Source organism: Tachypleus tridentatus, chromosome 8 (assembly GCF_004210375.1).
Source record: "Tachypleus tridentatus isolate NWPU-2018 chromosome 8, ASM421037v1, whole genome shotgun sequence".
Classification (NCBI taxonomy): domain Eukaryota; kingdom Metazoa; phylum Arthropoda; class Merostomata; order Xiphosura; family Limulidae; genus Tachypleus; species Tachypleus tridentatus.
In genome coordinates, this window is record NC_134832.1 from 19,071,951 (window position 1) to 19,342,208 (window position 270,258).

Sequence of the window (270,258 nt, forward strand, 5' to 3'; positions counted from 1 at the left end):
GCTAAGTTTGTGTCTCTTTGTTCGCACCTTTCAGCCACTTGTTTTCACATTCCTTGATCAATCAGCACCATACTTGACTGATACAGGATGACATGAGGAAGGTCATTAGAGGGTGGGAATTGGATCCTTCATTTTCTATATAAACAAACGTCAGTATAAATGTATTTCAGAAAGGGTGGTATGGGTATTAACACTTTTATTGATAAGCAGAGAACAACGTTTCGACATTCCTAAGTCATCTTCAGATTCAATCTACTCTAAGGATATGATTCGGGAGGAGGGAACTACAAAAAAACAAAAACGGTAAAACTTTATATTGCGCTTTACTTTGCAGTAGCATCCCAGTGGAAAGCGATATGTATGCGAACTCCCACTGCTAAAAACCGGGTTTCGATACCCGTGCTGTGTAGAGAACAGATAACCCATTGTGTAAATTTGTACTTAACTTCAAACAAACTTTGTAGTAACAGCAAAACGTTCATTACGGTTTACTTTGTAGTAACCGTGTAACTAATATTTTGAATGTGACATTTCTGTGACAGTACAGTTTACCATCATCAGGGTTTCATAACGAAAGTAAACGATGTCGACGGAAAGGGAAAAACAGTAACAGTACAGTGAAAGCCCAACTTATAAATGCAGGGTGAACGTGGGACCAAATCAGATGGTTAAATCTCCCTGGCTTCGCAACATGCAAGTGCTAATGGTGCATGGCCAAACAAATGTTTCAAAGGGTATATTAAAAGAAATAATATGATACAATGTAAAACCACCTAACAATAAGCACTCCTAGTTACAAAGAAGAAAAACAACAAACAAATTCCTTTTATATTACCTCCAGTGGCTCAGCGAAAAGTATGAAGGCTTATAACGCTACAAACCAGGTTTTGATACTCGTGGTGGGTCAAAAGCCGATAGCTCATTGTGTAGCTTTATGACTGACAACAACAAAATACACTAATATTGCATCTCAAAAGAATTTTGATAATTTACGTTTAATAACTAAAACGACAACTTGAGAATACACCAATATTCTACTGTCACATAAAAACAAAAAAAGCGAGAGGGAAGTCCAAACACTTGGGAACCCCCATCTAACATAACCCTAGATACGCTACTTTGAAATCGGCCCTACATATCTATTTACAAATAGGAAATACATGGCTGATTCCAATAGAGAATAAATGAGTTTCTTCGTGCAGAACTATTAATACTGCATAACAATGACCAAACATTTTTTAATATTTTATTTGTTATTGATATAACAATTATACTTCGTTCATGAACACGCTTAAAATGATTAGTTTGGCATCCATATTTTGTTTTTTAATCCTGCACACATGCTAATTGAAAATTACAATATTTTTCTTATGTTTATTTCAAATAGGACCAGCGCTACCTTCTAAAGATAGTGGGACAACCTATCGAAAATATTCCGATAATTCTTTGTTATTTCTAAATGGCATATTATAAGATAGATGGGTTAAGTAGCTAGGTTATCATTCCTATAATGTACGAGTGTTGATCAGAGAGAGAACAACTAATCTGTAATGCTTACAACTTATTCTTAAGATTTATTAAAACAGCAGGATGGATGTTGTAGTTATAACGTCTCACATCGGAGTATAATCAGTGATACAAAGCATCTCGAACGTTGCAATCCGCAGCCTTAACTTACGCCTGGCCTTTTCTCTTTCATTAAGGGCTTCACGAATCCCTTCATGCTAAAGGGATATTCCACGTGCTTCTTCTGCTTTGTTTCAATGTTTACATTAAATGATTTAAAATGAAGATATACACAAGTTCTTTTTAATGGGGAACAAAAAACATTCTTTTTGTTTGAAAGATCTGACAATTGGTAGATCGATTCTTTGATATTTACGTTTCATAGAAGAAAAATTACGACATTTAAATGTGTGTTTTCTTTTAGTAAATCCACAAAGGCTATCTGCTCAGCCCACCGAGGGGAATAGAACCCCTGATTTTAGCGTTGTAAATCCGGAGACATACCGCTGTACTAGCGTGGGGCACGACTTTTAAAACCATAACATTAACCAGAAGAAATGTCGAATTTTCGTAATTTGGTGTGAACAGAATTAAGCCTCACTTTTCTTTTCAATGGTTTACAGTAAAATTTAATCATTTTTCAAGTTGAACAGCGAAGGTGTATTGGAATTTCAAGATGTAGATTTGTTGAGAAAATCGAAATTTCCTAGAACTTAAAAAACATTATATTTTTTCCAAATATAGTTATATGCACATTAAGTTTGTAGCTTGTCGAAAAAAATAAAATTTCTGAGGAATATGCAGCTCTTCGAATTGATAAAGTACCAAGTAATTTGGAGGTACTGAAGCAAGGCTGGACTTTCATTGGAGTAGGGGTGGGTATTCTTGCCAATCCTATTTCTCCTCATCATAACGGTGTTTGTTCATCAAACACTATAAAAAAGTTTATTTTATTCGCGTTCATTAATTTTGTATACATATTCAGTTAATAAACTTGTACTTTTTAATTTTTCTGGATCTGAAATTATACTCATTAAGCCATCGTTTTAATCTTTGCATCAGTATTATGTTTTAACGTCATGAATGGTTGTTACTCTTCGTCATAACGGCGTTTGTTCATCAAACACGATAAAAAAGTTTATTTTATTCGCGTTCATTAAGTTTGTATACATTTTCATTTAATCATATAAGAACCATAGGACTCTGCCCTAAAACTGTATAGAACACTTCACAAACTATCATCACTTTAGTGTTGTACTAATATGTTATGCATGTAAAATTATTTAATTTCCCATCAATGTAAAGAAAATTTAAAACACGGATATTTTTGGAAACACTTATCATTACAGTTTTAATACACATAATTATTAGAACGCATCTGTTTTCTTTATATACATATTAACGGTCAGTCAGAAGTACAACTTTCATTTGACGTAAACTATAAAAATTGCCCTTTGTTTGAAAGATTTTTTTTTCGTTATTCAAGTGACACGTTTCTCTATTCAAAGTCAATGCCATTAGGTGGATATTTTTTCTTTGCTTATACATTCCAAATGGTTCTGGTATGCATGCAGTGGAATGTGACCTTTCTTTGTTTGTTGTGTTTGATAATCGTAAATTTGTACTTTATAACAAAGTAGCGACGTTTGTTTTCGTCATTTACGTACATTACTCCTTTAAGATATAATAAATGATTGTTAATACGTCCACTTTTAAATGTTGTGTATAAGATACATACAGTAAAAACCGGCCCGTTTTTTGAATAGTTAGTAAATCACGCTGGGCATGGGTACCACATTTTCAAATCACTCAGTATATAAAGATAAAAACGTATGTTACTGTAACTAAAATGCAAAATTCATATAATTTTAGCATCCTTTCTTCAACATGTGTTGATGACAATAATTTTCGAAAAACAAGTTATTATTTAATTTCGACATACAGATTTCAAAGATATTTTACTACCACAAGCGGCCCGGCATGGCCAAGTGTGTTAAGGCGTGCGACTCGTAATCCGAGGGTCGCGGGTTCGCGCCCGCGTCGCGCTAAACATGCTCGCCCTCCCAGCCGTGGGGATGTATAATGTGACGGTCAATCCCACTATTTGTTGGTAAAAGAGTAGCCCAACAGTTGGCAGTGGGTGGTGATGACTAGCTGCCTTCCCTCTAGTCTTACACTGCTAAATTAGGGACGGCTAGCACAGATAGCCTTCGAGTAGCTTTGTGCGAAATTCGAAAACAAACAAACAAACTACCACAAGTAGATGACTTAATTTAGCTTTATATCAACTCGCTTGTATACACTCAGTACAGCTTTCGCGTAATTTGGAAACTTTTTATAAAATCTTATAATTTCTATCAACTAATCAATGGTATGAATCTTCATTTTTGTTTTGTAAGTAGAAGGAATCTTTCGGTTATATTCTAACTGCAGATACGCAAGAATTGATGTTTTTATAAACTTTCACAAAGTTTACGATAATTATTCTTGAGAACAAAGCCAAACGTTCCTTATAATTTAGTTGAAGAATATTTTTATGTTTAACTCTGTACTTAGAGAAAGAACATTTAAGACAGTTTTTACAAAGATGCCTTTGTCCTGAAGGCATAATATTAAAGGTCTTAAGGTTACCGAGAAAAGGTAAAAAACAACATAAAACAATACTTTTTTGTATCGTTTTGTATCCCTTCTTGTATGTATTACCAATTTTTCAATGCGAACGTTAAAATATACTGAATTCAAATAATGGCTAAAAGATGAACGTATACAGAATTTCTGATAGATAGGTTACCACTTAATAATATACCCACTCCTGCCAGATCAACTTTGAAGGAATCTTCCTGCAAGCCTACTTGATCTGAAGAGGTGACATTGTATGCCTAATAACACCAATGTAGACGGACTACATCGGCTTTTTTAGAAACTTTTGTTTCAACCACTGATTACAAATCTACGATTTTCTTAGGCCATAATAACGTGAAAATAATATAAACATAATATTGAATCAATACCAGTTATTACTGCTGGAATATGTACGTATTTTACAAAAAAGTGACTTCACCATAAGTTTGCAGTTTTTAACCTTAAACGTTGTAACAGACAAAATTACTCGTTGGTCCCATCACTGTGAACGGTATTAAAACCACGTTAGTACTTAATGTTTAATTCATTTGACATAATACAAATTCTACAATTTAATTGCTATTCAGAATGGAAAGTAATAAGCATTAAATTTTTAAGAATATAGGGAGGATTCAACATTATTAAAACAACTGGTAATAACAGACTGAAGTTATTCACCGAAGGGACGTTAGAGTTACAAACTTTTCTTCATATACTATTATTTATTTGAAATAAGAGTCACTCTAGGCAAAGAGGTTTTGTAGAGGATTATTATTACTTTAGTCTGTAATTTTCACGGGTGTTCTGGTATCAAATTTGCCCGGTCGTACTTTACGATTTGAGCTAGCACAGACCAGATCAACCGTATACTTAACTAGTCTCTAAGTGGTACTTAAACGTAGTGTGGAACAATATGTATTGGATTTGAAGTTTGTACTACAAATATAAATCTAGCACAACGTATTTCATCCAGATTCTTTGCTTTTACTAACATATAACACATCAGTATTAAACATGACAGTGGCTTCCACTTGAAATATTTGGTGTTATCACATCCTCCAAAAATCACGAATGTGTTGGGTATTAACTAACTTACCCTTTCACAAAAGTGCTTTGTTCATTACTTATCACTTCGTAAAGATGTAATAAAACTTCTAATATACTAGGTTAGCGGTTTTTACTGTAAATACAAAATATAATTTCATTTTTGATAAGTTAATGCCTGAACCTAACAATTGTCCTATACCTACAGTCGTAACACCAATTTCTTCACGGTTGGCCACAAAGTACGAGATCGTAAAAACGATACAAGTAATTTTAATACAAATCTAGAACACATTTCTCGCAAAATTAGGCACTTGCGCAGAAACTTGTTTTAGAAGCTTACATGAAATACACGTTCAGTAGGCATCAACAGGCAGATTTAACACTCCTACGAAAAGTGGGGCCTAATAGGCCCCAGAGCAACTTGAAAGGCTATTAATATTAGGCTAATAATTTTGTATTTAAATGAAATTGCCATTTAAATCCATTAATGAATGGATTAACGAGATTCCCACTGTCCCTATCTACTATCTAGCGAAACCACAGCCAGGGGAACGGGCTTGGAGAAATCAGGACTAGAAACGTCTTTTCGTAGGAGTGTTAAGGAAGCACCATTGAAACAGTAATGTAATGAGAACATTTGTAATAGATACTTATTTCAAAACTTTTCATTGTAAAATATTAGGTTTTAATTCCGTGCATTAAAATGTTGCGTTCACGTTTTCTTCTTTTTAGTATTTTAAGTATGACAAATTTCGTCCATAACAGAGACCAGCAAGCTTTTACTCTGTTTGTTTTGTTGGAATTTCGCACAAAGCTACTCGAGGACTATCTGTGCTAGCCGTCCCTAATTTAGCAGTGTAAGACTAGAGGGAAGGCAGCTAGTCATCACCACCCACCGCCAACTCTTGGGCTACTCTTTTACCAACGAATAGTGGGATTGACCATAACATTATAACGCCCCCACGGCTGAAAGGGCGAGCATGTTTGGCGCGAACCCGCGACCCTCAGATTACGAAGCGCACGCCTTAACGCGCTAGGCCATGCCAGGCCCCACTTTTTTTTACTCTGTTGAGGGGAATTTGATTTCTAGTCGAGGTATTTACCAGTCCGAGTTTCTACAAAATTTCATGGAATACAAGTTTTGAGTCTTGTTGACCATTACATCTAAATGTGAGAGCTTGTGTTGTTACTGGGCACTAACGATCGAAATGAAACAAAACAAGCAGGAAGTGACAAATAACCACATGATCTTAACTGAGTTCACCACGTCCTAAAATTAAACTGTAAAAAGAAAAACTTTAAATTTCCTAAAGGAAAATGTTATATGTAGCATCTTCATGCCACGTGACTAGAAGGTATAAAATATTTCATGCGACGATTTTACTCCTTACTAATTTCTGGAAGTCAGAGCTTTTTCTGTGTAGCATCTTGATAAATGCTAGCAATCTGTTGACGTTGATAGGCTTCACGAGGTAGGGCAGTTTCAGTGCTAGCTAGGTGTACTGTCTCAATATACTGTTGATTACAGTGTAGTAAATTAGTTTCTAAATTCACAAGGTGGATGTGAACCTTCCAATCTGTTGCAGTTAGCAGACTTTACCAAAGGGTAGTTTCATTGTTAGTCAGTTGGACACTGTTTCAATAGTTTTTGCTGATTATTGTGTATTGGATAAAGTAACATCAAAATCTGTCAGCTAGATTTCAGTCATTTAATATGTGGCATAACTCACTGATGGTGTTTTAATAGCACTGTTTACATATACACAATTCTGTGGATTTAATTTTAACCAAATGTAAGCTGTAGGCAAAAAGCTTTAAGATTTCTTTAGTGACACCTTGTGACTAATATCACACTTACCTATAATGTTTACTTTTTAAACAGTAAACAGAGAAATTTCACACACACAAATAAAGGTTAAATGCAATCATTTAAGTTTTTGTTTCTAATTTTTATTTTATAGATCACACTTTTCATTTGCTTTAAGTTTTGTGGTTGTTATTGATAAGTTGCAGTAGACCAATTAAGATTCTTGGAAAACTGCATCTTAGTACAGGAGAAGTTTGAGGTAACCTTGTACTGTAAGTCCCACAGTAGTTCTTTGTTAATTTTGTACCTTCAAACTATGTTCAATCAGAAAATGGTATATGCCAAGCTGGCACCTCTGAGCATTTTAAAATAATGGCTAATTCCATGGTAACCCTTCTCCTCACTTTAAGCATAATTATATAGATATAAAAGTTTGTATCTCTGCAACTACAAGTGATAGCATGTTGAAATTTACTGGTGGCATCATATTATTGAAGAGATGGTCTTATACTCTTATGGCAAGTCTGACAAAATAATTGTGAATATTTCTGCAATGAAACAAAAGACTAAAATAAAAACAACAAAGTGGTTTTGTAGTACATGATGATACACAGTTTTTGAGACAGCACAGTGTAACTGGGGTTACAAAGGAATTCAGTCTATATGCAAATGCAGGTTACGGTCTCTGAGATTTCAAACTTTAATATTGTTTTGTGTTTCATTATCATGTGCAAATTGAGATGTGCTAGTTTGGATTACAGCAGGCCCTGACTTTATAAAATACACACTCATTCATAATGTCTTTGTTATGAGAATATATTAAATATCAAGTTAGGATATAGAGGTATACTTAATAAATGCTTAAACTTCACTAGATCTATGTTTCAGTTGAAGTTAACATGTGCTATGCTCTATACTCAATACAAGTTGTTCAACTTTGAAAACAAAATAAAAATAAGCATGCAAGTTTAATTTATAATTTAAGAGTTATAGTAAATACAAGTCAGTCAAGCACTGAAATACCTGTTCTTTATATAGTCTTAGCTGATTACTTACTGTTTATGCTATCAGTAAATTTCTTGTGCCTCAGAATCTATAAACGGACAGTTTATTCAATATTTTATCACTTGTAGTGGTTGAGATGTGACTTTTTTGACACAAATCTACATAATTACATTTGAGAGGAGGGTAAAGGATACCAATCGTTATTTAAAAATTTCTGATTGTATATAGTTTGAAGATACAAAATCAGCAAAGAACCATGGTGGGACTTCAGATGCAAGGATAGGCTTAAAAAACAAACAAACCCTATTACTCCAGCTGCCAGACTATTTCTTACAGATAAACCAAAGCATTCTACAAAGTTGTGATTTACAACCTAAGTCATGTATTTAACGAGTTTCCCACTCTTAGATTAAAATACACTCATAACCAGTAAAAATCAAACTAAAGCTTTTTTGTTATTGTAGTTATAACACCCTAAGCAAACATTATAAATCAGAGGTAATAGTAGCAATTTGATACAGAATTTATACAATTGTAAAAGTTCTACAAGGATTGGACAAATATTATGCTCATTGGTTTGTTTATTGAATTTTGTGCAAAGCTGCACAACAGCTGTCTGTGATCCTTAATTGAGCAATGAAAGGCTAGAGGGAAAGCAGCTAGTCATCACCACCTACTGCTAACTTTTGGGTTAATCATGAATAGTGGAATCGACCATAACATTATAATGGTCCCAGTTTAGTATGTTTAGTGGAATGATTATTTGAACATGCAACCCACACATTGCAAGTAAAGCGCTCTAACCACCTGGCCATTATGTATAGAAATAAACATATATAACAGTATGTGTGTGTGTGTGTGTGTGTAAAACTCTGTATATGTATTCATAACAAAGCAACATGGTGTAACATATGCACCACAACACTGTTCAGTTTTCTTACGCATGCAATTGAGGAAATGGTCAAACTTACTGCCAAAAGAATCATGACATTCCTGACAGTACATCAGTGATATTATTCTTTTCCTATATTATTCCCCCTTCCTTTTATTTGAGAAGTTGTGAATATTATAGATGGTCCTGGTTTACTTTCTTCCATTTTATGAAAGCTGTCAAAAAACAAAATGACAACTTTAGAATGTGTTTACTTTTGCTAAAATATCTGCAACAAAGTGTTTTAACACTATATGATTTTAAAACTTTCTACAAATTGCAAGTTATTTCTTTGCAACAATAATTTCTTTTTTTTTTTTGCTTCAAGCAATTATACATTCCAGTGAACTACATTTTACCTCACAATACGTGTTCTATTCCTTAAATACATTTTAATGTTCATATATTACTTCATTTTTTTCTCTCCTTAGCAGTCAGAGAACAAACATCTTCACTTTTGTTTTAGTAAAACAAAACAACTTTGAAGTTTGAAGGCCAATGACATCTCTTTACAATGAATCAAATAGAAGTATTATGTTTCAGAGGAGAGTTTGGTTAATTTTACCAAATAAGCAAAAGTCACATGTGGTTATTTCCACATCAAACTATCACAGAAAGCAGATTTTCTACATGATTAAATTTTATGACACTAGCTTGCTACTGATTCTCTAAGATTTACTGTTTAATCCTAGATGTAGAGAAAATCTTTCACTTATATAATTAATTACTTCATCATCAAGTTAAGAGACTAACTTTCATCAGTAAAGTTCTTTAACTGTTACATAAATTAAACTAAGTAAACTATTCATTTAAGTTATCCAAACTACTATACAATACTTTCTTATAGTTTGTTCCATAGGTAGTTAGATCACATTAATGCATACTTGTTTGTACATTGCTTTTAGTTAACATGTTTAAGCTCTACAAAAAAAAAGCTCAAATGACTAAATGAAGCAATGTATGTAAATCACATTCATCGATGCTTTGAATATATATGTTACTTCAAACTAAGTTTTTAAAAAGTAATAATAAGTGTTTTACTTAACAGTAATGTATTTGGTGCATTTATTAACTCAAAATGCATATAAATTTAAATTGAATTAATACTAAACCTCATATATGACAAATAAAAGCTCAATATTCATGTTTTAACATCTTTAAGATTTAAAAGTCAACAACAGGAGTAAGTTCACTGGACAAGACTTGCTCAACGCAAACTCTTTGAAGAATAATTGTCATAATATCACTTTTCCCACATAGTAATGGCAATTTTATGTATTTCAAGACGTGGATGCCTCCAGTTCTGATGCTGGTGTTTCTGGCTCCTCATCATTATAAATATTTTCAGCCCACACTAAAATTAATAAAAACTGTTAGGGTAAAATGCTTTGAAGAACTCAAAAAGAAGAATAATTTAATATTTTTTTTGCATATACAAAACAAAAACTGAAAACAATGTAAAGGAGTAACATACAAGTCTTTCACATATTACATTTCTGGAAAAGCATTTTAGTAGTGACATTTTATTTAAATATTTATTGATTCTCATGAGTGATTTTTCTTTCATAAGTACCCATAGAGGTTAATCTACTCATGCAGAAACGTTTTATTCGATATCCTTAAAATCAAGCTAAGTTCAATGAAAAAATGGTGTTTGAAAATTTCATTGCACTGAAATATTCAAAATGAGTAAGATTTCAAAAATAAAATAAAATGGATTTTATAATAGATTCTTCACATATTCTTTTTGTTTCTTGAAATATTTTTATATTAAAACTATATTAGTCTGTTTAAAAGATACATTATATATAACAAGACATCAGATAAACTTAGGTTTAGAGTGTTACAGACAACAGCAAAATATTCTGGTAACTGAGATCCTTATTTCTGAATACTACTATTAAAACTGTATTGTAAGAAACAAGTCATCCATTATTAACAGACTTAACTCTTTGCAATTACAGAAAATTGGATTAATTTATTGAGTAAAATCAAAGTACAACAACCTTACATAAGCTAAAAAATACCATGTTACTGAACTGTTATATACTATTTTACTGAGAAAACAGATGATTGAAGAGGAAAGCTTAAACCTACAAATTACAGACATGGGTGTGTATTATTTACCCAATTTAACGTTATTTCATGGCACAAGCATACCAGTCCATTATTTAAAACAAAACTCTATTCTCTCTTACAAGAATCAAAATACACAATAGTTTGTCACGTGGTCAAAATAACCTGCAGGACACACTGCGTTATTAACAGAAATGATACTTTAGCAGCATTACACTTCCTGTAGTTCAGACTGTGGTAATCCAAACTGCCACATATTTTCAGTGGATGCAATTTACTGAGCTCTTAGTCCATGTACCAAATTTTGAAACATTCCTTTAAGAAATATAAAACCTTCAATTTTGATTGAATCTCCCTCTTTCTGTATTTGCACCAAAAGTATGCAAACTTCTCAGTAGAAAAACAGTACACTGACAGATCTTTACAACATAAATGTCATTATAAAAAAAATACACACTGAAATCCCATAGAGCAGGATATGAGAGAGTTATGCAAGTAAATCCAGCTGGGATTTTGGGTGTGCTGTAGTTGCACTTACAGCACTGATAAGAATTTTACAGTAAATAATTATTCAACAGTTAGCTAGGCTGTATGTTTTGTTTTACCTACCGTTTGGCCCCAAGTCGAACAATAAAATTTTTGGCTGCACTTTTTTTCACACCAAAGGTGTTTTTCATTAGATTATAATTTACTGACACTCAGTACAAGTTCTGTAGTGCAGATAGCTCTCAAGCAGCTTTGTGCGAACTTTGGAACAAACAAATAAACAAGTTCTGCTGAGCATAAAAAGTAAACATGATGATCACATGTTAGCTCGTTATTTCAATAACACAAGGGTTAAATGGTTCAGATATGTTAGTTACTAATTCATTATAATTCATATGTAAAATTCTTACTTCTCAAACTAAGATTTACTGACCAAGAGTTCTGGATGTCCATCTTCTGCATCCTCTGAAGACTGTCCCTCTCCAATCTTACTAAAGTCCCACAAATGCAAATGATGGTCAGTGCCACTAGATGCTAAAATTGTCTCATTATGTGGAGATCACCGAGTGTGAAAAATCTCATCTTTATATGATTCAAAAGAATGTAGTTTTAACTTGAAATTTCTTAAGTTCCACAGGGCAACAGTCTAAAAATAAATTATGTAGCTTTGCTAGAATACCATTTATTCATCTTCATATCTAACAAATATTACTTATAATAAAGAAAATATTAAATTTTATAGGAAACACTAAAAGAATGAAAGTTTGGAAAATTCTCATATTTTTGTTTTAGTAACCTTTGAGCTGTATGTAACTAATAATCCTACCACACAAGTTGTAACTCACCCAGCAAATGTGCAGACCACATTACTGTATTGAACAGCATAAAACCAGCCTTTACTAATGTTTTACTCTTCTTAATCTTAGTATTAGTATACCAGTATTTTGTAATAATACAGTGACATCTGGGTTACAACACATTACATGTGTGTGTGTATATTATTACTATTTAAAATAAATTTTAAATTTTAGTTTTTTCTTCTTAAAACATAGAAAAGCAAATAAAAAGTATAAAGAAAACAATGACTTCCACTACTTCTGACGTTACAAAGTTTTTTTTTGTACTTCTTTCTTCATACTTGCTAAGCCTAGTAAAATTTTGTGTGGAAGATGTAAAAAAATTTAGGTTTTATTTATTGATTTTGAAATAACACATAATTATACATTACTATACTGAAACCACTCTCCAATGGTAATAATAGCTTTATCTGCATAAATTTTATAGAAAGATGTACAGGATTATGTAGATCAATATGAATGTTTTTGACTGGTTATAAACACAAACTTAAGAGAAGTAGGCATACATAAACAATTATTTTTAAAAGAAAAGAAGGTGAGTTGAGCTACTATAGTGGATTCATTATATATATAATACTGTAGCAAAAAGAAGAGGTTCTTATTTTATGTTATAGCTTGTCAATACTGGTAATTTGCATTTATAATTTGTTAAAAACTGTAGATTTTAAATTTAATGATGAACACCATATAATATGAGCAAAAGCAGAAGATGATGTACAATTATTTAGCAATTTTAAAAACATTTATAATTGAACTAAAAAATAAAATAACACATTTCCAAAATTGAATTACCAACTCCAAATTGATAACATACATTCATAAATCTTGAATGCAAGTCTACAAAATGTGATGAAATCTACCTGTAAGGAAAGGATTAAGGTAATTTCCATTATAGTTTCAATTATGATAAAACACAAACATTACCTTACATTAATTATAATTAAAAGCCATCTGCTATTTACTTGTCCGACTAAATGAAAAATTTAAGTCATTGGCATCTGTTGGTAAGTAAAAGATTCAGGGTTTGGATTTACAGGCATAGAAATATTCAGTATTTCACTAGAATATTGATTGTGGTTCTCCATTCTGATTTTTCAAGATCCTAACTAATGATCTGAAGCACTCTCAAATAGAAATGGAGCATAGGAACTTGGGTCAGCACTTAGCAACAACTCTGACCTAAGTCTTTTTGTTAAGCTGTATCTTTCTTCTCACAGCCATTGACACCCAAGAACTGAATATTATCACCAAAATGTATGCAACTTTAGTGACCATTTTTCCATCTGCCATTGATGTAAATCAAAAAAGAGCAAAATCTTGAGGTATACCACTTTTGACATTAACTGAGTCTCACTAAACTGAAATCATGACAATCCTCTTTTCTTCCATCCACTGATTTTATCCAACATGCAAACTTTTCCTTTACATTTACAGAGGATCTTTTAACAAGCCTTTTATGTGAAACATTGTCAAATGTATTTTTTGAAAATTCAGACACCAAATTCATAATCTTACTTTCATGTTTTCAAGTAGTAACCTTTTCAAAGAATCTCAAAAGGATAGTAAAGAAAGATTTGACCCTTAAGAAACTATGTTAAGTACTCAACAAAATTTAAAATATTGGAAAATGGCTTTACAAAGCATTTTTTATCTAGATTTTCAAACATTTTTTCATCATTAATGTAAGATTTAACAATCAGAGAATCACTATGACAATTTTTACTACTTCACTTGAGATGTAAAATTAGAAAACTTCCAACCCTCTTAAATATCTCCTTATTTAAGGTTGTGCCTGTTGTATTTGTTTAGCACAAAGGGCAGTTGTACTCTGCCCACCATGGGTATTAAAACCTGATTTCCACCAGTATGAGTCTGCACACATACCACTAGGAAGACATGGACTTACAAAAAATTAATGTGATAATTTTGTTGATCTTGTTTCCAAATCTTAACTGTACAGAATGATAAATATTGCCTAACTCTACTGAGATGGGTCTTTCTACAATCACAGGTCAAACACCATATCTTGTTTGTAAACTTACATTCAAAATTTTATCAAACTAATATTTTATAAATGCACATCAATACGTTTGGTATCAAAATAAGATTAAACCTCATCGGCACTCCTCTGAAAAATTATGTTATGAAACACATGGGTCCAAGTGGACTTCATTACCAAATTACCATTATAGTAAGCTCTGTACTGAAATTCCAAAGGCATTTGCATTGCAACTGTTATTAGGGTTAGCATACAATGTGACCAACATAAAAATATATGTATTATAGAGGAAATACATTATCAAACCAAGAAATTACAATGACACTCAGTATAAAAATTAGTAGTATTTCACCATTCCTTATAAAAACAGTGTATCAAAAAAGCTGAAGTTTTATTATAGTCCTATATTCATTATCCACCAGTATATGATAAGATTACTACAATACTACAAAATTTATCTGAAAGGTAACTAAAAGTGTAAATTGTTGGTCACCTCAAGTCTGACCAGAATCCAACAAATTTATCCCTATGGTAGGCCATGGACTGAAAACTGAATAAGCTGTTTATTTACAACAATCATTAAACAAGGTTTCTATAAAATAGGGCATTGTAAGCAGACATCATAAAGAACTCTCACTGAGGAACAAAACACACATGCTTACTACATTATTATAAGCAAACAGATGGGATGATTCTGTACTACTTTGATGGATTACCCTCCATTAGAAGGTGATATAGTGCAATAAACAAAGAAATTTGTTTTGTATGATGAAGAACAAACTGTATGTATAGTCATGGATCAATGATAGTATGGGGTTCGTATGGACTACAGATATGTACTTTGCCTATTTTGAAAACAGTAGTGTCATATTCATCCACGGTTTCTCCTTGACAATTACACAGATTGATATAAATTCATCATGGTTATGCAAAAAGATATACAATTGAGAAAGTTGTGATGGTCAATGTGTACACTAGGTGTGCTGATTATGGCTAAGTTTTATTGACAGCAACTAAAAATGATACCCAAGTAAATTCTTTTCTGACTCCAATGCACATTCAACTAATTTTATAAGTAGTTGACCTTAACCTTTTATTGTGCTACCTCTGACCTTCCATTAAAAAAATTAATAATTCGTAAGTCTTCAAATCTGAAATGAAAGACATTTCAACCATACACAAAAATAATCACAAGACATTCAACACACTAGTTTCATTTTTCTTTTTTGTTAAACTTATGAACCATGAAGAAATAAAAACCACTGAATAACATAATTATATATTGTTCCATTATGCAGAATGTCCATAACCTCTAGTGTACAAGCTGTATTACTTGCACGATCAGCCAATAGATTAGAAAGATTCATCCATATTTTTTCATTTTTATACAATCTAAGCATATTGTTTACTAGTTAAAATAATCAACTGTCCAATACAAAGGTACACTCAACATTTAGGAAAGTTTTATGTATTAATGTATGCTAAAAATTAGCAAAGACCTCATCATGTTTCAAATACTAGTCTGAAGCACACAACCAAACCTCTTTAGTAGACATTATACACATGAACAATTACATTTCCCACATGATGCCAAATTACCATAGTGAGTTTTGTATGCAGAAACTAGTTTACTAAAGAAATTACATGAAGTAAATAAACACTAATTCATTACCTTTCCCTAACACCTAAGCAATACAAAAGTTAACAACTTGCATTATTTCAAATGTATCATTTAACAATCATCATAATGTATTAAAAATAAAATTGGAAATTTCCATTCTATATGAAGAAAAAAAGGGAGTTCTAGAGAAGAGACAGCAAAAAGAAAAATAATCAAAAGTTTGAGATAATATATTTAAGATTTGGACAACTTTAATGATAGTGATAGTCATACTATAATCATTCAACTATAAGAGAAGGCATGTAAAGTTAACCTGAACATGTCTCAATGCATGGTTACAATATTACTGGGTTATGACCCTCACAACATCAGCTAGGAAACAGACACCTATAAAGCTGTTGTGTAATTTAAATTCTGTTCACTCAGTATATGACAAAAAAAAACCCCAAAAAAACGTATGATTAACAGATTCATGCTGCAAAAAATTCAAAATTGCAGGAAAGGTAAATGAAGAAAAAAACAAAAACAAAATTTAAACAATTTACATTATTTTACTAAACAAACAATTACATTATATTGAAGCCTATTCCACTGACATTTAAATGTTAAACATGAAACAATTCACATCACCAAAAATTAAATATTTGAATAATGACTTGAAAATTATATATATTTCAGTGAAAATCAATACATTTTGATAAAGTAAACAAAATCACAAGAAAGGACTGTAATTAAAAACAGCAAATTCAAACCTGACTAATTATATATTTGTTATAACTTAAAAACCAAGCTATAACAAAAATAAATTACACAAAAAATACTGCACTAATTGAAAAGATCCCAGGGTAAAAACTATATTTTATTTTTGTTGTGGTGTCCCCTGAGGCAAATATCAGGATTACATTCCTAACTTGGATCTCAAAATGAAAACCTGGTGCATTACAAAAATATAGTTACCCTGGAAATTAAATGCATGAGTTCCAAAAGCACAGCGTTAAAAGTAATTAATATTCTATGTAAAAATAAATAACCAAACAAGTTTAGGTAAAAAAAAATGCATACATTTTATTTTGCCTGCAAGTAACCGACCTGCAATTTCGATCATTAGGTGAAATTCATGTACAATTTATTACATTCTCAAAAGCATTAAAAAAAACGTTACTATGAAGTTCAACAATAAAGTTGACACACACACACACAAACTTCTGTTATTTGCTTTAATCAAAAACCAACAAAAAACAACCATCATATGATATTTGAGACAAACTCAGCACTGCATATCAAAATATTCTTTTTGAAACAAATTATGGCAGTACTTGGTAGAATTAAAATAAAATTCTAATTGCATATTTTGAAACTCAACAAAAATATTAAGTTAAGATTTGAAGCAGATAGCTAATGATTAGTTCAACACATCTTTCTTTCACACCTTACAGTGAAAGGATTTGATTCTTTCTCTTGAATGTTAAACAGCAAAAAATGGTCATGATTTAGTTGACACATGTCAAGATGTCCAACTACAATCCTTGTTTTACTTATTAGCAGCTTCATTCCTATTGATTTAGTTACAATAGCCTTAAAGAAAGTCATTAACCCTTTTGCAACAGGCTTGGTATAATATACAAAGTTCATCTACACATTTGCACTATAACTTTTGATACAGTAGGTGTATTTTCACAAAATGTGGTAGACTTTTAGTAAAGATTACAGGTATTTTGTAAACAAAAAAGTCATGTTTTTTAATGAAATGTTTTACTGGAAATTTGTGAAAAACAACAACCATTCTTCCTCCCATAAATCTCAAGTATTATTTGTGTAATCTCTTAAATATTCTAAATACATTTACAACATTTGTTTTCAGTAAGACTATTTTTATCTGTTATTTTATATGTGGGGTCTGTCAATTTGACAGACCTCTCAACTATTATACACATATTAGGAATTTTTTTTGTGCTAGAATGACCACAAATTACAAAAAAAAAATACAAATGTTAAGTAAAGTACTTTAAATCTTATAACATTATATATTTATGTATATATATTTATTATTTTGACCTTCCAGTTGTGCCTGGCTAACATTACATAACTTGCATTGACAAAGTGTATGTGCACTGCTGTTACTGTATCCAATAATGTAAAATAGACATTTAGTCTTTAAAATATGATCCTGTCTTGGCTGTGTTTTAATGGACTAGTATTTTGTAATATACAGTCACATTTAAATTACTACACATTATTTCTATGTATACAGATTATTACCATTTAGAAATAAGTTATGAAACTTTTTTAAAATATAGAACAATAAATAAAGAAGTAAAGCAAACAATTATCTCTTCAAGTTACTTTTTAAAACTTCACACACAGTAGATATAAAACGAAATACTTTTTTTACATCTAATATATACAAATGAATTACCAAAAAATTGTAAATTACTACATCAATACCACAGAATTGTACTATAATTTATGAAATTTATTAACTAAGCTGTATTTAGATCTAAAACAAATATGAAACTTTGAGCAGACTAAAGACAGAACTTACCTCCTTGAAATTTTGGTTTGAAGGAATATGGTAGCCTTTTAACACTACGGGGACATTCTAAGCTGTCAACTGGTTTATCACATGCCATATTGATGTAAGTGTATATAAGGGACCATTTCCAAAACTGGAAAGAGGTGAACAGGACCACTGTGTTTGATTCAGTACACAAACCATATCTCAGCAAAATCAAAAGATACGAGATTCCTATTTTATATTCTAGGTTTCCAATATTGGTAATTCAAGTTCCTAATTTGTACAAAAGTACAAACTTAATATTTTGACATCACAAACATCTAATTTTAACTAGTGCTACATTCAACATACCATGTGACTAAAAAAATATATAAAAAAAAATCGATATTTAGGTGTGTTTTTAATACTTACTTTTAAATTTAGAAATTAATTCGATTATAAAGTGTGAATTATAATCTACAAGTTCATACCAAATTTATTCAGATAAATTCATAAAATAATAGATCAATAGAATTTGCAAGTTAACATACGTGATGACATGAAATTTGGCCTGTGACCCATTTTAAAAGGGTTAATATATAAACAATAGTAGTTTCATGTCACAATGTGAAGAAGATTTACAGCTGTGGTAGGTGAGGCTTCCTAGAGCTTGTTATATCCACCTAGCACTCCCACATGTGGCTGCTGCTGCATAACACTAAATGTCACCTGGAAAAAATTTACCATAAGAATGAAAATGTTTTTGTCAACGTTGCAGAGCAGTTTACTTTGTAATAAGCTTGTTTAAAACACTCTTCCTGAAAAGTCATAAAGCAAATAATCTTTGAGCTAAAAACATTCTTAAGAAAAGTCTATCATAAAAAAACTGAACAAATAGCTGATAATGTGCTAATTCACTCATACTTAACATAGCACATCAGACAATATCATTAACAGCAGATACCACACAAAACCTAATTTCTGTTCAATAAGTTTGTTTTGTATAAAAATATTTTCAAAATGTTATGGATATCCAACATTTAAAATATCAATGTGTTTTTGCATAAAACCTTTTTACAATTTCATTGTGACTAATTCCTATCAGTTATCTACTGTTAAAGATATATCTAACAGAAAAATAAAACTCAACCTAGGGTAAAATTTGTCTCTGCCTTTAATTTTTTTAAATATGCCACTCATAACATGCTTTCCTACTGAATTTTCATGTGGAGTGTTTTATTTGACTTTTCAAAGGAATATATAAATTTTCACTGTTATTAAAACTATAATCATGAAAATAATAACCTTTTTTTGTTTATCCAAAGGGAAGGGGTGGGGAATATTGGCAGCTATAGGCACATGTATTAGTGGGCTGTTTAGACTGGTTTTTACCACTCATCACTCAAATCAGCCTAGTTACAACCCTGATTTGTAATCATTCTAGAATGAAGAAAAAGGAAAAAGAGGAGAGTAATTTAGATTTATTTCAATTTGTTTTTGGTGGTTATAAGGTTGGTCAATTTTGTCCAACCTCATATAGAATTAGAATAAAGAAAATTACACAAAATTTAAAATTTTAATGAAAAAGGTTAGAAATTTATTTGGGAGACCTTAGAGATTACACAAAAAAAATCCGAGATTTTTCAGATCAAGCAAATTATTTATTCTTTACATTAAAATCACTTTGCACTCAGGGTAGTCAACACTGACTGAATATACACAGAAAAGTTTTAGTGAAACATTTCACATAAAATTCAGGTTTTTTAACTTCTACAAATCACTTAATGCTTACAACATTTTTTGAAGACACACAAAACATATTAGAAGTTATGGTTTGGAAACTATAAAGATTAATCTGTTGTCATGAACTTGACTGAGACTATTGTGAAAGATTTAAAATAACTACTTGTCTGGTTTTGATGGGTGTTTGGCATAAATGAATACAAAAACAATTATACATGGGTTTTGAGAAATGAAACATGCTCTGTTAACTTTGCCTTAATGATTAATTTTGATCTCTTTTTCAGTCTTTCCACTCACTAAGCACTATTTGCAAAGCTGTGTTAATCATATATTCCTAAGTTTACACAGTCTGAGTAATCTCATTTTCCCTCCAAGGAATGGAGGCAATTCATGTTTTAATTTGGCACTTAAACCTCACTCCTGTACAATACATTAAATTTTTTATGCTATCAATTGCTTTCTACTCTCACCTTGTTTTTCACTGCCATAACACGAATCACCAAACGGAGCATCTTCACTTGGCACTTGAATCAGTAGGTGGTTCTGTTCATTAGAACTGGTAAACAAAGACAGAAATCAGAACAACAAAATAGCTGGATATACTTTCTTTTCCTAAGTATTAACATTCATACATTGTTTACTCAGATCTCAGAAGCAATTTTCCATGCATTTTTAAATGAGTTTATATATTCCATTTTCCAATTTTCTATCTTGTACTTGATTGAAACTATCAGTCCTGAAAACTTTAAGAACAGATTTATTCAACACAACTATAACTGGGTTATTTAATTACATGTTTAATTTTTCTGTCTATTTTGTACTGATTTAAGCGTCATCAGTTTTCTTTAAATTCATAGCTGTAGATTTAAAATTTAAAAGTGCATAACTGGTTTTTAAGAAAGTTTATTTTCAAATAAGCCCATCTGTTCTTCACGAGATTTCAAATAGCTCTAGTCACTATTATAAAATATACAAATATCTAGTTCATTCATCCATAGTGGCAAGTTTTATATAAAAAGGAAAACACAACCATGTTAAAAACAAGTATTTTTGTTCAAAAATACTTTTACAATACATCCACATATGACTGTGAAAAACAAACCATTGGTCTGACATTATCTTTATGTGCATACAAGTGTTTACTGTAAACTGTATAAAATTTAAATTCTTTGTCAATTTTAAAGTAACCTAAGGTAATATACATAGACATACAGAAATAAAACTATACAGAAAGTATTTATGTAATTAAAAATTAACATATATTTGGGTATGAAAAAATTTATTAAACATCATTAAACTGAACAAAAATGAAATTAGAAGTAAGAAAGTGCATTTAACATCACCATACATGCATAACAAATTTTTAAACAATGAAAAAAAAAGGGAAGTAAGGACAATGTCACTATGTGTAAGGGTGGAGTAAGTGTAGAAAGTAAAGTGCATTGTAAAGGGAAAGATGTTTGAGGAATGAGTATTTCACCCAGAGTTCTACGTCAAAGAACGTTTTTGTATGAAAGTTGTAGGTTTTTTCATTTGTTTATGGACAATTAAGAGTATCACTATTGTCATCCTGTTGAGTTTTAATACTTGCTCTAATACCTAGGTTTTGAAAACATTGCTAGATCTGGTGTCACTTAGTAGATAACTACATCAGTTTCTCATTTTTGGTCACATTCTTTGGCTTGAAGTGTCTTTTACATCAGAAGTGTTTGGTGAGTATAAAGTGTCATGAAATAGGCACCTTGAGTCCCACAAGTGCTCATCAGATTTGTTAACAGCTATAGGTACCAAAGTTCTTAGCTGAGAAGTCTAGGCAGGTCACTTGTTTTAATTACTTTAAATACACAGCACTACCTTTACATTTTATAAACTTTTTGGATTTAAACACAAGATACCACAACAAACAAAATGTTAATACATAGTTTGCAAAACAACACTTTTCTCACAAGTATTATATTAAAATTATTTTGAATAAGCAAATCAGAAAGTTGTGCAAAATCCACAGCTGCTACAAAATCAAAGTGGAATGGTATGTAATAGAACTACATTTTGATAATCTTTGGCATTATGCGAGTAGTGTGATATTATAGAAAACTGACTGCTTTTGGAAAGAGTATGTAACAGCATTGAATAACAAAGGAATATAGATTAACTTTGGGAACCAGGACCATCTAAAAAGAGATCTGCAATAAGTCACGTCGTAACCTTGATAAGCATAAGGCAGTGTTTTGTAGATGACAGCAATCCATAATCCCAAAAGTTGTACACATTCCTCAAGCAACAATATGTAAATAACCAAAGAGGACCTCCATCTGAAAACAAAGTTATCAGAGTATGGCCTTATCAAGATAAGGCTCACAGTCATATCTCCCATCCAACTGTTGCATACATGAAGCACTGAAGAATAAAATTCATATTATTCCATACAAAGACACACCAGTCAGGTCACTGGTTTTCTCTTAATTTCACTCTTAAAACAGGTGATTGGAACTATCATCTTCATATACTCAACTGGTTATGGAAAGCATACAGGAAGGAGTGCTCTGGACAATAATTTTACAAAGTCTTTTGGAATGAAATCTATGCTGCAGGATTATTATCAGAATATACAGTTGTCAGACCATGCATCACTACAAGCACTGTAATATATTACATGGTAAAAATCCACAATAATTGTAACTTAGCATATTAAACTTCTGCTAACCCTTAAAGCATGGGGTCAAAGTATGCATGTTACATTCAAAATTAAAATTAAACTACTTAATTTCAAGAGGAAATATTTAAATAAATTCTCAGTTGTATAATGCGATACTTTATTTTGAATTGCCGATTTTAGGTTTTCTACATTTACATGACCCCCTAACGGAGTATAACCCACTTAACCTTTATAACCAATTACCTTTATTGCACATGACACAAAGTTTTAATGCCTCACATTGAAATTTTTATTAAGCTTTATTTTTATGTTATACCAGTTAATGTGACAATAATAATAGCACAAAAGTTTTAAGCTCTCAATTTTCTAAGGAAACAATTTTGAAAAACCTAAACTTCAAATGTCACACAGTAACACATTTTCTGTTTTATACAACAACCCCCTTCAAAATCACACACACACACACACACACACATACAAACTATATTGACTTTAGCATCTCCTTCTAAACATTATACTCGACTTTCAAGATGTTGCCGTTCATTCTGAAACAAGTATAATTATTCTTCTCTTTTAATATCATACAAACAAACCCACCTACATAAAAAATTATGAAAAATGGTTTTGAACATTTGTAAGTACTATTATGAACAAACTTTTATATTATATATACCTTTTAACACCTGAAAGCCACTGGACAGTCAAAACTAGGCCATTCTGAAGCATGGGTATAACGAAATAGGATACTTTTCTGCTAGATCTCGTATTCTTCATTGTCAAATCTTTCTTCCACTATCAAAAAGATTACCATCTTCAATTAACATTCTTTGAAATACTGCATCACTCATACTTTCAAAAAATCTAACACTATCTAAATAAATACATGAAATTATTATTTACAATAAAACTTCTTTCAAAAAAGCAAAAAGCACAACTTCAATGGCTTATCCACCAATTATGCCAAGTAATATTTCTTTATTCATGCTATTGTGTGGTTTCTCATCTGTACTAAATGTGTTCCAATTTAAAATAAATCAAATGCATTACCTTAAACTAATGATAAATTAAAGGTCAGATCTCTTTACAATTTATTGAATCTTCAAATTACTCTACATTAATTTTTGTAAGTACAAAGCTACCTAGTTGGCTATTTGTGCTCTGACCACAACAGATACTGAAATCTAGTATTTCTTTAGTACTACAGTACTAGGCTTACTGCTGAGCTACCGAGAGGAGGAGGGACAATGCAAAAAAAAAAAAAAAAAAAGACTCAAGCACTGAAACTAAACACTTTCCATATGGAGCTGGGCAATGTGACCAACCTTGTAACCACAAAGGAAAAATAAGACTTCTTTGGTTGGTTGTTTTGGCATTTTATGGTGCAAAGCAACCAGGCTATCTGTGCCAAATATCTGGTAAAAAGTTAAAATTCATAAAAGGAAATTAAGGTAAAACAAAACAAAATTAATTTTTAAATTATAAACAAATAGCATTAAATTGAATTTTTATATCTAGCCTACAGCACTAAGAGAAAAACTACAGTAATACAAATTGCAAAGGACTTTCTGTAGCATAATTGTAATTATCATAACTTGCTAGAAAGACTAACAGTTAAGTTCAAAAAACCACTGTTAGTCACCTGAAATTGGTCTTTCCAGTCCTGGTTTCTAATTATTTGACATTATGGCCATTTTCAAAAGACTTGTACCAAAATTTTAATTATACCTCACCAGGATGACTAACAGGTAGTTTAAACAGCAGCATTAGTCACCTGAAGTTGGGCTTTTCAGTCCTGATTTCGAGTTACACGATGTTACGGCCATTTTCTAATTTCAAATCAAACTAGATGTATTTTGATTCTCAAAAGGGAATCACATTAAAAAAATCTAATGTATGAAATAAAAACTTAAATAGCATTAAAAACATTAATGGCTTTTAAGAAATGAAAAATATTTCTAAGGTGGACAGTGTCACCATTGCCAATAACACTAATGTTACGGATAAACCTTGGAACAAAACATTTAAAATAATCTGTCGTTGAGAGTCGTAACAACAACAAGACAGTAAAATGTGGCTTATTGTGATTGAGTATCACACAAACAACAGACTGGTGCATCAGTTCTAGATAAAAGAAAACAATGAGTTAAAAACTGTGACCAACATGTAGTCTACATAGGACAATTTCCTCTTTCCAATCATTATGCAAGCAAGTTGGCCAAAGTCCAATAGAGGGTTTTATTTGGAAAAGCTTGTTTTCACATTGCTCACTCCAAGTTGACTGCCAACTGGCATGGAGCCAAGCCTTGAATACAGGACCATAGTCCATGTTTGGGACAGGCACAGCAGTGATAGTGCCAGAGCAGACAGATTTAGCCCCAGTGTCAATAAGCCTGTTCCTGGGAATACCAATGTGGCCTGGTATCCAGAAAAATTGCATAGAAGTAGCTATTAAAGAGTTGGTTTTGAATATCGGTGAGAAATAACATGAAGTGATTCCAGGGCCAGTAGATCCTATTGTCTAGTTTTGATCAAATAAGAGCATGATACATCTTTAGCTTAGAACATCTATCCACTCCCCAAGTGGTGGAAAAGAGGACATGAAAGATGTTCAGAGCTCTCGTACATTTGACCCACAGTTGCTCGATGTGTGGTTAAAGGTCAGCTTATGATCAAATATAAGCCCCAAGAACTTTGTCTCAGGGACCACAGGTAGCACAGCTTCACCGATACAGAGTTTAGGATCAGGGTGAATACCCCATTGGCAGCAAAAGTGCTTTAATGTTATCCAGATTAGAACGTAAATGTCTCACTGCAAAAACGTCTTGGGTGAAGAAACCAGTGAGAATCTCCGACTCAACAGTAGCTCCTCATGACGAATTCAAAGTAGCATGAGGCGTAACCTCAATAGGTGCATCTCCAATTGCCTTTAAATGTAAGAAGAGTTCACTGTGTTGAGACGTGAGTGTTTCCACCAATGTGTCACCTGAGCAAAGCTTCTTTACTGACTTTGGAGAGCCAGCAAGTCCCTCTAGTCCAGGGGTTCCCAACCTTTTGGCACTCACAACTTGAAAATGTAATTGATGAAATAAAATTAATGTTATCCCAAGCTACTTCTAACAAGGCTTCGTGACTCCCCTGCCAAGGCTTCACATTCCACCTACCAAGGGGGTCGCGACCCACTGCTCTAGTCCCTTCAGAATGAAAAATGGAGACATTTGCCCAAAAGGTTTGTCTGAAAGAGAATGTAGTATAAGAAAATGAGGTACAGATGTTGCAGATCTTAAAGATTGCTGCTCAGAATCTTCAAGAGGTTGTTCTTTACTGATGGGTTTTTTTTTTCACTATTTTATTTGGAGAATCAATAATAAAAAAAAAATAATTTTTCCGTGCACACTGACCCCACCCAATATGAAGCCCTACAAGGGGATGCACTACAATGCCATACAAGGACACTGCAGCAACACTAGTTTTTTGTGAGTTTACAACACCTGTTGAGAACATCCAACACGGGTACTTGGTTGAACCTACCAAATGTCCCAGCTGATTGAGCCTAGCCACCCCAAGGCTGCCCATCTACAAGAAATTAAGGCCAAAGTGGTGTGCTGGGTTTGGACCCCTCAACCACCAGGTTCCTCTCCTCCTCTTCATGGGTCACCAAAGCATGGCAAACACACGGGAAGATATTTAGATCCCAGATGAGGTAAACTGAAAAAACAGAACCTTCCCTGGGAGGTCCCTTTACCACGTATAGGAATCCACACCAAAGGGGAAAATAAGACTTAATTCAGTATTTTTACTAAATCGTTGTGCATGAATATATGGAGTTGAAGGTATTGACTGCTCCAAGTACAAACTGATTTTCATGCTGAGATTAAAAATACTTCTGTCATTTAAAATTTTTCAATTTTATTTGCATAACTTATAGTTTGTTTTAATGAAATCTAAAACTCTTTAAAGTAAAATTTTACATTTGATCTGTTATTGTTTCTATTCAAACCATACAGACTTGGCCAATTTGACTTACCTTGTAGAAACCATAAAAAAATATGAAATCAACCTAAATTATCATTTTTCTTTATAGAATGACTGCAGATTATAACCAGAAACTACATTTGTCTATTCTAAATAGCTAAACACAACAATATACAACTATTTGTACTTTTGTTTTACTGCTCTTTAAAATTAAGCCTAACTGATATTAATGATCCCACCACACAAGTCTTAGATTCCTCATTACTTTATCTAACCTAATAAGTTTCTAATTTCTAAATTTTAATAGCAAATAAGGAATATACATGAAACCCAAGAAATATAATATTTATCTTGAACCTTTTTACTATCAGTTGTCAATGAAATTTCAGTCTACTTTTTTATACTAATCATATTTATACTAAATTTTTGTTTACTTAAATAATGTCTAAGAACACACAGTAATAACAGGCACAAAACAAAGTCTTATAACTATCACAACTTAAGTAGCTTTTTGACTATGGCATAACAGCCTATAAATAATTCCTTAGTTTGTTGATCTAAACACAGCAAGAGAAACTTTCAAATGAAAATGAAATAGAAAATACTCTGTATTGAAAGACAGTAAGATACATCATTTAACAAATTAAAAAATTTGCTTTTGTATTGGTTAGAAATAATAAAATTTCAAACTATTGGCAATTTGTAAAAGAGATGTTTTGACAAATAGGTCCGACTTAATAAATAAATAAGATTAAAAGTTTAATTTTAAGTTATAAAAATTATACTTTGCATTAGTAATATCTATATCATATTAAGTTCCATACTTCAGAAAGGTAGTAATAAATTAGGGAATAAAGATAAAGGATATAAAAAATACACTTCCTTATAAAATTAACTGAAAACGTATTTAATATTAAAGTCTGATTTATTAAGCATGTTTTGATGTTATGTTTATTCATTTCCACTGACAATAAAGTGGTTTAATTACATTTTGAATATAATTCTATAAAATATCATAAAAATTAATATGCACATTTCATTTTTCTGTAGCAAGAGAGCTAAACCACTAGTAACAAGGGTCCAGTTTGACCAGCGTCCATTAACAACCTATAGATTTTTTTCAGTTAACCACCCTGCATTTCAATTAAATATTTTTCTCCTACACCCACAATGTTTTCTTATACTAGTTCTAGTAATAGTACCTTATGATAAGATTCTAATGCAAGAGAGGATTACTAGAACTAATAAAAAATTACAGAATGTGTTTTGAAAATATACGTATATCAAAAACGGATACAAATAATGTCCTTGAAAAATTCATTATTCAATAAAAAGTTCAGACTAAAGATTAGGAGAGTTAAAGTTCAAAAGTGGAATAGATCAAGCTGACGAGTCATCGCCAGCCGAATGGGTTGTTTATTACTCTGTTTTCTCGAGCAAAGCCACATTAGGCCACCGTGCCTACAAGGTAGAATCAAACCCCAAATTTGAGCGCTGTAACTTGTACTTATAAGCCCGTAGACTTACAAATGTCTCACTATGAGCCAGAAAGACGAGTGTTTGATAAAATTAAAACGTATTGAGCAGCTGCGAGCCAGATAACTCTTCGTTATTTCTCAAAATCAAATAACTAGCGTTCTTAAACTTCAGTTATGAACACTTTATACACATCATTCCCAGAGGTAACTGTACAATGCTAGTGATGTAGAACTTAAAGTTAGACCTGATTTAACATTTCAAGGATGGTAAATCAATATTTCAATTATACATATAATACTATAACAATATACTATGAAAAACATGTTAATCTCTTTCTTACCTACATCTTTGTTCATCATGCTTTACCCTTATATTGAGCTGTAAATTACATAAAATGTGTGTATTAAAACTTCTATTCTAATTTATTTTATAAAACATGTAATAAAATAATATTAGTTATATCAAACTAAAATCACCAGTACTTAACAACAACGTAACGTACTTCTACACTACCATGTAGATAATTTCCCGCGCCAATTTGGTAGTGCATTATGGTTAAAATTAATATATATCCAAATTTGCACAAACGTAATAATAATTAAATAAAATAATTTTAATTGCTTTTAATTTTGTATAACTTTTTGATAAAATTACTTAACAGCTATATGAATTTTATTCATTTTTATATTTAAGTTCATTGACGTCATTTATGATTTCAAAATGGTGGTTTGTGGAAGTGTCAATTCCGCAAAATAGGTTATATCAGTTTAATTGATATTAAGTGTGAACATAGGAATGTCTTAATTAAAATTTTCGTGCAAATAACTGCATGCGAAACAGTTACAATAAGCAGGTATTTAATAATGAAATACAACTACATATCGTTTAAAAATAATTGTCAAAATATATAACTACTGTAGAATGGTATTTACGATACTATCTAATACTAAAGTAATAGGGTTACCAGATGTCCCCGATCATAAACTGTAAAAGTATTAAATTGTTCCAGTTTCTCTTTCGCTCTGTGCGTGTTTGATATGTGTGGTTTGTAAATATACACGTTTCCATTACATCTTACTTGAAGAACTATTTGACAAAAACGGGTCACACGGTAAAATGTGTCTACCTTGAACGTTTTTTTTTTTTAAACCTAACTTGTCATTGGGCAGTTTTAGGAGTTGGGATTTGAAGACCTGCCTAATTGCAAAATAAAAAAAAAGGAAGAAGAAGAAAACGAAGAAACAAAGTTTATGTTTTTAGTAGGTTGAAAATAACTGAAATGTATTATTATTATTTATTTAACTTATAAAGAGTAAAAGAAGCATTAAACCAATTTTTTATGGTTTTGAAATGAGGTAAAATAAACACAAAATTATTCAGTAAGTTGTAAAAACTGTGCCGTTGTAATTGAAATTGTTTCAGTGTTATACTTTATGGAAAAAAGAAAAGACCTAATTTTTCAGTTTGGAAATCTGGTAACCCTAATTAGTAGTATATCATTTTACTTTGAGGAGTTAAGAGATTTATCATCAAAATTGAAAAGTGTCATTTATAATTTAGAAGTGATAATGCTAGTAATATTCTTATAGGTGTGATATTAACACATAGCTTACTTAACTACAGCAAAAGCATTTGCCAATCAAAATTTTATTAACAAAGCACAAAAGCTAAGGGTTTGAAGGCAATCTAATCCTGATTTAGTACTAACCATAAATTATGCTAACCACTGAACCAGTGGTATGTCTGGCTTCCATAAACAATTTGTTGGGTAGCTTTTAGGAAATTGAGGTGTAACTTAAAATGTTTAAATTGACTGCTGTGTTGTGAGAGTTAGAGGAGTATAGAAGATCAAGGTCAATTTGTTAGCCAGAAAATTATAAACGAGGGGCATTTAGAAAGGTTTGGCTGAAAATGTAAATCCTGAACACTCAGGATTTTTTTAAATACATTAAAAGTAAGCAAAATGTTGGGATGTGAGTAGAGCCTTTGAGGGATGGTAAAGGAAGATGATAATGGGAGGGCTATGTTATTAAATTATATTTTTCTTCAGTTTTTTTACTAATAATGATATAAATGTAAAGTACTAACTTTGTATATGAAAACTTTGTAATCAAAATAAGCTACAAATTTTACTTACAGAAGTTGGTTTGATCCTCATTTATGTCGAGAAGAGTTTCTAAATGTTGTATACCTGCATCAGTGTTCTTTCATGCTTTCATTTTTTCTATCTTGATGTCCTTTTCTGTCTTATTTACTTTGTTTTTATAATCATTTTTACACTTTACCAGTTTTGTTATTGTAATTTCTCTTTGCTCAACAATATTTTTTTTCTTAATTTATGTTCTTTCATACTTCTTCAACTTTACTATTATCTTTATTTCACAGGTATGTTAATTTTTACTTTAATGATGCCTTTTTGTATTTCTTTAATTTTTTTTATAATTTCTTTTTCTCCAGTAGATGTTTTGAGAGTATCTTCAATCAGATTTGTTTCTGCTTTTAATCTTCTTTAAATGTGACATCTGTTTATTTTAACTCATTTTTTATCTGTGACTTCTATTTAATTTTCTTTTGTCTATATGAGTTATCTATTTGTGCTGTGTGATAATATAAAATTTTACTATTGAAAAAAAATTGGTACATATATTCTACCCTAAGATAGCACTGGCTTAGGAGATTTAAGTTTATAGTCTGGCTAATAGAGAATAAATCTAAAACACTGTGTTTTATAGTCTGCAAAATTAGTATTTACTTCAATATTGAAGGTTTTTATATCATAAGGATTATTCTGTAAATCTACCTGAGTAAATATAACAGTTGTTTGAAGACCCTCATGGTTAAACAAGATCATTTTATGTTAATTTTTGTTTTTGGGGAATGAAAACTTTTCAAAAATGTTTATTAACTTTTTTCTTTTCTTTTTTTAGACCAATATTTATCACTTGCAGTTGCTATAAAGGCAGCAGTTTTAACTTGGTGTGATAAGTTGTATTGATGGACATCATGTGTTTAAGTTAGTAAAAGGATATAGTACTTCAGCACTTTCCAAATTAAAATTCAACATTTTGGTGTGTAAATTGTTGCAACAAATTCAAGCATTGGAGAGCAATCCCTTTTGACACCTTAGTTAGAATAATCAGCAGAACATTTGCTGTTATGTCACTTGCCAGTTCTCTACTTTAGCAGATTTTTTGTTTAAACTGAAGGTTTTAATGGTTTTAAAAATCTTGAAAGCCTAACTTACCTGTTTATAAAAGCTTAGATTGTTTTAAGAGATATTTGAAACTATGATGAGCAGTACGTAATATAAGGTGGCCATTTTTTTCCTGGCCTGTTCCTTTGTACTAAGCACTGTTGTGTTTATTGATACCCTGAATGAGTTTAATGTCTGTTCTGTTTTAGAGTTTTAGCTTTTACAACCATTACTCATGGCATTGCTTATATCGATTAAGGGAAATGTGTTGATTTGGTTTATCTAGGTTTTCGGAAGCTATTAACAAAGTGCTACATAAAATAGTTATTGCTTATGAAATAATTAAACACAGTGGCCTTACTTACCTCTTTTCATTTTTGGAAACAGATCCATGTGTACACTTACTTTACATGATGTCAGTAACCAGTCAAGAGCTTAGAATGTCCCTTGTTTTTTAAGCCATTTTGAAATATAATAGCATCAGCTTGTTTTTTTTTCTCAGACAATGCTGATAAGCTGAGTCAATTAACCTCTTTTAAATTTCATATTTTATAAGGTCTAATACATCTTAGTTACTAAGGTTGTTAAATTATAATAAAATTTTTAGTATTGATATAGCAATTTATGATTTTTGGTCATTCAAATATGTATATATAACCTAAAAAGATTGTTTCTCATCTTCCATGTTTAAAATCATTTTAAGGCTTAGCAACCTACAACAAGCAGCAAACAGGTACAAAGGTTATAACTAGAATTGTTTGATTTATTTTTTAATTTACTGTTCTATGTTTTATGAAAACTACATTTAACCACTTGTAAATAGTAATAATGTATTATAACTGAACTGTGACTGTATTTTACAAAAGCAGAATTTATATTTATTTCCTTATTATTTGTGGTGGTTATGAGATGTGTCAAATCTGCCAAACACATACAGAAATTCAGATTTGATAGTGAAAATAACAGATAAAATCTTAAAGTTTTTTCTCAAAATCATTGAATAATTATTTGGACATTATAAAGATTTCAAATATGAGATTTGAAATTTTTCTGATGCATAAAAGTATTTTTAATCATAATGTGAAAATTACTCTGCACATTGCATAATTAATATTCTGAAATAAAAAAAACTTGAGACAATTTTTAATTTAATATTCTTAATGCTTCATTTAAAAACCTGATATCTTGTGTATGAAAGCCTTGTAATATTTACCAATAACCTGCAAAATTTTGTAAAGATGAGAATGCATTGTTAAAAAAATCATAGTACAATTACTTTCAGGGATACTTTTGTGGTTATGAGCTAGGTAGATTCTGACCGATTTGTATTGAAAGGGTTAAGCCTAATTTTGTTATTGGATATTTATAATTAAAAAAAGAAAAATGTTTTACCCCAATATGTTGGTAATGATTTTCATTCATTTACCAGCTATCTTAAAAGTTTATTTTCTCCTTTATTTGTAATGTCATTGAATAAGTTTCTTCACTACGATTCTTCTTAAATGTGAATCTATATCAGTGTGTCATTCTTGATAAAAAAAAAAATAACCATTTGTTTGTATCATTTTGTTATTTGCTCTGAAAATGTTAAATGTATTTGACAATTTATTTTTGAATTAATATTGTGAATATTTTAGCATGAGATGTAAAACAGTAAAAAAAATGGATGTCCATTGCATTACTACAAAATAAAGCATTGGATTTTTGTGCTGCTTGGTAAAACAAATCTAAATACATTTTAACTATGCATAGTTGTAATAATGAGCCATAAATCCTAGAAAATATTCCAGTTCTAGTAGATCTATTAACACTAACCTGGCCGAGAATAACTTAATTTTTTTTTAATTGTTAGCTGAAAGTACTTTTTATTGTTCATATTAAACCATTTTACCATTTATAAAATTGAAATATTAAATCATCCAAAAAATCCTCATTCAAATTATTAAATAATTCTCAACATATTTCTTAACTCGGAACATTTTAGATTATCAGTCTATATAAATTGAAAAATGACTGTTTGTACACTTCTGAAGTATATTTAACAGAAAGATACTTCACTGTGGTATATATCATTCTGTGATAGTTTTCATTATTAGATGTTTAAATAAAATAGCTTAATTTCACTCTTGTTATATTGAGCAAAATATTTCTGTGAAAATAGTTTTGTTCACATCTGAAACCGACATGGGAATCAGTTACATTGTTAAAATTTAAAAATACTGATTAAATCCTAATGGGGAGTTAAGTAAATTATAATGTAATAAATGTTCTGAGTGTTAAAATATTAAGCTGAGATTTCTTTTCTGGGTGATAATGCTATTTTTGTTATTGAAAAATGTGCTGAAAAGAACAGGATGGGTTTCGGAGTGATACTTGCTTTAAAAAATGTAAACTAAGAAAACTGCATAAATGCATACCTTCAAGTGAAATAAAATTCATTTTATGCATTATAGACCATGTATCCAGGATAAAAGGATGCTGTAAAAATATGTATTCATGCTACTATTTCATCTTGCTTCATTTGTTTACACAAGTGTCTTTACTTTTGGTTCAAATATTCCACAGAACTGTGCATTTAGCATTATGATAAATGATGGAAAAAATTCTGTTTTTTTTTTTTTTTTTTTTTTTTTTTTTTGGTAGTAGAATCTGTTATCAGCAATAATGTTGTAAATGGAAAAACATAAAAGCAAAATCATTTACTTGATATTCTCTTTTAGAGTGGTTAAGAAACAAAGAAAGGACAAAATTTAATATTGAATTTTATGTTTTAAAGATATTTTTCTCGGTATTCTGTTACTTCAGTCATGATAATATGAAGTGAGACAAGCCTAAGAGTTTGAAAGTTGTGAGAAAAACTTTGCTCAAGTGAAGTATATTAACCTTGATGAAAACTGTATTGCAAGTTGTTTTTTTGCTAGTCCCTAGCATCATTTATCTTTTATTTATGATAGATTCAAACCAACCTGAAAGTTAAACAGCAAAGAATATGAAATGTTATGACTTATCATGTCTTCATCAGCATTGGTTACTTGATGCTTATAATAAATAAGATTGAAAAATATCACAGAGCTAGAATGTATATGTGAAGATGTAATTGAAAATATAATAAAATTAAAATGCAGTTTTTCAATATTGTGTTTCTTTAATGCAATTTTCTTTTGTAAGATTACAGAAATTTTATAGATGAGGTTGGATTGTGGAATTAAGGATACACTTTATTTATAGGTTCATTTAATGTAAATGTTTGAATTTTGTTGTTGCTTCAGTATTTTAAAATACGTTTTAGCAATTGTCACAATCATGTTCAAATATAAAATATTTGAACCAAAACCTAACAAATTAAAATATGACAACAGTTATGTTTTATTTGTGCATTCAAATTGACTTTACTAAATATTTTCTGTCTCATTTTGCAAGAACTTAAGTTTCCTGTACAATATTTTACCTCTCATGTAATTGCTTTTCTGAACTTGTACTGCCCTCTATATGTGTAAATTCACGTGTTGCATGCAAATAAATATGCAAACAGTATGAATGTGACACTACTCCTATCATGGCTAACTTCTTCCATGCAGCTTCACTGAACTTCAATTTTAGATTGGCACTAGTGGTGTTTAGAAGTGTTTTTTTTCTTTGGGAATTTCAATGAATTACATGTTTTTGAGAGAAGTTAGATTATTTTTAGTTTGCTACACTTCAGTTTTATACCTTTTCATTTGTACATGTGAATTTCATGTTGTTTTTTTTTTTTAGAGATTAATGCTACAGTTGCTACTACTGCTGATCCTACAGCAGTTGTCCTTCCTTTGTCTACAGTGGCTTCGTGTTCATAGTTATTGACAGAAATGTTACCATCGTGGTTTGCCAAGAGTTGGATACTTTCATGCAAGCTCCAAATTATCTTATTATGCCTTGTTCAGAAGTACCTAAATAAGAGGGCAATTATTTCAACATGTTTTCTTTCCCATTCTATGCCACACAGCCATGTTTAGCACCAGTGGATGTGCCAAGGCTTTCTACTTTCCTGGAGTTGATAAATCAGGTTTATTATGTTTTGTTCTTGTCTCCCATTTCGTTTGATTTCTCTCCTTCCCTTGTTCTTTCCTCCCCATTCACAGAATACTGGGGTTAATGCCAGTAGGTTTGTGGATCAATTACATTTTATGGTCAGTTTGCCTTGATTTCCATGTAATATGGAAGTAGTTGGATACTCTTCTGCCTCTGTGGGACTTGGATCCCAATATTTCAGTTAGGTTTTCATAACTTCAATTCTCCCATATTTGCCTCCCCTTATTCTTCCTTTTTCATTCCCCTTCCACACTTCACCTTTTGTCTGAGGCTCATCATCACTCCCCTGAGGGATTTTTGGTGGAGATTCATTTTCTGATGTTTTCCACTTTGGTATTATTGTTCTCTTCTGCTTTCCCTCAAAACATGTCTTCTCTGTTGTTGCTACCCCTTTGTCCCATATCCATTCACTCTAATCTCCTTATGGGACTTTTTCATTGTTCCCTTTTTAGGAAAGATATTTTGGAGGGGCTTTCTTTACTCATTAGAATCCAGAATCAAAGTCTGCCTGTTTGCATGTCTTTCTTTCTTCATTGGCTTTTTGTTTGTCTAATTCCTATTGTTTATTGGTCCTTGTTTCAGTTTCTTAATTGAACAATTGTAATTTGGCTTGTCAAGGTGGAGAAGTCCTCCCCCCCTCCCTCAATATCTTGTTCATCTTGAAGTATTTTTTAATTCCTGTGTTAACCAGGCCCAACCTTTTGCCATTTGTCTGTTATCTATGGAGATTCTGTATCAGACCATTTCTTTTTCTCCTTTTCTAACTGTAAAGGAGGCTTTGTCTCTTTTGAAGCCATGAACTTCTTTGGAGACTCTGATTCCCCTCAGTTGAGCTCACATACAACCTTTCCAGTGAGATTTACAAGATCAGTTGAACCTTGTTTATGATTTGTTGGGTGACTCAATCCATCTTCCTCTTTCCTTTCATGTGGACTTTGCTTAGTTTTTAAACAGAGATGACACCACAGTTAGTATTCTTCTTCCTCCTTGTCATCTGAAGGTTCATTTCTTCATGGACATTTCTCTTGTAGGTTGGGATCCATATCTGGACATGCAGGCAATTTCAGGCCATTGGTCTGTAGTGGATTCATCTCTGCATATTAATCTTTTAGAATTGGTTACTGTTTTTTGGGGGCTGGTTCATTTCCTTGTGTCTTTCAGGAACCAGTTGATTATGATCCATTTTGACAACTTCATAATTGTCTCAAACATCACTCAGCAAGGGGGCACTTGATTGAGTTGTATACATGTTGGACCTCCTGTTTGGCCCCATAGCCATTACATTTGATTGATGGCTTGTCATATACAAGATTGTCATGAATCTGGTCACAGATTGTTTATCATACCCCAATAAGATTTTTCCCATAGAGTGGTCCCTCAACCCACAGGTGTTTGGTTAGCCTTCTTCAAAGTGGAGTACTCTAGGAATGAATGCATTTGCTACCCACTTGAATTCTAGGTTCCAGGTGTTGGTTGCCTTTTCTTCATCCTTTGGCTGCAGCAGTTGATGTTCTAGTCAGGTGGGGAGGATAACTTTCACTTCCACTAGATTGAGAGTAGGGTGGTGGTCTGTTGGTGAAGGTAGTGTATAGACACTTCTTCTACTGCCACCTGCTTAGGAACTGGACAGTTTCTGCCAAAATGCAGTTAACCTCTTTGGCTAAGAATTTTTCTTCCTACTGTTATCACCTCAAGGTGAATTCCTGTACATGAAAAGGGGACCTCCTAGAGAAGGTTCTGTATTTTTACTTTACCTCCTTTGGGATTTGAACGTTCATTCATGTATTTACTTTGCATGGTGATACATGAAAAAGGAGGAGAGGATCATGAGGGTTGAGGGTTCCAACCGTAATACCACCTTGGCCTTGAATTCCTGTAGATGGGCAGCCTTGGGGTACCACTCAGGGTCAATTGGCTGGTCCACTTGGGTTGGGGTCAAACAAGTACCAGTGTTAGATGCTTTCAACAGGTGTTGTGGACATTGTATCTGATGCTGGTGTATGGGTATAGTGCTCACAAAACACTGGTATTGCTGCAGTGTTTTTGCTTGGCATTGCAGTGTGTTCCCTTGTAGGGCTTCATGTGTGTGGGAACTGAAATGTTCTTATTTTATTATGGATATCTTCATTTACTAAAAAAAAACATTATCAAAAAATGATCATGCATAGATGACTGTTATACCTTTCATAGGTATCCCACACTTTTAAATCACATTGCTTTTCAGAGGGCCCATGCACATGCTTGACAGGGCAAATGTCAAAGCCAGAAGGAATCTTGGATTAAGTACACAAGTAGTATCTACCACCAGTTCCAAAGTCATGTGGGATGAGATTTGGAAGGTCAATTGGCAGTATAATTCTGCCTCCTTTTAATCTTGCTCTCTGATGGCCAGGAAGTTGCTAATGCTCTCAATGAAAGCTTTTCTCATGCATCTAGCACTTCTGCTTCATTCCACACCTTCTTTGCCATCAAGATTTGGGCAGAGCAATTGCCTCTTTCCTTTTGGAATGATTGTCTCTATGACTGGAATTGCACCTTTACACTGGTGGAACTCAAAGCTTGCTCTTCATTGTTCTAGCAGTACATCAGACAGGACATGATGTAATTTATTATGAGATGCTGTGCCATCTCTCTCCAGCCTCTCTTTCTACTATTCTGGTTGTTTTTAACTGGATCTAGCAACAGAATGTTTTTCCTGATGCTTGGCGCTGGGCTATTATCCTATGTTTTTCCAAGCTCAGGAAGGATCCCAAGATTCCTTCAAACTACTCTCCAGTTGCTTTGATGAACTGTCTTTGTAAGATCATAGAGAGGATGGTTAATGATCGACTTACTTGGTTTGTCAAATCAAACAACCTCCTCTCACCCACCTATTGTGAGTTTCAATGACAAACCTCTACTGTGAACCACCTCCTGTGTAGAGGTGTGGCATTTTATAAGATCTCCACTCATGGGTTGCATGGCCACTTGCTCATTTTTATCAAAAATTGTTTAATGGACCTGTGATACCAAGTTTGTGTGGCTTTGATACTTTTCTGTTCTTTCCCACAGAAACTTGGAGTCCATTAGAGCTGTGTCTTGAGTGTCACATTTTTCATTATAAACAAAATCTGTCGATGACTTCCACATCAGCTCTGCATGGGGGCTTTTTACACTAAATCTCATGAACTTCCTCTACACTTCTGCTGTTTGAAAAAGTCTTTACTGTATGCTTCAAAACTATTCCTTACCACAGCATCCCACCTGGGATTGTGCTTTTCTTCCTCAGTGGGCCACCATGTTTTATTTTTTTTTTGTTCCATTTTGCATTTGTATTCAGGCACAGTTGGCTAAATTAGGCCTGTCCTCAGATAATGCTGGTGTCTCCACAGGTCAACCCATCCCACCATGGCTTATTATCATCTTCAAGTGTGACCTTTATTTGAGTCATCTGAAGAAGGTGAATACTCCCAATTGGAAGTATTATTTTCTATTTGCTGAACATCTTTTGAACCATCCTTCCATTCCCATTTATACAGATGATTCAAAATCAGGTGATTTTTGTGGGCTCTGCTATGGTTTGTTGTGATTTGGTGGTTGCACACAAGATCCTCTCTACAGTAACTGTGTTCACTGTCAAATTGTATGCCATTTCTATTACCCTGGAACACAAGAAAGGTATGCAGTAAATGAACTTTACTATTTATACCAACTTGTTTAACTCTCTACTGGCCCTGGAATCACTTCACGTCAGTTTTCACTCTATTCTCATTGATATTCAAAATGGACTGACTCATTTCTTTTTTAATATCTACTTCTATTCAGTTTTTATGGATACCAGACCATGTTGGTATTCACAGGAAAAAGCTCGCTGACACCACATCTATGTCTTTCTTATTGCTATCTATGTCATTGCTTTGCTTATTCCATATATGGACTACAGCCCTGTATTCAAGGCTTGGCTTCACACCAGTTGGCCGTTGACTAGGAGTGAACAAAGTGATAACAAACCTTTCCACATAAAACTTTCTACTGGGCTTTGGCTGTCTTGTTTCTATAAGGATTGGAAGAAGAAAGTTGTCCTAACTAGGCTATGCATTGGTCAGTTGTTTAACTTATAAGCTGATGCACCAATGTGTGTTCTGCGTAACACTTAAGCCTACATTTTACTGTCATGTGATTGTTATGACCATGAGTGATGAGACCATTTAAACATGTCTTTACCATGGGTTTACTCCTGACATTGGATGGTGTCATTGGCAATGGTGATACTGTCCACTTTACAAATGTTTTTAATTTTTTAAGGACCATTGTCTTTTTTTAAATTATTTTTAAGATTTTATCTGAAGTTGGGCCATTGTTTTTTGTTTTAACTTAATTTTCCTTTACTCTTCTTTTTTTAACCAATTGTTTAGTGCAGATTGTCTAGTTGCTTTGTGCCATAAAATGTCAAACAACAACAACAAACTACTGTCACTTCTATTTTAGTTTCTGGGAGATACTCATGTTGGTTGTGTTGTACATGCACACATGATGATGCTGGTGCTTGGAACAAAAATTCTCCTTTCCTTATTGTTCTTGTGTCTGAGGGAAACAGCAGAGGATCCTCTTCCTACCATGAGGTAGACATTCCTATCTTGGTACGTTTGGTGTTGGATGATGTCAAACTCCCCCTTAAGGTCTGCACCAGGAATTTCATCATTTATATTATGGAGTTCTTCCTGTGTTTCTCTCCTTATTACTAAACACCATTTTCACAGGAAAAGTCTTCCTGGATGAGACATGGCTTGTCTTGCATACGTTTTACTAACAGACCATATGGGCTACCTTTGGGTGTTTTGTAAAGGGGACTCATCCAGGTAATGCTACACTAGTTTCTTTATCAGGTTGCTGTGGGATTATAGCTGTTATAGGAGAAGAGGTAAGATAATGTATTGGAAGTTAGCAGTTTCCTACACTGAAAATGTATTTCTGATAGATTCTTACTCTTTTCACACTTTCCATCCTACTCCCCACTTCCAGTTTCTTATTCTTTTCTCTTACTGAATCTCAAAGTGAATTTGGGATAAGCTGTGTGGATGGAATGAGCTGTGCTGGGAGTTGTGTGGCTCTCTTATTGATGAAGGATTGTTGCTTGCTATCACATGACTGTCTCATATGAACACATGAGAGTTAGGTGAGAGTATCAAGGCTTGTGGCAAGTGAAAAGTTGTGCACATAGAGGGCAGTACAAGTCAAGAAAATCTATTATACAAGTGCAGGTTAGAGCCTATCAGAAATACATTTTCAATGTAGGAAATTATTACCTTCTTGATAGGTGTCATGGAGACCCTGGGATTAAAACTTTCTGAGTATGAACAACGGCTTTTTGGAGAACTCTTCAGCTGTTGTGATGTGGAAAACCAAGGAAGAATTTCAGGCACTAAAGCCTCTGAGCTATTTATAGCCTCTCAACTTCCAACAGAAACACTGCATCAAGTGAGTTTTAGTTTATCTTTCATTTTTAAGAAAAAAATTGTAAATTTTCTCTGTAATTTAGTTGAATTTTGATTTAAATTTCAGAAGACTATTTCCTTGTTCAACAATGGCATTCAGTCATCTAGTTATGAATTTACAAGTTGTGTGTCAAAAGTAATGACAATGTTTACCCTAAATGTTTCAAATTATTAGTATTTGTCAAATCTGTTTCAAACTAGGGCTATGAAATTAAAAACAAAGTCTTTTCTAAGGGAAAAAATACAGGAAAAAGGGAACATGCAGAAAACAAAAGACATTTTTTGCATAATGTTTGTAAATTTAAATTTGTTAATTTATCATAATATCTCTATTTGCTGCATTAACTGGCAGATATGACACAGAAATTATTAAATACAGGTTGTTTTTAAAGCTAGTAAACTGACAGTTTGTAAACATTTATTTAAAAGTGTCTAATTTGAAACATGCAAAACACTGAACCATGAATTCTCTTTTACTATATTATTTATGTGTTGCCAGTTGTTACATGTTTTTACAGTGCAAAAAGGATAAACTAGATGTATGTGAGTATATATATATTGTTAATAGTTTAGGTGCAAAATGCAGTATATCTAATTTTGTCATTTTGTGATAATTGTATAGTTTGTGATGGCTATAGTATCGAAAGAAGGTTGTTTAGAAAATTAGAAAATAAAACCATTACCAGTTATTATATGAAAAGCTAAAAAAATTAGTCTTAGTATTTATTTCAAATTTTATAATATCTATTTTGTTTTTTGGATAAAATATATCCATAGGAAATTTTTAGTGGAAATGTTGTAAAAGCTATTATATTTTTACATTAACTTGTAAATTTCTGGGAAATTATATATCTTGTATTTTTCATTTTTGAAGCTCTTAATATATATTTATTCATGTATTTTATGGCTTTTGATATTTTATGCCATTAGAATTATATAACACATTGGTGTGTATATATATATATATATATATATATACACACACACACACACACACACAAACAGGCTGGTTCAGTTACTTTAGAATATGAGTGACAATATGAATTATTTTTCTGTTATTTTAATTGGTGATAAATTATTTTATGTTACACTATTGATTATCACTATTGTATCTATACCTTTATATAATTGTTTTTCATCTAAAGTCCACACAGACTGGTTCAGTTACTTCAGAACACAATTTAGAAGAAAAATTATTCTTTCTGTGTTGTTACAATATAATGTGCAATAATTTCACTATAGAAAGGAAAAGCTACTATATGCTCTTTACAGCTAAACCAACAAACACATAGTCTAGATTTGACTATATCACTAATTTTATTTTACTAATTTACTCAAAGTACATTTTATACGGATATTTATATGCTAACAGAAGCATATAATATTCTGTATGCTATGCAACAATACTAAATTGAAACAATTATAATAGGTTAGAAGTGTTGGGTAACATGACACAATAATCCAACAATTGAACTACACAACATATAATTTGTTACACAATTACCTGAACAAACCTGTAATAAGTTACTGTTTCTAAAAATAGCTAAATTTAACACTCATGCTATAATTCAAAATTAAAACAGTTTTATGTATCTGTATGTTTTATACATACACACACACACACACACACACAATTAGAGCTGGCGGTCAAATTTCACAGGATTCCTGCTGTAGACAAAACAAGCAGTGCAATGTTACCATTGAATTTATTAAAATATGCTTATTAGTGCAGTGCTATGTTAAATTGCACATTTTATTACCTTTTATACAACCACATAATGAGGAAACTACAGATACTATAACTTAATGTACTGAGTGTATCTTTACAAAACTTGTAGGGTTTTAGTAAACATTACAAATCTTTAGTAAGGGAAAAATAAGGTTTTGTTGTAAAGTTTTTTTTTTATTTGTCTGGAAATTTCTGAAACCTTTACTGAGTCAGTCTGAGTGAAAGTTGATATTTATGCTTAAAATAAAAATACTTATTTTCCTCTTATAGTTTTATATATTTCATTTGCATAAATTCTAGAACTTACTAAATGAGTATCAGAAGTTTTTCAGTAAAAGTTTTTTCTCATATATTTTCTGTAATCTGAAATCATCAATACACACTGAAATAAAAAGTTGACAAACATGAAATAAAATGAATAATACTTTATTTGCTTTCATTGAATGTATAATTTATTTTTGGTTTTGAAACTACTAGAAAACCAGTTGCAAACTCTCTCTTTGTTAACCTGAAGGTGGAAACATTGTTCTATGCTTTATTAGTAAAAGTGTTAATACTCATACCAGCTGTCCTGAAATACATTTTTATTTCAAGTTGGTTTCTCATCATCATGGGTCACATCTCATTATGCTTAAAATGTTGACAACCACTAGATTTTTCTAGACCAACTGTGATGTGAGAGTCTTATCGATCATTCTAGAACCCATGAGAAACACATCACTAGTATATAAATGGTTAACAGGCTGCATGGCATGTAATTTCTGGAAAGCATTTGTTTGTGCATGCACTTGGACATTACTTTTTTCTTTTCAGTATTATATATATGTCTCTGTCACAACAAGAGGCTGTGTAAATGACCCATACATATTGTTATATTTGTGGTAAAATTTTGTTGGACCTCAGATTGGGAAATTGGCTTTGGATGAACAGTTCAAAAGGACAATGAAGAAAGTTGAAAAGAAGGGTATGGATTGTCTTTGAAGATGTTAAGAAATTTTTAGGAAACATCAAGGATGTAAATTACAAAAATATTGTCAATAATATGCTTGATAAAGTTAAAGAGTTGGGTTGTTGCGTGAGCTTGAAAGTTCATTTCTTACACTCAAGTATTGACTATTTCTCTGAAAATCTTGGTGCTATCAGGGAAGATATCATCAAGACATTAGGAAAATGGAAAGGAGTCATGAAGAAGGTGAAACACTAGCATAATGGCTGATTACTGCTGGTCATTGCAATAAGATGCTCCAGATGCAATATATGAAAGAAGGACCACAACATATAGTAATGAAATTAAAAGACAAACATAAAAAACAACAACAGGATAATGAGGACACATACTCATTTTACATCAATGTTTGCTTTTCTCCAGTTTGTTTGTATTATTCTCAATAAACATAATAATAAAAAATGTTCATTGTGATAACCAAAATAATATTTTAATCTAAGTTTTTTTTCCCTTTCCAATTTGTAAGAAAATCCTTATGAAATCTGCATAACCAAATTATTTGAAATATTTTGTAAGTTTGAATTCACAGGCCTGTGTTGTATATAGTCTGTTTCTAATTGGTAAGAAGTTGCAGCATTGTATTTTAGCATTCATAAAATTTTGAAGTTAAGAAATAGGAAATCATATGCATCACATGTTATAGAAATATAAGTATTTTTTACAAATTTGTTTTTGAAATTAAGAAATTCAGTCTTAGATTATATAACAGTTGAATTACAAACTATATTTTTGTGTCTAGTTTATTAACCTAGATTGATAATAAAGTTGTTTAATTAAAGTTTTAATTTAACATTTTAAAAGGCCCATCATGGCCAGGTGGTTAAGGCACTTGACTTGTAACTTGTAATCAGAGGGTTGTGGGCTCGAATTCCTGTCGCACCAAACACACTTGCCCTTTCAGCCATGGGGACATTATAATGTGGCAGTCAATCCCACTATTTGTTGGAAAAAGAGTTGCCCAAGAGTTGGCAGTAGGTGGTGATGACTAGCTGCTTTCCCTCTAGTCTTACACTGCTAAATTAGGGATGGTTAATGTGGATAGCCCTCATGTACCTTTGTATGAAATTTAAAAACAAGTAAACACAAACATTTCAAAAAGTCCTGAAATACTTGCTTTGACACAGACATAGTGATAGAGCTAAAGTAAAAGCCATGTTAATCTGCTGTAATATCTTTTAACCCTTTGGATGCATTTAAGGGTCAAAGGGCTCGTCATCACATTTGTAGACTTATATTCAAAATTTTATTTATCTGTTATAAGTGTGGCAATAAATTGTAATTTAAATTTTTGTATTATACATTAGTTAATATAATTTGAAAGTGAATAATAGCAATAAAAAAGGCTAAACATTGATTTTTGTGTGCCACGTGGTATGTTGCCTCCTGGGTTTCATTGCATTCTAGTTTATGAAGCCCACAATACAAATTTTGTAGTTTCTTATGAATCAGAAATTCAAATTTCCAATATTGGCAGGCTTGAATATAAAATAAGAACCAAGACTTTTGCTAAGATGTATCCATATTTAAAGAATCCACCATATTGTTTCTGCCCACCACTTCATCATTTGAGAAGACTTGTTTATCTATGCCTACTTTTGTATACAAATTAACTTATAACCAGTAAAGAGCTCTACATTCTTCTACATAATTCTATCATTCTTCCTAAATTACTTGTCATTAAAATTTTGAAGTGTTACAATCAAGGCTATTTACTGAATATAAATTAGATTTTTTTTAGACCTAAATACAGAGTATGTTAGGAACTCTAATAAATTCCATGGTTTTGTGAGGTATCAGTATAGTAATTTACAACTTTCTTGTATTCCAAAATGCATATATAAAGTCTACAATAATGATTATTTTTCCATCTCCACGTGTGAATTTTGACAAGGTTTACATTGAGGGTTAGCAAGTAAAGCTCATGACTGTGAACAAGGACTTTGTAATTGGCAAAGATCATTATTTTCCAAATAATGTTTATTTACTCTTCTGTGTTTAAAGAAAAATAACTGCTATTTAAGCATTTATTTAAAAATAATAGCATATATATATATATGCTATATATATATAAACACAGACACACACACACACTTAATTATGGTAACCAAAATGTTACTGTGTTTTACAAAATACTGGTACACTAATGCTAAGAGTAAAATATTTGGACTTTTGTTTCATTATAGAGATGTTTCAGAAAATATTGTACATTAAAACAAAAAGTAATCACTGAATAATTTGTTTCTAAAGCACTAAGCAAGAAGTCTAAGCCAAAAATACTAGTTCATCCTATACTGACTGCATTTATATTACAAGACACAAAGCATTTATTGGTTACTATATGAGCATGGTAACATAGGAAACAGGGTGGCTATAAGTTTCCATTTTCACACCAATGTTAACACTAAATCCTCACCACTGAGGAAGTTAACTAACATCCAAATACTCAACAAGTTTATTGAATCAGATACAGCTTTGTACAAAGCTATATCATAAATATTGTTCTTCCCATTGTATAACTAGTTTAATATCTGTTTGCTAATCTTATCCATGTTGTATTGTTCCTTTCATTTTTCCCTTGGTGTGGATTTCTGTGCATGGTGAGGGGTCCTCCCAGGGAAGGTTGTGTTTTTTCAATTTACCTTCTCTGGGATCTAAACATCCACCCATGTGTTTGCCATGCTAAATGATCCATGAAGGGGAGGAGGGATCCAACCCTAACACACCACTTTGACCTTGAATTCCTGTAGATGGGTGGCTTTGAGGTGGTCTCCCAAGAGTTAACCAAGTACCAGTGTTGGATGTTCTCAACAGGTGTTGTGTACATTGTATCTGATGCTGGTGTTTGGGTTTTGTGTTTATCAAAACCTGGCATTGCAGCAGTTCCCATGTTTGGTATTGTAGTGCATTCTTTCGTAGGGCTCCATGGTGGGTGGGATCAGTGGGTACTAAAATATTCTTTTTTATTATGGTTCCTACAGATAAAAACTTAAATAAAATAATAAACAAACAGTCCATAGGTAAATGACCACGTTTTGAAGATTCTGAGCAGCATTCTTCAACATCTGTAACACCTGTACCTCATTTTCTTATACTACTTTCTCTTTCAGACAAATTTTTAGGGAAGATATCTCCCTTTTTCATTTAGAAGGGACTAGAGGAACTTGCTGTCTCTCCAAAGCCAGTAAAGAAGCTTTGCTCTGGTGACATTGGTGGAAACATCCACACCTCAACACAGTGAACTTCTCTTGCATTCAAAGGCAATTGGGGATATACCTATTGAGATTATGCCTCATGCTACTTTGAATTTCTCATGAAGAGTTATTGTTGAGAGGGATTTGAATAACATCCATGAGTCAGAGATTCTCACTGGTTTTTTCCACGTAAGTAGTTTCTGCAGTGAGGCATATCTCCACTTGCAAAGATGGAATTATGATGCTGACCAATGTCTTAATTCTGTCAGTTACATCATTGCATCCACCTGCCACCATCAAGGCAGATTATTTTAATTGCAAGGTATGACCATACATTCCAAACCCTCTCATGTTTCCAGTGTCAGCAGTTCAGTCACTCAAAGACATCATGTTGTGGTTCCTTGATGTGTGCTCATTGTGGCAGGAAGGACCACAATGCCTGTGAGTGTGAAATGGACCCTCATTGCATCAAGTGCAATGGCTCTCACCCATCTTACTTTTGTTCTTTACCTGAATGGTTGGAAGAAAAAGAGGTGCAGCATTTCAAAATGATTCAAAACATTACTTACCCTGAGGCTTGAAAGTTGCTGTCTACAGCTTCATTTCATTTGTATTCTGCTGCACCTTGTTCCACTGCTATAGTGGAAGTGCAAATGGATCTTTCTGTGCCTCCAAAAGAATCATTTTCAAACTAAGTGTAAAGTCTTTTGATCTCCATGATTAAAAAAGTTGATGAATCAACATCAACACCCATCTCTGTCCCTAACATACATGCCAGCAAACCCAAAGATCCACTTCCCTTTGGTTCTGGGTACAGGCATTTTCTCAGGTACAGTTTCTCTCACCCCAAGATGCAAATCAATCATTCGTTCACATCCTTAGTTGTGGAATCCTCTTCCAACAACAAGACCTGCCTAATCAAACCAGGGCAGGGTCCATGAACGTCAATAGACCTGCCTCGAATAAAGACAATAAAGAAAAAAGACATGGTCATAAACAGAAAGGCTCTCCATCCAATTTGCCTACAAATAAATAAAAATGGCCACCTTGATACAATGGAACTGTCAAAGTTTACGTTCAAGTCTGAATTACATCAAAGCACTGATTGCTTCCTACCATCCTGTGTGTCTTTCCTAACAGGAAACATTTCTGAAACCTGCCAATACAGTCATCTTTTGGCAGTTTTCTTTGTACAGAAATGACAGGCTGTGTGATGGACAAGTGCATGGAGGGGTGGAACTGTTGGTTGATGAGCATGTGTTCACCCTGTCTTTGCCACTCGATGGCTAGGAAGTAGCTGATACCCAGAGCATTGCTGATACTCTAGGTGAAAGCTTTTGCAGAGTCTCTAGCACTTCTGCTTCATCTTCCACCTTCTTAGCCATCAAGACTCGGGCAGAGTGATCACCTCTTTTCTTTCAAGCTGATTTTCTCTATGACTATAATCTTCTCTTTACACTGGTGGAACTCAAACTAGCCTTTTATTGGTCTGGCAGTACATCAGTTGGATCTGATGATGTACACCATGAAATGCTGTGCCATCTATCTCCTGCTTCTCTTGCTATTCTTCTGATTGTTTTTGACTGGATCTGGCAGAAGAATGTTTTTCCTGATGCTTGGTGCCAGGCTATTGCCCTGCCTTTCTCTGAGCCTGGGAAGGATTCCAATTGCTTTGACAAGCTGTCTCTTTAAGACTTTAGAGAGGATGGTTAATGCTCATCTTGTTTGGTTCCTCAAATCAAACAACCTCCTCTTGCCCACCCAATGTGGGTTTCAATGACAATGCTCTACCATGGACCACCTGATTTAAATTGAAACGTCAATCAGAGAAGCCTTTTTAAAATGACAACGTCTTGTATCAGTATTCCTTGACATTGAAAAGGCTTATGATACAACATGAAGGTATGACATTTTCCAAGACCTCCAATTATATGGGTTACGTGGCTGTTTGCCCATTTTTATTGAAGTGGTTTTAATAGATAGGTGATTTCAAGTTCATGTGGGTTCAACACTTTTCTTTTCTACAGGAACTTGGAGTCCCTCAGGGCTGTGTTTTGAGTGTCACATTTTTCAGTATAAAGGTTAATGTCATCGCTGAACAACTCCCTCTTACTGTTGCAAATGGGCTATATGTCGATGACTTTTGCATCTTATGTCAGTCATTGAACATGAGATATATTGAGTGGCAACTACTAACTGCTTTCAATCATTTACTGATGTGGACCACAGCAAACGGTTTTAACTTCTCTCTCTCTAAAATCATTTGCATGCACTTTTGCTGCCATCAGGGTATTCACCCTGATCCTGAACTCTGTATCAATGAAGTTATGCTCTTGGGGCTTATCTTTGACTGTAAACTGACCTTTATACCACACATCAAGCACCTACAGGTCAAATGTATGAGAGCATTGAACACCCTCTCTTCCACTGCTTACAGAGTGGATCAATGTTCTATGCTAAAGATATATCATGCTCTTATTTCATTGAAACTAGACTATGGATCATTGGTCTACAGCTCTGCCAGGACCTTGGCTTTAAAGATGCTAGATCCCATTAATTATCACGGTCTTTGGCTCTGCACCAAGGCTTTCTGCACTTCTTCAGTTCAGAGCTTATACACAGAGTCTCATGACTCTCCTTTGCACCTCTGTCTTTTGCAACTGTCTTTACTGTATGCTTCGAAACTTCTTACCAAACCATCCCACCTGGGGTTATGTTTTCCTTTCTTGGTGGGCCACGCTTTTTCAGAACAGATGATCTGCCATTGCTCCATTTGGCTTTTGTATCTAGGAGCAGTTGGATGAATTGGGTCTGTCCTTGGATAGCATTGCTGTATCCATTGGTCAGCCCATCCTACCATGGCTTATTACAGTCCCCAAAAGTCATCTGAGAAAAGCAGATACTCCTGATTGAAAATACTGTCTATTATTTACTGAACATCTTTCAAACTATCCTTCCATTTCTATTTATACATATTGTTCAAAATCAGGTGACTCTGTAGGCTCTGCCATGGTTTGTTGTGGTTTGGTGGTTGTGCACAGAATCCCCTCTGTAACTTCTGTGTTCACTGCTGAACTGTATGCCATTTCTCTTGCCTTGGATCATGAAGAAGCTATGCAGTACTCAAATTGCACTATTTATACTGACTTATTTAGTTCTCTACTGGCCCTGGAATAGCTTTGCATTAGTTCTTACCCTATTCTCACTAATATTCAAAATTGACTGGCTCATTTCTCTTTAACATTTACTTCTATTTAGTTTTCTGGATACCAGGCCATGTTGGTATTCATGGGAACAGGCTCACTGACACTGCAGCTGAATGTGTCTGCTCTGGCACTATCACTGCTGTGCTTGTTCCATACATGGACTATGGTCCTGTATTCAAGGCTCGGCTCTGTGCCAGTTAGCAGTCAACTTGGAGTGAGCAAAGTGAAAACCAGCTTTTCCAGATAAAACCCTCTATTGGATTTTGGCCATCTTGCTTCCATAAGGATCGGAAAGAGGAAGTTCTAACTAGACTATGCATTGGTCACAGTTTTTTAACTCATCGTTTTATTTTATCTGGGACTAGTGCACCAGTGTGTTGTCTGTGTGACACTCAAGTCACAATAAGCCACATTTTACTGTCTTGCTGTTATTACAACTCTCAATGACAGCAGCATTTTAAACATGTGTTGTCCCAAGGTTTATTCATAACGTTAGACAATGTTATTGGTTATGGTGACACTGTCCACCTTGGAAATGTTTTAGTTTTTTAAAGGCCATTAATCTTTTTAATGCTAATTAAGTTTTTTAATTTATACATCAGACCTTTTTTTAATGTGATTCCCTTTTAAGAATCAAAGTATATCTAGTTAGATTTGAAATTAGAAAATGGTTGTCATGTCAAATAACTCAAAAACCAAGACTGGAAAGGCTATCTTCAGGTGACTAACACTGCTGTTTGAACTACCCGTTAGTCATCATGGTGAGTTATAATAATTAAAATTTTGTCAGAAGTCTTTTAAAACTTGTATTACTTTACTTTCTGAAAATGGCCATAATGTCAAATAACTTGAAACCAGGACTGGAAAGCCCAACTTCAGGTCACTAACAGTGAGTTTTGAAATTAACTCTTAGTCTTCCTGTTGAGTTATGATTATTATAATTATGCTATAGAAATTCATTTACAACTTGTATTACTGTGGGTTTTCTCATACCACTGTAAACTAGATGTAAAAATTGGATTTATGCTATTTATGTTTGGCACAGATAGCCTAGTTGCTTTGTGCCATAAAACACCAAACCAATCAACCAATCCTTCTATTTTTCCATTCTGTCTGCTTTGCTTTTCTTTCTAATTAGTCCCTCTGTGCCTTCCTCCATGTTCTTTTTCAACCCGTCCATCCTCATTCCACCTTTATGACTATTCTATTCCCACCCACCTCCTTTACTGTTCTGTGTTTCTCAAATCTGTTTGTTTCTTGTGTAAAATCTTTTGCCTCTCCTGCAGTTTTTATCCATTACCCTTCCAGGTTGAATTTTCTGGTGTTTTTCTTTTTCTTTCTTTTGGTGGTTGTCATCTTTTTCATGTTTTCTTCTCATTAAATCTGTCAGCTTAACATGTTCCTTCCTACAAATTTCCATCTTCCCTTGAGAAACAATTAGTACTGTAACTGTTTATCTGTGGGTGGTAAGTACTCCATTTTCTTTGCAGGGGCCTTTATTGCATATTTGTATCCCACTCTGTGATGAATATTGCCTGATAAAGGATATACTTTGCACTATATGATCAGTGATCATATACCGTGCTTGAAAATTATGATATTGATGCTCTTTCTACCATGAATCTGATGTACAATTCTAAATGTCACCAGGTGTTATTTTATCAACCTCATCATTGTGTTCTATATGCACTGAAATACAACATCAAAACACATCAGGAGGTTATGTTATACACACCGTTGAGATGTGGTGTTCCACAGGACTTCTTAAGTATCCCTCATGGTCTGTTTCTTCGTAACTATAATTGTCCTAGACTGTAAACTTATGGACTAATAGGAGTAAAACAGATAGGGATTACTGCCAGTCTCTAATAATTTGTAGCACTGAGGCTCTTCTTACTACAGACCTGATGTGATTGCCTTACTTTTCAAAATTGGATATCATAATCACCCAATGCAATATCTCCAATACTGTGGTCCTTTGACTCTGTAGTACATGCTTTCTCCTCATTCTTCAAGTGAAGCATTGAAGTTCTTGCCATTTACCAGTTCCTAGCTATCTTGCATACAGATCTGTTCTCCCAAGTGTGTATGATAACACTCAACTGAAAGTACGGCAGTGGCATTTTGCTGATGTCCATAGCATGGTAACTTTCCTGCCACAGACATGATGTATAATTCTAAATGGTTCCAGATGTCGATTGCAGCATTCTGCCAGATGTTGCAGTTGGCCCATCCAGCTGAGGCACCCTCTTTCCTGACGTCTGCTGGATGTTGTTTGGAGCTGAACCAACTGCATAAATTCTCACGTGTTTGGATGGTATCCTTCTTCTCCCCTTACCACGGACTAGATGATAAATTCACAGTGCTACCAGCTTTTGGACTGGAAATCAAACCTCTAATAGATATATCTCTTTCTACTGTTGGTTGAATGTCAGTTTCAAGTGAATCTGATGTTGGTTTTAGCCAGATGGGATATGTGAATATCTGTGTATGTAAAACTGTATTCCCTCCTACCAACATGGGCTGGCCGTATTGGAAGTTAACATTTTCTTAAACTGAAAATGTATTTCAAGGAGATACTTCATTTCACATTTCCAACCCATTAGTGTAATAGCTGCAGGAGTGGAGAGGGTGATAGTTATGATAGAGGTAGAAGGTTGCTGCATAATCATTTGTATGTTAGTATGCAGAGATAAGTGGGATAGCCAAGGCTAGTTGCTAGTGAAAATTAGCATTGATAGAGGGCAGTGTAAGTCATGAAACCTTTTTTGCAAGAGAAAGTTTATTTTGAAAATACATTTTCAGTTTAGGAAAATGTTAAATTTAATTTTCTCTGTTTTTGTTTGTTTTAGAAGGATAAAAATGAGTAAAAAATAGTGTTGGAGTATTAGCATGTTTATTGCTTTTGATCCATTTGGTCATCTGCAGTTGAAAAATTTGTAATAATAATACAAAATATGTTTCAAAGAAATTTGTATATACATTTTCTAAGTGTGACGAGTTTCACTCTTATACTGGCAGAAATGAATTTCATTATTTGTTCTGTTTTAAGTACCATAATTAAAAAAAACAACTTGTCATGAATTATTGAACTTTTTTGTAAGTTGTTTATGAGGAAAGTACCACAGAAAAAAAAATTGTTATTCCATTACAGATATCAGAGCTTTGTGGAGCAAAACGGCTTGGGCATTTTGGACGTAGTCAGTTTTATATAGCTCTGAAACTGATTGCTGCTGCTCAAGCTGGTCTTCCACTTGTTTCTGAAACATTCACCTCAGGTAACTAGCAGTTTATGATGATTTTTTAGAAACCTCCCCTTTTTTGTTTGTAAAATGTACTGTTATACTTTTGCGTATATATATATATGAGAAGATATTTTTCTGTAAAGTCTGTAAATGCTGTTGTATGTGTTAAGAATTTGTAATTTAAATTATTTTACAGTACCTTATAAATATTTGTTTAATGATTTTAAAAAAAATTCTTATTTCAGTCAAGTTCTTCATAAAAAAACAGTTCTAGATATATTAAAAGAATGGACTAGAATCAACTTTATTGTTAAGGTTCAAATAGTGAAAAAAATATATAAGAAATTTTATTTTAAATTATATGGCATATATTTACAGGTATCTTGCCCCATTTTTATTATTTTTATTGTCAGATTTACTAGTCTTTTTATATCCTCATGTTTAGGGAAAGATATTCCTTTGCCAAAGTTCACGAAAACAAATGAAGTCAGTAAGTATTTATTTTTTCAGAAAACAATAACTGTATATACACACATAATAAAAGTACCTAAAAGAAGGACAGTGTCAAGATTAAATATGAAAACAAGAACAGCAGATGTATGTATTCATTTTACTTATTGTTAAAAAAAAAGAGAATAAATCATTTATACTGCATTCAGCGCTCTAGGTTATTTTCCATAGGATCACTCTTTACTTTCAAATTGATATTGACTGAAAACATCAAAATATTGGACTTGTACATCACTATTAAAACTCATTTTTACTTTTAGCTGAGATCTGATATAATTGTAATTAATGTTTTTGTAAATGGAGAAATTAAGTAACACATCTTCAAGTTGTATGATAGTTTATAATAAGATTGTTTGTCATTCAAAACAAATGGATAAGAAACATATAAAAATCATAAAGATATGATAGTAATAAAACTATAATAGATAATTATAGATGCCACTATATGTCACATTATCTTACCTACATAAAAGTTATTGTGCATTGCATCACATTGATTCATAATCCCACTGCTGTTAGCAAAAGAGTAGCTGAAGAGTTTGTGGTGGGTGATGATGACTAGCTGCCTTCCCTCTTGATGTTTAAAGAATGTGTAAAACTTGTGACTTTGATAGGTTTAAAGAAAGGAACTGGCATTTGACTGTCCTATTAATAAATAAAATGCCTAGTCCTTGTAAAGCTACTACAATTTTATGTTAGGTTTATTCGCTTTTTATTTGTTTCTTTTACATTTACTTTTGTGATTAGTGGCTGTCACCTTTTTAACACTTTTTTAGTGCATTTTATGATGCACCATTCTATTACATTGCTCTAGTTTATATTCATTTCAGTTACTGTACTTTAAAACTAGTTTTGTAACCTATATTGGAGATGCCTATTTTCATATTCCATCTCACATTGTTAATACCATTATTTTGTGATTGTGATCCATATTGGTTGGTTTCAAACACTTCAGTTATTTAGCTGCTGTCTCCTGTATTTTCACTAAGGTTGTCAAAGCCTTCTATTCATTTTGTTTGGCAAAGACTTGCATTGTCTTAAGATGATCTTTGAATCACAGTACTCAACTAATCCTGTTAGAGGCAGTTCAAACACTCAAATATGCTTTCTTGAATTTTTCTTAGGATCTGTGGCTGTGATGGATCTGTACAGCAGTAAGTTGAATTCTTATATTAACACATGAATAAGAAACATTCATTGGTTCTGTGTGTGCAATGCAGTAAACCAACTTCATTTATCTAGCACCATTTCTGATACAGTATTTTACCTCTACTAACATAAAATAAAAACTCATAAAGTGACAGAAGTTATAATTTTTCTATATTGCAAGTGTATTTATGATAGGTATACACCTTTAATCACATAAATAGCTATTCTTATTCAGTGTTGCTCCCTAGCTGAAAGAAAAATTTTGTGCATGCCATAAGCTTTCTTTCTTTTCTCTGTTTTGTCTCTTATGTAAATCATCATGCATCAACTTTCTACCAGTAATGTACTTTAAAGATGCACATAACTTTTTCTATTCCAAACTATCACTTCTTGTTTGTCAGTAATCATCTTCTTTTGATGCTTTTTGTGTGAATTTTCATAGTTTAATTTCCAAAGTGGGATTTCTTCATTATTATCTTTTCTTTACACTGAATAATTTTTGAAAAATTACTTAATTTACCTGTCTTCATAATTTTAAAACTTGCATATTTAACATCAAACACTTTTATTTGACTTGCATATTTTTACAGTGCGTTCCTAGGTTCATGTTCCCACTTAGGGTTATATACTTATAGCACTATTTTCACTAGTTGGAGGTTGAGGAAGCCTGTCATTAGATTTCTCTGTAAGATTTGATCATTATATGGGTCAATTTTTTTTCCTGAACTTGCTTCACTAATCCTCTTTAAGAATTTGAACCTGTTCAGGCTGATGAAGAATTTATAGTCTTTTTTACACCACTAGATTTTTGCCCTGTTTTTCCATATAGAACCAGTTAGGCTTAGTATGTTTTTCTGTGCTAACTTATTACCTCCATTTTCTCTTCCTTGTTATCTTCAACTATCGCTTTACACACATGGTTTCATTGTCGTTGGGGTTTTCTGGTTGTGATGTGACCTTGTCCATGGTACATTTGTCACCTCTTTCTCTTTGGGTTTTCTCTTTTTGTGTTAATATGTATTTGATCATGTATCTGAGACTTTTATATTTTGTATGTAATATGTTTGCCAATGCTCAGTCCTTTCCTCTTTTGTTGCACTTTTGTCTTAGTTGTAGTCATGACTCCTATTCCTTCCCTAAGTACTTATCAACCTACCCTGTCCCTTTTTAAGGGGTTTCTCATCTCATTGTTTGATTTAATGTTGTTGACTATATCCACACAGTAGCAGTTGTTGACCATAGGGTTCCAGTCTAATGCGAGTTTGACTATAGCATATTGTTACCTGATGGAAATCTTTTACTACAGTTATATGGGTTCTTCATATCTTAACTTTGGGATTCGTCCTACTATTTCTTTTCTATCTTATTTGTACCTGGTACTCGGTTCTTTCACCATGTCTGGGGATCCTACTACTAGCCTTCAGTTGTCATAGGAGATATAAGATTTTCTGTCTGCAGGCTGTTTCATTTGTTCATCATTTTTTCCAAGGTGTTTGTTGTCCTACTATCAAACCTTTTAAATCTTATTTTTATTTCAATCAGCTCCATTATTCCTTGAAGTAATTTCTAATCATTAGGTGGGTTTATTGATGACACAGAAGTATGTCATGATTGATTATTTGTAGATCCTGATATTTCATCACTTGTGACCCTCACTTTGTTTTTTTCTCCAAAGAGTAGCTTCTCTGTTTCTTCTACTGCTCTTCAGACTTGCCTTGGTCTTGTATGTTTTGTTGGATGTTCAGAGCATTTTCTCATCACTATTATGTTATTGTATTACTTTTTTATATATGTTAGGCCTACTAGCTGCTGTTTACTCATTCCCACTAGGAATTTGCCTGTTACCCTTATTAGCTGCAACTGGAGGTGGTTATGCTGTTAACCAAGTTGGATCTACGAGCTGCTGTTTGCTCATTCTCAATAGGAATCTGCCTGTTACCCTTATCAACTGCAACTGGAGGTGATTATGCTGTTAACTAAGTTGAGCCTACTAGCTACTGTTTGCTCATTCTCAATAGGAATCTGCCTGTTACCCTTATCAGCTGCAACTGGAGGTGATATGTTGTTAACCAAGTTGGGCCTACCAGCTGCTGTTTGCTCATTCTCAATAGGAATCTGCCTGTTACCCTTATCAGCTGCAACTGGAGGTGATATGCTGTTAACCAAGTTGGGCCTACCAGCTGCTGTTTGCTCATTCTCAATAGGAATCTGCCTGTTACCCTTATCAGCTGCAACTGGAGGTGGCTATGCTGTTAATCAACTTGGAGAAGTACTTACTGTAACCTCTTCATTATCTTGTCTATTTGAGTGTTTTTATTTTTCTATATAATTAAGATGGGCCCCACTTTTCCTTTTTGATTACATTTGATGGAATTTTTAGTTTGATTACAGCTTATGAAATTCTGTCATTTTGTACATGATTTCCCATGGTAGCTCTTATATCACGCTTATGTACAAGTTCTTTCATGAGTCCTTTCACAATTGATGGAATTCTGTAAGGTTCTTTTTCTGCTCTTATTACCTTTTCTTTTACCATTCTTGTCAGTTGGTGTTGGTAGTTAGATCTTTCTTGTTTACTTATCCAGTTTTCTGTACTTTAGGGATGAAGGTGTGGGCTGTTCAACAAGAAGATTCTGGGAGTTTTGGTCAATGGCTAAGAGGTCTTATCCTATGAACATCATGTAAGTCATGCTTTGGGTCATTTTCTCCATTTGATCAGACATTGTTTGGTAATTCCAACCTTTCTTCAGTGGTTGTTTATCTCATTCACCAGGACAACACCGATTCTCCATTTTTCTGTATTTGTATCTTGAATTTTCTTTTTGTTACCCCATGCTTGGCATTCTTGTCATTACATGTTATGTTCCAGGTGTTTTAACTGTTGTTATGGATTGGATTTCTGTCCATACTACGTTTTTCCACCAGAGCAGTCTCTTGATCCTTTTGATTCCAGTGAAGTAATTTTCACATTGAGGCTTTTGCTGCATCACTTGAACACAAAACGCCTTAGTTTTGGTCTCTAGTTCTTTGTATTTTTGATCTGGCAATTGTTGTTCACAATGAGAATTGAACCAACCTAGTCTCTCAACCTATTTTCCTTTTTCCTTGACACTGCAGTATCAGCCCTTCTAATAGTTTCTTCCTGGCCATCTCTACTGTGGTTTTCATGTGTTCTCCACTTCCAACTTCTTCCTCTGTTACCTTTTCCTGTGTCTCTTCTTACCCTCTTCTTTAGTCTTGTCCTCCATATCCATGCCTGGTTTTTCTTGGGTTTTTGCAGAATTAATTCAGTTTCTCTCAACAATTAACCTCTTTTTCTGTTTCATTCACCATTCCCAGTTGGAGGTTTATCAGTGCATATGGAGTTTTTTGTTATTTGTTTCTGACTTCAGGTTTTTTCCCTGATCAACCTTCTGTTCTCAGTAATGTGATTTATCTCTTGTCTTTAAGATCAGGGGGTCTTCTGTCTTCTCAGTTTCAGATTTTCAGGCAGTCCAGTTGCAAACCTATCCTTTTCCCCAATCTTACAGGTATTTATTTCTCCTGCACATTACCTATGTATGTGTGACTTTTAGATTTGTTGTCTGTCACAGTGGGATAATCTTCTGAATAGGAATATTCCTGTAGTTTTTCATTGCCTCACTTTGCCTACATTTGAACCATTCTCCTAAGGCTTCATGTTTTTCCTTCCTTTTCCTATTTGATTGTGGGTGTCAGTGGTCTGTTTCTTTAACATCGATGTTTCACATACTCTGTATCCTTTTCTATATTTTATCCTTTCTTCATACTGTTTTTTCCATCTCTCACATTAGCAGATTGTGAGGATAACTTCTCCATTAGCTACTTTCTCTTTAAATTTCACACCTTTTTCCCATTTCTAATCCACCTCGATTTATATGTTCTGTGTATGTTCTTTTCTGTTATATTTCCTCTATGGCTTCCTTCTGTGGTGTCCATTTCTGCCTCTTCCCCTTCCCCTGTCAACCATCCTTGGTTTGTGTTCCTTCTCCTTTTTCCTTTGCTAAGCGAGTTTGGCTATTCATTCTATGGACTTCTTCCTTTGTATTTTCTTCTTATTGTACTTTTTTCCAAATGTCTTCTAACCCACTTCATCACCTTACCTTTTCATTGGCATTTTGTGTTTGTCATCCTTTGGAGCTACTTCTTCAATTGGAGATATGTATTACCCAGGATAGGTTTGTCTCTCACTTTTACATCAGACCATGGTTTATTCCTCTTTTGGTTATTGTCTTCCACCCATGGTCATTCTAGAATATTAGAATTCAGTGAGTCTTTTACTGGGTTAATTATTTTGTTCTCCCCTCCCCCCAATGCTCATCTTTTGAATCCCACTCTGGGATGTGTGGTGTCTGACCAGGTATTCTTTAACTTTTAAATCTGTGGTGTCAAGCCATTTTGAGTTGCATATTATAATACCATGATTATGTGATGTACACTGCAGAGATAGGATGTTTCACAAGATTGTTTGTAGGTAAATAAACTTATGATGTTATTGCTTCATAAATTTGTCCATTTTGGACATATCATCCATGGACTGGATGGGTGAAGCAGAAGGGAATATCTGTTCATTCCTGTCATGCCTTGTATTGAATAAGTTGGTGTGGTCTGTTTTTAAAAATAGGGTTTCTTGATCACTCACTTCAATTCTCAGGTGTTAATGTTCTTCGTAACTCTTTGCTGCATTCTCTCCACCCCTTTTCTTCTAGTGAAGTTTGGGGGTCCTTACCACTTTCCAGTGGTGGTGAACCATCAAGGCATCCTTGTGAATGGGGTATTGAAATACAAACAAAATTTATAAATGATTATGAAACCATTCAGTTAAGAGTAGGGTGGGGATGTTCTGCTGGTGTAGATGATGTGTTTTTCTCCAATATGAAACATAAGACAAGTGTGAGTGAACTGTGAAAATTTCTTACCTCTCTCTAAGTCTGGGAAAGATCCCAAGATTCCTTCAAACTACCGTCCAATTACTTTGACGAGCTGTCTCTGTAAGACCTTAGAGAGGATGGCTAATGCTTGTCTTGTGTGATTCTTCGAATCAAACAACCTCCTCTTGCCCACCCAGTGTGGGTTCTGACAACAGCACTTCACCACAGACCACCTAATTAGACTTGAAACATCAATCAGGGAAGCTTATCTCAAACGACAACATGGAGGTATGGCATTTTTCGAGACCTCCATATATATGGGTTACGTAGCCATTTACCCATGCTTATTAAAACTTTTTTAATGGACAAGAGATTCCAAGTTTGTGTTGGTTTGACAATTTCCCATTCTTTGCTACAGGAACTTGGGTTCCCTCAGGGCTGTGTTTTGAGTGTCACACTTTTCAGTATAAAGATTGATGCCATCACTGAACAACTTTCTCTCACTGTTGCAAACAGGCTCTATGTTGACGTCTTTCACATCTCGTGTCAGTTGTTGAACATGAGATATATTGAGCGGCAACTACAAACTGCTCTCAATCATGTATTGAAGTGGACCATGGTGAATGGCTTTAATTTCTCTCTCTCTAAAACGGTTTGCATGCACATTTGCTGCCAACGGGGTATTCACCTTGATCCTGAACTCGGTATCGGTGAAGTTTCGCTGCCAATGGTCCCTGAGACCATGTTCTTGGGGCTTATCTTTGACCGTAAGCTGACCTTTATACACACTTAAAGCAGCTACAGGTCAAATGCACAAGAGCACTAAACATCCTTCATGTCCTCTCTACCACCAGTTGGGGAGCAGATTGATGTTCTGTGTTAAAGATATATTGTGCTCTTATTCGATCGAAACTCGACTGTGGATCAATGGTCTATGGCTCTACCAGACCCTCGGGGTCTTAAAGATGCCGGACTCCATTCATCATCGAGGACTTTGACTCTGAACTGGGGAGGTGCGGAAAGTGGGATGTGTTTTTCTTCCTCAGTGGGCCATACTTTTTGAGAACAGACGATCTGCCATTGCTTCTTCTGGCTTTTGCATCAAGGTGCAATTGGATGAATTGGGTCTGTCCTTGGATAACATTGCAGAATCCACTGGTCAGTCCATCCCACCATGGCTTATTACAGTCCCCAAATGTGACCTTTCTTTTAGTCATCTGAGAAAGGCAGATACTCCCGATTGGAAGTACCGTCTTTTATTTACAGAACATCTTTCGAACAATCTTTCCATTCCAATTTATACGGGTGGTTCCAAATCAGGTAACTCTGTGGGCTCTGCCTTGGTATATTGCAGTTTGGTGGTTGCACACAGAATCCCCTCTACAGCTTCTGTGTTCACTGCTGAACTGTATGCCATATCTCTTGCCCTGGATCATATTGAAGCTAAGCAGTACTCCAACTGCACTATTTATACTGACTCGCTTAGTTCTGTACTGGCCCTGGAATTGCTTCATGTTGGCTCACACCCTGTTCTTGTTGATATTCAAAACAAACTGTCCCATTTCTCATTAACATCTACTTTTATCCAGTTTTTCTGGATACCAGGCCACGTTAGTATTCGCGGGAATGAGCTTGGAGACATGGCAACTAAATCTACCTGCTTTGGCACTATCACTACTGTGCCTATTTCATACATGGACTGTGGTCCTGTATTCAAGGCTTGACTCCATGCCAGCTGGCAGTCAACTTGCAGTGAGCAACGCAACAACAAGCTTTTCCAAATAAAACCCTACATTGGACTTTGGTCATCTAGCTTTCGTAAGGTTCGGAAAGAAGAAGTTGTTCTAAGTAGACTATGCATTGATCACAGTTTTTTAACTCATCATTTTATTTTATCTGGAACTGTTGCACCAGTGTGTTGTTTATGTAACACTCAAATCACTGTAAGCCACATTTTACTTTCTTGCCATCATAACAACTCTCAACGACAGCACTATTTTAAACATGTTCTGTCCCAAGGTTTGTTTGTAACATTAGACAGTGTTATTGGCGACGGTGACACTGTCCACCTTGATAAAGTTTTTAGTTTTTTAATGGCCATTATTCATTTTAATGTCATTTAAGTGTTTGATATTTATTCATTACACCTTTTTAATTGTGGTTCCTTTTTAAAAGTCTCAATCTCTCTTGTTCAATTTGAAATTGGAAAATGGCGAGTTCTTATTACAGTTTTGCTGCATGCTTTTTAACACTTTTATTACTTTATTTTTTGATATTGGCCATAATGACTTATAACCCGGAACCAGGACTGGAAAGGCCAACTTCAGGTGACTGACGGTGGTTCTTGTACTTACCTCTTAGTCTTCCTGGCAGGTTATGATCATTACCATTATGCTTCAGAAAGTCCTTTACAACTTTGTAGACCGGATGTCAACATTGATTTTATGCCATTTATGTTTTAGATTGCTGTTTTGTTTTAACCTTCATTTCCTTTTATGAATTTTACTACATTTACTTTACTTTTACCTTTTTACCAGACATTTGGATAATTATTGTTACGATTTTGTTACATGCCCTTTAAAACTTTACCTTTTGATAATGGCCGTTATGACACATAACCTGGAACCAGGGCTGGAAAGGCCAACTTCAGGTGACTGACAGTGGTTCTTGTACTTACCTGTTAGTCTTCCTGGTGGGTTATGATCATTACCATTATGTTAGAGAAATTCCTTTACAATTTTTCTTACAGTGTTAACATTGTCTACTAGGTGTCAACATTGGTTTTATGCTTTTTCTGTTTTTCAATGCTGTTTTGTTTTGTCTTCATTTCCTATTATGTATTTTACTATATTTAATTTATTTTTATCTTTTAACCGGATGTTTGGTGCAGATAGCCTAGCTGCTTTGTGCCATAAAACACTAAATCAAACAACCAACCATCTCCATTTCTGCCTTTTGAAGCTCTGGTTATAGATACCTGTATCTAAAATTGATTGAGAAGATTTCTAAATTCCTATATGATTTATCCATTGGTGTTAAAGGTTTTACACTTGTGCTTTTTGAAATACATTGTTAAGTTCTCTTCATGGCAAATTTTTTATCAACACAGCCATTGTTTTGTTTGCTGCAGTTTTTAGAAGTGCATCTATTTATGTTTTGGAAACTATTTCAATACCATGATATATTTTTTACTAACACCTTTCTCACTTTAACCTTCACTCTTGGCTACTTTGCAGTCAAACATTTAAAAACTGGGATTTTCCCAAATTTTGTAGATGGTTCATCAGTTCATGTAGTGACCTTTCTTTGACATTTTTACAAATTAAAGGTGGATCCTTTTTTCATGTTTAAATCATAAAAATTTGGAAATTTGTCTAAATTACCTTTCTTTTGTTCTGGAATGACTGCAACCGGTAATAAGAAATCACAAAGTTTCATTTATTCTAAGTAGCTTAATTGTCATAACATTATAGATCTACTTATATTATATTCTGTTTATTGACCTTTCAACTGTATCTGACTAGAAATACTTTGACACAAGTTGAAAATTACATGGGATGTGCAGCTCACATTACCTTATTGAATAAGCTGCTCACAAGTATACCTCATGGAGGTTTCTCTTTCATTATCTTATCTAATAAGTTTCTCTTTTCTTTACATTTTAGTTTCTTTTATAATAATAAATAAACAAATTACAAATAAAAAAACCTCATAATTAACTAACAAACTTATCGGCCTTGCATGGCCATGTGGTTGAGGCATTTGACTTGTAATCTGAGGGTCTCAGGTTAAATTTCCATCACACCAAACATGCTTGCCCTTTCAGTCATGAGGGCATTATAATGTGATGGTCAATTCCACTATTCATTGGTAAAAGAGTGGCCCAAGATTGGCAATGGGTGGTGATGACTAGCTGCCTTCCCTCTTGTCTTACACTGCTATATTTGGGATGGCTAGTGCAGATAGCCCTCATGAAGCTTTGCATGAAATTCAAAACAATCCAAACAACCCTTAAACTTGTTAGTAATGTTTTATGTCTTACCTGTCATTTACTGTACTGCAACATTATACTTGACCCTCCAGGTTGTAAGACAAGTTATCAAAGTATAACAAAAAGAAATATTGCATGTGCAAAATAAAATGTACAATATTTCTTGTATTGATCACAAAGTTTCTAAGGAAAAAAGTCAGAGTTCATACTTTTCACCTTTTCACACTTATTTTTTATTGTACTTTTATTGATAGGAGCTGGCTTAGAAACTAAACAAAACAAATGAATAGTACTGTTCTATCTTTTTTGGCATAGATCACAAAGTTCCAAAATTCCTGAGCATTTTTTCTAATATGTTCACATCTGTTTCCTATGTTTATTTTACTATTAGCAGCTGAAGTAGAAACCTGCCAAATATAAGGCAATGGATTACTGCTTTTACTTAGTTTGACACCATCAATATGAAATAAGTTAGTGTGATGCAGTTCCCATAACTACTGCTGCTTTGAAAACACAGTGGGATAGGATTTATGAACTTGTTGACAGTTTTATGGTTTCATTGATAATTGTCTAAAGAATTATAAAATGTATATGTTATGACTTTGTAGATGCAATAAGTTGATAAGGGGACATTTCATATAGAGTTCATTTGAATCTTGGCTATGAGGACATGACAGGATATAATTTATTGGCTTTTTTATGGTGCAGTGGTTGCAACAAGAATTGTCTGAAATTAGTTAGTTTAATTTAGTTGGAGAAAATTTTCAAAATTATGTTGTTTTGTTAATTTACTACATATTTATAGGTCTTGTATACATGATTCGTTTTTTCAGTCATTTAAATAATAAATTTTTCTAACAATCTCAGGTTCGTCAGTAGCACCCAGTGAAGGTAGACCAAGCAACTTTAATCAGCAACATCCTGGACAGTTGCCTCCTCCTCCAACAAAAGTCTATAGTAGACAGGGATCTGGTGTGATACACAGACAAGGAAGTGTGAGATGTGATGCTGTAGACTCCAGCCATGTTGCTGTTTCACAGGTAGAACGTGATATTTATTTTATTTTCAGCTTTGGCACTGTTATTTATTTAACTACAATTTACCTACTTTTCTCTTAAGTGTCTAACTAATTTGCTTTAAGGACAGTCTTAAAAAATTTTTCTTGTTTAAGCTGAAGAAACAACAATAATTAATGTTCAGATGTTTGTGTTTGAAGTTGAAATTAACATTACAGTTAAAGTAAGATTTTTTTATGTTAGAGATTTAAGTTTTATAATAATTTTTGACATTTTTTTTTGCTGTGTTCAGTGCCAACAGATTGAGCAAAAAACATTTTGTAAATGTCATGTTAGATGAAAAAAAAGAAAATACTCACTCAGTATTTGTTTTGTTTTTATGCACTGATCCTTCATATTGTGGTGTAACCTGGTTTAATATAGGTACAGAAAAAGTCTTGAGTAATTGTTTGCTAAAATATAAAATTTCCAGTGTTTCCCATATTTTTCTTATTTCACTGTATTTTATGTATTTACTACAAATTGAGCTCTGTGTTTCTCTTTTTCAGAAACAGCTCACATTAACTTTACTTCTATAACTTTTGTGATAAAATTTTATGTAGTTTGGTGTTTTGCTTAAATACACATTAAAACATCAAGCAAAATAATTTAAGGAGAAATTTTTTTATTTTTAATTGGAATATTATATATTTTTTCTTGTTGAGTTTACACTCATGTTGTGAACAAAATATGACTTGTAAGTTCTGAATGTTTTTTACATGTTGCAGATCATGTGTAACTTACTCATAATTCTCCACTCTTCTACTTTTCATGTGACTTTCTGTGCATGTTTTAAGGGATATTACCTAAACTCTGGTTTTCTTGTCGACATTCGTAATTTAACTGTTCTACATGAACTTGAATGTCAGTTTTCATTCTGATACAGATATCAGAACTTTTACAACTTCTCTGAAGACTTGAATGATGCAGTCTTCCTCTAGTGTAGCTCTTGTGTTCCCTTGACACTAGTTTTTTGTGGATGTCTTTTCTTAAGCTCAGAAGAGGTTTGTCTTTGCAGATGTTTTGTCCAAACTCTCTTCCTGATCAGGAGAAGCATGCCAGAAAGAGTTGATTATCATTTTAGCATCTTGTTTTACTGTTGGACATAGCTCTCTTTTAACAGTGTCCAGTAGCAATGTTTTTTCTTCTACCATACCTTCATCATCTACTTCTCAGTTAATACCTAAACCTTGAGGGATTTATCTCCAATTATTTTTTACTTTTTGAACCCTTGGTATTATGATCTTTGGTTTTCAGATTTTTCAGTTTGTATTTTCCATCGAGTTTCATTATTATCCTCTAGTTTTTACTTTTTCAGTTCCTTTTCCTCTTCTGTCTAAATTACATTAGAAGTCGGGATCAAGAACTTTCAGACCTTTTATGTAAAGGGCCTGCCTATTGAAGCGTTACTTCATGTTTTCCAAGATTTCTGTTCATATTATCAAAGAAATAATGAGATTGGTAATGATCTTTCCCATATTAATTATTATTTAAACATTCCCCATTTTCTTATGAAAACTGTGTGAACCTTACAAAAAGTTCTCTATCAAGAATTATTTGGGTGACAAAACTACCTACATTGTCACTTATTTAATGTCTCATTTCACCCATCTTCTCCAAATTTTCTTGTTGTCATTTTCTGGGTTTGGTTTATTAATTCATGGCTCACTCTTTCAATCTGGCTTCAGCATCTTATGTCTTCTTGTGTATGGTCACAGTATTTGCTGGACTTCTACAAACTTTCCATATCAATTTTCGTCTTCCTATGGATGATTTGCTTCAATAAATTGTGAAGTATGGGTAATGCATGCTCTTCAGTATGTAAAGGATATTCAGATGTTGAGGTACATAGAGTTTGAAAATGGCTTGAATGGGTAATGAAGAATACTTTAGTACATCAAGAACAAGAAAACCTTGTTAAAGCATTGTACATTTCCTACTTTGTTAATGATTTAAAGTTTTCGTCATTACCCATCCAAGATATCTTCAAATTTATTGTCTCAAAGTGGGTTCTTTCTCATTGAATTTTGAGTTGCATGTGTTGTTGATAGCATGAGTGAAAACTGTACAAATAAAGGCACAAGATATATTACAGGTCAGTACCAGTTTTTAGTTCATTTTAATTCTAAATATATCTTTAAAAATATTTTCCTATAAGTTTAATAATCAACATTGTAAAAATTGATGTGAAAATGTAATAGTTACTTAAAATATTTATATACATGCTCATTACTAAAATACCTTTCCACCAGTCTCAAGGAGTAGCAGTTCCAGTGGCAGCAACAGGAAATTCTGGAAACTCCTCACCAGCAGAAACACCCACTACACCAAAGGCTGCTCAACATGGAGACAAAAACTGGACAGCATTTCACCATGGTCTTCATCAAGGTAATTTTTGTTGTCTGCATGTATTTTATGTCTTATTTTTGCCTACATAGATTTTTGTGGTAATTAATTACTCTATGTAACTTGGTTAAAAGAATTAAATTTGCATTATTAGTGTCCTTGTAAATGTGAGCCATAGTTATGCTAGTTATTATATAACATTTATTTAGTTTAATTCAGAAAAAAATATATGTATATTTTCCCTCTATTAATTTCCCTGCAGGTCTGAATCTTGTCTACAAAGATTACATTTATCAATTTTTATTCTTCTCAAAATATTGACATACAACTGTCAGTTGTTTAAAGCATAATTCAGATTTTGTTTATTTTGTGATTTTCATTCTTTACCATATCTGTTTTTACTGTTGTTGTTGTATTTTCATGTAATAATTGTCTTCCCAACATGTATTACATCTAGACTTGCTTATAACAGCAGATTCACTCAGGAGTTAAGGATAATCATCTGAACCTGGAACTTCATTATGTGTGTGTGATGTAACAAGACTGAATGAATTTAACAAAAATGAACACAATTTTCATTTTCAGGCTAACAATATAAAACATAGTGTATGTACTTGCACACACTGAATCACAGTTAAATTTCTACTAGTTTTTCATTCTTTCAGTATTTATTTCCATAGACAAAGAATGTAATAGTTTTGAGGTAAAGTTTCCACTTAATAATCTCCTAGTGGAATTGATCTAAGGAAGAGTACTTGAATTGAGTAGGTAGTCTCAGTTTTTTTTGTTAAGTTGAAAGCATCACCTCTTGACTTTTGTCCTCTCACAGTATTGATCAATTGTAGTACAACATTTTGACAATATCACTTAAGCCAGAAAGGTATTACTGTCACTAATCATTTCATTATAGATGCTACATGTTACTGTAATATCCTCTGGGCAGAATGGATATTCTCTGTTGAAGAGAACAGATAAATAACACAACTGGAATAAGGCAGTTTTAATGACTTTCTGAACCATATATTTATGCTAAAACTGCATAGAAACAAGAAAAAAAAATAAAAATTCCTATTTAGCTTAAGTAGATTGAAAACAAGAGGTATATCTGCATATCACATTGTCACCCTTTCATAATAAAACAGCATGTGATCTGAACAATTACCATTGGAACTCAGCTTTGAAACTAACTGAAGCCAATGACTAAAAACAGTTGAATAGAAGAGATTCTAATGCCTCTATGTCAATATAAAGTGAAAAAAGTGGTTTTAGTTATAATTTGCAATTGCTTGACATATTGGCTACCCAGAGCTGTTATAGGTGTGAACAAAGGATTCTAAATGTTGAAGTTCACAACACTTAGAAACAAATTAAAGTTCAGGAAGTTTGTTGATAGTGTCATTTAACATCCTTTACATTCTTGAAACTCTTTTTCATTTTAAATTATATCAGTTTGAAAACTGTGGGTATTTTCTCCCATTTTAAGACATCAGTTGGGTTTAGTTAGGTTTTGCAGGTATGATTGACACCAAACTATTTGGATGATTGAGATTTTGTTTTCAGTAATTTTTTGTGTTAATTTTATCTTATTCAGACAAAACACACAAATAAAGTAACTTATTTGATTAACTAAAATCACTGAATATATATTTGATATTGACCAAAAATATTGTTTGGGAAATCACTCCAGTTATCCTTACAAAAGTAATGGTGATAACATTTTGATATATGGGACCATAAGTCATTGATAACCCATTTGTAGTTTTTGCCATGCTTTTTATGATGCAGCCAGAAACAATGACTGCTTCAATTAGTGAAATCAAATATCAATGAATTTTTTAACTGGATATCAAACAAGTTGAAACTGACTGAATGTATATATAAAATAAAACATTTTGATAAAAAGTATAATGAATTAAATTTTGAGATAAAGTTAAGTATTTTTATTGTGTTTCTTTCAAGAAGATATTTATAACAAAATTTTACACATTTTACAACTTCGAAAGTGATAAAAATAATAAGTTGTACGAATGTTTAAAGTAAACACTAGATACTTTTAAAGAGTTTTTACCAAGATTTTTACAATTTGGTTAAGTATTTCCACTGTGTGATGTAAAAAAAAATTAATCATTTGTCTCTGTTCTAACTGATTCCTACTTTGCATCTTGTAAATTATAAATTTTGCATGGGTTGAAGTGATTTCTCTTCTAGAATAATTATCACTTAACTTTTTCTCCATTCTTTGATGTTATATCTGAAAAAAAAAAATGTCAATTAAAGCTTACTGACTATAATAGTATTATTATTATTGTTTTTGCCTTTTTTATGGCTCCTACCTTTCAACCACATTCCTGTAAACTACACACAGAGAAAGTAGTGTAGAATCTCATTTCATTGTTATATCTTATACATTCTCTACAGATTTAGCAGGTGAATCAGTAACTTGAATCATTGTTACATGAGCACAAGTATGGATACAAATCAGAAAAGACAAAAAATGAAAAATATGTTGTTTTAACCAGAAGTCATTTGGCTTGATGAGATTAGTATTTTTTTTTAACATAAATTAGCTTTGTTTATACCTAAAGCATTTGAATAAATATTACCTATTAATTGAGTTGTTTTTTTTATAAGGGAATGTGAATGCAAAAAATAAAACAACCTCTTTGTTTTGTTTTCTGAAATTCCAGATAGTCACCTTAACTGGGCAAATTTTGAAGAGCATCATCAGCTCTTGGGAACAGAGGAAGACAGTAGTGAACGACATTCCAGTGATGATGAAGTTGATGTTTGGACGATAACCAGTGAACAGAGAGAATATTACACAACACAGTTTCAGTGTATGCAAACAGATGTCAAAGGAAAAATATCAGGTTTGTTAATCCTTTCCTGTGGGTCAGTGCACATGTATTCACATTTTGTAGACTTGTATTCAAAATTTTATTAAACTACTATTTTATGAATGTAGAATGTATCTCAGAAGTCTGGACTCATAAGAAAAATAGATGTTATATTCTTAAAGTTCAAAAAATACTTTTAATTTCAGTTTTCATCATTTAAGAAAGAAAATACCCTGATGGCACAATGTACCAATAATTCTTATATCTATGGCTTTTAATGTACTGTAATTTTAATAAACAAATGAATAAGAAATTGTGTGTTTCTTTATGGGTCCAAACTTCTGGAACACCCTGTATATCTATTAATGTGAAATCAATTTGTTACTTGTAATTCAAATGTTTATATTGTACATTATTTAATGTCTTTCTTCAAAAGTAAATATTAACAAAAAATTACATATAAAGAAATGCATATTGTTATGAGATTTTAAACTATTTAGAATGAACATTTGGGATTTTGTTTACAATTTCTAATTGGCTTGGCATGGCCAGGTGGTTAAGGCACTCAACTTGTAATCTGAGAGTTGCAGATTTAAATTCCCGTCACGCCAAACATGATTGCCCTTTCAGCCATGGGGGCATTATAATGTGATTGTCATTTGTGCTATTTGTTAGTAAAAAAGTAGCTGAAGAGTTGGTGGTGGGTGGTGATGACTAGTTACCTTCCCTCTAGTCTTACACTGTTAGATTAGGGATGGCTAGTGGAGATAGCCATCAAGTGTCTTTCCACGAAATTCAGAACAAAAACAAACAGTTTCTAATCATTCTAGAAAGACAAAAGAGTAACTTAGATTTATTTCCTTTTTTTTTTTTACGTTGATTACAAAGTAAGTCAAATTTACTAACATGGTATAGAATTAATGTAGAAAAAATAATATAAAATATAAAGTTTTCCATTTGATATTTATGTAGGAGATTATTGATAACTCAAATGAAATTTTTCTATTTTTGGATGAAGGAAAGTATTTTTAATTTTAAGTCAAATTACTTTGCATATTAGACAGTCAACATTCTGAAAGAAAAGCAATCATAAGCAAATGTTTAATTACAAAATTGTAATACATAAATAAAACCTGATATTTTGTGTATGAAAACCTTGCCATGTTTACAGATAACTTGCAAAATTTCATAAGTTAAGCATATGTTATCCCAAGTTATAGTATGACTATGTAACCACCAAAGTAAACACAAGAGGTAGTCATACTAGGTGTAATGCACCTAACCCAATAGTTAATTGGTACTTTTTTGAAATTCAAGAATATACTATATTTTAATAACTTAAAAATTGCACTTTAGCCTCTTAAAATCAACAAGGCTTCTTGGAAATCCTAATTATTTGTTTCCAGATAATTGTAATCACTTACTAGATTTGTACTTGAAAGTTTTAATATAAGTTTTCTTGTCAAAGGAGTTATACTATTTGAGGAAAAGAAATCATGCATTAATACAAACTGTACTGCAGAAGGTGAAATTATAAATGTAGTGTAAGATTTATGTTATTTCAGCTCCTGCTTAATTTTGTGACACATTTGCATTTTTATTTGCAAAATATCTTTTAAGCATGTCATGGCTGAACCCAACCTCAAACTTTTTGCCAGCTTGAAACTTGTTTTTATCCAGTTACAAACTGTGCAAGATTAATATTTATGAGTTTATTTTGTTTTCTTGTTATTGTTCAATGATGTAAAGATGATTAATCCTTTTAAGCCTATTAACATGATATTGGCCATTTCATTTTCGTTTTTTTATTTACAAAATATTTTAGCTTTTAGGTATATCATGACTGAACCCAATTTCAAAAGTTTTGACAGCTTGAAACTTTTTTTTCAGTTACAAATTGTACAAGATTCATATTTATAAGTTTATTAAATTTTCCATAACGTAAAGATGAGTAATCTTTTTGAGTCTGTTAGCATGATTTTGTCCATTTCTTCATTTCCATTCATAGAAATTAATAACTTGAAGCTATTATCTGAAAGACAAACACCCCAAACATAAAGCATGATAGGTTGAACATCATTAAACCTTAATCAGATATTTTTGCTAAATTTATGATTTGTAGTAAAATGTGTTGTTTGTGATTAAAACATATAAGTATGGTTTTTATATTGTTGTATCTTATTGTAAAATTTACCACTGTAATACTTTTAGAAATCATATAAAATGCCTGCCAGTTTCTAAGTGCATGCTGGAAGGATCTCACTGTGAGATACCTTTAGTTTCAAATTATAAAATGGAAATTTTTTACAGCAAATAAGTAATGAACATAGCAATTACTTTTATAAAATAACCAAATAACTAGAGGAACCAACCAAATTAATTTCTTATCTTTATATAACATAAAATAACAACCAAAGCCATCACATTGCTGGATTATTTGAAGGACTTGAAATCAAGAAAAGCTTCTGACCTGATAACTAGAAATTTATCATTCATAATAGGATGAATGATAGTTCTATGTAATGAGGAAAGTAATCCCAGCTTTTTAATGATGCATTTATGATTTTGTTAGTTTTAAAAGCTTGGACACTACAGAACAAAAACTGAAGTAAGTTGAATTGTCTACCTTTTGAGATTATTAACATTAAAATTTACTTTTCTCCAAACAAGCAAAGGAAAACTGGTTTTTCTGATTTGTTTTATTTAACTTTGAGACTTAATTGCTTAATGTAAATTACCTGTTACTGTATTTCTCTAACATCTAACACCAGTAAGGTTGATTAAATCCTGATGTATATTTTTCATTATTAACTAGTATCTGGCCCCTGAGACTGCATTCAAAATACACTTTAGAAAATTTGATGACATTGCTGTAGAAACATGAATTATTAATATATTTTATTTCATCTGTTAAAACGTCTCCCAAAAGTATGTAAAGCTAGTATATGGCATTTATTTATCATTGGTAATGTATGTACATTCCACTGTGGTTACTTTTGTAATCTATAAGAATAATAAAAGGTCATGTCTGTGTGTGACTACCATACCTCCAAGTGAAGAAAAAAACCTAGAAATCTGAAAATTTTCACACATATCCAGGTGCACACTCTCAGTGTCTATTGAATATTATTATCTTTGTGCATGTGCACATGGGCATTTTTAATGGAAAAAAATCACGTAGAAAAGAAATGTGACTGCCAATTTTGCACCCATATTAAGTGGATCCTAAGGGTTTACACCTGGGTATTATTACTTATCCACATGCATGGGTTCATGCTCATACACATTTTTTAATGAGGCAAGCTCTCAAAAACCACATAGAAAGAAGTGATTCCTTGTATTACAAATTATACACATAAATGATAGGAACACACACAGATGTGTATGTGCATCTTTTTAATGAAGCAATCTTGTGAAAAATCACATAGAAAAGAAGTGTTTTTTTATATAATTTCTAATATATAGAAAAGCTAGTGAACTTTGATAACAATGTATTCCAACAACAGCTTTTATATCATGTTGCTTAGCAATAAACGTATAACCTAATATTGTTGTTAAGAAGCTAAGTGCTGAAAGTATAAAATGAAATGTTTAAATTACAAAATGAAAAAAAAAATTTGGTTTTTAATTTAGAGGCTTCATTAATTAAAGATTAAGATTTGTATTTTGTATTTATTTTTACTTTGTAAGTTTAAAATTGGAGAACAAGTCAGAGGGAAAGGTTATTTTTATAAGCAGACTACATCCTGTAAAGGAGCAACAAAAGTATATAGCTTATACATTTGAGGTAAAATGAGTTCAGAATACACACACTGACATAGCCATCTGAAATAAATAACCCTAATATCCATTCATTCCTTGGGTCCACTGACTGGTGATTTTTCACGAAATATTGGCCTAATAATTGTGAAAGAAATAATGATCATAATGTTTAGCACTATCATAGAATTAATTTCCTTAAATTTAAGTAATGTCTTTGATTCCATTAGGTTATGTATTTTAGCCAAACATTTAATTTTCATAAGCTTTACTTAACCACTTGCTTCACTTTAAAGTGACATTGTAGTAGCACACTACATGTATAACATGCAAAAGGAAATCAGACACTATGTTCATGAATTCTGACTTTAGTGTTAGGCACCAAGCCCAGTTTCTGTGAAGCTGTACATAATTATATAATTATTAAGTGTATCATCAAGAACTTCAGCAGGCTTTTAGTAAACATTTCAAAAATTTGGTTTTTGTAATAAAGTATTTTCACTAAAAATTTGTCTGTGAATTTTCAGAATTAATGACTCAAACACTAACTAGTCTGAGTGCAAGGTAATTTTCATGTTCATAGTGCAGATATTTCTTTTGACCCTACAGTTTTTTATTTTATTTGCATAACCACTAGGATCTTCTAAATGAATATTAAAAGTTTTTTTAAAGGGAAAACCTTATACTTTATCTGTTATTGTCTGCTTGTAGCTGAATCAATATACAGTAAAATGAAATTTTAAAAATTATGATTTAAATAAATACACCTTTTTCTTCCTTCAATATGTAGGTTGTTTCCACATGTTAATGTTATTTACAGTTTCATTTGCTTACATTTCCAAATATAGTTTATTTTAATTCTGTAGTTTTATTGTTTGGCTTGAATAACAAAGTTCATTAATGCCTGAAAAGCAACACATCACAGTGTTTCTTAATAAGATATGTTAAACAAATTGTTAATTTGATGAATGCCATCTTTGCTTATTAACACATTATACAATGAAGATGTTTAGTCTAAGTTTATGCCAATTTCAAAATGACAGATGCAAGCTTAAAGTTGAAAATAACTCTTTTCATTGGTTTTAAACATGTACATCAAATAAAATGATGAAGTTTTGAAAAGTCTTAAAAGTTAAGATAGAAGGGCAGGGCTTCTGTAGTGGGTTGCGTAAATATCTCACAAAACAGATTAGTTAGGGTGTTGAAACTGTAGATTTAACACTGAAATTGTTTATAGATTGTGTTTGCTTAACATGGACAGTGTACATATTGGGCTATTGAAGTTATACAAAATTGAGACTGTTCAAATGTCGCTATGCAAATCAAGAAAATTTTAAGATATTTTCTCATGAAATTAAAAAGATAATATAAATATCAGAATTATAAACCACATTCATATGCTAATTTTATTGGCATACATTGAAATAAAGTTGTTTAATTGTTTGAAAGTAATTGTGAAACTGAATTGTTGTGACATGCAGAAGAGCCAAATTGTAGGGATATTGCTAATATAGCTGAAATAGTAGACTTTATGACACTATGTCTAGAAAATACAGAAATGTTTTACAGCAACTTATAGGAGGCATTTAAAAAATACAAAGCTGTAATGGCATGTAGATAAATTTATTCTTATTTCTCTTTGAAATTCACTTTTTTAATTGTTAATAATGATCCAGTTATTTAGACAATATTCATCAATTTTGATTGATTAGCATATCAATAATATATATGTAGTGTCTTAAATTTTGTGGTGTAATATACTAGATATAAAATTTGTTAATAGCTGAATTCATTTTAGAATGTTAAATTATATTTTTGAATATTTTGTACAAGAAAAGTAAATCATTTTATTTTGTCATTTGCATGTGAAACTTTGAAGTATATAATACAAGATTTAAAATGTATACAATTTATTTTATAGGTGCTGTTGCAAAAGAATTTTTTGAAAAGTCCAAATTACCAGTCCATGAACTATCAAAAATTTGGTGAGTACTTAAAAAAATATTTAAAGGAATGCTGTATACATCTTTCTTTTTATAATAAAATTTGAGCCAAACATCTATGTGTTAACAATATCTTGTTAGGGATCTAATGTTAATATTTATCTGTAAAAACTTCATCATCTTTATAATAAGGTTTATAGATAGTATGGATTAGAATATATTTTTCGAGTGGGTGGTAGAGTGAAAATACGTGTTTCTTCTGATACATACAACCATTTTATAGGCCTGAAGGAAAAGTTTCCTCGAAAATAGTGATTGGAAAATTAATTTGAAAAAAATTGTAATTTTACAAAAATTGATATTAGTGTCTTCAAAGCAAACAGCAGACAACATCTTTTTTTAATTAATATTGTTATTATGTAGATTACCAGTATTTATAACTTTATATAAACTATTCCTGCAGATAAAACAATATTCAAAAACTGCAGTAGTTTATGTTACTTCTATAGCAAGACTGTCTCTGTTGAAAAATTTTGAATAAAAACTTAGTTTATTTTCTGAACAAGTAAAAAATATTTCCAGAAATATTTTAATGAAATAAAAAACTGTATTTATTATTGTTTTTTTATGTTAGGCAGTTGTCTGATATAGATAAAGATGGAGCTTTAACATTAGAAGAATTTTGTACAGCAATGCATTTAGTAGTTTTGAGAAGAAACAACATTGACCTGCCAGAAACCTTGCCCTCTTCTCTGATTCCAAGAATCTCTAAGAAACCTGCTGAAGGTTGGCTTATTTATCCCTGTGTTTACTTATTAATAATCTGGGGCATAACTTTTTTCTTTACCTATAAGGAAGTTAAGTAATTTTATTTGATGTTTAATTTAGTCAGACACATCTTACTCAAATATTACTTTATATGTAGACATATATTTCTGTTTTTGTAATGTAGCTTTGTAAGTACCATCACTGTAAATACATATTGGTGAGGTTTTAGAATGTGTATGTATTTCTATCCATAAAGTACAGCAAACTTTAGACGAAAAAACATTTAGATTGCCTTTTCTTAGGGAAAAATACTACCCATATTTGTTCCTAAAATGTGTATATTTGTCAATTCAAATTTGACTGGGTAATTACTAGGATTTGCTAATTAATTCACTGTCTCATATATAAGTTGATTATTTTCAACTACATGATTATTCTCATATAAGACTTATATCCTTATTTCCATCTTTTTTGGTTAATGTTTTAAGACATTTTCATTTGACATGATAGACGTCTTAAAGTATGTCAAATAAGTTTGTAATGCTAAACTGTTGTACATAAATATATATACGTTTTATATGTGCAAAAAATACAAAACCTCTAATGAGCTCTATGGTTAATACTGGTTCTTCGGTTTCTACCTACAGATTTTTACAAGACTGCTGTACTTTACATTTGTTGGTGAAAATAAATACTACATGGTAAAAGTGGTGAAGCACCAGAAAAATGCTAAACATGAGGTGTTCACATTTTGTTGGATGTTACCTTTTTATATTCTCTTTAAAACATTTTTGTCAGTATAGTTAATAGTGCTGCATATCCAGTCAAGTCTTTAAGCGTGATAAAAGAGTACAAGATTGTAAAAGAACACTGGGATATTTATTACTTAAGAATGTATTGCCTCCTTACAAATCTTTATGTGATATAGGTGCTTGCCTGTCTTCTTTATTCCCAGGGCCTTTGTTTTCACTATTACATGATAACCAACTATTTCTGGCTTCCTTGCAGTCTGATTGGTGCAGGTGGAAAAAATCTTTCTTTACCCCTTCTGTATTATCAAGCTCATTTCCCAGTGGGCTCTACCTTCTCCCCTTTATTTGAGAGTTATGAATCTTCTAGTTTGCAGCCTATTTTTCTCCTGCTGTGTGAGAGGTTCTCTCTCTTTTTAGTACATGGTTGCCCTCATGGGATTTTGCTGGACCAGCAAATCCTTGTTTGTAATCTCTTGGATAATGACCTGCCCATCCTTCCTCCTTCCTTACAGATCAACTTTACCAAGTGATTGGATTGAAACACCACCATTATTAGTGTTTTTCTTCCTTCACCTTTTCCAGAACATTACCTCTTTACGGATGTTGATCATTCCTGTTGAGGTGCCTATCAGTGCACTTGGGATTTTGGGGGAAGTGGTCTCTCTCCACAAGAATCTCTCAGAAATCTTCTCCATTTGTTTGGTTTTGGGTCACTTCATTCCAGTCCTTTAGGGCTGGTTAGCAATGGTACATTTCTGAAACATACATTGGGTTTGTCTGAGTGAAAGATGGTTTTCATGCTGAGAAAAAAATACTTCTTTCATTGCACAGTTTTTTACAATTCATCTGCAGAATGTTTAGAACCTTCTAAATGAATATCAAATGTTTTATTTTATATTTCTTCTATCTTCATCCTAACAGCATATTTGATTTTTGGGTCAATAGAGAAATCATCATTGTATTGTTAAAAAAAATTTAAATAGAAATTTTTGAACTACAGTATTGATCAGAAAGTTACAAGTTACATATATTAACAGTTTTAACTTTTAACATTAGTTTCATTTTATAGTTTTATTGCAATGTTTTGTACTCATTGAAGCAATGATTCATAACAGGATCCATTAGATTTTCCTGCATGTGTGATATAAATAGAATGAGCTCATGTTTAAACACAAGTTTATGTCATTGCTTATGACATAAAATATACTTTTGTTAGGCTAAGCTGAAAAGCTTTGTGTACATTTTAATTACTTTTGTTTAAAATATATAAGTAAGTAAAAAAAAATGTGTATTAAAAAAAAGGATTGGTGGTTTTTGTGCAAATATTAAATTGTTCTTCCCTTAATCTTTTTTAATGTTGTAAACTTGATTATCCAAAATATAATTCATATAGTTATCTAATATGTATTTTATAACAAAAAATATGTCACGCATTAGAATGCTATGTCTCAGAATTACCATAATTTATTCTACTTTCTAAATAAGCAATAAATGGGTTAAAAAAATTCTTTTGGTTGAGCAACAATGTTATGATCACATGACAAGAAACTTCTAACAACTGATTAACTCTCTCTGCCATAGTCAAAATGATCATTGTAAGATTTAAATAGAAAAGAACCCACTATTTCTGTGAACTATGAACCTGTCCATCACCCATGTAAAGGAGATTAACAAACAATCTTGAATGTCAGAGGTGAGGCTGTTGTGGTGTATTTGACAAATTTATTGATATGTTGACAAATAAAGAAGGTAGGGTATTAAATTTTTAATTTTGCACTTGAAATTATTCATACTTTATCTTTCAAATTGTTTGGAAAGTGTAACAGTCTGTATTTTGAAGTCAAAAATTCTGAAGTGGAAAATTCGAGGACATGTATGTTGTGTGACAGTAAAATGAAAATAGATAATTTTTAACATTTGATTTTGAATCTAAGAAGCTTAAACTTAGGTAACATAAAAATTTAAATTGTAATCTATGTTTTTCTGATAATTTTATTGAAATACATTATTAATAAAGTTTAATCATTAATAGCCTGACCTCATGATACATTACAGGGGCAGAATGATGAAATTAAGTATGGAAGAGTTTGGTTTGATTTCTCCCCTTATGTTACCTTCAGTATAAGAATTATAACTGAAATGTTGATATTTAAAATTTACTTTTTATTAATGTTTCATTAAAATTTGTTCTGCGTAAAGTAATTACAAAATACTGCTAGTCCTAATTAGTGATTTTTGCACATGTTGTAATGTCAAACATTTTAGTGCAAATACGGTTTGTGAGTGTATGTAATAAAGTCAGAAATGCAAGAATTTATCACTTTGTATATTGTTTATTTTTAGCTCAAATATTTACCAAATTTTTGTTTTACAGTATGCAAAATTCTAAATTTGACAAAACTGTGAATATACCATGTAAGACATTACTATTTTCTTTGTTGCAATCTATTTGTCAAACAACTCCTTTTTTTTATCCAATGTAATGTAAATTTTTAAACAATTAGAGCATCATGAGGTTCACCTCCTGACCTATGATCTAAACAGTAAATTATTCACAATTTTTTCATTGTGTGTTACAGAAAGGTAATAAATTATTAACTTGAGTTTTCATATAAGTTGTTTCTGTTTTCAAGTAATTGTTTTAGTAGATAATTTGCATCATCAGTCACACTTTGTTATTAAGAGCTGATGGTGAGTACTGCTTGCCAGTTGAATTTCATTTGGATGACAGTTCAATGTGAGATAAAGTGGCAGATAGTGTTACTAGTTTTGTTATTCTCCCCCCCCCTAGAAAAAGTCTTTTCAGTGTAATCCCTTTTTGCAGATGTCATGAGGTTTTACTGAGTTACATTCAAAACTTAAATTACTTTTTATCATAATGTTTGAAAAAACATGGCATAAAAATGTAGCTAATAATACCAATCTCAATATTATATAAGATTTCAGTTCTTTATTTTAAAAGGTAATATCAAGAAAAAATCCTGAATTGCTCCGAATATGCAGATTGTAACATTTGCTCTCTAAGCATCCCCTCTTCTCTTATTTATATACCATCCCTCTTTGAACTATGAAACTTTGTAAGTTACTCATTTTAATATTAGCATTATTCATGCTGATTGTAATTTTTAAAACCTTCAATCTTATTTCGTTATATAGACATAAAATAAAATTTCAGACCCCTAGCCATGCCCATTTTTCACCTTCTCTCTTTTAGAAATTGTCAATAGCTCTCTCCAACATTTAATATTATATTATTTATAACTTACAGGAAGCCAAGATTTTAATTTATCAAATGATATATTATATTGTTTCCCATACAGAGAATTGTCTGTTTCACATCCAGTTAAAACTTTATTCTCACAGAAAATATCTCAATAAGCTTAGCTGAATTTTTAACTTCCACAGTTAGAAAACCAGAGAAATTGTGATGGTTATCGGACATTGTGTTCTTTTTGCATGTTATTATTCTGTGTTCTTTGGTGCATTATGTAGTTAAATAAAAAAAGTATTTAGTGCAGTAGTACTGTTAGTATAATACAAAAAATAAGGTAAAGTTTCATTGACTGTTGACAGCAAAAAAAAGACAAAAACTTTATTTAGTGTTTTTCATTTGTATTATTTATTTATTATTGTTATAAAGTAACTGAAATATAAAAATTAAAACTTTTTGGATTAGATAAAATAAAAATAATAAAACTTTTCACAGAGTTCACTTGCTATCAAACTACCAGTAACCCATACATTGTGTAATTTGATAAGGTAACATGAGCTATATATTTTGCCAAGTAACTTGCATCTTTGGCAGAATCATTAGTTTTACTCAGTTCAAAGAGCAATGAAGCAATAAAATTTAAGTATAAACAGATGTATATTGTAACAAGTTTAAAGCTATTTACGATCAAGAAGTGTAGTTTTCATGTTCCAGTTTCAAATCATTCTAGAAAGAAAATAGTAATTTAGATTAATTTTTGTGATTACAAGGTCAGTCAAGCTGACCAACCTCATATAGAGTTACAGTAGAGAATATAAGGGAAAATATGGAAAAAAAAAATGAAATTTATGTAAGAGGTTCTAGCAATTACACAAATGAAATTTGAGATTTTTCAAATGAATAAAAGTATTTTTAATCTTAACATGAAAATCACTTTACATTCAGGGAAGTCAATGCTTTTACTCCATACTTTCATTAAGAAGTTTTTAGTGAAATTACTTCATTTAAAATAATTATTTTTGTCAACAATTGACTTAATATCCACTGAAATCATGAAAAATGTCTTGAAGATACATAAAGCATAGAAGTTATAATATGGAAGCTCTAAAGTTACATTTTAGGTTGAATTGACTGAGCTTTGTAGCAAGGAAGTTAAAGAACAAACATGTTTGATGGCAACAATTATAGAACCCAAGACTACTTACAAGGTGCCTCCAAACCCACCCCCATCATCAACAGGCCATGCTTGCTCAAAGCTCAACAAATCTGAATTCATCAAAACAATTATTACGTGAAATGGTGATTGGAATGTTTCAGTTCCTTGGATTGCTGGAATAATAGAAAAAAGTGATAATTATAAACCCTAAGTTGGATTGGTTGATTATTTTTTAGTTTTGGTTGTCTATGTTCTGAATGCATTCATTGATACTTTAAGTGATGGAAAAAAAGATACTATGACTGAACATCATATCTTTAAAATTATGATGTACCAAAGATAATTGTTCAGTAATGTTTAAAATTCTCACAGGATTTAATTATTTCTTAGATCAGGAAATTAAGAAATCACCTTTCACAGAAAAATTCAAACCAACGATGAATAAATTTGATGGATGATTCCTTTCACAAATTTAACTAAACTTCTTGTAGATAAATATCTTATTTGCCCTGTTTGTCTGAATTTATTCAACTTTTCAATTTAGGCTTCCGTTTTACCATATAAGATATTCTTTCTTTATGTAACAGCAACATTTATATCCCATATGTATGTGCCACAGACTGTTTAATAATAGAACTTATTATGATATACTCTTATGCATGACTTATTTAGAATACAGTGGTGTTAATTTGAACAATAGAGTTCATTACAGAAATATGTTCTTGATGAAGATGTAGAGCTGAAATGTTGAGCAAATAAAACAACTTATAAGATTATCTGGAGTTGTTTATGTTCATTTTGTGTGTTTTTAATTATGTTGATTATGCTGCAATCAACATAAATTAGTAATTGTAAAAATAATCAGAAAACTGATTTTGATTTGTTAATTATTTTTCATGAACTGTGATACTGATTTATTGAGCTGAAAAAATTTTAATTAATTGAAAATGATAATGAGAAATCATAATGTTAGTATATTGATCACTTGGATAGTTGAATTAAGTGAAAAATTTGTAATCGAAAATCCTATATTTTGATGAATGAGATATTTCATATTACACTAAAATAATAAATTTTATTCAAAATAGATTAAGATCTGAGAAAAATGCATGCTTAAAAATCAGGAAGTTCCATAATCAGTAGTTAATGGTAAAGATTTGAATACCAAACATACAAATTTTGAACATCGGTGATTAAACTGAGTCTAGAAGGATCAACCTTTAAAACATTAGTTTTTGGAACGTTCATTTTTTAAATTTCACAATTAGACTACACTATTATATTTGATTTATATTTGACTTTATACATGTAATTTATGATGTTTTAGTATTTAAATGAGGATCTTGAGTTTAAATCCTTGTCACACGAAACATGCTAACGATTTTGGCTGTGGGAGGTGTTATAAAGTTATGGTCAATCCTACTATTCATTGGTAAAATAGTAGTAGTTCACATAGCTTTGTTGAAATCCAAAACAAACAAAACAAGGAAAGGTGGATTAAATGTATATGTGTGAGCATGTGTACATGCATATATGCAGATAAATTTATTGTAAAAATAAATGAAAATACATTCTTAATACATGTAACATTTGTATCATGTATCTGATACAAGATAGTCACCTCATTTTGAAATATCTATTGTACATTAATCATAAATAAGTGTAACTTCTGATTAAAATTATGAGTTCTTGATAAACAATAAGTGAACGACTTTTTATACTAATATCTGCGATATTTGCATTTTGTTTTCTTTAGATGGTCAAACATTCCCACCTTCTCAGCAGCAGCCACAGCCAGTTCCACAAGCTCAGACAGCTACCAGTCCAACAAAAGTTCAGACTCCCACAGAACCCCTATCTCCCCAAAGTAAAGAGGTGAGCAACATAAAATCTAAGATTATAATTTGTCTGCGATGTGATATTTCTTTTGTGACTGAAGTTGATGATTTTCTTTAACTTTTGATTTATCTTTTTACTTGAAATCATAATTTTATATCAGTTTGACAAACCTAGAATTATATTAAAGGTCATTTTATATTCTTACAGTGACATAGCTCTTACATAACTTGTTTAGGTCTCCTTTAGTTTGTATTTTTCTGGAGTGTAGTTGCTGTCAGTAACCTACTTCCCATATGATGTATTACATGATTATGTATCAGTAATTGGGTGTTAAGGCTTCTAAAATTATTTGCACTTGCTTGCAATGTATCATTGGAGTTACTGAATGGTTTTGTTATTCAGCAAGTCCAATCAGATTGAATATGACTACATTTGAAAATAATATTAGCCAGTATAAATGTCTTTGATTTAGTAATGTTTTAAAAATATTAGTCTAGGCTTTTACAAAAAAAGTACTATTTATTTTTTATGGAGACCTATACAAAAAAAATTGGGGATTGCTAATGTTATCTTAGTAACCAAATCTTTGGTGTTTAAAATAACTCAATGCTGTCTGCAAAATGAGGGTGTAAAACACTAGATAACTTGATGATATGCAAAATGCTAATTGAAGAAATTATTTGATATATTTTATTAAAATGAAATTATTTTTAGCTTCAGAAAAAATAAGACTAATCCATTTTGTGTCTGTTTTTTAAAAAATGAGCTAAAAAATTCAGGATTTTTATTTTGCATTTTTACAGCCTTTTCTTATATATTAATTAAACAAAAGCTATTTTATGAACTGTTTTTATATGTCTTCACAAAAACTACCCAGTAAATAAATATTACATATGTATTGTATATGGTGTATATTTCAATGAAACTATAGCTAGAATAGGAATGCCTTTATTCAGTGTTTATGATACACAATTCTGAACAAATCTAAGAGAGCTCAGCACAGATAACATTTCCAACATCATCTAGTGACCACTGATTGTAATACATGATAACATGTAAACAAATTTAGACACAGAACTAAAATTATTATAAGAAATGATTTGCTTTAATAAATTTGGCCAAATATTTTGTGAAACATGGAAGGTGCTTAAGTTACCTCTGGCAAATTATGGAAGGAGTTGATGTGTTTTTATTTTGACTTAAATATTCTTCAAGTTATTGCATTCTGTTTTTGTATTGCGTTGTGTTCTGATGAAGACACAAGTACAAAATATCTTTGATAATTCAGAATGTAGATATACAATAAAGATAAGTTTATGAACATAGAGAATAATTAACTTTGAATATAAAACTTCAGATAAGTAACAAATTTTAAGTGGTTAAAATACACCTAAAAGTTTAATTTCATGTCCCTTTGTGTACCTTAGTCGATTATTTGCACTAACTAGATTTATTAAATAAAGCAAATATATATTTATACATAATGTTCAGTTGTTTTTTTTCATCTCTACTGTCCAAATATGCTCTTTCTGCTGTTTTTGTTTGTCTTTATTCTGTATTTATAATGGAAAGGTATAAATGCAAGTTGTTATTGTCTGTAAAACATGTAGCAAATTATCTTTTGTACTTGACTTCAGGTTGTAGAATATTGTTTATTTTTCTATATGAGTACCAATATAGGTCAGTCGTTTTTTATATATAGGTAGCTGTCTTTAAATTTGCTGTTTTATGGTAATGTTACATGTACACATTTTTAAATTTAGTAGTAAATGATTTGACTATAGTTGTATGGCTAAATTCTGAGTTATGTCAATCCCAAGGCCAGAGAACCTTCTAAATTACTAAAATTGGCCTAAAAGAAATGACTAAAAATAAGCAAAAAAATGGTTGTGCCTAGATGGCATGAGAAACCAAGCATGGTGCCATAGAAAGAATAACAAAGAATTATTTCATGTTTAAAAGAGATATCATGAATGCATGAACATAAAGGTCAATTAGTAATCACAAAAAAAAAATAAATACCATTTTAGAATCATTTATGGGATTTGACATTCAAGGGTGTTTGTTATAAGGCTACTGGTGAAAGAAAAATGTGTTTGGTGTTTTATGGCATAAATGTAACAAGCTCACACTGGTGTTTAGTTTTAATCGTAATTTTAATATGAATCTCAGTTAACCCAACCAAATAATAATGAGTATATCAAGATTCCATTAAGCAAGAAGAAACTGATTTCCAGTGGCAAACAATGAAATAAGCCAAATAAACATAAGTACCACAGATTAGAAGAGAAATACACGAGTAAAACTCTGGAAATTAACTTCTGTCTGTGGCATAGAATTAAAGTATAATATTTTTCACTTTTAGAATTGTGGAAAGACCTAACAATGATCACAGTTGTTAAAGTTGTATATGTTTTTTCATGGTTTACCAGAACAACTTGCTTATAGTTACTGATTTCCTATGTCTTTGGTATTTTCACTTCTTTGTTTGTTTACATATCTTCCAAAGATTTGTTGAAATTAAAATTTTAACTCAGTGAATTTTTACGGTGATGTGTTCAGGCAATTTTTCAGTTGCATACAGAAATTTTTTCCCTGACTTCCTGTTATTAAGTTTCTTTCTTATTTTTTTCTCTATTATTACTTTCATTGAGTTTATGTATGTGTGTGTGTTGACAAGGATTTTAGTTGATTGTAAAGCTCATTGTAATACTTAACTGTTATTATTTTGTTATTACTGTAATAACATGATTTTTGTTTAGCTATGTAGAAATTGACTAAGAATACTACTTGGCATCAGAATGTAGCATTCATGTTTGAGTTGCTACCTGATTAGGTCTTTTTGGTATAAATTTCATATTTCTTTATATCTTGCCAGAAATATATTTGAAAGATATACTTGTTAGACTGTTATCTTTTTTCAAAGCTAAATTTTAGTGTAATTGTTGTTGGACTGTTTTTCTTTAAACTTTTTGCAGTTTCTTTAACCTTGTTTTTAATATAGCAGTACATGGTTCACACAGATCTGTGTTTTTATTTAAACTCCTTAAATATTAGAGGAGGCTTGGATAACTCCTGAAAGGTTATGAATTTGTATTTTACCTTGAAAAACTTCAACTTTAAAAAATAGTTAATTATTTGCTATTTTTTTAAACCTTGAATGTCTCCTAGAAATAAAATTTATCTACTTTTAATATTTATTCTAGGGACGGAAATAATGAAATAAAATTACTTTCACTTGAGGGAAGGTTGTCAGGAAGATTACATTCCCTCATGTAAAGTTGTAAAGGAATTGAATTTCACTCAATCTGTTAAATATATTCCCTTTCATTGGTCATAAGTAAAAGAATGTGGATGGACTGTGCATATCCAATTGAGAAAGTCAATTAAAAAGATGAAATTCCCTAGGAATATCAAAATGTAATATTTCAATGAAACTTTTTCTCAATAAAGATCTGCTATCTGAACATTTTTGCAGCTATGTTGAATTTACTTTAATGCACACTTGCTATATACACTATTTTGTTTTCAATTAAAATCTATCATTAGTGAACTTTTGTATGTATTGTTAATTTACCATGATGTGCACTTACTGCATACAGTGCTTCCAATATCATAAAATAGTTCAAAATATTAGTACAAATTTGTTAAAGTTTATGCTGTTTTTGGCATATGAATATGTATTTCAAAATTTTCAGTGCTTAATTAGTACATAAAATTGCAACTCTAGTTCAGAAATAAAGGATATTTCAGCTTACAATCAAAACTCAATGCATTAGTCATTTGAAACTTGCCAATTTCACTGATACCCAGAATATAATACTGAATTACACTGAGAATTAAACCATGCAAATTGTCAAAATCATTTACCTTTAGAACAAAAGTTTTTAATATTTCAAAATGTATGTCAGCCATAGATATTCAGTCTTTAGAGTGAAAACAAAAAAAGCTTAAATGCAGAAGATTTAATGGCACATTTTTCTCCACATAAACATTTGCAAAATTTTTGAAGTGGATAAAGAGAATCGAATATTTTCTTTTCTTTATGTTTGTGGTATGTTCTATTATTAAAAAGAAAATATTGTTTGTAAATTGTCTTCATTCCATGATAGAGTTGATAACTTTGTGACTTTAATAAATGCACTGTTGCAAAAAAGGTTATACTTATTAGTACACAGTTGCAAATTTACAGATCAGGCCAATTCAAATTTCAAGTGATTATTTAAGCTGGCATTTTGTTCTTAAGAAAATCACTGACTGTGGGTCTTTGGTCATCTTGCTTCTGTAAGGATTGGAAGGAGGAAATTGTTCTGACTAGGCTATGCATTGATCACAGTTTTTAACTCATTGCTTTCTTTTATCTGATACTGATGCACCAATGTGTGGTCTGTGTGACACTCAGGTCACAATAGCCCACAGTTTACTGTAATGCCATAGTTACAATTGAGAGCGACGGCACCATTTTAAACTTATTTTTACCAACTGAGGTGGACAGTGTCATTAACGCCATTGACACTGTCCACCTCAGTTGTGTTTTTAAATTTTTAAGGGCTATTGGTTTTTTTAACTCTATTTAAGATTTTAATTTGAAAATTGGACTGTGTTTTGTTTTAGCATGATTCCTTTTCACATATGTTGATGATTTCACTCTTTTTACCTTTATACCAGTTACTTGGCACAGATAGTCCAGTTTTTTTGTACCAATAATCATTAAACAACTAACCAACCTGACTGTGGGTGGCATTACTGTTAAATTAATATGCTTATCAGTGTGTAAACATCTTAATAAATACGAGTAAAGGACAGTTGTCTACAGTTTGAAATAGGATACATTTTACAGTAACTTGGTTAAAGTATTCATGAATAATGCAAGTATTACTGCATGTGACATATTAATTGACATATGCAGCTATCTGTGTGTGCATGTGCTGAAAACACATTTGAAAGAGAAAAATGTAATTATAGTTTTAATAAAACCAATCTAGGGAATCAGTAAAACATGGTTTTGTTACACCTGTAACAAAGATGATGAAGAAGAGACTTTGTTTGAGCCCATACTGGTTTCTCTGTACATCCACCCAACCTCCCAAGTGACAGTAAAACACATCATGTTAAATGTTTTGTTACCAAAGTTGATGATTTAAAGCCTGAAATACCTTGGATATTGAAACTGATATCAAATTACCAGTTTTATTGATCTTTAGAAGGAACAGGTAAGTTGTTTCTTGACAGCAGTATGACAAAGCAATTTACCTGTGAAGAGAGAGAGAGAAGGGCAGCATATTTGGCTTAACCAAACATTTTATAAAGTTACTGAAAAACAATCTCACACGGCCATTTGTGATTTTGATCAATGAAAGTTTAAAAAAAACGAACATAAGAATCTGGAATGAGGCTTGTCAAAAAATGGATACTTTTCAACTAATTTCCTTGGTAAGTGGTTATTCATTATTATTATTATTATTGTTAATATTAGTAATAATAATAGCAATTTATAGTAGTAATACATGTGTAAAATAGTTAAAATCTCATTAGATCAAAAAATGTCAAAACAGACTAATAAATTAACTTAGAATTGTAGTTATTTTTTGTTACAGTGCATACTGTATATATTTACTGAACTATAAGTATAGTGAATTAACAATAGCAGGATTTTGATAAATGGAAAAAGGACATAGCTATAATTTTTGAAAAAAAAAATTGTCTATTTTGCAGGCCATGCATTCACAATATGGTGGAACATTTTGGTCATTGTGTGTCAGACATGATACAGATGAGTATAGATGAGCAAAATGTTAGCTGTAACTTCTACAACATCAAGAAGATGGATGATTGTGATTTTTGTTTAATCAACATTGAATCTTGTTGATTGCATGTGATTCACAACAGTTTAAAGTGTATGGCAGATATGTATCATCCTTTCTTTCAAGCCTCTACTGCTTCTTCATAGATTTGTCAGTAGGAAAAGAGGACTTTATGAGAATAATAACTGGTAGTTCCATGATACTGGTTAAATATGTTCATCACAGATGATGTTGGAAGCTGTAAATGAAGAAAGCTTCCAGAACCTGTCAGTGAGTCATTCAGTTGCCAGTAAATACATCAAAGAGAATTGCTTTATATCCAGGTTTAACTTTTTTTAAGTGTATCATATTGCAGCTTTTCTCACAAAATCCATACTAATGTATTAGTATGTGATGATCTGTGTTTGGTAATAAAAGCACTCATGTTATGGTGATTTATTAAAAGTAACACATTACAGGTGACAAATGATGAGCTGATCACAGTTGATGCAACAGGCATTGCCACCGGAGCTGCTGATAGTTGATTTTGGCTCCTCAACTGAGAAAACATTGTCAAATAATATTGTTAAAATTGTGTAAAACATTCCGAATATAGCTGCTGAAGAAGATATTAATGAAATGCTTTTGTTTTATTCTTTGATAAGATATTTCTTATGTTTGAATGCAAATCAAATGACCTCAGATTAAGAGGGTGTTTACAAAAGTTTCAAAAGTGTACTCACCTTGCTGTTAAATACTGAAATAGTTTAAAAAAAAGACAGCAACATTTTGTTGAGGCAGTACATTATGTTTTTGAATAACATTCCAGTGTTTGGAACTAGCAGGTTTTTTTCAAATATACAGGTGAATATGGTGTAGATGAATCATTTTAAAAGTGCATGTGTGGGAAAAACTGTGTGGAACTTTTTGGTACCATTAAAGTTCTTCCAGTACTGTATCATGGTCAGGCTGCAGTAAGAATTGCTACTTTCAGCTGGAATGTCTTGACAAAACTATGAATTATTCTTAAAACAGGAGAGAAAAGAGAAAAAAACAATAAAGAAGAGAAATAAGAGAAAAGTTGTCTTGATGGTATTGATGAAATGACAAAGATACATATAGTGATGTTGAATTTGTTATAAGAATGATGATAATCTATGTGTCTTGGAAAGATAAGAGTTTGTTACTTGAGCCAACTCTTTGAGAAGAATGGGAAAGGAAGATACTGATGTGATTTCAATATTAGAGAATAAATTAAAATGAGAACTTGAATACCTGGAAAAGGTATATATAACATTTTCCAAAGATAACCTGATATATGTTTGAAAAGTTGGCTGTTTATTTATATTCTTTAAAGCATAACTATATAATTGGTTTCATGATGATTAAAATCAGCAAGCACTATATATACTTTTAATATAACTAGAAAAAGCTGTGTCAATATTTGTTTATTAAAAGTGTAGAATTATAAGTTATTTACCTCTAATATTATCACAGTTATGATGATATTTTTTCTAAATAAATGATTAACAAATATAATTTTAATTAATGTTTTAAAGAAAGAAATGAAAGAATTTCTGCTAAAATACTTCTTGAAAATCTGAAAACATCCTGGAGAAAACATAACCAGGTCTGTATGAACCATGTAATAACTGGTTTAAAATCAAGTTATAAATATTATGAGAAATAATTTTTTTTTTTTTTTTGGTTTATTTGAAATACACTTTCTAGAAAAGTCAAAGAAGGGTTTTATGCGAGTTTTTGCAGTATCAGAACCCCCTCCCTCTCAAAAAGTATCAGCAGAAAGCATGAGGGCTTATAATTCTAGAATTCTGAATTTGAAAATTATGGTGGGCTCATCAAATTAGTTCATTTTGTAGCATTGTGCATCAAAACATTCAAACAAAGAGCTATTTAAAAAATTTTCATGTGCTTTATATTTTGATTTCAGAGGACATATTCACTTCATGTATTTTTTTTTTACTTTCTGCTAGAAATATATTATTGAGTTTTTTTAGGTGCTTGCTTATTAGCTAAATATTGTAGTAGCCTTTTTCAGTTTTTTTAATTTGGTTTTTAATGAATTAATGTGCTTATGACTAAATCAACCTAGCAGAAATTAATTTATTATGATTGTTTTGAGTTCTATGTTTTATCTATGTATAAGTGCTTTTGTAAGATGTGATGTAAAACTAATTTTTTAAATTGAGACTTTACTCTTTTCAGTGGACCAAGTTTAATGACTCTCCAACAAGTTCAGTCTCATCTCCTGTTATGAAACCAGTGAATTTTGACTTCTCTGCTGCATCAGTAGAACAGGTTGATTCAGAAACTATTTGGAAATTTTCACAATTATATTTTCTTAAGAGTAGATAAATACTTTTCTCTTTAGACCAGTGTTGTATGTACAACTTGTAGATGGCAATTGAAAAGCTTGGGTTAAGTTCTCTTTACTTTTATGCACCCAAATCATCATGTGTTTTTATTAGGCTTTTTTATTTCCTGTATGTCCCTTTTGTAAGTGATTAATTCATACCATGAGATAATTATTTTAAAAATATTCTTATAGTGTTGTAACCTATTAAAGTAATTAGTCCAAAGGAAAACATGAAATAAAAAATATTAAATGGAACATTTCTCTTGACTGTGTTACTCAAGTTCACACCTGCTAGTCATCTTATTAACTAAATACACATAACAATATTCTGAATATGTTCATGATGTTTTTCTCTCTTAAATTTTTCTTGCTTGTTTTGGTTATAATTTATCTCATTTACACATGATGAGTGAATCTTGAGAAGAAATTAATTTTAATGTCTCAAGTATTTTTGCTACATTAATATTTTTAAATAAATACTTGAAACATAAAATAATCACTGAACATTTTTATGAAGTATAAATGGTATCAGTGTTACTGAACATTATAACAAACCTCAACAGTGGACTAAAATATGTTTTTGTTGTCATATTTGATGGATAGTTAAGTAATTTCATTCAGTTTGACCTGAAATAATCTTGACAAAGATATTCTGATTGATATCCATAAAATCTATAAGGTGTATTTTTAAAATAATTTGCAAAATTAAAGTGTACTTATAACTAGGAAGATCAGTAAAAACTTAAACTTGTTTGGTTAAAGTATAAGTTTCATTAATGAAATACAAGTATATCAGTTGTATACTTGTTGGTAGCTGTATGTCAGTGACTTATGAAACATAACTTCTTGTACAGATTGGTGCATTGCAGTGCCAGTCCACATCCTTGGTTTTATGACTGCAAGAAAGGATACATTTATGCTTTTTATAAAATAAGAATGATATTACTGGCACTGAAACTGCTGAACAAACAAAGTGAAATTTGATGTATTTGATACAAATTTGGAGTATGTGAGCTAGATATAAGCAAATATAAACACAAAAATATAATAGTGTTGCTCTGTTTGCTCTTTTTTAATGAATTAGATATTCAAGTCATTATTGTGAGGAATACTTCCAAGTGAACATTTATAGTTTTTAGAGTACTTTTTGAATACATTATAGAATGGTTTATATAAGAGTAAATGAGTAAATCACTATGCTTCAGTAATAATTTCTTGTAATTTGAAAACTTTATGTTGCTGTGTGATATGCCCATACCTGGGAAATTGGTTTAATATTTACTGAACGAAAGGATATATATCTTCATCTCTTTTGTTTTGTGAATTAATAGTAAATGAATATAATTAAGAAAACTATAGTGCTACTAGATATTTTGCTCATGAAATCATAATCCTCTTAATGTATATTAACTGCCATATTTTGTGATTCAAAAAATGGTGATCACAAAATGCTATTCCTTAACTTAAATATAGAAATTTCTTTGTATCAAAGAGTTTCTCACTGAAAATATAATATTTTGTTCAAGTTTTATGTGTCGTATACTTCTGTTACCTTCATCATGCTCATCACAATGCAACACACACATGCACAAAAATATACTACTTTATTTGACTTCTATGCATTCATTTTTTTTCTGTTACCTACATAGTATTAATTGCTGTGCATGCCCATGTATATGTAGTTATATTGCTTCTTTTTTTGTTTGTTATACACCCCAGCTGTGTTAGATGCTGAATACATGGTAAATAATCTCACTTGGTGCAATATTAACAGTGGTTATAAACAGTATTTATTTATTTATTGTTCAATCATTTTTAGCATAGAAGTAAATTTTTGAAGAGTATTGTTGCATAGTTTTTATACAAATACTTTTATTTAGGATCCTAAGATACTACATCCAGTTGCTCTTAGACTTTCCCCTGATGGTCAGCCTATTCCTTACAGTTCAGATCAGGAAAAGCAAAGTAACCATTTAGGTAGGTTACATACTGTTATTTCCTAGACTAAGAAACAAAATCACATATCTTTAACAGATAGGGACTAGATAATTAAAGTAAATAACATAGCTGTATTATCTGCTGTTGTAGACTATATTTAAGATTCAGACATTTGTAGTGTTGTTTTTCTAGAATCAGTGTGATATCATGTGATGAGTGTATTACTTAACATCTAGAATTTTTTTGAAAGTATAAGAAATGATTTGAACAATATAAAAAAACATTTTAAACAACATTAGGAAAGATTGTTACTTGATTAGTGAGTCTGTTACAATAGTTTATTCTTTGTTTATTAGTTCAGTGTTTTAAATTTTGACCTTATGCTTTCAATGAAGTAATAGAACTGTGAGTTGTTACTTGTTAAATTAGATCAGTTGTTAGTTGTGAGAAACTTTTGAAGTTGTGATTATAGAACTTCTAGTCAAAGAAATAAAATTATTTTATCATGAAGTTGAGTGGATTTTACATTCTACCAAACAATCCAAAAAGAACTCACTCAACAATAGAAATAATTACATCTACTTTAAAATTGCCATTGCTCAGACAAACCACATTTATTACAGTTTTCAGTGTTGTTTGGTTACAAAGCTATTGAGTAGGAAATCAGACCCCTCCTTCCACACCTACATGTCACATCCTCTCTTTCATAATTTGTTAATAATTCTCTCTTACCTTTCATTATGTATTACCCATAACCAATAGGAAGTCAAGGTTTTCATCTGTAAAATGACATTTTGTATGACATTATATTTTGAACAGTTAAATATCAGTTTCACTTAGTTCCCATGGGAAAGTTAACAACTTGCTTAGATGAATTTGTAATGACTCTTGTTGCATAGTTAGAAAGCCAGAAAAATTTTGAGAGGTAAGGGAATTTGTCTACTTTTTGCATGTTATTAGTATATATTCTTTGGTGCATTATGTAATTAAGTACAAATTATTAAGTGCAATACTATGATTACTGTAAAAATTAAAGTTAACTCTCATCGACAATTGAGAGCAAGAAAAAAGAAGATTGTTTAAATATTTATTTCTTGTTTTTCATGTTGATTCTTTATGCATAATTATAAAAATAACTAAAATGTAAAAATAGAGATAATTTTAGGCTTGTTAAGAATACATTAAATGAAATAAATAATGATATAATAAAAATGTTCCATGAGGCACACATGTGAGCATCTTGTAATAGCTTATGGCTAATGTTATTCAATAGGGTAGCATGAGCTGCACATGACAATAAAATTTAATTATAAATAGATGTATGTTGTTATAAACTAAGAGCTACTTTGGATAAACGAATGTTGTTTTATGTTACAATATGAAGTCATTCTAGAAAAAGAAAAGGGGTAATTTAGGTTTATTTAGATTTTTTTTGATGGTTACGAAGTTGATTAAATTGACTGATTTTGTTTGTACATAGGGTAGAGAAAGTAACAGATAAGCTATAAAACGTTACTGAAAAAAGGTGTATGAAATGCATTTAGAAGGTTTCAGGGATTACATCATTGAGGTTTATGAGATAAGGAAAAGTATTTTTCATTTTAGCATAAAAATTACTTTTCACACAGACGTTTCAAAACAAATATATTTATGGGCAAATCTACTCTATTTTATTAAAAGTACTTTACTAAAAATATATTTTTTTGTATGTGAAAGACTTATAATATTAACTTAAAGACTGACAAATTTTATGAAGCTATATATACTAAATTGAAAAAGGTATTAAATCTGAAAAGACTAAACAAATACAAAGAGGTCACGTGGTCAGTGACTGAACCTGTATTGAGAGAGTTAATATATGACACCTGTAAATGCCAAGGAATAACATATCTTGGTTATATACTATAATAGATCAGGCCTAAATAAGCCAAGTAATAAAATAGGTGGTTTTCTACTTTAATATATCAGACCTATATAAGTCAAATCATAATGTACCTTGATTATATACTTTAACAGATCAGGCTCAGATAAGACAAGTAAAAAAATAGCTGAAATCTAGATAAACCAATTAGTAACTTAACCAGTTTGTCAGTTTTCATACCTAACATCAGCAACAGCAAAGTTATAATATTGGTAGGTGAACTACTTTAATGGTTTAGAAAGAGATGAAATAGTATCATCAATAGGTTGTTTACTTTAGTAGCTTAGACTATGAGATAATAAAGATAATCTTAGAAATAGTCAACTTGTACTTTTCTGTGCAGTTGAAATATGAAAGAATAAATATCTTTTAATCTAGTTTGTAATTTGAAATAAAATTATATTGAGCATTTATGAGACACAACTCCACATGCCACTATTTTACAGTTTGGTGACTTCTGGAATTAAAATTGATTTTGAAATGTAATTCTTTTTAGATGTGATTAATCTGTAGTTATCATTATGAAAAATAATTTATTTTCTTTTTTGAGTACTGAAGCCAAGAAAATGTCACTGATTGTTGTTAACTCCCAATCATTTTTAAAGTTTGTAAACAGTTAAAGAATCGTTAAAAATATAAATAATTTTATGGAGTTCTTTATTTCTTTTTAACTCACCATATAAATTGTGTTTTCCATTTTTCCTTTGTTGAAAAGAAAAATTTGTAATATAATCATTATGCATACTTATAATTTTTTAGAAAGTGGTGATGCAAAAACTACTCTATCTACTGCTCAGGTAATCCATAGACCAACACCAAGAAAGACATCAGGTAGTCTTTAACATTTTCTTTCATTTTTTCCTTTACTAAAATTAAAACTAATTATTTTGATTGTCAAAAAAAATAATGGCTTTAGTAACAAAATATTATATTTTACTTTCCAAAATGTACTTACCACCAGCTGATGCTATAGCTATTTCTCAATAATCAGGATTTCTACTCTTTGCCCATCTAAACATTGAGAACACTTGCTCCAGTTTTTATACCCCACTCAAGTGCCTCAGGCAAATTCTCATTTGTAAATTTTTCCAGCATGTTCAGCCTGCCCTATATCTAGGTGCTGCATATAAGCATGTCATTCCAATAATGTTATCATTTTTTTTGACAATGTATTCGGCATGGGTTTCTATCAACAAGAGTATTTGTTCTACACTCACAACTGTCCTGAGGCATTTATCTTCATTCAAACATTTGTCTGAAGCTTAATAACATTCCCCTCAGCAATGTAAGGATGAGTTTAGGATTTTGTTGACTTCTATTTTAGTGAGGTTGTTTTCTTCTGTTCTTTCTTGGCTTCCTGTCTGGTTTGTTGTTGAGATTTATTGGGGTGAGATACTTTGTTGAAAGGAGTCTTTTACCACCTCAGGTAGTTACAGGAAGTTCCTTTTCTCCATTCCATGTCATTTACATGGGTTCTAGAGACATTAGAATCCTGAATTGATACTGCCTGTTTACATTCTTCTTTATCATCTTTGAATTCTTGTCTTTCTGACTCTAATTTATAAATCTTGGTGAGCAGTGTTTCCTGCCCCCCCCCTTCTTCGGTTCATAGGACTATTGGTTCTTATAATAGGGTCTATTCATATTTTTGAAGATCTTTGGCTCACGTAGACCATCAACAACATCATCAATGACTGTTTTGGGACAGGGAAGCAGTGGCAGCACAGTTACATCACTTCCTGGACGTTTGGAACTCTTTCACTACAGATCCAAGAGTACTCCAGGTTCTGAATTCATTGTTGGTCATTCAATTTACATCATTTCCATCATTGAGTGGTCAACCTGTTGCATTTTCACCACCAATATATCCATGGCAAGTGGACTTTGTTTTCTGGCCAAAAGAAACTTGTTTGTCAAAAAAAGCAGTAGAGAAGATTGATCCCATTGTTCTGGAATTTTATTTTCATTTATTTTTTTTTCCCAAGAAGACAGGAGATTGGTGTCTAATCATTGATGTATATTGACTCAACCAATTTTTAGATCTGCTTCATTTCAGTATTGGATTTTTTTTTTTTCCAAATGATTACACTTTGCACCAGGGCTCTGGATGATCAAGCTCAGTGTTATCAATACTTATCTTGATATTCCTATAGTAGAATCTTCCTGGAGATTTATAAGGTTTGTGCATAAGGGTCAAGTGCTATAGTTCTGGGTTCTTCCTTTTCCTCATCACCTGCATTTGTTATACCTGTGCACTAGTCATTATATAGATGACAGGCTCCTTCTAGCTTCATTCCCTCAATTAGCAGAATAGTACTCTTACATTATTCTTTCAGAAACCACAAAAGCAGGCTTCTTTATGGGATTGAAGAAATCAATTTTGTCACAGGCACAATATCTCATCCATTTTTGTGTGCTTTTCAATACTTATTTAAGTTGCACTCAACAAACCCATCTTAAGCTTCAAGCCATGGAAAGAACCATTAGTCTTTTACTTCTGTCTCTTTCTTCTACTGTGCAAATGGGATGTAGGTATCCCTCAAGCCTCTCATCCTTTTGAGATAACTGCATATAAGGTTCCATCAGTGGTTACTGCATGACTAATGGATCATTCATTCTGAACCTTTGAATCATCCTGTCTCATTACTCAGGAACAATATTGTCGATTGTGAATGATGGTTGGATTGGAGCAATACTACTCTTGGGATACCCATTCCACCAACTCATCCTGATATTCATCTGTTCACAGATGCATCTTTTCAGGAATGGGAACTCACCTTCAAGGTCAGGAGTTCCAGGGTGCTTGGACAAAAGACGGGTTGACCCTCCATATCAATATTCTCAAACTTTTTCAATAAATTGGGCAAGGGTTTGAAGTCTCTCTCTTTTGAAGACAATTTCACGTTTGTATCTCAGATATCTCTTCAAGGAGGAACACTTTCTTGAGAACTTTGTTTTCTTACCTTGAATCCTCTCTACTGGTCTCATTCCCATCATATGTCTTTTAACATGTCATGTTTCAGGAACACCTCTTTTGACCCAACCGGATTGTTTCGACAGAATGGATGTAATATCATGAAGTTTTTTGGTGGATTTGCTCTTAGTTCAGGTTTCCAACAATTGATGCCTTTGCAACTCCTTTGAATTCTCAACTGCAGTTGTTTTGGTCTTCAATACATCATTCTCAAATGGTGGCAGTAAATGCATTCAGTCAAACTTTGACAGGTTTACATCTGTATGCCTTTTCCCCAGTTCAACTATAGCCCTAGGTTCTGACTATGGTGTGTTCTACTCTCTTTCATGTTCCCTAGCTGCACCTTATTGGCCCACTCAAGCATGGTTCCCACTTCTTTAGTATCTGCAGGTGTGTCCATGTCTCTTTAAAATCTGTGCTGAGATAACCCTAATCAGACATTCTCCACCCAGATGATTTGGAATTTGGTCTTTATGCTTGGAAGTTACATGGTTCTTTGCACAACATAATGGTTTAACTTCTAAGATTTTTTTGTAGTTAACTAACTATGATTGTTTATCAACGGAAATGGAATATTTATTGTCAGTGGTGTATTCAAAGGAAGTTAAGCCTTTTTTATCTAGAAGTGTTTATCATATCCCATTTTCTAACTTATGTATTTGAGAATGGGCTCACTTTGTCTACTATAGTTTTATATAAGGCATCCTTATCTACTATTTTTGTTCTTTGTTCCCTTTCTCTCGTAAATTGTAGTTTTTTTTTGTTAGTATTGGCTTGTGGACATTTCTGGTCAGAGTTGTTTGCAATCCATGTGCATATGACTCTATTATTCTACATTTATTCTGCTTTACCCTGATAGATCTTTTATTCCCAAGACTTTAGCAGTTAGGGAAGAGGCAAAGATCCTTCTCACCAATCCATTTGCCCGCCATTTCTCACCTTTATGACCAGTTTGATCCTTATCGTTTGTTATGCTTCATCATGGCCCCTAAATGTTATATGGCTCATGCTTACTCATTTTGATGGAATTATGAAATGATTGTTTATTTGTTAAGATACTTCAATTTCCCATGACTTATTTCCCATTGCTCTAATGAGGTGGCTTCACATATTGATTCACATGGCATATAATGGATTATCATTATGGGAGAGGAGTATTTTATGTCACATCTCGCCAGGTTTGTCATATCTGTACATCATTAATCACCTGGTTGAATTGTCCTCTGGAAGACATTATGTTGGCTGGTATGTGGACAACTACTAATTCTTTCCTACCTTTTAATTAGATGATCTTGTAGTATCTTTTTTATTATCCCTTGAAGCTATTTTGACTACATCTGTTAGACTTTAACTAGAGGTATTTTCCTCAGTTATATACACTTTTTTTTTCTTCTAGGGTTTATTTAGTTTTCATTGGATCCCACTCCACACTGAGAGTTGTCCAAGCAGGTATAACTTTTATTCTCATTTCTGCACTAGCAACCACTTTCACCATAATCAATACAGGTTGCAACAGGCTCTGTCAAAATGGGGTGTTCCATAAGACCATTTAGGCACCTACTAAATGTTATTACTCTCTTATAGATTATCACTTATGGACAATCATGAGTAAAACAAAAGGGGATCCTGCCCATCATTGCCAATCTTTAGGTTGAATAAATTGGGATTAGTTAGCTTTTAAAAATCTACTTAACTTTATTCACCTTTTGCATAGTTTCTGGAGCACTGTTCCTCAGAATTCCCCAACACCCCTTGACTGTATTAGTGGAGCTCAAAGTTAGGAGTCCTATTAGAGTCCTTAGATGTTTTTTTCAGAATGACACCCAGCCTCCATGGGAGCTTACTTGGTAATTCTGGTTCAGATTTGACATAAAACAATCCAGCTTGGGAGTGCATGGCCCTTCTCTTTGATCACTAGTAGTTTCATATATTGATCATGGAAGGTGGCCCACTATCTCCTCATAAGTCCAAATGCAAAGTGATCCCAACCTAGGCCCTTGGTTGAGCACAGGTGGAATACTCCTTTTCCATTTGGCTGGAAAGTGAGAATGACTGCTCATAATTCCAAACCAAATGTGTTTTGTTTTTTTGGTTGAGTACAACATACACAATCCTGTTATTCCAAGCCTAAGGTGTTCTCTTTTGGACTTCTTTAGGTGAAGGAGAAAGTTTATCCACTCTGTGTTGCTTATTCTCTTATCTTGATTCTGGTGGTGTGAAGTGCAACACTCAATGGCTACAGGTTGGAATCCAATCAAAGTGTGTGTGTGTGTGTGTGTATATATAAAACAATGTAGTCCAATAACTCTAGCTACCAAAATGGGATATAGGTACCACAACCCCTTAATTTCAACCCTGAGTAGTGGAACCTTAGCTATCTGGTTGGGGCTGTTCTAAACTGATGATAACTCACACTGTATTCCACCTTTGATATAGAAACTAAGTTCCAGGTGAAGAGCATACCTGTTCTGGATGAAGTCAGTTTCCCCACTCTTTGTACCATTTTTTATGTTGGTACACTCTAGTTGTATGTAGATTCTTTCTCTAAAGATCATGCCTGCACCAGCTCCTTCACCTTATCAATGTGGGTTTCTATGTATATTGTTAGCAGATTGTAAATATGTTTTGGAAGTTAATGTTTTCATAAACTTATAATGTATTTCCAATAATTGTTGCCTCTTCTGACACTAAAAGCTGGTTCTTTGCTAACTACAGGGTGTCCAAAGTTTTTAAATCATATGTGATTTGTAGCTTTTCTTAATATCAGTTATATGACTGATTACAGCACTGTCAAAGCATAAGAAGCTCAAGTTAATCTTTGTGTAACCCAAACTTGTTTGAATTAGAAGAACCACACTTTGAACACATTCTGTGAAATTTGTTAAGGTGCCTTTGGTTTTATACTCTTTGAACACCCTGTAGATTTAATAGATCTTATTACAGGATTAAACTAATATTTTTGTTGTTGTTGTTTTTTTTCCTTTTTTTACAGACTCATTTTTATTATTTCTCAGTCTTAAAAATACCTGTTAAAAATAATAAAGATGAAGTGTAAATTTACATTTCAGTTTTATTTATTGTATTATGTTGCACCTTTTGTTTATCTTATATGTATTTACCATTATTAAATATTTCTCACAGTTCTTAAAAAACTTGGTTTACATTTGTCATCTTAAGATAAAAGTTCCCTCTTTCTTCCCATAAAAAATTAATATGCTAATATTATTTATTGTATAAAATGTTCTGCATTTCTTTAGAAGGGGATATTCTATTTTGTAACAAAGTACATTAAACTACATTATGTATATAATTTACTTCAGATGTTTATAAGTCAAACTATAACAATTTTCTTGTTTGTTCTTGATGTCTGTTTTTAGCAGTTTCCAAATCCAGTTATTTGTGTGTGTTTGTGTGTGTATTTATATATTCCCACTTTTCACTCCATTTCATTGCAACTCCAAATAGGCTTTATTAATGAGCACAGGCTGTTCCTATGGTAGAGCTCTGGATTACGATGCTAGTGAGTTCAAATCCATGTAACAGAAAAAAAATATTTCCTTTTTTCTAGTTGTGGGTGTATAATAACTTAGATTGAGTGCTGCTGACTAGTTGCCTTTTTACTGGTCAACAGTTTGAAGTTAGGGAAGGTGAAAAGTTATCATTAGTAGCTTTTCCATAAATAAAATACAGATGCATTATATTTATATTTTTATCTTCTTTAATTCATTTTTTCTTTCAATTTGCAAAGTTACTGCATTTTAATTTGGCCATCAACTCTCGTTTTTTGAGCTTTATCTATGATATATTGTTGTTCTTTCCTTTTTTAATATAGTTATAATAACCATAATAATTATAGTTTTCTGTTCTACTGCAATTTTGCTGTATAGTTGGTTTATTCTTTTCATAAGTGTTACTTTTTGGGCTTTTTAAATAATTTTTTCAACTTGTTTTATTTTTGTTAGCATAACATAGACTTTGGAACTTTCAATTTCATCAGATGTGTATTTCTTTCCTTGCCTGCATCTAATTTAATTTTTGTTCAAAATTTCTATTAAAATTTCCGTATGACATTTCTCTATTTAATTATCTTTTTCATCTTACTATTTGCCATATCCTGCTATATAAATGTCATATACCATAGCTAAGAAGGTGTATTTCTTGACACTGGATAAAAATTTGAAACATTTGTGTCTCTAATCTAATATTTCAATTCATTTATTCAATCTGAATTTTTTTTTTTATAATGTAATGTTTCAGTTCTGTAGTCAATGACTGACTGACTTAAACATTCATATACTTTTTAAAATTTTCATCCCATTTTTTATTGTTACAGTATTCCTAGTTGCATTTGTAATGCTTTGCACCTTCTCTTCTATTTGTTTTAGGTGTTCATTCACATAGTTTCTGTTGTCTGTACATCAATTTAAGATACTTATACTTCTTTACCACTTATAGTTTTTGTTCTTTTTACTTCTGGCTTTCACCCTCTTTTTCTTTTGTAGGTCAAGGCTCAGGAGTTATTCCACCCCCTCCAAAGCCTACAGTAACACAGTCCACTTCAGGTGACATGCCAGCAACAGCAGCATCTGATATCACTGGACAACCGTCCACAACTAGGTAAAAGAACTTTAAATATTTCCTGGCTTTGGCATAGCTTCAAACTGGAAAATTATACTTTCATTGGTAAATCACAAAGACATGTTAAGTTTGATTGTTTTATCTTATTACAATATAAGGAATTGGGGTTTAATGCCCTTGTTTTTTTTATATTCTCTATTATTTGATCTGTCTTATATTACCTTGATTGCTGTTTAATTTTATCTCATGATATGAAGGGGAGATAAAAGATTTTACTTTTTGGAAAATGAGTTTAAATACGTAGAGGATGTTAGAAACTTCAGAACTATGCACAACAGTTTACAAATGCATGTGTTCACTTCTAAATGTTCGTAATGTATGTACTGCATAAACATCAATATATATACCAAAAAAATATTCCATCTATACACACCCGTATGCATCAAGAACAACTTATAGTGACTGAGTTTACTTCTATTTGTTGAGTGGGTGCCATTATCTAATTATGATTTATCATAAAACATATTTCAAATCCAGATCTCAAAAAATACACTTTCTTTAGTTCATGCATAAGGTGTCATTAATGGTTTTAGAGTAAGATTTCAGTTAATGAATGTTTATCACTACTTCTTGACTTTTCATCATAATTTTTTATCATAAAAATCTACAGTTATCAATCTCAAGAGAAGGATAATGGTAAAAAAATTAAGTTAACAGTTAGCGTCATTTTTATTAGTACTGGAAAGTTTGATAAAATTTCAGTCAGTCATTTGATTGTATTAGGCACAAAAATTTTTATTGGTTATTTATGTTTTGTACAATAAATCAGTTATTATTGCTTTCTGTTACATACTGTGAATAGTTGTTCTGATCATGGTAAACTTTAAGACAATTTATATATTTATTTTTAAAATACCATCAGCTCTTTATATCAATAGCTTTAAGATTAAGTGATAATGGTATTTGAAAAATAAATATATAAATTTGTAGTCATGTAAATATCTTGTATATAATCTGCAAATCAGATATTACATAGAATTAGATACAAGTTTATCTGCATTTGGTGTTCTATCAACAAAAAAAAGAAATCACAAAATGAACATAAATCTACTTCTGAATAATTCTAAAAAATTCACAAGATATTTTAAAGATGCCACAAAATAATAAATACCTTAATTTAGGAGCTTTTGTGGCATCTTTAAAATATATTGTGAATTTTTTAGAATTATTCAAAAGTAGATTTATGTTCATTTTGTGATTTCTTTTTTTGTTGACAGAACATCTGATGCAGATAAACTTGTATCTAATCCTGTGTAATATCTGATTTGCAGATTATATACAAGATATTTACATGACTACAAAGTTTAATAGTTCACACATCTACAAAATATTTGAGATCTAGTGTGATAAGATAAATGTCAGCATGCTCTTTCAACTTTGGTTAGTTTTATAAATTAGTGAGGTTTTCTTGAAAAGCTCTATCTTTTAAACCACTTGAGATCCTAATGCATGATCTAGTTGAAACTTTGTTGTTGTTTTATAACTGAATAGCAATATTGGCTTTTTATCAAGTGAATCATGTTCACTCTGTTAATTTGAAAATATCTTCAATATTTTTTTCACTTAGTTTCTTGCAACATGAACTGCAGATAAAAAAATTTAATACTTTGTCACAGCAGCAACTTATTTTAGCACTTTGATTTTAATGTTTATATGTTACAAAACAATGCTATCTATGCACAGGATTAATTCACAGGTACTTAACAATACAAAATGTGCATTTACAACACGTTCTAACATATTTTAAAAATATATCTAAAATTTATACAAGTTTTTTAATCACTGTGTATATGATATTGCATTAGCATGTATTGCTTTAAGATAAGTAATTCAGGTAATGATAATAATAATAATTAATAATAAATAATTTATGTTACTTTATGCTTAATCTAGTTTATTTAACTTAACAGCTTGTTGTTTATGCAGTTGGTGATATAAATAGTGCCTAATTAATTGTTAGGTCTGTTGTATCCCAGCTGGCCTGATGAACCCTAGTGTTATATGAAAGGTGTTATTTACATTAGAAGGTATATAGCATCTTAATATTTCATCTTAAGTAAAAAGATTGAATGTAAACTCTCTGTTTTGTTGATGCTGGAAAAAGCAATATATCCTACAGTAGAAGACTGTACTTAGACCTACATGCAGTTTTATTTTCATACCAACATGGTAATTGATAAAATATTATTAAAAAATTGCTTTTTTTTGCAGGATTAACAGTATTTTTAGAAAAATACTCTTTAATTCTCAAAATTAGAGAATTAGATCTTTCTGTCATAGAATTTGACCAAATACAACATTTTGAAAAACACTTATCACTGCTACTTTTAGATTCTACATAGTTTGATAAATGTTGAAACCATGGGTTGCACATTGGTTTCCTTACCTATTACCTAAAACCCAGTATGTATGTAACCAGTGACAAGATCATGAAGAAGCTTAGGAATTCTTGTGTAGTTTTGGTAGCTCTATAATTGTATGTTTTTGTGATACTTATTCTCATTTATGATTTCTATATTGACAATTTTAGGCTCTTTAGTATGGTTATGAAACCCAGTAATATCGCTTGTATTGGGTTCTGGTACGGCTCTTTAGTATGGTTATGAAACCCAGTAATATCGCTTGTATTGGGTTCTGGTACGGCTCTTTAGTATGGTTATGAAACCCAGTAATATCGCTTGTATTGGGTTCTGGTACTCATTATCTCCTATATAAAAAAATACAAGTGTAATAAAAAAGGAAGAATAAACAGGTTTACATGTGCTTCAAAAAGTTACATCTACATCTTAATTTTTTTTTTACAAAATGATATCTCTCTGTTTTTTTATATATTTATTTTTTTCCCAGCTGCTTGAGTTTGGGTATGTGAGAAGCTAGCATTCACTCTTACTGCAGGTTGCATGCTGTTGTGGATTACTGCCATAGTAGCATGTGACTTTATGGAATTTTACATTTTTAAAGCTTGCCTGAATTTTTCATAAGTTTTCTAAGTGAATAGAATTTAAAAAATTATATAATTTTATCTGTGTTTTTTTTTTACTATTATCTAAGAAAAGTTCAAATAGGATATGCATTTATGTAAGTTTTTTGTCACCTAATAATTTGTAGTTTGATCTACATGTTTTTAATTTTTCTGTAAGTCCTGAAGAATATCTAGAATATTAATTAGTTGCCAATGAAATCCAATTTATATGTATTCTTAACTTGAATATCTTGTTGTAAACTCAGCTAACCTGTAATTACAACTAAGATTTACCTGACTACATTGCATTTTCTTAAAATGTGGACTGTATAATTGAATATCAAGTTTTGAATTGATTGTTTTTCTTTTGTATAGTAGCTTTAATAGTGAAAAAATATGTCCACTCTTGGTTTTACAAATTTTCTTACTTTCCTCAAACTTAAGCATGAAGTGGAAACATCCTTTTGTTTTTCTTTTGATTGATAGGGAGTAATTGGTTTTTGACATGATTTGTGTGTAACTAATTAAAAGGTCAGAAACTCACAAACTGGAAGAAACATGTTAGAATTAATAATTAAGAAAAATTATTGCAGTAACAGCATCAGTTTTCTTTTTGAATAATAAAGAAGTAATACTAAAAATTTTAAACCTGTTTGTTTTATAAACTAAGTAAAAATAGGTGAGTTTTTGAATTTCTTTTTTTTAAAGGCTATTTGGTATGATTTATTGCCAGATGGATGTGATTTTTTTTCTTTGAAGAATTAATTTTGGACCCTGGTTTATTTTCTATAATACAAGTAGCTTAATGTTGTGTTTGATTAGTAGCTTAATGTTTTGTTTGATTATTTCTTTTCTAGCACTTCTCAGGATGGAAAAAACAATTGAATTTGATAAATATAAATAACTTAAGCAGGCTCTTCATCAAAATCGTTTGTGTTCAAATGTAGTGTTCACTTATCAAAATTATTATTTATTTAGTAAGAGGTTACTGAATAAGTGAAGGCAAAGCCAGGCTTAGGCTCTCTTTATTAGTTATTTAAAAAGTTTAATAATACAGTGCCATAAAGAAAAGTACAAAAGCAAGTAACACGACTAGCTTGTGAGTTAAAAAGTAAAGTATAACAGTAAATATTATTATGTCTTACCCATGTTAATGCTTAAAGCAGTATATCACTTACTACATTGAAAGTTAACCATGAATAAAGGGAATGTCAATTAATTTGTTGTACAGAATGAAATCATAATTTTAAATTAATTTTTATGCAGACAGATACCTTTTAAATAAATGATAGTTAAACATTATCTATTATTTATAGCCCTGATGACCAATGTTTTAGAAATTATCAAGTAATATTTTATAATTGTACTTTCCTTAATGTTGTTATTTAAACAAAAATAATTCAAAACAATTCGATGCCTACGTCTGAAACATACTAAAAAATAGTTAATAAATTTAGATTAAACATCTCAATGTGTTAAAAAAACTTGTGTTCTAAAGTTATTTCTTTAAACTTAGTTTAATATAAGTTTCTCTTCTTATTTACCAGTCATTTTAATTTTTTGTTTATAATTTAATCAACATTGAGTGTAGAAGGAAAGAGAATAATTGAAAGGAAGCACTGAAAATAATTAAAATGAGCCACATAACAGTTGTAACTTAGTTGAATCTTGTGTTTTTCAAGAAACAATTACAAATTTCAGGGTTACCAAAATTCACTTTGTGTATGATATTGACAGAAAGATGTATACAGATTTGTTCGTGGTCAACAAACTTAAAATAATTATTTTTAGGATTTTATAAAACAGTACAGTTTAATTCTTGTAAAATGATCTAGTTGTTACAATGAATTTACAAACTGGAAAAGAATATAATAGAATGAAAGAAATCAGTTAAACTTAATGTTTTAATTTTTTGATCATTTACTCTGTTTTATTGTGTTGTCTGTTGTTTCTGTAATGAACAGAAACAGGATTATATATTGCAGGGAAAGTTACCAATATGCCATTACATGTGTTCATTTTGTTTTTTATTTAAAAAAAAATCTAATATGTTGCTTTAGAGTGTTAATAATAGGTTAGGACTGTTAGGACTTGAAAATTTAAGTTGTGTGGTTGGTAGAAAACAAAAGTAGTAAGTCAAAACATGGTGAGGTTCCACAATGTAGATAGTTTAAATCTGTAAGAAAAGCTAAGTTGAAGTAACAAGGACTGAATCAGTGGATTTATGAAAGTTTTATGTAAAAATGCTCTTCTTTTAATAGTGTTATTACATAGAATGACACAAAACAGTGGAGTGTAATGGTCATAAAAGAAAATATTTTAAAATTTCAAAACAGTATGGGTCAGTAATTACATAAAAGTATAATGTATGTATGTGTTCTAACTCATTTTGTATTATGTATCGGAATAAAAAAACAAAATTAGGCTTAGCATTAATGATAATTGTATGTAGCAGATAGCTTTTGAAAATTCATGCTAAGTAGAGTTAAGATTTCATGGCAAATATTGATTGTTTTTCTTTTAGTATTATTATTTGTTTTGTCTTTGCCATATTGAGCTTCATTCACGCTAAGTAGTAGTAGTACAGCTCTTATAATTAGGTAGTTAATTTTGACTTGAGCTTGCTTGAGTTAAAAGTTATCATGCTGAGCATTCATGAACATTTTGTAGTTACTTTCTTCACCTTTTTTTTTAACTTGCACTGTCTTGGGAACTTAGACGAAGGTAAGGGCATCTTCCAGATAATTGAATGTGAATTCTTAATAAAGTGAATGAATTTTGTGTACATTTTAGTATTGCCTTGCTTTTAGTGCTTGCTGAGTTTGTAAGTAATTTAAGGAAAACTATTATATGCATGTAGAATGAAATCTTGTGCCATCAGTGTAATTGTGGAGCATTTACAATATACATCCTTTTATTAAATAATGTTATTTTAATAAATTGTACCTGCTTCTGCTAAAAATTTACTACAGATAACAACTGAAACTTCTGTCCTTCCTTTCAAAATGTCATGGTTGTATATTAGTAGATGGTATGCAACATTCTTTGCATCCTTATCTCAATAAAAACATTTTGTACAACTATATATATTCACAAATAAATTACATTGCTAACTAATTCTCTTAGTAATGTTGTAAATGTTTAAATGAACATTGTTTTTAATCAGTGGTTGTGGAAAAGGAGTGCTATGAAAGATATCAACTGCATCTTTTTTCCCTTTCATAATATAAATATGTGCTATCTTTGTTATTGTTTATTTCATTATTTTTAGAACCATCAGCACATCAAGGTTCCTTTAGTTGCACATTTTTGAAATACAGAAGAAAAGTAGCTTTGCTCATGATCTGTTTTCTAGTAATTGTTAAATACATCTTTCAGTAGTTAGCACTAGAGTATTTAGGAAAATTACTTTTCATTGCAAGTTGTTTAATAGTGGATCAGTCTTGCACAGTACAAAATCATCTTTATGATATAGATATATTACAAAGCTTTGTGCACAGCATAAAGTTCAAAGACTTTATAAATTATTTTTAAAAATGTTTACATGTAACACTTGAAAATTATCACAAACAATTATGTTATTTAAATCTGTTCAGGTATTTCAGATTGTCTTATTAAATATTTTATATCTTGGTAAATTATTTAATTGTTCAAACAAGTTATTGCATCATACATAATGTGTTTTTGTTATTGTTTTTTTAAATTTTCTTTTACTTTTTCATGATACAAATATATTTAATTGGTGGTATGCCATATTGTATTACTATCAGTCATTTACTATTTTTCCACAGAAGCTGTAAGAGCTTGTACTTTTGTCTTGAGGTCCAGAAATTACTTTACTTAAGTAAAGCAACTGTGCAATACCAAAAGTTAAGACTGAAAATTAACTTTTGAAAGTAGAGAGAGCAATTTTTTGAATAAGTCTTAACAAGTATTTAGTTCAACAAGTAACAGTATTTTTCAGGTGAACAGCATGTTTCAAGTTGAATGGCTTAAAAATCTGTTTGTTATGAAAAGAAAAATTATATAAGCATATAAAACTTACAGTATTCATACTCTTTTATACAGGACTTTTAATGATAGTTTCCTTTGTTAATGATATGGATTTTTTTTTTTTTATTTACATTGTACACTTAACTAATATGCTATTTACTGACAGTTCATTCTCTGGTACTACAAGCCAGGGAACCAGTCAAGGACCACCTTTACTTCCACAGGGACCCAAAAAGGAACCGCCACCACCTCCTCCACCTCGGCCCCGCAGCAATCATGCTCGCAGTTCGTCCTTAGACCTGAATAAGTTTGGTGAGCAAATTGCTGTTTTTTTAACTGTGTAATGCATTCTATATTGAAATATTATGAAACAAAGGACCAGACTTTGCTAAAACTATTCAAATTATAATGTTCTTGATGTCATTATAACTATAGCTATAAAATGAACCAAATAATCAGTGAAACAGCACTTACCATTAACAGTTCAAAAGCATATATTGCATTCAGAGTCTTGTTATTAAATAAGTTATAAGGGCATAAACAGTACAAGGGCTGTACATTTTGTTTGAATATTTTTGCAACTTTTAATGATATCTGTGGGATAAAAACTTTACATATTACCTTTTCAAGTTTTTCTATGCATCTTACTAACTCTGAAGTTAAGAACCACTGTATTTTATATATTATAGGTATAGATTTATAAATTTGATAGCTATCTTTTATCTTGTTTCACAATTTCCTTGTCAACTTGTAAATAAAATCATTTTTTTACATTTATATCATTTGCTTTTTTGTACATCTTCTTACATAATTCTAAATAAGTAATCATTTTAAAATTTTATTCCTTTCAAAGATTATTTACCTTTTCATGTATACATTTTAAAATGTTAATCATTTTTGCAAATTGGACATTAATAGGAAAAAAGGATCCAAAATGAATAAACTACAAAACATATTAACCCTTGACTTTAAACTACATTAGTGGTAAACTCTTGCACTTGATTACTGTTAGCACACTCTTCAAATTCTGCCTAATTTATTTTTTTTTTTTTTTATTTGTTTCAGAAAAGTTCTCAGTAACTTGGTTGTTTTTATGTAACCTACATCTGTCTTGCATATAGTATTATGATAAATTGGAGAAAATAGTATTGAGGTATTTTCAGTTAACCCTGTTGCCATGGTTATTATTTACTGTGCATATTAAACTACTTTTTGTTTATGTTATACAAGTTAGTATAGCATGAAATCTTAGTTGATAATACATACTTTAATAGTATACAAGTTTTAAGTTCTTAATTTCATAAGGTAATATTTATAAAATCTTGAATTTCTCTGAGTGTAACACATGTGACACATTTGCTTTAGGTATTATCTCTATTTTATCCACCACCCTTCCAGTAAGTACAAAATTAAATATAAGTTACTCACTATGAAATTCTCATACCTCAGCAAAACCATAATTTTTATAGTCTTCAATTTTGTTTAGCAAATAGAAAATCAGTCCTCTTCTGTCACACCCTTTGTTTCAAGATTTGTTAACAATATATATGTAAAAATGGCTCGTTTGGGTTGAGAAAATATTTTACGTAGAGGAACGAACAATGTTTCTGCCTTCTTCAGACATCATCAGGTTCACAAAGAAAGAATGAGGTAACTGACCGGAAATTGACCACATGTTTGAAAGGGGATGTGTAACTGAGTGTCGGAATATAGAGGGCATGCTTAGATGTTTGAATATATAATTTTATATTATTTATTTTATTATTATTATTTATTATATTATTTTTAATATAGGTATAAAGGTGTTCCTTTGTATTGGTTTAATTTGGGCTTGAGTTGTTGTATAAGTAAGGCTTCTTTAATTTTGTGTTTGTTTATGTTTGTTTCTTTATTTAGAATTTGAGTGTTTTCTATGGTTATGTTGTGTTTATATGACTTGCAGTGTTTGAAAACATGTGAAGGTGACTTTTTATGTTCTTTGAATCTGATTTCCATTTTCCTACTTGTTTCTCCAATATAGAAGTCGTGGCAGTTATCACATTGTATTTTATAAATAATGTTGGTGTGGTGTTTGTCAGTGTAGTTTTTACATAGTATAGACCTCAGTTTTGAGCCTGTTTTTTTTAATAAATTTGGTATTAACTGGAATGTCATAGTTTGTTACTAGTTTTTGCCAAATGTTGGTTACTTTTCTGCTGATGTCGGGAATATATGGTATGCAGCAGTATAAGGTTTCGTGAGATATATTTACTTTTGTTGGTTGATTTTGCTTTCTGTCTAGGTGTGTGCGTATAATGTTTTCTACAGTTTGTGGAGGAAACTTATTGATGTTGATGAAGTATTGTTTTATTTTGTCTAATTCATTGTTAATTTTATCTGGTGAGCATAGTTTTATGACTGAAACTCAATATACTAAGAAACCAAATAAACACAGCCATAAAACTATGCTCACCAGATAAAATTAATGATAAATTAGACAAAATAAAACAATACTTCATCAACATCAATAAAAACTGTAGTTGTTGGAGGAAGTTTATGCTTTCAGTATGTTGTTGGTCTATGCTGCATGGTGTATTATTTAATTAAATAAAACTTATTAAAAAAGTAGAATTAAGTGTCAACAGAAAAAAAAGGATACTTTGGTAAGTACTTTATTTCTTGTTTTTCAGATTTGTTATTATAGAAGTAATTAAAATGTAAAAATAAGGATCTCTTTAGGCTAGCTAAGGTTAGATAAACAGTAATAATAATAAAAATATATCATAAGGCATGCACATTTCCCAAGTGATTTACATCTTATAATAGAATGAAAGTAGGTTCAAATGTTAATAAAACAATAAAATTTAAGTGTGAGTAACTTAGATTTCTTTCTCTGTTTTTTGGTAGTTAAAAGGTCAGTCAAATTGATTGACTTTGTGTGGAGATAGGGTTGAGAGAATTACAGGTAAAATATAAAGTTTTACTTAAAACAAACTCTTCAAATAGATTTAGGTGGTTTTAGAGATTACACAAATGAAATTTGAGATGAAGTAAAGTATTTTTAACCTTAACATGAAAATCACTTTACACATAGACTATTTAAAGCAAATACTCAATATAGTGAAGGAAAAATTTATATTTAGTTTATAAAACACTTTTCACTGAAAAATTAATTTTTTGCAGGTAAAATACTGGTAATGTTCAATGAAAAGACTGCTAAATTTTGTGAAGATATACACACTATATTAACAGTTAGAAGTATTAAATCTATAAAAACTAAATGAATGCAAATAGGTCACATGGTCATTCATGTTGACAGAGCCTGTATTGAGAGAGTTAAAACTAATTTTCCAACAAGTGTAGAGAGAATTCTCTGCAGCAATAATAGAGTTCTTTCAGGAAATGTACAAAAGTTCTTGCAAATTAGAGAGATTTCAACTGTGTTTTTTTTAGTGCAAGAATAAATAAACTGGACAGATTTAGACAAATAAAATATTTATTCAAACAAAAGAAAAAGGAAGCCTCAGAGTGCATAACCACAGATAATAGACAGTTCTTTTAAGTAAACATTTCATAGTTTTATTTGATCACTTAAATTTTTTTAAATGAGAGGAGATAGATGTTTTCACGTAAAATGCATATTATTTTCTATTAGTAATTTAGATTTAAAATGAAGGTGATAACTTTGAGTTATGGATCAGACAAAATACTTGTATACCCATCAGGAAAGACTATGCCACACTTTCTGGGTGTTCCTCCTGCAGTTCCCCCAAGAGCATCTCCTAGTACAGTAAGTTCAGAATATGCTTTGCATTTTCTTTTGTGCTTAACATATCTGTATATTAATTGTGATAGTTTGATAATTGTCTTTTTTAACATTTTTAATTATTATTCCTTAATCTGGGAAAATCTTAGTTTAAATTTTGTTCTGCTATTAATTTTTGGCTGTCAAGGTGTAACATAAAATTAACCTATAGTTTCTTTTAACTAGACATTTTCTAATTAACTCCAGTATACTCATTTTATAAACATAATAGAATTTTCTTTTAGTGTTCAGTTAATAGTGTTAAATCAGTTAAACTCATATAAACTATGATGTAGGCAGCTCCAAGGAAAGTTGGATCCCAGGATGATAATCACACAAATTTTGTTGATAATGAAGAATTTGCTGATTTCTCCCATTTTGTGGAAACGAGAACTGAAGTCACAACTCATGTTAACCATGTTTCAGTAAAGGTATGCTCAGAATCTACATATAAAGTGATACAAAAAATAAGTAAAAAAAGGAAACACAGATGCCAGCTAGTGCTGCTCATATGAAAGTTGTGTAATATAAGTACTGCAGCAGATTTGTCCTGCTTACCCAGTAATTAGGCACTAACATGTTGCATTAATTCAAAATCATTAAAACTTGAAAATAAATACTCAACTCTCACAGAAGTAGAAACTAGTATTTGCCATGGGTGAGTTCTGCAGTTCCCATAAACATTCTTTATCTGGTTTTATTTATAAAATATCTTGATTTTAATGCATAATGGGGACCAATAAATTAGTATGTGTGTTATTTTTAGTTTTGATTCATTCTTATTACAATGGCAGGTAGAGATATTTCTGAGGAGTAACTTGATAGAAATACCCTCTTGTTTTCACTAAATCATTTTCACACCTTTATCAGCAGATATTTATATTTTCAATTTCTTTCATAATGTAAATCCTATCTGAGTAACTTGTGTGTTACAATGTTACAATCAGTATCTTTTTGGCTTATATTTTAGTCAGGTGCTTTTGAAGTCTATAAGAAAACTTCTGAGTCACGTAAGTAACAGAATTTTTAATTTTGACTTTTTAGTTTTGTGTGGCGTACGTTCAGCAGATGATATTGTCTGAAATGCACTGTATTATTTCTTTAGAGACATTTTCTAAATGTATAAAACTATTTTAGTAAAACAGAGTCAAATGTTTTTTTTTCAAAAATGTGAAGTATTTAATGTATAGAAATTTAAAAAATGTCCAGAGTAGTCACAACAATATTTCAAATAAAAGAAAAACTACTAGTATTACAACAAAACCTTTTTGGTATTAAGCTGTCAGAAATGGCGATCCTGTCTAAAGAAAGTGGTAATGAAAAATAAGGATATCGTGTTATTACTTGTGTGGTCTCTGAATCAGTAATGTCTCAGAAATTGTTGTGTATCCACCACCCATTATCAATTTATGTGTCATTTAAAAGATTTATAAAATGTAACAGAATTAGTTTGCTTGATTTCTTTATTAAGGGATTTGCTATGAATTGCTGTATATTGATATAATTATGATTTAAAAATCATCAGCAAAATATTTTAATATGTAGAGAGTGTGAGATACCAGTGTTGTGAGTAGACAGATCTAAATACATAACTAAGGAAAATGTCAATCATATTAACATAAGTTTAGTAAAAATCTAAATTTAAAAAAGTTATTAACCTAAATAACCAATACATCACTGCACAATATATATGTAAAAACGGCTCGTTTGGGTTGAGAAAATATTTTACATAGAGGAGCGAACAATGTTTCGACCTCCTTTAGTCATTGTCAGGTTCACATCACTGCACAATACACACATTTATTTATAAAGCTGTTATTCAGTATTAACATAATGAAGTGGATGAATGTCATATAGATTGTTTGTATTTTGTTAAGAAATGCTTAAAAAGAGTATGTACAGTAGTAACTGCACCTATAAAGTTATAAAATTGTATTTTGGCTCAAAAGACATCAAAGAACTAGATTAAATAGATTATCCTTAATTTACTGCCAAAAATATGTTCAAACAAATATTCCACAGTGTGTGTGTGATTTATATTGAAAATAAATATAGTTCTCTTATAATTTTGTTTAAAAAAAGCAGATTTCAGGTTTGTAGTGGTACATATGCATAATATATAGAGAGAGCTATTGGCTTTCATTTGGTGAAATTAATATAATTTATTTACAAGTAAGAATAGAATACCAGCTTATTTATCTTTCCATTTTAATTCACTTTTTATAAGGCAAGTACAATAAACCCATATTCTAAAATTATATTTGATAAAGAACTACCAAGTGTATAAATAATAAATGTACCATAGAGGAAAATGGAAATACTTAGGACAGTTAAAACATTATGGTCATTGGCTAGAATGGTCTCCATACAGAAAATGCAGTAAAGTTTTTTTGATGTAAAAAAGACATTATTTTCAGTACTGTTGATCTTGCCTAGAGCTGTGTGATTAGGCTGTATGGTAAACAACGTATGAATATCAATTACATTAATTTGTGTCATGTCAAGTAATTGGTTAATTAAACTATGATTAAATTATTCAATATGCAGAAACTAATCAACTGGTGTTTCCAGATTTGGATTGGGGATATGAACACAGTTTCAAGTATTGTATTCTGAGTGGGGCCTGGAACTTAAAATATAATGAGAGTTTTAGTTCTATATCTCCATAAACCTGCTACTAGACATCCCCCCCCCATTATGTCTGCTTGACCTTTCAGGTCAGATTTTAATCTCCTTTGTACCCTTCTTGTTATGATTTGAGTTTCCAGACAAACACAGAACAGTAATTAATAGAGGATAGGTGAGATAAACTAGTATCTTGAATTTTTATCGTGTATTATTTGAAAGAAAAAAAAAAGGTGGAGTTTACTTTCTATATTTTTTGGCATTGGTATTACCAACTGTGCTAAAAAGAATAATGAAAACACCCTCCTTAGATACATACCTGAAAACTTCAGTTTATTCTGGATATTATTTAATGATAAGATAGAACCAGATAAATATAGGAACTTCAAGGTCAACATTTGCTGAATTTGGTCTAAACAGACACAGCTCACTGAAGATAGCTAAAGTTGTTTTTGTTTATAAGTTCTTCCTGTTTTTATAATTGAAATAAAGTGTAACTGGAGGGCATGAATACAAATTGAAAACAATAAGAAACTAAATCAGTGATGTTATCCCCAGATTACTCAACGGTAAGCTTGATGTCTTGTGCTAAAGTCTGTCGTTTATCCCCTGCAGTATAGATAGGCTATTCTTGAGTTGTGTTCTTCATAATAAAAAAGAGAAATAAATGAAGTTTTAAAAAGAGTTATGCTAAGTTTTCAAATTAGGTTTAGTTAAAAGATTAGCAAAATTACAGCTTCCATATTTCCAGACTAGTGCTTTTAATATCTTAAGTTATAAACAAACCACTGGAAAGCATCTATAATTCCAGAAAGTACAAGAACTAAAAAATGAAAATTCAGTTTAGACCTCACTGTAATTTGTAAATACTGCAGTTCTTACTGTGTTTGTTTTTTTAACTCTGTTAAAGTTATATCTTATATGTTTATCTCAAAAAAATGTATGATTGTTTTTGGATGCTCTGAAATTTTGGAACATAAAGTAAATCCCAAATACATTAATGTTCTAATAACTTTTTTTTTACAATTTCTGTTGTTTTTTGTTTTGTTTTTCTGTTTGTTGCACAAAGTATAATTAGGTTTATATATGAGTATTTTTCATATGTTAATTTTAATTGTTTCAAGTCCAAGTTCAAGGAGTATGAATGTTTCCTTGGTTCATAGCTCTTATTCACTAGTGATTATATTTACAGTTTGGAAATGTTCTATAATAGGTGAATCATTTTCTTTATGCATGTCACAGTAAAAATGCAATGTGCCATTTATCTCGTAGTAAGAATACGGAAATTGTTTATATTTGCTCTTGAAATTTAATTTATTAGTAGTTAGGAGGAGACTGAAAAGAAAAATATCCTGTTTTTAATTTTTATGCATAAAAAGCATAGTTGATAATAAGGTTAGTAGTCTTTTCCCTGAGATCAATGTATATTATTATGTGTGTTTTGTATTTCAGCCACAGGAGACATTGTGTCCAGTGCATCAGGGGAAATTGTAAGTAGTTACTCATAATAAGTCCTTGTTTTAAATGTAGTCTTATCGTCTTACTGTATATTTGCATCACTTAGTATTTGTAACTCGACAGTACATCTTCAACCATCATAATTTGTAGAATTCACCTTCTTGTGTTACCTCTAAAATGAACTCTCACATTTGTGCAAAACTTCTATCTTTTCTGTCTCTGATTGTTGTGTAGGAAAGTTTTCATTTAATTTTCATTCTTAGGATGCAGGAACACTTTGGAACATGATTATCACAGTCAACCTTTTGTATTAGGTGAAAATTTTCTTAAGTAGCTAAATCTAATTTTTTTTTTACTTGTGTGACAAGCCTTTGTCAGTTGTGAAGCAAAGAAATCTCTGAATAATAAGAGTTAATTTAAAGTTCTAAAAAATCCCTCAGTTTATAGTTTTCTGTCATTCATGTATGTACACTTTACCTTAATTTATTGTAAAGATTTTTTCAAAGATTTATTGGAATTCATTTGCAATTTTCCACCACCTTTTATCCCTTCGTGGAATAGCAGTAAGTTTACAGACTTACATAGCTAAAATCCAGTGTTTGATTCCTCACTGTGGAAGGGATGCTTAAGTCCATTTTATAGCTTTATGCTTGAAAATGAACAACCACTACCACTCATTATTAATTTATTTTAAATTGTTGCATAGTTCAAGCATAATGACTATCTTTAATCAAAAGTTGGAAAATATGTTTAGATTTGTATATTTACCTGATCAAACACTGTATTCTTGAGACGGCTGGTACGGGCATTAAAACTTTAATGAAAATAAAGTACAGAACAATGTTTCGACCTTCTTAGGTCATTTTCAGGTTAACAAAGAGAGTTTGCAACTGAACACTGTATAGCAAGAGAAACATTATGGAATCAAGACCAAAAAAATAATGTGTACTTAGAGAATTTCAACAATTGCTATTGTTTGATTCAAAAAGATTTTCTACTGAAAGCAAATTATTTTTGTTCATTACTGAATAGTATTTGGATAAAAATATATACATTAAAAATAAAAACTCAAATAGTGAAGCAAAACAAAATCAAAAGGAAAGACTGTGTTAAAAATAGTAGGTCCAAACCATCAATAAATTACATTAAAATGAACAAAACCAAGCCCAACCAGAATCAAACCAAATATGTTGCACAAATCAAGAGTACCTCCAAGGTACAGGGTATAATGTGAGATATGAAATGTGCTGTGGGTTTTGAAGGTGACTGAAAAAGTAGGACCTGCATTGCAGTGAGGATACATATTCTATCAGTCTTAACCTCCTTTTCAAGTACAAGATGAAGAAGTTCAAAAAATAAAATAATAATCAAAAGAAGTGGAAATTAGGAAAGTGAGATGTAAGTGCTTAAGTCCACAACATTGCCCTTCACTGCTTGCAGACAGCTGTGGAAAGGTGACTGCTTTCCAAAGTAAAATAAAACAAATAAATAAATATAAAATAAAAATGAAATGAAGTACTACCACAATGGGTGGTTAAAAAGATAAACTTACCTCCTGTGGTTGGCATTCCAGCCTCCGCTGTAATAGCAAAGCACCAATTAGTGACACAGAAGACAAATTGTAGAAGTAAAACCAAACCAAGTTATTTAAACAAAAAAAGATTTCAATTATTCTGTATAAAGAAATGTCATATAGATTTATTGTTTCTGCTCAGTTAAAAAATATGTAATTGTAATTTTGGATGTATTTGTAAAAGGTTTTATGCACTGATTATAACAAATGAAATCAATAACAATACACAAACACTTAAACTTACTAACCAATCCAAAGATACAATGATTAATAATTTCATCAAAGTTTTTTAAACACTTTATTCTAAACCAAATTCTTTTGTAGATTTATCTTTCTGTATGCTATTGCTAAACTTCGTAAATTTCCAATTTAATTTATATTTATTTCTAGTTAAATAAAAATTATTAAACAACCAGCTATTTTATTTATGAAATTACTTAACATTTTATTTAATGTAATTAAAAATAAAAATAGTAATGATAAGAAACATTTGTTGGATAATAAAAAATAATCAACCCATTTTAGAATACATAACTGTGGACAAGTGAAAAATGTTCAAACATTTGATATTATCACACAGTATATCATAATTCCATTAAAAGATTTAATTTATGTTTGGCATGCATTAATAGAACAGTTCTGTTATCCTTTAATAGTACTGTTAGAAAGAAAATTTAGCTCCAAAAATATAAAAGATATGTTAAGTTTTTGCATTTATAATAATTATGTTTTTTTATAAACTAGGTGTTTAAACAAGTAATATGAGTTTCAATGGAAACTAACTGTTCTATTTGTATTGCAAGTTTATTTTTTTATTTCTATGACAATAGGTTTATTTGAAATTATATGAACACAGACATTTTTGCCTTAACTTACAGATATATAGATGATTTAATTAGTATAAATAATTCTGAGGTATTTAAGTTTATTAACACTATTTATCCAATAGAATTAGAAATTAAAAATACTTCAGTTTCAGATGTAGAGCCATTATATTTAGAACTAGAAATTAAAATAATTGATAATGATATAAATCTAAATATTTTGGAAAAAAACAAATATTTTTCATTTCCAGTGAAGGCTTACACCTTCATTTAACAGTAATGTACCATACTTTTCTGTTATAACTTCACAATTACTCAGATTTTGTAAAATTTGTAATATATTACAATATTTCATTATTAATGTTGAAATATTAATGCAAAAGTTAATATTCAATGGATTTAATAAAGAAACTGAATAAAATTATTAAAATATTCTGTGGTAAATATAAAAATGTATTAAATAAGTATAAAGAAGTAAACATTAAGGAGATTTTTCTGATAATTTCCAGTAAATATTTTTAATTTCAATAAAGTCATTTAAAGAACTTGGCACTACTTTATGTGCAAGAACACCTTATTACATATGAAAGCTTGTGTGAAGTCAGAAAATCAGTAGTTACTGAAAACTTAACATGTTGGGTTTATATACTAGTATAACTTGTCTACTGTGCTACTTATTAGTTTTGTACTACCACAAAGGGGGTTTGAATGCCAATCTCAGGAGGTAAGTTTATCTTTCTTACCCCACTGTTGTGGTAATACCTTATTTCATTTTTATTTATTAAAGCAATCACTTTTCTGCAGCTGTCTGCAGGCAGTGAAGGACAATAAAAATGTGGGATACTGTGAGCTTGGGTATGCACATGTTATTCTACTAATTTTACATCTTTTGATTATTTTATTTTTTGAGACTTGCTAAAGGAAGTTAAGACTGAGAGACAGTGTATCTCTACTGCACTGTGGGTCCTACTTTGTCAGTCACCTCCAAAACCCCCAGCACATTTTATATCCCACATTATAGCCTGTAACCTGGGGTGACGCTTTCTTCGTGCAATGTTTTTGATTTCAATTTGGTTGAGCTTGTTTTGGTTCATTTGAATGTATATATATGAATTCAGGGTAAATTTTACCTTTGATAGTAATTGAACATTTGGTTATCTGTTGAAAGTAATTTTGATATTTCAGAATTTAAACTTTAAATTGTGGAAGCACAGATTGCAACATATTAAAATAGCTTAATTTTTTTATGTATATTTAAGTGTAAAAAGGTTTTTAATACAGCTATGTTTATCTTTATTATTGACTTTCATGATAATTTAATATTAAAATTAAATTAGTAAAATGTTTTCGATTTCTTTCAAGTCCTTATGATGAAAAACTTTGGTAACTGCTTTTTTTATATTAATTATATGAAAATGTGTTTCAAAAAAGCTGTATTTTCATGTACTGTTAGTTTAAAATATGGGAATGAATTTAATTTAAAAGCTAATCATCCAAGAAAAATACATATTCACAAACTTGTAATATGGATATTCAAATGTGTTTTATTTTATTTTTACTGTAATATCATTCTAAAGTAAAAATGTCATTTTATAAATGCTATTTGTTTTTTCAACAGTTTTTTTTTTAACCAAATAAAGTTATTCAATGAGAAGTGGAAGTACCCATTATGCTAGTACATAATTTACATTGACTGTATAAGTTAATAATAAATTAAAGTCATATATATATTTTTTTTATGGAAACACAAGTGATACACACATAGAAGTCACAAATAATGACAACTAGATGAATTTATTAATGATATAAAACAATATCATTACAAATATGAAAGCATACAAGTTGCACAGTGCTTAGTATTTTTTATTTATTTTACACAGAGTATTACACCGTGTTTTGTAGCTACTGAATGTACGTAGCTAGGAGAAAGCCTTTGTTAACTACAGCACATGTAACTTAGCAATATTTGTGGGTTACTGACATTTGCCACCATTTTATAAAGTTCAGGAGGACGGTACTTTTCTCAGTTGAATCTTAGTTTCAACAGTTCTACTATAGTAGACATATATGGCTGTGGAGAAGTATAGGCAATGAATTCCAACCATCATGTTTACAGAGAACATTCAAACATGATGGTGTCAATAGTATGATGTGGGCAGCTGTTTGGTATTTGTAATAAAACAGACTTGATTTCAATTATAGCCATTTAAATGTTACAGATTACTTTGCTGTTCTACAGAACCACTTCCTATCAATCTTCCATTGAGATGTTTTACAGCATCATCTCCATAAATCTCAGGAAGATGATACCAATTACCTCACAGCCAAAATTACAATGTGGAAGAGTCAAAAGGGCTTTAAACTTTAGCAATTGATTTGTTTATAGGAAAAAGTATGACAATGAAAAGGATAACAATACTTAAGACAAAAAACATTATTTATTGTAACAGGAGGGAACACATAAACATTTTGGAATCCTACAGGTTATATTTTCATTGTCTAAAGCAAAATAAAAGAATTGCACCATTTCTAAGTAAATAGCTAAAATACATTGCTACAATAACTGTAACATAATTAAAAGTAAAACACACAGAATGTGAAAGAGTAACAAACAAAAGTACTGTACATATTAACAAATATGCAGTTTATAGCTGACTGCATGTTATTCAGTGTTGGTGAAAGTTGTTTGGTTAGAGAGTCTTTTCAATTAGTATTTCCAGATCAGTGTTGATCTTGCAAAAGATATTGAAATTTGATAAGTATGTGTTCTGTTTTTTTGTTACATTGGCATACATGTGAAGCACAGGGGTTATTCTACTTTTTGAAATTCGTGTATGTTCATTGGCTCTAACTAGTAGATGACATTTGGTTTTACAAATAAAGGAAACCTTGTAGTTTACCTATGTGTAAAGATATACAAGCCATGAACAAAGATAAATTGAGAGAAGATATTTGTTACACTATGCATAGTGTGGGTTTAAGAAATGAGGCATAAACATATCCATTGCCCATCAGTTAAGGACCACACTTTTATATATACCTCGCCTCAGGTGTTATTTGGGAATTGACCCAATACCATGCTAAATTACATTCAAGCAATATATGATGCACATCATGTGTTTTAATTGTATGAAGTGTGAAAGAAGTTGCAATATTGCAAGCAATTTTTAAAACCTCAAACTAACAAAAGGTGTATTAATGGCATTTCAATTACACTTTATTCATTATATGTTACATTTAACTTTCAGAGTTTTTATCAGTATTGTGGCCATTAAGCCAGCTAGCTATAACACACTCTTCTTTAATTTATTGTAATCAGGTGGGTTATGTGATGTATAAAACTGAAACCTTTCTATATTAAAACTGTCATTATAAGACAGTTAATGAATTGTGGTAGTGAGTACAGGCTTAGAACAAAATGTTTTGATATTCTAATAATGGATTAGTCAAGAAGGAATTATAAAATATTACTAGTATTTTTATTGTGATTTTCAATCACATTTGTGCTCTGCAAGAAAGATGTATTATTGTTAAAATGTATAAAACTTGTAAAACAAAAATATATTCAAAAAACTTGGCACGTTTCTTTCTGCACAGGTTTCAAGTCCCTTGGCTCCAACAGATGACACAATGGCTCTCTTGGTAGACATTAACCAATCAGATGCAATAGCAGAACGAAAACCCCATCCTTCTGCCCCTCTTCTTGCATTATCTGCTACTGAAATTAAGTAAGTTGGCTGATCCATAAACTTTGGACAACTTTGTTCAGTTCTGTTACTATACAGCAATGTGTTATGGCATCTTATAACTTTTCATTTAACTTACTTACTTTAATCCAATTATGGATGATAAAAGGAAACTTTCTAACAAATGTTTTATATGAAAAAACCGATAACATAAAAGTTTATGTAAAGAAGTACATTTATTCATAACAGAATTAAAACTAACAGTGACACAAATGAATGCAAGTATCTGATAGACTTGTATGATTTGGTTGTGTGGTAGTAAATCAACCCACTAGTTGCCTGACCACAACAACACAACTTGTTATAGCTATTATACTCACAGTAAAAAAAAAGTCTTATGTGTAAAAGCAGACAGAAGTGCCCTGAACTCTTAGCTCAGTGGTGAAGCAATGTACCTGTTAGCCAGAAGTCCTGGGTTCAAGCCCAGGTCATGGATTTTTTCTTTACTTATTAGACTCTTTCACATAAATAGTTTATGTTAGAAACTTTCATTTTGATAAAAGAGTTTTGTGCTGTACTAAAACTATCAGTTTAACTTGAATCAAGCCTGCACTGATAACATATAAATTTTATTTATTTACAAAATGAAGCAACTATCTCTGGGTAAGTTGTAAAATGTGGTAGATTACAGAAATTTTGATTCTGAAAGAGGTTTAGAGTTGCACTGGTTTGATGTTATTCAGTTATTCTCAGCTATGCTTGATTTTAAATAAACATTTGAAGTGGATTGTGTGCTGCTCATTTATTGCTGAAATTTAACATCAGCAAAATTAAAAACACCAATTGTTAATGAACTATGGCCCTATAAAACTTGAAATGGTTGAATTATTCAAAAATTTTTATACTTGTCCTTTTTTTAAGCTCCTTAGTAAATACTTCTTTGTTTGTAAGTTCATAATTAACTACTCCATTGATTGCTGACAAACTTTCAAAAAGGTTTTCTAAAAATCAGACTTACAAACTGTAGTAAGTGATCATTCACATTTTAACTATGTGAACTGATTTACATACATACATCTTTTTTTTTTTGAAGAATTGCAAAGTTTTTTTTGGAATTCAAGGAAAATAAACATAAACATAGCTTTGTAGGAATTATCTTCAAGTAGTGGACATTTTGTTCTAATATCAACACTTTGCATTAAATTTGCAGCCATTTTGCATAACTGACCTTTTCAACATTTCTGAGAAAATTAATTTAAGTTTTCAGGAATGATGGACTGCTGCACACATTCATTAGATATTTGTGGCCTTCTTATGTAATGTCATCTTCCTCAAATAATGTTGCCAAACATTAGGGACTTGTTATTTATTTTTAATTAAATATTTTTAGGAAGATCACCTAAGATACAGATATCCATGTATTATGATGCAAGGTTAATCATTTTTCTTTTCTTGTAAGTGAATTTTCACCTTTTAAAAAAATAACGTTTTCAATAAGAAGCTTCACAAAATAATGGTAGGGTGGGGTCTATGTTGTGGGTATGAGCATCACTGTGTGAGGAAGTTTATGTTGTTATGCATTTGAATATTTCTTTGATATGTTTAAACCAAACTGAAGTTATAGTTCTTTGATCTTAATTAATCAATGAACTTATGATTCAAATTAATTTTGTTATTTTTAATAGCTTGTAATGATGTGATTTATAACCATCGATTGCTCCAAATTATTGGAGGTGCAGAGCTTTGGCATCTCCTTTACAGTTATGCTATGTTACATTTGTTTCATCCCACCTGGCAGTATCTCATTTCTTTTATTATTAGTGTTCTGCTTTAAGTTGCACATATTTAAACTTTAAAGATAGAACATTAAAAGATTGAAAATGAAAAAAATATTTAAAATACAGAAGTTCCAAGCAAACTGAATGATTAATGGATCTTATTTAAAGAGTCCTAAAAATATCTTGTTATGAGTATGAACTGTGCACATTTAAACTAAGTTTGCTTCACCATGTCTGTTCCACAACTCTCTGCCCAGACTGTAGGATGGTTGGCTATTTCAGCGAGTCACTGAACATTTTTCAACAAACGCCAGTAAAGTAATATTTAGATGACTCAAATATGAGATATATTCCAAATAATCAAAAATATTTTGTTAGAAGTTTAAACTGCATAATGTCTTGTTTGGTTTACACAGGCTTAACATAACTTTAGCAGGCACACCAAAAGAGAAACACATTTTCTTAGCTCATTTTCACAAGGAAATGGTCTTACTACCTGAAGTGTTAAACTTATCTACTTCTTCCTTGTATGTCATCAGTATGAGAAGGTGGTTCAGTCTTTTCTGTGACACTGTTGTATGCAAGTATTACTTCAGGCATTTTAGCCGAGAAAATGACTACTGACATGTTGCAGTGCATGAAGTGGCCAGCATTATTATTTGTGGTACTACCTTTTTAAGTAGTCTTGATCCAAGTGTTTTTATTATCTGTTACGCATTAGCATCAAAATAATCATCCTATCCTTGTACGTTTTTTAATAAAAGCAGTTCTGCATATTGCCTGTTTTTTTCAAGACCTTAGCCAGAATAATTAATAATGTCTTGGTGATCAGCTTCATGGGTATCCCTTCCAGCCCATAATTTAATTTGATGTTCAAGCTATTTTCTCTTCTTGTCTAATTGAACAAATAGGGATTGTCTATTGTTTGCAGCTTCAGCATTTGCTTAAGGCCAGAATCATCATTTTCATATCCACAGATGACAATGACTTGTCTAGCTAAATACTGAACTGTTGCAAAGATTTCAGTAAAACATTTTGTTGTCAACTGCCTCTGTTTCATGGTAGACAAAAACTTGTCCTAGAATATTTTCATTATGTATCATACATTAAAAATTGTTAAGTGCAGCTTTAATGGCCTGGGTTTTCTTGTGACCTCTCATCAGTTGGATGGCTTTATGTCACAATTAAAGCTTTTTTTGAGAAAGCTTCATCATCTTTGGCAGTTGTCTTAATAACCTGGTCAGAGAGCTTATACCAGCTCTTTCAAAACGTTCTTTTATTTGTTACTGGAAATGAGCCTTTGGGCTGATCAAGAACCAGCTGTTTTGACAGACATCTGGACCAACATTATTAAACTTATCATTTGCATTAATTTTTACTTTTATTTGGTTTGTTGATGATGACCTTGTCCCACTGTTTCTGCCCCTAATGTTAATGATGTCAACTGTTTTTTTGTTTTTTTCCACTGCAGTATATGAATCTTCCTTCTCTAAATGTTCATTAGCTTTTAATTACTGCATCTGTTGGTAAGTAAAACTGTAGGCCTATTTATCATGACACTGGGTTTAACCCTCAGAATATAGGTTGGTAAAAGTATGTTTTATAGAGTTATATTCAAAAGTTAATTACCCAACTTTATTTTTAATCTATGTTGATAAATTTGGCATTAAAACATAGTTTTTAATTGAAATTCTGATATGGTCTAATTTATGAATTTCAGTGGTAAATATATTCATAGTGAACATGTTCAGAGGCATGATATAAATGTATGATTCTTGATTAGATAATATAAGGCTTAAGCTACATACCACTTCTGGTTTAAAAGTTTATCAGGATCTTGTTAGCATGAAACATTTAATGAACATTTATGATTTATTCTCATGGTTTTACTGAAGTAATCTGATTTTCTATTCTGAAACTTTTAGCCACAGCATATAGGCTCATAGAATGGCTCCAAGTTTTTGTTCTTATGTTTTATCAAGTATAAACTTTCAGCTCATAGCTCCATTATCTCTTGACTGATTTGAGATCTAATTACAGTTTTGGACCAAAGAGATCAAAGACCTTCAATTGATGTATTTGACCATATCCAAGGTCTCATAGATTAATTTACTTTAATCCTGCCTAAAATAATTTAAATTTGAAGGTATTCTGGTAGATGGCCTGATGAGCAATAAAATTGAATCAGGTATATGTACACCCCATATGTGGTATTACTGGTGCACAAAGAAATATAGTTAAAAAAAATCCAAAATAATAATAAATTTTACAAGTGTTTTGAAAACTGCTAATGTTCTTATTATACAGGTCAGTGCCCCGTGATAAACGAGATCTTCAGTTAGCTTTGAGGGCTTTGAGGGAACGCAACATGTTGCTGTCTCGACTGAACAGTGAACTTAATCAAGAACTATCAGAAGTTATGGAAGAAAGAATAGCTTTAGAAATCCAGCTAGAGCATATGAAACCATTTTCATATTGAACAGGATATAAAGACACACACATATGTATATATATATATTTGTTTTGTTTTTCTGTCTGTATTTTGTTCTTTGCTTTAGCTGCACTGCTGAAATCTTTGAGATTAATGTTTCAGAGGAACTCTTAAACATCTGATAGCTGCATCATTTCGTGTTCTCAGAAGTAAGACTTACAAAACACATAAACAACACATGATTCTATCTCTGGCACTGTTTACAACCAGTTGTGGCATGAACTATTTGCTTTTTTTTTTAAATATGAAATTTTTTAGATTTTTTCATGGTAAATTTGCCTTGATTACTTAAATGTATTCAATCTTTAATTGAAAAGCATCCTCCAGTGTTTCAGTATTGTTTTATTATAAAATCAGAATGATATGTGTCAAGTTACATCTTAAACCTGGATAAAAAATTAAACACATATATGCGTATGGAGAATAATGCAGTATTTTTGAGTAATCGTAAGAAACCTTAGATTAACTTTGATCCGTCAGTAAACATTATGTCATAAAAGAGAAGCAAGTTATAGTGAGTGTGAAATGAACAGTTTGTCTTGGTACAAGTATTAACATATCCAGGTGTACAGTGTAACATATCTTTTTTTTTTTTTTGCTTTTGTATTCTCTTGAAAAGTATGTTTGTTGCCATGAATGTGAATGAAACATGTAAGTTTTGAAATGGTAATTTGCTCTTCTTTTTTTTTTTTTAATACTGAAACATAAAATTGTTCCAAGCTGTTTGTTTTGAAATGCTTTTTTGGCAATAATATAAAGTTTCTATATTATTTCTACTTTGGTCATTAACATTTAACCAAAAACACATTACATATTTATTTCGTCTATCTTCCTAAAGGTTTTTTTTTTTGTTTGTTTACTACACTTGTTGGAATATAAGTACACACTGTTAGAATTTACCATTTGAATGTAAATTAATTGAATTTTGAATATAAACTTTATTTTCTTTACACGTGGCTTACTTTTGAAGTATATGTGCCAAAAAGAAAAATAATAGGACTTGTGATCCTGTGTTTTTCAATCTCAAAGGTTTGCACACTGTGACAGTTGAATAAAAACAATTAGTGATTGGTTCTTTTGGAGTATAAGAATATTTTCTTGCCCATGTAAGAAGGATTTAAAGTTGATGCCTTAAAAGGGCATGCATTGTGTGTGTAATTTTTTTTCCAAATTGTTTGCTGTGAGTGTAGTAGTTTATAAATATGTTCTCTTAAAGTTGTGTTCTCTGTTTGTGCATATTCTTAAACTATTAACACTGTGTTCACTGAAATTTTACAATTATGATGTTGAGTGACAGCTTTCTTGTATTTTTTATGGAATGGAAAAGGCACTGTTTTTGTGAAATGTAATTATGTTGCCTTAATTTAGACTTCAAAAATACTAATGTTTATAAGATAGATTTACTGAAAAAAAAGTTATTATAAACTTTAAAATAATTGCACAAAACAGACATTTTCCCTGCCCAACACATCTTAAAAGAGCTTAAATGTAAATTAACAACTCCTCTGTTATGTAACATGTCTTGTAATTTTTAACTTTCTCTGCACTAACTTTTAGTCAAAAGCATTCTAATGTGCAAAAACAAATACACCCCAAATTTAATTGAACTAAAAAACAACATAAAGTACAGTTCACAGAAGTAGCATATTTTGAGTCCACATTAACAAACCAAATGATATTGATTTTACCAAGATACAAGGTAGGTAAATGAAATATCATTCTTAACTAATTCAGATAGCATTATTCTGATTTAGGAATGTTTACAGACAGTTTGTATTGTACTTTCTTTGAAGATACTTAAAACCTTCTTTGTTTCACTAAGACTATAAAATGTACTCCTGTAAAAGTAACACAAAATAAACAGTATTTTGCTAATGATATCAGATCTCTTAGTAGTAGGTTATGCAAATGTAGGAAAGAGTTAGGTCACTTTGTTAGGATGGCAGTGCACAAGAGAAAACTTTAACTTCAGTTTAAAAAAATCCGTTGGTTGTTTTAACTGCTATCCCCGTTAAAGTAAGAGGGAAAATGTGCATTTATTTTTGAAGTTTCAATCAAAATTAGGTAAACTGTTGTAAATAAGCCTTATACTCAAAGTTGTTAATGTCTTTAAAATACAATATGAAAATTCTTGCTCATGTCCATTAATTTGTTTTTTAATTTGTGATCATGTTGAAAGCTCAAGACGAAAATTGTAACCTTAAAGGTATCAGGAAATTGGTTTTTATTACGTTAGTTCATAGAAATTACTAGCTTTGCTAAACGTTTTTGCTTGAAAACCTTAACCTCCCCCCTTTTCCTGCATATACTGTGATGTATAGTTGTACGAAAATAAAGAAATGTGTGTCTGTACAACCAAAATTAACTAAACAGTGGATTTGTTTATCACGTGCTCATATTTGAAAATGCCGTAAAAAGAACGGAAGTCACAATATAATCCTATATAACATAAAAACTGCCTCTTGTTATCCAAATGGTAAACATTCATAGATGTTGTTTATATACGTAATTAATGCATTCTGGGTTTTTACTTTTTCGTTAATGGATGGTGGCGCTAACCCGTAAAGAATATGTAACAAAATTCGCAGAGAAGAAAGATGTCAAATCTTCCACTCCGTGGTAGGTGTGGCATATATATTTTATTCAGTGAACTGCTTGTGATAGAAAAGAAAATGTTCTTTCATACATATCTGCTGTAAATGGAAAAGGTTTGAATGGATAACAATTTTCTCCTTTCTGTTTATTTTCATGTCAATGTTCTTAACCTCTGTTAAATACTTGATAAATAATTCAGTATATGTTTTAACACCTAGAAGTCATTCAAGTTTACTGTAACTGTAATGTGTTGTCATGGTTAAAAGCGAATCACTAGTGCGTTTAGACGCCAGTTTTACAGACTGATATACTCCTGTATTTCAGAGAAGCTCGTGCGTGCAACCTTATGTTCATGAACTAGTTTTAACGTGGCATTAACTGATGTCACGCTTTCTTAGAATAAATATTCCAGACAGTTTTAATATGAGAGCAGTGAAAGGAAGACATCAATATTTAACGTGATACTTGGTGTGCACTATTCATTTTTGTATTTAATTTGTGCAAATTTTTTTGCATGTACCATAAATTAACTTTCTGAAATTGTTAAAATCGTATTCAGTGAATTTTACAAATTTACACATTTATGCTGTTATTTGACGTGTTTTTAAACCATTTTGCTTGAAACATATATTTTAATTTTTCAGAATTTCAACTTGTGAAAATTGCTAAACAGTATTATATTTCATAGTTTTATTTAAAACGAGTGTTAAAATTTTTGCCAAGTTTATACCTGTCGAAGTGCTCGAAGAAGAGAGTGTGGTTTTCCTTGAATTAGTATTAAAAATTCTGGAAAGCAAATAGCAATTAGTTCTTTACCTTAGCTTCTGTAAATGATTGATTTTATAGTGTTTAGAACTCGGTCCTTGAAAACAGTTTAGGTAATTAAGAAAGTGCCTGATAATGATTCTCACTCGCATAAAATATTTGCTATATGTATGTAAGTAGCGAAGTCGTTGGTTTCAATAAAGTTGTGTTATACCGTAGAAAACACGTGAAGCACGTGAAAGGCTAAATTTAATTGTGATAATATCCATCCTTTATTCTAATTCGATTTTGTTTTGTTTTCAAAAAATACTTGATATTCCTTGTATTATAATGATTAATAAAAGGCAGGTAAAAATTTGGTCTTTTTTTTTTTAGGGGGGGTAGAATTCAACAAAATGTTCTTTTCTGTCTGTACACCTGCTGTTTTGAATACACTGAAATTTTTTATGGTTTAGCATAAGTTACCTACAGGAAGAGTGCTTTAATTTATATTTTTTCTATTTAGCCAGTTGTGTTGAGAAATAACAGTAAGTCAGCAGTGAAGATAATTGTTTGTTTGTTTCTTTTCCAGGGGTTTCCAGTATGTTTTGCGCGTTTGCTTTGTATATAATCCAAGTCATTACGGTTATTCTTGTTTGTTTTTTTCTAACAAGTAATTTGTAACATTGTACATTTAACCAGTATCTCCCTGTGTTTATATGTACAAGAGAAGGTGCTTTACTAAGCAGTAAAAACTTGTAATGTGAATTTAAAAAAAAGGGTGCTCTTTTCTGTTCTGGTTGATTTAAGTTGATTTTAAACTTCAGACGACTAAATTTATTCATTATGTCTATATTATTCCTAGACATGCAACTAAAGATATAATGATATCAGATGTCAATACCACAAGAAATAAAGGTTATTATGCTTTAGAAGTTTTTAGTGAAGACATTTGTTTTCCAGTTAATATATATATAATTATCTTAATGTAATATTATACATATCATTACATTAAGGTGATGATTGGCTTGTAGCAGTTAACGAAATCTTGTTAACCGAACGAATGTGCGTATACACAAAAGAAAAAAATGCGAATTGAATGCATTTTTTGCTTTCGACAACAAACGTTAATTGAAAACTTAAAACACAATTGTACGGTTTTATATTAGGAGCTTGATACTGATGCGACATCGTCGTGCAAACAAATTAAGGTTAAGGTAAGCTTAATAAAATTATAAAAGGTTAAAAAAGAAAGACAAGAGCTCGTGTTTCAAAACCGTATTGCAACCTTTCGAAGTATTTCGTTTGGCAGAGTTATAAAAAAAGGTTGTATAAGCTAAACTTTCAATCAAATGTAGCTTCTTAAATGTCTACATATTCAATATACTTCAATGTGAGTAATATATTTTCTTTTAATTCAAAAAATACTTCATATTCACATGGCACTAAAATCATGAAATGTGAGGACATGATAGAAACACCTGTACTGCTTATAGAGATGAACGCTTAACTACAGATAGTGTTTTAACATCAAACACAGTTAACTTTGATTATAGTTTTTGAAGTTGGGATACATTTGGGGGGAATAAGATAAAACCGTATTAGAAAACTAATATAGAAAAAAATTATTTAGTCATCTTTGGTCATTTGTGTATATCTTACTAATCAGGATTTGCTAACCTCTCTCATCTAAAAAGTAGCAATAAGAAATACGAATAGCCAACACTTTCTGGTATCGTCGAGAATATCCTTGCTTGCGGAGCTGAGTTAGAAGCAGAAACTCCTGAATCAGCAGAGTGGGTGGTGGAAAATTTTATAATTAAGAGACCCTGTGCTAAGTTTTATATCGATTATGTTATTTTGTAAGAAAGGTATCTTTGCCCTTATTTTCAACTTTGTATACAGTACAGATGGTCCACACACACAGTTTTTTTATCAACAAATAGTAATAGTTTTACCACTTGTAGCTCCGTTTTTCCATTTGTTTCTGTATAAGTTGTTTTTACTTTTACTTTGTGCTTTTTTTCTATCGGAAACACAAGGTTCAGGTCTTTTTGATCCGATTTTGTAAGTTTTTAAAGTTCTTAGATCCTTTGTCTCTTTTAAGTAATTGCTAACGTTATTGGTTATTGTTGATTGAAATTTGTACGTTTTATAAATAAAAAAACTCTTATGGGATTATATATTATATAATAAAGAGAAATTTCGTATTTTTCAAGATTACGATTTTTAATATGCCCGTACGTACTTTTATATTTCAACTTTTGAGCTTATTACGTTCTTTTATACACAATGGAGCTTGAAAATATTAAACCAATTAGTTTTAATACTTGCTAACAGATGGCAGGTAATAGAAATTGTAGTGAAGTTTCTTTTGTGTGTGCGTGCGTACGTGCGTGCATTATAATTCTTTCGGAATACGCCAAGGAACTTGGGAGAGCATGAACGAACAACAAGCGATAAAAGAAAATAACTAGTTTGACTGGAGACTAGTTGAGGCAAAGATGATGATTATGGGCTGAGTTGTGTAATTATGGTGTCAAGAAATGCACGATAACATGGTTGACCTGCGTATTTACCTAGCAGTATATGTCGGTACCAAAATTATAACCGAGGACCATTTCCATCCTGTGTCGTAACTACAACTTCAATGGCCGCTGCACGCGTCTCACGAGCCCTCCATGACGATCATGAAGTATACAGAGCGTGTTGTGAATTACACTTGCAAAAAAAATAGTTGTCTTATAAGAGCATTAAAATGCTTTACAACTGCCCTAAACACACATTCGTAACCAGATAATTCTAACAGCGTGATTTCGACATATGGTTTGTTCTGTCAAGTTAAACATATATAATGAAACTTTTCGAATAAAGTAAATACGTACATTTTTTGTCATTCCCGTGGTCGCTATATTTAAAACGTCAACTGTGCACAAAGTGGAACCAGTATCGGCCGAAATACGTGTTGTATAACGTGCACTATTTCCGTGTTGTCACGTTTAACGAAATATTTCGTTAAAATTTAGTTTAAAAGTAAGCACGTCAGAATAATAACCCCGAACGAAATAATTGGTGCATCGAAACTAGTTGGGTGTTTTGTATTTTTAATCACTTGTGCATTATTAAGCATCGAGAAATCAAAACATATCAAAATCAATTTATTTATACAGTCTATATGCGTTGTAAAAGCGTTGTAAACAGCCGTAGAATATTGCATTTGAAGGAGACTATCCAATTTACTTGACAGTAGTTAATGTAAGGTACTCTTAAAAACCACATGTAGAGCAGTGCACTTACAAGTTTGTGAGGTATTACGACCTATGCGTCTGGATGGCACTGCTTACCCGATACATCAAAGCTCGTTAGGGTGTAGCCAATGAGAGTGGCTCTTACACGCCAAAGCGCCTAATATTGGGCGTGGTGTTAAATGTGTATTGGCTTTTCTGATTGGTTGTAGATAATCACCACTGCCCTGCCAACAAGAAGGGCACGCTGTAGACGCCTGAATCACGAGAATACATGTTGCGAGTAGGTGCAGATATAATGACTTTCACGAACGTGGTAAGTTCATTTGGAAGTAGTGAGAGTTGGTATGTTACTCAAAGTGTCTCGACGATAGTTATGTGTTGATAGGAATTTCAAGGCTAGTGCTAACATTTTTTGGAATACAAAAATTACCACTTTCTCTAAAGTGAATGTGTAAGCGACAGTTTAAAAATCGTACAGTCTAATGTTCCTACAGCTCTTCGGGTGCGTGTAGTTAAGAGGTCAACGAAAAGACGTTAAGTTTATGATATTTTTTACAGTTTGTTGCAAGGAGCTAGCATTTTAAGTGCCAAGTTACTACAAATTGTAAAAATGTCTCGCTGGGTGAAGTGTTACATTTGGGTGAATCTGCTAGCTGTATGTTTTGTTTTGGCTTCTTCCATGGAAACCTCCGAACTTTTAGGCAAATGCGAGCCCATTCGGATTGAACGTTGCAAAGGTTTGGGCTACAACATAACGGGAATGCCGAATTTGGTGGGTAATGAAATACAACAAGAAGCAGAAATGCAGCTACAAACATTTTCTCCTCTCATTCAGTACAACTGTTCCTCTCAGTTGACGTTTTTCTTGTGTTCTGTCTACGTACCTATGTGTACTGATAAAGTACCTCAACCAATTGGCCCTTGCCGGCCATTATGTGAAAGTGTAAAGTCTCGCTGTCTTCGTGTGTTAGAAAATTTTGGATTCCACTGGCCAGTCGCTCTTAATTGCTCTAAGTTTCCACCCGAAAATAACCAAAAACACATGTGCATGGATGGACCAGAACCGAAAGAATATGAAAAGAATGGTTACCTCTACAGGAATAGTCGTCCAAATGAGAGGGCCACCAATATTCCAGTTCGAACGAAACCGTCGATGTCTCCTAGTATGCAGCGTCGTGGGATATGTGAAAAATACAAACTCTCTAATTTTTTCTATTTTATCAACCGAACTCGCCGTTGTGCACACAGGTGCTCTGCTGATATTCTGTTCAGCACCGACAACAAAAAGTTTGCCGAGAGCTGGGTGGCAGTGTGGGCAAGTGGGTGCTTCGCCTCTACTTTATTCACTGTGCTGACTTTCCTGGCTGACACCAACAAATCTCGTTACCCAGAGAGAGCCATTTTATTCTTAAGCGCTAGCTATAATGTATATAGCATTGCTTACTTCATACGGTTAATAGCTGGACGCTGGGAAGTCTCATGTCACGAAGACAGTCAACATGGTGTCTCCATCCTCATTCAAGAAGGCCTGGACAACATAAACTGTACCATCGTTTTCACCTTGTTGTACTTCTCCAGCATGGCTAGTGCCGTCTGGTGGTTAGTTCTGACCTTTACATGGTTTCTGGCTGCAGGACTGCGATGGAGCCATGAAGCCATTATGCGACGATGTACGTATTTCCACCTGGCTGCTTGGGCATTGCCATCTTTCAAGACTATCGCCATCTTGGTAATGCGCATAGTGGATGCCGACGAACTAACTGGCACATGTTATGTAGGCAACCAGAGTGAAAAAACTTTGATGGGATTTGTAATCGCCCCAACCCTTACTTACTTGTTGTTGGGAGCCTTGTTTCTGATAGCTGGACTGGCCGCCATGTTTTGTTCCAGAGGTCAACAGGAACCTCCACCGACAAATCCGAACAAAAATGAAAAACTGGAAGTACTGATGGTTCGGGTAGGGATCTTTGCTCTTTTGTACACAGTTCCAGCAACATGCGTCCTTGCTGCTAATTTTTACGAATATGCCTACAGAGAGCAGTGGATGTCCTCAGAGTCCATATTGCGACCAAACGTCGAAATTTTCACTCTAAAAATCTTCATGTCGCTAGTAGTAGGTATTACTACAGGCCTATGGATCTGGTCTAGTAAGATGCCTCAGAATATTTGGATGAAGGCATGGAGAAGATTTAGGTCCGGACATAGAAAACAGCCCTTACCGCCCTATTCGTTTGTCACTGGCCAGCAGAAGCGATTGATCGAGTTTGAATTAGCTATAGAAAAACCTAAAAGAACAAGAAGGAAAAAAGAAAGGGGAACGCCAGTCTGACATCTAGAAATTGTGTGAGGTGTACTTCTAAAGTTGCATGGCATTTAGACAATGTAAATATGTGCATTTTAAAACTTGTAAATAAGATATAAAGCTTAAAATATTTTCTTAACTTTAGTATTCCCGTCGTTGAACTTAAGTTGTTGTTTTTTCTTTCTTTGAAGCCTAAATTGTTTCTTGAAATGTAAATATAATAAACCCTAAATGTACAGTTGTAAAGTTAATGTTAAGATGTGCCATCTTGTGTATTTTAATGTTAATGAGTAATGATGTTCCTATGAATCTTAACTGTGGAAAAAATATATATATTGAATATTTTAAACCTGATGTCTTGTGTACTGTTTAATACACGCTTACTCAGACTGATTCATTTTCCCACTTCTTAAAGTCGTATTTCACCAGCCACGGATAAATAATGGAACTAAAATTAATACAAAAATATTTAATTATTAGTTAAAAACATCCAGTTGATATTGCTAATAAATATTATATTTATAAGAAGCCCCGTTGTCCGTATCAGTATTGTCAACGATTATGCTAGAACATAGCCTAAATCATTGTATCACTACTATAGGTTTAAATTGGGGCGTGTTTTACAAGTCAAAACTGATTAGTTATTGCCTTACACAAAATAAGGTCTTTACGTTTTTAAATTTATATTTGAAAAAAATTGTGGGGACTCTTCATCCGAAAAATATTACCAGAAGTTCAAGTGAATACACTTATTTATTTTATTATTCAACTCAACCACCCTGTAGCCTGCATGGACCCTTTTAAACAAAGCTAAACCACCCTGATTTATTTCTTGTCTCAGTTAAATAACAGTTTTAACCACTACGAACTGTTATGGTTGTTTATTGTTTATCATGTTGTTGTTGTTTTTCTGTTTTTAAGAAGGGTTACTGTCTCAATTTAGTACTAAAAATATTAAATCCACACATAAAATACCTTTTCAATCTCAGTAAAGTAGAAGTATTCCAGTACATATATGTCATACTCAGTATCCCTTACATTTAGTTACCTTTGTTGTCAAGTAGCCAGCAGAAAAACAGAATACGGGTTGTGTTGTATTTACACGAGAATCTTTCTAACTAGTGATATGAGTAATTTGCAATGCAGCCCTTTGTTACTGTAACCAAATCTGTCAAACAGTTCAAACGTGAATGAAATCATTTAAGATAAGATATAAATAACAAAATGTAAAAATTCATTTATTGTTTTCGTTGATACTTTTAGTTACATATTAATAAATTTAACGTAGATTACACAAGTGTTTTAAGAAATTGTAAAATATTTGTTAAATTGACATAGGGCTTGGAAGGAGAAAGGCTACGGAATTGGTTATTTCATATTAGTTTTAAAAGTCACCCGCTAGTACAGCGGTAAGTCTACGGACTTACAACGCTAAAATGAGCGGTTCGATTCCCCTTGGTGGGCTCAGCAGATAGCCCGGTGTGGCTTTGCTATAAGAAAATACACACACGCTTTTAAAAATTTAAGTTTTCTTGATTTAAGATGAAAATTGTAAATGTAATAATAAACACGTGCCTTTTACCTATTTTTATTTAAACTGAGATGTGTGTGTGTGTTTTCTTATAGCACAGCCACATTGGGCTATCTACTGAGCCCACCGAGGGAATTGAACCGTTGATTTTAGCCTTGTAAATCCGGAGACTTATCGCTGTGCTAGTGAGGGCGTTAAACTGGGGTACGTGCGCTTTAATATGAAGAAAAAAGTTATTATGTGATGTGAAACTTGTTTTACAGTCTTAGGCTTCATACAGAGAAGCGAGGTAGTTTGTTTGTTTGTTTTGAATTTCGCACAAAGCTACATGAGGGTAATCTACGCTAACCGTGCCTAATTTAGCTGTGTAAAACTAGAGGGAAGGCAGCTAATCACCACCACTCACCGCCATCTCTTGGGCTACTCTTTTACCAACGAATAGTGGGATTGACCGTAATTATAACGCCCCCACGGCTGAAAGGGCGAGCATGTTTGGTGTGACGGAGATTCGAACGCGGCACTTTAAAACTTTTATCTTCAGGATAACAAAACGCCTTCATTGGAAGTTTGGTAAAAGTTTTATTACTTCAGTTTCATGCACATTTGTTATTGTTCTATGTTTTCGTTCACAAATATCGTGGCCAGATTCCAAGTGTCTCTGGGTGCTCAGTATCTAGGAGTCCTAAGTTCAATATATTATGTACTTATACACATGTTATATTTTAGAAACTTTTTTGTAATGACCACTCCAGAACAACGCCTCATATTATTTGTTCTAATTGTTTCGTGGACTTCGATCCTTCATAAACCACGAAGCCACTCCGTGTGAATAACTTGAGAAGAATTAGCTACTTCGTTTTTAAGTGCACACACTGTTTATTCTTTACTGCAGTGTAGTAAAGTATACTAAACGTCCTGCTCAACCGAGCTCATTAAGGCTTAGCGGGTGCTGGCTTGGTCTACAGGCTGACGGCCTTCTACGTGGGGTGAGTGGTTTAATGACTCCAGCTCGGCGCCAAGCCTCAAGTTCCTCTTGAAAGGAAGGCCCACATTGCAATGCAGCACTAGCAGAAACAGCTGTGGGGTGGTAGAAGGTGTTGTATTCTTGTCAGGTTGACTTTCCCCTACAGTCTTGTCATGAGACCTCTCAGCAGTGCTTTCTTTTTAACCTTAGGGGACAGAAATGTTTAACGTTAGCATTCTAATTTGAAAATTTCAACTGTTTTCGCGTTGTGGAAGTAAGTATAAATTCATTTTCTATTTCTATGTGTGATAATAATCTACATTCAATGTGTACATTTATCTATAGGTATAAAATAAACAAACAGAAAGTAATTATCTCTCATTAAGTATGGAGAGTTACAGGGTGTAGAATTTAATTTTTTTGTTGCTGGTTAGATTTAAATGTTTAAAATTTTTATTTCACTTAGTTACAGTTAACGCGTAAAGAGCATCTTAATATTACCACTATTTAACTTAGTTGCAGTTAAAGCGTAAAAAGCATCTTAATATTACCACTATTTATAATTTTCGGTAAAAACATTGTCAGTGTAATTAAAATTATTTAACTATCCCTTAATTTAACTATGGGTTTTTAGCAAATTAGGGTGGGCGACGTACAAATGGATCCAGAAGATATCCATTCATCACCACACTACAGGACCTTTCTGGACAGTAAACACATCAATAATGCAGCCTTGACATATAGATAACTGCGAGCGCGGCACGGATTAGTGGTAAAACCCAAGCTATCTCTGTCTCAAGAGTCTTGACAAGTCTAAGCTAGTGATTGGTGGTGCGTTGGATTGTTTTACTGAAGTACTGGTAGTTTTTTCGATAAGTTATGGCTTTGATAGATAAAGCTGTTCTTGTGATCTACTTTTCCTTCTTATCGATTGTAGTGCTCCCCCCGCTAGCACAGTAGTAATTCCTAGAGTTTATAACGCTAAAATTCGAGGTTCGATCCTTCTAGTTTGTAAAGTACAGAGAATCTTTTATGCAGCATTGTGCATAAGTAGACAAATTTTATGCCGGCGTGACAAAGCAATTATATGATAAAAAACAAAACTCCTTTGATTACTTTTTGCAGGACTACTTATTAGCAAAACATCAGTATTAAGTATACTAAGTGGATTTTCTACTGAGAACTGTATGCACCGTGTGAACATTCTAATTCTTAATCACTAGTAACTGCGTTTTTGGGTAATACCAAACAGCGTTAACCTATATAACTATAATTTCTCTTTGGAGGGGGGAATGTTTTCTTATAACTTAGCCACATCGGGCTATCTGCTGAGCCTACCGAGGAGAATCGATCCCCTAATTTTAGCATTGTAAATCCGTAGACTTATCGCTGTACTAGCGGGGGCTCCATTTTGGAATAACGTTCAAACATTTTACGAATGACAATGTAATCTAGACGTCTTATAACAGAATATACTGAATAAACGTTTGTTAATACAAAATAGTGAACCTATAATAATAATACATTGACTTAAGGCTATCAACAATAAATACCTCAATATTAAGAACTCTGCGCTTGTTGTTGACTGGACTGGTGGCGCCTCTCTCTTAATACTTTGTAGCTTTCGTAATACTTGAACATATGAATGTTTGATTGTTCTTGAATTTCTCGCAGAGCTACACGAGGGATGCTGCGCTAGGCGTCCCTTATTTAGCAGTGTAAGACTAGAGGGAAGGCAGCTAGTCATCACCAACCACCGCCAACTCTTGGGCTACTTTTTTTACCAACGAATAGTGGGATTGACCGTAACATTACAACACCCCTACGGCTGAAAGGGCGAGCAGGTTTGGTACAACGGGGATTCGAACCTGCGGCCCTCAGATTACGAGTCAAGCGCCTTAACTACCTGGCCATGCCGGGCTATTTAGTTCGGACTTATGCTTGGTTGTAAGAAACTAGAAACACGAATTTGATATAAAGATTTCCATTAAAGATTATTCTTTACTATGTTCAGATTTGTAATGGTAAATATACATATATTTCAAAGCTTCAAATTTAATCTCGCATCATGTGAAGTAGTGGCACGATAAACTGCCATGTTCTCTATCAAGTAAGTCTTATAAATGCAGTTCAAAACAGCTGGTATTTTTGTTTTAGTAACTTTGACCGCAAATTATCTTAACTTTTCATAATTAAGATTTTAGTAGTGTCGTTCTTTATGTATGAGAACGCCAGTAACTTCTAAATGTCTGAGATCAGACCTAAATTTATCGTCACGGCTTCAAGCTCGAACAATATTTTTTTTTCCATGTTTCAACATATGTGCATTCTGACTGCTGGAAACATATAATAATTGGATAAAAATAATCAAACCTTTGCATTAAAGTAGCATAAAGAAGCTCTTATTAATTTATTTATTTTTATTTATTTGTTATATAACTTGATAAGATATGTGAATGATTAAAAATTCAAACTGCAATTCATATACCCATAGCCTGAAAATATCCGAATCTACTAGAATGTTTTGCTTCAATGTCGTTAGTTTGGTATTTTATGGACAAAATATAGTTGCAATTTCTGCGGTATGCTCTAAAATAATTTTGAAGAAAGCATTGATTTGTTTAACACTCTTACGAAAAGACGTTTCTAGTCCTGATTTCTCCAAGCCCGTTCCCCTGGCTGTGGTTTCGCTAGATAGTAGATAGGGACAGTGGGAATCTTGTTAATCCATTCATTAATGGATTTAAATGGCAATTTCATTTAAATACAAAATTATTAGCCTAATATTAATAACCTTTCAAGTTGCTCTGGGGCCTATTAGGCCCCACTTTTCGTAGGAGTGTTAAATCATCCAGAGAAAATAAGGCAGGTTATAATACCTTTGTGAATGCATGCATACATATAACTAAATACTGTGTTAAGTAATTTTACACCGTCAATAGATTTAGGCTTGTTGATGGAACGAGGCGAGGCTCTGTTAGAAACAAAAAATGAAATTAAGAGAAGATCGTGTAGAGTTACGCACCTTTCTTGCCCCAGGAATTTAAGGGCCGTGCAAAAAAATATAGTTGTATTTAATATTAGTGACAGTTTCCGCAAGACAACCTCAAAGAATGAAGGAAACGCAAACCACGTGTGATCAGCATGGCTGTCGAGTATCAGGCGACAACGCAGGGAACATCAGAACCGAAACCTCGCCGAGGCCTGTGGAGGGGCTTAGGAGGGCGAAAAATCTTTGTTTGGGGATAGAGTAAATCTGTCTAGCGCTGGCTGCACCCACAACGGTGACAAATGGCATATTTTAGATATCAAGTAACACTCGAAAGACTAGAGTGATGTTGAAGCTTGACGTTACAAAAACGAACCAGATGTTGAGAAATACAGAAGGAATTACAATATTGTTTTGTTTTATGTTATGTTGGTTAAGGAGAAGAAACGTGCAAGTAATTAACATCTAGAAGTTTAAACTCATAAACAACATAATCATTCATCTATATGTTAAGAAATGAACTTATGTTTAGAAAGCCAGTTTGCACGTGCAAGTCCACTCTTAATTCAACGGTCCAAAAATCAAGGTTAGGGGTCTGGGCAAAGGTTTGTCGTATCTTACTTCTCCTTCTATCCTATAAAACTGCATCAGCAGGCAAAGAATTTATTATAACGGCACTAGATATTTTATATTAAGATTAAACCTTTTTCAAAGCTGTAGCTTAGAATGCTATAACGAGAGAAATGTTAGTAAGCCACGTCGTCCTTTACGCATACCTACAAAGAAAATGTTTTACATAAAAGACCGAAAAAGTTTATTTCGTTACAGTGGTTATTTCACAGCTTTGCGTCCTACCTCTTCAGATAACTTCCCAATAATATTATATCATTTCTACTTTTTAGTGTGCTCTGTTTTTTTATCTGTGCTTTATTAATGCTAGAAGGTAATTCCACCATAGTTATTCACGTGAAGGCTAAATATATTGAAGGAATTGAGACATGTTATTGTGTTACAATTTCAGTCTCACATAGAAAACCAACAAGGAGATGTTTCGTATATCGGTATCTATTTGCTCTTCCATTAGAGATGTGCTGGAATTTTTCAACATTCCAGAAAAATATATAGTTACTGGGTAGTTTAGACAACTTAATAATAAAACTGCAGTATACAAACAATTGTTTTCCTGGGTAGTTTAGACAACTTAACGATAAAACTGCAGTAGACAAACAATTGTTTTCAATCGAAGCCAAAAGTTTCCACATCACCGACATTGCCTTCAGTGGCTAATAACATTTTAACGATAAACGAAAGCTTATATGTTGTATGGTACGAGCATATGATATTTGGCCAGAATTTCTGTGCTAACATTGCTGTTCACGTGCAAGATATTTTTGTAGATATACCAAGATGCACAGAATTTACGACCAAAGAAAATTCTTCCAGTCGTGAAGATGTTCATCTTATGAAACATGTATAGGTCAGAGGAATTCTGTTGTCCAATTTTAATCTCGTAATGAAAGCTTGTGTTGTTTCTTCATAATTATATTATCGTCAGAATCAAACTGGTATATGGATATTGTTGTTCTTTATGTTGATATTTTTGGTCACTCATTGTTTTAGATTTTGTTACATTCTTTACTTCTTGCTGCCATCAGTATTGTTACTCACTTCTGTGATGTAATTAGGTTGACTGTCCAAAGGTGTAGGTTGTTATTTTTTAACAATTAAAAAGTAATTGTTTTGTTAATTTTGTGATATTTTATGATGAAATACCCCAGAATGTGTCATGAAACGTCTCATCAATGGAAGGATGATATTTATCATCATTTCCAAGATGTTATTTTCTTGTATGTGTGTATGGTGTTAGTTGAAGACACGAATATTTATTTATCATGATTGGATTTGGGAATCTAGTTTCTATGAGAGAATCTACATTCAAGATTCTTATTCCATAGTGTCCTGCCAATGAATATTATGTTCCCGACTTATTAAATATATTGAAAGTTTTCAGTCAGTGAAATTATCTTGACACTAAGCTAATGTAATGAGCTGTACACTGCATTGCCGATTCAAATATTTCTGGTGTTTATATTTAACACGAGAGTAAACCGTCAGGTGCGGCTGGCTCTCGTACCACTTAAGATGTATACTTTAAGTTTTTTGTTTGAGATTGCATTAATCTGTTATAAGGCCCAGCATGGCCATGTGGTTAAGGCACTTGGCTCGTAATCCGAGGGTCGCTGGTTCGATTATTCGTCACACCAAACATTTCACGCCCTTTCAGCCGTGTGGGCATTACAATGTTACGGGCAATCCCATTATTCGTTGGTAAAAGAGTAGCCCAAGAGTTGGCAGTGGATGCCTTCTCTCTAGTCTTACACTGTTAAATTAGGGACGGCTGACGCAAATAGCCCTCATGTAGCTTTGCGCGAAACTCAAAACAAACCAAACCATCTGTTATGTTTATTCATTACATTTTTTACTTATATTGCCAGAACCAAAATTCTGTGATTATCGGGCCTTCCAAATACTGGGCGGTTACCAACATAAGTCTGAATCTTGTGTGGAATCACAGGTTTTATTTTTTGTTTGCTACGTTATTTAAAAGTAATATATCGTTGGCATCTTGCTATTTTAAAATGTAAGGTAAGAGTTAATATTTTTGTTTTCAATCTATCATAGTATCGATTTCATAGTGGTTTGTTATTGTTGATAAATAATTCGTTATAATTAAAACTAAACGTTAGTGTATTACTCGTATTAGGCCTAAATTACGAAACGAAAAGAGTTGTTGATGAATTGCAGTAAGACGAAAAAAGGTGATTTTGATTTTTTTTCAAGTGATTATGAATTTACGCTGTAGAGAAACATACAAGATAAAAAAACGACACATCTTCAATTTGAGAATTTTATGTGAAAAAGAACTAAAATCTAGTAAAATGTTCGACAGAGGACTGGATTATTTGTATTTCAACTTTTGAATTCAATTCTTCTGAAAACAGTTTGTTATCTAACGGTTTGATTTTCGCCACTACGCTAACATAACTTCATTTTAGAATTTTTAAACCCAATTTACAAAATTATATTCCCCAAACAAAAAAAGGAGAGAAAAACATTACAAATAGCAAAAAGTATCACCGATCTCCCCAATCTAATCTTGCTATAAAAGAAAGAAAGAAAAAGAAATCTGTGCCTTTTGTGAATTAAAAACTAATAAATACATTCAGATTGTTTTATGAGAGAAGATAGGGTAATAGTCGTTATGGACAAATTGATTATTGTAAAAATATGGGATAACTAGATAATGACTAAAACATTTATGTATATATATTCATATATGTACAAGAAATTGACTCTCACAGTTGAAAGTAAATTAAATCAAACAATATTGCGTCTGAAAAAAAAAATCAAAATATGCTTATGGATTTCTTCAATCTCCTGACGGATACCCAAAATATTGAAACCATTTCTTAGATATGGTTCTTTCTCTGTTATAAACAATGGAGCGTTTTATTTTATATTATGACATTTGATCTACATGAAATAATGGTTTCTTTAGACGTTGTTTCTCTTTTTACTTCAGTTTCGACAGTATTCAAGTGACAATTAAGATAACCAAGAATAGATAAAAAAAGAATCTTTACACGGAAAATCCTCCATGTATTTAGAATAATCCATTTTCTTCCGATGTAATAAATAATTATTTCAACAAACTTAAGGGAAAAAGTTGAAATTAAAGCTCTATGTTTCTCCATTCTTTTAAAGATTCCCTTCCCCATCAGGGACTCACCTGTAAAGCTTGATGACTTATGTGCTAAAAATTGGCGTTCAATACTTGTGATAGGTACAGAGTCCATTGTGTAGCTTGGCGCTCCTGTAAAATGTTATAAATGCTATACGTAGATGATGTCTTTGTTATTATTAACAAAAACATTCAAAAGTTTCTAAATCACATGAACTACACTAATCAGTTTATCACTTGATTACTTATCTTTTAAAACTGTTTTTGTAGGGCATAATATAGACGAAACTATTACAACCAAAACATTTAAAAAATCACAAGTTGTTGAGAAATATTTCCTTTCCATTCTCGTCATTCAAATCAGCACAAAAAACTTGTTACAAAGGTCTTAATACTAGGTTTAAAAACGTATGATTTTAATGGATAACCGGAAAATATACATTTAAAAGTGGATCTAATGAAAAATTTATTTGTATAATCAATTAGACTTACCGCTATTTTCACTTACTTATACAAGGGAACAAATATTCATACTACTTTCATTTAAGACACTTAAAAACATATTAGCTTATCAAAAAATTATATTCCCTACTGAAAATTGCACAGGTGCTGTTTACTGCATTCCTTGTAGTACATGTGGAGAAATGGTACGTACTTTTTATACGAGGTTAAAATAACACAAAATATGTTAAATATGGACAACAGATTGCCCTAATTTAACATGTTTTACAGGATTATAATCCTAATGGTTGGAAGAATGGTTTAATTATTGCAAGATATAATTACAACTTTGGTCGTAAATTCCATGAATCGTGGTGTATTTGTAAATACAATTTTTAGATCAAAAGTGATAGAAGCACAAACATCAAATACATAGTGCTCATAACATATAACAAGCGTTAAAATGTTAGCAGCCATTTAATAAAGCATCAGTGATGGAGTGTTTGAGTTTGTTTTAAAATATATGTTTGCCACTTGTTTTTTTAATCGAACCTGGTTTATCCAATAATTCAATTTCGCTCTTTTCTTTTTTAAATATTGGGTGTTTCTACACACCTTGTAGGTACATCCTCTAGCGAAGGTGACGGAAATTGTTTTCACCCCTGCGTGTGTTTGTTTGTATGTTGTCAATAAGTTTTTTCGAAAACAACTGAATTGATTTGGAGAGAAGTTGGAGGATCAAGTTCATGAAAATTCAAAATATATCCTATCTGTTAACATGGGAACTGAATGCTTTATAACTCAGTGAAAAATGATCGGATTTTGATAAAAATTGTTGAACTTATGTAGAATATCATTATTCCTCATTGTTCTTCGAAAATGGTCCGTTTTTATTAATAATGATGAAATATTTGGGCGCCAAGTACTAGTATGGCGGAGGTATACACTCAACTGAGCTCTGCTGCATTTTTTTTCTGTTTTATTATTAAAAAACTGCGAACAATTCATTATACATTATCATTGAAAATAAACATTATTTAATTTTCTTTGCTACCTTAAGCGATTATTGTAAGTGTAAAGACAAATCGTTTTACTGATGTATCATGTATAGATTAAATTTTCGAATTTTTTAACATGCCATTGTTATAAGCACGTGAACACGATCACGTTAATTCAGTTTGAGTAGTATATTTTTACGAATCAACTATTTATGATTCTTACCATTAAAAAAAATAGCTGAAGCGAAGCATAAATGAACAAATAGAAACTTATGTTGTAAAGCTAACAAAAGGTAACCGAAATTAAATATTTATGTACTTGCATCATAATTACAGATCATTTTTTGTTTTTAGAATTTTACATAAAGCTTCTCGAGGGCTATCTGCGCTAGTCGTCCCTAATTTAGCAGTGTAAGACTAGAGGGAAGGCAGCTAGTCATCACCACCCACCGCCAACTCTTAGGCTACTCTTTTACCAACGAATAGTGGGATTGACCGTAACATTATAACGCCACGACGGCTGAAAGAGCGAGTATGTTTGGTGCGACCGGGATTCGAACCCGCGATCGTCGGATTACGAGTCGCACGCCTTAACAGGCTTGGCCATGCCGGGTCCAATAATTATATATATAGATAAATGACACAAAAACATAACAACAATGAAAGTGTTCTAATTGTCCGCAATTTCTGAAATATTAGTTAACTGTAAGTTTTAAAGAAATTCACTGTAATAATTTCTTCGTGTGTTATATTGTATGAAGTATACACAAAACGGCAAAAGAAAATAGAGGCAATTTTAACCTAAGGTAGCCTCCTAGTGACATAGTGGTATGTCTGTGGACTTACAACGCTAGAAACTAGGTTTTGATACCCGTGATGGGCAGAGCAGATAGCCCATTGCATAGCTTTGTGCTTAACTTCAAACAAACAAACAAACAAACGAATTCAATTTAAATTAAAACCAAAACCAAACACTTCATTTATTACCAAGCACAGTCAGGTATAACACGACAGATAATGAATAGTATTTCGACCTGATAAAAATGCCTTGTACAACACTTTAAATATGTCACTTTTAATGTGTGCGAAAGATAAAATGCAACCATGTTAGATATAGCCTTTGTTTGTTTGTTTTGGAATTTCGCACAAAGCTACTCGAGGGCTATCTGTGCTAGCCGTCCCTAATTTAGCAGTGTAAGACTAGAGGGAAGGCAGCTATTCATCACCACCCACCGCCAACTCTTGGGCTACTCTTTTACAAACGAATAATGGGATTGATCGTAACATCAAAACGCCCCCACGGCTGGGAGGGCGAGCATGTTTGGTTTGGCGCGACTCCGGCGCGAACCCGTGACCCTCAGATTACGAAGCGCACGCCTTAACGCGCTAGGCCATGCCAGGCCCTTAGATATAGCCATATTTCAATTATTATTAATTATTTTTTCTTCTAATTGAAGGTACAGTGTGGTCCAAATTCTTATGTTAATGAAACGAGGAATTTTATTTTAATATATTTGAATGTAGATAACTGGGACTCGCTTGAAACTTAGTTTTGGAGTCTGTTGCTATTCTAAACCGAGCTATGGAAGTTTATCCGCTTTCACAGAAAGTGATGAAAATCGTTTTCTTCGAAATGTTATGTCCTTTACTTGTTTAATAACATTACTACGTGATCTCTTCGTCAGAAGTTTATCTGTGTCGACACTTCACTGTGCAATAGTAGGTACTTCACATATATGTATATAAGATGTTCTTCTTGATGTCATGCATTGTTTTACATATATTATACTTATAAAGTGCAGTTAACCATTTATATTTAGAGGGAGTGATATTATAAGTGTACATTTTTATTACTAAACAGTTTTGTCTAGAATGTTTTTTTATGGTTAAGCGAATGATTATACACCCCAACAGATCCCTCACTTATTTTAATGGCACTCACTGACAACGTCGAGTTAAATATAAAGAGAGAGAAAAAAAAAAAAAAGATTTATTGGGCTGATTTTCAGACACACCCGCCACTTGTGGGAAAACGTTCATTCACCCAAACAATCAGTGCTCTACTGTTCAAATATGTTAACATTTGACTAGCTCTTTAATCTGACCTAAAAAGGTCGAAAAGTTGTTCTGTACTTTATTTTTAATTAAAATTTTAATACACATGCCAGCCATCTTCACAATATAAAAAGAGGAGCATGTTGAATCTTGAGTACCTGTTAGCTTACGAAACGTAAATTAAAATAACAAATCTTGGAAGTACGAGTAATTGAACATACACGTAGTAGAATAAAATATAAGGATTTTGAGATCGTGTTAATATTCTTTACAAAGAATAAGCGACTACACTAGTCGCTGTATTATTGTTTTATTTATTTTCAGAGATAGTAGCAGCTGTTAGTAGTCCTAAGAATAATCCTTAATAAAGAAACTGTAAAAATATTCCAAGCATGCTTCACGAAATAAGCCATTTAAGTGTTATTGAACGATCTAACGACGTTAAGTGCAATAGAACAATATGAAAATGAAAAGCCTTTTCACTAACGGCTTATGCTTCAAATTCCAATTGCATGTGTGTGTGTAAGAATTACTATAATCACAGAGTTTAGAAAACGAGATCCCAAGGCACGTGACTGGCTAAGCCTTGACTTTCTTTTATGTTAGTACAGAAACAAGATAAATACGAAACATACAGAAGTTATTTACATTTCTCCACGAGCTTTTTTTCACTCTCCTCCTCTGGAATAAGAGGATATAACATGTCTTATTCAGGATTATTGTTTGACGATAATAAATTAAGATACCTAAAAAATAGGGGGGGGGGCAGTATCAGATTCTGCCCCTTCTTTACTTGTTTCGTAGTTTTTTTATGTTTTAATATTTCTGTTCATATTTTCTACGCATTCTCCGATGTCATGGAAGAATTTTATTCCACTTAAACCATTATTAAGTCTATTCAATATATTGCGTAGAATAATGCGTTATTAGTAACAGGTCTTATTTAAGTATTTATACGCGAATGGTTGAAGGTTGTTTATAGGGTATACTTAATTCTGTTTGGCATCAATAGACAATTCTCAGTTAGTTTTCTAGAAGCTTTTTCATTGATAAAGCTATTTTAGAGGATGGGTTTGAACAATTTTTAATATTTTTTTTTATTTAATTTGATGCATTTTTGACATCTTTCATACTTTTTTCCGTAAATAGCACTGAAGAGCGCTTGAATTGAAAAATTAAAGAAGTAAAGACAAAATTTACTTTATTTAACATCGTGAAAAATTGATGTATTTTTAAAAGCGGTTTAACTCGATTGAAAATGTTTATTTGTCGTGTGAAAGAAATGAAAAAGAATCAGAAAAGCTAGTGATGGTCTGAACCTACGAGGTGAAGAGACGACCTCTAGCGAGTCTTTTGTTGTTGTTTTTTTGGTACTTAAAAGCCAGAAGAGCAAGAAGAATGTAATAGAGAGTTTTCAGATGATGGTAGATACGTGTAAAACATCTTGACTAAATACTAACTAAAGAATGTTTAATGAGTTATTTTATTCTAAAGGAAAATACCACGAGTTTTAGAATGAGTTTTAGGCTGTAAAATCGTGAACAGTGGAACAAATTTGTTTTGAAATCAAACTTTTTATATAAAAGTGCTTATTATTTTGTATAAATATAAATAAATATTGATAAATATATCAATACCTAGATATAAAAGCAGTATTTGTCTCGCAATGTTTACAGAAACATTGTCAATTATAAAGTTTTATACACATGAGTGGCAAGCGAGACATTTAAAGTGGATTATTTTATCGTATAAAATATCAGAAATGCTTTATCTTAATGGAATAATCAGTAGACTCACGTTAAACGATCTCACATTACATAACAACTTGGTATGCCCTATAAAATTCAGTGGACACAATATTATACGTATTATATATACATGAACATTCATAATGTTCATAGATAATCTATAGTAAGATAGTTTTAATGATGACGTTATTGTCACATTGTTTCGTTAGTCTTACTGTTCAAAAGCATACTGCTCATATCAGTACATTTACAAACCTAAGTTAGCAAGCTACGTAAGTTTATAATAACAAAAATGCGTGCCCTATGTTCATTTTAATTCCCTTATTCGTTTAAGTGATAAATAAATAAAGTAACACTACATTGGCACTTTATGTAACGGACTGGCACTTTTTCAAATATTTTACGAGTTCCTGTATACTGAGTCAAACCTGCTTCTTAGGTGTAGTAATTTTAGAAAAAATGTTTGTGCTCATGTCTCATATGGTACTATGTAAAGGCATTTTACTGGGAGCTACTGGTAGTAGCACTTCAAAGTGATTATCAATGCCCTTTGTTCTTTTATGTATGTAATTAGTTCTGAGAATTTAATCCTTTTCTTAATTTATCCAGATGTTTATACTTTTTTTTCGATTTACACGCTTCATCACTTTTAACATTTCAGTAATATTTCGTCGTAAAACACATAATAACACTGTGTTCCCACTTCCTAAAGATTGAGCTTTCGTATTCATAGTTTTTCTGTTAGTCAACGATAATTACACGCACGAATAGCTGATTATTATTTACATGAATAAAACCCTTACTTACGCTTTTTTTTTGCCACGTTTTGAATACAACCACAAAGCCAGAATTCTACGTATTTACAAGTTATCCAGAAATTTTCTTCCACATATTATATTCCAAACCACTTAATATCTATTCTTTCAATTAAAATTGTATTTTCTCATAACCTCTTATAAATTAAACTTTAAGTTCTGTTTTCAAAGTATTTGTTTTCACTGAAAGATATTCTTCCAAGATCTGAACGATGCGGCTTCTTAGAATCTCTATTTCTTAAAATATCTTCAATGTTGTGAAACAAATTTTTATTGCGTCTGAATTTCTCTGCTTTTTTTAATTAGAATGTTTGCGCAAATCAGTCCGTAAGTTTAAACTGATAAGCTAGAAGGAGACATCTAGTCAACAGCACCCATCTCTAAAATTTGGGCTACTCTTATACGACAGAATAGTGGTATTTCACTAACACTGTTATAATAAAATATCTGTTTTAACGTTTGGAGGGCGATTTTAAAGCGATAGACTGTGTACCATGAACCTTCGATTCACACTCAAAATGCACTAACTCCTAGGTTACGTCCTGCCTCGTTTATCTTTTGACCATATGTATATATATATATATATACTTTAAAAGGATATCATTTGTGTAATAATACAAGATTATAAACACCGCTGATTCTTTTAAACAGAAATTACCGAAATCTGTTTCTAATGTTTTGGATCATCAACTTGTCGTTTCCACCTCCAATTAAAAGTAGAAAGAGACACAGGTAGAACAGCAGGCTAATGAATGGTATAAACAAAACAATACAGGTATTGGTTTGGTTTAGTTCAAGCACAAAGCTACACAATTGGCTATCTGTGCTCTGACCACCACGGGTATCGAAAACCGATGTATTGCGTTGTACTAAATCTGCAGACATACCGCTGTGCCACTGAGGGGCACAACTATCAAAATGCGACCTATTATTCCATAAACTTATTTCACAATCTGCTCAACGTTTTGGCTTTTAGCCTTCTTTGAAAGCAGTATACAAAAACAGATGTAACACATTTAACACAGTAGATATTTCGATTTAATAGAAGTTCACTATTTCAGTAAACATTTAACATTTCCCGAAATTACCAAATATTTTCCCACAACACAAAATTAGTACTACATTGATAAAAAAATAACAGACAATCTAAATAGCCTGATATGATCAGAAGATAATAAGCATTTATATCACATGTTTAATACACTTAAGTAATTTCCAATGTTTATGACCCTAGAATTCGGGGTTTGGTTCTCAAGCTATAAACTGGACAAGATGCGCTCTGCTTGTAACATTACGATCATCAACTACTAATCTGTAAGTAATTCTTTAAGTCACAGGTAGCAAAGTACGCTGTAAATGGTAATATTAACTGACACTCTAAGATCCCAAGGTAATAAAAAATTCCAAAAGGATGTCTCTTCTGAAGTCTTACAACGTAAAAGCGGGTTTTGAAACCCATTGTGGGCATAGTCCAGATAGTTCATGGTGTGTAGCTTCGTGTTTAACCACATACAGACAATCAAAAAGCATACAAGTCCTATGTAAGCTCATATTATCCATAATTTGAAAGGTAATTCGACCATTATTAAATTCGTTGTTCTTTCAACTTGCAGAGTCTACGACACTCAATTTTGTTAATTTTCGTGCCAGTAAAAGCTTCATAGCTTTATTAAATAATAGAAATTAAGAAGTTATGCGAGAAGATAGACTAGAGGAAGCAAAATTATTTACTGTTCTGGTAGATATTACCAAGTGATATAGTGAACCTGGTAACTGTTATAATAAATTATGAGTGAAAGTAAAGAAGAAAGTAATAATTTGTCAGCCTCACTATATCTGCTTTATTAACTGTCGACGAGGCCTTTCATCTAATGCTAGAATTCATAAAAGGTCAAAACGCTATTTATATAATCAAACTACTTAAACAACAATTGTTTCGGTGTAAACTATATTAAGCTCTTTTTTAAATATAAGTCTAGTTCAGGGGTTCGATTCCCTTCGCTGGACTCAACAGATAGCTCGATGTGACTTTGCTATAAGAAAACACACACAAATTAATCTAGTTTATTATGTATCCGAATTGGTTGAGATACGACGAGACGCTAGATAGATAGTTAAGCATTGTTTTTACCATACGTGGTAAAAACTAGGCCTGTAAAGATTACCTAAAGTACAGTTGATTATCATAAGAAGTATGGTTTAGAACAGAATATACTTCCTTTACCTAATAGTATTTAGCACACAGCTTACAAGTACGAGTTTCCATTTAAGTTTTACTAGTTTTTACTAAGAGCATTCACACTAAACTTTATTACTGTGGTTTCTTTTTAACTACTTCTTGTATTTTCATCCATACAACCACTCGTTCTTAACTAAATTAAACATGACTTACTTTAAACTTAGGACTGGAATTACGTAATTTGTTGTAAACTCGTTTTTTCACGTAGTTGTATTTTTTTAAGTTTTGAAATATGTACCATCCCATTTTCTGCAATGTTTAGAATCACTCGTGCATAGAGGAACGGCACTGTTTGTTTGATCACACATCGAGCACATAGCCTCGTTTTAAAACGTATTTAAGGAAAACTGCGGAAATGTGTTAAAAGCCTGTTAAATTTGAAATTGTATACATGTGAATATTACATTTTATACGTGGAAACATACACTTGTAGAACATTATTTATTTACATGTGGTACGTCAGGTGGATGTTTGAGTTATTGTACAGCACTCTATTTGTCCGGCATGGTCAAATGGTTAAGGCACTCGATTCGTAATCTGAGGGTTGCGGGTTCGAATAGACGTCACATCAAACATCCTCGCCCTTTCAGCTGTGGGGGCGTTATAATATGACGGTCAATCAGACTATTCGTTGGTAAACGAGTGGTCCAAGAGTTGGCGATGGGCGGTGGTAACTAGATGCCTTCGCTCTGGTCTTATACTGCTAATTTAGAGACGGCTAGCGCAGATATCCCTCGTGTAGCTTTGCGCGAAATTTAAAAACAAACAAAAACTCAATTTACATGTAGTACGTTAGGTGGTGTTTGAGCCATTGTAGAACACTCTATTAACATGTGGTACGTTAGGAGGATGTTTGAGTCATTTGTAATCTGTAGAAGAATTGATAGGTTAGAGCTAATGCTTCCAATTAACAACATTCACCACTGATTCATGAACAATTCTTTTACCAATGGCAAGGGGATTGATCGTAATATTATACCGCCCCAAGGCTGAAAAGGTGAACACGTTCAGTAACGAAATTAAAACTCGCGACCCTCAGATTGCGTATCGAGTGTTCTAATTACCATGCCATGCCAGGCTGACTCCTAAAGGAAAAATATGATCGTTTTAAAAATGGTAAAAAAATATTGGACTTTACAAACCTTTCTCCTCGTATTTATTTTCCGGTTTTATATGGCATAACTTATGGTGAATTCTGACAACATATATTTAATTATATCTGAAGCGTTAGTTTGTGTCCAGTTTTGATCAAATGTTTCAACAGTTATCAGAATTCGACTATATCCAATTGTACCATATTAATAACACGAAGAAACGATTGGTATGACAGTCGACAACCTGTTCAAGAACTGTTTATTCAAATAAACGAGAAATTATAACTTTATTGGTATTTAACGTGCAAATTGTTTTAAACAAATCACTGCTAAATATTGTGGAATAACTTAAATCATTTTTGCATAAATGGTAAAAATGTGAAGCAATTAAAATAAGCACTTTAATCTACTTGTTTTGTTCCAACAGAACATTTCTCTGTGGAAGGGGCTGGGATTTTGCCCAAAAAACAATGCTCAAAGTATAGTTGAACGTTGTTCCTAATTCATGCCCTCACCACAATGTCGCGCTTACCTCTGGATGGACAGGAGTTCTTCCGAGACTACAATGCAATATTTCATAGTTTGAGAACATGACAGTGATATTAGTCATTTTGTTTCGTCAGCACATTCATTGGAGTTCAACGTGGTTGAACATATGTGGAATTTAATTGAATGCCGCCTTTGTTATCATAACCCTTTTCTGACGTAGGCTAAAATCGAATAATACACCTTCTGGCATTTTGTGGAGTCTGTGACCATGCTAAGTTCATGCTGTAGCAATGAAATGTGGTTCAACCCAACATTAATAAAGTGGCCAGTTACTTCATTTGTAAAGCATATGAAGTAGGCTTAAGAAAAACATGGAGAGAAATCGTAAGAAGTAGATGTTAATCGCAATTAATCAAACAGTTGCACTAAGTATTATTAAAGGTGATATTCGTATTTATAGTAAGCTGTAGTACTTGCTACCAACCTATGATGCTCATCTGGTCGAGCAGCATTCTTGCAAAGAAATATTAGAAAGTTTCATAGTCAGCTCCCTCTTTCATTCAGGTAGTGATCAAGACAAAAAGAAGCTATTTAATATAAACCCAATAATGAACCTGAGTCTTGCCTAGGTAGATTCTGAACATTGTTAATTTCAGGTCATTGCTAATATTATAAATTGTATTGTTCCTTTCCGGCATATCCATGGTTAAGACACTCGACTCGTAATCTGAGGGTCGCGGGTTCGAATCTCCATCGCACCAAATAGCTCGCCCTTTAATAGGGGGGATGTTATAATAAGACGGTCAGTTCCACTATTCGTTGATAAAAGAGTAGCTCAAGAGTTGACGGTGGATGGTGATGGCTAACTGCCTTCCCTCTAGTCTTACACTGCTAAATTAGAGACAGCTAGCGCAGATAGCTTTCGTGTAGCTTTGCGCGAAATTCAAACCTTTCCTTTCCTGTAGAATTTATTTAATTCGGAGAAGAAAACTTAGTCTATGACATTAAGGTAAAACAAGGTGTTCATGGATTCCTTGCTTAATGACAGTTTGGTCAAATCAAAACCTTCAAGATTGTTATGCACCATAACAATAATCTTCCACACCCACCTTCTAACACATACTTTACAAATCATTCTCCAGGTTTCTATTAAATCCAAGTCCACTTATTCGAAGCAAATTTTGTGTTGCTGGATTCCTTGCTCCACAAAATATCCTGTCTTTGTTTTTCGACATAATTTCAACATTTAAGTCATCATGATGGCTAATGTTTTGTATTCATGGCGATGATGAGTGGCATATGGATTTTCGCATAAATTGAGAAGTGTTGAAATTTAGGCAATCAAGCTTAAATTCGACATTTCTTTATCCAGTGGTTTTTATTTTTTCAGCACATTGTCAATGTTGTTTTTGTTATAAAAAAGTGACCTAATGTGTGTCGGACACTCATGCCACTAGTCATGAATGTACATTCAATAAAATTTCCTTTTCTAAAGTCCGTAAACTACTATATTCGTGGAATCTTGGCTTCATCTGGCTAAATGTAGCACAGTTTATAAATTTTATAACTTGTATAAAACAGTGCATTGTGAGATTTAAACTTTAGTTATCTATTCATTTGGAATGCGTTGTCGCGTTACTTTTGATAATTTATAATACTGTGCAAAAGTATTAGGTCAAGATAATATATTGCCACTTTCCATTTTATGAGGCTAATTCTTCCATTTCACTGATTTTTGTTGATATTTAAATGATCCAGGATGAGAATACTTATCATTCTTTAGAATTCTAAGGCCTGTCTTAAAGATTCTGCTTGAATGAACATACTGATCAAGTTTAGGTCTGAAGTAACTATGGTGTCTTAATTATATAGAAAAATGCTAGCAAAGAGCTAGCATATGGTACCGGAATATGCTAGAAGAAATCAGTTCAATAGAATTTCACAAGTAAATCTTTTATAAATAGTGCTTAACAATATATATTAAGTTTTATTGTCATGCCATGACCCAAAAGCGTAGAGAATGGTTAATAGAGCAGAGAGTTTGCATAAAAGTTTTATGTGACTGGTTGGACTCTCTGACAAATTGCTGCAGACTTAAAATGGTCCCCAAACACTGTCAAGTACACCTTTTATTGTAACATCGAGAAAGGAAGAGGCAAAACACTTAAACTAAATGATACTGATGTTAAGTATCTTTGTTTATGCATCCTTTGGGACAGAAGGAAGATTGCCACTGATGTCATGTATGAGATAAGTAACCATGTACCAAATGATAGAAAAGTGTCCAGATACACAGTACCAAAAAGACTCTGCAGTTATTAAATGAAAAGGGAGATACACAAAATATTGACTGTTTGCGGAACTCAATCACTTTTATTGAGTTTCTGTTGTACTATATATGAAGGTTAATAAACTTTTGATGTTTCACCTGTAATTTATCGTCTATTGTTCTTTCAAAGTAGCCTAAAATCTAATTTCTGACTTTGTCCCAACACTTTTGCACAATACTGTAGTTTAATGAGTTTCAGAACGATATCTTTGCTAGCCCCTTATATCAGTAACTATGTTATTTTATGAATGTATTCATGCTTTCAGTGCTGGACTTCTTTGGCAAATAAACTATAATGCAAGCTGTAACAATCCTGTTTTCAGTAGCTTATCAGCGGTTGTTGAATTTTACTGGCAAATACTGATTGAGTACAACGTGAGCACAAAGTCCAAAAAACAAGTTGTTTATTTTCCACTTTAGTTAAAGGGAGAACTAGAGAATGTACTGTACAGACTACATAGCTTTTCATAAGTGATGAAATCATCAACATCATACATTTTATAATATATACATTAACTTATAGATTTGTCTTTCTAAATATTAATGTATTCGAATCTCTGAATTTTTCGTTTCTTATAAGCATATTTATATATTACGACAATATTAATTTTTCCTCTAACCGATGACATGATAACTCTTTATCAGTTAAAATCAAAAAAATAATTAAACGTAGTCATGCCGTTTTGTTAAAAAAAAACACAAATAAAAACGTGTTCTACCAGATAAAAAGAGCACAAATGCCTTTATTTTTACTGTACCATGTATCGTTTCTTTCGCTAGAAAATGTACAAGATCTCTGTGAAAAAGGTAGAATTGTGTTATAATGGAAAATAATGTTCATCATCGCTACTTTATCAGAATTTTGTATAAACTCAGAACATTTTTATAGGTTTTACAGCAAGGCATTTTAATATTATTTATTAGTGTTTTTTCTATTGCTTTCACAATTTTATTTAAATAATCAAATTATTTTTAAATGTTTGTAATTAACCAGGTGTTTATATTAATAAAGTTCTCATAACTCATTGCGCCCTATGTTATAATCTTCAACTACTAAAATGGGAAATCTCAGTGATAAGAAAATAATTATATCTCTTGAAAATAGGCTATAATTTAATTTAGGAAAACAAAGAACATGGATCTTCATTATTATCAGCCTTAATAGTAACTGTGCTGGCGAAACTTGTCGGCTCGAACAACTGATAAAAACTTTATCTTTTACTGTCCAAAAAATCGTTTTGTTTTACTCTTAAAATACAGTAGTACAATGTGTCTGAAAAAAAACGAAAACCGTTCTCAAACATTCAACCTCGTGAAAGTAGACCTAAGACTTATGGTACACAAACATTTTATCTCGTGAAAGTTGACCTGAGAGTCATGGTACTCAAACATTCTACCCCGTGAAAGTAGGCCTAAGACTCGTGTAGCTCTGTAAGTAATTTTTTTAATGGAACATAATTGTAGTAATAATTATTTAGTTGTGGCGATCACTGACTATTTCAGTTAAGTAAGCTTCAGTCCAAGTCTTCTCGAAAGACAAGACTCAGAGGTAAGTTTGATTCTTATAATGCTCAAAATTTTGATAGACGTGTTATGTATTTTCGTGCTATGAAACAAAGAAATAAGTGTGAACTTACATTTTGATTTGAAAGTATACATTGATAATTTAGGGAGTTAATTAAAACAGTATGAGACACATTAACATTTGATCTGATCATTAATAAAATATAATTAATCGTACAATATGCTATAAGTCCACAGGATTTTAATTCATAATTAAAAGAAATTATCCTACTAATTTTATAAAAAAATACTTGAACACAAGTGGTAAACATGACAGCAATTTTTGTTTCCAAGATCCGCATGCGTTGTTCATATATCATGTTATCGACTAGATAAACATTTCCTTGGACACCAAAATGATATCTAATAAGCAGTTCAAAGAATATGTTTATAATGTTTAATATAGTGTATAAGAAAACATATGTTTAACAATGAAAAGTCAGCCACTGTAATCAAATAAGAATTTTTTTAGTCTCTGTCACACTTAAAAGGTGATATTCTGCGGAAGAAGCTGTTAAATAAATGATAAAAACGAAGTGTGTTAAGTAAATTTTAAAAGGTAGATGATGTTAAAAAATTAAAACTTATTAACATTCTTTATGAGAGAATGTGCAAACGTGAATAAGTAAGGTAAGGTATAATTGGCATTAACAGTCAACATTTTAAAATATTTTTCTGATCACATTGATTAATTGTTATTTATCTGTAAATGTAAGGAATTTCTTGGAAGCTTAGAAAACTAATTAAAACTGTCACCTTTATTTTACCTTGAATTAATTTTTAAGGGCAATTGAACCGTCTCACGCTTTCGTTGGTTATTTAAGTAAATTACAATTCAGTTTTCATATATATTAATAAACATCTGTAGTTAGGTCACAATAAATAAATGCTGCATAGGGTGACAGGACTTTAATCTCTTGCTCTGGCATTATTTCAAATATAGAATATTTATAAGGTTAAACAGGTTATTCAGTCATCAGGCCAGTACACAGCCAAGCATCCACACACTTAAACCGGTTTCACTCAGCTCAGTCGATAAACGTTCAGAAATTGCGATGTTTAGATGAATGATAGGGATAAGAAAGCTAAAAAACAAAGTAAGCCTAACTTTAGTAAGCTTAACTTTAGAAGTTTCTTCACCACAGTTGATATGCCATCCACGTTCGCGACCTATCTAACTTGGCCAGCCCAGAACCCTGTTGGTTCCTCAAGTTATCTTCGGCAGCGAAACTTTCGCTGTCAAGCAAGAAAATTTACGACATACTTTATCAAGGTTTTTGGGATATTGTAAACTTCGCTTTGGCTTCGATTATTATGTCTGTATGTTTTTGTTTGTCCACGAAGATTGTAGCAAAAGGTTTAATATTTTAAGGCTGTCAACACTGTGCTAATTTTTTCGCCCACCTAATGTGTTTTTTGACATCTGTTCAATTGATTAACTACTAAGAAAAAAAGACTACTGGATTGAAAAACACTTTCATTTTGATTCCTTCTAATTAGCAGCCTGGCATGGCCAGGTGGTTAAGTTACTCGACTCGTAATCTGAGGGTGGCGAGTTCGAATCTCCGTCACACCAAACTGGCTCGCCCTTTCAGCCGTGGGGGCGTTATAATGTGACAGTCAATCCCACTATTCTTTGATAAAAAAGTAGCCCAAGAGTCGACGGTGGGTGGTGATGACCAGCTGCCTTCCCTCTAATTTTACACTGCTAAATTAAGGACGGCTAGTATAGATAGCCTTCGTCGAGCTTTGCGCGAAATTTAAATATTTTAAATAACTTTTTTTGTATTCATAAAATTCTTTCTGTACAAAAAACAACAAAACAGACTGTTGTAGTTAGATACATAATATTCAAACAAGGCTCTTGTTTTATTCTCGTTAATCGTAAAATATAATTAAAAATCAAGTGTTTACGATGCTTCAAATAGTCATTTATTTATCGTCAACAACATTGGACTGTTGTGGTTAAATGTTCGCCTGTGTACATTTTTTATCTGAATATCAGCAAAACCTTTCTCGTTGTTTTCACCTCCGATTCAACGTTTTCCGAGAACTTGCAACTTGTCACATGTTCGATCAGGCGTTAATTTCGGCCTATGAACTGAAACATTCTGTTTGTTTCACGGCCAGGGTTAAGTTACGTGGAAATTCTACTCAGAGACATTTCTAAGAACTTGTACTGTACCTAAAACAAAAAATGCTATAACATATGGGACTTATAGAATGCAGTGAAACATATATATCACCTCCTTAAACCATTGTTAGAAGGTTCATGTCAAGATGTCTCGCGTTTTGAAAACAGTTTACAGAGGTTTATCCTAATTTGAAGGCTCGATCAGAGCGAACAAGGTTAATCATGAATAAATAAACGCACGTTCATAAGTTACGAGTCATAAAAAGTTGTTTATAATATTTTCAAGCAAAACTTCATTTTCTGTTAATGTACTATTTGGATATATCATGTGAAATGTTAAGATGTTTATTATTGAAGAACAATATTAAGTAAATCAACAGTACACTTTATAAAAGAGATATAAAACTACTTAAATTTCTAAATGCATGAAATTTTATTACCTATCGCAGAGCCGTGGATCTTACGAACTGTAAACGTTAATTGTTGTTCGTTGTGATTATAAGTGAATGTCAACATACCACTGTCTAAATATGTACAAAAACCTTGTTCTCATTTAACGCTGTGCCTTAAGTTTCAACTATAGGTGTGTATCAAGAATGTGTTAAAAGTGAAAGCTACGTTTAAATAAAGAACCGACAAAGAATGTCATTAGAAGCTGAGTACAGTATAATTGAATGAGACCAACAGACGTGTTATGAGGCATAATAAGTTTAAGTTCGAAATTGATGTATATTTGGAGTATGGAAGCAGAGAATGAAAAGTTGTTTGTTTTGTTGAATTTTGCGCAGAACTACTTGAGGGCTATTTGCGTTATCTGTCTCTAATTTAAAAGTTATAGATTGAAGAGGAAGCGGCTAGTTGCGGGTCCAGAGATCGAACCTCGTAATCAAATATGCTAGTCATTTCATCCTTGAAAGGTTTATACCGTGACAACCAAACTTGTAACCCACAGATTGCGAGTTAAGCGTCCTAGCCATTAGGCCATGCCAGGTCAGTGTGAAATGTGACGTCAGATTTTACACATTTTACTATCTCGCCATTTCAGCCCTGAAAATTTTATACTGTGATGGTCAATTCCACGACGCGCAGATAGCTATTTAAATGTCCTAACCATCAGATCATGCCAGGCCAGGTATCATTTAAGTTATCTCGACAATTGTCGCTAGAAGTCATATAATTTTCTGACTGTTATTACTTGCTGATTATGTTTGATTATATATATATATGCCTGAACATTGTTATGTTTCATTTTTGCTATTTTAATATAGAATTTGATAAAAATTGGTATATTCAGTAATTATTGCGTCGTAAAAATAAAGATTCCAAGTCTGATTAGAAGTAGGTTATGCATCTTTATTCCATATTATTTATAATAATTCTTAGAACACAGTCATTAGATAATCCCAAAAAATGTCTTATAAATTTATGTGTAATGGTGAAGGAATCTCCTTGAAATATGGAATAGACTCTCCCTACTTTGTTCAAGAACAAATGAAAGTTGTGGCTATTTACGGCAATAAAATCCTAAAAACATTTGTGGATTCCATTTTAGAAAATACAAAGATAGAGAAGCGCTTTTTTTTTCAGATACAGTAAATTAATGACTATTGTCACGAATGTTAACAATTTGGTAACATTGTGATGTATAAAAGGCTAGAATTCCAGAACAAAAAAAATGTTTTTCTTCGAATCCATCAACAAATAAATTGACAGTAAATGTTACTTTAATTCTTCCCTAATACTTTTTACTGTTTGAAAAGATGTTCCTGAAATTTCTCGGAAACAATGCGGACGAAAACCCTAAATAGTAAACAAAAACGTGCAAACTTTTACAATAAAATGGATACATATATATATCTTACATATTTCTATTTGTAGAAAAAAATATCTCCGAATGAAATTAAATCGTGAACCCATCTCTTGTTTAACTTTACGAAGTGTTTTTTTTTTTTTTTTTGCTTTATACGTTGAAGACAAATGACAATTCGAAAATTAATTATAGGATTATATTCGGCAGTCGTGAATTTATATATAGACCATTTATAAGACATTTCGTGGCTTGACTTTAAGTTTACCAAGCTTGTTTGCATCAGTGGCTTGGCTTTAAGTTTACTAAGCTTGTTTGCACCAGTGGCTTGGCTTTAAGTTTACTAAGCTTGTTTGCACCAGTGGCTTGGCTTTAAGTTTACTAAGCTTGTTTGCACCAGTGGCTTGGCTTTAAGTTTACTAAGCTTGTTTGCACCAGTGGCATGGCTTTAAGTTTACCAAGCTTGTTTGCACCAGTGGCTTGGCTTTAAGTTTACTAAGCTTGTTTGCACCAGTGGCTTGGCTTTAAGTTTACTAAGTTTGTTTGCACCAGTGGCTTGGCTTTAGTTTACTGTTTGTTTGCACCAGTGGCTCATTTTAAGCTTACCAAGTTGTTTGCAACCAGTGGCTTGGCTTTAAGTTTACCAAGCTTGTTTGCACCAGTGGCTTGGCTTTAAGTTTACCAAGCTTGTTTGCACCAGTGGCTTGGCTTTAGTTTACTAAGCTTGTTTGCACCAGTGGCTTGGCTTTAAGTTTACCAAGCTTGTTTGCACCAGTGGCTTGGCTTTAAGTTTACTAAGCTTGTTTGCACCAGTGGCTTGGCTTTAAGTTTACAAAGCTTGTTTGCAACCAGTGGCTTGGCTTTAAGTTTACTAAGCTTGTTTGCACCAGTGGCATGGTTTTAAGTTTACCAAGTTTGTTTGCACCAGTGGCTTGGCTTTAAGGTTACCAAGCTTGTTTGCACCAGTGGCTTGGCTTTAAGTTTACTGTTTGTTTGCACCAGTGGCTTGGCTTTAAGTTTACCAAGCTTGTTTGCACCAGTGGCTTGGCTTTAAGTTTACCAAGCTTGTTTGCACCAGTGGCTTGGCTTTAAGTTTACCAAGCTTGTTTGCACCAGTGGCTTGGCTTTAAGTTTACTAAGCTTGTTTGCACCAGTGGCTTGGCTCACTTGTGTTGCAGTTCAGTGAAAAAAAACAAAAAAAAACTTCTTCTCACAGTGTTTTTAAGTATACGAATAGGCAAAATAGCAAAAGTTTTGATTTGGCTCTATTCCAGCTTTCTTCTTGTGATCTTGAGACGTTGCTAGTAGTTCTGTAAATCCACGTGGGTGTCTGGGTTTTATCACTCAACACCAACATTGATAAATCCACTTTTGACGTCAGGGGTGAATGGTAGTGGTTTATTTGTGTAACCTATCTACCTGAAACTATATCCATTTTGTTTTGCTCAAAAATACATTTTGGGTGCCAGGAACTGTGCTTTTAAAAATAAAACTTATACGAGGGCATGGTGTGTGGGCAGACAGACAGTTAGAAAAATAGACAAATAGATATCCAGAAAAATGATGTCGAAGCGCAAATAGAAAGATAAACAGAACCAACAATATAAAAGATAGATACGTGTAAGTTAAGTTATAAGTTAAAACTGTAAGAGTTCCTCAGTTGTTATTAGATATTAAAAATATATTTTTGTCCTGTTACAAACTACGAAAATCGAACAATCCTCTGCATTCACTAGAAATTACCGAGGCCCATGATAAGAACAGAACTGTCCACGTGTAATAATTAGACTTGTGTTATGAACATCTATCTACAAATCCTGTCAATGTGCTTGCACGATGGCCAGTTTGTGTGACAAGAAATAATGAATATGTGTATTGAGTTTAGTAGCTGACGTATAGGAAATTATTAGTTTATGTGCGCTTCCTGCTACTTGTAAGGGAAGCCTTGTCAGCGAAAAAGTCAAAGCTTGACGTCATTATGTTTTATTTTTTGATACACTGGATATTATTCAAATGTGTTGGGCTAAAGCGAATCATTGTTAATATGTTTTATATGATCCAACTGAACAGAGATATTCAAGCGTTTAAAACCTGTGAATAATGGGCTGCTTCTATAGCCTTATCTGGGACAGCTAATCAGTTTTAATTCCAATTCATTCTGTAATAATATACATGACATATCCAAGTAGCCTCCTGTGTATCCGGTGACGTCAAACTCTTTATAAACACTACCTTATAGACACTATAAACGTAGATAAAACTGACTCGCTGACTAGAAAAATAGATTTCGTTGAAATTAGCGTTTTAAATATTGGTTATAAAGCATATTGAAAATACGTTGTGTCACTTTGCTAAACATAAATTCCTAATCTAAATACCATATTAATTGTGTAACTTTTTTTTATGCAGATACATATGAGATAAGGAATCAAACATTTATCAATTTCTTTGACATTTGGTCTGGCATGGCCAGGTTGTTAGGGCACTCGACTCGTAATCCGAGGGTCGCAGGCTCGAATCCCCGTCATACCAAACATGCTTACCTTTTCAGCTGTGAGGAACACCTAATGAAATAATATACAATTAATAATATCAGAACAAGCTTTCTTCTTAATTAAGCTGTATTCGACATTTATGCAATTTGAATGGATGGTTTCCTTGTTTGCACACTTGATGACGTGAAAATCATCAGGTTTAAAAAGTTCACATGGAATACACAATAATTAGTATTCCAAAAGGGCATTTGCTGTAGCCTTCCATAAAACAGAAAAGCAAAGAGTTTTGTTTAAGGTTATCCTTCAGGAATATTCAAGAATAGACTTGATATTTAAATATTTATTTGGTGGTTTATCTACATTGCTTACCCCCCAAAAGAAAATTCAAAATTTTCTTTCCAATTTATTATGACGTAAATTGCTCTTAGAGTATAAGTCGTTATCTTATTTTTTTTTAAATTGTTCAATTACGTTAGCTTTATAGTGTTTACATTACAAGTGTTAAATGGCTGTTTTTCTGTGGAAGTAAAATAATGAAATTACAAGTTCTATGTTTACCCACTGCATCATAATTTGCATCCGGCTTAACGTGAAGTGGGTAAGATTTTGCATTTAGTTCTACATTCTGTTGTTAGTTGAAGTTAGACTTGTGTTTCAGTTCAAGGTTTAAATTTTGGAATATTTCTTTATAACTTTTTTGTTACGAAACTCCTAACTTCTTGCAACCAACTCTTTCAGACGGCAGATTTTCTTTCATCGCATTCATTAGAACTTTTGTGACCTTCGGCGTTCTCTTTGATACAGGATAAGGCTTCTGCTGAACAAATCTTTATTAGCATAACGAAACACAATTTTCAGGACTTCTTTGAAAGCTTCATTTAGTGCTTTTTAAAAGACTTGCATAATATTATATTTGTAGGTATAATAAATTATCAAGTCGATGTGATATGTTTCAATATTAACGACTATAAAAAAACGAAGAAATACTGAAAGCCAGAAACTCTTTAACTGTATTAGTACGGTGTGCTAATTATTAGAAACCGTAATGAAATTTTAGAAAGGAGTTAGTGAAAGATCTACCTTTTTTTATTGTAATGTATGTTAACTATTTGTATTTTTAAAGGGCCTGGCATGGTCGCACCAAACATGCTCGCCCTTTCAGCCGTGGGGGCGTTATAATGTTACGGTCAATCCCACTATTCGTTGGTAGAAGAGTAGCCCAAGAGTTGGCGGTGGGTGGTGATTACTAGCTGCCTTCCCTCTAGTCTTACACTGCTAAATTAGGGACGGCTAGCGTAGATAGCTCTCGAGTAGCTTTGCGCGAAATTCAAACCAAATCTATGTATTTTTAAAATTAATGATAACCTACATAGTGTATCCAATCAGATTCTCGCACTTTCACTGTTTACTCAGTTCGATATCCTAGCTGTTAGCGATATTTTGGGCCGTTATTTCAATGATATCTCACTAGGTTCGACTGGCTTAGATTTAAGTTAGTTCTAAATCTATGCACTTACTATACATGTTTTTGTATAGGTGTAAAATATATGTGAAGAAATCACCGTTTTTGTTTTCTTTGTTTTCAATTAATATATTTCAACAAATCAATAATTTCGAAGACGGATTATAAACGCTACTCTCTTGTTTTTGTTTAACATCTCCGTGACATTCATTCTAAAAGCGTAATTGCACTAACTTAAAGTTTGTTTTGCGTTGAAGCAGGTCAAGGTTAATATTTAGCAAAGAAAAACATCACCAATGTTTTAAAATGAAGTACGTATGTGAAAACTCTGTCTCTCACAAAGTGATGAATAGGTTTTCAATTGAATCATTTAAGTTAATGGTGATTGCTTAATTCGGACTTATGTTTATTTGGTTTGTTTTTGAATTTCGCGCAAAGCTACACGAGGGTTATCTACGCCAGTCTTCCTTAATTTAGCAGTGTAAGACTAGAGGGAAGGCAACTAGTAATGACCACCCACCTACAACTCTCGAGCTACTCTTTTACCAACAACTAGCGGGCTTGACTGTCACTTTATAACGCACCTACTGCTGAAAGAACGAACATGTTTGGTGGAACGGGGATCCGAACCTGCGATCCTGAGATTACAAGTTGAGTACCTAAACTACCTGGCCATGCCGGCCCGTTTAGTTCGGACTTATTCTTGGTTGTTAGGAAACTAGAAACACGAATTTGATATAAAGATTTCCATAAGAGATTTAAATAATAACTTCAGAAAGAGGTTGAGATCTGTTGCACTTTATTTTTAACACTGTTACTGTTGTAATTACAAAAAATTCGTTGTCAGATTATTTTTCGTTGAGCAGAAAGCTACACACATGCTATCTGTGCTCTGTTCACTACAGGCATCGAAACCTAATTTTTAGCGTCATAAGTACGCAAATATACCGCTAGAGGTACATAGGTAACTTTGTGGAAAAGTAATTTATTTGAATAAGTAAAAATTAATGTTTTTAATATTTATGTATGTTATTTATTTTAGCTTCACGATCATCCAATTTCAACTACGCTTAGGCTCGAAGTTTCGAATCATTCCAAAATTTTAGTGATGATTTGAATTTCACGCAAACATACACGAGAGCTATCTGAGTTAGCCGTCCGTAATTTAGATGTGTTACACTAGAAGGAAGGCAGCTAGTTATCACCAGCCATCGTCAACTTTTGGGCTACTCTTTTATCAATGAATGGTGAGATTGACCATTACATTATAACGCCCCCACGGCTGAAAGGGTGAGCATTTGGTATGACTGGAATTCGAACTCGCGACCCTTGGATTACGAGTCGAATGTCTTAACCACCATAGACCATGAATATTTACAAAGTTTCGTATCACGTCAGTTTTCAACCATAAATATCTACAAAATTTTGAGCCATGCCAGTTTTCAGCTACACGTATATATAAAGTTTGTACCACCCAAACTTTCTCATACAAATGTTTAAAGCTTCATAATACGCCACGTTTCAATCACGTATATAGCAAAGTCTAGAAGTAACACACATTCGCATCACGACAGTCTTCAACCTTTTACATATGCTAAGTTTCGTGCCACACAAATTTTCAACCACTTCGAATCAACGTAAACCAGTTTTCAATCATCCGTACGTGCAAAGGTTCATATCAAGGTTCAATTTTCAAATGAGTCATGAAACTATATATTTAGAATACTTCTTTTAAAAAATAAGATCGTTGCGATATTTTGATTGAAATCAATTGAATAATTAATATTTATCTTTGTGTCTTGTGGTTAGCGTGATTCAGTTTACTTTTCATTCTGTTTCATGTGAATTAATCCGGGAAAACAAATTCTGTATTTTACGGGTAAATTCACCTTAAATTAAAACGAAAAAAAGAAAAGAAAACACTCTCATTGATAACTGTGACAAGTTTTCAACCAGCTATCCGACACAGACTTCGTAGGACTGTTTTGTTTTATTTTATTTCTACCTGTTGAATAGTGGACAGGGGTCCCATCCAATTCACACTGGGTTGTAATTACACCTAACGTGAAGCTTTTATTTAGAGCTAATTATATAAGTACCTTATATTTCATTCTTAGTGACTCATGAATAATGTATGATACTAACGCAAATGTATAAACATAAACTATATCTCTGTAATCACAGAATTAGCACAAAGAATAATCAAACAACAAAACAAATTAGAATATTTCAAAATACCCGAATAGCTGATCGAAAAATAACAACCAAATATTCAAAAGCACTCAAGCTTCTAGTTATTTTAAAGTATACTTTACTTACCGTTAGGGCGCGGCATGGCCAGGTGGGTTAAGGCGTTCGACCCGTAATCTGAGGGTCGCGGGTTCGAATCCTTGTCACACCCAACATGCTCGCCTTTTCAGTTGTGGGGGTGTTATAATGTTACGCTCAATCCCACTATTCATTGTTAAAATAGTAGCCCAAGAGTTGCCGGTGGGGGATGATGATGACTAGCTGCCTTCGCTCTAGTCTTAGGCCTGGCATGGCCGAGCGCGTAAGGCGTGCGACTCGTAATCCGAGGGTCGCGGGTTCGCGCCCGCGTCGCGCCAAACATGCTCGCCCTCCCAGCCGTGGGGGCGTTATAATGTGACGGTCAATCCCACTATTCGTTGGTAAAAGAGTAGCCCAAGAGTTGGCGGTGGGTGGTGATGACTAGCTGCCTTCCCTCTAGTCTTACACTGCTAAATTAGGGACGGCTAGCACAGATAGCCCTCGAGTAGCTTTGTGAGAAATTCCAAAAAACAAACAAACATACAAACGCTCTAGTCTTACACTACTAAATTAGGAACGGCTAGCACAGATAGTCCTCGTGTAACTTTGCGCGAAGTTCCTAAACAAACAAATACTTACCGTTAAATATTCCAAGTGTTTTAAATTTACTGGTTTTGGTATCTATATGACATTTCTTGCACGATAAAGTTGATAATTTTTTGATATGGTTTGTATCAGAATTGTATATTGCTGTAGCGAAATGTGTGGACGTCTACTCACATAATTTTTCAAGAAAACGCTGCTTCTTGCGCGCTGTGTACGTGCCAGATACGATCGTTTCGTTGGTGCTTCTGAAGTTAGTAATTAATTTGTAAAGAAACGACACTGTAAAATTGAATAGGTGTCCCCAACATTTAAGCTATGAGTAAACGGATTTACAGCGCTAAAATCCGAAGTTCGATTCCTCGCGGTAAGTCGAGCACAGACAGTCTATTACGTAAGTTAACGTTTAAAAAAAACAAACAAACCTGAATAGGTTAATAATACTGTAGTAAAAAATAAATCACTTTCAAACACAAAGACACCTTTGTTTGCTCAAAGGATAAGAGATTAAACATTTAAACAAATATTTTTAAAATGTTATTTAACATACAAAACAAGGAGTAATAAAATATATATAATAAAATATATAAGTAGTGAAAATAAATGTTTTAATTATTCTTTTTTCCATATTTTCGTATAACTTCGAATAGAGCCATTGTGCATGCTCTGGCAAGTGTTATTTATCTTACTTCATCATTCTCAGGTTTTCTCTATACTTTATTATAGTTTTTACATTTGAAATAGTGTCAGTGCACGTGCAGAGTTTAGTAAGTCTCTTCGATTAGTTACAAGTTAGAAGCTCTCAGCAACTATCAATATTTAATTTCTGTAGTTTATATCGGTGTATGGAAAACATTTAACACTAGAAATTCACAACTTTGTAAAAACGAATTTGTTATTCGTCTTAACGTTTCACTTTACGCCTCCTTCATGTTTATATTTTAGTGGAACACTGCTGAAGAAGGTATAAAGCGAAACGTTGAGTGCCACATAAAAAAAAATGAAAAAATTGGTATTATAAGATCGTTTACTCTTAGTATCAAACTAATTGAAATCGTTTTTAAAATCCTAAAAAACTTTAAGAATAGGTTTTATTATCCTCCAAAAAAATTATAAAAACAAATGTTGTATTGAAGTGAAGACGAATTAATAAAGGCACATGAACAACTGTTGAATTAAAGTGTAGACGAAGTACTAAAGGCACACGACCAACTGTCGAATTGAAGTGTAGACGAAGTACTAAAGGCACACGACCAACTGTCGAATTAAAGTGTAAACGAAGTACTAAAGACACATGAACAACTGTTGAATTGAAGTGTAGACGAAGTACTAAAGGCACACGACCAACTGTCGAATTGAAGTGTAGACGAAGTACTAAATACACATGAACAACAACTGAAGATCCAATAAAGTAAAATGGTTGAAAATAGTTTTGGTTTGTTAAAATATTTCAGCACTTCAAGTTGTGTAGAAAATAAAATACAGAACTCCTATTATCATTCCTCTTTCTGAAAGTTTTTTCTGAATTTTAAAACTGTCGACAGTTTATGGTATCTCTTGATTTCATTGTCAGGAAGGCACAGACACAGGCTATAACATAACGTCTGTTTGGCTGTACACCATATTTATCAGAAAAAGATTAAACGTTTTGTAAAATACACTGTGTAAAATGCTCTATATGTACACTATGATTGGAAACATTAAACGCTTATACGTTATTAAAATATGTTTATTAATATTTTGACAATTTTTTGTATTTTAAAAAATTAAGCTGTTTTTTTATAATTTAAGTGTTATAATGTCAGTAAACACTAATATCGGTAATGTGTATATTGCAACGATTCAGTTGAAAATTAATCCTTTGGATTTGAATTTGAAGCTTTTTATTACTTCATTACATATTTCTGGTACGAACAAAATAACACGGTTGCTGTCATTTACGTCTTTGATTTTATACCCGCATAATTAACACATAAACATTTTATAAATGAATATGAAGTATTGTGGAAGGTGAACGTCTAAATACATTGCTTTCCAAGGAAGCTGTGGATCTTCAGCTAGACCAGTAGTTCACAAATGTTTCAAGCTCGCGTACCACTTTTTGTTTAGTTACAAACCCAAGCCTAATTTTATTTATAAACATAAAAAACCCAGTAACAAAAATTTATATTTTAAACACTTTCTTATTATTGCAAAGAATGAGATTGGTTTTTTTACGCTATTGAAGAATATGGGGTACTATTTTTGTCAGTTTGTAGGGAAGAAAATACCAGGGAGTCAACGTAAGTAGAGAATAAGTCTATAAGTAAGGACAGTATTATGCATACGTACGCGGACAATTCAAATAAAGCTTATCATAAATTTTATGACTATTTTTTTATATTAATTTTGTCATGTATCACGAACATTAGCTCCACGTACCACAGTTTGAGAATCCTTTATCTTGACATTAGCTTCGACCCCTCTACAAAACTCTCGTTAAATGGTCCAAAAAAAGTGCAGCTGGCAATATCTAAACTACTAACACAACATTTGTCTCGATAATTTAAATATAATCATTATTTTCTCTCTCCATTTATGTATTAGTGCAAGCTACCCGGAAACGTTCTCTTTCAAAATGGCCCTCGTAAGCTGAAGGTCGTGGGTTCGAATCCCCGTAGCACCAAACATGCTCGCCCTTTCAGCCGTGGATGCGATATAATGTGACAGTCAATCCCACTATTGTTGGTAAACGAGTAGCTCGAGAGTTGGCGGTGGGTGATGATAACTAGTTGCCTTCCCTCTAGTCTTACACTGCTAAATTAGGGACGGCTAGCGCAGATAGCCCTTGAGTAGCTTTGTGAGAAATTAAAATAACACAAAAAACTCTTTCAAGAGTAAATAAAAATTAAATTAAGAGTAACTAATACTTTTACTTCTTGTTTTTGAAGTTCATATGTCCGTCCTGTTGTGTTGTAGCCTACAAAGTGCATAATTGTTTGGCATGCAGACGTTTTAGTGACGTCAAGATAGTACAAATTTCGATGTTAAGCATCCCTTATGTGACATCATTTTAGTGTCTACTGACTGACTTACAGTCAACAACACTACTGCTTAATGGTATGAGTGGTTAAAACAGGTGACCCTTCCAAGCGGACTTCAGCCCTCTTTAGGAGAAAATACTGGAATGTAAACTGCCTAACGTTTCGTTTGGTTTTATTTCTGTTTTTTCTTTTGTATTTCAAAACTGTCCTTCTGTGGATTAGCGGTAAGTTTACGTAATAACACCGTAAATAACACATGTGATGGATAAAGCAGATAACCTAATGTTTTTTACCAAAACGAAGCGAACACGTATCTCAAAACTTTTATCATTTACGGAACTGCGGATCTTAAGATAAAATATCGTTTAATTGCTCAGTTTTAGTGGACAGAGCTGATCACATAACTGGAGATGCCACCCTCCTAAAAAAGACACAAAAAAACGTAATACAGCAGGTATAACAAACTTTCCGTACATAATCAAAAATGGTGAGATGTTGAAAACCAAGTCTCGGTAAGTTTCGAATTGGATAGTGTGGTAGTATAGATTTTGTTACAGGTTATAACCATCTTTCTTACCAAAGGTTTACATTGAAAAAACAAGTTTGCATGTAAGCGCTGAAAGTGAAGATGAAAAGACAAAAATAATTATAATTGTTTTCTTGTGTATCAAATTCGTAATTTTTAGAACTGAGATTTGTTTTTCACTGCTTTAACAAAACTAGTTTTGAACACAGCAATAAATCAAAATACTATAAAAACTAAACTCGTGTTTCGAAGTTTTAATGAGTTATCAGCAATTTTTCTGGACTTTTTCATCGATGAACGAAATAAGAAACGGTCCCCTCTTTAATTCTCCTACTGAAGATTTTCAGGTCGTTTTTGGTTTATCAGCAATTTTCCAGAACTTATTCGTTGACGATTTAGAAACGGTCTCCTTTTGTAAGTCTGGAGGTCTCACATTCGTTTACAACGTTCTTTTAAAGAAAATCCGGACTTTCACGTGCTCTACAATAGAGCATAGCTTTTAGTTTGCAAAAGCATTAGCGAAGGTGTATTTCTCTCACTGACCTCCAACGACACAGGGTGATCATAAAAGAGCTTTTTGTCAATAGCTTATATTTATGTACACAGGCAGTCCGAGACGCCACGGTATTTAGCTAAGGCTTTGTGCTTTCCTTGTGAATAAAGGAAAACTTCCAAACTTTAGTGACGTGAATTTCCGTACAAGCACATGGCTTCGCATATATTCCAAAGACGAACAGTGTATTGAAAAGCCGGTAGATTTTTACCTTAAATAAGCAGAGTAACAATAGTATGGATATTTCTCAATCTCCGTAAACCATACCTAACAAATAATAAGAGAGTGACGTTGCTAAGTTAATGCTGCAAGCATAAGTAAGAAGCTACATTTTTATGGTTCCCAAAACGTATTTAACTGTCTGTAAATTAATGTTTCAACTTTTATTTGTTTTAAACAAATCTATTACTTTAAGTAACTAAATGTTCTGACTTATCAAAGGAATTAAATGTTTGGTCTGGAGATTCCCTATGTATTTAGGTAGCATATAAAGGCACAGAACGCCTGAAAAATAGACCATAAAAGAATTGTTAAAATACGTCGTTTCGCCAACATTAATCCTGGTAGCCAGTTTTTCAGATTTGTAGCTATTTATGTAGTAAAAAGTACTGAAATAACGCGATGCTTTTAGCTGATGTATCATTGTCGTTATTCGGATATAACTTTGTTATATCATAACCAGAATATACTGCTTAGTTCTAATAGCTGATGATATAACTTGGTGTTCACCAGAATATGTATATTTCATGTAACTATTATGCGATTGTCATAAAATTTTAATATTCTGTTCAACAAGATAATTTAGTAATATACTTTAAAATTCTCCAATGAAATTTCTTTGATTCACACTTCGTTTGCCAGTATGACTCGCTGATTTTGTTACGATACACTTGTTATTATTTCTAAACGATAACCGTAGCAACTGTTATTGATTCGTGTTTTATTTCCTCTTATATGTGTAGTTTTTACGCCATTGTTTAATTTTTGCGGTGAAATATTCGATCGGTGACATATGATAATTATGGATGTCACGTAAGAAAATGTAAACGAAATACAAAACAAAAACGACTAAGTTGATCTAAAAATTAAAAAAGACAGTAAGTTCTCTGCTGTATTAATATTTTTTGTTGATTACTATTTACAATATAACAGAAATATTTATAATAAACTAACTGTGAAACTTAGCTTTACTTCTAAGATCCTTGAATGAGAATTTGTTTAATTTTAAACATTACTTTTAGTGTTTCGATCCTGTACATGACAGTAAACATGTCAAGGAAGAATTCAGAGAAGCATGCAAGGAATGTAATATGTTTATTTATGATGCTTTAGTGTCCCTAAACATTTCAGAGTTGCTTCCTGGCAGCGTTATGTTTCTAGCTGCTTAGCTAGCAACTTCTATACCTATAATATGATACAACCAGTAGGGCATTTACCTTGACATATGTTTCTAGACTATTGCAACGCTAAATTATCGTAATGGATCCTTCCTGTAGACTTAAAATGTTTGTTATCCGTCAAGCCTCTTATTTAATGTTTCCTTCTGATAATTCTGTTTTTTTAAACCTGTAAGACATGGATGAAACCTAACGAATATCAAATTTGGACACAAGTTAGTTCCATTTCATTTATCAGTTTGTTTTACCAAATTATTGTAACTACTATAATCTCAAACCCTGGAATTTTGTGAAAGTTCTAAGCTATTGCCAACCCTCAACACAAGTAATGGCTCATCGGTTATTCTGTGGGCTATAGCGCTAAGAATCGGATTTCGATGCCAGTGGTTGGCACAGCACAAATAGCCCATTGTGTAGTTTTGCGCTTAACGACAAACAAACAAAATATGAGTTATTTTTAAAAGCTCTTTTGTGAGTCGGACATACGACTCTTCAATTAGCATTGCCTGAGCTACAAGTTAGTAAAGCTTAATACAATAATTCATTTTCCTTTTATATCTTGTATTATGTATAATATTCGAAATATGTTTGTAGAAATAATGAGCACGTGTTATATTTCAGAGCTGAACTCTGTCAGTAACGCTAAAGGCGTCAACAAGAGTTGTTTTAATAATATTTGTAGCCTAAAGATGTATGGAAGTTCTACCCATTTAAGCAGTTAAACCATACGATTGCGTATTGCACGTTTTTAAGTCATTTGTAAACTCCACTTAAATAAGACATATTAAAACCTCTTAATCCATGTATAAGAGAAATCATTAAAATGAACCAGTAGAATGGTACATATAGTATTCGTGCTATCAGTATATAAATGACGTCACAGCCGCACATCACCTAGCAAAAGCCTTGAAGACTGACTGGTTTATTGTTTGTTTACTCGGTATCTTTAGATGTATTAGCGTTTTCGTTTTTTGTTATTACGCTTTCAGATTAACCAATATAATTATGCACGGTTTCTTCAGTTTTTGTAATACCGTTTTATACGTTAATTGTTGTGTTATGGAGATTAGCTCACTGTTCTTTCTACTACAATCTATAAAAAGAAATAGTTTGTTTGTTTTGGAATTTCGCACAAAGCTACTCGAGGGCTATCTGCGTTAGCCGTCCATAATTTAGCAATGTAACACGAGAGGGAAGGCAGCTAGTCATCACCACTCATCGCCAACTCTTGGGTTACTCTTTTACCAACGAATAGTGGGATTCACAGCCACATTATAACGCTCCTATGGCTGAAAGAGCGATCATGTTTGTTGAGACAGGATTCGAACTCGTGACCCTCAGATTACGAGTCGAAAGCCTTATCCCACCTGGCCATGCCGGTCCAAAAAAAATAACTTGGAATTAGCTTTTATTCATTCATTTTTTTTAAATTTTATTAAATTTATTAAACTAATTTCAATTAGCTGTTTACCTTTCCGACAAAGAAACAAAAACGAATTACAAATACCATGATTACTTTAAAGTGGTGAAACAACACACAACACAAATAAAGATACTCGGCATGGCCAGGAGGGTTAAGGCGTACGACTCGTAATCTGAGGGTCGCGGGTTCGAATCCCCGTCGCACCAAACATGTTCTTCTTTTCGACCGTGGGGGCGTTATAATGTGACGGTCAATCCCACTAATCGTTGATAAAAGAGTAGCCCAAGAGTTGGCGGTGGGTGGTGATGACTAGCTTCCTTCCCTCTAGACTTACACTGCTAAATTAGGGACGGCTAACGCAGATAGCCCTCGAGTAGCTTTGCTAGAAATTCAGAAAACAAACAAACAACGGCTATATTTAACATCTAAGTAAAGTCATAATTGCAACAGCATTTGAAAAAAATTACAAATAATCTGAATGCCTTAGCTTCGAGATTTCAATCGAAGCATCAGTAATTCAAGAATTTTAAATTATTTTTCCACTTTTAAAAATCATAAATGAAGTCTGTCTGTTGTTTTTAAATTAAATGTAGTTCGTCTTCAGGATAAAAGTAAAATTATTAATAATTAGCACGTCTTGAACTGCGTCGTGGAGTTATTGATTTCAATGTAATAATCATAACGAGTTGAGTTTAACATATAGTTTATAGTGAAAATTGTTTTTTGTTTGTTTCTTTTTAAATTTTAATATGGTTGCCATAACGAGTTAACTTTTGGCAATGATTTAACATTCGTTTTGTTTGAATGTTTTGACGCGTTGAATTTAGCGTGAGGTTTATGATGTTTTCGTTTGTTTATTTCTTTTATATTTTAGTATACTTGTCGTAACGAGCTGGATATAGCATGGGGTTCATGGTGTGAGATGATTTCTTTGATTTTATTATGGTTTTAATAACAAGTGACGGCCTGGCATGGCTAGATGGTTAAGGCGGTCTACTCACAATTTCAAGGTCAAGTGTTCGAATCCCCATCACACCAAACATGTTCGTCCTTTCAGACGTGGCAGCGTTATAATGTTACGGTTAATCCCACTATTCGTTGGTAAAAGAGTAGCCCAAGGTTGGCGGTGGGTGGTGATGACTCGCTACTTTCCCTCTAGTCTAACGCTGCTAAATGACGGACGACTAGCGCAGATAGTCTTCGTGTAGCTTTGCTCGAAATTAAAAAAAAAAAAAGTAGTTGAGTTCGACCTCTCGCGTCAAGTTATTTCTATCGATTTTGCTGAAGATATAATAATGTAAAGGCTTGTTGGTTATAGTTTAGAGGCCCCACAACAGTTCTCTTGACTGTGGTTTCGCTGAGTGGTAGATAGAAACAGTGGGAATCAGTAACTTTGCTATAAGAAAACATACACACGCACAAATTATAGTTTAGGGTCGTTCATATTGGTTTTGAAGAAGATATCTGGATGAACAGTATTTAGTTAGTGGATTATATTTAGGATTGCCCGAATTGATTTTCAATGAAAATATCTTGACGAATTGGATTTAGCTTGTACTATGGGATTGTTCGCAATGATTTTGATTAAGATATCTTAACAGTTTGTGGTTTGTAATGAAAGATTTTTTATATTAATTTCAATAAAGTTGTTATTTTGTTGTTTTTGAATTAAGCACAAAGCTACACAATTGGCTATCTGTGCTCTGTCCACCACGGGCATCGAAACCCGGATTTTAGCGCTGTAAGTCCGCATACATACCGCTGAGCCACTGGCGGCCCATTTCAATAAAGATATCTTGACAAATAGGACAAAGTTTATGATTTATAGTTTAAGACTATTTGAACCGACGTTGTTGAAAATAATGTAACGGAATAGATTTGGCTTGTAGTTTATCTATGTTTATCACATTGATTTTGTTGGATATATATCTTCATAAGCTGAATTTAGTCGTGGTTTGTATTTTAAAATGGTCTTCTTTGATACAAGTTATTGTGATGTGACGAGAATGATTTAACGTGTGGATTGCGGTGTGGAATTGTTTTCACTAATTCGGACAAAGAGCTACAAATGAAACTTGGAGCATTTAAGAATACAGACAAACGTTTATGTTCTACACGTTCGCACAGCAGTATTGCTACTATATAATTATCAAGACACATTCACGCCTCTAGCGTCAGTAGGTGTATGCGATTTTGTTATTTTTGTGTAGGAGATTTATTAGTGTAATTTTTTTGCTTATGTTCAGCAGCATTCGTTTGAATTTTTCTCTTGTTATTAGATCTCGCTACAAAGAATCGGGCTTAAACCCAAAATGGGCACAAAGTAACAAGAAAAAAATAGCGAAAGTGAGAAAAAGGATGCACTATGAAGCTATGGAGAAATTTGAACTTATTCGCGACCATGGTGATGGATCAAATGTTCAGGAAACTAGCTGTCATCGACCAAGAGCTTGTTACCGGTCTGTGTGTGAGTTTCAGAACAGGAGGGGCGTCGTGACAGCGTCAAGTTTGTTTGTGCAGCTGGTGTTCTCATTGAATGAAACCATCCTTGTCGATAGTAATAACTGACTAAAGAGGGCGCTATGCCTACTAAACGAGAAGTTGGCTTACTGCAAGCTATGATAGCGACTGAAATGACCTGGGTCAGTTTGTAGAAAGAGAATAAACTATTCAGTCACATTAGCGTATCATCAGTGATATTGTTAATACGATTATTGAAGTCTATGTAAGTTTGTTTTAGACTCATCTCAGAACTCTCTCATTTAATTACATGTATATTGATTCAAACGCAACTGATTTTTTTCTGTAGCAATTACTTCGAAGTAAAATTAAGATGAACTCCTCCCCCCATCATTAGTTATTCGGCTGAAAGTTTATGGATTTGCAACACTAATTTAATTTCCTGAGGTGAACAAAGCACACAGAACCCATTGGCTAAAACAAAGAATCTTTTCAGGAACTGTATGATAAAAAATAAAGAATTACTCAAGGACAATACATTTTCAAATGACTGCATTTTGAAGTTTTATTGCCAGTTCAAGTTAACTTTAATAAAAGGGAACATTATGCTAGTTAGCATGACACATGGTTTGTTTATGCTTTATAACCTAATTGTTATTTCATAAATATATGATATTATCAGTAAGTACATCAGGTAAGTGAAAACCAGCTACAGGTTAAAAACAAACAAACTTTAAACCTTTAGCGAAATGTTCAAAGATTTGATTCATAAAAAGAAACGTAATTGACTTTATGCTGGCGAAATAAAAGAGATTGCACTAGCTTGTGCAAAAACGACTATAGTTTTTTTCTTACTGAAGGACGAGACGAATATAAAAGAATTCCAGTGGTCGAAGCTGAAACATATCTACCTTAAAGTGACAAAACATCTCTCACAGTTTCGTTCTTTCTATAGCTGACCAATCACAATTATCGGGTAATACTTCTGCTCCATGTGTGACACTCAAGGTAGGGCAGGGTACAACACAACTATTCCGCAAAACAGCTGGTAACATCCCTAACTGGCTTTTGCCAAATAGAATAACGCTTAGGGCTAAATTAACACAGCTTTGTCTGAATTTACTTGGTTGTAACGAGAACTAGTAAAACTTAAACATCGTTGTTACTGTGGTAAAAATATCCTAGGAGAGAGGGTGTGAAAATATTTAAATACGGAGCTGTCTATGAGTCTTCAAAAGGTGAAAACATCAGTGGCTATTCTTATTGTGAGCATTCATAATCCTATTCTCACAGATTCTGGAATAACGCCTTAATTTTAGTGTTTTGAGTAAAGTGAGTGCCTTCAGGTATCCCAGTCCCATATAACATACTGCTCGTGACCTTCCATTATCAATACATATATACCTCTGATCTCAAAATCTCACAATTTCTGAGCAGAATAAGTCACTGTGGTTTGTTTTCAGATTACACAACTTCTCAACATCATAACAGGTTACTACGAAAGTAACACACCCGTGTTTAACCACTTTGTATCTGATTGATCTGTGGTGAGGTTAATGTTATTTTTCATCTGTTCTGTAGTTTTGAGTAACTTGTGAATGTGATCTACATTCAGTCTTATTATAATGTCAAGTTAATTTTATTTCAAAACTCTTAGTAGAAGCACACTTGTACCATCTCAAGTATGAAGTCTATTTTTGTCTTCTTTGACATTATTGTGTTTTTATAACGAAGTTAATCGGTAGTTCCGTTTTAGCTAACAAGTTTAATTTGGTTCTGTTCTTTTTTATTTTTACAGTTAATGAAGTATCAACATCAATGGCTGTTGTTTATCTTACGTTTTTGTGACTATAGAGACCTGTTTCTCTTTGTTATCCATTTGTGGCTTGCTTCAGTTCATAATACCATCTCATATACCTTTCAGTATCCACACTTACCTGGCCAGAGCTTGTATTCCTCTTGTTATTGGGAAGCTGATCATCTATAAGTTCCGTAATCCAAAGGAAATTGCCACAGTATCAATGGTTAAAACTAAGATTGAGTCAAGATGGGTGATTCAAAACGTTCTTCTCTAGTTCTGTTATCTGGCATTTTTATTCTTTTGTTGTTTTTTTACAGGCAACAAAAACTGAGTCTCTTCGCCAAGTGAGGAAGAAATTGTGACCGAAATGAAGTTGGAATTGAACTGAGTAAGAATCTGCTATTGAGCCTGGGGTAGCTCTACACTCCAACAAGCACTTCACTTAGTTACCCCTAGTTATCCTTTCAAGGGGACTTATTTGAATAGATCATTTCAGCCAGTGTATAATGCCATAGGTTTGGAGTAGAGTGAATACTGTTTGTGTTTGGTTTTAATTTCAGGTGAAGCTACACGAAGGCTATCTGTGCTAGCCGTTCCTAATTTAGCACTGTTAGACTAGAGGGAAAGCAGTTAGTCATCATTACTCACCTCCAACCTTTGGGCTACTCTTTTACCAACGAGTAATGGGATTGACTGACACATTATACCACCCTCATAGCTGAAAGGGCGGCATGTTTGGTGAGACAGTGATTCGAACTCGCGTCCCTCAGATTGTGAGTCGAGCGTCTCAACCACATGGCCATACAAAGCCTAATATCGTTTTTGTAACTCAGTCTTTGGGATCCAGTTGCGGAACAGTTGCGTTACAAGTTTTATCTAGCAGAAATTTTAGTAACCTACAGGGCAAAGTTCATGGTTAGAGACCGATGATCTTCTGAAAATCTAGCAGCTTAAATTAATAATTTATGATATTTACCTGGCAAGATACATTTGAATAATGCTGCGATAGACCACAAAAAATATCCTCATTGATGGAGTCATAGAATATTTGTTAAGTGAACCTGTGTGGTATGGCTTAAGGGTGTGGACGTTCTTATGCTTACAGAAGCTGTGACAGTGATAGTGACACTCGAAGCTGTAACTTCAAGTAAATCTTTGAATTTAAGAAGCCAGTAGTTGTCACTACTGTAGTTCAGCTAGCTATTACAGCCAGCTTTTGAAGGCAGTATTGTGTTATACTTACCGGACAGTAATGCATCAAGATATATATCACCATTTCAGGGTAAATTAAGATGCTTGCTTTAGCCGTGGTAAACTAGGACAATGGAAAATGGACTACCCGAAGGATGCAAAATAATTAATCAGGCAATAAAAAACAGGGTTAGTGACTAGCTATGAAATCTATAAGACATTAGAGATTCCTCAAAGTATCTGATCTTAAGCTGGATTTCACTGCTGACCTGGTTCACACTGTGAAGTTTCTATGTTGAAGAATGTTGTAGTTTATGAATACGAATTGGCTCGAGCATGAATTTGCACGTATGTACATATAGATGCTAGGTTGGGTTTTATATTTATAGTGAAACAGCTAGGGCTTTAGATGACTTTGTAGTATTTTAAGCACTCCAAGCAAAGCAACATTCAAGCCAATAAATATGAACTTCGTTTTGGCTAAAGGAGCTGAGAAGCTCAACTTTGGCTTGAACTTAATGATATCTATCCAGAATTACAGAACTTACCTCATTATAGAAATAGATGAACCTATTTTACGAATTACCTTTAAATATAACCTGTGTGAGAGAAGACCTTTAGATGTAGGGTAAAATCACTAAATAATGGCCAAGTAACTGAGTGCAATTCAGAAACTTAAGACTACAGGAACGTATTTAAAGGGTGAACAAGCAGCATTTCGTGTTAAACTATGTGCCCGGTTTCACGTATTATTGCCAGTGAATCCAGGATAGAGGTTAGGTACCCGAAACACACCGTTTTCTGTCCAAGCATCAAAGTGTAAAAAAATTCTAAAATGAGTATATATATATATATTCCAGTTATTATGAACTTCTATTGTGTTTACAATATAATTAACTGAGACTTGATGAACTGGTAGAAAATTATAGTGACAACTTATATGTAAATTCGTATGCAAATTGAACTCGGTAAACTCCTGTATTTCAGGTTCTAGAAACATAACAAACATGCACCCATGTATACGTTGTGATGTGCACCCAGTAAAGAAATAACCGTTGAAGCTTCCCTCCGGAAATAAGTAAGTAGACAGTGTTGAAATAAATCACTTAGTGAAAAACATCAAACTGATGGTTAACTCCTAAAGATAACGTTTCAGAGAATAAGAGAAACAGGACTAAAAATTAAGTTAGGAAAGTATACATTTAGGCACACAGGAGTAGAATGTCTTGGGTGGTGTTTTTACTGATTATATTAAGGTCAAAGCAATGAAAAATTACGTACAGTATTTGACTAATAGGAAGTTGAGAGTTTTATTTATTTTGTATGACTTAACTGAATATTTGTGGCCATCTAAAGTTGAGGTACATTTCAAATGGACTGGGAACTATAAGAAGTCGTTCCAGTTGCTAAAATGTACTTTATCTAATGTTATCTTATCCTAAACCTCACTATCGATGTACAACTGATGACCTAGATTATTTTTAATTTTGTTCTGAGCTTATAATTTGCTCTTATTGGAAGTTATTATTATTTATTAACTGTACACAAATGCCAGCGATAGTACATTTCAAGCAGTGCTATCACGGATACAAGATAGCACAGAGCATGTACTTGTGTATGATGAGGGAATATAATTCATATCATCATCGTCAGTTCGATACTGGTTGAACAAACAATGCAAACTGTGAAGCAAGCGCTGTAGGTTACTGGCTGGGAAAATTCTCTCTCATATTTTTATAGAGGACACAAGACAACAGAATAATTATCTGTTAGTTGTTTTCCGAGCTTGATAACATGCTAAAAAGAAGTTAAACTTCCTTTAGATCTAATATGCATAATAAGAAATAGGGAAAACAGCTCTACATTGGAAACAGGTTACGATAAGATCGCAAAAATTGTTCAGTTGTAGTGGCTAGGTATAGCTATGATATGTACTGGCATTATACCAGTACCAAACAGATTAGAGTATACCTCATTCTTCAAAAACTCAAGACACCAATTTATGAAATTCAATGGTCGCTTGAAGTGCAGATCACATTAATAATCTGAAAACGTGTGTTATCACTTATGGACCACTATAGTACTAGAAGGACCAGCATGCTCAGGTATAGAGATGAAAAGTCAGTCAGTGATGGCCACGATAATTTAAATAATCTCCATTTAACTGATGTTGATGACACAGTTACAAGTGCTTCCTTCACACATTTGCATAGTCATTTCAATGAATTCTTTGTGTTAAAAGTTTGTGTTATAAATTTCTAGTTTGTAAGCGATTCTGTTCTCCAGTGAGACAACGATAAGTTTTCAGAATTTAACGCTAAAAAGTCAGTTTTGCTCTAAAACAAACAAAGTGCATAATTCTTATTATCAGTGGATCTGATCTTGGAAACAAATATTTCTCAACAAAGTAAATTTGAATATTCACATTTACATGTTTAGCATCCTGTTATTTATAGGATTTCAGGTTTTTGTAGTATAATTATTTATTATGTTCACAGTTTCCCATTTACAACAATGTAATTATTTTCTAATATTTCAATGCTACAATTTTACGATGTCATAAGTTATAAACAAACTTGTAGGTCAGAGTTCCACTACAGGATAAGTACATTCTACACCTTAATTTTATATTGTGTACCTTGATCTCTTAAGATCAAAACTAGTTATGCAAGGTTATTTCAGCTTTAAATAACTTCTCAACATGGATTCCCATTTCTGGTGATGGGAAACTCCATGTAAATTTCTTATCATGCATCCCTTTTCCTCTAGGATTTAATCATCTACCAATAAGTTTGTTTAGAATAGTGAACTGTGAAAGAGAGGAGCGTATCCTATTGGTTTAACGTAGCTGTACTGGTGTAATATCTGAGTTGACATACTTCTTTGGCTTTGAATATGTATGAACTAGTAGCCCCAAAGGGTCAGTTAGCTGGTCAACAGAGTGTTTTTAATGAACTTTTCCATCTTTGTGTGTGTTGGTATGACGTAGTCGTCGTGTTCCCTTCTCGTAGAATATACCAGTGCCAAGATCAATAGGCTCAATATTTTCTTTCGTTATTCTGGAAACTTTCACTTCTAAAACACCAAGTATAACCCTGAAGAGACTGTAAACTAAAGACTTTACTTGTATTATTTTAACATTTTTTTTTGTAAGCAACAACATATTTCATTCCTTTAGCAACAAGATGTAATCTGACAAATCACTTGGTAAAATGTCAATACTATTTATTCAGAAGTACTTAAGAGGAACTCGCTTGTTCTCCTAAGTATGTCAAACATTTATTCAAGAAACTTACTTTGTAAAATATTTAGACTAAAAAACAATGTTTTGGATTCCAAGACCTTAGAGAGAATTCCCTTCGAAGATCACCCCCTAACACATTAAACTTCTCCGGGAAGATTATCTAATCCAATCTTCTGAGTACCTAAAAAGAGGAAAAACTTTCTGAAATAAGGTACTAAGGTATTATAACTGCCAGATGGAGTTTTTTACATAAGTAATGAAACATATGAAAGAATTAAAGTCTTCAGTATTACCTTTTTATTCACCATCTTATCTCACTAATTTCGAGATAGGATATTTGATTTAACTTATTTGGTTACATATTTCAAATCCCATTAGATACTCCAAGTGCCAACATTCTGAGCATTTCAAGACCTTCTGTTGTAGACCTCTTACTGACTATTAGTGTAAAACCACTATGTGCTCACAACAAAAGTTCACACCCTTGTCATTCAAAACCATAAGTGGAAAGATAAAGAAGGAAGTGGAAAGTATCAAAATAACAAATAACAAATGCTATGCCAAGATGTGAAAAGCGCCCATATCTATTCTGAATTACAGTTACATTGATGTATGAGTGTATTTAACCCTGCATTAAGGTTTTGTTGGTTCCAGAAACCAGTAACCTAGTTAAGGTTATTTCATGTTAATACCTATCACCATAAAGTACTACTGAGCATTAACATCCTGCTTAAATGCTCTTTGCATACAGGAACATTGTGGTCTCGATAAATATTTGGAATTGCTGCATAAGGTTGTGGATAATAATTTTTCACCTATCTCTTTTTGTCTCATACAATGCAAAAAAATCTTTAATAATTTTGGGTAAAAAGATAAACCTTCCAAGTATCACCTCCAGACTCACTATTCCTTTTAAATGACAACAATTACTTTCATGAAGTTTCTAAAACCAATAAGACAATAATATACTAATTTATTTTCACCATTCTATTTGTATCTCTCTATGAAAAACATTCTTAAAATTTGCGAATACCCACTCTCTTTGAACGTTTTCATTGGTATAAAAAGATATGGTTTGTAAGGAATAAACTTATATGGGTGTAGAAGTGTTTGTAAGCCATTACTCTCTGTACTAACTCATACACCACTGGATGTGTAAATCATTTTCCCATACTTTTCCTGGAATACTTAAGATTGTCGCCATCCTTGTCTCTAATGGCTGAATGATCACAGTTTGTTTTTTGTATTTATTGGAAAGATATTGTTGTCTTTGAATATTTTGTAAATATATACACATAAGGAATTCTGAGAACATAATGATATAAATGTAAAGGGTAGTTTTTGGAAGGCCTCTACTCGAACCATTATTCCTGCCTATTATATTATAGTGCCATGATGTCTCAAAATAAATGTTTAGTGCTGTCCATCTGTTTCGTTTGTCTCTTTTCATCGCTTTTTGGGTGGCACTATATATGATACTGTTCATTTTCCGACACTCATGTGAATGAGTGGCAAGTTACAGTACCATTCAAGATTGTGCCATATTGGGAAAAGATTAGTCTTCTTTCATTGTTTTTTTCAGGACTTGATTTTGCCATTGTTGGGCATCAGTCTTTTAACATTTTTATAGAGACTATAACTTATTGCATTGACCGAGATGGGTACCTATGGCCAACAAACCACATGAACCTAAAACAGAAATTGAAGTATTTTCTATTGTTTACCAACAATCATTTCAACCTCATTGCTTTTCAGAACGCCAGAGCGTAGGATCAATGGATTAAATTATTTTAAGTGCCCCTTCCTTCTGCGAAGAAAATTTAGGAGAAAAAATATGAAAAATTAATGAGAAATATATATACTATCCCACCTTTTTTATTTTGCACTATGATGATCAGATAGTCAGGCATTGCTAACACCCTTTGGGAGTGTTTTTTTAACATTTTACTTCGTCTAACTTTTATTCTAAATTCGTGACAATTGTAAAAGTACGTTTTGTATCTGATGGCTAGGAAGAATATAATAAGTTATTCACAGAGGTGGAAGTACATTCAATAATACACTGGTCTGGACAATATGTCATTCATTATGAGACGCTACACTACTTTGATCTTCTGTATTACTTGTGTTTTGTATTATGATGTAAAACTATGATTCTTATCTCACAGTTGTCGTCACTTTATGGTGTCATAACTTTTGGGCTATGCTTTTAGCAAAGAAAAGGTCATTTAGTCTTACTTTTGTCCAATGTATCCAGATATCCTTCATTAAATCAGTTCTATTCTGATGACCATCTCACCCCACCGTGACTGGTTACTATTTCGAACTGTGACTGCAAGAAGTGAGATACTCCAATTTGATAGGCCCGGCATGGCCAGGTGGGTTAAGGCCTGCGACTCGTAATCTGAGGGTCGCAGGTTCGCATCCCCTTCGCTCCAAACATGCTCGCATTTTCAGCCGTGGGGGCGTTATAATGTGGCGGTCAATCCCAATATTCGTTGGTAAAAGAGTAGCCCAAGAGTTGGCGGTGGGTGGTGATGACTAGCTTCTTTCCCTTTTGTCTTATACTGCAAAATTAGGGACGGCTAGCGCAGATATCCTTCGTGTAACTTTGCGAGAAATTCAAAAACAAACAAACAAACAAACCAGTTTGAAAACAATTAATTTCTTTTTTATAAGCACTTTTATTTTTACAAGCAACTTCAAATTACCTAACTCTACATGATTAATTAACTACTTAACTCAGGCTAATTAATTAATTATCTAACTCAGATAAATTAATCATGTAGATTTATATACAACCTCATTTACTTTGAATCACATTAATGCTAAGCAGTAACCTCACTGTTAGTGTTACTGGATGCAGTACCATTCACACTGACTCTTACTTCCTCGCTTTTCTGGAAATATCCTCAATTCTCGATAATACAGCCTCTTTATCTCACAGTATTCACTTTTTCAGTTGTGATGAATCTGCGAGTATATTGGTTTTAGAGGAGTTATTTGACTGACAATTACTCTTGCTCGAACCCACACCTATACAGTCATGTGAAAAAGTTAGGACACCCTATGAAAGTCTGTGTATTTTTGTAACATTTGTGGATATATAGATATTTAATCTCAATTTTAACAATACTGAGAGATTATAGGAATATAACTAAACAATTAAAACTGAAGAAAAGACTTTTCAAGATCTTCTGTAAATGTAATTCTACAAAAATGCATATTCTAACTGAGGAAAAAGTTAGGACACCCCCACATTTATTCCCACTTAAAATGGCTCAACTCACACACAGGTGTATCACACCAGGTGCACATGATTAGAAGGTCGTTACTCAGCATTGTGAATGAGGCTTGCCCTATTTGAATCTCAGACATATAGTTTGGTGTGCTCCTGACTGTTGAAGGGAGAGTGAGCACCATAGTAAGAGCAAAAGAGCTGTCTGAGGCCTTCAGAAAGAAAATTGTAGCAGCTTATGAGTCTGGTAAGGGAGTTAAAAAGATCCCAAAAGATTTTGAAATCAGCCATTCCACTGTCCGTAAAATAGTCAATTAGTGGAGGGCTTTCAAAACAACTGCCAACATGCCCAGGTCTGGTCGTCCAAGCAAGTTCACGCCGAGAGCAGACCGCAAGATGCAAAATGAGGTCTCCAAACACCCTAACATGTCATCACAGGACCTACAGCAGGCTCTGGCTACTGTTGATGTGAAAGTGCATACCTCTATAATCAGAAAGAGACTGCACAAGTTTAACTTGCATGGGAAGTGTGCAAGGAGGAAACCTTTGCTCTCTAAGAGAAACATCAAGGCCAGACTGAAGTTTGCCATAGAGAATGTAGACAAAGACAAAGACTTTTGTAATATAATATTCTTTGGACAGATGAGTCCAAAATCTGAAAACAGAGGACATGTTTGGCGTAAACCAAATTCAGCATTCTGGGAAAAGAGCCTCATACCAACTGTGAAACATGGAGGTGGAAGTGTCATGGTTTGGGGCTGCTTTGCTGCAGCAGGACCTGAACACCTCACAGTCATAGAATCCACCATGAATTCTACTGTGTATCAGAGGGTGCTTGAGGATCATGTGAGACCATCTGTACGAAAATTAAAGCTGAAGCGGAACTGGACCCTGCAACACGACAATGACCCAAACCATACCAGTAAATCCACCAAGGACTGGCTGAAAACTAAGAAATGGAGAGTCCTGGAATGGCCAAGTCAAAACCCAGATCTTAATTCCATTGAGATGCTGTGGGGTGACTTGAAACGGGCTGTACATGCAAGAAACCCCTCAAACATCTCACAGCTGAAAGAATTTTGCATTGAGGAGTGGGGCAAACTTTCTTCAGACCGATGTCAGAGACTGGTAGATGGCTACAAGAAGCGTCTCACTGCAGTTATTTCAGTGAAAGGGGATAACACTAGCTATGAGGGGGTAGGGTGTCCTAACTTTTTCCTCAGTTAGAATATGCATTTTTGTAGAATTACATTTACAGAATATCTTGAAAAGTCTTTTCTGCAGTTTTAATTGTTCAGTTATGTTCCTATAATCTCTCAGTATTGTTAAAATTGAGATTCAATATCTATATATCCAAAAATGTTACAAAAATACACAGGCTTTTATAGGGTGTTCTAACCTTTTCACATAACTGTAGGTGTTATAAATTATGTTAAGGAATCTTTTCTATTGGTAGAAGTTGTGGGAAGTATAGCAAATTCAAAGAGTTTTTTTTTCGCGTTAAAGTTTTGGTGGAACATTAGCTATCTTGTTTGTGTATTGTTCGGGATGATAGCAAACTGAGTTAGCAATGCTTTTTTCTGTTACATTGAATATTGTTTTTAACGCGACGTTACCTTACTTTTCAATGAACAGCCTGTGAGTCTCCTGCGATGAATTTTATATACCGCAGCGATAGTGTTTTTAACATGTTTATTAACGTCCCTAACTTTTATGTTGTTTGGTTTGCTTTGTTTTGAATTTCGTGCAAAGCTACTCTTGGTTTTTTTTTCACTCTAGCCTGTCTCATATAGATGTCTAGGTTGGCACAAAGAGCTTAAGATACCTTGCGTCATCCGATAAACCAAACCTTTACTTTCCAAGTCTGAAGTAGGTTTAACAAACAATAAACGTATTTTATATGTGTAGAAACGGCTAGTTTGGGTTGAGAAAATATTTTACGTAGAGGAACGAACAACGTTTCGACCTTCTTCGGTCATCGTCAGGTTCACAAAGAAAGAAAGAGGTAACTGACCGGAAGCTGACCACATGGTGGAAGGGGGTTGTGTAACTGAGTGTCGGAATGTAGAGGGCGTGCTTAGATGTTTGAATATATAATTATATATTATTTATTTTATTATTATTATTTATGATATTATTTTTAATATAGATATAAAGGTGTTTCTTTATATTGGTTTATTTTGGGCTTAAGTTGTTGTATAAGTAAAGCTTCTTTAATTTTGCGTTTGTTTATGTTTATTTCGTATGTGAAAGCTTTTAAATGCTACGGTAAAACGTAGTTTGTTATCAAGTTATTAACACGATATTTTGTTGCACAACTTTGTTAGGATCTGGCTATGTTAAGAATGAGAAAAATTGTCTATGATGGGCTGTTTGTGTTTAGCTTTTAACATGAATTTAGGATTCAATCAATGTAACCTGAACGCTGGTTCTTGTGTCTGTTTGATTTTTGTCTTCATCTCTCCCTACCTATAAAAACAAAACAAAAAAACCTCTTCATACAAAAGTGTAACTGTTCTTTTTTCTTTTCTTTTTATCGAAATTATTATAATGTAATAATCTTCAATCTATTTATATACTTTGGTTTCATTTTTAAGTCTACCTTTGGTCTTCAATTACCTAAATTATCCCAAATTTAGACCGATTCTGCCTTTTGGTTTGATGAGGATTAGTGGCCCGAAGAATGATACTTTTGGGTCGCTGGTCCAACATTTATATGGGAAAACATTAGTTATCAACGTTTAGCTGATCTCAGACTGATTCGGTAAGAAAGAGCGATATTTTTTTATATCTACTGTAAGTGGAAGCAAGTAATGTTAACCATACTTGTGTTCATCTAGTACAGTATCCAGTTAAGTTTAAGTTATGTTACCTTTGTGAATAGAGTAATCTGTTTGGTTCACTGTAAACCATCGCTTCTGCCCTTTATTTCACACTCTAAGATCATAGCCAATGAAATTCTCTCTCTTCCTCTTTATCATTTACTTACTGACCAATTAACTCTTTCTAATTTTTCGTTACTTTGAATTCATTTCCGATACTACCTTAGCTGTTGTAAAATTTGATTGTTCTCCAAGAAATTTGATTAAGAAAAAGTTTCCAATGGGAATTGTAATAAATTTACCATAAGTTTTGTAAACGCCTTCACGTCGTATTGATGGTTATTGTATATTATATATCTGAATGTCAAACTTTTTATATTTTTATTATGGTGCATAATGTTTCAGTTCGGTAAAGCATGACCTGTAGATTGGTTATTTGTGTCACTGCAACAAGACTGACAGAAAAGGGGCAAAAAGCAAAGTTGTTAGAGATTATCATTAGTTTATTGTAAGGTAATGCAACATAAATAACCTGTCTTTAGGCTTTTCCTTTAATAATGCATTTAATAGGTGTAAGTATGTGTGTTTTGTCGTTGTTTGATACAAAGCTTTTTTTATTACTGTAATTCGTGATTCCAGGTAACTTATGGGGTTGAAGTGTTGACTGAATTCCGTTTATGACAGACATGTAAGAATAAACATTGATGTCTAAACAGAATGTGACATATTGTACTGAAATAAATCCCCCATCACACCAAACTTGCTCGCCCTTTTAGCCGTGGGGGCGTTATAATGTGACAGTCAGTCCCACTATTCGTTGTCAAAAGAGTAGCTCAAGAGTTGGCGGTGGGTGGTGATCACTAACTGCCTTTTCTCTAACCTTACACTACTAAATTAGCGACAACTAGTGTAGATAAGCCCTCGTGTAGCTTTGCGCGAAATTAAGAAAACAGACAAACTGAAATAAATATGTCTATTAATGTTTATTCTCTAATACAAACTTTACTCAATCCTCACTAAGAAGTTTCTTTTGACTGTTTGTATGACAAAGAGGTCTTGCTCTTTCAGTTAATTGTTTTACCACTACTGTCTCAAGATGATAAATTAATATATCTAGTGTATTAAGATTTAGCCATGCACTGGAAGGAATACCGAAAAGATGGGGGCGGGGAATCAGATAGAGCTCGCAAATAATTAAACATCAAAGTTCTATTGATAATATAATTATAGTTCAGGTCCTTTTAAGAATTTTTGTAAGCCTAGGAAGTGCGTGGGATAAATCTTCGTTATAGGTGAGAGGACGCTGTATTTTAGTAACTTCGTGTACCTAAAACACATATCAACTCTTCTGAAATTATTCAGTTTGGTTTTACAGACACTTTCTGTAAGAAATACATTTATATATCCAGCTGTAGGATTTATTAGGCTAGTGACGTCACTAGAACGAAATGTGTGCACAACGGAAACTAACACACGAACGATTGTTATACACGTGTGTAGAAGGGCTCGCACATCTTAACATCTTACTCTTTTTTTCATTTTACTTACTATAACAGAAAGGCTATAATTATAAAATACCTTATGGTTGTCGTACTTCAGGTAAACGTTAAGAAAACGTAAAATTATTGTCACGTAGTTATTTATCGCACTCTATGTAAGTGAAAAAGTTTTACAGACAGTTCAAAATATTACACGTTACAAAACTAGAGTAACACTTTATTTTCATGACACAATCAATGAAAAAGAAATAAATCTTTATAGTGAATCAGTATTTGTTATTCATAATTTACGTTTAAACAGAGGGGTCATCTTTTTGGTTAAAGGTAGTCATTTTGACGACTTAAACCTAATTGTTGCAATAAAAACGAGTAATATTTCATGTAGATATAGTTATAAATCTAAAATTACTGTGTTTAAATTAGATAGTTTGGCCCACAAATACTGGTTTTATAACTTTTTTTTCTGACTGAATGACTGCCTTAACGCAGTTTCTTGTAATAACCACTTAATAATTCACCAAATGGTATAATAGACGTCATCCAATCGCAGTCCCATTGGAAACAGAGCTAACAGTCGTGGGCTTTTTCTGGATTCTGTTTCATAGCTTAGTACTGAACGTAATGTAACATTTCTAACCTCATCAAGTTTAACAGAATCTGGTGTCGAGTTTTGTAGTTGGATTTTACATTCGATTTTTAAGTTGTTAGTTACCTAGGGTCTGCTGAACAGTTTCATTCCAATTATGTGGCACTTACGATCTGAATGGAGCCTATACAATTGTGTAACGAAGTGACACGCGTAACTGTGAACTGGAGTGAAGGGCTGCGTTGTTATTTTGACGTTAAAGGTTAAGAGATATGACGAAATTGCGAACCCTTCACTCAAAGGTAAACATAGACGCATAACCACACGTGTTTAAGCTTCAAAAATTAAGGATGTTTATTAGTTTCGAAATAGATGAAAAATGCTTTATAGTACAACAGCTCAAGAAAGTCTAATAATGGAATAATTGAGTTTGAATTCACGCTTTATTCTTCATAGAATGCATTTAGAAACATAATATTTAAGTGTATGTGAGTATGCAGTTCTGTATAAAAGCATTTTCTCGAAACACTAGCAAAACCCGTAAAACAAAAGAACACATTACTGTTCTGAAATTCTTTATTTTATGGTAACTATTTCCCAAAGTATTGCTTTTAATTAAAACGTGATGGATGAAAAAAAATCTCAAATCATAGTTAACATTTTAACAGGTGTGTGCAATCCTCATTCTGAGAAAATTATGTACTTCTAATCTGTAAAACAACAAAGAAAACTGGTAAATAAACTGTTGGTCTGTCTGGGCTGTCTCATTCAGTAAGAAAATAACGACTAAAAACTACTCACAAAAAAGACTAAAAATTACTTATAAAAACTTGACTAAAAACTAGTTCTGTTATTCAACTATTTAACAAACCTTCCCTCAAACTCCTTGAAGTTTGTTGTTTCCATCACAACTGAAGGTAACCCATTTGAAAGTCCAACCACCCTCTTAAAAAATAAAACCGTCTTAGCAAGATAACTCCTACAGTGGAAAACCGTCTTAGCAAGATAACTCCTACAGTGGGCTCTTGAAATATTTACTCAAGATTTCACGAAGCGTCTGCAATGTGACGTCAATACTGCGTAAATTCTACGAATGCAGTAGGAAAACATGTTGTAATTATGTTAAACTCGTTTTATCAATCATTAAATTATTTAACTTAAATTTCATATGTTGTGTCAGACTAAAATATGTCTTGAGAGTAACATTTTGTTCGCTCCCAAAGTATTTTTTTGAGTTAAACCTTTTAATTTGAAGAGGGTACTTGAATGGTGCAGTCTTCTTACATATGTTCAACTTTATAACAAGAACAGTATTCCTGTAAACACACACTATTAAATGTAATTATTATATTGTATCACGAGAATTAAAAATGTTCTACCAGGTGTCACTGTTAACGCTTCTAAGTTTCTAAAGTTTCCGGTTTAGGGTGGTCAAAAGACTTAGTCTGCGGTATCTCCTTTGAAACTTCCGATCAAGGCCGACTTCATGGCGGCAACTTCAGTCGTTTAAAACGATGCTGAAAGACGAAGAACCGGATTAAATTCCGCACTGAACAAACACGTCCTTGCATCACGAGCTATCAAGGGAAATAGTTCAAAGTGATGAGAGGCAAGACCTAAGGGTTGAATTCTTACTGGTGGCGATGGCCTCTTCGAATCTCTTCGTCTACTGTCTTTTTAAACACGACCATAGAGTTGTTTGTGTTGAAATCATGGTATCTCGTTCTGTGTTAATAAAGGGTTAACCCCGCTGTATATACATGTATGTATATATAAGAACTGTTAATGTTTACGTGGTTGTGTTTACCCTTCTAAAATGGCCCGTCACCCAATAATAAATCAATATTATTGGGAATACTTGTGTTTTGCGGCGGCATTAAATTACCAAATCACATAGAACGTAAACCATGACTGGATAAATAACTGTGTTTTACTTGCACTATGACTTATCTTTAAATTCGTCATAAGATAAAAAAAAGCAAGAAAGCAAAAAATATGAACAAAATTGTGCTATTACCAGGTTAAGATAAATAAATGATCTTAATTACATCGTGAGTTAACAGAAACGTAACATAACAGACAAAACAACAACATGTGGACTTACGTTTATTGTTTAATTATGGTTTTCTTTTTGCCTTATCTAACATTTGAACTCACTTGCTTAAAGTTCACAGTTGCAATTTTCTCAAATACGGGTGTATGAGGTTAAAATGCAACGGTTTTTAATTTAACAACACAGTATATGTCGTAAAATATTGCTATAGCACGACGTTTAATGTTTGTAATTTGGCAGAGAAATCAAAAATGCAGGTGTCTACTACTGCCTTTAAAATCTTTCACTATGTGCCATATGGGTTGTTTGTTTTTGTTATTGTTGTTGTTTTTTAGATTTTGCTCAAAGCTACATGAGGGCTGTCTGCGCTAGCCGTCCCTAATTTAGCAGTGTAAGACCAGAGTGAAGGCAGCTAGTCATCACCACCCACAGCCAACTCTTAGGCTACTCTTTTACCCACGAATTGTGGGATTGACCGTCACATTATAACGCTTTCACAGCTAAAATGGCGAGCATGTTTGATGCGACAGGGATTCGAACCCGTGACCCTCAGATTACGAGTCGAACGCTTTAACCCACCAGATGATGCCGGGCCAACCTAAATGACCTCTCAGACATACAATGCATCAATAATTTATACAGGAATGCAATAAAGAAATTTATTCTACAACAGTTAAGTTATTTACATTTATGATACGAAAACACTTTGATTATTAGTAAGGTAAAGAATAAGGAGACATGAAAACACACCAAAATTTGACGAAAAACTAAACAAGAAAGTAAAGTTACCCATGCAAGAAAAAAAAAAAGGAATTAATGAATTCTCTTTCTAAGTATCATAGTTAAAAATTTAACTTTTCTCATCGTCCTATCAAAATCAATAGAGCTTTTTACATGTTCAGTAAATAAAGCTATAGAGCCAAGCTTTTGTATTGCAAAATAATGTTAACGATATTCAAGAGTAGAGATATTGACGTATATTCGTGCCTTATCATGAATAACAACACTGTTGAACTATCGGTGGATACCAGATGCTAATAATGGCTTATAGTAACCAAAGTTAGAATGGATTCAAAAGTTAGTATTGGTCGTTGACACTGACGTATGTTCTTGATCTTTATTAATCGAACTCTCCATAAAACCACGACATAATATTTCACAAGATCTCTTGATGACGAGAAACCCACTTGAAATAAAAATGTATCTCAGAACGGCTAGTATGGATATTAAAACTTCTCGTCATCAAGAATTACTTCACCACGGCGTTTATACGAAAAGTGTAAGTCTTTTGTGTTTTTTTTTTTTTGTGTACTGTGTTATTTGTTTAAACTCATTTATGGCTGAACCTACCTACATTTTGCCATTGTTAACCGTACACATTTGTGCAATTTTAACAAAACTAAGAACTTAAATCAAAAATCATCAATAGAAGAAATGACATTTATTTCATCCAACAGTGGAGATAGGAAAAATTAATCCCTAGTTTTGTTAAGATAAAACTATCGAAGAATTTTAACCAGTGTACAAACATTATCCAAAATTTACAGAAAACACTACTAAAAGTCATGTTAAACTCGAAATATAAAGAACTAAATGACCTACAGAAACAAAATACGAATCTAGACTACCAACTGGCCTGCTACATTCAACCAGACATTTATGGACTCATGCAAAGCAACATCAATCAACTCAATAATAAGAATGACAAGGAAAAGAAGGTCCGCTACAATAAGAAACTAGATAAACTAAGGTGACAACAACAAGAAACTAGATAAACTAAGGTGACAACAACAAGAAACTAGATAAACTAAGGTGACAACAACAAGAAACTAGATAAACTAAGGTGACAACAACAAGAAACTAGATAAACTAAGGTGACAACAACAAGAAACTAGATAAACTAAGGTGACAACAACAAGAAACTAGATAAACTAAGGTGACAACAACAAGAAACTAGATAAACTAAGGTGACAACAACAAGAAACTAGATAAACTAAGGTAGCCTAAGAGTTGGCAATGGATGGTGATGTCTTGTTGCCTTCCCTCTAGTCTTACACTGCTAAATTAGGAACGGCTAGCGCATATAGCCCTTGTGTAGCTTTCTGCAAAATTCAAAACAAACTTCCACAACAATTCCACCGACAACCAACAACCTATCTTTCCAGGTAGAAATGAAAACACCTGTTTCCCCGAAACACCTCAAGACAGTATCTTAAACAACCTTTGCAAAGAATTTTCACACAAAACTATCAAAATAATTTCATAGAAAAGAAAACTAAAAAACAACCTTACACAAAAAGATATTAATCCTATAAATAACTTAAAACAAGACAACAACATCAAAATTCTAAAAGCAGATAAAGACAATGCTGTAGTTATAACGAATACAAATGCATAACATTTTATCAGATACAAACAAATGTAAACTACTAAACACAAATCCAACAAAAACACGTGAAAACCAATTAAACAAAATACTATTACAAATGAAAAAACCAACACAATCTCAAAAAACATTTATTCTTACCCACGAAAGACAGACTCAAACACACCACAACTATATGGCACGTGTAACCTCACAAACCCGATTGTCCACTACGACCCATAATGTCGACCAATGAATCATTTAACTATAACCTCGGTAAATATATTACGTGGGCATTTTCTAAATATATAACATCAGCTGGCTCTTTTTTCAAAGACTCTTTTAACTTTAAATATATTCTTAATCAACTAAACCATAAAGCCTTAATGGCCAATTTTGATGTAATCTCTCTTCACAGAAATATCAACAACTGAAGCCTGCAAGATAGCTTTAGAACTTTATATCCAAGACCCAAACCCATTGATACACTCCCAACAATCAATTAGCAACCATTATAGGATTTACTACCACGAAAACTGACTTTATGTTCAATAACCAAAACTACCTACAAATAAATGGTCTAAGTATGGGGAATCCCGTGTCATCAATTCTAGCCAACATTTTTATAATGCAGATTGAATCTCAAGCAATCAATTCAGCCTTACACCCACCACTGTATTGGTACAGGTATGCTAATGATACAATTTCTGGATTCACATCTACAGAATATACGCTTAGGTTTTTCAGTCACGTTAACCCGATATACCCAACATTAAGTTCACCTGTTAACAGGAAAAAAACTAACCAAATAGCATTTCTTAACCTCAAAATCACTAGAACTGATACACAATTCAAAACAGAAATTTACAGAAAAATCACCCATACTGGATTATACGTTCCCTGAAACTCAGCACATGAAACAAAACAAAAACCAGATAAAATTAACGATGAAATCAACAAAATAAAACAACACTTCATCAACATCAAAAAATTTCCTCAGTAAAACCGTGAAAAAAGTTATACGCACACACCTAGATCAACAAAAAACAAACAACAATAAATCCCAAGATACAACAAGCTACAAAACCTTATGCATACCATATGTTCCTGACATCAGCGAAAAGATAACCAAGATTTGGAAAAAATCTCACAACAAAACACAACATTCCAGTAAACACCAAATTTATTCAAAAACCAGGTACAAAACTAAAGTCCATACTACGTAAAAACTGACAACCACAACACCAACATGATTTATAAAATACAATGCAACAACTGCGACGACTTCTATATTGGAGAAACAAGCAGAAAAATGAAAACTAGTTTCAAAGAACAAAAACAAAACAACACCTTCACAGGTTTTTGAACACTGTAAATCAAATAAACACAATATAACTATAGAAAACACCCAGATATTAAGTAGGGAAACAAATATAAACAAACACAAAATCAAAGAAGCCCTACTTATACAGCAACTAAAACCAAAATTAAACCAATATAAAGGAACATCTTTATACCTATACTAATTAATAACTTAACATCCACCTGCAACGCCTCCTAGAATCCCGCACCCATTTATACTCTCGGCCCTAAGACATGTGTCCGGCAACGATCACTTGGAAACTCTCTTTTTCTTAATCTGAAGATGACCTAGAAAGGTCGAAACGTTGTTTTTTCCTTATCAATAAAAGTGTTAATACCCATACCAGCCGTTCTGAGAAACATTTTCACATAGATCTATTGGCTACTGGTGACCAGTAATGATCAAAATGGACTTTACTATATTTTCTATTTTAATTAACAAGTTTCCAAATAAGCCATAAATAACTGTTCTTAATTACTTTTTGTTATTCAGAGAAATTTTAATTACAGAATCAAAAATAAAGAGAAAGAACATTATTTGTTAAACTCTATTCAAGCAATACTGTAGCCCCTAAACTATCGACTATAGAAATCCATGAAACGTGTAAGAAGTATGGTCCGTTTGTTTTCTCTAATACAGTTTATTAACTATAGAGTCCATCGTCGTAAGATCACTGACCACTGATTGACTTTATTTAGGTTACTGGCCATTAAACTAAACTAGGAAGAGCCATTAGCTCACAGCAGGTTGCAGGAAACAGTTCTCTAGGGTAATTGTAAAAGCAGATCTGGAAGAGAACAATGGGCTACTGTCTGTACTGTTGTTTCATGGATAGTATTAGTTTCACTATGTGAGGAGTGAATAAGTTTCTTAGAAAACCTGAGTTCCCGGGGTGAGACCTCCGGCAAATATCACTGCTCACAAAGCACGTGACCTCTTCTGATTCTTAAACTAATACAAGCAGATGGCCAAAGTTGCGCACGTGTGTCTTTCATATGAAACTATACCTAAGTTAGCTCCATAGAATCATCTAATAAAAGGGGTTTTGAAATCCACTTGTTTAGTACAACAATTTAACATATATATTGTACTTTAATCGTGTAGTCAAGATTCAAAGGTTGTACACAGACACATATAACAGCCCCCTTTAAATTTTCGATACTGAATAATTCTTCAAAAATCTATGTAATATTTCACCTGTAAGATTTGTAGTTTTTAAGAACATATGCACTCATTTATAAAGCAACAAAATTAACAGGACTGATCTTATATACACTACTTTTCTCAAACATTTTAACTATACAATTGCGAAAGACATTTAGATGTTTGCCTTTTTTTCCTGACATTTACAGATTACAGTAGACATTTGATAATTTTCAAACAAGAAACTGCTAACAAAGGATTGTTTGTACATAATACATGTAGTGCAGGTAATAACGAAATTTCGATCCCCATATTTATAATGTTTCAAAACGTTTTCTTACACCCTAGTTTTAGAAATTGCGTTTATTTAAATATCGAATAAGGTCATTGGTACAATACCTATAGTAGTTAGATAAACAGAAGGATTTGCTGGTAACTTATTACCACATTCAAATCACCTTTTCTGTTTGTAATTAACTTGAAAAGGTAGTTTTTAATCCTTATAATTTAACCAGAAATAAAAAAGTGTAAAATTCATGTCAAGATCAGGATTAAACCAGTAATATTTGATTTTGAAATCCAAACAATAATGTTTTAACTTTACTTGTGTATTTGAGTTATCATTGTTTCATATATTTGTTTACTGGAACTGCATCGTATTTTAACATTTAATTCTATTTTGTGTTGGTTAAAATTTAACACGTATTTAACCTAAAAAAAAATAATTTTCACTTTTAAACGTACAAACGAAAATAATATAGCCAAAATAAAAGGTAACAATATACAGGTATATGTATTTTGTAAATACGAAAATAAAAGGTAACAATGAGTTAAGAAAAATAATTTTAAAAGTAATATCATTTGAATTAAAACATTAAGCCTAATATTAACTAACATGTGTTTACTGGAACTGCATTCTACTTTAACATTTAATTATATTTTATGGTGTTTGAATTTTAACATGTAGTTTACCTGCAAAAACAGAATTTTCACTTTTAAATAAACAAACAAACAAAAGCATAAAAGGCAGCATTAATTCAAGTAACACAATGTTCAAAATAATGTTATTTCGAATTAAAATAATAAGCCTAATATTAACTTACATTTCATAGTGAAGTCTAAAATCATAAACTTGAAAATCAAATGCAGTTTTTGCCCTTTATAAAATGGCACAAATTTAAAGGTCCTCAATCATTGCAAGTAATTCACAAGTTTTAAATATCTAAATAATTATACATATATCGTTCTAATAAATTCAATTAAACTTTAGAGTGCTTACGAAATAATTATGATCCAATTAATTTTATTATGGATTTTAATTACACGCTTATATTTAGAAATGTTAAAGCACTTATTATTAAATTAAAATATTAGTAGTCTGCTTTTCATTAACGTAGTTGTCTACCCGTAGGTCAACGAGAAATTTACGGACTTACAATGCCGAAAACCGAGTTTCGATTTTCGGCGTTAGATAGAGCGCAGCTCATTATGTAGTTTGGGCAGAAAAAACAAACCAGCAGCAAAAACTAACGTGATAACTCATTGTGACAATGTCTTCTACTTTACTTCTAGCAACGCACACAAAAGAAAACTAGCCTAAGCAGTGAGTCAACTTTAATTTGTTCTAGAACAATAGTACTAATGACTCACGCAAGGCGTCGCTTAATTTTATTGCTCTTTAATGGGATGTTTGCTCGTAGGGTCATTTTTTTAAAGCTCGGTGTTGTTTTCCTAATATTTTCACGAGGCGAATTGAGCTTGCTTTCAATTTTTTATGAATCTTAAGAGAATCTTATGACACCTGTTAGTGACAAAGAAAAGAAACCAATGCAAAGACAAGAGATTGATACAAGGAATAATTAGCACAATCTGTATAATAGTGAAAACCATAGCGCTGATATTTTAAGTAACTAAAGAATAAGGAAAAACTAAGTATTCAAGGACATATATCTTTTTCCGAATCTATGTTTTATGTCTTATATAATTCAGACATGAGTAAAATTTAACAAGTAATCGTTTTTTATACTCTTATTTACTAATTTATTTGATATTTTCACCGTAATTTAACAGTTACAAATATTTTATCACAAAAGAAGCATTTATGTAAATACTAAAAAGCAAACTAATTTCAACTCTGAAACCGCTTCTCTCGTTAAGACACATTTTTATTGATTTATGAAATATATATATAACAATATACAGTGTATATGGCAATCTATCACGAACAAATAAATGTTCAAATATTGAAGACGCCAGGGTAGCCCAGTAATTAACACTGAAGGCTGTGAATATGAGGTTCTATGGTTTGCGCCCTGTTATCCCCTCCCAAAAATAACCAGCACTACTGTGTTTTTTCTATTGTAGATGCGTTATAATGGTTTCAGTTGAATCCTAATAACATGTGAAACAAGAGCAACTCAAGGACCAGTGATGGATGGTGTTGATTGACTAGTTGCTTTTCCCTTAGTCTATCTATATCTTCAAAATTAAGAACAGCTAGCGAAGGTAGCCCTCGAGTACCTTTGGCAAATTTCAACAAAGAAATGACAACGAGCCCTAACAGTGAGTGCTCTGTACAGAATATGAAAAAGTTTGGATTATTTCAGTCCAACAACCATGTTTAAATGTGTTTAAAGAATATCTGACGTACATTCTTAAAGTTATCATGATATCAATTCCAATATTTTCAAATTAATTTTAGAGAATAAAGTACGTTAACTCTCCTGCGATTCTAAATCTATAACAATATATAAAAAACAGTGAATACCTGGTACTTTCATTTACTTGAATCAATTTATGTACCATATATGAAAAAATAATAATTACGTACTGTTGTTTGTTTGACAAAAATTACATAATAGGCTATCTGCGCTGTATTCACCACTTGGAATCGCACCTCGGATTTTAGTGTTGGGATCTTGTTAACTTACACTGACTCAACAGAGAACAATTATACAGTAATATTCAAAAGCTTTGATGTTCACATACATCGCTAAATCAAGAACTGTAGTCATTTCCTTATGATGAGATACAGAAGAGGTCACAAATGAATTAGAAATAGGCCTAATTTAGCTACTTGTATATCTTTATGTTAATTTTGACTTTTTTGTCATGTCCCCCATAGTTTGAGCTTGCACTATGACTTGACTCAGAATCTGATTTATGGCCAGGTATTACCTCTTTAAAAGTCGTTTAAGAATAATTTCGTACACATATTTTGCTTGTATTAGTCATTTATTCAGTTATAAACAAGCTATTAGTATAAAGTAGCATTTTCTAGGTTGTTAAACAAAGATATTAGTCTATGCCCCCAATACCCTTGGTTTCTATAATTAAGCAGCCCTTGCCAAAAGTAAATATGGATCAATGGTTTATGCTTTAAAATAATTCGTGTTACCCATTTCTTATATTGTATGCGAGCAGTTTCATGGTGAAACATTTTACTATGTTATTTACAATTTTATATATTATTTTATTTCTAATGATCACGTGGTGTTTAGCCCCTCTTACGACTTGAACTCATTTTTTGAATTTCCATTTAATATTGATGACTGTTGATTCTTCTCTCTTGTTAAAAAAACTTATTTTATTATTATATTGTGACATCGTCTCTGTTACTTTTACCCTTACTTTATGACAACAACTTTTGTTGGCAACACAACACAAGTGATAATTCATTTTTTACTGCATGCATACACCTAATTAAACTGGTATATTAAATCAACTACATTATTTACTAGATTAAATTAACATATACAGAAAATTTGTTGTGATTAGTTATATAAATAATAATATCTATGGGAATACTTGCTTTTTTTTTTTGCTCTTTGAATTTCGCGCAAATCTACACGAGGGCTATCTGCGCTAGCTATCTCTAATTTAGCAGTGTAAGACTAGAGGGAAGGCAGCTAGTTATTACCAACCACCGCCAACTATTGGGCTACTCTTTTACCAACGAATAGTGAGATTGACCGTCACATTACGAGTCGAACGCCTTAACCCACCTGGCCATGTCGGGCCCGTCTATAAGAATAAAAGTAATTAAAGGGCAGCTGTTTATAACGATTTTTACATATACATGCGTGTGTCTGCATATTTTGACTTACACTTAAGTTATAAGGAAGAAATTAGAAATACACGACAAAAAGGTTGTCCGTCTACTAAATTGTTCCTTTATTTGTCTATTTTGGTTTAAGTACTTATCAAAACTATACCTAGGAAGTTTCATCATTTTCTGCTTGGTAATAGTTTCCTCAGTATATAGAAACTAGTAAAGAATGCATACTCTGCACGATGCTTCATCTCACGAAACAAGAAATCTCGTTAGGCCTAATATATGTGACAAAAAATTATGTTTCACTACAGTTTTTCACCATATTGATTTCAACAGGTTAAATAGAGGTATATGAAAAGGATATTTAGTTCTATATTTTTGCCTGGTACAAACAACTAACGAAGCGACCTTTTTGCGAATGACTAACTAAATAAGTAAATAAAACATACATACATACATATATTTTAGTTGATGCAGCGTTTTTGTTTAATTTGTTATTTGTCGGCTTATTTTTAAGTTATAGCACACCCAAAGACATATATGAATATATATAAAGAAAATTGGGACCAAATGAGCTATGTCATGTTTTAATAAACCATTTTATCTTTACTGATGACAGTACAAATGAGCTATGTCATGTTTTAATAAACCATTTTATCTATACTGATGACAGTACATATTTCTTTTCTCCCTACCATAGGTGAAACTAAAAATATAATTTGTGACGAAGATCCCTAATATATTACTTGATCCTCCATGTTCAATTTTTGGTGAAAATACTAAATAATAATTTTGTAACAACACACCTTAAAGTAAGTTATGTTACTAAATAGTGAGAAAAATGTCTCAAAATCACATAAATATTACTCATCTTTACACTTTAATTGAAATTCCTCATATTTTCTTTTCATAAATACAGCTTACGTAGCTAAAACATATTATAGAAAAGTTTTCCAATTCGCCATCACTTAAGGTAAATTAAGTTTATTTCTAACGTCATTCCTGTATTTGCTACTTATGTAAGCTGCGGATATGAAGGTGTTGACAAAAAACAGAAACACACGAAACATCACGTAAGTCATCCAACTGGCAAACAGAGGAGGAAAAAAACCTGTTCAACTTCGTGTTTTGTTTATTTCATTGAAGTTGTTTACATGGTGTCCTAATTACGCAGGATAATATTTATTTATAGCATCATTTCATGAAATAGTGATTTGTAACTCTGATATTGTTACCTTAACATATTAAGAAAGTTTGGGTATGTTTAAATATCGTAACATTCAATGTCCTTGCTTGTTGTGTTGTCTCTTAAATTTGCAATGCTATCACTTAAAAAAGAACCCCTAACCCATCGTTCTGAAGCGTTTTTTAGGCATTTCAAAAGCATTTAGCCTCAGAAAAGGCGAGTGTTTATAAAGACAATACTGTTTTATTTGTATGTTCGGAGAAAAATCACTTAAGATTTATAAAGGACCTTCTGTATTTCGAAGAAGTGATGTATTAAAGTAATAAAAGGGGAATGTTTCTTTTTTTGAATTGTTGAAAACATCTTCTTTAATTCCTTGCTATATACTATAGGGGTATATTTCACAAGGATCCAAATGGATGTACCGTGACAAGGGTACTTCATACTAGATCCTTATAGACCACAAATTGCGGGATCTAATATTTCATACCCGCAATTCGTGGTCTATAGAGCCCTTTTTTCTGTAAGGTATATAGTAAATCATTCAAATATTAAAAAAATATATACAATTAGTTGCTAGGAATGCCAAACATGTTTGTGAAAAAGTTAATGAGTATTCTAGATTAATTAAGCTAATATTAAAAATGTACTGGAAAATATATTTATGTATTCACGAAAAATTAGTACTTTGGGTTCAAGTCCGCTGTTGAAGTCTTTGTAGACATGGACTTTAGAATGAGTCGAGAAGATATTTTCGTTATATACCGGTTAATACAAAACACTTCATTCATTCGGAACGTATCGAGAAATGCACGAAGCCACCTGAACGGAAACTATTATAAGACCGTTTTACTCAGTGACAGACCGAGACGATAATCTTCTCTAAAGTTTGAGCTACACGCCAGGACCACCCTCATACCCTGATTAAAAGTCTATTCTATCGTGTTTATCAATTACCCTAATTAACAAGCATACGCCTCTGGTGATTATCTAATTATAGTTGTTATAAGGATTGGTTAAATGATCATTATAAAAGCCTCAGTGAGGGCTGAACCTAAAAAAAAGCTCTTATTTAAAAAAATACTTGTTCTCTTTACCTGTTATTTTTCTTTTATTATTATTACAGGTTTCATTCATTGAACGTAATTATTTTAGGCTTGTATGTTCACGTTATAGGCATAGGAACGTAATGGCTTGATCTGGATATAGCCTGGTTGAAATTTGCCCTTCTTATATGCATCTGTATTTGGGTTTATTATTACCATCACTAAACAACCACCACCATCACACATACACGTGAAAAAACTGTAGCTATTCTTATGACTATGCGTGTTTTTTTCTATAGATGTACAGATGGGCCAATAAGTCACTAAAGTTACTAAAATCAAAAGTGTATTAAAATGAATGTAAATGATCCATTATTTTCTAATTTAGTTTGTTTAATACATTCAATATTTCCATTTTTCACATACTACGTATTTGTCACGTGTTGTTGAGAGCCATAAACTGTTATACAATTATTACTATATAAACAGTATTTATATATAAAACACCTCGAAAATATATCTTCGCACCATTGTAACTATTTTCCCAAAATAACCCGAAAATCTTATCTCCTTTCCTCCATTTTTGGGACACTGAGCTGTATGGTTTTCTGCAAGGCGTCGTTGTAGTAAAATAATTAACGCTTACCCGTGTTAAAATGTTCCCTGCCCAACTTTATTTGTGTCAGGCAAGAGTGTAGGGTTTATATGCGTCCTAGTGCACGTGAGCTTCTCGAGACTTCATTATGATGGACTATGCAGCAGTCTTAACAACAAGAACACCCACGTTGTCCAATCAGAGCTGAAACACAGGGAATTTATTTCACTGATAACTGCATCTGTAATAATTCCTAGATTTATTGACAGAGAAATAGTACCGGTGATCTGGACTTTTCGGATGGAAATAATTTAGTATTTACTTAGGAGAAAAGAATCTCTTTGAAAAGAAATACTAGTTCATATTCATTGTTTTCCCTACCACAATTGTAACATTCAATACTCAATATTCATTGTTTTATCCTGCCCAGTTGCAATACGCATACTAACTATTCGTTGTTTTACCCTGCCGTAGTTGTAACGTGCATACTCGATATTCATTGTTTTACTCTGTCACAAATATAATATTCATTGTTTTATGCTCTCATAATTGTAATAAACGTACAAAATCCTAAACAACTGTTCAGGATTTTTCGTGTTTTCATTCTTTTATTTCTAATTCTCCTCCCTCCCGTCTCCCCACCACCGCCATTTTCATTTCAATGGAAAAGATTGAGTCATTTTCGTAATTGCACTATTCCTCTGCTAGAACTTTGATCAGTAATAATTTTGGGTGTCTGTTTTATTACTTCTTTCACACTTATAAAAACAGATTAGTTGAAGATCCCAATTTCTACAAAACTGACTCCACTCTTTCTGACAGGACGAAAAAATATTGTGGTTCATGAACAACAATTTCTGAAATCGTTTCTGGTTCATAATAGTATGTATATAAACAACGTATCCATAAGTTGTTTTATGGCTCATAGTAGTATGTATGTAAACAATGTATCCATAAGTTTTGTTTTTAGTATCTCTAGCAAACATATATAGCGATATTCAAAACTGATAGAATTTTCTATAATGGTAAATTATCTGATCAGAAAGCTTAATTTTTCGCTCAGATAATTTATGAAGTGCATGCGTAGAAATGATATGTACACACATGTTCATGATACTGATGCATCAACGTACGATGCGACAAAATATCAAAGTTCATTCAGTAGCTGATATTGTACTATTTCTCTACAGCTAAAGCTAAAATGAAATTTTAATAATAAAGGCTGAGATGAAAGAATGTGTTTTAAAATATATTGTAGTCGAGAAACTGGCAGTGGTAAAGTTAAGACTGTTTAAAATATTATGGTTTTCTTTCTATATTGTATACGATATGAAATAATCTTTGTGTGTGTGTTTTATTATATTAAAGTCAAATCAGACTATTTGCTGTGTCCACCTAGGGGAGTCAAACCGCTGATTTTAGTCTTGTAAATCCGAAAACTTACTGTTGTCACAACGAGGGACGTAGTCTTTGTGAATATATCTTTAACACTACGACAAAAGTATTCTATAGCTCAGTTGAATTATGCGTACGAAACTGTTAAAGTTAAAACTCCATTCACCTTGACCCTAGTGGTTTAGTAGTGAACTTGATGGCTTGTGACGCTAAAAATGAGATATCAATACTTATGATGGGCACAGTGTAGATAGCTCATTGATGAGATTTGCTTTTAAAATCACAAAAATTATGATTCGTTGATTTGCAGGTGTTTGTTATTTAGTTTAGTTTATTTCGTTCACATACTGTTATAAATGTTATCCTTTTTGTTTTCTTGGCAATTTATATAACTACGCACAAAATACACGATAGATTATGTGTTTCGTGAAAAATTTTAGCATGTAATTAATGTTTAAATCAACATTTTTATGAGAAATTGGTTTTCTTAACGACTCTAATGGCTTGCGCATGTCTAATGAGTATCTCTGACGTCATAACCTTCATATTTACTAAAAATAATGTTTTCCTCCATTAATTATTTAGCGACAGCACATTAACCTTCAAATTATTAATTTCTTTGTGTATTTTTCGCTTCAGTGGGTCAACATACCGTATCAAAGTGAGCATTTTTATGTTATTTAATTTGTAATTTATTACAACACTGAGAATAATGGAAATAATTGGGTTTCATTACTCATGTTTAAAAGACATAAACAACCCCACTAGTAATTAGTGGCGTTAATTACAATCCTAATAATTTTATTTGCATTTCTGTATGTTTGTGTGAATATATGTAATAACCCTGTATATCATCAGTTTTGTTGGATCTGGAAAGGCCCTCTACTTTGAGCTAATGCACTGTGGCAGATTTGGTCGGAATCTGGGAGTTTCGGATGCTATGTAAATCTCTTCAAAGTGTGTGTGCCGATGAAAATGCTCAACTGTTAACACCTGAGAGGAGTGATGTAAGCTTTGATAGTGACTTACATAAATGTAAAACCCTAATTTATATAATGTTATACACTTAACAGTGCTCTTAATTTAAAGGTGTGGATATGGATTGCAACAACATTAGTGTCGGTGGGGGTGAGATATCTATATTGCACCTGATCCTCCCAGATCCCAATAAAGGTGATGTATAAACAGTTTGTGTTTGTTTATATTTTCTTATAGCAAAGCCACATCGGACTATCTGCTGAGTCCACAGAGGGGAATCGGACCCCTGATTTTGGCACTGTAAATCCGTAGACTTGCCGCTGTACCAGCGAGGGAAAATGTACAAATAGCTTAGACGAATGTGTTTAAAAACAACAACAACAATGGCGTGAATGCCATTGGTAATACCGCATCACAATACAATGTTTATTAATTCTATTACCAAGCTATATTGTCATTGTAGCTCAGTTATCACTCTTTTACGCTGACAGGGAAGGTATGTTACACATGATCTTTAATATACGTGCGGTAGGTTGCATACATTAACAAGTAATACGTTGTAACTCAGCTGTACAAAAATCGTGTATAGGAACAAAAGCTGACTTTGAGGTTATATCGAGGAACAAAGTGTTTAGTTTAGCCAGAACGGCGTCAATGTCAACTGCCGTGTGATGCGATGATGTTTGTAATTCTATCGCATAATGATGTGTTGTGCTTCTTGGGTGACGGAGTGTTGAATGTGAAATACTTATACACATAATAAGCATTTTCAACTAGTAAGCTGATTCGTTCAGAAATGTTAGTTGAAAGAAGAAAGTCTGTATATATATATATATATATAAGACCACCAAGCATTCCTTGCAAGTCTTTTAGTGTGATTTAATTAATTATAAATACTTATGATTTTTCTTATGCGAAGTTTCTTCTGTCTATTTATATATTATACTATATGACATATTTATATCTTTGGCTGAAAATAGTTTTTAAACTAAATTCTAGTTTTGCTCTGTGCCCTTTCGTCAATTAAATTCTAGAATTTTGCTTCCATATAAAACTTATTCTAAAAAAAAAGTTTCTTTCATGTATATATGAATATATTTATTTATAATATTCCCTCCGGTGTGTCTGATGTAGGTTTGTAGATCTTGTACTGCAAAATAGAAACTTAGATCTATGAAGTTAGCACAGTTCAAGATTATTCATGGTGCAGTTTTCTGTTATAAATAATACAAAAATAATTTATAGTCTATTTCTGATTATCCTCAATTAATTACAAACAATGAAGAAATAATGATAAAGCCTCTCATAGATCAGAACTGATCAATTTCACGTGTTTGTTGCTATACTTGAGAATAAACAGTTAACTATAGATCTGCCGAAGTTGGATTCATTTTTTACATTTTCTTATCATACATAACATATGTTTTTAAACGATTAAAAGAAAAACTACTAGAAGACTATCTGTGCTAGCCGTTTCTAATTTTGAAGAAATAGAGTACAGAAAAGACAGCTAGTCAACGTACAGAGTACATATCATATATTGCTACTATTTATCAACAAACAGTAACATTTACTGTCGCATTATAAGGTTCCTACGGCTTAAAGGGCAAGCATGATCGGTGATAGGTTTCAATCCCACAATCACAGATTGTAAGTCGAGCACTCTAACCACCAGGCAAAAAGTGTGATAGAAAAATATGGAAGTCAATGTACCGATACAAGAGGTAATAAGTTACTGTCGCAAACAATTATGGTCGTTTTTATGTCGCCAGCTACTAAAGGTTTAGGAACAGCATATTCGTAGTTCAAAGGATGCTTGTTCGTAAACTTTTTCCAGATTTCAAGTGGAAGCGATGTACACCTAATTAATCTTTTTGGTCTTATAGTAGTAACAATAAAGATTCGTGTAGATCACGTGTTACTTTCCACCCACTAGACTTGAATTACACTAAAAGTGACTTTTTCAAAAACGACACGGAGTTTGATCAGATTTGATGAAAACTCACTCGTTATAGAACAAAAGTCGAAGACAGTATTTAGTATTATGTGGAATATGATGATTAGTGGATGTTAGAGACTCCGCTCAATATTTTAAAATTAGTGGATGTTAGAGACTCCGCTCAATATTTTTCTTTAATTATTAATTATTTCACTGTGACTAATTCTCTGTAAGAAAATAACGTTGATGGACATTTCATGAGTGGGACTGCTTTTACCTAACGTAATGGGTGATCATATAATAAATTTAAAATGTCGATGGAACTGATCAAGAAATTGAAGTACAATTATCCATTTCCAAAAAATGTGCATCTTTATTATAATTTTCAATGTGACAATATTTCCTTTAAAACAAGATGGGTATGTTAAATTTTGATGTTGATCGTGCAACTTAAGGTTTGCGTGATTCTTGTATTTCAACAAAATATACGACCTTATAATTTGAAATTTCAAAAAGAATGAATCGTCATTGTTGCAATTATATTGTGTACACAAACATTCGACATTATTCTGTCGTCGTTATCCACATCTTAGTGGTGAAATGTTACGTAACTGCCTACGTTTTAGACGGATATAACATAGTAATATAGAAGATTCGAGTCTTCCATGTTGCAAATTCTTCTATACAATTTGCATGTGTGTGTGTGTGTGCCACAGAGATTTTATGTTGCAACAAAGGATGAACTTTATTTACAGAGGTCATGCAAATATTATTATATTTTTTATTTGCTCGTATGTCTTCTACTTGTATTTCACATTCTTTGACTAGAAGAAGCCGATAACTTCGGTCACTGGGAGGTGGTGGTTAGAGGACAGCCCGCTATTACTTTTCTGTTGCACGTGCTATTAGTTGATATTCAGTGCAGTACTGAAGGTGCGGTATCTCTTCGAAGAGGAGCTCCGAGTCCGGGTTGGAAACAGCAGGATTCTTTGAACATAAAAACAAACAGCCGTCTTGAAACGTGGGTTCTTTTAATTGGGAACTCGCCCGTATGACCTTTTATCAGCACCCGTCTGAGAAGAGTTCGTTAGCGTGGATTGTGTCACTGTGGGATGGAAGGAGGGAAAGAGCTTGTTGTGGTGGTCTGGCAGCGGTGCTAGCCACTGCGTGGATAGCTGTTAGCCGAGTACCAGCTTGTCACGTGTTTATTCAGGTGAGTTTGTGGCAGAATTTATCTGCACTACATCAGGTCGCCCCATGAGTCAACCATCCAGTCAGGTTTTCTTTGTAAGATTGAATTTCGAGAAGCGTCCTGTTGAGACAAGGTCAACGTCAACTCGTGAAATGAATACAACAAGGCATCTCTTAAGGTTAGACTAAAGATAAGATCGCCTACTTCACCAACACGAGGAAAACAGAAAACTTTTCAGACTTAAACAAATAAAACCTTACGACTGAGAACTAACATCTAAACCTCTTCAGTTCGTAACTTGTTGACGTAGGACGTCAAAAGTGCAAACTTCAAGTCACGACTTTGTAATTCTGGAGTAACCTTTGTGTCCTTTACTTCACAACACTGACAACGTAACCAAACATCTATCTACTCTGTTCAGCTACAGTTGTTTGTATTTAAATGTTTTGTTTTAGTTTTATAAGCAAATTTAACGGTCTTCTTAGCCCTTTTTTATATCAAGATCTCCTTATATTCGAGTTATCATGCGACATCAAAAGCTGTTCGTACACACAGCACATTTCAATAAGTTGTTGATAAAAGTGTAACACACGGTTTGTCTTAATGTGAAATGTTACTTCATGAATATAAAAACGTTTAATCAGTCGGTGTAATAACGATACCAAAATACCAATGCGTAACTTAACTGTTATGTTAAATTACCATTAATTCTTTAACTAGGTTACTTGGTTGAGTTGTTTTAATGAAATGAAGAGAGGTGTACTTGTAGTTTACCCCTAGGCTAAAAAAAAGGAATATTTTATGACGACAGGGGTGAAGGCATAAACCTTAAACTCGACAGTGTGTCTCCAAGCTTCAGTCTTCCCCATCTTGTCTCACGATTGTTGGTCCCGTATGCAGGGAGACATCTCAGTTTGTATGTGTATAAATCTTTTGCAGGTGGCGCCTCAAAATCCTTCATGCGTAAGAACGATCACTTACGAGAGATAAGCTGATGACTGTAATGGTACACAGAGCCCTTGAGACCGTTTAACCAAACTACACAAACCGTTCAATACGAAAATCAATCATTCTCTTAAAAAATCGCTTATTATTGTATTGCGAAAACGAAAGTGTCATATGATTCGTAAACACCAGTTAAAAGTGTTTATTACAATTACCACACCTTAAATGTAGATAGAAAAGTATAATTATTTCAGTGTTATTTTAAATTATATACAAGATATGTTTTTATTTGTTTATCTATTAGTATAAATAACTGATTACAGTTTCTACTGGTTTCGTCATTTTAAGTATAATTTTACTACATTAATTATTAATCTTTGTTTTTACTTAGTTGCTTTCAGTGTTATTGTGTAGTTTTATTTTTTGTAGTTAAGCACGAAGCTATACAATGAGCTACCTGTGTTGTGCCCACCGCGGGTATCGAAATCCGTTTTCTAGTTATGAGTTCACAAACTTCCTGCTATGCCACTGGGAGGCTTCTTTCTACAGAACAAAGGAACAAAAAATTATACATATTTCTAGAGTATATGTTAGGTATTTACAAGTAATATGAAATATTTAACGATATATTACAGAAAAATCATTCTTGGATAGTTTCAGGTATAAACAGAAAAATACAAAATAGATAATTTATTATATTACGTAAATTCGCATTGACTTCTTTGTATTCTTAGCTCTAATTGGTTGGATATTTCACTTAAAATTTGTAATAATTGAAAACTGTTATTTATGTTAATTAAAAACGGATTTGTCTCGTATATAACAACAATTTCTTTTTCTTTAACTTTCAAGAAACTCGTATATCTAACTTTTGTATAGATGTGTTTAAGAACACTTTGATAATCTGAAAGTGATTAGCTTTTCTTTTGTAAGCTAGAGTGATATTTGTTACACTTTCCAACGTTCCATATTGAGTCTATGGCATCATCTTAAATATTCCTGTTTAACGTTCCGATCTCGCAAGAACGTGTTTTGCACTTTGAGGCCGTGAGTGCATGTAAAAGCGACAATAAAATTTAAAATTTTCATTACTCTGTCAAATAGTAACAACCCAAGATTTAAGGATGGGTTCTATTGACAAACTGTATTCCTTCTAGTCTACAAGTTCATAATTAGAAACGGTAATTCGTAGATAATGCTTTATGTAAATAGGCCTACTTGGACTAAGAATAATTAAAAAATAGAAACCTTTCTTAAAAATGTTAACAGTTTAAAAAAAAGATAACTGTATTTTATTATTTCGATTGTTTAAGTTTCTTATTATTTTTTCGCGTTAGATGGGAATTGGATTGTAAGAATATATATCTATATCTATATGTACACCAATCAAAATTTACTTTGAATGACATTGCTTAAATCAACTAAGAGACAAACAGTGATTAAGTTGCTCTATTTTGGAGCAAAAACGCGTGTTATCTCCCCTACCTTGTTAGGTTTTCTTGAGACGTTCTTGAGATAAAACAGCTTCTAGCCCATCCATAAGTATTGAAGTGGAACGGAGCCACAAGCTATCTTGATGCTGTTATCTCTTTTATCCGAACGGACCCCTCAGTGTAAACACATGGGCTATAAATCTTCGTGATTTGTTAGAACCAGAAATCGTTGGACGACATCTTGACTTCTCTTAGATATTCCAGATATTTCTTTCTCTTCGACAACTGCGAGGGGACACAAATAAACCAACAATGCTGCAGAGTTTCTTTCCTTTAGGGGGAGGGAGTGGTCAAAATGACCGGTAACGGCCAGTGAACAAAACAATCTGTACGTAACTACTCCTGAAAGAAATCGTGGTCATACTTATTGGAATAAATTAAACTATTACCAACACATTTATGTTCTGATTACAAAAGTAAATAAAACCAGAATCAACTAAAGAAAAAATATACTAAAATAGTCTTACACTATTGGTTACATTCCATATTCGTCGCTAAACACAATAAGGTTTGTGACAACTTCAGACCTTTAAAATAGCATCTGTGGTGTACACAGAGAGCAGGGCGTGGCCCAGTGACTCGCATTTTTAACTATTTTAAAATAATTTTCGGACGTCATGAATAACAGAACATCACGTAGTTTGGTTCATTTGCAACCATCCGCCTTTGGGTCAGAAGTAAGTTCACGAACTTACAACGCTAAAATCCAGGGCTCGATTCTCTACAATGAAGAGAATGCAAATATCCATTGTATTCATAAGAAGGCTGGTATGGGTATTAACAATTTAATTAAAATAAAGAACAAAACAATGTTTCTACCTTCTTAAGTCATCTTCACGTTAATCTATGGGATACCCCTTGTCACTGTTGTTATGTGACCTTTACATAGATAATTTGGAAAATGAAGGTTTAAATGATGTTAGATTTAAACCGGAAGCTTAGATAAGATACGTAGATGACACATTTTTAGTATGGCGACTTTGCAGCAGTAAACTACGTGAATTTTCTAGATATTTAAGTAGTAAAGAACCATCAACTAAATTTACGTGTGAAATTGAAGGAACTAAGAGTATTAATTGTTCAGACGTAGTAGTTAGAAAACAAACAGCAAGTAACTTAGAGACATCAGTTGACAGAAAAACTATTTATCGTTGTTGTGCAGCCACACAAAGAATCATGCCACATGAAAATAAAAATCTGTATTTAATACATGTGTTTATAGAGCATTAAAAATATTTTCAAGACAGGAATATGTTATTTATCAAATATATTGCTATTCAAAGAGAATTTGAACCAAAAACAATAGACAAAGCACTTAAGAAATTTAAAAATGGTGCAAATACTGTTAGAAATATCACATTAAGATCTATTTATGAAAAAACAAAACGAAACTTTAAGTTTACCTTATATTATACGTTTAACAAGCCAATTATATAAAGCATTTAAAAACATGATAATTTTTATCTTATATTTCCCCCGCCTCGCTAGTACAGCAGTAAGTCTTCGGACTTATATCGCTACAATCAGGGGTTCGATTCCCCTTGGTGGGCTCAGCAGATAGTCCGATGTGGCTTTGCTATAAGAAAAACACACACGCACATCTTATAGTTAAATCAATAAATACGTTAAAAGACGTGATAGGGAATAATTAAGATAAAATATAATTAATAGATAAATATGAATGTAGTAGTATTTATATTGGAAAAATGAAAAGAAATTTCAAACAAAGATTGCAAAAAACATAAACGTTACATATGAAATAATAAAATAGAAACTACCCAACATGGAAGAGACCCGGCATGGCCAAGCGCGTAAGGCGTACGACTCGTAATCCGAGGGTCGCGGGTTCGCGCCCGCGTCGCGCTAAACATGCTCGCCCTCCCAGCCGTGGGGGCGTATTATGTTACGGTCAATCCCACTATTCGTTGGTAAAAGAGTAGCCCAAGAGTTGGCGGTGGGTGGTGATGACTAGCTGCCTTCCCTCTAGTCTTACACTGCAAAATTAGGGACGGCTAGCACAGATAGCCCTCGAGTAGCTTTGTGCGAAATTCCAAAACAAACAAACAAACTCTCTAGTCTTACATTACTAAATTAGGGAAGGCTAGAGCGAATAGCCCTCGTGTAGCTTTGCGCGAAATTGAAAACAAACAAACAATAACTACACCAAGTAAATTCGTGTAGCTTTGCGCGAAATTCAAACCCAGCATACAATATTACGAGAAATTTGTTTTTAATTTTAGCTCAGCCTCATAGTATTATAGCATAAAATATTGAAGAAACATTACAGTTAACGAGATATTAAGAATAACAAAATAAGTTCTGAACAAAAACGAAGGAACAGCAAGCCAATATATCTATATTCGGCGAGATATATTATAATAGAAGAAAGCCAAGGCAATAAGCAAATAATAGTGAAGCAATGCGACAAGGGGCAAATCTTTGCTTTTTGTTTTAAATTAAGCACAAAGCTACACAATGAGCTATTTGTGCTCTGCTCACCACGGGTATCGAAATCTGGTTTCTAGCTATGTGACTCCGTAGACATTCCGCTGTGCCACTGGGGAGCAGAAGTAAAATTACAACATACGTGTTGTAAGTAACTCTGTACGGCTTCAGTAGTGTTGTAAATTGTATCTATTTTAATTTTATATATCTAAAAATTACCTTTATTAGTTATCTGAAGAAAAGCTACAAAAGTACAGTGGAAAATCAAAACATTTATACACACAAACATATATATACATAATGTTACGTGAGGATTGATTTACAATCTTTGTTTAAATACACAGAATTAGGTTCAAACATACTAAGTTGACCAGTTCTCGTCTTGTTATTATTCAGATTACAACTATTAACAACAACTTGTGGAAATGGTGTCAGTCTGATGAATTAATGCATTCTAATCATTGTAAGATTTTGGTTTACGACATTGTATGATTCTAATTAGAACAGTGTATTAAAATAGACGTGTTATTTAATTGGTTAATTATTGATTCTTATTTATTTAGATGACTTGCTTTGATTCGAAATTATTGATAAGTTTTATTTACGGTTTAAGCTTTCTTTCAAAACTTGCCACACAGTTGTGCACCACTTAACCTGGACGCAGACCAGATACCAACTTTGTGAAAATGTGGATCAGTAAGAAGACATGTTTTACACAAGATAAAGAGCTATACACACACACACACATATTGCTGAGAAAAGCCAGGAAATGAAAACAAGAACAGTACACAGAGACGGTAATATAATGTCAAGCATGACGTCACTGTAAAAAACAAAAGTCGTGCGAAATTTTAGAAACTACGAACGTACGATTTTCGATACAGGTCATTTCCCACCATCGTATTCAAGCAACTAAGCCGACAGTGAGCACCATCTGGTGGCATGGTCACTCGATCCTTGAGACGCCCCACTGACTCTTCATGGCTCTAACGAGCTTTTTCCCACACTTCGGTAGCAAGTCTCCACCTCTCCTTCATCAAACTGCATTTTTGTTTCTTGTGACGGTTATTAGCAATCAATCATTCCGAAAGAGGCACGAGGAATCACGCTCGAGCCTAAGTGTGACGTAGATGCGTTTGCATGTAAAAAAGATTTACTTGCTAAAATCATTAACAAAATATAAACTTTAAAGACGAATATATATATTTTTTTATCAAACATCCCTTGTGTTTTATGTGTATGAATAATATTTCACTTACGTTACCATGAATAGTTTCTCTATTAATAGAGCTTGTTGGCTGTTTTGTTTTGTTTTTTTCAGTGTTGTTAGCATGAATATAGCGATATCCTCTCAGTAAAGCTCATTATTACTAGACTGTATTTAATTCCGGATTCAGATTTCTAATGGTCAATGCCTCTTTAGTTCGTAAAATTAATTACTTGAAACTGTTCAGTAGTTACGGGACTGTCACTACAAACTAGCGCATGTGTTATGTCCGCCATGAGAAATCGAACCCCGGATTTTAACGTTGAAAGACTATAAAATTACCACTGACCCACAAAGAGGCAATTTTTTTTCTTGAATTTCGCACAAAGCTACTCGAGTGCTATCTGTGCTAGCCGTCCCTAAGTTAGCAGTGTAAGAGTAGAGAGAAGGCAGCTAGTCATCACCACCCACTGCCAACTCTTGGGGTACTCTTTTACCAAAGAATAGTGGGATTGACCGTAACATTATAACGCCCCCACGGCTGAAAGGGCGAGCATGTTTGGCGCGACGGTGATGCGAACCCGCGACCCTCAGATTACGAGTCGCACACCTTAACACGCTTGGCCATGCCAGGCTACAAAGAGGCGACACATAAAGGGCAAATCTAACTTAACACTGGTGAACTTTTAGTAAGAGTGTAATTAAACTACTGCTGTTAGATATTTGATAAAATATAACGATATGTTTGTTTGTTAATGAGCATAAAGTTACACAATGGACTATCTAAATTATCTCCATTTCGGAGAATCGAGCCACGGATTTTACCGTTGACCCACTGTATTTGCAAAATTCAACGAAAGAACGCACTGCAACGCGTCAAGGCTCTTAATTATTTTGTTTTTATTTAAGTATAGTATATTTAAAGATTTAAGCTCCAAAAACGAACAGTCTCTCAGAATAAATTATCCTTACTGCTATATTTAAAACCGCGACTGTGCCTTGAATTAATTACATATTTTCTATAACTATACATGAAAGTTATTGCTGTTTTATTAGCATAAAGCTTCACTACAGGCTAAATGTATTCTGTGAACACTGAGGATCGAACCCCGAATTTTAGCCTTGAAAGTCTGTAAAGTTACGCTGACGAATCGAGGAACGAGGCATAAAAGAGAGATATAATCCTGATTGGTTTGTTTTCAACCACGACTTTGTCCCCTTGCAAAGCTACTCTGCTCTTGATTTATGGTGTTTTTACAGCTGCAGTAATGTATTTATAACCGTATTTACAGAATTTTATAATATGAAATGCTAAAGAAACAAAATCGCTATACTTTACTGTTATTCTAAAGCATGTTAGATTAGTAGAAATAATGAAATAGAAAGTCTCCTATTAGCATCTTATGGTAGGGTTAAAATATAAAATATTAACTGATATCGGACAAAAATAAAAAAGAGACACCCTGTCGTATATCCTATTAAACAATATTTACACAAGTTTGTTACTAGTAGTTCGTAGGAGCCCGTGATGGCCGCATAATCTTTGTGATCATTGTTATTCTTCCCGTCACATCAACCATGCTTGTCCTTTCAGCCGTGGGGACGTTATAATGTAACCATCAATACCACTATTCGTTGGTAAAAGAGTAGACCAAGTTGGCTGCGGATGGTGATGACTAGCTGTCTTACCTCTGTCTTACACTGCTAAGTTAGGAGTGGCTAGCGCAGATAGCCCTAGTGTAGCTTTGTGCGAAATTCAAAAAACAAACAAACAAATTCTAGTTCTCACCGTTCACGTGTTATGTTTGATTCTTTCACATATCTTGGTTGGTAGTTTGTGACAGTATTTCACAAATTATAATATCCAAAGCTACTCTCTAGGAATCCATTTTAGAAACATGATAAAGATTGAAAGATTGATATAAATAACAATTTAAATCATTCCTTGAAATATACTCGAAACACATATCTTTGATAATAAATGTATTCACATTTTTATAAATATGCCTAACCGTTGTCTACTGGAACTAATCACCTCTCCGTTTACCTGCTCATCTTCAGGTGAGATATTGAGGAAATAAAGAAAATAAAAAAAGACAAACCTATACGCTTTCATATCTCGAAATTCTTATACGAATACGCCACCTTTCAACAGGCTTTTAAATGATGTAATGCCCATAAAATCAAATTATATTCCACGCTAGACTTATTTCTTACTAGTTATTTTATGCGACTATTTACAATGTGCCATAAAATGTAAATATAGCAAAGGAAATATTTACTTTCCGGAACCAAAGATACCATGGATAACTACGATAGTCTGATGTTGTCATGTTATTCTAATGTCCATTAAAAAACTGGAATATTCCTTTATCTTTGGAAATCATTACCTCGTGCAGAAACCAAATAAGTCATATAAACCAATGCTTTTACTAACCAATAAAACGTTATATTTTTAACAAGTCCTCGAAACTCCTAATTTAATATTTTTTGTGCAGCTAATTTCGATAAAAAATTTTTTATCTTTATACATGCAAGTGTCTAAAATGCTATTCTTATTTGAAAAAAAATTCGGGAACAGACAATGATATAAACAGTTACAATGCTTATATTATCAAAATCAGGTATTTGTAATTTAAAAGTTGAAGCAAAAATCACTTCTTTAAAGTTTTGACATAACGGCACAAAACTTCAATTACACACTAAATACAGCTAACATTTGACTTACACCTAAGTCTTATTTTAAATGAGTATTTGTATTTAGCTGGGTAAGTGTGCAATGGAATGAATACCTGCGTTATGCTCACTGTATAAACTTACACCTGAGACACCAAGTTGCTTTAAACAAGTAACAAAAACGAAATGCCCATGACTACTGCTTATCTTGGAAATGCATCATGTAGGTATACTATGCACGTGGTTTACGATTCCAAATAGTTATGCCGTGTATCATCGCCAGGAAATATTTTTCATTTGCTGACTTCGAACACCACACGTGAACTGACGCAAGAGTTCTGACTATAATCTAAAGTTGTATTTTGATGGCTTTAGGTGAAAAGTATGAGTTCCACTTTATTATAATACATCTTAGTAAAGTCCTAACAAAATATTGTCCTATGTAAGTACTATTTACAAGCCCTCTTAACTTTCGCAAGTTCGTAACACTTAGATAAATAGCCAAGTAATGACTTCGAATGTACACGAAAATGAAAGATAAAATTGGAAATACAGTCCCAAACTATAGTGAAAAGTATTTATCTCCATAAGTTATTCCTCCACTAGTACAGCAGTAAGTCTGCGGATTTACAACGCTAAAACATAGGGGTTCGATTCCCCTCCGTGGGTTCAACAGACTGCCCGATGTGGCCTTGCTGTAAGAAAACAAACTCAAACAAACCATAAGCTTTATTAAAAATCTGACTGTTTCTTGGTGATCTTTAAAACGCGTGTAATACAAAGATAAGTAAAGGATTGGTTACCTGTCTTAGTCTGGAATACGATAACTGTGATAAACAGTTGTATTTCGTAATCTTGAACAAAAATGTTGCTTCGTACAGAATAAATTAAAAGCATTTTATCAGAATATATTTCCAATTTATGAATTCTACCGATATTTATTTTCTCAAACTAAACTTTCAGTTTAATGAAACGCAGCTGTACAATTCCCCTTTTATTACCATTCCTTTTCGTTTCTTAATCTTACAAATATATTAAATGAATCATTTTTATTATCAGTACCATATTTGTCTTTGTAAAAACCATCGTTCGAATGAATTTTTAAATAAGATCAATTTCAGTGGCATTGAATACATCTATATAATTAAAAGTTTTGTAAAGACCACAATGTTATACAAATCATGGCCAGTTAGTTGGAGAGGTTTAAATCCCCGTCCTACCAAACATACTCGCCCTTTTTAGCTCCAAGTCTTGTTTGTTTGTTTGTTTTGGAATTTCGCACAAAGCTACTCGAGGGCTATCTGTGCTAGCCGTCCCTAATTTAGCAGTGTAAGACCAGAGGGAAGGCAGCTAGTCATCACCACCCACCGCCAACTCTTGGGCTACTCTTTTACCAACGAATAGTGGGATCGACCGTCACATTATAACGCCCCCACGGCTGGGAGGGCGAGCATGTTTGGCGCGACTCGGGCGCGAACCCGCGACCCTCAGATTACGAAGTGCACGCCTTAACGCGCTAGGCCATGCCAGGCCCTGGCTGCAAGTCAATCCAACTATTTGTTGGTGCATTAGCTGCATTTCCTTTCATCTTTCACTACGAAATTATAGATGGTTATTAAAGATAACCCTTGTATAGCTTTACGCGAAATTCAAACTTTACGAAAATATTTTTTTGTTCGTCTAATTATACATTTTCTTGAATATGTCAATTTGATTCTTATGTGAAGTGTATTTTTCAAGTTTTTCACAAAGAATGATTATTATTGGTCAGTACTGAATATGTTTTTAAGTTGCCAGTTGCTTAACATTAACAAAGGCAAAAATATTCAATACAGTATATTAATATTCGTGTTGCTCTTTCATCATTCTTGTAAGCTATTCCAGTGTCGTGGATATATATGTGTGAATGACATATATTAGACTTTTCAGTGGTGTCTATTTTGCCACACTATTTTGCGTCTATCGATCATTCTCTACTGTTACAACAAAAATTGTATCTTTCTGTTATAGAACTCATTATTATAATGTTTTCCAGATGGAACGTAATTTAAGAATATTTTATTTAATTTCCTATTTTCGTATTAAATAAAACATATGTCAAATATGCTATGAAAATAATGAAATGAATTTATATTGTTTAATAATCTTTTAAGTACTTGATGTGATATAATATATTTAAATTAAAGGAAAGACTGATCCGTGTAAAATAACATAGCCCTTACTCGAGTTTCTGTGTTGCCTCAGAACTGAAAAAAATGTCGAGACTGTAGTAGCCCAATGAAGAGTGAGATATTCAACCTTATATTTATTCAGCTTGAGCACCAGAACTGTTTGTAAAAGGATGAAATTCTCAGCGTCAATTAACTGTTTCTTATTGAAACGCCCAGGAACAATGTCAGCCATTAATGTGCTTTGCGCGACTGTTAGGGAGGTCCGATAGGGATGGCTGTAACAGAGAAATATCAAGTAAAGAATGTAAATGAAGTACATGAATATTTATCTTTCCTTATCGTCCCTTTAAAACATTACAAATTATTTTGTTTCGAGAAACCTTAGGTTATAAACCGGGAGAGCAGGATATCGAATTGGTCGTATATATGATTGTTTGTTTGTTTTTGAATTTCGCACAAAGCTACTCAAAGGCTATCTGTGCTAGCCGTCCCTAATTTAGCAGTGTAAGACTAGAGGGAAGGCAGCTAGTCATCACCACCCACCGCCAACTCTTGGGTTACTCTTTTACCAACGAATAGTGGGATTGACCGTCACATTATAACGCCCTCACGCCTGAAAGGTCGAGCATGTTTGGTGCGACCGGAATTCGAACCCGCGACCGTCAAAGTACGAGTCGAACGCCTAAACACACTAGGCCATGCCGGGCCCATATATGATTCAATAGCAGATTAAATTTGCAGTTCCTAATACTTAAGAGGTCCAGCATGGCCAGGTGGTTAGGGCGATTGATTCAAATTCTGATGGTCACGAGTTCGAATCCTCGTCACACCAAACATACGCACTCTTTCAGTCGTGGGGGCGTTATAATGTTACGATTAATTCCACTATTCGTTGGTAAAAGAGTAGCCCAAGAGTTGGCTGTGAGTGGTGACAAGTAGTTGCTTTCTCTATAATCTTACACTGCTACATTAGGGACGGTTAGTGCAGATAGCCCTCGTGTTGCTTTGCGCGAAATTCCAAAAATAACCAAACAAATACTAAGTCGATGGGAGAACTTACGTTGCTATTAATAGAATATCATACTTCTCTCTTTTTGCTTTGCTTCGTTGTTTATTTTCTTTGTTAGAGGTACAGTCTTGCACTGAATATTATTACGATGTTCATAAGGGTGGGAAACAAGGTGTTGCTGTGTATCAAACACTTTCCACTTAAATATGGTCTTCTTCTCTGTATAGGTAACTCGTTATTGTGGCCCACATTTCCAAACTAGTTATCCTTTGAGGAAAACTTTCCGTTTTAGAAGTAGGTCACAGTAGAAACTCATTTCTTCATGCAAGTTTATAATTTCAGATTCATCTATGACACTTCAAATTAGGCTTTAAGCCACATGTACTACACTAAATATACGGTCAGCAGAAAATTCTGTAGGATTTTTTTATATCCCTAAATGCGCAGTTTTGAGATTTTACTGGATTTTAATACAAGATCTTGGACTGTTGATACACATAATAAAGGAACGCAGACATAAAACATTCTGTGGCAACTTATCCATCTGTCAAGTCTTGAGGGACGTCATTGTCCTGGAAGGAGGACAGTTTTCTGGAAAGAGTGCAAGGGAACCACCACGGGCTGTCATTAATGTCACTAGCGCAAAGCCTACCTACGATGAATGGGGCGCTTTCTCGTCTTGGATAACATCTGTTCTCGGTAAATTTCACGACAGCCTGAAGACGACGGGAAGCTATAACGATTTCGCACAGGGCTGTCACAGGATCCATCAATACGTTAGACAATGTGTAAAATAAACCTGACATCCAATGTCCTCTGTACTCCTTCACTGTGATTCATTCATATTACTCGGGAATGAACAGAAATACAAAAAATATTTCCTAAAGTAAGAACTTGTAGGGGTGCATGTCTAAGACTCATTCATTTCAAAAAATGTAGTTTCAGTACCTTAACAAAGTATCACACTAGAGCGAATTAACTCACTGTTTGGCTGCAGTCAGTGTTGATATCCGCCTCTAGGTTTTTACTCCTTATTAAATAACTCAGAACTAATATGAACCAAGATAGTCGGAAGTTTTGTGGAGGTGCAGTAATATGGATGGTTACTATAAGCCTCTGCTGTGATATTAAAGTGATAATTTTCGTTCTTTATCCACGACTGATACTGAAGAGTTGGTGTTTTTCTTACAAAGAAAGGAAAAAACAAAGGTTACAAAGGTAGTTTCCTAGGAAGAAGATATAGTAACAATACTTTTCACATATCTTTGGTGCTTATCGAGACCTTTCTGTTTAATTTACTACTCTTATGTTTTGTCAGATCTACTTTACCATTGTGACGTATGTTTGGCCACTGGAGCATCGAACTAGTTCCTATTTTAAATTATGACTCTAAATAAGAATAGGAGTTCCATATAGACGACGTATATGCTATTAATATTATATTTGTAACTACTCCGTATTATGCTGACCGGATGTAACATTTTTATACACACACACATACATATATATAAAATTAAATACATTAATACTAGATATAAAATACCCAAATATAGTAGTATATTTTTAGACAATAACACAGAACAGTAGTTTTAGGGTTAATATAAGACAGCAGCATTTAACAAAACTCGTATTCTCTGAGATCAAATAAGAGAATTATACGAAATATACGTCATTTAATAAGCTACTTCAAGGTTGCTGTGCAGTGGCTGTGTGAGACCTACTTTCTATTCAAGTTAGTTTTAAAACAGATCTACAGAAGGAAAAAGGTTTACAACACAGGCCATCTTTAACGTTATTTGAATCCAAGTACGAAGTTGGTTTCTTGGCATTTATTTTTTTCATGTTTTTGCACTAATTTGTTTAGAGTTTTATATTTTTCACATGACAGAGGCGTAAAAGTCAAATTAAAAGTGTGAGGAGGCAAGGTTTACTTGGCCGAGCGAAACGAGAGAGAGAGTGTGTGTGTGTGCCATAGGTGCACCCATCATGGCCTATGTCCAGGGCTCTCCTTAGGGCTCTGGAAGGTCTAGTTTAAGTTCATGCGTTATATTGTTTTTCCTGAAAATAATTTTCTTTTAATTTCAATACATTTTTAAAGCAACAAGTTGAAAAGTGAATGTGATTCCCCTCTCTGTTCCTGAGCCACTGTATGATTATGTTAAATCAAACTTTTGTATGTTTATTATATATACATATATAATCTATTCTATTGTTTTATCTTTTATTTTATAAAGTATGAATCAGCTGCATTCATTTTTGGCAACGATTGAAATCTTTCATTCCTTTACCTGATTCATCAGTAGAGGGCGTCACTATTATTGTCTGTCTTCAAATATTTGTATTTATATCCTTTCATACTAGCGCCGTATAATCAGTGGTTCGATTCCCCTCGGTGGACTCAGCATATAGCTCGATGTGGTTTTGCTATAAAAAACACACACATACATGCAAAAGCACCGAGGAAAATGAATCAAAGATAATATTTCAACCCAGTGAATTATGGCATTTTAAATTCTAATTTATATGTGAAATACAATAATCCTTGGAGAATATTAAGTAAATGGTTATTTCTGATTATTGGTTATACGGATACAGTTTATTACAGTATTAATGCCCTCCCCACATCCCCTCTCCTTAAGTCAGTTCTAAGTTGCAACGATAAAATCCATGGTTCGATTTCCCCTTGTGTAGCTTTGCGCTAAAAAACAAGCAAACGAGTTATTATTATTATTTTCACTTATCCCGCATAACTGGATTCAAAAAATTAAGTATTTTTCAATAGAATGTAAAGAAAACAGAATGACACCCACAATGGTCAATATTGTAAGTACGAAAGGTAAGGCCTCCCAGTAGCATAGCGGTATGTCTGCGGAATTACAACGCTAGAAGCCGGGTTTCGATACTCGTGGTGTAGCTTTGTGCTTAACTACGAGCAAAACAAAATTTAAGATAAAAACTCCGAAACGTTCCAGTTAATTAATTGTATTTGATTTAACAACAGAAGAGAAAACTTTATAATTCAGGTCCAATTGAAAAATTGAAGCACATTTTAAAAATTATTTGTTTGTTTTGAATTTTGTGCAAACTTGTCAGACTAGAAGGAAGGCAGCTAGTCATCACCACCCACCGCCGACTCTTGTGCTACTCTTTAACTAACAAATAGTAGGATTGACTTTGACATTATAACGCCCCCACGGCTGAAAGGGCGAGCATGTTTGGTGCGATGTGGACTCAAACCCACGACCCTCAGATTCCGAGTCGAGCGCCCTAACCATCTGGACATAGCGGTCCATTTTAAAACTTAATATAATATATATATATTATAAGTGATTAAATATAATTGATATTTGAAATCTTCGGTACGTCTACGTGTGAAACTTCATCATTGCAGAACCGAGAAAAACAGAATAATTTGTGAAACGTACAACTGTCTTGTTTTTCCTCAATTCCGTAAAAGCGATTAAACTTTATTATTATTTTTTTAAAAGGTTGAATTAATTTTATCTAATAATTTAATGAGAAGTGGGTTACTGATTTGAAATTTTGAATGCCAAAATTTGTCAGGACAACATTCTTGTTAAAAGCGATTAAACGCTATCTTATATATATATACATATATTAATCAAGGTCGATCTGATAAGTGGCAACAAATATACGGCCGAGAACGATTAAGATGAACAAAAGAAACATGTTTTGATACAAGCAATTAGCATAGACTAGAAAGACCTACATGGACGTTTAAACTTGGCTTCTGAAGGTCGTCTTGTTGTTAAACCTTCCATCACTGGCGTCATGACGGGTCCTTTCTCGGGACATCAAGGTTTAACTAGTTTAATACCAAACAGCTAGTTTGATTACGACTAATAGGCTAAAACTTCATATCAGACATAAAAACTAACCAGTTTATTCTGAATTAAATCTATGTACCATAATTATCATTAGCAAACAGCAAACTATAAACGAGAGGCCGATCAACTACAGTCTGCACATGCTTGTGTTATCCTTGAGAAAGTTGTGTATGTACATATATATATATATATGTATGTGGCGGTATTTTCTTCAAGATACTCGAGTGAAGAAAAAATGTGCCAAAAAATTAATATATCTTTATGTTGTAACTAATTCCTGCGATCTGGACCAGTTTCGAAGATTTCAGCCAGGTCGAAGCAAAAGGTGGGAACAAAACGTACTTTATTATGAAAAATATGTAAATATCGTACATGTAGAAACTTCCTGTTAGAAGGATTAAATAACACCACTACGTATATAGTGTGCGATTTACAGATAAAATGTTAAGACGATAATTTCGATCACATATGAAAAGTTATTTGTCGATATTTTTATGATTTATGCAATCGACACTTCAGAAACAAGACTGTCAACATTCAAACTATTTGAGCATAATTCTGGAACGTGTTTCGTATAAGTGAGGCACGTGACTGGAAATGCAACACCAATCTAATTGTTTCACAGAAATCTGCTAAAGAATAAGTACATCTGTGATTTTGTAACCTAACTAAAGATAACTTAATGTGGCTCAAATGTCTTTAGTTGTACTACAAGTGGCAGGCTTGATTAGATTTATTATTGGGTAATAAGTGCACATTGTTTTTTGTGATACTCGAGAGAACAATACCAATGAGTTATTCATATAGGGTACAGATCTAAAATGTTTAGTTTTCTCGTGAAACGTTATTTAGTACAAATTACTTCCTCGGAAAGAGGCTCAAGACCGTCTGGAATGTTGACCTGTTTTAACTACTCGCACTATTATACAGTAGTGTGTTGTTTGTTAGTTAGTCAGTAAACATTAAAATTAAGGCGACAATTTGTACTGTCGTGACCTTAATAGAATGTGCTTATGCCATGAATCACGAGAAGAATTATACGTTCTGTAGGCTATAACACATCATAACATATGAGCTTAAAACGCAAGAAATACGGATATTTGTTACTCGTAAGTTTGGTTTTATTTACTCTTGAAAAAATACACTTTCAAGGACACTGCGGAAGCACATCTAGTCTATAAATCATGACACTTAAAGGCATTCATCTGATACGGTCAATTACGTTTAGGTAATTTCAAAAACTATGTCTAATTTTTTTTTAAAAAAGACTGATATACCCAAAATAATTTGTGTGTAACATACTTTAAAAGTTTAAAATGTCAAAATGACTTAAATTAATTGCTTAAATTGCCCATTTAGAAGAGATCTCAATGATACAAAAATCTCAAAAATTTAGTTTACTTCATTTCTACAAACAGCATATACCAAAAATTATATAATTAAAGCTAGCATCATTTTTAAAATAAAGAAGGATATAACGAATTTAAAATAAATTATTTACGAACAAAAGTTAACATGAAATTAGCATTATAAATGTGGGGTGGCCCGGCATGGCTTGGTGGGTTAAGGCGTTCGACTCGCTATCTGAGGGTCGCGGGTTCAAATCCCCGTCACACCAAACATGCTCGCCCTTTCAGTCGTGGGGGCGTTATAATGTTACGGTCAATCCTCCTATTCGTTGTTAAAATAGTAACCCAAGAGTTGGCGGTGGGTGGTGATGACTAGCTGCCTTCCCTCTGGTCTTACACTGCTAACTTAGGGACGGCTAGCGCAGATAGCCCTCGTGTAGCTTTGCGCGAAATTCAAAACACACAAAAAACAAACATAAATGTGAGGTTTATTATAATTTATAACTGCTGTCGAAAGTCAGTAATTCTCTAAGGGTAATGTTATGGATTTTAGTGCGGGAATGAGCCCTAGATATTAGTATTAGGAGACCATAAACTCACCAATGACATATCGAAGAAACCCTATGTACAAAAATGTATTTTTACAATTACAACAAGAACGATTTACATAAACAAACCACGTCATTCGCAACTTAATGTTTACTTTTTATTAGTAAAAATATACATCTATATAAACAACTGTTATGGTGTGAGCGCCTTTGCTATTTTGACAACAAAATTATAACTGATCATACTTGTGATAATACATTAGTATTAGGTCTATGATATTTCTAAAACTACATTCCTTATTTAGTTGTTTTGGGTATTTCAAGTAACAGAAGAGTGTATAATAATATTTCAACTACATTGTGTTCGCCATATACCTTGCTGATAACGTGTTTTGCTCAATTCGGATCTCTTCTGTCTGGCTGGGGCACAAAAAACACATTAGTGTTTGGAACACTATTTATATAACCATTTTAAAATAACAGTAATTGTCATGGTGTGAACGCCTTTTTTAAGAGACAAATTAGTAAATAAATATAATTAATTTACTGAAAGAAGTTAATATTAAACTTATAAAAATACTTTAAATGATATGTTTACCTTCACGTAGTCTGAACATTAAAGTCAGTGACAGATTCAGTGTTGTAGTTGTTGTTTTGAATTAAGCACAAAGCTACTCAATGGGCTATCTGTGCTCTGCCCACCACGGATATCGAAACCCGGTTTTTAGCGTTGTAAGTCCCGAACATGTCGCTGAGCTACTGGGATCCAGTATTGTCGTTGAAATAAATAAACGTATAAGGTTGATTAGTCTATTCTATTCGCAACAAGTGCATTCGTTATACCAATATGATATCATTGTTTATGAAATATTTATTATACACTTAAGCCACTACTACATAGCAAATGGATTAATGATTTGACGGAGAAAAGAAGAAATAGACAAGTGAGAGAACATAACCAATTAATTTTTTACGCATTGGTATCCTGATATTTGTACAACATAAAAAATGAGATGAACTATATTAACAAAAATATATAACTGCTTGAAATTACCCCATAAAAACCGAACAGAAATAACTACTGAACTACTGAACTGAAGTTATATAAAAAACTATTAAGCTGAAAAAACAGCAACATTTAAAAAGGTTGCAGATGAAAAAAGGAAAAAACACATAGTGGCTTACACCTTCATCCCTCGTTCTGAGATAAAGTGAAAAATTCCAAGAAATCTTAAAGCAGTAGCTCTTAAGACACATAGTGGCTTACACCTTCATCCCTCGTTCTGAGATAAAGTGAAAAATTCCAAGAAATCTTAAAGCAGTAGCTCTTAAGACACATAGTGGCTTACACCTTCATCCCTCGTTCTGAGATAAAGTGAAAAATTCCAAGAAATCTTAAAGCAGTAGCTCTTAATTTGCAACCAAGATGTGTTCCTGGAAATATATGATGTTTTACCTTTCACTCGTAATAGATGCAAAGGTGTTTGTTTGTTTTTTTCACACTAGGACTAGTGTAATAAAATAATGGTTAAATAGCCAAACAGTGGCTAAGAATAACACAGACTCTCATTTGCATCAGAGATTACACTCCTACAGCTATGTTTTACCATCTTTTTAATAATAAACTCTCTTGCTGCACCACCATTTCTGATTTTAATGGGGATATGTTTTTACTAAAATACCTGGATGATATTTGGCTTTTTAAAAGCCAAAATATAAAACCAGTCTGTTTCGGTATCACATGATTAATAACCATTCAAATAATGCAAAATACGAATCTTATATGTATGTGTTGTTCTCAAAATAAACAGGTGTTACTGGGGACAGGGTATTTCCTACCTTTACCTACTAAACTGCGTCTTGATTACATAACAAAAACAGAAAATTTTATATATTTCGAAATCTACTTTCCATAGAAAGATGAAGAAAAGGTTAGAAGCCTACTACGCAAATATATTCATTCTGACATTGCGCCAAATCCATTTTGGTCAAGATGGCCAACACAACTACCTGTTTCTATAGAATCTGTCCTGAAACTTGATCCAAACTGATAGAGCAAATATCTTGTTTTGAATTTTGTGCAAAGTACTCGAGGATTGTCTGTGTTATCCATCTAGTCAACATCTAGTCATGACTAGAGCAGCTAGTCAACACCATCCGCCATAAACGCTTGAGCTTCTGTTGTCAGACTGAATAGTGGGGTTTGGTCGTTGTTCTTACAACACACACGAGATACCAAAATATGATTTCTCTACTTTTTATGGTAACGATGCAGGAACCACATCAAACCCACGACCCAGCACGTTAACCGTTGCACGTGCTCAGTTATAGTTTGATAGCGAGCATACTCAATGAAAGATACCAGTATAAGTATTCTGCTTGAATCTTGCAATCTTTGTTATTTTAATTTGAATTCAACTGAAAGGAATGTAGGTTTTTTTACTTACAAATTACTTAGTTGTTTTTTTTTAAATTAATACGATATTGGTCTATACCCTAAAGAGGAAGAGCTATCATCTTCAACTACCAAGTTCTGTTCTGTTGGTTCTTGGTTCTCAGATCAAAGATGTCATTGTTGGAAAGTAAAATAGTTGGTTGTTTGTTTTAAATTGGTGTGTTTCAGAGCATCTGTTGTCTTTCATCGTTGAGCCCAACTGATGAGTTCTAGCATTGACTGAAGGACCTCTTAGACAATTACTTGTGAGAGACAAAAGATAAATCTGAATTGGTACTTAACTAACCTGTGATTTTGAATCGAAAGTGGACAAACTAAGAAGGTTGTGAAGAAACATGCATCGTGTGTGATTTTTAGGATATGTGATAGAAAAATTTCAGAGAAATATTGTCCACAAATATGCAAAATCTATAGTTACTAGGACACTACTTTTCATTTATTAGTAAATCCACTTTCAGTCGCATAATTTTATTAACTTACCTGCCTGCTCATCTTCGTACGTACATCATCTTCCTACACTCCAATTCCACCTATTTGTCTACCTACATTACTTTCCTACCTAATTATTTGACGTGTGTGTGATCAGTCAGAATGGGGGAAAATTAATAAACATCAGGTGAGCACAGAAAATGTGAGTAGAATTTTTTTTTAGAAATCATCACGTCAAGCAAAAGCGAGAGCACCGGTGCTAACCTAGCATTCATTCATGATGTAAGCGATTCATTTGCCCAAAATTTGAAATACCACACAAATTGTTTCAGAAAGGAAACGCGAAGTACTAAATTATCCATGCGTCCCAAAACTACACTTTCAGAGTGAGACAACATTGGAAAAATTATTTGTTACATCTAATATTTCAGAGCGAGATAAGATTGGAGAAACTACTTGTCACGTCAAATATTTCATAACGAAACAACATTGGATAAACTATTTGGCACATCGAATATTTCATAACTGGAACAATATTGGAGAAACTATCTGTCACATTGAATATTGTGAGAACAATAACTACAGGTAATGATGAATTGTAATTTGAAAGTATTGAAATAAATTCCTTCCATGAATTACAGATCTCTTGTTGAAGAAGCGGTGTGGAAATCACAAACCACACAATAAATTGATTTTACTTGAGGAAATTTGTATTTTCAATGGTAGCAAAGGAGAATTTTTTACTCTAATACACCTATAAACTTAGACGAATCATTAATGAAATGTGTAGTAAATGATCCATTCCATAGTCTCAAAGTTATAAAATTGTTAGATTTTTTACTAGGAATCCACCTCAGCACATCGTGCCTTCCAACGGGTCAAAGCATCAGCTGACCTATGAGTGAAAAACAGGCAGCACTATTAACTGCTGGTTCGGCATTTACCTTTTATCACTTATGTTCACTACTCCCACCAGTATAATATTAGTGCCAGAAATTAGTGTATAGTAGGCTGAAGTCAATATGTTGCATTAACTCCTCAGACCCAGATGCACTGTTAGATGTATAAGGATGCAACTGCAAGAGCAGCTGTACGAGACAGTCATTTGGATTATTAAGAACACACTTCTGTCTATAAATATGTATGGGTATGGAGAGTTATTTGTTTGTTTTGAATTTCGCGCAAATCTACACGAGGGCTATCTGCGCTAGCCGTCCCTAATTCAGCAGTGTAAGACTAGAGTGAAGGTAACTAGTCATCACCACTAACCGCCAACTCTTGGGTTACTCTTTTACCAACGAATAGTAGGATTGACCGTCACATTATAACGCACCCACGGCTGGAAGGGCGCGCATGTTTGGTGTGACAGGGATTTGAACCAGCAACCCTTGGATTATGAGTCAAGCGCCTTAACCATCTGGTCATGTTGGGCCTAGACAAAAATAATCTAACAGAATTTGATGTATGTAGTACAGATACACAAAGTAAATTTGGCTGGTGAAAAAAGCACAGAAAGAAACCCAACAAACTAAGAAGATAGAACTGCACAAAATGTCTAACAACATGAGTTAATAACTAGTCGGGATATATTCAATAATTCATTCAATATATTGAATGGCCAGTTTTTGTTACTCCGTTGAATTGGAATGATTAAATGGAAGAGAACATTACGAAATAAAGATAGATAAATATTATGACTGTAAGAATCACATCAGAGGGATGCTTTAATAGTTCTGACAATGGCCCATTAAAAGGATCAGAGAATCTGACGTGCTATAGAATCAACTCCTCTGATTTACGTTGTGAAAAATGATGTAAACGTGTACCATGCACTTCCTATTTATTATAACCAGTTTGACTGGTTTGGCACCAGGCTTTAAGGTGCTTTGGTAGACGTCATCTCTATGAGTTCCATTTACAGAACATTTGTTTCTAAGTGTCTAGATTAATAGAGGAGTTAAAACGGATTAAAATTACCAGTGATTCAGATGATTCGAATTACTCCAACTTGTTACATAATGAAAATTTTAAAAACTACAAACTTTTATTAATAATTGATAGCATGAACAGGATAAAGAAACAACGAAAAGACTGAAAATATTTTTTATTATAAAAGACGAAATTAAGAGTCGCAAAAAACTTATAATTCACATCACTTTTTTCTCCATATTCGAATTTCACTTCCTAATTTTTATTTACAGTTTTACGGAGAATTTATTATGTTAAAACGATCTGGATTATACAAACCAACAAGACGAACCACAACCAATATAAATTCATGATGGAATGGCGTGTATCATCATTACATTCTGTCAAAGCTTGGCGTTTCGTAGGTAGTGTGATGCCATCAAAGAATGAAATGGGTATTCATATTATTCTATATCAAGACATACCAATCAAGTCGCGGCCCACACCGCTTATGGATTTCTGTGTGACCAGTTTTTTGAAGCGGACGCTGGGAAACCGTTTTTCTCGTATACTAGATGGGTTATGAGCACTGAATAATGGTGTGTTTTCAACAATATAGCCTCACGAAGAAGTCTTTCTGCGATAGAAACTACGGTCGTCAGACAGCATATGATGACATACATCGTAATGACGTAGTACGACTCCAGAACCGTTTTAATGTAACGATATGGCTCGGCATGACCAGGTGGTTAAGGCATTTGACTCGTAATCCAAGGGTCGCGGATTCGAATCTCCGTTGCACCAAAGATGCTCGCTCTTTCAGCCGTGGAGGCGTTATAATGTGATGGTCAATCCCACTATTCATTGATAAAAGTGTAACCCAAACGTTGGTGGTGGGTGGTGATGACTAGCTGCCTTCTCTCTTGTCTTACACTGCTAAATTAGGGACGGCTAGCGTAGATAACCCTCGTGTAGCTTTGCGCGAAATTCAAAAAACAAAGAAACTCATTTTTGTCTACATTTTTACAAAAAGGATTTTAATCCTGAAGAGTTATTAATTCGTGATGTTAGACATTTTTTATTTCTTACCTGTCAATTCTTTGATAGTTATGTGCTATTCTCAACAATCCAATCAAAATCGCATACTTCTACAATAACAGAAATGTAGGAAGCAAATTAAAATTGGGAGGGGGTTATTTAACTAAGGGAAGCGAGGAAATGTACGTCATAGGTGTGCTCACTACGGTAGGAATCCAGAACTTTCTTTAGAGCTCTGGAATATCTTAAATTCTGAGTTAATTTTAGGCATTCTCCTGCTTTTCCTGAGAAAAAATTACTAATTCTTAAGTCTTTTTACTGGTACGTATTGAAAAAGTGCTCCTCTCCTACATTACTGATTAATATAACTGCCCATATATTTTATGTTAGCAGTTAGAAAAGCCGTATCATCCGGGAGGTTAGAAAAAAAAAACGTATCAATTACACTGAAAGTATGATAAACCCCAAACAACTGTCAAGCACGAAAATTCAACTTTGAACCTATTGTCCAAAAAAAAAAAAAAAAAAGAAACACAAAACTCGCTTCTTAACGAACGCTTAATTTCCAGTTTCTGAAACAAACTCTGAATTCAACAGCATATATAAGAGTATGGAGACACGAACAGTTTGGTATGTAAGGCTTAGCAAGCTGTCGTGCAAAGGTCGTCAAGTTTTACTAGAACTGAGGTCGAAGGCGAGACTAGAAAGAAACAAATCGGCGGCAAACACTGCTGTAATATTAAAGCAATCATTCATTTGCCTAGTTAAACAAACTGTCAGCCTATTGGGCGGTTTGCTGTAACCACCTGCGTGTGTTTCCTTCTAACGTGTATATCGTCCCTGAACCTGCTATGACAAATAGCCATGGAGCCTCCACATTAAAACAAAAACTTGCATACACGCATTCCCCTATCTTCTCCACCTACTTAAACAAATATTTAGTATGTCTAGAGTGGATTACCCTCTTCTTTCTCCACCGGGTTCCCTTCACCCTTTGATCTCTACAAATTTTTTTTCAGTTATTATATACTTGTTGGTATTTAATTTGGAAATATTCGATAAATTCACTAATGAGAAGTATATGTGCTAGCAAAGGCTAATTTATTATGACATAAAGGCTATACTAAGTTAATAGTCTGTGTTTGAGTTATTATATCAGTGTTATATAAGTGTGTAAAACTGAAAGAAAAAAAAGTAAAGTGTTAGTTGTTTGATAATAGGCAAGTTTCAATAGATAGATGCCCCCCAGTGGCTCAGCGGTATGTCTGCGGACTTACAACGCTAAAAACCGGGTTTCGATACCCATCGTAGGCAAAGCACAGATAGCCCATTGTGTAGCTTTGTGCTTAATTCAAAACAACGACAACAGATAGACAGAATATGTTCATAATACACGGCCATTTAATGAAACACAAAAACTATAGTGCGAGTGATTTCATTAATTAGATAATTATTTATTACGATGTCAAAAGTTGTTTTCATGTTAAGCATAGAAAGCGATGATAATATTGTCATTAATTTCTGTATGAACTCGTTACAATACTTAGATGAAACAAAACAAAGAAGAGACATTTAAAACATACTGTTAACAAATACCAGGGAAGAAAAATTCCCGCCGATTTAATTACAATTTTAATTTTGTTCCATTAGTTACCTTCTAAAAGAAATTTATTTAAATATATGGGTATTTTAATGCCTGTTTAATATTAATAGAATTACAATTATGCATATACTTAGTATGATGATTTATGATTAGCCTTAGAATCTGAAAATATAAAAATATATGAAGCTGCTGTAAAAATAGAAAGGGTTTTGACTGAACACTATTTGCTAAACAAACACCCAACGGAACATGTCTAACATCCCAAACTCTCAGTAAAGATTAAACTTAAACAAGCGCTATGGACTATGTATTTGTTTGTTTTTGAATTTGGCGCAAAGCTACACGAGGGCTAACTGCGCTAGCCATCCTTAATTTTGCAGGGAAGGAAGCTAGTCATCATCACCTACCGCCAACTCTTGGGCTACTCTTTTACCAATTAATAGTAGGATTGAACGCCACATTATAAAGCCCCCACAACTGAAAGAGCGAACATGTTTGTTGCGACGGTGATTCGAACCTGCGACCCTCAGATTACGAATCGAACGCTTTAACCCTCTTGGCCATGCCGGGACCAGCACTATAAAAGATTTGTTATTTATATATATTAATTTTCCATATAATTCTACGAACGTATGAGTGAAAGTGAATAAAAATATGTTATGATATATAAACCATACTACATGTGTCATATCCAGAACCAACAAGGTCTTTCGCCTAATTATAGAACTGTTGTTTTAAGTTCCTTTTTGCTGCTTTAAAATTGAACTGAACTATAATAAATATTTTCAAATATTATTTTGTCACTGCATTTGTTTGTTATTCATATCACTAACCTAAATTACTCTAGCTGACTAAACCTTGTAGGATCACGGCCGAAAACCCCTGTTGATAGTGAGGACTAACAATTGGTGAATCAATTTTATTCATTTACCATCCATCTAGTTTATGTTATAAATTCTACAGCTATATAATATTTTAGTTTCCATTCTAATTACTATCATATTTCAAACTAAATCTCAATAACTTACTCAAACTTCTATTTATATTATCTTAATAATTACCGTAAGCATCTACTTAAATATATTTTATTTTGTCACATCTTCGTCTGAAAATTCAGAAATTAGTCATCATTACTGCTTGACTACTATGTATGTTTTGTAAGTTTTTTAACAAATGCGTAAAACTGCTTCCTATATTAGCTGTTTCTCGCTGGTTCAGTGGTAAGTTTATAGACTCACAAAATCCGAAAATCCAGAGTTTGATTACCTTCGATATATGAAACGTGTACAACCAATTGTATAGTTTTGTGCTAAAAACAAACAATCAAACCAAACTGAAATTTTCTCTTGCACAGTAAAATGCAATTATTTCTACTGTTATAATTTATGCAACTCTAGCAGACGTCGGCTCTAAAAAATACGCGTGTTTATATTCTTCAAAAATAAATTTATTATTCAAATAGCACTCGATAACCGCTTCCAAGACATCTAGAATTGGTGTGTTTCTTCGAAGAAGCAAGGCTAACGGCAAGCAAACGGAATGGGTTTCATTTTATGGCCTGTTTTTTACTTCTAGTTTTGATCTATCGTACCAAGAAAAATGCTAAATTATTCTGGTTTAAGTATTAAATATAGCTATTTCTGTCTGGAAAACTACAAGTTAAGGGCGTTTTGTTTAGCTTCGTGTTCTTGAATATTTACTTTAGAGGATATGGCATTGTTTAATATATGTTTACATTTATTTTGGTCACAATAGCAGAGTAAATTATGTTATCTACCTTAAGCTTACAGTAATAAACTTATCAGGAACTTAAACAATGTTTAGTTGTATTATTCACTTTAGTTGCTGTGAGTAGTCATACATATTAAGCAAACATATTGACAAAAATTAACTCAAACAATTGTCGACTATTTTTCAGGAAACCTTTTTGTAAATTATATAATAAAAATTATCAATAATAATGGTAACATCTATATCCCTGTCTCTTGTATTTATTTATACATTACTTTTCTCAAATGTTTTTAGATATGACTTTACGTTCATACTTCATAACTGTATGTTATGTTCAGACAGGTAATTTTCTTTTGTAAAAAAAAGAAGAAGAGAAAAAGAAAAAAAATCCACTCGAGGGTTAAACAGAGGGGCTGATCCAGAGTCGTTTATCAGTTGAAATGATCAAGAGAGGAATTTTAACGAGACCAGTTGTACAGCTCGAACGTGCTGTGTGTGACAAGCCTCGCGACTGACGCTATGTCAATAGGTGTCGATAGCCTTGAAACGTGTCAAGAAGAACTCAAAAAAGATTAATTTTAAATAGTATACCACGAAAAAATACAATCTTCACTGGTAAAGGAAAGAAGAGATAGATTATTGCTCTATTAAAAAAATGTGTTTTTGAACCTCGTTTGAAAAAAACCAAAAACACCAACCTCAACTTATTGTTACTTACTCTCTTCTTTTCTTTTATTATTTTTCTCTGTTTTTTGTCTAATTCGATAATTGTTTTTAACTGCATAAATGTTAGTTTATTTTTCTATAGTTAAAACGATATTTTGCTATATTTAATTATGACATGTTTAAATTTTAAGCAAATATTCGATATTTTTTGTGCTACAATACTTTTTCGTATCCCGCTTTTTTTCTTTATCGTATCCTGCTCATCTAGAAAATATCGCTCCTTGAACAATAATATTTTCTTGTTTACCACTAGATGATGCTGTATTATGTCATTTTGAAACAAAATTTTGAAAAATATCGTAACTGAAGATTCAAAAATGAATGTAAAACTTTAAGTAAGTGTTATACCAGAAACAAAAATAAGACAAATTTTAGACATTTATGTAATATAAATATTAAATATCATAGTAATATCTGGCTACAAAAGAATATCTGAAATACTTCGCCAAGAAGGAAAATTGTGGTTAACTTTTAAACCTTATAACCGTCTTTAAGATCTTAAATTCAACATTATCATTTTTTTTATTTTACTTTCAGACCTTCAGTGTATGTAACTTCAAATTAATGTCAAGATTTAAGAAAATCTTCGTTTCCCGTTCCACATCATAAAAACTTCAAAGTACTTTTTCCAAAAAAAAATATAAAAAGTCTATCATAAAATTTGTATCAAATAACCCAAAATCGTTAACGTAAAATTGGGAATAAAATTAAAATAAAATCCTATAAAACAACAATAATGCAATTAATTATTTTTGATTATTGTTTTCCTGAAGCAAATTTTCCACGAACTGAGTACTGAAAGTGGACTCAGCAGATAGTCCGATTTGGCTTTGCTATAAGTAAACACACATACACGCTCTCAGAAATGAAAACTTGTTCAATCAGTACTACTGACTGCCCTCTCTCGGTTATAAGCTTCATTAAATGACGAAGAGTATAAAAGAATTTCTAATGAACCAAAATATTTATTATACAAAAGGTAATTATGTTACTCGTATATTTTTAAGAACAAAAACTATAGGTTAACCACTTACGTGTACAGTGAAACCCTTTCAATCCAGTACTCTAAAGAAACAATACTGAAGAAGTAACAATTTATTAATTAATTAAGCATAAGTAAGTTAATTAAGTAATTAATCTTCTATTCGACTAGAACAACATTCATATCGTGAAACAATGTTCAGATCCCAATGTTTGTCTTTCGTCGTAAATGCACACTAATAGCTCACCCCCAGTATGTTTGTGTAGCTTTGTGCTTAATTTCAAACAAAAGCAAACTAATGTGAATGCATGTGAGAACCAAACCGAGTACAAGGTTTTGGAGCTTCTAAACTAACGATATATATATTATAAATATTAAGGTTAACATAGTGCTTCCAATAATAATCCTTATGGATAACCCCATGTTAGTTTAAATACTTGTAAACAAATGTCTGTTGTTGTTGTTTTTTAATTTCGCGCAAAGCTACTCGAGGGCTATCTGCGCTAGCCGTCCGTAATTTAGCAATGTAAGCTAGTCATCACCATCCACCGCCAACTCTTGGGCTACTCTTTTACCAACGAATAGTGAGATTGACCGTCACATTATAATGACCCCCACGGCTGAAAGTGCGAACATAACAAATGTCAATAGCTCAGACGCTCCCAAACCAAAACGTCGATACTTATTTATTGCTTAGTTATCTCTCCTCTTTTTCTTGCTAAGGATAATTGCACACACACGAAACAATGTCAAATATAACAGCTAACTAAAACATTTTATTAGTAGTTATAATTTAGTATAAGCTAAAACTATAAAAAAAATAAAACACAAGCGCTACTAAAGTTCTTTTTATTTTTTAAGTTTATAAAGTTATCAAAGCTCAGAAAATGAAAACAAATTTAGAACTTGGTTGTTACTTAATGCGACGCTACATAATGAGCTATCTGTGACTATTTACCACGGGTATCGAAATCCGGTTTCTAGCAGTATAAGTCTCCCTTAGTAGCAGGGCAGTATTGTACTACTAAAAACCGGGTTTCGATATTCGTGGTGGGTAAAACACAGATAACTATTTGTGTAGCTTTGTGTTTAATAACCAGGAATGCCAATAGTATAAGTCCGCTGACATACTGCTGGGGGGATTTAGAATTATCGGTTATATATTTATCACTGGAAAGTAGGAGCTTTGATAAGTGACATAATCTAGAACTAGACGTAAGGAGATTAACAACTTGGTAAATATAGAACTGAGAAAGAAAAGTGTGAATTTAGAGCTGAATATTGATAACTAAGAAATCATATTCAAGAAGTCTGATGACATGATGACCTGTCTTGTAACTACAAGCTTTGACTTGTGTTTTAAATCCTTATTGATGTGTACATGTTTATGACCAATGCCATCCTGATTGCACCCCAGTGGCTCAGCGGTATGTCTGCGGACTTACAACGCTAAAAAACGGGTTTCAATACCCGTGGTGGGCAGAGCACAGATAGCCCATTGAGTAGCTTTGTGCATAATTCAAAACAACAACCATCCTGATTTAGAGAAATGAACAGCTGATAAACCTGTCGCAGCAGATCAGAAAGACTGGCAAACACTGTCCTAACTGTCGTTTCCTGAATTCGTGATGGATAAATTGCCTCTTGAAGTATGGGTCCAATAATCTTACGCATTTATTAAGTCACATAATCTCTTGAAAACTGAGTACCGGCAGAAATTCTCAGTGTAACTGCTTGTTAGCTTTCAGCAAAAAAAAAATGTGCTCTTTATAACAAAAAATTAGTGACGATAACACTTTTGAGAATCAATATACAAATAGAATGAAAGGACAACAGCTCTACTACTTAGAGTGCTTTAACTGAGCTATTGGATATATAAATAATAAAGCTTGTAAATGGTTTGAATGGGCAACGAAGAAAATTTTATTATAAGTTTATTATTCTCAAAGTAGGTTAAAAGTCATCAAATGTAAGCTTTTCGATATGTTTACTATCCTCATTAAGTTTTGTTTATGTTCATTCTCTTTTCAAAAAAACGATTATTTCTTTCGTTTTTTACAGATGCATTTTGATATCCTTATTTTGTTAGTATTTGCGTATGATTTAACTGAAACTAAAAAAAAAAAAAGTTTTATTTCCAGGGCTTTAATTAATCAAACTGGTTATTAGTGATCATATGGTTTTCTGGTGGAACATTAATAAATCTACGGATTCCTTGTGGAAGACGTGACAGATAACACAATGAGACTTTGCTCTAAAACTAACAAACAAATGTATGTACTATACTTCGTGTTTGTAATACTCGTATGATATTATACTTTAGTTATAGAGAATTGCTATTTGTTTGCTTCCGAATTTCGCACACAAGAATAATCTGCACATAGCCATCTTTAATTTTGACCTGATAGACGAGAGGAAAAGTAGCTAGTAAACAACACCAGCCACCAACTTTTGAGCTACTTGAGGTGTGACAGAATAGTGGGATCTGAGCGTCACTTTGACTGTGCATGTTATGATTATAAACTATAGAACGCATTTTTACGGTAATGGGACGGAAATCATAGAATTACGGATTCAAAGTTAAGCAAAATAACCACTAGGCCCGTTAATTCTCTGACGGTCATATTACATTAGAAATGTAAATTTTATATATAATTGCCGTATTTTATAATTTCAAGGAATTTCAAGATGGCACAAAGCTGATATTAAGTTTCAGTTTTTCAGGCCTCGTGGTGTAACAACAATAACCAGTGTGAAATATTTAATATAAATTTATAATATTGTAGTCACTTTTTTTTTACTTCAGTCAAAAAATACAAATCCCAGTAAATTTACGGCATGACGAAGCTTAACCACTACTTAATTATCGTAAAGATGAAAATCTTTAAAACAGTAATCCAAAGTATTACTAAATTAATAGGTATACTTTAATGTTTATATGTAAATAGTTTCTTTTTAAAAAAACTTATATTATTGTAACTCCAAAGAAAATTCTATATATAATATTATAAAACACAGTGTTAATCATGTTAAAACGAAACATTAAAACAGATGGCGTTTCAATAATATTGGATAATGTTTGCAAAAATGAAACCCTTCCATTGAACAAACATATGAAAGTCAGCCACCATACCCCCCAGTAGCGGTATGTCTGCGGACTTACAACGCTAAAAACCAGGTTTCGATACCCGTAGTGAGAAGAGCATAGATAGCCCATTGTGTAGCTTTGTGCTTAATACAAAACAACAATTCAGCCACCAATCTCGATGATGAATTAAATAGACTTTTATAAGATGTTCTAGCGTCACGAAATTTAGTTCAAATACTTCAAGAAATAAAACAGGAAAATTTGTACATGTTGAGATGGAATATGGATGATATTTTGTTTGGCACATACGCATATAGTCTACAAAATAAGACATTATGCAAAACAAAATCGTTCTTTTAAAACTCATTTCGATTTTCCAGCTGCGTCATTCTTCCATTTTGTTCTTCTTATATAGTCGTAAATTTGACTTATGTTTCTACATTACATGTATGCTACAAATTAATACGTTTAAACCTTATTTGCAACTAAATTTAACTGTGCAATTGGATTTATGATGCTACTTATATTTTTATTTTATTTGCCCATACTTCTAACCTTGCACAAAATAAACAAACTGATTGATTAACATCTGCTTAACAAAGTTATGACCAGGGGAATGGGGACTGATGGTCTCGTTAAAGGGGAAGTGGGGACGCTGTAATGAAGTGAAAGCGATCTCAACGTTAAGTACTTAACACATGATGAACGACTTCCAGCCCTCCTTCTTGACAGATTACCTCTATTTTTGCCCGTTAGAGGGAGCCCTACAGGAGGTTGACATGAATAAAGTACTGTGTGGTCATGATGTGTAAAGAAACAAGTCTAGCTTTGTCTACGTCTGTAAAGAGGCATTTAATTCTTTTTATTCTTTTCATCTGAAGCTCTTGACACAGAGCTTCATTTGTGTTCGCACTTCATAATAAAAGTAGATAAAATAATTTATGGAAAATATTTTGGTACAGAATTCTCACGCCGTTAAAAGTAAACTAAAACAAAAATATTACACAGTGCGACGAATAATTCTTGATACAAAGAAAATAAAAATATTTACGTCTACTCGACTTCATACGGATACGGTGTAGTATTAGTAGCGCCATCTATCAACAAGTATATTCAACATATCAAATTAATATCAAATATTTCAGCGGCGCCAACCATCAGACAGGTTTGGAACACTCGGTATCGTCTAACATCTGATCTTGGAAAGGATTGATGATGCTCAAACAAAGCTACTTTGAAGCCAGTTGCTGTTGGAACGGAACAAAGGGCAGTCTTACAACATAATTCTATCCATGTCAGCTGTTGAAAACAAAAACTAAAAAACGACGCCCACGTTATGTCAGTGAAAACAGCAAACAATGCATGCGGTGTATTTAGGTCTGAACCAGGAGATAAAACTGAAAGCTGTGATTGAAAGGGGTAGTCGCTTAGCAAACATTATATGATTCATGACGATGACCTAATATTCTAAGAGGTAAAAAATGTTCTCGATTGAATTAGACAGAAAAGGAGGCATAGTTACACTAATAGATCGTGTACGTAAAACAGTCCACGTTTAATACGTTTTTATTGAAACATAATACCAACAGTAATATATTCTTGTGATTAGTTTTGTAGCCTAACAAGTATTTTTCTCGACGTATTAATTAAAGTGACAAAAGAAACAGCTGTAAACGTTATCAATAAAGACAGTATGAAAACAACCTTTAATTAAATTGAACTTTGGAATTATTACTGTGTTACGATTATAAGTACGTTAGTGATCCGAACCACATAGTAATTCCCTTCTAATCTTTATGCAGTATGTCATTGCCAAGTTATAGCATCATTAGCCTTACAATGTAACATTCTTCTTTAGATATTTAGCCCAGTTTAGTTTGTTGAAATCATTTTAAAATGTGATTTCAAAGAAATCACGACACTCTATGCATATAACATTTCAGCAATAATCAGTGATGACGAGAAAACCCACTTGTTGAGAAATTTATATGCAAAAACGGCTCGTTTGGGTTGAGAAAATATTTTACATGGAAGAGCGAACAACGTTTCGACCTTTTTCGGTCATCGTCAGGTTCACAAAGGTTCACAAATTCACAATTCAGGTTCACAAAACGAGCCGTTTTTGCATATACATTTCAGCAAGTTTACATAACATTATACATCAGTAAAATAATTCCAGTAATAAATGTATTCTAACGACGCCTTGTACGAGTATTAGAATTTTAATTAAAATAAAGTATAGAGCAATCTGAAGATGACCTAAGAAAGTCGAAACGTTGTTCTGTACCTTATTTTAATTAAAGTTCTTAATACCCATACCAGCCGTCTTTAGCATTATATTTTTTACTTCAAATGGGTTTCTCTTCATCATGAATCCCAGTAATGGTTAAATTTTCTTAAACACTGAATTTTGATATGGGTTATTCCACTTTCTGAGCTGTTATTATTTTTTCATTCATAGTAGCAAGATAAACCACATTAATAGAACAGAATAAATTTGTATATTAAACAATAAAACACAGACTTCATCGTGATATTATATTAACAGCTTGTTTGCAAAACATTTTGCAACTGTACTGCTTCTTAGCACGCTGAAAAAATGTCTCGTTTTTACGTGCTGCATGCTAATGTTGAAATTATCCAAAGGCGAGCTCATTCCGTGATGTCAAGTTTCTACATACATCAAAGATTCCGCCACGTCCAGCGGCCTTTAAGAATGCCTATTTTCTCCGCCCTACGGAAGGCGGCTTCGGATACTCCAAAGAAAAGTATTTCTTTTTCATCCGCTAGGGGGTGATAGTACTTTTATACAACGTAAAAATTTTATCTTGTTCTTGAAAAGGCAGAAGAAACGTGAGCTCCTTGAAAACGCCGGGCATCAATACGTACCTGCGTCTTTCTACACTTTTTTTTTTTTGTCACAAGAAAATTTTGAGTCCTAAATCAGAACACTTTGGATATTTCAGGAAAAAATGTATATTTCAACAAAATATATAATAACAAATTTTTTCGTATCCAGAACAAAATGTTTAGACTTGCAAAAAGAAAAGAAGATAAGGAAAACACTTATACATTTTTGCATTTACGTTGACAAAAGTGTAGTTTCTCTTCTATTTCTTTGTTTACACTGCATTTCTTATTGTCGTCTGGAAAAGTTAACCCTTTTTTAATACATTTTAGCTAAATTTTAAAAACGTAAAATTAGAATAAAAATTGCAAAGGTAATAAACAATTGGAGTAAAACACTACTTTAATCACATACTAATATTGTTGTTTCATAGAGCAAGAACCGTAATCGTTTTACTATACAAACGTATATAGGTGTGTGTGTGTGTTTTTTTTTTACAAATTAGCTGTATTTTATGAATATTTTCACTAGACAAAATTTTATTTTAATATAATCTGCATATTTCCACCCAGTGGCACAGCGGTACATCTATGTACGTACTTCTACTGTTAAAAACTGAGTTTCAATATCCGTGGTGGGCAGAGCACAGATTGCTCTTTGTGTAAGTTTGTGCTTGATAGCAAACAACAATAACCTCCACATCCTTAACAATACACTTTTACCTCCACATCCTTAACAATACACTTTTATAGCCTTAAATAACAATTATGTACATACGTGTGTACATATTTTCACAAGCTAAGAACAAGAAAAATTATATTATCTGCTGTCGTTTTCATAATGAAATATTACATTATTTGTTGTCTTCTTAGTGGTGAAAACTTAGATTACCCGTTTTGTTTTGTTTTCGTGGTAAAAAAATTATATTATCTGCGTAGTGAAAAGTTGTCGAAGATCCTTCAGGTGTAATTATTACTTATAGCTCTGGTCTCCAACGATATTCATGTTCAAGCATTCAAAATTATAGATCCTTATGAAAACATTTTTTGTACTTTTAACAAAGCCTCTATGATTAAAGACAATGTTCAGATGTACTACCGCACAAAATACACTACATATTTACAGACCTAACTTCTGCGTTTAATCTGTTATAATTTGTAGCGTTTTACTTATATATACATACTGCAGTGTTCTTTAAGACTTAACGAGGAAAGTCTGTATTTTTAACAACAGATAAAGTTGATCTGTTACGTAACTCCTTGCAACTCCCAGTTTGGTATCAGAGAATAAGCTGTAAAGATGTAACGGTTTCAAAACATTGTACCGACTAAAGATGTGTCATGAGAAATGTTTGCATGAAAAATCGATGAACCTAAAAGTGATTTCTTTACATGTAGAGGCCAGTTTAAAAAATCCTCAAATTACACCAATAGAAACAATTTTTGTTAAAAAACAGAAGTTATTTTACCACAACCAATTGTAATTCGTTTATAAATTTGTAAGCAAGATATCTATATTAAAACTTAAGATCCGAGTTTCTTACAAAAACATATTTATTTTGTAGAATATGCGATATTGTTATTTTAGGATCAAATTTTTAATACTTTAAGTAAATAAAACATGAATAAATTGTTTAAACATCATTGACGTGGGTTAACATAACGTTTTATAACTAGCAGAAATATTTCAGCTCAATGAATTTTAGTAGTTAAATATAAACAACAATTAACAACAATGATAACAGCGAATTCTGTTAATTTCCAGTTTTCCAGAAGTGAAGCGAGTATTTTGAATTTAAAATAAAGAAAAAAATGTATTTTATATTCAAGCAGTAAGTAAACTGATCTTGGATACGCAATGGGCATGAGTAGGAAAAATAAATGATTCACGCCTCTTCACGTGAAGCTTATATCTAAGCCTTTCCAACTGTAGAACATTAACACACAGTTGTCCTGTGATCCCAGTCTAACTTAGTAATATCTCTTGAAAAGGGTTTTGATTGCTATGGTAGCTTAATGTATTATATAATTATACACTACACTTTAAGCGGTGCCTTTTAAGGTATTCATCCTTCATATAATTTTCTTGTGCAGAGAGTAAGTGTTGTAACATGTGTTTATGTGTGTTGAAATATATACTCGTGAAAGATGTTATCGGTTTTCTTTCATACGAAATAAGCGCTTTTTATTTAACATGACTATGTTTAAGAGTAAAAGTTTAGTATGTAGTTTTTATTTCCGGGTCGAAACACTTACCATCTGCACGCCACTGGAGGAAACATTATACGTGAATTAACTATATATATACATATATATATTGCACGTCTTTAAGAATTACCTCAGTGTAAGGTGTTATTCCTTAGCTGTAAGTAGTATCTTGCACGGATTAATAAGTAACATTAAAGTGCAATTAACAATACTTAAAAAAAGAAATACGTAATATTAAAAACTATCTGTATACATATCTATTTACAAGCCAATAAAGAATGTATTATTTTATTATGAAAGTTCTGTAGGGATTGATATAGAACCATAGAGATGGTGTTATTAGATGCAATATTAAAAAAAAAGTCACAAAATTTTATAGGACCCTGTGTTTTAAATTTAGGTTTTCTTTAAGGTATTTTTATACATGTCGTATCTTGTTTATCTTTTCTGTTACTATCATTTTCTGTATATATCATTGTCATAAAAACACCTTATTTACAGTATAATATTATGAAAATTAATCTCCTAAGTCCAGTCCAGGAAAATAATATATTTGGTCTTACCCGATCGCTTAGCAAGGAATTCTGGGTTCAGTTCCCTGCAATGAATAGAGCACTAGCGTCCATTGTGTAGCTTTGTGATAAAAATAATCTTAGCAATGGGAACCCTGTTGAATTGAGGTATATTCTTGGCGTTTTGAGAAGTATTAGTTCATGAAGTTTAGAAAGATGGAATCTTTTAAGGTAATTTAGCCTTGATAAGTGATGAAACTTAGGAATGATTGTTTATTATTATTACTGTACGCTAGCAGAGACCCATATAGTATTTGCGGTCAACTTAGCAGCTTTATTGCAAAACTACTTTTTTTAATACAGAATTACTAGAATGGTACAAAGGAATTACAATCACAGACACCGAAATCTAAAAGTCCACTCGTCTTACACCTAAAGTTAGTTAAGCTATATTAAGTACGACCCATATTCAATGAAAAAATAACTTTGTAACTTGTGTAAGTTGTTTGCTTTAGTTTAGTTAGGGTTAAACTGTACCTTACTTAATACTATCATTAAATAGATTAATAATGTTTAGTGTGTGTAAGTGCTGTGATGTCACCGAAAATTGAGCGATTTTGTAAACGTTATGTAATAGGTCTTTCCAATATCAAATGCTCATATATTTGGATCATAAAAATGTGATCATATCAGAGATTTATAATTTACAAGACATATCTTGTGCTAAGTAGTCTTTGAAAAGAAAGGAAAACAAAGAAATGTGGCTTAACTTGGCGTACAGAACCATTTAGAAATAAATTTGCAATAAGTCACTACACAGCTGTAGTAAGCAAAGCGTAACGTCTTGTAAAAGACAAGATTAGAAAAAAGCAAATGGAAACGGTACACAAGTACTTCCGTGACATATCTTTTCAACCTTGGAACTTGATGAGCACCTGAATAATTAAAAGGGTATTCATTCTATTCCATAGGAATGCATAGTGATAAAATCACCAGTCACGGCACCTACTGAACATTGAAACTGGCACTGGAAAACTATTGTCTTCACACTAAATGACTTATGAAGTGCAAGCAGAGAGGAATGGTGTGCTTTGAATGTTACAACCTTACAATGGAGTTTCCTGGAATGAAAATTATGCTGCAGAGTTATTTTTAAGATGTACAGTTATCAGATAGAGTATGACAATACATGGCGACATGGATTGTAATGACGTGGTGAAGTTCCTAAATCGTTTGAATATAACGTACCAAAGCTCTTCATGCACAGTTATACAATTATGATGTTAGCAAAACACGTAGGTTCAAGAAGTCTTGATAGAAATGAATAAAAACCCTATAACCTAAGAGCTTTCGAAAGGTGGACCTTTCTTCTTCCCAAAGTGCCCCTGAAGAAAAAAGGTCCACCTTTCGAAAGCACTCGGGTTATAGGGTTTATATTCATTTCTACAGTTATAAAGTGTTATTCTCGACTTACGTATGCTAGTACGTCACTGTTGGTTATTTTCATCGCAAAACAAAGAAGTTTTACTTAAGAATCTTTACTTATTATGTTCTACTTGAAAACAGTAGGTGAATGACTTCGAATAATAGATAACTAAGGTGAAAGGAACGTGAGTGTTTCATAAAGACGCAGAAAATTTATAGTATACTTGCATATTAAACCCTCTAGTCTGTCAGTTCGAAATTAGGGATGGCTATGCGCAAACAGATGGCGTGTAACTTTAAAAAGAAATTCGAAAACAAAGATTAAAAAAGCAATCTGAATGCAAATTGTGTTAAACTTTGTACAAAACGTTGTAGTATAAGTATACTAAACAAATTCAGGGATTAATTGAACTGACTGTATTAATCCTAGTAAGTGAAAATTAATTTGGGAATATTTTCTTAGTTTAAAAGTTTTTATCTAATTAATAGCATTTGTTAAAGTCACGCGTTCTTTTAATGGCCAGGTGGTTAAGGCATTCGACTTTTGATCTTAAGGTCGCGGGTTCGAGTCCCCGTCACATCAAATGTGTTCGCCATTTCAGCTGTGTGGGCGTTATAATGTGAAGGTGAATCCAACGAATAGGCCAAAGAGTTGACGGTGAGTGGTGATGACTAGCTGCCTTCATTCTAGTCTTACACTGCTAAATTAGGGACGGCTAGCGCAGATAGCTCTCCTGTAGCTTTGCGCGAAATTCAAAACAAACCAAACCAAATCTTTTATTACCAATGATGAAAAGCAGGAGGAAGTTGAAATAGCATAACTTGCTGAGCAAAGTTGAAATTGGGAGCTACTGTTTGGTAGTTAGTTTTTCATTACAATTTTGTTTTGTTTGTCACGAAGGTTTAAGTAATCTGTAAACCACTTCTGTTTTGTGATAGCTTAATTCGTTTACTTCTTTGTTAAACATACCAGGGCATGTAGTTACAGAAACGTGTAAAAATCATTTTGTTAAGTCCATATGACAGTTGAAATTTAATCCGACTAAATATTTTCTTTCAACCATAAACTTGAGTTGCCTTTTACTGTTTAAAAAGTTCGGGTTTTTGATGATATTTGAAATGTTGTGGTCCAGCATTATACATAGATATTCTCTAGGGTTAAAACTTCTGAGAAAATCGTTCTACTATTCTGAAACCAAGCACTATCCCGTTAGAATAACACGTTAATTTGCTTCTAAACAAGGTACCATATTTTATTTTTAAAACAATTATTTAAGATATATTGATATTTATGGTAAAGTTGCATGCACTTTGCATCTAGTTCCACGCTCATGAAGCATAATGCTGTTCATACCATAATTTCTTAACCAATATCATTGACAGTTAGTACGTCTTGGCATGATCTGGCGGTTAGGTCACTCGACTCGTCATCTGTGAGCCACGGGATCAAAACACATAGCAGAAACTGTTCAGCTATAGGACATTATAATGTACGGCCAATTCCACTATACGTTGACAAAAGACTTGATGCACGGTTTGCATATTTCCCCTTTCAAATTACGAACATTCATGGACAGCTCATTCTCTTCAAGAACATGTTGAGTAAGTCATGTGACATGTTTAAAGAACAATTAAATACTTTTAGTAAGGCAGAACATACATCTATGCTTAGCGTTTGAAATTTCACAAATTTCACAATTTTCGTTGAATTGTACTAGAAATTAAACTTTATTAACTGGGGTTAAAAAGGAATCCATGATAAGACACCTTTTCATGACCCTCAAAAATGCAAAATAATTAAAACTTAAAATAATCGTAAGTGATATAAATAATGCTGCTAAGCTGTTCCTCGACTTCGAATCTCCTGAACTATAAAAGCAACTAACATGTCGAATGTGTTCATGTAGTATCAATAATATATTTTTACACGTCAATTAGCAAACAGCATTAACTTTTATGAAAACAACATCTCGTCATTAAGACTAAACGCAGGGAGTTTTACTGGAATCCTAACCTGACAATGATATAAAAGTAGTGATTAAAAGGGTGTCTCTACATGGAACTTTTTCTTTATGAGTATTATACAATAGCAAACTATTCAACGTTTTGGGCGTTACTGTTGTATATTACGATTTTCCAAGAAAACGGATCAGTTTTACTTTCTGGTATTTTATGAAAAACAATTGGAAACAAAAGTGAGTGTGTGGTGTAATTGTATCTTATTTTAACATCAACTTAGACGTACACATATATAACATCAACTTAGACGTACACATATATGTTTTAACTTATTTTAACATCAACTTAGACGTACACATATATGTTTTAACTTATTTTAACATCAACTTAGACGTACACATATATAACATCAACTTAGACTACACATATATGTTTTACAGAATATTCAAATTTTCAACTTATTTCTTTTGAAACACTATTTTATTTCATTTTAATCATTTAAGTTATCTCTTAAAAATAGAAGAGATTTCTCTGCTTAGTAAGACCTGCTACTCCTCCAGAAATGCCCCCCAGTGTAGGCCTGCAATGCTAGAAATCGGGTTTCGATACCCGTGGTTGATAAAGCATAGAGAATTCATTGTGTAACAAGCCACAGAAATTATACAGAAAAGCTAAATATCTATGTATATCATTTATATATTTATATCACAATTAACTTAGAATTAGAATTTGGATTAGAGCATTTAAGATAAAACGCCAATAAACAGAATACTTTCTTCCGTATCCATATCCATAATTTTTGCAATATCAAAAATAGAAATCGTGTTAGCCAGACTAAGATGATGTAAAAACTAAAATAGAAAGCAGCTAGTTAATAGCAACCACAGCCACACTTTTCTTCGTATTCATAGATTTTTGTACGATAATAAATATATTCAGTATTAGATAGGTAAAAATAGGTAAAAACTAGAAAAAAGAAAACTGGTTAATAGCATTCACAACCAATTATTGGACTACTATTCTCTGACCGAAGATTGGGCTTCGACCATTATTCGTACATCACACTACGTTTTTTGACAGTAACAGACGCAAATAATTTAGACTCTGATCCACACACTAGGCCACGCTAACCACTTGGTAACACCCAAAGCCTTAACTGAAACAAATAAAGAAATACCACAAATATTTTAGCATTTTTTTGTTTCTGTAAAAAAAAGGAACACCAAGATTTACCATTTTCCAAATGTGACGTGACTGTTTGTGTTCAGAGGTAGATCTTATTGAATCTTTCACTTCAGAATTATGTTTCAAATGTGATGTAATAAGTATAATTAAAACATCAAAGAACAGTTGGAATTAAACCTTAACAACGAAGTTAGACTAAAAATTTTAATGAGATTGTAGATTTTAGATTCAGCAGTTTGGTCTGCTGATGCTACAGATAGCAACGTTTCACACAAACAGTTATTAGTCTGCTAAAGGTACATATCATAATATTTCTCATAAACAATGATTTTTTTAAAGTTAGCATAGAGACTGTTTAATAAAAGTGCAGGTTTTAGATTCTCCAATTCTCATTCTGTGGTAATACTTGTTTGTTTCCCGTTTAGCACAAAGTTATACAATAGGTCTTCTGTGTTGGGACCACCTCAGGTATCAAAGCCCGGTTTTTAATGTTTAAAAGTCTTCAAACTTACCAAAAAACCACTAGGGGGCTATATAAGAGCGCATTGGCTTTTGGTACATACCATCACAGCAGGCCTACATTAGATGTCCTTTGCCCTTCTGGCATCTTACTGTTGCCAACCGGTTTGAGCTTGATTTATAGCTGGTTTGTCACGTAGGAATCCAATGAAAAGAGTAAAAACGAATCCCAATTTGATTTCGATTACCGACTGTCTAGATTTAGCTAGAAACACGAGTTTTATCTGTATAATTGGTTTTAGTTTCAGTTTCGTCTTTATTTTTTACGTTATCAGGATCATTTGAATGTTGGAATGCTTTTCGCTATTTGCCTTGTTGTTACGATAATTGGATAATAATTATACTTGCGCCTCTGTACTGCTTGTGGTAGAAAGAGTAACCACAGCTATAGTTTAAATCATAGATGTACGACAACAACCTTCTCGTACATGGAACGTACTTTCAATCGTATACAAACACATTCCTTCAGCCATTATATTAAGATTCATGTGCTCTTGGCCATGACTCACCCTCGAGCTCTTTTCTTATACATACCTCTACAGAGTTTACAGGATAATGCATCGCACAAGTCAAATAGTAATAAAACATAAAGATTAAAATGTGTTTTCAATTTCATAAGATTAATGCAAAGATCCTTTTAGTTGTAATAGTTGTAAAGTTTAAATTTTCGTATCATGTTTCGTTTAAATGTAGATATTTTTTAAACATATTCCAGCGTTTAATTATAAACTTGAAAATATTCAGATTGGGATATTAGATTACTGTTATAAATTTTCTCTTCTCCATTCACATGCCTTTCTCTACGATTTATATATTTTCTTTATAATTTTGTTGAAGTAAAAGACGTATTTCGCCATTATCCAGTGTCCTCTCTTTACGTATAAACTGGCTGACCACTTGATTTGTAGATCTCTTCATTCAGCTAATATATTAATATGATATAATTCGGAATCTTTGTGTCGTGTCACGTATTTCTTAAATCGCTCGTCTCACCGATTTCTAAATAGTACCAAACGAATCAGTTTAGTCTCGCGGTTTGCACAAAGGTAAATATTTGTACCCCACCCCTCGGGATAACCGAGGATTTCCCCAAAACCCCTTCTTCTTAACTGCTAGATTCGCCAACTTCTAAATGGTACCAAATGAATCGTCTTGGCCCCAAGGTTTACACAAAGGTAAAAGTTTTCATCCAATCAATCCCTCAAGGAACCCAGTTATTTCGCCAAAACACGTTTACGTAGGCCCCATTATGGTCATTGAGTTACGTTAGAGCATGTACGGAACTTGGTTAAAGAAATCAAACTTGCATTACAGTGTCAATGATTATTAAACTGAAAAAGCGCAAAATTAGTAGTTCAAGCATTACATTTGCATTACAGCAGCCCTGTTAATATGAATCATAGGCTCACAGATTCGCAATTATACATACAAAACTAACAATGTAGTGTTTCCTCACTGCTTGTGGTGCACTCGCATCATAATTAATCAGCAAGACACCGAATAACATCGCGTACTTTTCCTACTTTTAAATAGCAATATATAAATTTAATTTAAGAGATGAGTCCATAATAGATCGAACTCAACTTACTGTGCGTGGTATACTAATGCACAATGATATTTAGAATAGTAGGGTAAAATCCACGGAATAACTGATGGTTAGACAAAGATTACTATGCAGAATTGAACTGAATTGTGAAGAATGAAAAAGACTGAACAGAGCGGGTATCAATGCGAAACAATCTTTATTTCAATAAAACACAACCGAAGCTAACGAGTGTGACGAAAGACAGTACCTTTTCTGTAGCTTTCAGAGATGTATATGTAAAAGAAGAATCTGCCCCCGCTGAGAAAATGTAGAATTATAAACAAGAGGCAGTTACGCTATTTATTCTTTCCTAAGATGCCATGCTACCCATGTAACTGTTAGTCATTCCCGCCAAAAAAAATAAAAGAGGTTTTATCCTCAAAGTATTGTAGTGGAAAAGATAATTCTCTATTTTCATACTTAGAACAATTAACTTTACAGGAAATTTTCCCAAAAGGAAGCGCACATGATCGATAACATTGGAGAATTACAGAAAACAATAGGTAACTTTAGAAAAAGGAACTTAGGCACATTCTCGACCAACGTTCCATGTTAAAATTTACATGTGTATACGTAGCCAGGTTGTTAGGGCGCTAGATTCGTAATCTGAGGGTCGCGGGTTCGAACCTCCGTCAGGCCAAACATGCTTGCCTTTTCAGCCGTGGGGGCGTTGTAATGTCACGATGAATCCCACTATTCGTTGGTAAAAGAGTAGCCCAAGAATTGGCGGTGGGTGGTGATGACTAGCTGCCATTCCTTTAAATTAGAGAAGACTAGATTAGATAGCACTCGTGTAGCTTTCCGTTAAGTTCAAAAATAAAGAAACAAACATGACCCTTTCAAAACGTTTGATGTAACTAGAATTAAATAAAGGGACAGGAAACACCTGAGTGCTCGAATACTACAGCTGTGATATAAAACATGTGAAAAGTAATCAATAAGCTTTGCATTTAATATTATGAATTTGTAATTTTATGAGATGATCTGTATACTTGTGTGTTTTTTAATTTCACGCAAAACTACTCGAGCTCTATTTGTGCTAGCCGTCCCTAATTTAGTAGTGTAAGACTAGAGGGAAGGGAGCTAATCATCACTACCCACCGTCAACTTTTGAGCTAATCTTTTACCAACGAATAGTAGGATTGACCGTAACATTATAACACCCCCACGGCTGAAAGGGCAAGCATGTTTGGTGCGACCGTGATTCGAACCCGCGACTCTCAGATTACGAGTCGAACGCCTTAACCTACCGGGCCATGCCGAGCATGAGTTGATCTACCACAAACAGTTTCGTAGAGTAAATGAAGAGCTGTTGAAGTAATTAGTATGCACGAGACATCTCTCAAAATCTATGATATTTGCTGAATATTCGTTAGATTAGCTTTCAAGATCTTGCATACGCATCTTATTTAATGAAAAGTATATATATATATATATATATATATGCATTTGAAATGTTATGTTACTTACTAACAATAGTGTGAATATTTTTGAAACTAAAATCTGCAGTGGATATTCTATTGATTAACCACATGGAGAGATGATGTATGTTTGGCTAAAAAGTCAATTATTGATTACTTACGTTTTAAGTTCGTTGTGCATTGGAAACCACCTACCAAGTCTTGCCTAAAGCTATTTACGCAACAAGTTAATGGTTTGTTGGACGTTCTATTTAAGTTTGCCCCACCCACAAGTTTTCAACTTATTACAAGAGAACCCTGAGGTAAAACCTGTCAGCAGTACTACTGGTACTAGATATAGATGGCGGGGAACATAAGAAAATTTAAATTTAATATATTGAGTAATGTGGTGAGGTCAAGTGCGTTCCTACAAACAACAGTTTGGCAAATTAAACGTCATTTAGAGTTCCGTAAAATAACATTAAAATTATTTTATAAAAAGCCTTAACTATCAGCTGATATATACAATGTTATATTATTATAAAGAAAACCGTTTATTTTAGTTTTTCTCTTGGCAACAGTTGTCAAATCCTATTGTCATAACTTATGTTTTATGCAGATTTATGGAAAATAATTTGATATATTAGTGATGATATTTTAACACAGAACCATTCATCTCTCCTTTTTGGCTGTTTTTTTTTTTAATTAATATTATAATGCTTAAACTGAAATAAATGTTCAGAAATGTAAAACATTTTACTTGGTTACGTACTATATTTGAAAAGATAAGCGCCAGTACTGAAATGCTTATTTTATGTATTTACTTATTATATTAATAATCCTCGGTAGACTCAGCAGATAGACCGATGTAGTTTTGCTATCAGAAAAACACACATACACAAATACACATTAGTATAAAATACTTTAGTCCTCTCAAAAGTAGAGAGAAGACAGGTTTAACATTTAAGTTAAATTACCAATTATAAACAAATCAATAAAATACCTCTAAAGAAATCTTTACAGATCATACCAGCTAAAATATTCAATAATACTGATTTATAATGAAGGCTGAAATATAAAGACAATGAATTACGTCTCTAATTTTCTCCTGTGAATTATGATTATCAGTAAAAATTAAATAAATATGCTATGAATATTTGAATTTATTGTGAATAAAAATAAGTATAAATTTTATATTTTCCTTTGCCAAATTTACTTTCTTAAGTATATTGTGTCTTGTGTCTTGTAAAAACTTGCACCTGAAAAGTGGTCTGCTAAAGCCACATATAACAATGTTTGGTCTTCTAAAGCTGGGTATAACAAGGTTTCACATAAACATGTATCTCAATATAATTTCACATAAACAGTTATTGGTCTGCTAAAATTACAGATAATAATGCTAACCATAAAGAATGATTTTCTTCAGACTAAGTAATAGTGTTATTTAGTAAACACCAAATATGTAAAAAAAATTAATAACTTACATGCTTGTTAAATTTAAATATAAATGTGTTACTGAAAGCAGATTTTTAAAATAAACATTTATTGCTTGTTTTTTTTCTAGCTTCTAATTGTAAAATAAAATACATAATAAGATGATAAGATTAATTTGTAAAAACTCTGTAATAAACAGTAATTAAATAGAAGTTATACAGATTAAATAGAAAATTAAATGCATTGCTGTTATTGGCCTCAAAATTAGCATTTGCTTCATATTGTTAACTTGTTATTTAGCGCCATCTAGTAATGAACATAAAAATAAGAGTCCAATAAAAGGAAATGTAACAGTTGAGCAACAACAGACCATACGGTTATTCTTGAATACTCACCCTTTATAACTCAAAAAAACAAAAACAAAAAACTCTTTATTCTTCAGAAAATTATCGATTCCATTCATTTTATAAGTTAATTATCATGCTCCAAAAAACAAACAAACAATATTTTTTGGAGTTCTTACTTGACTTGTCTTTTCCAAATCTTAAACACGTGTCCCATCGTCCTATAGTCCTCAGGATGCATCCCAAAGAAACTAGAAATCTTTATTTTCCGATCTTCTAGATAGTCTTGTCAAATCCAATAAGATCATATTATAACCTATTTTTTATAAAATAACCCTTCATTTCTCAGTATCTTCCTAGTAACCCTCTTCTAAGCCTTTTTCGATAATATGCTTTCTCCAGTAAAGAGATAAAAATTGTACACAATACTTCCTTCCAACTGAGTACAATTCTGAAATCAGCACCATCAGATTACCCTGAATAATTCTATTCCAGCATCAAATTTTTATTGTCCAATGTAATTCTTCATTTTATCCTTGGATTCTGTTAAGTGATTTATTCTCGTCGCTTCATCTAGTGAGCACTCACAAAAGGCGTACGTATCTTTTTGCATTACTGTATCTTTGAAGGTGTTTTTTATACTTTTTAAGTAACTCTTCTGCAATTTTAAATATCATTTGCACCATAAAAATGAATTATCAACAAATAAACTGTTAACACACTCTAAAACATCACATTAAAATACAGATTTAAGATTCTTCTACGCTGTTCAGATGAATGCTTTCAGAAGCCTAATGGATAAACTGAATCGACGACTTCTTCATATGTACGTGTAATTGTTCTCGATGTGAAGGAGGTTATACATATTTGACAGTTAAAACGTTTAAGACACGCAGTGCAACATTATACATTAGTATGTGGAACTTTCGTAAAGACAACCAACATTAAGATAACAGGAAGTAGATCGTATGAAGAAAAGCTGTAGATCAAGAAGTCTATCTCACACTGCTAAAAATCAGGCTTCGATACCCGTTCTAAACAAACAAGGATTCTACACATTAACCTACTTCAACCAATTGGGTTGAAAGTATTAAAGACACCTTTAATGTCTTCCCGTTAAAGGTTGATATGTGAGGCATTATCATTAAATTATATTACGTTTATTTTCATCGCAAACCCACAATATAGGCAAGCTGGGGTGTGTCCTCCATTAAGAATCGAATCCAAGATTTAGAACTGTAAGTCTTCAAACTTACTACTGAATCACCCTGTAGCTATTAAATTTGTACAAAGAAATGGTGACAATAAAATGTTTTTCTCGTTTTATTACTTCAATTGTCCCCTTTAATGTTTGGATACTATAAAATACAAATTTTATAAAATGTTTCTATTAGAAATCCAATGAATACAATAACACGACGAACTGTATACATTTTCTTCACACATGCAAACTTTCGAATTCTAATAGACTTCAAAAATTTGTATGAGGGAAGAAGAGATGAATAAGGTATCATTTTAGTATTTGTTTATTTTCAGTTTCAGGCAAAGATACTCGAGAATTATCTGTGTTAGCAGCCCTTATTTAGCAATTGTAGATTAGAGGGAAGTCAGCTACTTACCAACTAATAATGAGATTTACTCTCAAATTATAAGCCTTCACGGCTGAAAGGGCGAGCACATTCAATGGTGTGGATTCGAACCCGAAACCTGCAAATTGTGGAATATATTAGTCAGAATACAAACCAAAAAAATGTATTTTCTTTTATATATAAGTTATAATTTAGTGAATAATTTGAACCTTACATTTGTGGATAACATTAATCGAGCTTATAACATTGCATGGTCACTATTATAAATCAAATATTGGAATATACAATGTTTTGTTGTTTTTTCATAATGTCGTAATAGTGCTTATTATGAACTTATTTCTTGTGAAATTTTATTATAACATGTGGTTAATAAAACAATTAATGTTTTCTTGTTTCAAATTGACATTGCTCCTTTGTCATTTTTTAGATTGGTGATACATGATACTGTCCATTGAATACATTGCTTATAGCACCCTTCTTTTTAGGAAATCTTCACCAAACCTATCAGTGGTTATACAGGTAATAACTGGAGGTTACGACCTTTCCTACGTGGAACAAGAGTAATCAGTAATGTGCTATCCCTTTTTGTGTTGGGTAAATGTAAATTTTATTTTATTATAAATTACAGCTTATACAGTAAACAAGTTTAGTTTTTAAAATAGATAAGACGTTTTGATCACTGGTGCGATCATTATCAAGTACACACAGTTAGTTTAGCTCTTTCATGGCAGGGTAGATCTTTGCGCATGCCTGTTGGTATACAAAGTCAACAGACAGAATTCCTAGTAGACACAGAAACAGCCATAACACTGGTAGATCTTATGGTCTGTCAGGCACTCCAAACAAAACGACCACTTAAACCTATAAACACAAACTTTGTTTTGGCGAATGAAGAGAAGCTAGACATAAATGGAGTTATACATGGAGAGCGAAATTAGTTGTTGGTTCTTGACGTTGCACTCTTGAAATGGATATAGTGAAACTAGTTAGTTTTTCATGGTAAAACCCTCCAACCCAGGTCAGATGAACCGCTAGAAACAATGTATATGGGAAGAAAAAAAAACACAGTATCCCCCATGTACACAAGTGTCCTTACTATGTAACAAGATGAATCATATTTGACACAGATTGAGGGATATGGCATGGACGCATATAGCCTAAGACACCTGTAAAATTAGTTATGAGTGCATGGAGGTAAGCTGTACCGTTGTTGGTAACTTCTTAGCATTTGTTTTTCAACTTGTTTTGCAGCTTGTGGTTCACAAGACTCCGAAGCACTGGCGGGAACTAGTAGTTACACGAGCTTGTGCTAACATTTAATGGCAGTTCTTGTTGTCATATTCGTGGCAAAAAGTTAAGTATTCGTGTGAATATTGTATGGTGTATGTCACCCTGAGTAAATATGGCCTAAACTGGATAAAATCCAGCGAGAAATTGTTGTTTCTCCTTTACACAAAATAGTTGTGGATATCTCCGGTCCACTTCTATAGATGGAAGAATGTCATCTATATATAGGTGTGATCATTGCGTATTTCATCAAGTGGACCAAGTCTTATCCATTGTTTGACATGTGAGAACAATCCATGGCAAATGCACTGGCACAACACTTGATGTCTCAGTTCAGAGCACATTAAGAGACCCGCTAAGATCAAGGAGAAAGCTTTATGAGCCACCTGTTTACATAATTGTGTAAAGTATTTGGTGATAAAGATGTAAATTTCACCTTATTACCCCAATTCTAACAGATTAGTAGAAAAGGGCTATACAAACTCTTAAATGTATGTTCACTAAACCTTTTAACCCAGACTAAACCAACTGGGATGAGTATTGTTCTACATGGTTATGGCATAACCTGCAAGATCAGTTGGTTGCTCACTGAATTTACTTGCGTTTGGTTAAGAAGTTTTACTTTTGGTAGATATCATGTATGATCTTCCACCTCAACAGATGTCCCACAGTGTCTACATGAATACATGGAGTGGATGAGGTTGAGTTAGTTGAAGTGAATGACTTTGTGCACCATCAATTAGGAAAGACCAACATGCACCAGAAGAAATACTACAGTAAGACAGTGAAGGAGTGAATGCAACAAAGTAGAAATAGGATGTGACATTAAAATGTACCAACCGCAAAGAAGCTTCTCGACACTAACTGGACTAGTCTTCATTTTATAATTCAATGAGTTGGTCTTTTAACATTTGAGATACAATAATCTAAAGGCAGCTAAAGCATGCCATGCATGTCGAATAGCTATACCTGTATATAACAGATGAATCTCTGGTGAACTGACTTGGTCATGATAAAGTGGTAATCAAGTAGCGTGATGATGATAAATAATTATTTCATTACGATGATGAGAACGAGGATGTAAGCGCTAAAATACTTACATGATTGTAATCCAGGACATGGTAGCATACAATCACGAATCTCCAATTGCTTTATAGAATCTATTGTCAGGGCTCAACTAAGAATGAGAGCAACTGTACTCGTGCTAGACGCTGAGGTAAGTTTATGTTATAACTTATTAAGAGTTGTATGCAGGAATTTGGATTAGTTACTGTTAAACACAAATCTACACAATGGACTATCTGTGCTCTGTCTGCAGGTAAGCCTGTAGATTTGCCACTAAGCCACTGGGAGTATGCACACAAGTGAAATTCTTAACAAAAACACGTTGATACAACAATAAAGAAGTCTTTTCATATGTGTAATTTACCATACAGTTTAATTTAAAAAAAAGGAAATTGCATGCAGCTATTGTTTAATGTCTTAAAAACGATTATGTATTAAACAGGCAACTAATTTTAAAAAATTCATAACCGTGAACTAACTCCAGGTGTTGTTGTTTTTTGTTTCCCATTCAAATGAATGGCAAAAAAACAACAACATTATATATGCTAATATCACGGATAAATGCCACTAACGGTGCATCAACCAATAAAATGCATCATTTGTATATGTTTTTTCATTAATGGCCAACCATATAAATTACGTAATCAGAGAGAAAATACTCAACTGATTTAACAATAACTGTCATCAAAGCAATTAAATAACTTCTGCTTATGATTTGGCTGCCAAGAAGAATTAATAACGTTAAGACATTTATTGGTTCATTTGAATATTTAATTATTATTTACATTTTGTAAGCTATGACGTTTCTGCTTTCTGAAAGTAGTAAATAAGAAATGTGGACTGGACAAAAACAAACAAGTCCTCGAAGTGAGTACTAACATTAAAAATATAAATCAGTCCAGGTAGTAAGTACAAGCAGAATTTTACCTCTGGTTGTTCACATTGTACATATCTCTGAGCCTTTCTTTTCTACAAGTTATTAAAAGGTTATTAAAGGGTTTATTTTATATTAAAGGCTGTTTTAAGTTATATTTATAGTTTATGACTCCATTTCAAATAGTTACTTCTTCATTATAATAAATAAATGTAGTATTCATTGTTTTTTCTATGTGTGTGTGTATAACATATTCTACATAATGGTATTATGATTTAAAGGAGCCATTTTATATTGAGTTCTGTTTGTTGTTTTTTTTACCTATTACTCATGAAAAGTTTTCATCTAATTTTATATTACCTTTCTACATAGAATGTTATTCGCCTTTCTTCTAAAGGTGGCTTCGTTTATTTAGAATTTCGCGCAAAGCTACACTAGGGCTAACTTCGCTAGCAGTCCCTAATTTAACAGTGTAAGACTAAAGGGAAGACAGCTTAGCTAGTCATCACCACCCACAGCCAACTCTTGGGCTATTATTTTATCAACAAATAGTGGGATTGAACGTCACATTATTATGCCCCCACGGCTAAAAGGGCGAGCATATTTAGTGTTACAGTGATTCGAATCCTCAGATTACGAGTCGAGCGCCTTAACCTAAAGGTGATCAGTGCTTTAATATGGTCTTATTATAAATATGCTGAATAGCATTTATATTTGTTTTGTCTTAATAAGTATGTTCTCACGTCTTTGTTAAAGAGCTTAATCATATATTATGTATCATTAATTTTAAAAGGTTTCTTATGTATCATGTGCTAAAGGCACATTTCACATTTTTCTTCGTTCATTAGGTTTACTTTTATATTTTTAATTATGGTAATTTTGTGATGCTGATTTTTATTGTTTATTAGTATTCTTGGGTAATTTATTTGTTATATTGTAATCAAGGGTTACGGTGAAAGTTAGAAATGGACCTTTTTATTTATTTATTTAAATATGCTTTTAAACAATGAAAAAGATAAATGAATATACTTAATACCCTATTTTAGGTAACATTTTATAATTATATTTAGTAAATATATAAAAATCGATTAAGTTATACATATATAAATATATATATAAGCCTCAAAGTTCAGACGAAATTTCGTTTATGGAACGTTTAATTGTATTAATACAGGGTACTACACACATCTTACTCTCCTCAGACTCAGAGAATAACACATATGCTTCTAAAAGTCACTGTAATTTTTTCCAAGTGTCTGACTGTTAGCGGCTAGAGAAAGGGCTTTCTATGACTGTTGTTTGTAGCAAACTTAGCAAACAGTTCATCATATATAGGTTCACGGACTTTTTCATTTTGAATGGATATCATGGCCAAAGCTGAAAGTATTTTAACAAATGTGGTAGAACGACATAAAGCTTTAATAAGTTTAAGCTTGCTAAAGCTACCCTCAGCACCTGTCACTTTTACAGAATAAATAAGAAGTACCCTCAGAGTGATAGCCGGATTCGGATAGTTTTCTTTTCTTATAGTTCGTTTTCATGTACATATTGAAAGAAATCACGTACAAGTTTCAAATCAGCGCACTAGCTTTGTCTCCATCTTCTCCTGTTTCCCGCTGGTGCAGCGGTAAGTCTACGAATTTACAATACTAAAATCAGATGTTCGATTTCCCTCTTAGACTCAGCAAATAACCTGCTGTGACTTTGCTCTAAGAAAAACACACACGCATCATCATCATCTTCTCCTGAAAATTTCAACAATGATTTTTTAGCTCATTGATAAATAAAATCTTTCCTGAGCTGTATAAATATTTGAAAATGTCAGACACATTTTCTCTCACAAATTTTTCTCTCTAAAGCAGTGTTGATATCTTCCTTTCTTTGTTTGTTTGTTTTTAATTTCGCACAAAGCTACTCGAGGGCTATCTGTGCTAGCCGTCCCTAATTTAGCAGTGTAAGACTAGAGGGAAGGCAGCTAGTCATCACCACCCACCGCCAACTCTTGGGCTACTCTTTTACCAACGAATAGTGGGATTGACCGTCACATTATAACGCCCCCACGGCTGGGAGGGCGAGCAGGTTTGGCGCGACGGTGGCGCGAACCCGCGACCCTCGGATTACGAGTCGCGCGCCTTACGCGCTTGGCCATGCCGGGCCGGCCAGGTGAGTTAAGATGCTCAACTTGTAATCTGAGGGTCGCGGGTTCAAATCCCGGTTGCACAAAACATGCTTGTCCTTTCAGCCGTGTGGGCGTTATAATGTTTCGGTCAATCCCACTATTCGTTGGTAAAAGAGTAGCCCAAGAGTTGGCGGTGGGTGGTGATGACTAGCTGCCTTCTTTCTAGTCTTACACTGCTAAATTGGGAACGGCTAGCGCAGATAGCCCTCGAGCAGTTTTGCGCGAAATTCAAAACAAACAAGCTTTTTCTTTCTTAAAGGATTATTACTACAAATAGTTGTAGCATTCTCTCTATGAAGAAAAAGGAGAAAACTACAAAAAAATATATATATATATGAAAATACAAAAAAAATAAAAAATGAAGAAAAAATACAAGAGAAATAATAAAAGGAAAAAAAAACTTCTTGTTCGTCCATGCATGGACTGAGCCCTGAAATGGGCCTGAGTATGATGTTATACTTTTACTCTGGCCCAAAGCTATAAAAAAAAATTCCCTAAAGACAGACGCTATAATCGTTCGGGAGGGAGGAAGAGGTCCAAGGACCTGACCCTCCTGGGTATTTAACATCAATACCCAAATACCGACACAGTGAAACTTAAAGGATTATGTCGTATGTAAATGCTACAGATACAAGAGAAAGTTAGAATACTCTTTGACTTGGACATGTATGTTGATTTTATTTGTTTTAAAATTAAAAGTATGAATCGGTTTAAGGAAAAAGTTGAATTCAGAAAAAGATGAAAATTGTAGTATATAAACAAATCATGCATCTTCTGCTTGTTTGTATTAACAAAGTATTATTTTAAATATATCAGTTATTTTGAATATAAGCAGTCTTAAAATATTACTTTAATATATCATTCTAGCTACAATTGTCGCTCGTCATTCTATTGAGGCCACATTTGTTCTTCACAAAGCTGCAATGATGCAACTTGTAATAAATGTAGACAGCAATATTCTTTAATTATAAAACTCGTAAGTGAAAATAAAGAAGAATCTAGTATGTATCAACCACGCTATACGTGTTATTTTGCCTTCTCTTTAATTGTTTGTTTGTTTGTTTGTTTTGAATTTCGCACAAAGCTACTCGAGGGCTATCCGTGCTAGCCGTCCCTAATTTAGCAGTGTGAGACTAGAGGGAAGGCAGCGAGTCATCACCACCCACCGCCAACTCTTGGGCTACTCATTTACCAACGAATAGTGGGATTGACCGTAACGTTATAACGCCCCCACGGCTGGGAGGGCGAGCATGTTTGGCGCGACGTGGGCGCGAACCCACGATCCTCGGATTACGAGTCGCGCGCCTTACGCGCTTGGCCATGCCAGGCCCATTCTCTTTAATACTGGAACCAATTGGGAATATGATACATAGGGTAGTGGTCGAGAGGCTGTTATATCATCAAGTAGCTGGACAACGTTGTTTCGTTATTAACTAGATTAAGTTGATGAACTATAATTTTTATCAATTTTAATTAAAATTAGGTAGTATTCGAAATTATGGACTCTCAGATGCTCGAATGAGATTGACAATTCAAGTGGATAATACTGCTCTCTCTGGGTGTATTTACTGATACCTATGAAGTAAATAATGTTAAACTTAATAATCTATATATGATCTCAGTCTGATTTGAGAGAAATTAGTTCTGATTCAGTACAAGCGATAGTCCATCCTTCAAATCAAGCACTTATACAATAAGTTTATGTTGTAATATTAATTGTGCCTTTTGTATTTTACTGTGTGTCTGGTGTCTTTTTTCCATTTTTACGAAACCAAGTATTTTTTAAAAAATGCGGTATTTTGTAACTGAGGGAATTACCATATTTCCAGAGTTAAAAGCTAAGGCATTTTTACCTGATACTGTAATAAATGAAAAAAAGTTTAAATTGTATTAACACATTTGTTACCATTTGCTAAACAATATGATATTTCCTGCACTGGGTTTTAAAACAATAAACAAACAGAATTTATTCATAGTTCATTTAATTAACAATAAAAAATTAAATTAAAACACACCTAAAGAGTGTTGAATATACTCTAAAG

General features: G+C 32.7%; 3 protein-coding genes and 2 long non-coding RNA genes across 45 annotated transcripts; 3 read left to right on the forward strand and 2 right to left on the reverse strand.

Moving 5' to 3' along the window:
* Nucleotides 1–7,103: 7,103 nt before the first annotated feature.
* Nucleotides 7,104–29,344, reverse strand: LOC143258619 (uncharacterized). 17 transcript variants are annotated; one of them, XR_013032421.1, is made up of 7 exons: nucleotides 28,804–28,833; nucleotides 28,642–28,679; nucleotides 23,524–23,642; nucleotides 20,665–20,750; nucleotides 18,500–19,180; nucleotides 11,914–12,126; nucleotides 7,104–10,272 (listed from the first exon to the last, which is right to left on the reverse strand). It is a non-coding gene; the product is annotated as an uncharacterized LOC143258619 (long non-coding RNA). The 17 variants fall into 17 exon arrangements; XR_013032420.1 differs by lacking the exon at nucleotides 28,804–28,833 and adding an exon at nucleotides 13,152–13,197 and having other exon boundaries at nucleotides 19,003–19,180; nucleotides 28,642–28,795; XR_013032419.1 differs by lacking the exon at nucleotides 28,804–28,833 and having other exon boundaries at nucleotides 18,500–18,623; nucleotides 19,003–19,180; nucleotides 28,642–28,795.
* On the forward strand, nucleotides 29,011–132,697 carry Reps (RALBP1 associated Eps domain containing). 7 transcript variants are annotated; one of them, XM_076517838.1, is made up of 23 exons: nucleotides 29,011–29,154; nucleotides 40,862–41,022; nucleotides 53,326–53,449; nucleotides 53,862–53,906; nucleotides 55,051–55,080; nucleotides 64,823–64,995; nucleotides 67,263–67,398; nucleotides 70,044–70,226; nucleotides 75,874–75,937; nucleotides 76,530–76,681; nucleotides 83,539–83,657; nucleotides 91,631–91,723; nucleotides 93,662–93,758; nucleotides 96,400–96,471; nucleotides 103,117–103,231; nucleotides 110,374–110,519; nucleotides 113,912–113,976; nucleotides 114,288–114,422; nucleotides 114,962–115,001; nucleotides 118,069–118,106; nucleotides 124,069–124,199; nucleotides 128,243–128,439; nucleotides 132,358–132,697. In XM_076517838.1, the coding sequence occupies exons 2-22, from the start codon at nucleotides 40,867–40,869 to the stop codon at nucleotides 128,412–128,414; spliced, it is 2,286 nt and encodes a 761-aa protein (XP_076373953.1). In that variant the 5' UTR covers nucleotides 29,011–29,154; nucleotides 40,862–40,866; the 3' UTR covers nucleotides 128,415–128,439; nucleotides 132,358–132,697. The 7 variants fall into 7 exon arrangements, with proteins under 7 accessions (XP_076373953.1, XP_076373952.1, XP_076373957.1 ...); XM_076517837.1 differs by having other exon boundaries at nucleotides 128,243–132,544; XM_076517839.1 differs by lacking the exon at nucleotides 29,011–29,154 and adding an exon at nucleotides 29,410–29,560 and having other exon boundaries at nucleotides 128,243–132,544.
* Nucleotides 132,698–134,196: 1,499 nt separating this feature from the next.
* On the forward strand, nucleotides 134,197–137,664 carry LOC143258621 (frizzled-4-like). The gene has a single exon (XM_076517845.1). It carries the CDS (start codon nucleotides 135,624–135,626, stop codon nucleotides 137,340–137,342), a length of 1,719 nt encoding a protein of 572 aa, XP_076373960.1. The 5' UTR covers nucleotides 134,197–135,623; the 3' UTR covers nucleotides 137,343–137,664.
* A 2,280-nt stretch (nucleotides 137,665–139,944) lies between these two features.
* On the forward strand, nucleotides 139,945–245,049 carry LOC143258622 (uncharacterized). 18 transcript variants are annotated; one of them, XR_013032424.1, is made up of 6 exons: nucleotides 139,949–140,084; nucleotides 174,482–174,616; nucleotides 180,283–180,728; nucleotides 184,443–184,533; nucleotides 203,180–203,371; nucleotides 241,347–245,049. XR_013032424.1 is itself a non-coding variant. In XM_076517846.1 (3 exons), the coding sequence occupies exons 2-3, from the start codon at nucleotides 174,597–174,599 to the stop codon at nucleotides 180,569–180,571; spliced, it is 309 nt and encodes a 102-aa protein (XP_076373961.1). In that variant the 5' UTR covers nucleotides 139,949–140,084; nucleotides 174,482–174,596; the 3' UTR covers nucleotides 180,572–180,855. The 18 variants fall into 18 exon arrangements, 1 of the variants encoding a protein (XP_076373961.1); XR_013032422.1 differs by lacking the exon at nucleotides 203,180–203,371; XR_013032425.1 differs by lacking the exon at nucleotides 203,180–203,371 and having other exon boundaries at nucleotides 241,351–245,049.
* Nucleotides 213,320–230,096, reverse strand: LOC143258624 (uncharacterized). 2 transcript variants are annotated; one of them, XR_013032439.1, is made up of 4 exons: nucleotides 229,830–230,096; nucleotides 216,584–216,933; nucleotides 215,556–215,641; nucleotides 213,320–214,273 (listed from the first exon to the last, which is right to left on the reverse strand). It is a non-coding gene; the product is annotated as an uncharacterized LOC143258624 (long non-coding RNA). The 2 variants fall into 2 exon arrangements; XR_013032440.1 differs by lacking the exon at nucleotides 229,830–230,096 and adding an exon at nucleotides 219,907–220,249.
* Nucleotides 245,050–270,258: the final 25,209 nt, after the last annotated feature.

Bases quoted from the DNA above. Each gene is read 5' to 3' on its own strand.
- LOC143258622 (XM_076517846.1), top strand. From the start codon at position 174,597: ATGTTGAAAACCAAGTCTCG. The intron at 174,617-180,282 runs GTAAGTTTCGAA...TCTTGTTATTAG, and splicing joins ATGTTGAAAACCAAGTCTCG to ATCTCGCTACAAAGAATCGG.
- LOC143258621 (XM_076517845.1), top strand. From the start codon at position 135,624: ATGTCTCGCTGGGTGAAGTGTTACATTTGGGTGAATCTGCTAGCTGTA.
- Reps (XM_076517838.1), top strand. From the start codon at position 40,867: ATGGAGACCCTGGGATTAAAACTTTCTGAGTATGAACAACGGCTTTTT. The intron at 91,724-93,661 runs GTTGATTCAGAA...ACTTTTATTTAG, and splicing joins CTGCTGCATCAGTAGAACAG to GATCCTAAGATACTACATCC. The intron at 103,232-110,373 runs GTAAAAGAACTT...ATTTACTGACAG, and splicing joins GGACAACCGTCCACAACTAG to TTCATTCTCTGGTACTACAA.